Source organism: Sorex fumeus, unplaced genomic scaffold (genome assembly GCF_029834395.1).
Source record: "Sorex fumeus unplaced genomic scaffold, SorFum_2.1 ptg000233l, whole genome shotgun sequence".
In the NCBI taxonomy this organism is placed as follows: Eukaryota; Metazoa; Chordata; class Mammalia; order Eulipotyphla; family Soricidae; genus Sorex; species Sorex fumeus.
In genome coordinates this window covers 1,250,911-1,458,257 of record NW_026606290.1, presented here as the reverse complement: position 1 = coordinate 1,458,257, position 207,347 = coordinate 1,250,911, and the positions used below count along the sequence as shown (strand labels likewise).

The 207,347-nt window shown below is 58.6% G+C and overlaps 2 protein-coding genes and 1 pseudogene across 10 annotated transcripts; 2 read left to right on the top strand and 1 right to left on the bottom strand.

Moving 5' to 3' along the window:
- Positions 1-4,023: 4,023 nt before the first annotated feature.
- RALGPS1 (Ral GEF with PH domain and SH3 binding motif 1) lies at positions 4,024-195,888 on the bottom strand. 9 transcript variants are annotated; one of them, XM_056108875.1, is made up of 21 exons: positions 195,675-195,888; positions 160,414-160,535; positions 157,193-157,300; positions 148,392-148,442; positions 121,524-121,607; positions 113,578-113,667; positions 111,666-111,758; positions 102,841-102,967; positions 37,602-37,739; positions 36,051-36,144; positions 32,183-32,250; positions 24,717-24,843; positions 23,522-23,673; positions 22,039-22,090; positions 13,301-13,384; positions 12,409-12,514; positions 11,803-11,895; positions 11,447-11,552; positions 7,968-8,059; positions 7,168-7,194; positions 4,024-4,221 (listed from the first exon to the last, which is right to left on the bottom strand). In XM_056108875.1, exons 2-21 carry the CDS (start codon positions 160,468-160,470, stop codon positions 4,192-4,194), a joined length of 1,779 nt encoding a protein of 592 aa, XP_055964850.1. In that variant the 5' UTR covers positions 160,471-160,535; positions 195,675-195,888; the 3' UTR covers positions 4,024-4,191. The 9 variants fall into 9 exon arrangements, with proteins under 9 accessions (XP_055964850.1, XP_055964852.1, XP_055964851.1 ...); XM_056108877.1 differs by having other exon boundaries at positions 13,301-13,381; XM_056108876.1 differs by having other exon boundaries at positions 195,710-195,888.
- Positions 81,408-90,829, top strand: ANGPTL2 (angiopoietin like 2). Its single transcript, XM_056108889.1, is given in 5 exon segments — positions 81,408-82,166; positions 82,168-82,297; positions 87,887-88,080; positions 88,461-88,731; positions 89,506-90,829. Coding segments are annotated over 5 exon segments (1,554 nt in total). The 3' UTR covers positions 89,706-90,829.
- LOC130018034 (40S ribosomal protein S14-like) lies at positions 180,719-186,618 on the top strand (annotated as a pseudogene).
- Positions 195,889-207,347: the final 11,459 nt, after the last annotated feature.

Genomic DNA, 207,347 nt, shown 5'->3' with positions numbered 1-207,347 from the left:
AATTTGAGAGTCTTCACGCAACGGCATGCAAGGGATCTACTGGGGCGTGGGGAGGCAGGGGAGAAGGAAGACAGCCCGGGAGATCGCGACACATTGAACAAGAAACAAGAATTCAAATGTAGAAACCAATTTTCAACTTACTCTGAAGAATAGGTAAGAAATTGAAAACTACTCTCTATGCAACGTTTCGAATGCTAAGTGGAAAACCATGCATTTTGGCACGAGATCTGTGACGGAGTATACCATACTGATCAATGAACTACCACTGTTTCCTGGCGGAAATGGTCCGTCATTTGAACGAAGAGACAAATGGTTGGAGAGTGGAGAGCTAGTCTCTCGAGGCGGTGCTGCGCGTCGATATTTTGGGGTCACCTCAGGGCCACGCGCTGGTGCCACAGACACCTGTGGGTGGGCTACAGGCCAAGCTCTCAACCTCTAGAAGCCGTGGCTCTTGCACGCTCAAGACTTGTGTTTTGAAAGGAAATGAAGACACAAACCACCTTTGCACTAGATACTGTGTCGCTCTGGTCTTTCGCTCACGTTCCACTTGGGGAACCCGCTGTGCGCCAGGCCTGTGCGCTGCTCCGCTGGTCAGGGCCTTCTGCTCCTCACTGCCATGGAACTTGCTTCGCCTTTTGGGAAACGTTGGCCTTGGTTTGGCCCAGTTCGAGGAGAGAACAGGTGGGTGCTGAGGATTCGTTCGCTCTGTGGTCAGCTCAGCCAGGTCAGGACTTGGACCCGTCTTGCTCTCGGCCACTGATGTCTCAGGCGGAGTGTGGTCTGCCAGAAACACTCCCTACAGAGGTGCACGAATGATGGAGGAGATGAATGGGTGGTATGTACGTGCTGAGAACCTGTTCTCCCAAGGGACACTTGTAAGTAGTGTTGGGAGTGGTTCTGGCTTTTCTTCTCTGAACACAAAATCTACCCAGCGTGGGGCGGAGCCAAGTCACACACGGAGTCAGAGCAGCATTCCCTGGTGAGATGCAGTGTCGGCAGCACGCAGGGAGCAGGGAGCTTCACACGCTGCGTGAGTGAAGCCCACCCTGCTTGCTTCCCCCTCTGGGGGCATTCAACAGCGTCGACTAGATGCCTGGGGTTTGGGAGGTGGAGGAAGGTGAGGAAAAGAAATACTGGCCATCTTGGTAAGAAAACAAAACAAAAACAATGTCTTATCGGTTCAGTTGGCACAAGAGTGGGTTCTTTCTGAACGCAGAATCTCTTCAAGTAGCTTCTATAGTGCAGCCTGGGCCCCCTTGGATCAAGGGTTCCTCTGCTCTGTGCCCGGTCAGTCCTCCACGCAGGGTTTCAATTGTCAGAATGCACGGACACTGGCCTGCCTTGAGTTCCACCAAGGGGAGGGAGCCTTTTGAAGGTTCCTAGGAAGCCTAACCCCCTTCTGTCGGCAACATTCTGCCATTTTTATCATGGGGTGCCTTCTTTGCTTTAAAAAAAAAGATACAGAATGTATATGCCAGATTTGCCACCTTTGAGGGTGGCACAAGCATTTGTTCAATATGGGTGGTCGAGGAGCAGAGGCTGGAAGTGCCTCACCCAGGGGGCAACGCACCCTAGACTTTGTTTGCCCTGTGGGGTTGATGCCTATTCCGGGGGCCCCAAGCTCGGAGAGGTGCAGGCAGCTCACACCTCTCTCGCAAGCATGGCTGTGAGTGCTTCTTCTCACCCCACTGTCACCAGGACTCTGCCGGAATGTTCCACGGACTTCTTTGTTCCATAAGGCTTTTGCTCACGAAGACTAAACAGATTCCTCCAGAGTCCGAGCTAAGCATGTGTCCGGGAAGGGCTGCTGGGACCCACTACGATGGGGAACTAATTCAACATTTTGGGGGGAATGGGATTGTGCTCTTTCAGAATGAGGCTCAGGAGAAAACACTCGTTTTCAGGGAGAAGGAACATTGGTAAAGGGCAGAAAGTGATCCGATTGAGCGGAGCCTGAAATTTGGAGGGTTTGGGATTTGGCATCGGTAAGACTTGATTTGAGGAAAACCGTTGGAAGAATGGAGAAACCCAAAGGAAATAAGGAACTGAAGTCTCCCTCTCAGACTTTCAAGGAAACCAAGGCTTCAACAAAATACGAACAGGTAGAATCAGATTCAACGGAGGTAAAAGCATTGATTCCCCAGCCCCCCCATCCCCTGCCTACACACACACACACACACACACACACACACACACACACACACACACACAATGGCTCTGCCTAAATGTGTCGGGGTAATTGCTTTCACTCAGCCTCTAGACTTGTTATGAATTGGGGACATGTCTAGGTAGGCCTGGGGCCGTGTAAACTATCTGTGGCCAGTCTGGCCGCGTCAACATCAGCAAGTAGAGAGTTTGTCCTGGCACAAGAGTCTTTTAGTCTTTATGCAAATGAGCTGCATTCCCCAGCAGGACCTCAAGACCCGCCCATGAGGTGGTTCTCTGCAGACACCTTCCTTCCCTACCACGTCGCCCGATCGTTCCAGAAAGTCATCACCATCTGATGGCGGTACAGCGCGATACAGGCCATTTGACTGTGATATAGTCTCCTGGTTTTTTTTTTCTTCTTTTGTTTTTGGACCTAGTATTTTCCTGGCGAAGAGGCTGGTTGAAAGTATCCTACCCCCAAACTGGGGCAGTAGCGTGGGGCTTGCGGCTGGGGGCCGGGGGGGATGTTGTTGCCTGACCTCTGAGGCCATGTTAATGACAAGGGTTGAGAATTAGGGGAACCATCTGCGAGGGAGAGAGAGAGAGAGAGAGAGAGAGAGAGAGGAGAGAGAAGCTATGAGATAAAAGTTCCCATAGTTCATTTTTATTCACTCTATGGAACAAAAATGTATTTGTGCAAAATGAAAGTCACTGAAAATAGGAGAGTGACTGATAAAGACGCGGTTCCTTGACGCGCCCTTAGCTGGACACAGAGCCCGGACATTCGCCCTGGGGCTTTGCTCTCCGTCATTGAACACTATGCTCAGGGACCCGGGTGATGGTGAACTTGCTGGTGACCGTGTTTGGGGGCAAGACTGGGGATGGGGGGGCCTAAGGCCTCAATGTCACTCAGCTCCCTGGTGTAATCAGGAACCCCAGCGAGCCCCGCCCTGGCAGTGGAAGCGAAGGGCTGAGAGGATGGAACGAAGCTTGGACCTGCAGCGCGGGGAGGGTACGACGGAACACCCCAGTGGCCGGCCCCTCGCTGCGAGCCTGGGGGCCTCTGCGCGGCTGCGGGGGCGGGCAGGGGAAAGGTCCCAACTTGCCATCCTGGCCTGGTGGGAGAGGGCAGGAGAGGGGGAATGGAGCAAGCAGGCCGGCGGCCGGGTCCACAGTCCCGCAGCTGGTCCTGTCTCAGAGAGCTGACGGCGACCAGGCCTGGGAGGGGCCCGGGGGCCCGGGCCGCAAGCCTTCCGGATGAATAGCACCCATAGGAACAGAAAACGAGACACGTTAAGGCATAGTTTGTTACAGTAAAAGAACACATGGGCCCCCCGCGGGAGGAAGCCGGGCGCTCCCTCGGGCCTTCCTGGCGCCCCGAGCCTTCTCCGGAGGGCCCAGCGGGGCCTCAAAGCGGATGAATGTGTGATGTCCCGAGTCTGGTGCCAAAATGCATGTTTCTCCAAGAGTTCTTGCTCGCTCCTGCTCCCTCGTATGCACGTGGCATGCCCCTGCGGAGGGCACATCGGGAGTCGGACAGCGTCAGAGATGGCCCGGGGAGGTGGGGGTGAGCAACCCCGTGCACCTTGGGGTGCAAAAAGCCAGTTGCACAGCTCATCCCTTCTCACGGGCCCCTCGGACACGGGGGGCGAGGGGGGCATGGTCTGTGCTTCCGTGCAGTGGGAAGCACTGGCCACCCAGTGGGCTGCCGGCCCTCTAGGTATAGCAGCTGCAGCTGGTAGATGGGTGAGGGCCCGGGGGAGGGCGGACGGGTGAGGGGCCGACACAGTCTGGGGGGTCCAGCCACGGCCCCTCCGTGCTGTGGAAGTGTCGTGAGCGTCACTGGGGTGGGCGGGCGGGTGGGAGGATCCGGCTCTCGCGGGGTTCTCTGGACGGTGAGGCCGTGGCCCGCGAGCCTGTGGGCCTGGCTGTGGGTCTCCCAGCGCTCCAGCCCACCGCAGCCTGTGCCCGGACAGACGCGCCACCACCCTGCCCAGGCAGGGCTCCCGGCGCCTCTGGAGTCACGTCGCGTCCCGCAGAGTCTTACTCAAAGGACATGAGGTTCGCCGGTACCTGGAAGAGAAGGCTCGGTCTCTGGTCAGTGTCCCCTCTCTGCGGAGGGGCCGGGGGAGGGATGCAGAGAGGAGGAGCGGGCCTTTCCTGAGCTTGCCAAAGGGGCCGCCGGGTGCCAGGCCCCCACTCCAGACCGTCTTTATGCCAAGAACCTCCCATTCCTAAGTCCGTCCCCCCTCCCCCCCAGGGGAGGCAGGTGGAGAAACTGAGGCTGACAGAGGGGGCGAAGTACAGCATGGCCGGGGCAGCGGGAAGACCGTGGGGTGCCAGCGAGAACCTCGGCAAGAAAAGAGAGGGTGGGCAGAGGGCGGTGGGCACGGGCAAGGAGACACCCGGAATAAGGGGGACGTTTGGGCAGGCTGGGAATCCCACGATCTTCCCAAAACTGTCTCCCGAGGACAAGACCCCAGCTCCCTTTGGGGTGGGATGGGGCAGGAGACCACCCGTCCCTGGATGTTTGATCCGTGATGATATTGTGACCACCCCCTCAGCCCCCGGCTCAGTTCCAGGCCTCCAACTCCAGCGCTGCTCAGCGCTCCAGGAGATCTGAGGATCATCCCTGGGCAGGGTATGGAGCTGGAGACGAGTGTCCTCACCAGGACAGGACAGGAATACAGTGGCACAGCCCTGCTCAAGCTGCCGACGCCGGGAGGGGTCAAAACGCTGCGAGGACAGAGCTGGCAAGGTAGTGCAATGGGTAGGGCATTTGCCTTGCGTGTGTCCGACCTGGGTTCGGTCCCCGGCACCCCACTGGTTGGCTCCCCGTCCACCCCAGCCCTCCAGGAGTGATCCCTGAGCACAGAGCCAGGAGCACCTCAGGGTGTGGCCCCCGAAGGGAAGGAAAACCAAAAGATTCCAGGACAAAGAAAGGCCAGGGACAGCCGCGGGCCTGGTCAGGGTACACGGACAGACCACAGGGACAGGCAAGTCACAGGAGCAAAGACAGGTGTCTGCTCTGTTTACGACGACGAGTTGGAACAACAAAACGAAAGTATGCCCAGAGACGGCATTGAAGAATCCAACGCAGGTGCCCACATTTCAAGGAGGGATGAGAAAAGGAGGGAGGCGAGGAGCCGGGCAGGAGAGAGACGGATCAGGCAGAGACCAGCGCGTGTGTGTGTGTGTGTGTGTGTGTGTGTGTGTGTCTCTGGGGTGGGGTGGGGGAGGTAGGGAAGGGGGGGCGTGTTCCAAGGCCCTGGGGCCTTGCAGGCTGGGTGGTGGGTACAGGGTGTTTGCTGCTGCTGCTGTTAATATCTCCACAGCTGTTGCCTGTGTGGGGTAAGTGTGGACGGTGTTAGCAAAATCTATTCTGAGCACTGATGCGATTCCACAAAGCACCAGAGATGCTTTCTGGTGATGCGGTTCCTTGCGCCCCCCTGTGGGCCGTTTTGGGGCATGGCAGTTGACTGAAATCCTCTGCTCCCCTGTCCCACCCAGATGCAGCTACAGCACCGAGCAGAAAGAGGTGATGAGGAGTGAATTGGAAACGCAGCGGAAACAGCAGAAAACGGGGCTCCCTGGGGCTGGAATGATAGCACAGCGGGGAGGGCGTTTGCCTTGCACGCGGCCGACCCGGGTTCGGTTCCCAGCATCCCATATGGTCCCCTGAGCACCGCCAGGAGTGATTCCTGAGTGCAGAGCCAGGAGTAACCCCTGTGCATCGCCAGGTGTGACCCCAAAAGCAAAAAAAATGGGGCTCCCTCCTCTAGGGCTGAACACGGAATGAAAAATGCCTTCGAGTCGCCAAGGTGCGCCACTGACTCTGTCTGTCCCCTGCCAAACGCCAGCTCTGCTTGGTGGGGCTGTGGCCCCCATCCCCCACCCCCACCCCAGGGGGAACCCAGGCACCCGGCCCTGCCCGGGGCCATTTCAGGGCAGGATCTGCTCCCTCGCATGAAGCCTGGCACTTCGGGCCCTCCTCCCTGCCCAGCGCCAGCTGAGGCCACGGTTGGTCGGCCCAGGCCTGGTCTTCCTGCTACGAAGGCGTTTGCCCAAGGAGGGGAGTGCCATCCCCCTTCCAGGCTCCACGCGCTGTTTCCACCCACACCCCAGCCCCCAGCTCTGCCTCTGGCTTCCTATCCCCTGCCAGGTCTTGAGGGGCCCTGTAAGAGAACACTGCTTTGTCCTTTCTCCCTTGCCACAGGGAGCTTAGGTTTATCGGGTTACACCCATCACAGTGCTCCCGAGTCACTCCCATTCCTCTGTTTATCTGTAAACTCTTCTCTGTGCTCTCCTCCCCAAAGGCTAATCACCTTTTCTCCCTAATCAGATTCTGTTAGCTTGTAAGATCAGATCCTTCTAAGGACACTGAACTTGTACTGTAAATTAATGTCTTTTGCATAGTTTGCCTTAAAGCAATGTCCTTTCTGTATGGACACAGGAAGACAGTTAATATTATGCTTTGTAACTTGGGAGTTGATTGACTCCGAATAATATTTACTCCTGGGCATCTGCTTTCTTGACTCAGTTGCTGAGCGTGGCCGTGTGCTCTCTCGTCTGTGGGACAGTGGCCCTCTGAGTGCAGAGCTCTGGGGTCCCTCGCATCCCAAGGATGGGGAGGGGAAGGGGTGCTGATCCCTGCCCTGGCCCTCCGCCCCAGGCTCACTCTGGCAAAGTTCCCTGTGGGATCTCTGACCCACAGCCCTCCTGAGCTCCCCAGGAGCCGCATGAAGCTCCTCCAGGCCCAGTGCTCTCGCCCGAGACTGGAAGGGCCAAACTCCCCAGCTTCCTCTTCTGGTTCCCGGGGAACACAGGCAGGGCTGGGGGGTTCCTCTCTCTGCCCCAGTTGGGCTGCCAGGCCGAGAGAGCCAGGGGAGCAGAGGGGTGGTGGGCACAAGTTTGGAGTCAGGCTGCCCCGAGTCCCACCCGGTGACACCTAGAGCTGGTGCCAGCCACAATCCAAGCCTCAGTGGCCTCCGGGAGAACTGGGGGTGTCTGGGAACTTACCTCCCATTGGGAGGAGGCGGCCAGTTCCTGCAAGGAAAGCACGTGGAATAGTAACTGAGTCGAAGGCAGCGTGTGCAGAGGAAGGAACCCTGAGCCAGGCCAGCAGCCAAGGTCGCGCTGGCACAAGCAGGACAAGGGTCTTGTCCACTGCTGCGGGCTGCACGGAGCTAACGCTATTAGTGCGGAGGAGGAGGGGGACGGAATCAGTCTTTGGCTGGAGGCTTCCCGTGGGATTGACTTTAGGGGGATGGTCCAAGCAAAAGCTGGACCCTGATCCCCGGGGCCAAGTGGCACCTGCCACCTCCCAGTGTCTGCTGTGATGGTATTTCCTTTGAAAGGGAGCAGATTCTAAATATCAAGGCAGCTTAGTTGTTTTGTTTTGTTTTGTTTCTGCTTTTTGAGCACCCAGTGAGTGTTCGATATGCAAACACTGTAACAAGTCTCACAATGTTACTGGGCCTGCTCGAGCAAGATCCATGAACAATAGGAGGACAGTGACAGTGACAGTGGGTCACACTTGACAATGCTCAGGGGTTCCTCCTGGCTCTGCATTCAAGAATCACTCCTGGCAGTGCTCAGGGGAGCCCTATGGGATACTGGGGATTGAACCCGGGTGGGCCGTGTGCAAGGCAAACACCCTCCCCGCTGTACTATCGCTCCAGCCCCCAAGGCAGCTTAGCTTTAAACCAAGTTCTGTCTGGGGGACACGCGGGAGGGAAGGGAAGGCTGGAGCCCCGTGTCCTCAGGGCCCTTGGAGGGAAGGGGCTCGGGGGAGCTGAGCGGGGTGCATGTGACTTTACCTGAGGCCTGTTGCTTTTACATGCGTCGTCCAAATGCTTGTGCCAGAGTATCGCGTGGAAGCGAGAGCCGGTCTGGAACTTGTAAACATTGCCTGCCGGGCAGAGAAGCAGCGGGTGAGCGGGTGCAGAGAGGCTGGGCCTGCAGCTGGGCAGGAAGGTCAGGGGGCACGGGGGGGGGCAGCTGAGTGGGCAGGGCAGCCCGGCTACCTCCCAGGCCTGGGTGATTCTGGCCCAGGGACCCACACGTGGGGGCGGGGGCGGGTGCAGGGAGCCTCTTCCACACCGAGGCAGCCCTGCTCAGAAGGACCTTTCACAGGCACAAAGGAAACAGCCGTCAGCATCCTCGAACTTCCACCTGCTGCCCATGCTCGAGAGCTCGAGTGCCTTCGAGGGGCAGGCTGAGGCTGGAGGGAGGGTGGGGGCGGGGACCCAAAGAGCTGAGAGGGACGATGCAGCAGCACAGGAGGGGGAAAGGATCTCCTGCGACATCAAGTCACAGATGCAGTGAACACTCCAGACATTTATGACGCACACAGTGAAGGAGACTGCATTCCCAGACCCTGACACGCTTTTATGTGGACCATGGCCTGGCTAGCCTGGTGGCACATGCCCGCTGCTTAGGGACAATACTGTCCTCTGGGATGAAGCCTGGGGAGTGGCCTGGGTGCCCTCCTCCCTGCCCCCTCCCCCCCCAACCATCAGATCCTTCAACCGAGTTTGGGTTAGCATGGTTTTTCCTTCCCAAAGCAGCATCGCGGATTCAGGCCCAGGGCCTTGGGGAAGAGTGGCAGAGAGGCTGAGCGGGGACTAGACACCCCAATGGGTCGGGCCAGACCATCAGCCCCTCCTCCTGCGGTCTGCCCCTAGGCCTTGTGGGACCCTACTTCCCAGTTCAGACCCCAGACCTCACACACTCGAGCGGTCCCTGGCTGAGAGCAGCTCTGGAGTGGTCTACAAGCATATTAGAAATGGTGGGCCACCCACAGGTAGGGGGAGGGTGTGGGATGGGGGGTGTCCTGGGGTTTTTGGTGGTGAAAAATGGGCAGAGGTGAAAGTACAGGTGTTTCATCACTGTATGACCGAGACTTAAACCTGAAAGCTTTGGAACTGCTCTCACGATGATTCGATAAATAAATTTATTAAAAAAGGAAAAAAAATAAAGTAAGGTGGAGTTCATGCTCAATTCAATCAGCCTAATCAATGGCTAATAAATAGCAATATTTCTACATTAAAAAAAAATGGTGGACCAGGGGTCGGAGCCATAGCACAGTGGGTAGGGTGTTTGCCTTGCATGCGGCCAACCCGGGTTCAATCCCCGGCATCCCATTGGGTTCCCCCAAGCACTGCCAGGAGTAATTCCTGAGTGCAGAGCCAGGAGTAACCCCTGAGCATCGCCGGGTGTGACCCAAAAAGCAAAATAAATAAATCAATGAAAGTGAAAATATGTGCAAAATTTCCCAAATGTTAAAAAAACAAAAAAAGGAAAGAAAAGAACAAGAAACGGTGGGCCAGTGTGACTCACCCGCTGGGCCCGCCCTTCAGAATCACAAACTAAACTTCTGAGGAGATGCAAGCCACGCAACTGAAATTCAGTGGACACACTGTCCCCCCACCCCAGCTGAAAACTCTGGGGCACCCGCAGGAGGGGACAGTGCAGCCACACCCACACTCCAAGGCTTCACTAAGAATCTCCACAGATTCATCCCAGGCGTACAGACCCGAAGATTCTGGAGCAGGAAGCCACACACAGGGCCATCCAACACCTCCAACTTGCACGGTACTGAAATTCCAGTAGCAACTGGAGCACACCAAATTAGATGGGAAGGAACAGAGATGCCAACTAAACTCACAAACAAAAACAGTAACACAGAAGGCTCAACTAGCCATGAACAGCTTATTAAATCCTCAGACAGATTCAACAACCTCGTGGTGAAACTGAACAATTTTCATAAATTTTCTTTTACTGAAGTCACTGTCACTGTCCTATCCTCCCATTGTTCAGCGATTTGTTCGAGTGGGCCCAGTAACACTATTAGACTTGTTACTGTGTTTGGTATATTGAGTACTCCCGGGTAGCTTGCCAGGCTTTGGCGGGCCGGCGAGATACTCTCGGTAGTTTGCCAGGCTCTCCCAGAAGTATTCCTGATAATTCCTTTAGCCATTTGGTTGCAACAAGCAACATACAAAAAACAAATCACTAGGGCCGGAGCGACAGTAAAGTGGGTAGGGTGTTTGCCTCGCACATGGACGACCTGGGTTCAATCCCCGGCATCCCATAGGGTCCCCTGAGCACTGCCAGGAGTGATTCCTGAGTGCAGATCCAGGAGTGACCCCTGAACATCCCCGGTGTGAACCAAAAAGCCAAACACACACACACACACACACACACACACACACATACACACACACAAATTACTGTGTGCTTGCTGAGGTGGAAGGCTTGGAAAAAAGGGAAAAGAGTGAGGGGGATTGGTGTTGGAACATTAAAAGGCTGTAACAACTGTATTACGAACAACTCTGTACACCATGGTGTTTAAATAAAGTCAAAAATTAAAAATAAAAAATAAATGGAGGTGGGGCTGGAGTGATAGTACAGTGGGTAGGGTGTTTGCCTTGCACGTGGCTGACCCAGGTTCAACCCCCAGCATCTCACATAATCCCCCGAGCACTGCCTGGAATAATTCCTGAGCACAGAACCAGGAGGAACCCCTGGGTATCATTGGGTGTGACCCAAAAAGTGAAAAAATAAAAAGAAAAAGAAATGGTAGGTGAGGAACTCCCCTTCCTCTGAAGCCCACTGCGAGTTTTCACGAGTGCCCAGTGGCCTGAGAAGCCCTCGGATGTTACGGGGGCCGAGTCGAGGGGCTCAGGTGTCCTCAGCCTTGGGCCCTGATCCAAGACCCAGGCAAAAATCCAAGACTCGGGCAATGGGGAACCTTGTTCTGAGATAGGAGACACCAGCAAGGCCTTTGAGGGTATCAGGGCTCCTGGGCAGGAGGGGGTCAGCACCTCCCTACCTCCCCAGTCTGGCCTTTAATGGCAGCGGGTGAGAAGCCGGAGCCGGAAGGAACTGGGAGGCCTGGTTGGGGTTTTGGCTGAAAGCTCCTTCCGGACTCTCAGCACAGGCAATGAAGGGGTGTCCCTGGCACCCTCCAGCTGCGGGGCACGGCCTTCCTGCACCGCCATGTGCTTTAGGGTGCAACCCTCAGGGCCAGAGGTGAGGTCACAGAGGGGTCCTGCAGGCATGAGGTGGTCTTGCTGTCTCCCAGCAAGGAACCACAAACAAAGCCACTTTTGTGGGCTCCTGGAGGCCAAGTCAGAGGAAGAGCAGCTGCTTCCAAGGTTCCTGGGGGCCCCGAAGGCACAAACGCACGGAAGAGGCGCTAGGGTGGGGTGAGATGCAGACCCCCCAGCTCCAGAGCGGTGGGGTTGGGAGGTTGCTGACCTCTGCAGAGTAGGGTGCACTGGGCACTGCCTACCTTTGTCAGGGTTATTCAGCTGGAAGATGTCCGGGTGCTCTGGGTCGTCAGGCAGCTGCACCATCCAGCCCACGACGGAGACCTTTTTGCCAGGCGTGGATTTGTACTGAAGGGCAGCAAAGATAGAGCCGGGCTGTGTTCTCTGCACCCCAGAGCAGGTGGGCGGCTACCTAGGTCTTCCAGGGATGCTCAGGCCCCGCCCCCACCCCTCCTGGCCACACCTGTTCCAGCCTCTCCCTTTCTGGCCCCGCCCCTCGGGGGCCAGGCCCCGCCCCTCAAGGTCACACCTTTCACCCCCGCCTCTCCAGGCTTCGCTCCGCCGCGTGCCCCCAGGAGCGCCCTTATTCCAGACTTACATGTTTTCTGTCTGTGCCCCGCAGGGACTTGGCCCCATAGTACAGGAGGGTGGACCCCGCGAGGATGACCCAATACCTGGTCCACGAGGACAGCTGCGGAGGCAGGAGGCAGAGTGATGGGTGAGTGAGTGGGTGGGTGGGTGGGTGCTGCCTGGTAGGCCTGCGCTCCAGCCCACCCTCTCCTCGAGGGAGCCCCGGGGAAGCTGGGCAGGGGTGCAGGTGCAGCACTGGTCCCCCGTGCTTGGGGCCGGGACGCGGGGACCCCCAGCTCAGGTCGGGGAAGGCTGCCTGTGGGGTGGAGGGGGGGTTGAGACCCGGTCCTCGTGGCCGGACCCCCAGAGAACGGCCTCGACTGTCTTTCCCGCCCCCACGCTGCTCGGGGGGGCCGCCGTCCTGGTGGGAGAGGGAGGGAGGCTCGGGCTCGGGGGTCCCGGGCGGGGGCCAGCGCGCAACCTGCGCCCCCAGCGCCCCCAGCGGCCGAGCCCGGCGTTGCAGGGCTGCGGCGCGGGGCGCTTTGGGGGCGCCCGGGCCCCCTTGCGTGGCCTCCCCTGCGTGTCCCCGGCGCAGCGTGGGAGTCGCACCCGGCCGACTGGACGCCGCACTCACCGCGGGCTTGCGGCCCTCCTTGAGCAGCGTCTTCCTCCTCAGCGGCCCCTCCATGGTGGGCGCCGCCACCGAGCTGCCCAGCGCGCAGATGCAGGGACCCGTGGGGCTGCGGGGAAAGGGTGGGGGGCTCAGACCGACGCCCCCGGGTGCGGGACGGGGCCGGGCGCCCCCCGCGGCCCGCAGCCCACTGCGCAAGGCCGAGCCCCGGCTGGACCGACGCCTCTGGCCCGGCTCCCACCGGGCCTCGGGGGGCGCCCTCCCCACCCATGCCCCGGGGTCTGGGGTCCTGAGCCCACGGGAGCAGGGAGGTCCCTGGGGCCGGCAGGAGGGAAGGGGCGGGGGGCTGGGGGTTCCGTGCCCCCAGCACCGGTCGGGCGCCACCTGTCGGTGATGACGTCCAAGTGCACCCCCGTCCCAGGGGCGCGCCTGGGCCCCCGCCAGCTGCCCCGTCCCCTCCAGTCCCCGCGGGAGTCACCAAACCGAGCTTCCAACCGCGCCACAGTCCCACCACCCAGGCAACACCAAGCCCTAAGTGCTCTGCCAGGGTCTCGCACCTGCCCACATGGCTGGATCCTCCTCCCTGTGCTCCCTGCCCTCCTCCTACCAACCCACCCCAGCGCCCCTCCCCTCCCCCGCCCTCTCCCCTCCTTCCTGACTATTCTCCGCACGGTCCGGTCCGGTCCGGTCCGGTCCACCTGGTCGTGTCGCCCCCATCCCTGGCTCCACTGGTGTCCTTTAAGGAATCGGCCATCGTGTCCTCGGGCGCATACACCTGGCCAGTCTCGGCCCCCTCAACTTCTCCCCCCCACCACCACCACTGGGCAGTGCCAGCCTTTCCCTCTCTGCCCAATGCCCCGAGCTTCGTCCGCTTTGCCCCCTGGGCTGCACCCACCTGTAGGCGCAGCTCCGGGTCCGGGGGGAATTCCGAACGGGGACCCGCCAGTTGGGCCCCAGTGTGGCGTAGAGGCGTCCCCTGCTTCAGAGGGAAAGGGAGACATTCAGCAACGGCCTGGAAACCCCCCCAAACCCAGGCCCCCACTGGGCCACAGGGAGCCCTGACCTCCCCCCGCCCGGGGCTGCCGGCACATTGGGGTGCACCCCAGAGCCTCCTCCAGGTGGGACCCCTTCCTTCAGGGCCGGGGGCAATTACAGTCCAGACACAACTGGCCCCAAAGGCTGGGTGAGGTGTAACAGAGGACCCCAGTTAAAATGCACAGGACCTGCAGCATGGCACAGGGGCCAGGGGGGATGGTGCCTGGGCCCAGCCAGGCCCAGCCCACCCCTAACATTCCCCGCAGCCTCCAAGGGTCCCTGTTCCAGCCTCTTGGGGCCCCCACGTGGCCTTCTCCAGCGGAGGGTGGAAGTGGCCCCTCTTTCCTCTCCCTCCTGGCTCTTGGCAGGACCCTCCGGAGTCCCCAGGGACTCCACACTTTCAGCTGGACAGTGGGGTCACCCGACGTGGCACGTCCTCATCAAATGCCCCCTTTCTGCAGCCAGGCCGGGGGGTTCTTTTGTCCCAGGGTCAGGGTCGTCTTTATTCTCCGCAGTGGACATCATCCTGGTGGGGACACCAGTTCCCACGGGGGGCTCTGTGCGGACCCCTGCCCCTCCCATCTCGCCTCTCGGGCGGCCACTCATAACCACCTCCTAGGGACCCCACGACCGCTGCCACCCAGACCATCACTTGGGGACAGCAGCACTCTGTCCAGCAGAGCTGATCCCCCTGATCGTGGGCGTGGTATGTGCTCAGCCCGAGGCCCCAGGAGTTCTGCGTCCCCACCCTCCCCACCGGTCCCCCCATGGGGGAAGACGACGGCCAGTGTGGGCCCCCACCCCAAGCGGCACCTCACCGGACCCTCCCTCTCCGACGGGGCTACCCCCAGTTCCAGGGGAAAGGCTAGTGACCCTGCCTGGTCTCCTCCCAATCACAGCACAGACGGACCAGTAGATGACAGGGACCGACAGATGACGGGGACCGACGGATGACGGAGCCGAGGTGTGGGTGGTGGACACGCCGCGTCACATGCCCCAGCTCACAGGCTTCTCCGGAGAGCTACCTGGCGGTGTCAGGCAGGGGTGAGGGAGGCCAGAGGGCTCGGAGTCCACTGACAGGGCGTGCCAGGGCTGTGGGGTGCTCCGGGGAGAGCTGTGAATTACCGAGGCTGCAGCTTGTCCTCCCGCAAAGGGGAAACTGAGGCACAGAGCCGTGAAGACACTTGGCTGAGGCCTGAGCCCCGCCGGCCAGGACTGGAGTCTCTGCGGGACCCTCCGGCTGGCTCCTGCCGGTCGGAGCCTCATGCGGGGGTGGACATGGCGGTGCCCCTGCATGAGGGAGCCCTGAACCTCCCGGACCACGGTGCGCCCCGGGCGGGCCCAGCCCCCAGTACAGAGCAGCGGGGAAACCACAGGGCATTGTCAGATGCTCCTCCTCTCCCCGCAGTGTGCGAGGGACCCAGTTCCTGTTTGAGTGAGGGGACTAAGAACAAGGGGGTGATCCCACCTGCTCTCCTCCCCACTCCCCTTTCCCCCTGGTCAGCCTGTCATCAGGGACGGACGAGCAAGTGGGTGCGACGGGAGGCTGCTATGGGCTTCCCCTGGACGGAGCACTCTCCTGGGAGCAGCTGGCACGCAGAAGTGGGGTGGGGCCTCCTGCAGTGCTGGCTGTGGTAGACCCAGGCAAGTTGGCACTCTGCCCCCGGACCCCGGCAAATCTACTGTGGGACGTCCGGGGCCAGAAAGACCCGAAGGAACAGGCAGCGGGATGTGGGGAACCCCAGAGCCGGGGAATCTCTCCGGGTGACCTGGGGGCGCCCCCTCCAGAACCTCGGCATGCAGGGGGCACACCTGAACGTCCCCGTCCATGCACCGTCCCTGCTGGGGGAACCAAGGCTGCGCAGGCCCCCGTTCTCTGGGCTGGACAGGAGGCAGGCCCTGTCGTCCCCACGAAAGCACGATGACGAGGACGGGGAAGAGACTGGTGTGAGGAGGAGGAGGAGGGTTGGGGGTGGGGGGGGTGAAGATGCGGGAGACCATGGTAATGGAGACGGCCACGAAGATGCCAATGACAGTGAAGGTGGAGATGACAGCGGCAAAGATGTTGGGGTGATGGTGACGGAGATGGTGATGATGGTGGTGAAGGAGATGGTGATGGTGATGATGGTGATGGAGATGGAGATGGTGATGATGGTGGTGATGGAGGTAGTGATGATGATGATGGTGATGGAAATGGTGATGTGATCATGGTGGTGATGGAGATGGTGATGGTGATGGAGATGGTGATGGAGATGGAGATGCAGATGGTGATGATGGAGGTAATGGAGATGGTGATGATGGTGATTGTTGGATATTAACACTAAATGTTCAAGGCCTCATCAGTAAATTGCCCCTTTTCCTCCTCCCAGAGATGATTACAGTGCTCCTGCGAGCCCCCCTAATCCCCAGAGTTTATCTTTAACCTTTCCTTTGTGTTTTACCTCTCATTGTTACATTCCCCAAATCAGTCTCGGTTATTCACAGGCCAAAAATTCCTGATAACTCTGGACTTTGTATTTGTGGTGAATTACCTGCTTTTCTATTTGCCCTGTAACCTTTTCGTATTTCACTACAGAGCAATGCTCTTTGCTTAAACACAAAGACCGTGAGTGCTGTGCTCCTAACAGCTGGCAGTTGACTGACTCGGAAATAGATCCGGGCGTCTCTCACTGTGACTTGACTCAGGCTTCAGTTGCCAGAGTTCTGACACCCCACAAAGGGAGGTCCCACTGTGGGACTGGGATGGACCCGAGGTGAGCGGTGAAGCTACCCCAGCATCGAAATGGGACGGTCTAGCCTAAACCCACAATCTGACGGGCCCTGGGCCAGGTCCACCCACGGTCAGATGTGCCCCAGGCCGATCCACGTGCAGTTTGTGCCGGGTCTCCCCATCTCCTCTGTGGACTGTCCGGTCCCCGGCTCTGCTCAGTGGCCCCCTGGCCAGACTCCACGGAGTTCCCAACACAACGGTGAGCACTGCTGGGCTGTTTCCTGTACCCCAACACAACGGCAAGTACCCTAGGCACTTCCTGTACCAGATGCCACCCTCCTCCGTACCCTAGCTCCACGGTGGGTGGGCTCCCCGCAAGTCCACTCCCGGGGGCCGGGGGGAGAGGTGGCCGGGGGCTATCATACCTGTCAGGGCAAAACTGACGCCATGACAGGCGGCAGCAATCTGCAATATCAGCTAGACCTCAGGTTCAGTTCCTGGAACTGAAACGGTCTCAGGTTCCCGGCAATGAGACAATGCATAACTAGCCAACCGGAACCCACCTGGAAAGTTCCTGGGCCCAGCAAGTGGGCTCGATCAATCAATCACAACGCCCCAGAAATCTGCCTTTTGTTAACCCTAAAAGTTAACCCTAAAAGTTGGGCTGGAGCGATAGCACAGCGGTAGGGCATTTGCCTTGCGCGCAGCCAGCCCAGCCGAGCCGGGTTCGATTCTTCTGCCCCTCTTGGAGAGCCCGGCAAACTACCGAGAGTATCCTGCCCGCACGGCAAAGCCTGGCAAGCTACCAGCGACGCATTCCATATGCCAAACACAGTAACGACAAGTCTCACGATGGAGACGTTACTGGGCCCGCTCGAGCAAATCGATGAACAACGGGAGGACAGTATTTGTTTTGTGTTTGTTAACCCTAAAAGAATAAGTATGTATGTATGTATGTATAGTCTCCTGCCCCTGCGCCTGGCTGTCCTCGCCGGGGCCCCTTGGAGGGGAGCGGGTTGAGCTTTCCTCCCCGCCCTGACCAGGGCTCCGGCAGCCGAAGACCTCGAGGACCAGCCACCACCATGCTGAGACCACTCTCCACATGCATGAAGGTACCGGCAGAGGAACAAAGGCAAGCGGGTTCCGGGGCCGAGATCTCCAAGCCTACTCGGATCGGGGCTGAGTATCCTCCACCCAGATCCTCCGAATTCCAGTAGGCGGGGGTCACACCCACCAACTGGCCCCCTGGCGCCGTGTAATCCCATCAACGGCCAAGACTCAGAGACTATAAAATCCAGCTCCCGGCGGGCCGTGCGACATCTTATCAGGACATCTTTTTATGACATCTTATTATCTCATTCCTACTTTGGACAAACTGGCAGGCTACCGAATGTAGCCTGCCCACACGGCAGAGTCTGGCAAACTCCCTGTGGCGTACCCAATATGCCAAATACCAGTAACAATGATGGGTCTCATTCTCCTAAAGAGCCTTGAATATAATCTCAGGGCTAGGATGAAGGAGACGTTACTGGGGCCTGCTCGAGGCAATCGACGAATAACAGGATGGTCGTGATTTTCGTGATTTCGTATGTATGTATGTATGCCTATGTAGTCATAAACTTCGAGTGGAAACTATCGTTTAACCATTGCCTGACCACCGTTACCCTAGATGCTCGCCCAAACACCTTAACCAAGTAAGATTTCTTTCTGAAACAATAAGGCACGTACGGCTTACGTATCAAACCCTCTATAAACTGCTTGCTGCCTGAAGTCGGGGAGTCACTGCCAAGGGACCACTCTGTGTGGGAGACAGTTGGTATACTGGAACAAAAACTGCTTTCGCATTATGGTGCTTGTGTCTCTCCGTCTCGTCGCTTGGGAACCCGTAGTCCCGGGCTAACACACCGTCACCCCCTCTCCTCCCCTCGCGGTCCCTCAGCCTCCTGGAACTCCTGGCTCGTGGGACTGTGCTCACGTCACACTCGGGTCAGGAAGTGGCGAACTTCTGGAAAGGGCGCAGGGTTGGAGGGCATGTGTTTGTGTGTATGAGACTTCACCAATCACCCACAGGGCCGGCGGGAAGTTCTTCTCACTGTGTTTTCTCGAAAGACCTTCAGGGCCAGAGAGGCAGCGTGAAGACACTTGCCTGGCACCGGCTGACCCCAGTTCGATCCCAGATACCAAATAAGACCCCTCCGAGACCCGCCAGGAGTGAGCCCCGCACACCGCCGGGTGTGGCCCCCCCACAAAAAGTTCAATGTCGATCCTTTCTGGAGAGGAACTGCAACACTTGTCGCCGTGGAAATGGGGAGAATGAAGAGGAAGATGGGTAACCACCCCCCAGCTCCAGAGGGGCCGGCGCTGTTCAGGGGCACGCAAGTTCACACACTCCCCTCCCCCATCCCCACTCCTCTAGAAACTGTGTCACAGACTCACGGGCCTGTGGCCAGCAGGTAGAAATGAGCCTCATCGAGGCCGGAGCCATAGCACGGCAGGGGAGGCATCCACCTTGTACGCAGCCAACCTGGTTCAATCCCTGGCATCCCAAATGGTCTCCTGAGCACTGCCAGGAGTAATTCCTGAGTGCAGAGCCAGGAGTAACCCCTGAGCACCGCCGGGTGTGACCCAAAAAGCAAAAAAAAAATTGAGCCTCATCACTGCCACTTCGACCCCACAACCAGGGGCGTCCTGGTTGACCCACACGATGCCACCTGTGACCTCTGCATGACGTGGGAGGCCCTGGCCAGACACCACCCTGTCTCTCCTGAGACCCCCTTCTCCAGGGTGTCTCCCACCCAGCTCCCTCTCCTCGCCCTCCCTGCAACCTTTGCTCCCCACACCATAGGATAGGGTCTGGGCACCCCCGAGAGCACAGCACTGGGTCCCTGGCCTTTGCAGCTCCTATGGAGATCTCCGGGAGTGGCCAGTGAGGGGCATGGGGGTGCGTCTGGGCTGCGGGGTGGGGTTCTGGCGGGGAGGGGGGACCCTGCAAAGTCCCCAAGTCTAAGCTCAGGAAGCAGACTTGTGAGACGGAGCCAAGTCAGCCACCCCTGGTGGGACATGGGGGGGGCTCCTGCCTACCTGGCACAGGGAGGCACCCCCAAACCGTAGATGTGTGCCCTGGGGGTAGGGCTGACCGGCCCCCTGCACCCAGACTTTGGCTCCATTCTGCTGGGTGGGCAGAGAGAAGGGGCTGGCCTCTAATCGTCAGTGCCCTGGCCTGGACACCGGGGACATTAGGAGCTCAGGTCCGGCCACCGTTCCTGCCCGGTGGGCGAGAGGGCTGGCTGGTGGGCGAGGTCAGAAACAGGGGTGAGGGTGGCCACCCCAGGGCCTGGGAAAGGAGCGGCCTTCGATGGAAACTTCCCGGGGTGTGAGGCCTGTGGGCTTCGCAGGGTCAGGAATGTGCGCTGTTGGGACTCGGGGAGAAGGGGGTCCTCATGGAGACAGAAAAGAGGCAGCAAGGCAGCCTCGGGTCTGGGAAGGATCAGGACGGCCCACAGGCCACACCGGGCTGGGCCAGGAGCTGGTTCTTGAGACCACAGGGGCAGACTCGGGTGCACGTGGACCGACCCAGAGAACCTGTGACAGTTGCTTCATGCACAGCAGGGACAGTGAGCGTCTGTCCCAGTCCCACACGCAGGGACAGTGAGCGCCCGTATCAGTCCCCACCCCGCCCCCGCACCACGCACACGGGGACAGTGAGTGACCGTCACAGCCCCACACAGTGGACAGCAGACTGGTCCCACACCAGGACAGCAGGCTGGACCTCAGGCTTGGGGAGGGGAGGAAGAAAGACGGAGACTTCCCAAGCGGGCGCGCCACAGGCCAAGTGCAGGTGCCCCCCACGAGGCCGGGTACAGGTCCCCCTGCGACCGGCCAAGAAGCAACTTTCCCCTCCGCACCCCGAGAAACAGGTACCCAGGGAGCCCGGGGAGTCAGCTAAGTGGGGTTAGCCCTGCTGGGCATCCAGGTCTTCCTATTCGCGGCCCCTCACTCCTCACTGGCCCTTTGGCCAGGGGAGTTTGGCCAGAAAGGGGTTTCCCCAGGGCCCCCAACTGCTGACCGCTTCTCACTCGTTGCATCCACTAGTCTGGCCTCTGCCTCGAGGCTGTCCAGAGCCAGGGCAGCGGGCACCCCTGCCAGGGCAGAATCTGGCGCCTGGAACAAATGCAAGGGGCCAGGCCGCAGAGTCAGGGACACTGGCCCGCTCCCCAACAGGACAGGCGGCCTGACCCCACGTGGCCACAGAGGCGGTGGGACAGTGGGAAGCGGCGGGTGAGGGGCTGGGGACGTGGCTTGGGTCACGACTGCCCACCAGACACATGTGAAGCAGGACGAGGCACATCACCTCTCCGGGCCTGCGGTCACACGTACACAGTGGGGACACGCAGTTCCTCTGTCGGGGCCCTGGGACCTGGCGAGACTCGGGGCCACACGATACCCCTCAACGGTCACTTAGCAGCACAATGGGCCCTCAGTCTGGGAGCACTAGCAGGGTGAGCCCCCTCCTCAGGCCTCTGGAAGATGGGCACTAGCGGAAGGAAGCTGGAAGCTGGAGCGGGTGCGAGTGTGTGTGTGTGACTGTGCGAAAGAGCATGTGTGAACTACTGTGTGTCAGAGTCAGTAACTGTGAGCAGTTGTGAGTGTGCTGTGTGAGACGGCATGAGTGTGCGTGTGAGTATGGAAAACTGTGAGAGAGGGTGTGCGTGAGACTCTGTGAGGCTGCTGTGTGAAGCGTGTGCTTGGGTCAATGTCTGTGTGAGGAGAATGAACGTGAGGCTCTGTGTGTGTGTGTGTGTGTGTGTGTGTGTGTGTGAATGTCTGAGGCTGTGTTCAGAGATTACATGAACATGCCTGAGACTGTGTGAGTGTGTATGAGACTGTGTGTGTGTGACTGTATGTGTAGGAGACCATATGTGTGTGAGTCCGTGTGACTGTGAGATTGTGCAGCTGTAAATGTGTTATTGTGTGTATGAGACAGTATGTGTGAGACTCTGTGTGTGCGTGTGTGTGTGTGAGGCTGTGTATGGGAGACTGCATGAGACTGAATGTGGCCCTCTTAGACAATGTTCGAATGAGTATGAGATTGTGTGTCATGTGTATGAGTGTGCACAATTTGTGCATTCAGATTGTGTGAGAGATTGTGTGTGAGACTGTGTGTGTGAGACTGTGACTGTGTGACTGTGTGAGACTGTGTAACTGTGTGTGAGACTGTATGACTGTATGTGAAACTGTGTGACTGTGTGTGATTGTGTGTGTGTGACTGGTGTGATGCATGACTGTGTGTGAGATTGTGTGACTGTGTGTGTGACTGTGTGACAGACCATGTACTCAGCAGCCCCTGCCCATGTGTGGGAGGCACACTGCAGGCAGCCGCGAAGCTGCTTTCTGGCCCCTGCGTGCTGGGTTCCTCCTGCCTCCCCTGGACGCCACCCAGTCCACACTGGGGGTGGCTCTGCCTGACACTTTCCCTCTCGGACCCTGTTCCCGGGAGCCCGCCTCTGCCTGCCTCCCACTCAGCAGGTGAAGTGGGCAGCGGGCGGCTTCCTGAGTGGCGGTGCATTCCCAGGACAGAGAGCTGGTGGCAGGGAGCACGGCCCGGGTTGAGGGGTCCCCGAGGGGGAGGGCAGCGGCGCCCCTCTGCTGTGGCCGGTGCCCCAGGTCTAGGCCGTGCTGCTGCAACACTCTCTGCCACCACCAGGGGGAGCCACGCCCCCGTCTCCAAGCCAGGCCTGTCTCAGCCGGGCTCGCTCTCTAGGCAGCCCCTCCCTCCGCTGCCCACCTGCTCTGGGCCTCTTAATCGGCCTGGCCCGTGCCCGGACCCTCTCTCGGCTGCTTTGGGCCCGAGCGTCTCCCCAGGAGGAGGCTGCGGAGGCCGCACTCACCTTTCCAGCCCTGCAGACATCTCTTCACTAAACTCTGAGCTCTCACTACTGCCTGGAAAGGAACACAGATCAGTGAGCTGGCGGCCACCTCGGGGGCCTCTCCACGGGGCGCCGGACACCAGCTCCCCGGCCCTGTCCTATCCACGGCCCCAACTCTGCCCCAGGAGGGCCCAAATCCAAAGCCTTCCAGGCCCTTCTCCAGGGGGGAGGGTTCTCTCTCTGAGGGCCACAGCTGTCGGTCCACCGCCACCTCGGGGTCTGCTGGCCTGGCCAGGCTACCCTGCCTCCCTCCCTCTGGGCCACCTCTGCCTCCACAGGAGGCTCAGCGGGGGCGCCACGCTTCTCAGGGGCTCCCCAAGGCCCGGGCCCTGCTGGCACAGAGGAGATCCTCCGGACACTTTAAGCCACTCCAAGCTGCCTCAGTTTACTCCTCGGAGGGGACAAGGGGGCTGGGCCAGGGGAGAGGGCAGCCCTTGGGGTCAGCCTTAGCAGCGCCCTCTGCCAGGAGAGGGGCCCACCAGCTGGGCTCCACCTGGACGCCTGCTCATGGACAAGGAGCTCAGCTCCGGCAGGAAGGGTCTGTGCCCTGAGGGATGCAGGGAGGGGTGCCCAAACGCCTCCGAGCTCCTGCCTGAGGCCGGGCTCCTGGGCTGACTCTGCTCTGGGCCCAGGAAGGCCACGGGTTTCCTTTCCAGGGCCCTCCTACAGCTGGGCCCAGTCCGTGGGACTCTCTCTGGGCTCTGTGCCTGGGGACAGCCGCGGGAGGGTTCCGTGATGCAGGACGCCAAGGCTTTGTGGGCGCCCCTTAGGCCGCAAATCCACATTCGCATCCCGGAGAAGTTTCGGGAAGCCCTGCACTTGCCTGGCCTCCCTCTGACCCGTGGAGGCTGGAATCTGCCTCCTGGACGTGCCCAGGGACCCCCGGCTGCCACGGCCGAAGCCGCTGTCCCCTCCCATCTGGGCCCAGGGCAGAGGCAGCGGTGGACCTGGCCTGAGACGGTCGGAGCACAGGCAGTGACAGAGATAGGGACCCACTTTCCTGCTCCCCACCGCCCGGGAGCAGACAGACACACGGACACAGACCACAGAAGCACGGAGAGACGAGGTCCCATGTCTCCCGCCACAGCAAGGACAGGACCTGGCCCAGCGGGGCGCCCGGCTCGAACCCTCGCCCTGCTCTCAGGCACACGAACCCCACCCCTCCCCCACAAAGCGTTTCAATCCTGCCTCACTCTGGCTCCTGGGGACAGACAAGGACACAGGGAGGCCCAGGGCCCGCCCGGCGGGGGTCCCCAGGCTGCTCCACCCCCGCGCGGCACCCTCCGGGGCTGCCGTCGGGGGGTCTCGGTCCGGTGGCGCCTGCCACACTCGGGGGTCCGGGCATGGGGCGAGGCCCCGGCAGCCGGGATCAAAGGCCTCCCGGGCCCTGGGGACTCCTGTGGGGGAGCACCGGGCACGCACGGCGACACACAGACACGCTTACCTAGGGAGAGTCCGTTGGTGGCGGCGGAGGAGGCGGCCAGCGCCCGGCGGGGGCTGCGCGACTCCAGGACGCTGTCGTCCAGCAGGTGCCGCGCCTTCTCCGACGGGAACGTGGCGCTTTTACTCTCAACTACACTCAACTGACACATGAGACTGGAAACGGAAGGAGAGAGAAGGCGGCTCCTTACCCCGCCACACGCGGGCCCTGGGGCCCGGCACTCCCTAACTGTCCTACTGGTCTCCCGCGATCGCCAGGCGGGGTGGCGGCGAGGGGTGAGCGGCGGGGCCACGCGAGCACAGGGTCAGCGCCGACCACGCAGCGCAACCGGGCCGGGGGTCGCACGCGCCCAACCGATTCCTTGCCCCGACACTCCTCTGCACGCCCGCTGCCCGCCTGCCCACAGCCCCACACACTCAGGCCTGTCCAGGCGTGGGACTCCATGGCGGGGCGGGCGGCACAGCAGAGTCACACTGAACATCCGTCCACTCACAGTGCCCACGTCCTCCTGGCCAGGGCAGGGCTAGCTGGGATGGGGGTACGGGGACTAGTGGGGGAGGGAAGAAGGAAGGGAGGGAGGGAGGGAGAAAGGAAGGAAGAAAGGACGGAAGAAAGGAGAGGAAAGAAAGGAAGGAAAGAAGGGAGGGAGGGAGGGAGAGAGGAAGGATGGAAGGATGGAAGGAAGGAAGGAAGGAAGGAAACAAGGAAGGAGAAGGAAGGAAGGAGGGAGAAAGGGAGGAGGAAGGGAAGAAGGCAGGCAAGGAGGAAGGAGGGAGGGAGGGAGGGAGAGAGGGAGGCGGGTGGCCCATCTGCCCAGGCCCGTCTGTGTGTCCCTCTGTCCCCACAGGGCTGGATGCGGTGGGGTGGTGGCAGGAGGGGCGGCAGGTGGCAGCAGAGACTCGAGGCTGACCCTGGCAGGAACCTGGTGAGGGTCATGGGCGCCTGGACCCTGCGCTCCTCCGCGAGGGACACGGTCATGGGCCTGGCACACTGCCAGGATGCCAGCCTGCCTATGCGCCCATTGTGCAGCCCCTGCACCCATTGTGCAGCCCCTGGTACCCATCACGGTACAGAGACTCTGCGGCTGGGCACCCCCAGCACCTTCGAGACCGTGCCAGGTCAGGCAAGGGCCCCCGCCGGGAAGCCCAGAGCTCCCTCCGCCCAGTCCCGGCCTGCCGAGGCTCACGCCGTTACCCACTTGTTGCCCAGGCTGTGGCTCTTCCGGTGTCTTGGCACGGGGGGCGTGGGGAGGCTGCCGGCGACCGATGCGTCTGGGCACGTGGGCCTCCGGCTGAAGCGGGCGGAGCTGGAGCTGGCGGAGGGGCCTGTGAACAGAGAGAGTGTCACGGGGGGCTGGGGGGGCTGCAGGACACCTGGCCGGGCTCTCAGACCAAAGGGGTCCGTGCAAAGGCCCAGGGGCCTTCCCATCAGGCCACACAGAGGACGGCCACGGCCCGCACCAAGGCAGAGGGAGAGGCCGCGGGCCCCTGTGCCCATCCACTGCAAGTCCCCCACCTTCAGCCATAGGGAGGGAGTGAGTGAGGCAGGCAGTGCTCCAACTCCCCACCCGGGGTTCCCTCCGCATGGGCAGGGGCAGTGACTGGCCCTTGTCCCGAGCTGTCCTCAGGGCTCCCTGACACGCAGCCCGCAGCCTTCACAGCACTTGGCCCAACTGGGTCATGGCGGAGCAACGGCCGCCAACTATGACCCTGAGTTGGATGCTCAGGATGGAACCCAGAAAGCCACGAGGGCAGCTCTATGGCAGGCAAGGGACAAGTGGGCCTCGCTGTGGGAGAAGGTGTCCCCGTGGGTGGAGAAGGAAGTGACTCTGGGTGCACCCAGAGAGAGGCACTGGGGAGCCAGGAGGGAGGGGACAGTCTGGAGGTTTGGCCCTAGGGTGCACCGGGCGTCTCGGTGACAGGGTCTGAGAGAAAGATCCAGAATAGGGAATTTGGGGACCGTGGCCCCAGTGAGGGCTCATGGCCCCAGCACCACTGGCCCTGAGAGAGTGTAGAGAGGGTTGTGGGGGTGTGGGCCTGACCCTGGAGTGTGTGCGGGTTCCTGGGGAAACCCCCCCAACACACACACACACACACACATACACACACGGGTAATGGGGTAAATCATCCCAGGTGGGCCAGGCCATGGAGTTACTAGTTCTGCTGCTGTCTGGGAAATCTGAGGGGCATCCCTGGGTGAAGAGCACAATTGGGGTCCTGCAGTGGTGCCAGGCAGTGTGTGGCTCAGGGTGCGGGTCCCTGTGGAGGGCAGAAGGCACCGCTCTGCTTGCAGCCTGCAGGCTTATGAAGAGGTCTGAGCCACTCTGGCTCCCACCCCGGTTCTGAGAAGTCACTGTTTGGGTCAGAGTCCATGGCTCCTCCCTGGAGAGAACCAGCTCCATCTGCACAGGGTGAGAACGAGCTCTGCCCCCGAGAACCAGCCCCGCCCCCTGAGAAGTGGCTCCGCCCCCTGAGAACTGGCTCTGCCCCAATGAGAACCGGCTCTGGCCCGGTGATAACCAGCTCCGCCCCTTGAGAGTGGCCCCGCCCCCTGAGAAGTGGATCCGCCCCCTGAGAACTAGCCCCACCCTGAGAACTGGCTCTGCCCCAATGAGAACAGGCTCTGGCCCTGTGACAACCAGCCCCGCCCCCTGAGAAGTGGCTCCGCCCCTGAGAAGCCGCTCTGCCTCCTGAGAACTGGCTCTGCCCCATGAGAACAGGCTCTGGCCCTGTGACAACCAGCTCCGCCCCCTGATAAGTAGCTCCGCCCCTGAGAACCGACTCCGTCCCATAACTGGCTCTGCCCCTGAGGACCAGCCCCGCCCCCTGAGAAGTAGCTCCGCCCCTGAGAAGTAGCTCCGCCCCTGAGAACTGGCTCTGCCCCAATGAGAACAGGCTCTGGCCCCCTGACAACCAGCTCCGCCCCCTGAGAAGTGGTTCCGCCCCCTGAGAACCGGCTCTGCCCCTGTGAGAACCAGCCCCGCCCCCTGAGAAGTGGTTCCGCCCCCTGAGAACCGGCTCTGCCCCTGTGAGAACTAGCCCCGCCCCCTGAGAACCAGCTCCGCCCCCTGAGAACCGGCCTCGACCCCTGATAACAGGCTCCGCCCCTCCGCCCCCTGAGAACCGGTCGGGTGGGGGTCGATTGCCCCAATCTTGGTAGGCACCCCAAGCAGGACATGACCCACCGGCTGCTGGGGAACTGCGCTTGGGCTGGAAGGCCGAGGCTGAGGACACTGGCGGGGTCTGGGAGGACTCTGCAGGGGGAGGTCTGTTGCTGCTCAGGAGGGCCCCTCGTGTCCTGCTCTGAGTGGGGAGCGGGGCCGTGGCCACCCTTCAGGGGCCCGTTCACACCCCAGCCCTGCTGCAGGGCGCTCCTGGGCTTCCTGTCCTCTCCGGAAGGGGCCGCTGCGGGACACAGCGCCTGCCTCCTGGCGCCAGGGCCAGACCGGCTCTCCCGGGCCTCCCACTCCTCAGCCTCTTCCGCTCAGCTCCGAGGCTCCCTCCTGGCAGAGGCCGGGCCGCCCCCTCTTCTAGGGACGGCCCTGGGAGGCAGGTGGCCTCAGCTGCCCCCTGACCCAGCTGGGGGGGGTGCAAGGCACAGAGGCTGTGCTCTCCCTGGCCCTCTTCCAGGCGGAGACACCCCATGAGCTCTGGGAGGCCCCCGGCCCCCGCCAGCCTGGGCTGAAGAGGCAGGAAAATGAAGCGCAGGCTCTGGCCAAGGAGCCCTGGGATCCATCCCTGGCTGTGCAAGGTCCCCCCCCTCCTGCCCCCCAAAGCACCACCGGGAGCAGTTGGTGAGCACTGCTGGGTGTGGTCCCCCAAGCTAAATAAAAACAAACCCAAAACCATAACAAAAGAATTTCCATTCGCCTGGGCCCCAGGAGGGGGGGCGGACGTTGCTGTGGAAAGGCACCATCAGCCCCGGCCCGGGAAGTCCCACGTGAAGGCCCCGTTTCTGGGCCGGGCGCCTGGCAAGTTCGTTTCCCTGCATCCCGGAGTGGGGGGTGGGGGTGCTCGGTGGCGAGATCAGGGCCTGGGCTCGGGCCCCGCTGAGCAGAGTGTGGTCCCCACCGCCCGCCCGATATGGCACAAACAGCTGGAAAAACTGACCGTGGGGCCTGACTATCTCAGAGGATCGCTCTGTTTTTCCTCGGCATAATTTTTCCATGAATAATCTTTAAAACTCTTTAAGTGGCTGTTTCTTCAGCAGTTTTATTGGAACATATGAGAACTGACGGTCTCGTGGGGAACGAGATATCACGTTGAAAAAAGCCTGGTTCTCATTACAGCCCCTCCGTGAAACCAGGGGGCCGGCGAAGAGCAAAGGGCACCACGGGCCTTCCAGGAAAGCCCGGGAGGGGACGCGACCAGAGGGGGACGGACCAGACACCATCAGGCTCAGGCCAGTGGCCACCGGGCTTGGGCTTGCCGTGAGCAGGGCTGAATGTGGCCAGGGGCTGTGCCCACGGAGGCTCCGAGTTCTTCAGTTACAAAGCAGGGGTGGTGGCGGGGAGGAAGGGGAGGAGGGGGAGGGTATCCCCTGATCAGGATCGGGGCTGGCAGCTGTGCTGGATGGGAAGCTGATGGTCAGCTCTAGTGGGGGGGGGGTCACACGGGGGAGTGAGACAGGTAACAGGGCCACTGCGCTAGAGCATCAGTGATAAGCCCGGTGACAGCAATTGTCACATGGTTGTGGGGACTCAAGGCCACCATGGGCGTCACCCAATGGGGAGCTCTCAGAAGCCCCTCACTCAGCCCTGCCTAGTGGCCGCTTCCAAAGGCCACCCTATCTGGTAGGAGGTAGGGACGGAGGCACAGTCTCAGCCACCTCCTCTCCGGTCCCTGATCTCTGGAGAGCACACGGGAGGTGTCTGGCATGGCACCCAGGGCAGCAAATGCCACAGCGGGCCCTGTCCATCAGGAAGGCCTGCAGTGGCCGGAGGGACGTCTGTTCAGCGTGTCCCTCAGAAGTGAGAAGCAGAGAAGAACACTCTGTCCTCACTTTGGAGCTCAGTCAGAGGTGGGGGGGGGGAGGGGCGTTCCTGGAGGAACTGGGCCGGGGGCCGGGTCAAGCGAGTCCATCCACATCTGCCCTCAAGGCCACGGCCACCTGAGCATGGTCTCCACAGCGGCGGTTATTTAGTGCCCAAGGAAAAGGGGTGCTTCCCCAGCGGGGATACCCGGAGGTTCCTGGGATCCAGCATCAGGCAGAGTGGCTGGCTGGGAGCACCGTCCCACGTGAATGTGGCCACTGAGTGGCCCTGCCCGGGGTCAGCCCTGCTGCTATCAGGAGGCGCATTGGGGTGACCCTACCCTGAGCGGGGCGTGCTCACGGCCTTGCAGGTGTAAGCGTCACCCACTGGCAGTCATGAGACGTGTGTCCCCATCCAGCCTCTGCCCTGCAGGAGCCAGAAGCTTAGGACCACCCTCCCCCCATCCCCCTGCCCCACCAGCTCCGTTGCGGCCAAGACTCTGTTTCCTCCTTGGCTGTCCCTTCTAGGAGCCGGCGCCCTGTTCCCAGACGGGGCCCGTGGCGGCTGTGCCAGGCCGGGCCGGGGACTCAGCATGTCTGTCCATGTGTTGAAACCGTCTTTGGCCAGGTTCCGGGCGAGCCTGGGAGCCGGTCGGCATCACGTTCACACGCATTCCTGGTCCCTCGCGTGGCGGCTCTCACGGCCTTGCAGCGGGCCAGACGCTGGCTCCGACCCTTCCCCCGGCCCCGCACCCATTTCTCCTGGGCACCAAAACTGAGCACCTACTCCCCAACGCCGGGGCCCACAGGCGCCAGATTCCTCCTGAGAGGCAGGAGTGCGGGTCTCTCCCGACCCTCTGGGTTCGAGCCCAGAATCCTCAGCAGGCCACTGAGAGCCGCAGAGTGAAGCCAATGGGAAGTTTCGGGGGCGGAGGGACCCAGATTCCGGGCCTGGGTGCCTTCCCGAACCCCCCCATCCATCACAGAACCTGAGAGGAGGGGTGTGTCCTGGCCTGAAGAGGGTCTCCAGACGCTGCCCAGGGGGGAAGGGGACGGCCTGAGATGTGTCCCCAGCAAGGCGGAGCCCTGGGGACACTGGGTGCCTAGCCCAGGCCCAGAGGCCCAGTGGCATGGGCAGAGGACTTGGTGGCCATGTAGACGGGCCAGAGAAGGACGGGCGTGTCCCCACCACTGCCGTGTGGCCCGAGAACAGCTGGTGCGGAGGGGACAGAGACAGCGAGAAGTTGCAGCAGCAGAGACTGACGGCCCGAGGAGGCTACCCCTCTCTGGGGCTCGTGCGGCTTCCGGAAAACAAAGAGGTGCCCGTGAGAAGTGGCGGTGGCAGCACTGGGCAGGGCGGGGACTGAAACTAGCTTGTACCTGCCCCCCCTCAGTACCCCAGGCAGGCCTGAACCCCCACTCCTCAACCTCCCCCTCCCCCGGGCAGGCAGGAGTCTGCACACCAGGCCGGGCTGGGCTTCTCCTGGGGACCCAGTCGGGACAGGTGGGGACAGGCAGGGCTGTGTCTGTCTGATCTCCAGATCGGGGGGGGGGGTCTTCAGTCCTGAATGGACCAAGGGGCAAAGGGACAGAGGTCGGGGTGAGCAACACCACCACATGGTCCTGCCTGTCCTCTGGGCTCGACAGGGCACAGCAATGCCCAGACCCTGGGTGTGGGTGGCCAACATGGGTGGCCCCCTCCTGCTGCATGTGGGGCAGCACATCCCCCCAGGCGAGCAGGGGTGAGGGAAGGCTGAGCGCGGGGGCTGTGCCCATCACGTGTGGCTGGGCGCAGCTGTGTCCGTTCCACAGAGCCCCGGCATCTCTGGCCCCACAGCACCCGTGTGGAGGTGGAAACGGTCGTTTTCCTCCAAGGTGGGCGGCTCTGCGGCCTGTGCGGGGGCTGCGTGGGGTCCCCCAGCTGTGTCCCACGGTCACCAACCGTCACAGACGCTGTCTCCCAGAGCCCTTCTCACACAGGGCGCCCTCACCGCACTCCGGCCACCCCAGCCCCGAGCAGGGCCGTAGAGGGGACCGTGGGCCGCGGCACCAGAGAGACTCAGGGATCAGTCTGTTGCCAAGGGAGGGTCAGTGGAGGTGGCAGAAGCCCATGGTCAGCTGGTGGGCACCGGCCCGAGGTGGCCCCAGGTCCCTGGCACGGGGGCGCGGTGCTTGGGTGGGGGTCGGCCTTCTCTGTGGCTGGGAGACAGCCACTCATTTGCAAAAACCGAACATGGGTCCTGGTGAGGACACGGTGACGTGGCTGTTCTTGGTACCTGCTTCTCCCCAGGAGGGCCCCGCCCCCCACCCAAAGGTGTGTCTGTTTCTTCCCCTTGCTCCTGGGCAGAGAGTGGGGCTGCCCTCTGCTGTCCTGCGGGGCCTGAGTGCTGGGGGGGGGGGGGTATCGTGGCTCCCCAGGGTGCCTGCGACTCAGACCCGTGCAGGGAGCCTTGGGTTGGCTCAGGCCCTAGCATCCTGTGCGCTTTCCAGAAGCCACGGCCCAGGCCACGCACATCCTTCTGATCCTTCATGAGTCACAGCATCCGCTTCTGCACCCCAAGGGGATCCTGCATCCCGAGGCCGGCACAGTGAGCCAGCATGCAGAAGGGGACCTGTTGGCTGAAGGCAGGAACACGGGGAGAATGTTCCAGAAGCAGGATGGTTGGGAGGAAGTAGCATCAGGAGGGTCCCACCTCTGGCTCCCTTTGCCGACTGGGCTTGGGTTCCATCTGGGAGGAGGCCGTGCTGAGACAAGGCCAGGCAGCTGTGGCCGCCCTGGGGAGGGGCCTGTTGGGAGGTGAGGATGGCCTCACCTCCATGGACTCGGGCAGGGCCCATCTACGGACAGTGGTGCCTGGGGGGGGGTCCCCCGAATTTCACAGACAACCCCTGGCTTTGGCAAGGGCCAACCTCATCATCAACAAGCCTCTGACCCTGGACACCCCGACTTCCGGGGACCGAGCCTGCACCTCACTTGTCTCCCCGCTGACGAGAAAGGACACCAAGACCCAGACAGCTGATGTCACTTGCCCAAGACAGCAAGAGCCTCGAAGCCAAGGCCGACCAGAGGAGAAAGTTGGGTTGGAGCCCCCAGCTCCAAGGCCCCCTGTAATGAATCTTGTCCCTTCTCCACCAGCCGCGGTCAGTCATGGTCTGTGACTGAGCGACAGAAGGGGACAGCACACGTCCCCAGGGAGAAGTGGACGGAGACTGTGCAGACGGGTGTGGGAGTCACTCACTGTTCTGCCATGGGGCTGGGCGTGGCCCCGCATCCCACCTTACCCTTCTCCGCGTGAACCCAATGGAAGAACCAATGGACGAACCCCCAAAGATGCTGGTGCTCCACAGGGCTGGTCCCTGGCCAGGCAGGAGGCTGCTGAGCAGGACCCCAGCGGGCCCAGGGGACGCCCACCCCACATATGCTTTCAGCTCAAAGTTCTTGGCTAGCCCCATGGAGGGGTGCTCATTCCAGGCCCCTCCCAGGACCCGAGTCCAGGGGGCCCCCGGGGGCCACTGGGCGGTCAGGCTTCCAGCTGGGCTGGTGGGGGAGGGAGGTGAGTGGCAAACCACTGCTCACATTGCCCTTTGACCCACAGCTCAAGCCCCCTCAGGCAGCCGCATGGTGGCAGAGAGGGCCCAAGGGACAGACGCCCACTCGGGGTGGGGGGTGGGATGGGGGAATGGCGAGGCTACCTGCAAGGTCTTCCTTGGAGGAGACGAGCCTCGGAGAGCTGCTTCCGGGTTCAATTCTGAGTGACAGCCTGCAAGGAAGAGTTCCAGGAGGTCAGAGCCGCAGGGGCGGGGGGGGGGGGGGTGCCCAGCGCCCTCCCCAGCGATGCCCGGGGATGGGAGACAGCTGGTGGTGGGGTCCACCAGCCGTCAAAGATTCGGGTCGGCTCTGGATAGCAGCCGCAAAGACACGTGCTGATGGCCCATTCCGGGGCAGGAACACAGGGCAGGCGTCTGCTTCCCACGCAGCTACACCAACGTGTGCAGAGGGAGCCGGCAAGGATGGGGAGCAGGAGAGAGGAGGACATGCAGGTCGGCCACAGGAGCCAGGGCAGGGACCAGGGGAGCTTCGGACAGTCTGTGGGGGACGGGCGCCTCCAGCTCGGCAGCTGCCGTCTCTGAAGCACCTGAGAAGGCCCGAGTGACTCACGGAGAGATGGGACAGTGGGAGGGTGCCTGCCTGCACGCGGCCGACCCACAATCTGTCCCTGGTGCCCCCTAGGGGTGTCCCGAGCCTCTCCAGAGGTGGAGCACAGAGCCAGGAGTAACCCCTGAGCATTGCTGGGTGTGGTTCCGAAAACAGAAATTTAAAAAAAAAAAAAAAAGGTCTGGGTGAAAAGGCCGGCCTGACTCGGAGGCCAGGCTAGCTCTCGTCCAGCAAAACCAACGGACGGTTGGCGGCCACATAAGCCAGGGTTTTGGGGGGGGGGAAGCAGAGCTTGAACCCAAGCAACTAGCAGGTAAGGGGGGGAGAGAGGGAAGGGGGAGGGAAAAGAGAGAGAGGGAGAGGGAGGGGGGGAGAGAGAGAGAGAGAGCGAGTGGGGATGTGGGGTGTGACTTCAGCACGACCTGGCGCCCTGTCGCCCTGTCCGAGTGGCAAGTGGCGGAAGTTCCCCCCTTCCCTTCCTCCTGGGAGCGGAAGACGAGCTGGGTGGGGGCAGGAGGAGAGAGTCCAGCATGGGGGCTTCCACCCTGGAATGCGACACAGCCCCCTACTAGATAAAGGGGGCTGCGCTGCCTCCCTCTGAGCCGGGGCCTCCCCATGGACAAGAAGCAATGACTGGCCCATCCCCCAAACCCCAAGGAGAACGGAGAGGTGGTCTGGACACGGTGGGGGGGGGGGCTGCCGGGGACCAGTGACTCACAGACTGAGGGGCGACCTTGGGACCCCCAAAACCTGATCAGGAAGAAGAGCAGCAGGGCGGGGGAGATCCTTCGGACAGGTAGTGTCCCCTGGCCTGGGGCCCCCATGAGGGGGGACCCTCGGCTCAGGCCTCTCCCCTCACCCACCAGGCACACAGGGCAGGCGTCTCTGGCTACGGGGTGGGGGTGGGTGCCTGGATCGGTTCGGGTAAGGGACTCAGGGCTCCGGTCCCCACAGGAAGCCAGACTTGGGGGCTCTCTCCACAGCAAAACTGCCCCGCTGCAATTCAGCTCCGCAGGGCTAACTCCACAGATGGGCAGGGAGGTGTGAGTGTGTTTAAAACCCACGGCAACCCTGGGGCCAGAGAGACAGACGGGGACAGCAGGGAGGGTGTTTGCCTTGCAGGCTGCCGACCCAGGTTCACTCCCCGGCATCGCATACAGCTCCCCGAGCAACACCAGGAAATTCCTGAGTGCAGAGCCAGGAGTGACCTCTGAGCATCGCTGGGTGTGCCCCCCGCCCCTCCCCCTCAAAAAAAAAAGATAAATCCCACAGAAACGGGGGCTGGGGCTCCTCTCTGTGCAGCTACAAACTCGGACTTTGTGGTCATGCCCAGCAGAAGATGGGGGTGGGGGGAGGGGGAGTGAGCGGGCGCTATCGTCTTTCATAACTGGGGCCAGCTGACCCTTGGCTCGTGGGGCCCAGAAACCCGAGCCCAGAGTGTGAAATCTCGCTGGGCCTCTGGCTAATCGCAGAAGGCTGGCAGGGGTGTCTCTGGGAGAAGGACGGCAAATCCTGACCCTGTGTATCTGTCCTTTTCTTCTGGCCACCGAAGATAAAATCAAAGTTGGTGCTTCTGCGAAGTGGGAGTATGGCCCGACTTGGGTGACAGTCTCTCCCTCGCTGTCCTTCTCTGTGTCCTTTCTATGCATAGAAAAAAAAAAGCCCCAAACTGTGTTTCACTGGGGGTTGAGGACAGCCCCACCGGGGACCCCTGGTGTAAGTCACTTGACTTTGTGTCTTGGGATGAGTGGAACCAGAGCTGGGTGGGGAGGGGGGTCCCCAGGCAGGGTCACGTTGGACCCTACATCTCCTCCCACTCAGCGTCAGAACCAGGGAGTCCCCGGGGCAGGCCCCCCACCCTGCCCTCTCCTCCCGCGTCTGTCCATTCGGACCCCAACAAAGGGCCTTTGTAGAACCTCAGCTGCACCCGGCCGAGAGCGGGGTTCCCCACGGCCCTGGGGGCGGAAGGCGGCCTGTCCAACTATTAGCTCATGGTCAGAAATATTTATAGACCATCTTTTCCTACTTAAAGGGCATGAGTGTTAATGACATCCACTGTCTCCCGAATCCCAGTGTTGCCCCGGAATCGACATGGGGAAGTCTCGGGCTGTGGGTCTCTCCTTTGCAGCCGCCACAGGGCCCTGATGAGTCGGGCTCAGGGGCATAGGGGCCCCCGTGGTCCCTGAGGCCTCTCCCTCTGGTGGTTTCCACTGTGTCACAAACTGAGATTTCGCAGAATATTCTACGTTCACGTGTGCTCTGGCCACTGGGCTCTGTGTCTGCAGGGGTAACGGCCACCAGAGTCACACAGGAATGGGGGGGAACACGGAGATGTTTGCCCACTTTTCCTCGGTGGCTGAGAAGGCATGACACCAGTCTGTTTCCTGAGTGACTGATGACCACTCGGGTCGAGGCAGGGGAGCGGGCGGAGGGGAGCCCAGCCGACTTCCCGGGGTCCTGGTTAGAGGAGGGTTTCGAAGAGGTGGGTCTCTCTGCAGCCACATTCCTTAACTTTTCAGGGATGTCAGTGACCAAGACCAAGGAATGGAGCTGCTCAAATGTGCAGGGACCAAATTGGAAGACGACTTATTTATTTATTTTTGATTTTTTTTTTGGGGGGGGTCATACCCAGGAATGCACAGGAGTTACTCCTGGCTCTTCACTCAGAAATTACTCCTGGTGGTGCTTGGGGGACCATATGGGATGCTGGGAATCGAACCCGGGTCAGCCGCATGCAAGGCAAACACCCTATCCGTTGTGTTATCACTCCAGCCACATGGAAGAAGATTTAAAGAAGAAAAATCCCCCAGACGGTGGGACTTTAAGGAGTCCCAGATGGTGTATTCCGAGCGCCCACTAAGAGGAACCTTAAAAAGAAGGAGCGGGAGGTGCCCACGGCGGGGCAGTGGGGGTAAGGGGTGGGTGATGACCCCATGACAAGGTGGCAGAAACCAGAGTGGCCACCTGAAAGGGTGACCAAGCGAAGGAGCTCAGCTGTGCTAAGGCTCAGAGGCCAGTCTGGCCCAGGGCAGCGCAAAGACACAGGGCAATGGCCCCCGCTGCCAGAGTGGTACCCGATGACACTCTAAGAACACCAGAGCGGGAGGAAATGAGCGAGAACAAAGTTCAGGTGCAGGGGATGGAAGATGAGGCTGCAGGGCTCTGAGCACTTTGCGGAAGCAGGGGCTGAGGGATGGGGCCGCGGCCAGCGCCCAGAGCTGGCCAGAGTCGTGCTGAGACAGGACCACAGGCATCAGGGGCCAGGAAGCTGCGTCCGGCTGGCCGGCCAAGAGGGGGACACATTTACGGTCCCCGCCCCAGGTGAAGCCTGTGTGGGCGGAGCCTGTGGGCCCAGGGGTCCGAGGCGACACTCTCCTCCCCCACGGGCGAGTGCAGGGTGCTTACTTGTAGTTGTCGTCTTCCACAAACTTCTGGAGCTCTTCAATGTAGCGCACAGACTTCAGGTACTTCTGGACATGGGGCAGGGTGGTGAGGTGGTCTGCCAAAGGACAGAACGGGGCGGGGGCGGGGGTCAGTCTCCCCGTCGGTAGGCCCCAAGTGGGACATGTGGGGGTGACCGGCACTAGCTCCCTGGAGGTCCCAGGCTCCTGCGGGTCTCCCAGGTGGCTGGGCTGTGCCCCAAGCCCCCCCCCCCCCCCACCCCTCGCTTCCTAGACTGGGAAGGCAGGCCACTGGGAGGTGAAGGATCCCGCACAGAGCTGAGCTTGGTGTCTCGGGGCCCTAAAACCTGCCGTGAGGCCAGAACGGACGATGCAGCGTCCCGGGACTGGCAGAAGGGTTGCCCGGGCTCGGTGGGCGAGTGAGGGACAGTCCCCTCGCCTCAAACCCTTGCAGGCCTGTGCTGCTGCAGGGCTGAGCACCCCCCCCTGCAAACCCTTTACTCATCAGAATGAAGATCGGGGCAGGGCTTCACGCTGGCCAGCCCACGGGTCCCCACGGTGCTGATGCCAGGAGGCGAACGCAGAGAGAGGGGTGCTCCGTGAGCACTGGAAGGCCAGCAGAGCCGAAAAGCTCAGGCCGAGGAGAAAGTGACTGTGCCCAGGCGGGAGCCTGTGTCCTGCATGTGTGAGGCCCCCTAAGCTCCAGCCCCCGCGCTGTCTGTCTCCGTGATCCCGTACCGGGAATCTCTCTCCTCCCCACTCCCCGGGGTTTCCTCAGAGCGGGGCCCCATCCTTAGGGGTGCCTGAGGCTTCTGCATCTGCATCTCGGACCCCAACCCCCTGCCACTCCCCTCCTACCCTCTGTCCCTGGCCTCTCCCAATGTGCCTCAGCCCCTCCCAACATAGGGCTGGACCCCGAGTGTGATGACAGCATCATCTTGGGTGAAAAGTGCCCGCTGCCTCGCCCATCCAGCATCTGTCTCCTCTGTTCCTGGACCCCACCTCCGACACCCAGTGCCCCCTGCCAGCCCAGAGGCCTCTGTCTGGGCCACCGGGGCCCGGGTTCTGCATGTGCTGTTCCCACATCACCCCTGCTCAAGGCCCGCAGCACAGGATCAACCGGCTCCCTGGCATCCCTGCAGAGAAATAGGTGACCTGCGGCAGACCAGGCCCCGCTGTGGGACCCCCACCCCCTCTCCCTACACCTGCCGGCTGCCGGGAGGGCCCGAGGAGGCCAGGGGGCAACAGCGAGGGGGACTGCTTGCTGCACCTGCTTGCAGAGAACTGCCCACAAAACCCTGCTTGATGGACAGCCCAGGACCTCTCAGTCCTCAGCCACGCTCCCTTGCGTTACAGGCGGGGACAGCCCGTGGCGGGACCAGGACTCCGGCCTCGTCACAGCCGAGACAGCTAGCTGGCCGGCTCTGGGGATCAACCCTGCACGAAAGACCCAGCACGGGCTGAGGTGTGGAGCTTCGTGGGGACAAGGGGCTGGCAGGCTGAGAGCACTGGCCGGCGAGCCGAGAGCACTGGCCGGCGAGCCGAGGGCACTAACCATAGCTGCAGGAGACCTGCAGGTCGGCGATGATGCGTAGGATGTTGTTCATTTGGTTGGACCGCTGCTCGTTCTCCATGATGCTGCCGGAGGCGGGGTACGCGGAGTCGATGTAGATCAGGTCGAGAAGGTAGATGCCTGCAGGAGAGGACAGGACGGCCGTGAGCGGTGGGGATGGACCCCAAGCCACACCAGGCTCCCACACAGACTGTGGCCTGGCCTTGGGGTAGCGGCCACAATGAGCCGGGGCTAGATTTCACATACGTACTAGGTCATTCTTAAATTTTTCTTTCATCGCCTCCCCCCCTTTCTTTCCTCTTCCTTTTTATTATTTTTTTTTAATTTTTAAAATTTTAAATTATTTAGGGAGCTGGAGTGATAGCACAGCGGGTAGGGTGTTTGCCTTGCACGCGGCCAACCCGGGTTCGATTCCCAGCATCCCATATGGTCCCCTGAGCACCGCCAGGAGTAACTCCTGAGCGCAGAGCCAGGAGGAACCTGTGTGCATCGCTGGATGTGACTCAAAAAGCAAAAAAAAAAAAAAAAAAAAAAAAAAATTAAATTACTAATTTTTTTTTTTTTTTTTTTTTTTTGGTTTTTGGGTCATACCCGGCGATCCACAGGGATTACTCCTGGCTCTGCACTCAGGAGTTACTCCTGGCGGTGCTCAGGGGACCATATGGGATGCTGGGAATCGAACCCGGGTCGGCAACGCCCTCCCTGCTGTGCTATTGTTCCGGCCCCACCTTTTCCTTTTTAGCTGGCAAGAATTCCCCTTTTCCAGCTCACACCTGCTTCAGCAACATGTGTTTTTGTGGGTCCGCCAACAGGAAAGCAACTGCCAGGCGAGGGGACACCTGGGTGTTTGTCATTAAACGATGATATTTCCGTTGTTGCTTCAATGTCCCTTTAAGTCAGCAGTCACCGTTTGCATGTTTAAGTCCGAGTTGCCGTAGCCAGAGAACAGGCTTTGGGATGAATTTCAGCTCTATAGTTATTACTCACTGAGTGCCGTGCCTACTTTGCTGATCTGTCTGTAAACACATTGTCACACGTACAACTCCCGCGTCCAACACCATGCCTCTATTTTTTTCTTTTTTTTAAATTAGTGAATCACTGTGAGGTACAGTTATAGACTTACAAACTTTCATGCTTACATTTCAGTCATACAATGATCAAATACCCATCCCCCCACCAGTGCCCATTTTCCACCACCAATGATCCCAGTATCCCTCCCACAACCCCAACCCTATCCCCCTCCCACCCCGCCTCTGTGGCAGGGCATTCCCTTTTGCTCTCTCTCTTTTGGGTGTTGGAGTTTGCAACAGAGGCACTAAGTGGCAATTGTGTTTGATCTATAGCCTACATTTGGCTAGCATCTCCCAACCAGAGCGGGTCTTCCAAACACCCTTTACTTGGTGTTCCCTGTTCTATCTGAGTTGCCTTTTCCCCCCAGCATTTGAGGCTGGCTCCCATGTCTTTTTTTGTTTTATGTAGGAGTACTGCTATTTATTCAGCCACTGATTAGCTGATTGAATTGTGCATGAACTCCACCTTACCTTTTTTTTTCATTTTTTATAATTTTATTTATTGAATCACTGTGAGAGCAATTACAAAGCTTTCGGGTCTAAGTCTCGGTCATGCAATGAAACCCCCGTACCTTCACCAGTGCCCATTCTCCACCACCAAAAACCCCAGTACACCCCCATCCCATACCCTCCCCCTACCAGTGGGGCAGATGATTTCCACATTACTCTCTCTCTACTTTGATCACATTCAATATTTCGACACCAGACTCACCATTATTATTTGAGATTTTACTCCAACACTCGGGCTGGAGCGATAGCACAGCGGTAGGGTGTTTGCCTTGCACGTAGCCAATATGGCCGACCCGAGTTCGATTCCTCCGCCCCTCTCAGAGAGCCTGGCAAGCTACCGAGAGTATCTCGCCTGCACGGCAGAGCCTGGCAAGCTCCCCGTGACGTACTCGATATGCCAAACACAGTAACAACAAGTCTCATGATGGAGACATTACTGGGCCCGCTCAAGCAAATCGATGAACAACGGGAGGACCGTGACCCCAACACTCAGGTCTGCTGAAAAGGCAACACTAGACAATTTGTGTTCTATTGCTGGTTATGAATAACATATGATGCCACGTGGCTGCAGTAGTGGCCGCTTGATTTTGAAATTCCGAAATTTTAACACTTAAATCTGGAGGGATTTCTGTCAAAATCTGCTGGGTTCTGAGATTTGCTCCTGAGTCTCTGGGATCATGACCGTTGAGAAGCTTGATCAGGGCTCTCAAGTCTTAGAGTAAACCTCCTGGTCCTTACCTCTACTATTCTTGGTGTTGGTCTCCCCTTCTGATACTTTATATTCCATAGAAGAGTGCAATCTTTCTATGTCTGTCCCTCTCTTTCTGACTCATTTCACTTAACATGATACTTTCATGTTGATCCACTTATATGCAAACTTCATGACTTCATCTTTTCTAACAGCTGCACACTATTCCACTGTATAAACGTACCAGTTTCTTTATTTAGTCATCTGTTCTTGAGCACTCGGTTTTTTTCCAGATTTTGGTTCCAACACCATGCCTCTAACTAATAGGAATCACAAAAGCACCAGAGCTTGGTACAAAGCATGAAGGTCAGGCTGATAGCACACCTGAGGTTGCGTGGAAAGCAAGACAGTACCTGGGCCAGAGAGACAGTACCACGGGGAGATGGCGGCTTCATATGTGCCAGCTTCTGGTTCGATCCCCAGTGCCACATATGGTCCCCTAGCCTCTGGGAGTGATCCCTGAGCACAAAGCCACGGATAAGCCTTGAACACTGAGGTGTGACGCCAAAACCCAGAGAAGAAAATTAAGAGATGTGTGATAGAAGAGTTGGGCTATGAGGGGCTGGAGCAACAGTACAGTAGGGTGCTTGCTAGCACATGGCCAACCTGGGTTCGATCCCCAGCCTCCTACTGAGCCCACCAGGAGCTATTCCTGAGTGCAGAGCCCAGAGTAAGCCCTGTGCACAGCTGGGTGTGGCCCCAAAACCAAAAAACTGAAACCAAAGCCAAACAAAATAAAAGAAAGAAAAAGTGAATTCAGCAAAACCACAACTATGAGAGGCAGCCCCTGGCATGTTTTCTCCTCGGAGTATTTCTGTTTGTACACGCAAAGTCCACATGCGTGCAGGCATATTTACACGTGTGTCTGTATGTGCAAGCATACATCTCTCTGTGCAGGTTTGAGGAGTGCATGCGTGAATATAGTATTTGAGCAGCAACATTGATTGGACTTGCTGATATGTAAAAACCTGGATTTACATGAATTAAAATGTGATTCTTCTTGAATGCCTGTAAAATGCCCACAAAAACTGATCACATATGTACTTGACTCTAAGGAAAACGCAATTAATCACATTCTTTGACTTTAGTACGTTAGGATTTAATAATGGCCACAGAGGGGCTGGAGCGATAGCACAGTGGGTAGGGCGTTTGCCTTGCACACGGCTGACCCAGGTTCGATTCCCAGCATCCCATATGGTTCCCTGAGCACTGCCAGGAGTAATTCCTGAGCTCAGAGCCAGGAGTAAACCCTGTGCATCGCTGGGTGTGACCCAAAAAACAAACAAAAAAATGGGTACGGAAACATTCTCACCTCTTGAGAAACACAGATTCTCTCTCTCTCTCTCTCTCTCTCTTTTTCATATGCAAGCACACTCATTAGCCAAAGAATTAAAAAAAAAAACTTGGAAAGGACAGAAACCTAACTGAAGACACTGACAGGAAGAAGAACACAAAGCAAAACTGATGGGACCTGGCCAAAGTGGTAACTGAAGGAAAACGTATAGCCAGGAAGTTTCCTATTTCCCCACAAAGGGTTATTACAGATGCACTAGTGGGCCAGGTGTGTGCACCAAGGCTGGGAGGGTTTGCACAGATTCAGAAGCACGCTGCATTTCGCCCACAACAAACCACTTCACACAGGAGGGCCGGGGCACCCAGAGAGGACCACAGCCGGCCCCAGGTTGGAGCCAAGGGGTGACTATGGGACCCACGCCGGCCGCCCTGGGGCGCATGCTTCCTGCCTGCTCGGGGCCGCTGGATACAGTGACTCATTCGTCTGCTTTTAAAATAGCTGCACATTGTTACGGGAAGCTGTTAAATCGCAGAAACAGATGCTGGCACTTCTCAGAGGATCCGTTTCCACTTCCTCTCTTTCTAGGGGCACTGCGATCCTGCAGTCTTGAGAGCAATCAGGGATAATTCTCCTTGTCCAGCAGCTCCTGGCCCCGTGGGCGGACACCCACGGCTGTCTCCTCTCTTCCTTCTCCGCTCTTCCAGAGTCCTCCCCGAGGACTCGGCTGCGGTCATCCTGAATATGCCAGGGCTGCCCACACCGCCATGTGAGCACCCTCTGTGCTGAGTGCGAGGAGATGACAGGTAAAAAGCCAATCAGCATGGAGAGGCAGGGGGGCCCCGCCCGGGGCTGACGCATGTCAGAGCATCAGAGAGAGGACGGTGCTGCCACAGGATACAATATGGCATCAACAGACCCTCCTTGCCCACTCGGAGCCCCCCCGTCCACCCCCCTGGGCTGGTTGGAACAAGTCACAGGTAGAAGCTGGGCGAGGCCTGTTCGGGATCCGTCCCAGGCCCCCAGAAAAACACAGAACCTGCTTTTCCTCCAAGACCGCTTCCTGCAGGGGGCTCAGATCACAGCGTGCTGGTCTGGTAGCGGGGCCTGGGCACCAGCCTGGTGGCAGGCTCTGCTGTCACGGAGCGGCCAGGGACCCTGAGCAGAGGTGAGGCCTGGACAGACCCTCCCCAGAAGGAGCCATTCACCCCCCCCCCCCCCGTAACAGTGCTCCGGGCCATGGCATCAGCCCGCAGAGAGCAGCACTGCACACACACGTGAGAGCCTGTTCAGGGCTGGGAATCGCCCATTCCGGGAGCCATTCAGGAGCCTAAAGCATCGGCTGTGAACAATCGCCTCCCCCACTGGACTTGGCCAGGTGCGTCACGAGGCCTCCGTGTGGCTAGCACACTCCTGCGATTTGGTGACAATCCGTGGGAGTCTCGGGCAGAGGGAGAGCTCGTCTCCCCCATCAGACTGTGAACTGTTCCCAGGAGGAAGCGCGGGGCGCACCGTCCTGCCCCCAGGCCGGGGCTGTTGGTGGATGTGAACTATCAGGAGATGAAGGAAGATCTCTGTCACTGGTCGTGTGGATTCAGGAGCAGCAGCGGGAACCGAGAGGGAGGACTTGGAGGGAGCCAGGCCAGGAGCGGCGTGAGGACCAACGAGCACAAATCAGAAAGCCCCAGGCGAAACTGAGCCAGAGAGCCAGACCGATGTGGCCGCTTCAGCAGGACAGAACGGGGGTCGCGGAAACAACCAGCAAACGCCTACGGGGAACCCAAAGCAGAATGCATTCGCCCCCGCCCGCCCATTAGCGACCCCTGTGTGTGTGTGCTATGAGAAAATCGCCCCCAGAGAACCGGGGTGTCCCAGAGCTCTGTGTGACCCACATCTGAGGCACAGCCCGTTCTGGCACTAACCGGGTCCAGCTGGCAGGCGGCACCAGAGCCCACTCTTCTGCCCATCTCGCGAGTGTGGGCGCCTGTTTCTCTGACGGATTTCTGGGACACGTGGGAGCACAGCACAACCTCGGGAAGTGCATGGCTGCCCTCACTATGCAGTCGGAGACGGGGACACTGAGGGGCAAGTGAGGATAAAAATATCAGAACTGGGGGGCTGGAGAGATAGCACGGCGGGTAGGGTGTTTGCCTTGCACACGGGTGACCTGGGTTCGATTCCCAGCATCCCATATGGTCCCCCGAGCACCGCCAGGAGTAATTCCGGAGTGCAGAGCCAGGAGTAACCCCTGTGCATCACGGGATGTGACCCAAAAAGAAAAGAAAATAATATATCGAAACTGGGCGGCCATGGATGGGGCCCAGCCGTGAACTGGCGCCTTGCAGGCAGGAGGCCCTGGGTTCTTCGTCACCGCCCTCATCATAATGATGAGGATGCCGCTGGGTGACAGTGAGGGGCTTCTCTGAGCCAGGCTGCTTGGGACCTGAGAGGGGTCCTAAGGACAGTTGGCATGAGGCTGGAGAAGGCAGAGGGTCCCCCTGACCCCCCAGGCCTATTCTGAGCCCCAGGAAACCGGGTTTGTGTCGTTCCCAGCCTGGCTTCCCCACGGCGGTCACTCTGCTCCCGAGCTTCCCCACGATGCGGTCCCCTTGGGCACCATCCACCGCCTCCCGGCACCCGCCGGGCCTCTCTGCCCACCCGGCCCTGGGCACCCTGCCCGCTCTGCCACGTGACAGGCGGCTGTGGTCTCAGTGGGAGAGAGTGTGGGGTGTGGAGCCAGTCCCAGCTCCGCGCTGGGCGCAACGTCTGGGTGGCCTCCGGCAACCCTGGGTCGGGGTGGTTGCGAGCGGTCTCTGGCCCAGGGGCTGAGCTGACCCCGAGCCAGAACCAGGCTCCCTGGCAGCGACAGGAGGACAACCCCGCGGGGGAGGAGAGTGCCCACAGACAGTGTCCACAGGCTGCTCTCGTGCCGGCTGCCCTCTCCACCGGGCCGGGCCCGGGAGCTTCCATCTGGGTTGGGAGAGCCCAGCTGGGTGGTCAGACACTGCTCCTGGCCTGGTTTGGATGGACGGCCACAGGACTGGCTAGCTGGCCCCGCAGGCAGAGGGCTGAGTGTGCCAGAGCCGGGCTGACCAGGAGAAGCAGAGACGAGGCAAGAGTGACCGGCTTTGCCCATCCCCGTGGCCACTGGCACAACATGCCCCACGTGTGCCCCATGTCCCCGCTTCACACGGCAGGAAGAGGACACGTGACATCCCCGAGAGCCCGGGGGCTGCATACGGGGCACCGGGGAGCTTCCTGCATGACGCCAAGGAATGGGACAGAGACCCAGGCTGCGGGTGGGGGTCTGAGGCCACTGGCTGGCTCAGGGACGAGGAGCCCCCCCAGGACACCAGCGGCTTGCCCGCCTGCAGTGGGACCTCCCAGGAGGCGAACACGGGTCTGGTGACACTCTTGCGGTGGCAGAGCTGGTTCCAGCCAGACCGCCCGGCAGGGCAGAGCGCCCAGGGCAGCCCCCGGCTTGCCCCGTGGGGGGTGCGCTCTGCAGCCAGGCTGGGGCCAAACCTTCCCGACAGAGTCCAGGCCGCCCACCGGGGTGTCCATGGCGCCCTGGCCTGGGTGAGCGAGGACTGAACAGACCCTTCTCTTAGCCCGGGGACACCCAGGCTCCAGGGCCCGCCCGCCGCTTCACTGCTCTCTTGTTCCACCTTTCCCTGCCCAGCGCCCGGCCCTCTGGGCACGCCTGGGGTTCCTGGCACACAGTTATCTATCTGACGGGGGAAATTCTGCTGTGCTGAGGGGAAAAACCCTCGCCGCCACCTCCCCGTCCTGAGCGTCCCGTTTTTCCCTTTCCCTGTTGGAGTCGAGATGAAAGGTTTCCCCGCCACCCCATGTGCTCCTGTTCAGTCTCGAGAAGATTCACGTCCAAACCTCAGAAATGAGGCCTGTCCCCACCCTGCCCCCCCCCCGGGCGGGCCTTGGGCCCACTATTCTGATCCCAGTGAAACTGCAGAGCTGCGGCCCGCCAGGGCTTCTGCCACGGGCCCTCACAAGGCCATCACAGTGCCCAGTCCCAGGTGGCCAGCCCTGGGGTGGAGGGGGGAGCGTCCCTGACTGGGGTTACGCAGGCAGAACCCCGACTCCACATCGGCTCGCTCGCTCCCGACAGGAAGGGCCTAGCAGGCCTGCTAGGGCGGAGACGTGTGTCTCTGAGGTCTGTGGAAAGGGGGGTCTCACGCTGGGGGTCCTAGGACACGGCCGGGGCTAGGTGCAAGTCACACTTGAGTAGGTGGCTGGGCTCATTTCTGGGTGTGTGGGCTCAGGGATCACTCATGTAAACCCGGCAGACGCCTGAAGACCCGGCCCCCCGAGGAGGACCCAACCTGCAGCCCACTTCCCTGCCCACCAGGGTCCCTGGGCACCGACAGGTGCAGGGAGGTGACCTGCTCTTTCTCATGTTCTCTCCCCGCCTACACCCCTGCCTCTACCCCTCCATCCCAGCACTGCAGTTCTGCAGGGCAGGGCGGAGACCACCTCCATCCGTGTGGTGACGGTGACTCGAGCCGTGCCAAGGACATGACGTGAGCTATCTCACGCAGCCCTGCGACCACGCGGCTGGCAGGGGCAAGGAGTCGGCTGCGGTCGCCCCACATCCATTCCCCAGCCTCTTGGAAACAGGCCTTGCTTTTTCCTTTGGGGGAAATCGTACCTCCCATACTCATAATCCATGTGGTCTGGGTAAGCTCGGGGCAGCTCCACTCCCTCCCCCTGCCCCCGTCGTAAAATAAAACACACACACGTTAAAAATAAGCCCCACTGGAAAGAAAAGGGGGTGGAGAGGGGAGTGGGGGGGCGGGGAGGGGGAGAAACACTCCAGATAATTTAGAGACACAAGAAGAAATGGAAATAAAAACAGCCTGCACAGAAGCTGCAGTTCAAGGCAGAGAATTCGACACAGAGTAATATCTACTGCCCCACCCACCCACACACAACCTAAATTCATAATTAAGATTAAAAAAAAAAAACCAAAAGAGAACCTGGTGTTCATGACGGAGAACTTAAAAGGAAAAAAGGGCAGAGAAAATTAGGTGAGAACAAATGAAGTTATAAAAGCAGAAGTCACAAGTCAAAAGTCTTCCAGTGTGACACAGAAAAGGGAAAGTGAGCTCTCTGGAAATAACGTCCTTGGGTGTGTGCAATGGGGAGAAAGTAGAGAAAGTCGGCACAGATGTGCAGGGTGAGGGTGCGGAGCAGGGCCCCAAATATAGAGGTGTTGACACAGAGGCATGTGTCACTTCTATGCCAAGACACTTGGAAGCCTAGATGCACAGGGTGCTTACTAAGAAAGTCTTGCTTCCCAAAATTTTCTCAAGAAGTGGTTAAAAAAAAATACCCTTCAAGTTACCCAAAGAGAAAAATATTAGCATTATTGAGCCAGATACTGCCATTAAAAAAAAATAGAACATCCAAATGGTTGTATGGAAACCACCCATCGAGTCTTAAAATGGAACATCAGTTCAACCGTTTCTGAGCCTAGAGAAGTCAGAAATACTTGTTGCTCTTTTTATGACTCTCACAGAATGATGAAACTAGAGCCTGGCAAGAGAATGTATAAAAAAGGGCCCAAGCTCCTCAGGATACACAACGCTTCACAGATCTCAAATAACTTGTCAGCTAATCAGTTTAAATGAAGCTCGCCAATGCTTTAGACTACTACGAACAAAATGAATCATATATATGTATATATATATACACATATACATATATATATTGCTTTTTGGCTTTTTGGGTCACACCCAGCGATGCACAGGGGTTACTCCTGGTTCTGCACTCAGGAATTACTCCTGGCGGTGCTCAGGGGACCATATGGGATGCTGGGAATCAAACCCGGGTTGGCCGCGTGCAAGGCAAACGCCCTACCCGCTGTGCTATCACTCCAGCCCCGAATCAGACATACATTAAGAAATAACAAAGCAAAACATTACAGGAGTACAACGATATTTCAACATTTCAACAGACGGTCTTGAAAGATATTGAATAGTCATTGAGAACTTTACTATCCATTCCCAATAAATCACTGAGCAGGTTTTTGTAATGGGAACGAGGAGGCAGGGCTGAAACATGCAAACAGTGCTCTCACTACTGAGATAAAATTCTATTTGAAAGAACAGGTCAAGATGATCCACCATTCTGTTATGGTTCAACTCCCTTCTGGATGACCAAGCCATAGAAATAAGACAAGATTAGGAAATGGACTGTCAGAATGGAATAAACACCATCTGGGGGTGATACAATCAGTCATCACATGGCTTGCATAATGATATCCTCTAGAATAAACAATGAGCAACACTAAAGACCAAAAGAATATTCAAATTGAGTGTACATATAAATCAATAACAGCTTTTTTTTTTGTTGCTCTTTTTGGGGCATACCCAGCAATGCTCAAGGATTACTCCTGGCTCTGCACTCAGGAATAACTCCTGGCAGTGCTTGGGAGACCATATGGGACGCTGGGGATAGAACCCGGGTAGGCTGCATATAAGACAAGCGCCTTACCAACTGTCTTACTGCTCTGCCCCCCACTAACTGCATTTTTACCCAGCAATCATCAGTCAGAAGATGGGAGGATGAGGGAAGAGATTATACATGCTTACAAATAAACAAAGGGAAGAGATTATACATAGTTAAAAACACACAAGCGCCTCAGAATAACTTAAAAAGACATACTAGGACCTATACAAATTATACTCATTTCACATGAAGATGATATAAACTTTATTAAAATTAACTATACACAGGACTGGAGAGAGACAGTGGGTAGGGCATTTGTCTTGCATGTGGCGGACCTGGGTTTGATCCCCAGCACCCATATGGTTCCCAGTTCCTCCAATCCCCACTGGGAGTGAGCCCTGAACACAGAGCCAGGGTAAACCCTGAGCACCCCTGGGTAGACGGTTCTGACACACAAAAATGAACTCTATACCGATCCTACACTCAGCTCCGGGAGAGAACAAGGCAGAGTCTCCTACCCTGTGCCTGACTGTCTCCACCAGGGCCCAATAGCTGAAGTCCTCCGGGCCCCAGCCAAGGCCATGCTGGGACCACTCTCCACACACTTGGATGAGCCTCACGCATAAAAGAACTGGCAGAGGAACCCAGGTGTGTGGGACCCGGAGCTGAGATCTCCAAGCCTGCATGGTCTGGGACTGGACCTGCCAGTAGCTAGACAGTTGCAACCACCAACTGCCGTGTAACCCCAACAATGGCCAGGATCCAGAGATTATCACACTCAGCTCCCGGAAGCTGACATCTTATCATCTCATTCCTACTTTGGACAAACTGGCAGGCTACCGAATGTAATCTGCCCACACGGCAGAGTCTGGCAAACTACCTGTGGTGTACCCAATATGCCAAATACCAGTAACAATGATGGGTCTCATTCTCCTAACCCTGAAAGAGCCTTGAATATGGCACTTTTTAAAAAAATCTCAGGGCTAGGACGAAGGAGACGTTACTGGGGCCTGCTCGAGGCAATCGACGAACAATAGGATGGTCGTGATTGTCGTGACACTGATCCTGCACTGGTGGTGCACCTTCAAAGAATGCACTGTACCGTCACAAAAACACAGACCGGGAACTCCCCTCTACAGCTCCCCTCTAGTTTCATTTTTCATGATGAGAATGTTTAACACTTTGGCAATGGAGGGGGGAAAAAAAGAAACACAAAACGACGGGTGTGAAAATATCTGAAGACTGTAAAAGAAGACGGTACACACATGGGAGCTATTCTTAGATGGGAAAGGCAGCCTTGGAAGGACATCCATCGGTAGGACCTAATTCACAAAGGAGCTGCAGCCAACTTCAAGACCGAGTTCCGAGGTGGGCTGTCATGCTAGAGCGAGAGATACCTTGTTGCAAATGTTGCAAGATGAGAGAGCCAGAAAACACCTTGTTGCAAACATCCTCCCAGCTTCCCCTTACTGGGCACTGGTTCCTGTGCAGCTGTGTGAGTGTGTGAGTGCGCGCACGCGCGCACAAGTCCACCACCAAGTATGAGCGACCCAGACCCAGGAACTCAAGAACATTTTTATTTTATTTTATTTTGCTTTTTGGGTCATTCCCAGCATTTCACAGGGGTTACTCCTGGCTCTGCACTCAGGAATCACTCCTGGCAGTGCTCAGGGGACCATAAGGGGTGCTGGAAATTGAACCCAGGTCGGCTGTGTGCAAGGCAAATGCCCTACCCGCTGTGCTATCGCTCCAGCCCCCTCAAGAACATTTTATTTTTATTTTATTTTGCTTTTTGGGTCACACCCAGTGATGCACAGGGGTTACTCCTGGCTCTGCACTCAGGAATTACTCCTGGCGGTGCTCAGGGGACCATATGGGATGCTGGGAATCGAACCCGGGTCAGCCACGTGCAAGGCAAACACCCTACCCGCTGTGCTATCGCTCCAGCCCCCTCAAGACCATTTTAAACCAATGGGGGGGAGGTCAGAAAACAGCAGCAAATGGTTATCAGCTTAGGAAAATGCAAGGCTGAACGTCCCTCCTTTCCTTCCCATGGAGGTGGAGGAGAGAGAAAAATCCCAGAAGAAACCCAAGCCAGAAATAAGAAGACGGGAATGTCAGACTCCGTGGGAAAGAAATGTATGTGCTCCCGCAGGGCCCCGGAAATTCTATCCACAAGGTGGAGGGACTCACGTCCGGGTGGAAAATGTTCGCGACTGATGGCTGGTTCTCAGGAGATGAAGAGCTTCTGCCGTATAAACAAAGCCATGGATGGGGGCTGGAGTGATAGCACAGCGGGTAGGGTGTTTGCCTTACATGCGACCCAACCTGGGTTCGATTCCCAGCATCCCCCAAGCACTGCCAGGAGTAATTCCTGAGTGCATGAATCAGGAGTAACCCCTGTGCATTGCTGGGTGTGACCCCCCCAAAAAACAAAAACAACTACAAAGCCATGGAATAAGATAGTACAGGGGGTAGTGCATTTGCCTTTCCTGGTTCGATCCAACAACCCATATGGTCCCCGGGGCACCGCCAGGAGTAATTCCTAAGTGCAGAGCCAAAAGTAACACCTGAGTACCATCTGGTGTGGCCCCAAAACAAGAGAAAGCAAGGTGCTTAAAAGTCAGATTCAAGGGGCTTGGACGATGGCCCTGCCTGCTAATAACTGTCACTGTCACTGTCCTCCCATTGTTCATCGATTTGCTCGAGCAGGCCCAGTAACGTCTCCATTGTGACAACTGTTACTGTGTCTGGCATATCGAATACGTCACAGGGAGCTTGCCAGGCTTTGCCGTGTGGGCGAGATACTCTCGGTAGCTTGCTGGGCTCTCCGAGAGGGGCAGAGGAATCGAACTTGGGTTGGCCAGGCTGGCCGCTTGCAAGGCAAACGCCCTACCCGCTGTGCTATTGCTCCAGCCAGCTAATAATTAAAGAGGCACCAACTGAACAGACTTTGTATGCCACTGCAATGGGCAGAGGTGAGGAAGGTGTTGAGGGGGGCATGAGGGCTGGTCACTCCTCTGCACGGCTGATGGGAGAGAAGGCAATAAGCAACTCTGGGCGGAGAAGCTGGCCGCCAGGGTCAGAAATTTCAAATATGCGCTTACCAGGGCCCAGCCACTGAGCTCATGGACATTCATTCGACGGCCAAATGCCTACGAATTGGCAACTCTAAACAAAGAATCTTCATGCAGCCTCTGCGTGCGTCACTGGTAACCGTGAACACGTACAAGGGCTAGATAAATGATTAAAAAAAAAAACCCAAGCAGTGGAATATCATGACTCTAAGATTAAATAGATGTCTAAGAATGAATAAGGCAAAAATTTTTTTAAAATTAAAAAAAAAAGGGGCTGGAGTGATAGCACAGTGGGTAGGGCATTTGCCTTGCATGCGGCCGACTCGGGTTCGATTCCCAACATCCCATATGGTCCCCTGAGCACCGCCAGGGGTAATTCCTGAGTGCAGAGCCGGGAGTAAACCCTGAGCATCGCCGGGTGTGACCTCCCCCCCCAAAAATTAAGAAATTAAGAATGAACACAGGAAGATACCGGTGATGCATCTTAAGTGCAAAAATGAGGAATGATCAGACACATACACATGAGTGAGGGGATGGGAAGGAGAAATGTAATTTTACAAGTATTTTAGCCTTTTAGCCTCTCTTCATAGAGATGCAACTTTTATACACAAGAGCAAGATCCATTTCCTCCCCCTTCCTCCCCTTCCTATCTTCCCTCCCTCCCTTCCTTCCTCCCTCCCTCCCTCCTTCCCTTCCTTCCTACTTCTCTTCCTTCCTTCCCCTTTCGGGCCAGGATTCCCAAACTAATTTGGCCTACAGAGTTCTCCTTTTTCAGAAATACAGTCCCTGAGCAACCCCAGGGCTCAGCCCTGCTTCCAGGGTCCAGCGCCCCTCCGCTCCCCATCCCCCACCATAACCCACTCAGGAAAGAAACTGCTCTCGGGGCTGCCACACACTCGCCTCCAGGCCCCTACTGTCTTTCTCCCAGTCTCTTGTCCCCCACCCAAGGGAAAGAGAAAACTCCACAGAGAGCGCCAGGCCAGGGCGGATCCGCCGGCATCTCTGCTCCGGCTCCCCCACTCGTCCCTGCATTTCAGCCTGGCAGGGGTGGGTCGGCTGCATCTCCGGACCATGAGGGTGAGGGCTGCGTCTGCCCGGCTCTGCGTTCTCTGGGGCTGGCCCCCGGACCTTCACAGGAAGGGCGCAGACGTCTGCGGATGGGGGGCTGGTGGGCGGGTGTCTGGCCCCTGGACACGACTCTGTCTTGGCCGCCGCGATGCCCCTGCTTGGCTGCCCCGCTGGCGACAGTCCCGTGTCCCTCTGTCTCTCCGTCTTCCCGCAGAGGGAAGGAAATGCGGGAGATTTCTTCCAGCGAACGCTCTGAAACCTGCCCCGATTGGTAGGACCGAGGCTGCCCGTGGGCCAAGGAAAACACTCCGGGGCTTGTCTTTCCAGCCCTGGCTCCGGGCGCCGCTACTGTGCACAGAAAGGGCCCTGGACATCCGAGGCCACCAGGCCCCTGGCCAGGGGGTGAGCTCACGGCGCTCCAGCGCTTTCCGTTTCCCCTGATGCGCTCACTGGCTCAGCCGCGGTGCTGAACCCGGCCTCTACGTCTCGCTGATGGTAATGGGAGGCGAAGGCAATTTATGCATTACTCAGTGGAAACGGCCAGAAAACGGGACATTTGATCCCTCAATCACCAACCCCCTAATTTCTCGAAGGCAGGCAACAGATTCTTGGAGGGTTAGCTCGGTCCACGCCGCGACTCCGCCGCTAGGCAGGCACATGCAGTGGGCCAGGAACAGGGCCCCTTAGAGGCAGCAAGCGAGGGAGCCCGAATCTGCAGTTTGCGGGAGGTTCAAGGGTGCTGGTCATCTGCCACCTTTCCTGGCAAGGCTGTGGGTTCCCGGGGACTGTCTCACCCTCCTCTTGCTCCATGTGGCTTTTCTCTGGGTGACACAGTACACACACGGTACCCTCTCCCATCCCCACCCCCCTGCCGCTCACAACTCCCTTGTACAAGCACCAGGCTGGATCCACAGGGTCTGCGGTGGGTCTCACTGGGGGCGGGGGGCCCGCAGTGCTCAGTCCCACCAGCGGGGGGCGCTGAAGCCCGCCCCTCCCAGCTCAGGGTGGGCACAGAACCAGCTGGCAAGGAAGGGGGTCCGCTTCCGCCTTTCCAGGTAGAAGATTCTACCTGCTTCTACCATGCCCGCCCCCGAACCTACCTGCCAGACTCCACCCTCCCTCCTGGGGAATGAAGCCAGAAGCCTGAGCCCCGGGCCCAGCCCAGCCTCAGCATCTCTCCTCGGACCCTGTCTCTACGGCTCCTGCCCTTCACCTCCCGGATCACAGTCACCTGAGGGAGTTGGGGACACCAGTGGAAGGGTTCTCAGCAATGGAGAACCAGGGTGTGAGGGGTCTGTGGGTGGCAGACTTGGGTGCTGAACATCGCCAGTGGGTGCAGCCCGACCCCCTGGGGGCTGCGCAGAACCACTGAGGCACCTACAGAGGCGTGGAGTGTACACTGCGGCCACAAGGCTGAAAGGACACTGTCGTCCTTAACACCAGACCCAGGGATGATGCACGGGAGCACGGTAGCTCCTGCCGGGAGCACGGTGCCCAACTCTGGGGGGCCCCAGGGCCTGCCCGCGGTCAAACAGCAGGTTGCCGGTGGCGTGGGGAGAGCGGGAGGGAGCCACCTTGCGCTGTCCCTGGCTTTCCAACTCCTAGCTGGGTTCGTCAGGGGCTCTCTGCACCTGGGGGAGGAAGCGGAGTGCTCTGTCTGTCTGTCTGTCTGCCCTCTCTCTAATGTAGCTCCCACACAGAACCCAGAAGGAGCGGCCAGTAGCAGCCACGAGGACTCTGGGCAGCAGCCCCCCTGCAAACTCGCAGAAGAGACTGGCCCAGCCCCACCCCGGATCTGGGGCCGAAGAGAGAAGGAAACCGTGTTCAGGAGATGCGCTGGGCAGAGGCGGAACTCAGACCCAACCCAGAGGCACGGCCCGTCTCCGCGGCTCACGGGCGCCGGCACAGAGCTAGGAAACGCCATTCTGAGGGATTCTGGAAAGTTCCAATTGGCCCTTCCGGTCCTTCTCACATCTACTGGCTGACCGTTACTCTCAGAGAACAGGACTATATGGGAGTGGGGGGAAGGCGAGACCCCCAGGGCGCTTCCTGTTAACAGACTCCAAGGGTAGATGCTTCCCCCCAGTCTAGAGGAAAGGAAACCCAGAATGGGACACACGGGGAACGCCACAGGAAGGCCGTGTCGTGAGCAGTGGCCTCAGCCGCACCAGAGTCCCGAGGCCCAGGGGCTCCCGGAGGCCGAGCAGCAGGGCAGGACACACAGGATCCGCGGGGTGGGGGGGCGGGGGGCCGAGAACAGAGCTGGCCGGGGAAGGGTCTGAGCAGCTTCCCGGAAAGGAACATCCTGGGCACACATTTAAACTAAAACAAAACACAAATCGATCAACGATCCAGGCCAAATAATAATAATGATAATACTGTAGCACTGTCCTCCCGTTGTTCATCGATTTGCTCCAGCGGGTACCAGTAATGTCTCCACTGTGAGATTTGTTACTTTTTTTAGCATATCGAATATGACACTGGGAGCTTGCCAGGCTTTGCCGTATGGGCGAGATACTCTTGGTAACTTGCCGGGCTGATAATAACAATGATAATAATAATCACTGTCAGTATCACTGTCCTCCTGTTGTTCATCGATTTGCTTGAACAGGCCCAGTAACATTGTAAGACTTATTACTGTGTTTGGCCTATCGAATACGTCATGGGGAGCTTGCCAGGTTTTGCTGTATGGGCGAGATACGGTAGCTTGCTGGGCTCTCCGAGAGGAGCGGAGGAATCGAACTCAGGTCAGCCGTGTTGGCTGCGTGCAAGGCAAATGCCCTACCTGCTGTGCTATTGCTCCAGCCCAATAATAATAATAATAATAAATAATAATAATAATCACGATCACGATCACGACCATCCTGTTGTTCATCGATTGCCTCGAGCAGGCCCCAGTAACGTCTCCTTCGTCCTAGCCCTGAGATTTTTTAAAAAAGTGCCATATTCAAGGCTCTTTCAAGGTTAGGAGAATGAGACCCATCATTGTTACTGGTATTTGGCATATTGGGTACGCCACAGGGAGTTTGCCAGACTCTGCCGTGTGGGCAGGCTACATTCGGTAGCCTGCCAGTTTGTCCAAAGTAGGAATGAGATGATAAGATGTCAGCTTCCGGGAGCTGAGTGTGATAATCTCTGGATCCTGGCCGTTGTTGGGGTTACACGGCAGTTGGTGGGTGTAACTGTCTAGCTACTGGCAGGTCCAGTCCCAAACCGTGCAGGCTTGGAGATCTCAGCCCCGGGTCCCACACACCTGGGTTCCTCTGCCAGTTCTTTTATGCGTGAGGCTCATCCAAGTGTGTGGAGAGTGGTCCCAGCATGGCCTTGGCTGGGGCCCGGAGGACTTCAGCTGTTGGGCCCTGGTGGAGACAGTCAGGCACAGGGTAGGAGACTCTGCCTTGTTCTCTCCCGGGAGCTGAGTGTGATAATCTCTGGATCCTGGCCATTGTTGGGGTTACACGGCAGTTGGTGGGTGTAACTGTCTAGCTACTGGCAGGTCCAGTCCCAAACCGTGCAGGTTTGGAGATCTCAGCCCCGGGTCCCACACACCTGGGTTCCTCTGCCAGTTCTTTTATGCATGAGGCTCATCCAAGTGTGTGGAGAGTGGTCCCAGCATGGCCTTGACTAGGGTCTGGAGGTCTTCAGCTGTTGGGCCCTGGTGGGTACAGTCAGGCACAGGGTAGGAGACTGCTTTGTTCTCTCCTGGGAGCTGAGTGTGATAATCTCTAGATCCTGGCCGTTGTTGGGGTTACACATAATAATAATAATGATAATAATAGAAGACCCCATGAAAACCAAACCAGCACAAACATGGCTGCCAAGCTCGGACCGCGCTCTTGGCCTCTGGCCCGCGGGAGTGGACACCCCAGGCAGGAAGAGCCACTTATCCTTGAGCTGGGGGCACCGGGCGGGGGCCTTGGCTGCTGAGGGAGAGAACCACTTCCCCCCCCCCCCCCCCCCCCCGTGAACAGGGTTGTGCCCAAGGAGTTGACAGATGGCTCCGGACGGTAAAACCAGTGAAGAGCCCAGAGGGACGACACCATTCTGGGCGGTAAAACCCAACGGGTGCATTCCTTATCTGTCAATTCCTGGGCTGCTGACAGCAGGACACAACTTCTGGACGCACACTGCTCCAGGCCCCCTCGTGTCTGGGGGCTGGAGATTCTGGAAAGGCCGAACCCGTGGCTCACCGTAGGGTCTGCAGCCAGCCATGCGGTGAGGCTGGCAAGCTCTGAGGACGGACGCCCTCCTGCAGGGCCAGTGGAGAGTGCCCCCTGCAGGCAGTTGTTGCCCCAGCATCGGGAGGTGGGGACAGCCGGGCACCAGCCAAGGCTCAGTGCCAGAGGGGGTGGCTGCCAGCCCAGGGCGAGCTCTCTGCGCAGGCCGCGGGGCACTTGGGGCTCAGAGGTGGGAAGTGGGGGTGGGGGAAGAGGGACGGACGCAGACAGGCCCCACCGTGCCGACACCCACGGAAGCAGAGGTCGCAGGCCGGGTCCGGGTCAGGGCTCAGGCTGGCTACCCCTTCAGGGCTCTTGAGGTCAACTCTCGGGGTGCCATGGGGAGAGGGCAAGGGGAGCACAAGGGGGAGCCTTTCTGCTCCCCACAAAGTCCTGCCCCATGCTGAGGGGACTGTCTGGTCTCGGCTTCAGCTGACTCTATGCCCTGATGCCTCCGAAATCCGGGGCAGGCAGAGACAAGCCCCCACATGCCCGAACCCCTGACAGGCATGAGGGGTCTGTCCCAAACGACCCTGGGGCATCCTGCACCGACAAGGAAGACGCCTGCATCTGCCATCCATTTCTGTGTGTGTGTGTGTGTGTGTGTTTAAAAGAGTGTTTGTGGGAATGTGTGTGATTTTATGTGTGAGAATTGTGTGACCGTGTGATTGTATAAGTCTGTGATTGTGTCTATGTGAGAATTGTGTGTATGAATGTGTGTGATTGTGTGTATGTGTGAGAATTGTGTGACTTTGTGTATGAGTGTGAGTGAATGAGTGTGTAAGAGTGTGATTGTGTGAATGTATGTGAGAATTCTGTGTGTCTGTGTGTGATTGTGATTATGTGTGTGTGAGAATTGTGAGTGTGTATGAGTGTGTGAATGCGTATGATTGTGTGAGTCTGTGATTGTGTGAGTGTATGTGAGAAATGCGTGTGATTGTGTGTGAATGAGTGTATGTGTGTGAATGTGTGTGTGTGTGTGTGTGTGTGTGTGTGTGTGTGTAGGGCGGTGATGGTTGTGAGGGAGCAGAGAGCAGCTGCCAGCCTGGGAGAGAGAGCGGCAGAGCGGCTAGGCTCTGAGAGGACAGAGAAATGCAGACGAAGAGAGAAAAGCCACCATTTAAAACCCATGACCTCATTCGCTTTCAACAGTGGCCAGTGCTGGCAGCCGGCAGGGCTGCGGCGAGACGGGGAAGCCCACAGATCTGGCCGGGGGTTTGGTTGGGGGGGGGTTCGGGAGAGCCTGGTGGGGGAGGCAGGAGGGGATCCAAGGCAGAAAAGGGGTGCCCTTTGACTCAGATCCCAGACCTAGAACCCCGTCTGGGGTTTTCACACACACACACACACACACACACACACACACACACACATGCACACACACACACACACACGCTCTGAGGCATTTATTGTGGAAAAATTTATAGGGGGTGAGGGGGAAAAACAAGGAAAACTGGAAGCTTGTGACCATCGCAGGACAGGAAGGGGGGAGAAGGCTCCTCGAAGACGTGGCGGCAGCCGGGAGCCCTGGAATCGTGTCATCAGCTCAGCAACAGCAAACAGCGACGCGCGCGTGCTGTAGGGGCGCCTATGAGACTGTGACGTCTACCCCGAGCACAGAGTTCACCTGTCCCCTGCAAGCAACGACCCGCCATCTCTCCCTGGAAGCAACAACCCGCCGTCTGTCACAGTGTCACTAAAGGCCGGGCACCGCCCAGGTGCTCACCGCCTCCCACTCCAGGTACTGAGGAAATTTCTTCAGGAACGCGGGTGAGCGCGACTCCGAGCTTGTAGAGAGCCTCAATGATGAGCCTGAGCCGTGAACATGCAGACACACTCTCACATAGCACGCACACACTCGTGCACGCTCTCACACACAGACCACATACAGGCTCACACACGCCACATAAGCATACCCTCACACTCATACCACTCCCACACACGCTCACTTACACTCAGCCATCCACACATTCTTACACACACACACTCTCTCACACACATTCACATACCACTCACACACACGCACCACACACACACACTTTGTGTATGCTCTCACACACAGACATGCTCGTACACACAGAAACGACACCCTGTCACACACTCCCACACTCTCACACACCCAGACATACACCATCCACACATCCTCACACACATATACACACTTACACACATATCACTCACTCTCACGTACACACACACACACGCTCACGGCCTTGTCCTCGCTGGACCCTCAGGATGGCTCCCTGCCCCCCAGACACGTCTGCTTCTCTGTCCCCTCCAGTCTCTGCAGCCAGAGGCCAGGTCCCCTGGGTGGATCCCAGCATGCCCCGTGCTCGCGGGGACAGCAACCTGCCCAGCCCATGTTGCCTGGTCACCCATAAGCGTCCGGTCTTACCCCTGCACACAGGCAGGTCCATACAATTGGGGGGACGGAAGTGACCAGGCCACCATGCCCGTCATCATCTCTGGGCTAGAGGCCCCATCTCTGCCCTGCACCTGGAAGCCCCGGCATTGGGTGGCCCTTTGCAGGTCCGGGTCCTTCCAGAATATTCCACGTGGGGCTGCTGGCACTGGGTGGGGGGTGCTGCTCCCATTTGCCTCTGTGGAGCTGTGTGGAGTTGGGTCTCCCACGTGCCCACCCGGCCTGGTGGAGGCTGTGGAGCGCCGCGCTACAATGCAACACGCTCTCACGTGCCAAACGCAGACCAAGGCGCACAGACACATAAGGCAGCAACAGGCGGTAACGTTCTAATGTGCGATTTTCCATTTTCAAGGCATTTCAAATAAAGAATACATTTCTAAAGCCGAGAGAAGAAAAAAAACCGCCCAGGCCCAGATAGGCTGCCAGCTGTCCATACTTGGGGAAAAATGGCCTTGGTGGGCGTGCTGGCCCCACACAGCCCGCGCCAGGGCCTGCGCCCGGACGGGAGGGGGGTGGTGAGGTGGGAGGCAGCCCAGGCGCTGAGGGAGCCCGCCCGGGGTTGGTGACCCCCGACCCTCCCCGCGCCCTCTCCAGCGACTCTCCCATCCCTCTCCCCACCCTGGGTGGCTGGTTCTCCCCAACAAATGCCACCACCCCAGCGCCTGCCCCTCCCTTCTCCTGAGGCACCCCCCTCACCCCCGCACCCCTCCCACCCCTGCAAGGTGCCCCCCCCCGGCCCCTTCACCAGGCTCTCTGTGCACATGGCTCTATTTTTTCAAGGTTTAAGAGAACATCTCTTGCTTAAGAAGGGAATTTATAGGGTCTGGAGAAAAGCAACATGGGGGATTTGGGGGTCCGACCCCAATTTTGGCCCCTAGCACGCCAAGGTCCGCCGAGGTGTGGGCCTGTGGGGGTGCCTGGGGGTCTCAGCACTGCAGGGACCGAGCAGAGCTGTGTTCCCGCGTCCCTGCCACGAACCTCTGGCGGTTGGCTAAGAACTTCCTGGCCTCCCGCTCTAAAGCGAAGAACGTCTATAGCCGTCAAGGACACAGCGGCTGAGCAGAGTCGCCGCTTCCGTCCCCACCTCCCCCACTGCAAGACCCTCCGTGTCAGGTCCGGGAGTCCCACTGCAGGTCCCAGACACAGACACGAGCACCCAGATAATGGCCACAGGGTTCACGGGGTGTCCTGTGGTGGGGCAGAGTACCCATCCTGGGGGTGCTAAGGCACTGGGCCGAGAGCAATGGGGGGATCTGGAGGGAACAGGAGGGGATCAGGAAGGGATCAGGAGATCAGAAAGGGATCAGGAGGGGCTAGGAGGGAATCAGGTAGGGTCAGGAAGGGATCAGGAAGGATCAGGAGGGAATCAGGAAGGGATCAGGAGATCAGGAAGGGATCAGGAAGGACTAGGAGGGAATCAGGAGGGGATCAGGAGATCAGAAAGGAAGGGATCAGGAGGGAATCAGGTAGGAACAGGAAGGGATCAGGAGGGAATCAGGAAGGGATCAGGAGGGATCAGGAGAGAATCAGGAAGGGATCAGGAGATCAGAAAGGAAGGGATCAGGAGGGAATCAGGTAGGAACAGGAAGGGATCAGGAAGGATCAGGAGGGAATCAGAAAGGGATCAGGAGATCAGGAAGGGATCAGGAAGGATTAGGAGGGAATTAGGAGGGGATCAGGAGATCAGAAAGGAAGGGATCAGGAGGGAATCAGGTAGGAACAGGAAGGGATCAGGAGGGAATCAGGTAGGAACAGGAAGGGATCAGGAGGAATCAGGAGGGAATCAGGTGGGATCAGGAGGGACTAGGAGGGAATCAGGTAGAATCAGGAAGGGATCAGGAGGGATCAGGAGAGAATCAGGAAGGGATCAGGAGATCAGGAAGGAATCAGGAAGGACTAGGAGGGAATCAGGAGGGGATCAGGAGATCAGAAAGGGATCAGGAGGGGATCAGGTGGGATCAGGAGGGATCAGGTGGGATCAGGAGGGACTAGGAGGGAATCAGGTGGGATCAGGAAGGGGTCAGGAAGAACCAGGAGGGGCCATGTGCCACCGTGGGCCCCTCCACCGGCAAAGATGATCTTGTCTGGCCTCTCTGACTGCCTGCCTCCCAGCCTACCCCTGACCCCGCAAGTGTGCGTGCCTACAGGTCCAGCGCCCTCTGCCCTCTGCCCATCTCCAGGCCGAGACCTGGCAGGAGGGGCCGTGGGTGGGCAGTGGTGAGAGGTCAAGCAAGTAAGTCGTCCTCCTGTTGGCCGTGGCCCTGGTCACTGCGACAGCACCCCGGGACTGATGGTCACGGGTTCAGAGCATCAGCAGCACGTGGGCCCCTGTACTGCCCATGGCCCCCTCCCCGGGAGGGGCAGACAAGCAGACTGCCCTGGAACCAGGGCAGAGGAAAGTGGAGCCAGACTGTCTGAACGTCGGCAGAGACCAGCCCAGGGCGGGACGTGAGGGGGCTCAGGGTCTCTTCCCTCCAGGCAAAGGTCAGGGCAGCGCAGGCCTTGGAGCCCCCAGCCAGGCCCTGCTCTCCTCCCCTTTATGCTTGCTCTGCTCACACTCCTGCAAGTGGAGTTTAGGGGTGCCTGACCCCCCAGGTGAGTCAGTGCTGGCCCTCTGGCCGCCTCTCCCCGAGGTCTCCGTTCTGGTCCTGTCCTCACCGCCGAACCCCAGGGGTTTGCTGACTCCCCTGTCCTGAGAGTGAGTGACCCTCTGGTGGCCCAGGCCCTCTTCAGAGGGGCCCAGCAAGGGCAGGACTGGGAACTCCTGGCTCAGTCCCATTCTGGAAGCTTCTCCCCGTGGCCTCTCAGGGCGAGGGTCGGGGTGGCTTGCTGGTGCTCGCCCCACCTGGTCTGCCACATGTCGGCACAGGACACGCGTGACCCACCTTCCGGCCAAGCCCTGCCCAAGCCGGGCGAGCCCGGACAAGGCGCTGCAGGTATTGGGACACAGATCAGCCCCCGAACAGACGGCGCCCAGGGCAGGGATCACTCGGGCGAGGCGCGGGGACCGACGGGTGCCGGGGACTGAACCCAGCTTGGCGGTGTGCAAGGCCAGCGCCCATCTGTCATGCGATGGCTCTGGCCCCTCCGGGATTGATTTCAACGAAGAAGACAGGCACAGATGCTGATGTCGAAAACCTTCTGGTAACAAGTGACAGAAAACTCACTTGGCACCAGCTTCAAAGGGGGGGAAAGGGCTACGGGATCGAAGGCTGACTCACATGACTAGAGGCTACACCCCAAAACCCGGGCAGCCCAGGACTTGCTCAGCACCCCCCACCCCAGTCCCCACACGGAGGTCGGGGTCGAGGGTCGAGGGTCACGGTGGGTCAGAGACTTCAAGACACAATGGAAAACCAGCTAAGGCACTGCTCGGCCAGGGAGCCCCCGCCTGCCCAGAGGACGTCCGGGATGCCCGAGGCAGGACAGCAGCCTCGTCCAGGGCTGGGCGTCTGATGAGCCGCCGGTGACGATCCTGCTGGGTCAGGTGTGCCCAAGGGTCGCTGTGCCCAGGAGGGACAGCCTGAGGGCTCGGACCCGGGGTCCCTCTCCCCAGCCTCGAGGGCTCGGAGACTGGGGACGCATCATGAGGGGAGCATGTGGTCCCAGGCCAGTGCCAGGACGTCCTGCTCCCTCCCAACAGCGCAGAGGCCGGGACCTGACCCAGCAGGGTCCTGACCCTCACCCAGCCTGGCCAAATCACCTAACCTGCCCGACCCTGATCCTGACTTAACCTGACCGGACCCTGGCCTGACCCAACCTAACCTGACCCTGACCTGAACCTCGGCTGACCCAACCCTGAGCTGACCCTGACCCGACCCTGGCCTGACCCAACCCTGAGCTGACCCTGGCCTGACCCAACCCTGACCTGACCCTGACCCGACCCTGGCCTGACCCAACCTAACCTGACCCTGACCTGACCCCGGCTTGACCCGACCCTGACCTGAACCAACCTGGCCTGACCCTGACTCAACCCTGACCTAACCCTGGCCTGACCCAACCCTGACCCGACCCTGGCCTGACCCAACTCTGACCTGACCCGACCATGACCTGACCCAACCCTGACCTGACTCTGGCCTGACCCAACCCTGACCTGAGCCAACCCTGACCCGACCCTGGCCTGACCCAACCCTGACCTGACCCTGGCCCGCCCAAGACTGACCTGCTTGACCCTGGCCAGACCCTGGCCTGGGCATTTGCTCGCTCCTCTTCCCCAGACTAAGGGTCTGTGGTGGGGGTGGTGGGGGCAGAGGTACACACTTCAGGGCTGGCGGGGCATCAGGCAGGACCTGGACTCCCGGGGCTACAGAGCTGTGGGGGGCTCTCCGGGCAGCTGCAGGAGACCACCATGCGTCCAGGCTCCAGCCTTCCCGAGTCGAGTCCCTGCTAGTAGGCCCTGCCAGCTCCCGTTTCGACAGCAGCGAGAGGCAGCTCGGGGCATGTTCCTGCCCCCTGTCCCCCGCAAGCCTCGGGTGCCCCCCTGGGCTGGCCAAGCAGGGGGGAAGTTGGGGACAAGATATGTGACACCCCTGGGGCTATCCCAGTGGGAGGCCAGGGTCGTCAGCACGAGCAGTGTCCAGCGGGGTCAGACTCCTTCTCAGCCAGGCTCGCCCTGCGGCCTCTCCCAGGCCCCTCCCTGGCCTCTCCCATCAGCTGACCCTCAGCTGCTCTGTGGTTGGCGTGTGCTCGGACCTGCTCTGTTTGGTTCGGTGCGGGGGGAGGGTGAGCATGTGCGACCCCCTCCCAGCGGCTCGCAGCAGACAGTGTCCAGGCCCGGCGTCCCCTCCCAGCCCTGCAGGAAACAGGAGCACCTGCCTACAGAGGTTCCGCACCATGGGAGCTCGGAGGCGGTGCTGGGGGTGGCAGACCCACCTCTCCCGACCCCAAGTTCCTCTCAGTGTCTCTGGAAGCCTGCGCTCGGACACGGGCACCCGCTCCCAGGACACTCCACGCCCTCTCGTGTCCCCAGGGCAGCGGGTGGGGGACGGACCCAGCTCCATGCTGGCTGGAGGCTCTGTGACACCCCCTCCCCCCCGCCCAGCCTCCCACATCTGCCTACAGCCGCCACACCTGGCCCTGGGGAGAAGACACCACGGTGCCCCCGGACCCCTGCCTGGGGTTCACAGGGCAGAAGGGGTGCAGCGGGCAGGGGAGGGCAGGGAACGGAGGTTAATGTGGCTTTTACTGAACACAATGACGCATCTACTGTATATGCGGGGTGGATAGAGCAGATCTGTGATGAGTACCTGCTGTATACGTGAGGTGGGGAGAGTGAGTCTGTGATGAGCGCCTGCTGCATACGGGACATGCAGGGTGGAGAGTGGCCCAGGGAGAGCTCCTGTGTACCACACCACACGGGTTCTTTGCACTCACACTAGTCACTGGTCCTCACCAGCAGATAACGGCATCGCTACCCCCCACCTGCAATGAGGAGACAGAGATGAGAGGCTGGCAGGCGGGCAGCAGTCACGTGGGACACTGGTCCAGAGAGCGCGGCCAGCCTGGCTGACCCCTGAAGCACCGCCCAGAGCCAGACGCAGGGAGGTGGCATAGGCCTGCCCGCGCCTCCTTCCCACCCGCTCATCTCCCCCCTGCCCACGCCACCCAGAGCAGAGGCAGCGAGGGGTTCACTGGCAGTGTCTGGCTGGAGAGGCAGATGCTAGCACAGGGGTGCTCCTATCTGGGCTCAGCCCCAGAGCTGTGGGCACGGAGGGCCCTGCTGGCTGGAGGACCCAGGCACAGCCCAGGGCAGGGCTGCACCCACGAAGCTCTCGAGCTCAGGAGAACAACAGAAAGTGAATCTAGGCACCAGGGAGGCCTCGGGCGGAAATGCTCTTCTGACCACGTTCCCGGCACTGTTCCCGGCACTGCCTCTGATGAGCCACAGGGGTGGGGCGACCTGCCGCCCGCCTGTCCCGTCTCCCAGAGCACGTGCCCCCCGTCTCATCTCTGGGTTCCACCGGGCCAGGAGTAAGACACCAGCATCCTCACACCCTCACACACGGCAACACCGTCTACACACCGGTCAGCCGAAAGCCCAGGCCCCCAGGCAACTGCTGCCCTCCGAGAGCCCCCTGGCACATGCCCACCTCCCCACCCATACCACCCACATACATCTCTCTCTGTACACCTGTGCAAACTACACACACCTGAGCACATGTGTACACACCGACACACATCTGCGTAAGCCCCCCACACGTGAGCAACCCCCCACATGCACCCCTGCACACACCTGCGTGACCCCCACATGTGCACCCCTGCACACAACCTGCACAAGCCCCACACACATGCACACCTACACAACCCACACACGCATACACACCTGCACACACCCACATGCGCACACCTGTACACACCACACAACCCACACACACGTGCACGCCACACCTCTGCAACCTCCAGGCACATGCATGAACCGCCCACATATACACACACACCTGCACACATCTGTGCACCCCCACACACACATGTATACCACCTGCACAACCTACACACACCTGAACAAACTACACACCTGAGCACACTGGGGTGACTTACACACACACACACCTGTACACCCACACACCCGAGCAACCTACACACACGCGCACACCTGCCCACACACAAGCAACCCCCACACACATGCCGCTCTGCACAACCTACACAAATCTGAGCACACCTGCGCACACCTGTGCGACCTATACATACTCACACCTGTGCACCTACACACCGATACACACCTGCACTCACCTGCACAGTCTACATACACCTGTACCCCTGGCATGAGGGGCACTGCCTTCCTTCCTGCCTCCTGGCAGATGGTACGAGGAACAGATATAGGGGAAGGCACTGGCACCCCAGAGGGCCCTGCTGGGCAGCTGCTGGGCCTTGCCACCCCCAACCCGGGTACTGCCCTCACCCCAAGGCCTGTTCCCACCTCCAGCAACCCTGAGTGGTGACCTTGAGGGCAGGGGACACCCAGAAGGCAGGGTGAGACCCGCCTCTCTCCCTGTGCCCCTCACACTCCACCTCTGGTCTGCCCCGGATGGCCCCCTGACCAGCTCCCTCCCCTCCCCCCACACCCTCTATGTCTCTGATCTGTCCTGGGGCCCCCTGACCCACTCTCCTCTTCCCTCAGGGCTGACTAATCCAGCCCATGCCCGCCCCAACACGCTCCCCACTCTCACACGCTCCCCTCAGAGCCCAGGGACAGGCCGGGTCCACCTAACCACATTTCTGTCCCGGCAGCAGCGGTTCTGGCCTCCTCAGGAGAAGGGCCGGGTCCTCCCTGCAGCCTGGCCCCGCCCCACCCCCGCCCCAGGTTCACCCCATCAGTCCTCACTGGGACCCTCATCGACCTCTCAGCCGCCTCCTCGTGCACAGGAAAGACCCGTGCTAGCAGTAATACTGGGTGTCTCAGGTGGTGCGGTTCTTCCCCTGAGACCACCTGGTGGCCTGCGGCCCCTTGGCTCCGACCGCAACTAAAGTCTGCCAAGGCACCATTTTTGCAAACCACGTGGGAGGGAGTGACCGCCAGCGCCCCGAGCACACCTCCCGTTCCACGGGGAGGCTGAGACGCAGGAAACTCCATCCCCACTCGCCAGCCGCTCCTGGGATGGAGCCTGGTGCAGGTGAGGCAGCGTGAGGGCGAAGGGCCGGCCCGGACACCCCTGGGAGGAGGCAGTGAGGACCGAAACCAGAGCAAGACAAACACCTGTCACCCGCCCCAGCCCCCAAACTACGGGGCGTGCACACACACACATGCACACACACGCACACACACACGCACATACACACATACACACATGCACATACACACATAGGCACACACACGCACACACATACACAGACACATACAGACACAGACACACACGCACATACACAAACACACATGCACACACATACACACACACACATATATACACACATATACACATGCACATACACACATAGGCACACACACATACCCACGCACACACAGACACACATATACACAAACACATACAGACACACACATGCACATACACAAACACACACACACATACATACACATATGCACACATATACACACACAGGCACACACATATACCCACGCACACACACATAGGCACACACATATACACACATACACACGCACATACACACATAGGCACACACATATACCCACGCACATACAGACACATACAGACACAGACAGACACAGACACACACATACACAAACACACACACGCACACATACATACACATATACACACAGGCACACACATATACACACATATACACACACACATAGGCGCACACACATGTACACACATATACACATGCGCATACACACATAGGCACACACACATATACCCACACACACACATACACACACATACACAAACACATACAAGCACATGTACACACATACACACGTGCACATAAACACACAGGCACACACACATACACACATGCACACACACAGACACATACACACGCACACACACAGACACAGACACACACACACTTCCTGGACAGGCAGCAAACATGCTGGACATTCGGGGGCTGTTCTGAAGGGAGGGGCTGGTGGGTTGAGGAGTGGAGATGGAACAGTCACACATGCCCAGAGCGGCCCTTGGCTGGCACACTGGGCACGACAGGAGAACCAGAGGCCCCCAAGACCCTGCCCGCGACGGGAGTCTGAGCGGCCCCAGTTGTGAAGGAACGAGCAGTGTGGGCCATCCGCCTTGGGCAGGGGCCGAGCTTCAGCGGGTCTTACACATGGCAGGGACACGGGCTCCGGAAGTGAGGCGACGCGCTGACCAGGAGAGGAGCGGCCTGTGTGACAATCCGAGGGGCCTGGGCTGCACCATGCAGGCCTAATCAACAGGAAGAGGGGGCAGGAGCCGTAGGAGAGCGGGGAGGGGGCTTGCCTTGCACCTGGCCAACCCCGGCTCGACCCCCGGCATCCCAGATGCTCCCTGCACCCAGCCAGGAGTGATCCCTGAGCACAGAGCCAGGCATCAGCCCTGAGTACCGCTGGGGGTGCAGCCCCAAAACCCAAAAAGAGACTATGAGCTGTGTCCTGCTTTCAGGCCTGAACACGGAGGTGAGGACGAGGTTTTATTTTGGGGGGGGGGTCACACGCGGTGATGCTCAGTGGACCCTATGGGATGCCGGGGATCAAACCCAGGTCGGCCGCATGCAAGGCAAACGCCCTCCCCGCTGTGCTATCACTCCAGCCCCCATCCCTATTCTTAGTGTGATACAGATGCACCTGCCCAGAGACGAGCGGCAGGACTGGCCAGGAAGAGAAAGAAGGCAGCACAGCGGGCCCAGAATTCAAAATATTGTGCCGATTCCTCTAGGTGCACAGTTAACCTCTAAATCCTCAGCAGGGAAAGTCTCCTTGGAGCCGCAAAGAGAGGGAGAGACACTGGGGTGGGGGGGGGGGATGGGGGGCAATTGAGCAGCTGCCTGGAGGTGGTCAGAGTCAGCTCTGCCAGGTGAGGGACTCTGCTAGCCCCCGCTCCTTGCTCTACCTCCCACCACTGCTGGGAAGCCCGCCTGGATTGCCCCACTCAGGTGAAGACCACGCTGGTGCCCAGCCCCGCTGTACTGGACCCTGAATTTTTGGGGAGCGCTGGCAAGGAGACCTGCTCCCTGCAGAGTGAAGGGGTGGTGGCCTGAGCAAGGCTGCGCTGGACCACCTGTCCAGGGAGACCCATGCTGAGGGAGGAGGGAGCCCATTCAGGGTTCACTCTCTGAGCTGGACCAAACGCACCACCCCCCCACCATAATCCCTCGCATTTCCTGTCTGGTTGGTTTGGGATTATGGTGGGCCGGTGGTGCTCAGGGTTTACTCCTGGATCAACCAAGGTGGGCCTCAGGGACCATATGGGGTGCTAGGGATAAACCCTGGGTCAGCCGCAGGCAAGGCAAATGCCCTACCCGTTCTATTATCTTGCCACCACACACCCTACAACTAATTTTCTTTTTTAGATTTTTATTAGTGAAACACCATGAGGTACAGTTGTAGACTTACAAATTTTTGTGCTTGGGTTTCAGTTATACAATGATCGAGTACCCATCCCTCCACCAGTGCCCATTCTCCACCACCACTAATCCCAGTATCCCTCCCACCCCCCAGACCTCCATCCCACCCTTCCTCTGTGGCAGGGCACTCCCTTTTGTTCTCTCCCTCCTTTTGGGTGCTATGGTCTGCAAAAGAGGCATTGAGTGGCAATCATGTTCTTCGGTCTATAGTCTATTTTCAGCATGCATCTCCCATCCTGGGAGGATCCTCCCAACACCCTTGACTTGGTGCTCCCTTGTCTATCTGATCTGCCTTTTCCCCCAGCATGTGCGGCTGGCCTCCAAGCCATGGAGTAAACCTCCTGATACTTATCTCGGCTATTCTTGGGTGTCAGTCTCCTATTTTGTTACTTGATGTTCCCCAGATGAATGCAATCTTTCTATGTCTGTCTCTCTCTTTCTGACTCATTTGGCTTAGCATGATACTTTCCATGTAGTACCACTCCCACAACTAATTTTTATTTATTTTTTGCTTTTTGGGTCATACCCAGTGATGCGCAGGGGTTACCCCTAGCTCTGCACTCAGGAATCACTCCTGGCGGTGCTCGGGGGACCATAAGGGATGCTGACGAATTCAATCTGGGTTGATCACATCCAAGGCAAACACCCTATCTGCTGCGCTATCACTCAGGCCCCACAACTAATTTTTATAAGGAATGAGGAGCCCGGCAAGTTCTCACAGGGCCGAGGGACTCACCCTCCCACGCCCAGCCCCTCTCCTGCCCAGCTGAGAGGCCCTACATGGGCTCAAGTCCATTTCCTCCTTCCCTCCTTGGACCAGAAACACTCACTGACCCGCCCCCTGCCGGACCCAGCGTCAGAGAGCAGGGGGCTGCCCAGGGACCCCCACTACACCAACCTCAGTGAGGGACCCCAGGAGGTCCCAACAGAGGTGCGGGGTGAGGCCGCGAGAAAGCTGAGAACCCACCTGAGTTCCAAGCACACATGGGAGCCCCCATGGCGACCCCAGGGGTCAGGTGAGGTTACGGGACCCCGGGGGTCACTGGGGCTGGAAAGGGCATTTCCCCTGTCACAGCACGAGCACTACGGGTCGAGTCCCCAATCTGGGGGGCTTCAGAGGTGAGAGCTGGGCCCAGGGCATGGCTGAGCAGGGGCGAGGCCACCTATGTGTGGGTGCCTCTGTGTGTGTGTGTGTGTGTGTGTGTGTGTGTGTGTGTGTGTGGTGGGGGTGTCCCACTGACCACGAGGCGGGCACTCTGCGGAGGTAGCAACCTGGCCAGGGTGCCTGCCCCGCTGCCCATCACCTGAGCCAGAGGGGCTGTTCTGGGCCTCAGCCCTGCACCCAGGCAGCTGGGCTTGGGGGAGTGGGCGGGCCGGGAGTGGAGCTGGCCGGCGGCGGGTGCCAAGGAGGGAGGGGCTGGGCCAGCCCCAGCCCATGTGACATCAGCGGGGTGGCCCCTCCTCTGTCCAGGCGAGGGGAGGCCCGGGGGATCCTCTTGCACTGGTGGGTGGGGAGAGGAGCCGGCAGCCAACCAGGGTCCAGCTGCGCTCACAGTTTCCTCCGGCGGGCGGCCACACGTAAAGGCCCCACAAAGGAGTCGGGAGTTCAAATGAGGCTGCGGCGGAGCCCGGCAGGCGCCTGGAGATGAACCCTGAGCTCTGAGGGGCCGCCGGCGTGGGTCGTGCGGGGCATGGCCCGGAGACCTCCCCTTGCCCCCGCAGCCCGCGAAAGCAGGTCGTGAGCAGGACCCCGGCCAGCCCCCGCCCCGTCCCGTCCCGTCCTGGTTTGGCTGCCTGAGCCCAGAGGCGGGAGGCAGAGCCCAGAGGGAGAGCGAGCGAGTGAGCTGCAAAGGGGGTCGGCGACTTGGGGACAGCCCCGGAGACCATGGACAGGGCGGCACCACTGACATTCTGCCTGCAGGGGCGAAGCATGTGAGACACTGCCCCAGGGGCCACCAGGAGCGCAGAGGTAAGGGCCCCACTCGGGACACTGGGGGGCCAGGGCTGCAAGTCCCCTGACCCCCTCTGGCTCTGTGTGCAGCGTGCTTGCACCAGGGCCGGGGGTCTGCATGGGGGAGGGTTCCGGGGGGCTTCGTGGGAGAGCCCCACTCTCCTACCGCACACGAGGAGCCCCGGGCGCAGGGATGCTCGTGGGTGCACATGTGCGGGTGGGTAGGTGTGCAGGCAGAGAAAGTGGGCAGCTCCGGGCCCCTCAGCACGCTGGCCAGAGGCCAGAGAGTGCCCAGGTCAAAGCCAAACCCGCTGCGGCACCGCGGCCGGGACAGCCTCTGCGCGGAGCAGCCGGGGCGCAGAGAGGCTGAGGGCCAGGCTGACCCGGGCGGTGTGTGGCCCCGGTGGGTCCCGCCACTCCGCACAGCAAAGCCGCACAGGAGCGGGAGCTGGGCCCCGGAGGACGTGGCGGGGGCGAGGCTGGCGGCGTCTCCGGCACGGCACGGCATGGGCTTGGCATTCCCGGTGCCTTGAAAGCGTTAGATAACGTCCCCAAACAGGCTGCGCCCTCCCTGCTGGGCTATGTGTGTCAGGGGTCAGCGCCCGCCGCTCTGGGGAATCACAGGAGCTCCCAGGGGCGGTCACTCTGGAGAGAATCCTCCTGCCCCCGGGCTCCAAGGAAAGCTGAGAAGGCCACCTCCAGGCTGGCCCGGCGCCCCCACACGCAGCGCTGGGGGCGGAGGGAGGGCAAGGCACACTCCGGCCGCTCCTGCTGGTGCAGCCCACTGCAGAGACGTGTGCGGCTCTGAGCCTCGGTTTCCTCAGCCGGTACACACACCCCCACCCCCCCGGGGGTGCTGCTGCTCAGGATGAGCTCACACTTGGCTCGTGCTTACCCCGGGGTAGGCACTGCCCACTCAGGGTGCTGTTACGAGCGGGGAAACTGAGGCCCAGGGCGGGAGGGGTCAGCGCGGGCTCGGCACCCGGCACCCCGCAGTGTGTGGGTGACACACAGCGGCAAAGCCTGGGCGCGCATCTGACACTGAGTGTGAAGGTCAGAGACGGTGGGGTGAACAGAAGCACGGAGCAGAGACCCCCCGCCCCTTCCCTGGCGCTCTGGAGTCCAGCCCCGCGCACACACACAAAAGCCCATGAATGGCACTAGGGGTCCTTGTAAGGGTGGGGGGGGGGAGCCTGCAGAGTGTCCGGGACCTTGAGCACAGCAGAGCTGGGGTGTGCATCGGGACCAGCCCCCACGAGCTGCCCACCTACGCGCCCACGTCCCGCCTCCCTCCTACCAGAATCTCAGGGGTGGGGGGGATGGGATGCTTATTCTCTGCCAGGGAGGGACAGGGACCGCCTGTGGGGCTCCTCTCCTCTGAGGGGCTGCCCTAGCTCTGGGGGTGCAGCAGGGCTCACAGCACGGGGCAATGAGGGCACAGGAAAGGCAACTAGGGCGGAGGAGGTGGGGCACAGTGTGAGCCGCTCAGGGCCAGGAGGCCTGCGGGGGGGGTGTTGGGGAACCCCCCCCCCCAAGACTTCTGCCTCTGCAGGGGACCTCCCTGTTTGCAGATAAAGACAGCTCCCTGCCCCAGGTCATTCTGGCTTGTCATTCTTGGCCTCTGGGCCCCTGCCTGGTGTTCCTGGATTCTGCTGTCCACACACACACACACACACACACACACACACACACACACACACACGCACACTCCCCACCCCCGCCCCCAAGTGCAAAACAGCTGCGTCCCCAACTCAGCCACTGCCCCCTGCACACGGCAGCCACACGGGGCCTTAGGGTGCTCTTAGGGTGCTGATAACGACAGTGGCTGAGCGGGTCACCCCACCTCCGGGCCTGTCTGCGGAACCCCGAGCCCTGTCGTGTCCCCCAGCCCTACCTGCGACTCCTGCAGTAGCCTGAGCTCCATGATGTCCAAGTGACTGAGACGCTGTCCCCAAATCCCTTCCCCACACACGGGGGCTCTCCCTGTCTGTACCGTGTCATTCCCGCCATGTTAGAAGCCACGCAGCAGTGTCTAAGGCCTGTCTCCACTTCTGGCTGTGCCCGGAATCACAGCCTGTGGGACCTTAAGGGCTCAGGAATAACAGGACATGCCCCATGGCAGGGCAGGGGGCCGGTAACTTAAAGCAGGAAGCACAGGGGTTGTGGGGCTGCAGGACAGTGCCTGACTCTGTCCACTCTGTTAAGTGACAGAGCAGGAAGCCCAGGCTCAGGGTCCAGCTCGGTCTCCCGATAGAAGGGGCCTTGGGTGCAGGCAGGGCCACGTCCTAACCTTGCTCTGAGGTTGATCTCGGTGACAAACCCCGTCTCTCCCACCAATGGAACCAAGCAGAGCTCTGGGGAATGGGAGGCACCGATTAATCAATCGACTTGAAGGGACTGTGCTGATTGGTTCCACTAGGCCGGGAGCCAGGCCACGTGCCACCCAGCTGCGGCACCGCATCGGCCCTCTGTGGACACCCCCGCCCAGGGCCACCTCTGGTCTCATCTCTGAGAGGTGCCCTACAGGAGGGGCTCCCACCCCAGCCCTCCACTAGGGAAAGGAGGAAGGTCCTGCTCACTGCTGACTTCCCGGGTGCATGCAGGGTCGGGGATAATCAGCTGAGAGCTCGGGGATAATCAGTGGCCAGCTGGCTGCGTGGATGGGTGGGGAATGGATGGAGGGGTGGGTGGGTGATTAGATGAGTGGATGTATGGGATAATGAATGGTAGGTGGATGGGAAACGGATGCCTGGATGGATGGATGGATGGATGGATGGATGGATGGATGGGTAAGTGGATGGGTGGGTGGATGGCTGGGTGTGTGGACAGGTAGGTAGATGGATGGGTGAGTGGATGGATGGGTAGTTGGATGGATGGGTGAGTGATGGTTGGCAGGTTGGTGGATCGGTGGGTGGATGGATGGGTGGGTGGACGGATGGTTGGGTAGATGGATAAATGTGTGCATGGATGGTTGGGTGGATGGGTGAATGGGTGGGTGATTAGGTGAGTGGATGTATGGGTTAATGAATGGTAGGTGGATGGGAAACGGATGGATAGATGGATGGGTGGATGGGTGGATGGGTAAGTGGATGGATGGGTGGATGGCTGGGTGAGTGGATGTGTAGGTAGATGGGTGAGCAGACGGGTGAGTGGATGGATGGGTAGTTGGATAAATGGATGAGTGGTCGGATGGTTGAGTGGATGGATGGGTGTGTGGGTCGTTGGGTGGATGGTTGGGTAGATTGATGGACGTGTGGATGAGTAGGTAGATGGGTGGTTGGATGCAGGGGTGGATCAATGGATAGGTGGATGTATCAGTTTCTGGAAAGAGGCAACGTCAGAGTCCCAGAGAAAAAGCTTCTAGCCCCACAGTGCACGCTGCTCACCCTGGTACTATCTGGCTGAGACATCTCCCCTCCCACCGGGGTCCCTGCTGACCCCTGGGCCCTGGGTCAGGTCCCCCTGACAGCCCCTGAGATGTCCATCAGGCCACCTGCCTGAATGCAGTCTGACCTCTGCCTCACCCTCCCCCACTCCTGCCCCGGCTCTGGCCCCAGCACCGGGGGGAGCCTGGGGCCTGCTGGGAACTGCATGAAATCCCTGACTTCACCCAGGTGGGGACCCGGGAGTCACGCAGGCCGTGTACAGGGGCAGCCGCTGAACCCCGCGTGACAGCTCTCAGGCCGGAGGGGACAATGGTGAGGACCAGCTGCACCCCAGGGGCCAGGACGGAAGCCAAGGAAGCCGCTCCAAGGACAGTGGGGGTGAGGGGACTCCCACAGCTCCGGGACAGTGGCCTTAGCTGGCAGCCCAGCAGAGCATGTGGGGGTGGGGGCAGGGAAGACCCCATGCAGCCAGGAGCACTGTGGCATGATCAGGTCAGACTGCAGCCACACGTGCTCTAGAGAAACAGTCGGGGCGATACTTGTACTGCACCCTGTCGGGAGGCCAGGGACACCAGCACGGCCCATGGCTCTCTCAGAAGGGGTCAACTGCTCCCAAAGCCTGCGCCTCACTCTGGCAGGAATGTGATGTCCTGGGTATGCGCCCTCATGCCGGACTGGGATAGTAAGGCAGGCCCAGAAGCTCTTGTCCCAGTGCTCAAAGGACTAGCCAGTGCCCACGGGCCAGGAGTCCTGCAGGGCAGCTCTGGGCACCGCGTCCATTTCCCAGAGGCCCCCGGGGCTGCAGGGTAGGGGCTCCCTCCCACTGGAGTGCCTTGGAGCCGAGGCCACAGCCAACCCAAGGGCTGGCTCCAAGGCGGCCCTGCAGACTCCTGCCCACCCCATCCCCGCCCCCCCCCCCCCCCAGCCGTGCTGGCCAAGGCGCCTGGCACAGAGGGCGCGGGCTGAGGCTCTGGGGATCCTCAAACCGGCTCCGGGATAATGCGCCGTGAAGAAGCCACAGCAACGTCCCGCGCCCTGGCCGGGGCCAGTCCCCACTGTCTCCCCGCTGCGGGGCAACCGCAGCCCTCCCCAGCATGACTGACTCGGGGCGTCAGCTCCCCTGGCTGTCCCAGGCCAGACTTGCCTGCTGCGTGCCTGCTTCGACCCCAGCACGGGCTAACCCTGGCCCACGGCGACCGGCAAGGGCCAGGGAGGCTGAGCGGGCGGGTGCTGGGAGCCAGGGTCTGGCTCGAGACCCCGTGTGCGGTGCCCCCTGCCCCCTGAGACCCCATGCGCGGTGTCCCCCATCGCCACCCCACCCCCTGTTCCCCAGCATTCTGGCGGGGAATGATTCATGGCTCCTCACGGGAGGGAAAGGGGCCTGGGGGGTGGCACAGCCCGCCCTAGCCTCCGGGCTGGTGCTGACTCACCACTTCGAAGGGACTCACAGTCCTGCCTGTGGGTTTTCTCCGGGAGGGCACCCCCCACTGCTCATCCCGGCCAACCGTGCCCTGCGGGGTCTCCCCGCTTGGGCTGCCAAGAAACTACTGGCCAACAAAGGTCGCCCTGTGCCAGCCCGAAGCCAGGGACAGGGCAGCAGCCGGAGCTCGGCCAGAAAACCCACAGCCTGAGCACCCCTGTGGGTCCGAGGGCCCGTCCCTGGTCCCCTGGCAGTGGCCGTGGCTGTCTGGACCTGGGGCTCCCTTGGGGGGCCGGGACACCCCTGCGCTGCTCTACGGGCTCGGAGCTGAAGGGGGTTCCGGGGTCCTCCCTCGAACCTGTGTCTCGCTCGCCTCCCAGCCTCCCTCTTTGGCTGGAGTTTTCAAGCTCACGCTCTCTCGTGAGCGCCGTTCCTTCCTTCCTCCCCTCTTCCCTCGTGGCTTTCGGAGCGAGTTTCATTCCATCAAAACTGTCTTGAGGCAATAATAAAACCGGGGGCGGGGGGTGGGGGGAGCCACCCTTGAGGCAGTGGATACAGACCAGTGGATACAGCTGCCACCACCCCTCAGGGCCACCCCACTGCCCCACCCCCACTCCTCAAGCACTTCTAGTGGGCAACACGGGACACTGGGTGCGCGGGTCTGCCCCCCGCCCGACCCAGAGAGGCCAGACACAGCACAGGCGCCGCTGGACGCTGCCCTGGCCTTCCTTGGCCATCACGGAATGGGCGGGAGCAAGGGCCAGGCAGAGGTTGGGAGGGGGGTTCAGCTGTCCTGGGGCAGGAGAGAGATCAGAGAGAGGACCACTACAGAGCTTCCTGTCACCCCAACTCCAGTGAGCTGGGGGTTCCTTTACCGGCTCCACAGCTCCGGGGATGACCCTGGACAAAACCATTCACAGTCCTCGATCTGGAAGCTTCTGCTAGCACATTCGCGGGACTGGGGTGTGGGCGGCACTGGGGTGCTCATTAGAAACAATTCTCGGGCTGGAGCGATAGGACAGCAGCAGGGAGGGCGTTTGCCTTGCATGAGGCCGACCCAGGTTCGATCCCCGTCATCCCACAGGGTCCCCCGAGCACTGCCAGGAGTGACTCCTGAGTGCCGAGCCAGGAGTAAGCCCTGAGCATCGCCAGGTACGACCCAAAAAGAAGAAGAAAGAAAGAAAGAGAGAAAGGAAGGAAGGAAGGAAGGAAGGAAGGAAGGAAGGAGAAAGAGAGAGAGAGAGAAAGAGAGAAAGGAAGGAAGGAAGGAAGGAAGGAAGGAAGGAAAGAAGGAAGGAAGGAAGGAAGGAAGGAAGGAAGGAAGGAAGGAAGGAAGAACTCTAGGAGCAAGGAAGCCGCAGTTCACCTCAGAGCAGGAGGGTGCAGGGTCTGGGGCCGCGAGCTGGGGTGGGGGATGCGACCCGATGTGCACCCCCACCACCAGGGTCTGACCGAAGTCCCGCCGTAGGAGGCATCGGCTGTGCTCGGTCCCATGCTCACGGCGCTCATTGCTTTCACGCTTTCGGCCAGTGCCGTCCCCGGGCGGGCGCGCCGTGTGTGGTCCTGCTCGGCCCTGGGTTAGGGAGGCCTGTGGGGGGGCTGCAGGGGACCCCGGCCCAGGGAAGGGAGGCCCGGCCATCCCATGTGCCAGTCGCACAGCCCCACGTGGTGGCGGCCGAGGGGGATGGGGGAGAACCCTGCGCACGATGGAAACGCCTCATAGAACAATGTGGAAAAGCCATTTTCAAGAAAACCATGTCGATTTTCGACCCGGAGCCAAGGAAAACAGTCGGACCTGCTTTGGCTTTGTTGGTCAAAGGAAGAAACCGAGGCCGGAGCCGCACGGCTGTGACTGGAGCGGGGGCCCTCTCGGGCCTCAGCTGACTGGAATGCTGGAGGCAGGCGCTGTCCCTGGGGATGCAATTAGTTGAATAAATACCAAGAGAGCAAAAGTAAACAAACTCATTACTGCCCATCAAGAACTGCCAAACTAGCACAAAACTGAGGGGGGGGGGGTGGAATCTCTAAGAAAAATAACTGAGTGGAAGGCCGAGGCCCTGGGTCAGGCTCGGGGAAGGTGGGGGGGGGGCTCAGCGGGCGGCTCTGGTCCCCAGCTGCATCCCTGCCTGGATGTCAATAAGGGCAATGTGGGGGGGCTGGAGTGATAGCACAGCGGGGAGGGCGTTTGCCTTGCACGCGGCCAACCCGGGTTCGATTCCCAGCACCCCATATGGTCCCCTGAGCACCTCCAGGAGTAATTCCTGAGTGCATGAGCCAGGAGTAATCCCTGTGCATCGTCAGGTGCGACCCAAAAAGAAAAAAAATGCGGCAACGGCAGCCTCGCTGGGGTCCCTGACTCAGGGCATGGCAGGTGCCTGAGCTGGGCTCTCTGCCCCTCCCTCCCTCCTCAGAACCCAGAACCCGTGGATGCCGAGCCGGTGGCTGGAACCAGGCTGGGGTGGCCTCCCACGGGCACCACTGCAGCCCCCTCGCCCTGCCACCGGCCCCAGACCACCCCCACCCAGTTTGGTGTGGTGCCACCAGGGAGAAGCATGAGGCTCACGGTCCTCTCTGGTTCGCAGTTTGACCAAACCGTTGCCAAGAGGGGCTGGAGCGTTTGCCTCGCACGTGGCCAACCCACGTTTGATTCCCAGCATCCCATATGGTCCCCCGAGCACCGTCGGGAGTAATTCCTGAGTGCATGAGCCAGGAGTAACCCCTGTGCATCGCCGGGTGTGACCCAAAAAAGCAAAACAAAAACTAAAAAACGGTTGCAAGAAATGGTCTTCAAAGAGAGCCCTGCTCTGTCTGGGGAGACACAGCCCCCCCCCCCACCCCGAGGCTGGGGGAGAGGTTTGCAATCGGCCCTTTTCGGGTGCCACCAAGCTGCCTGCCAGGCCTTTGGCAGCATCTTCAGCACTAGCCCTGGCGTGCGGCGGGGACGGGCTGGCGGCTGGCGGCAGGTGAGGGGAACAGCAGGTAAGCTGGCCAGGCCGCCCCCGCCGGGAGGGCGCTCCTCCCATTGTTCTCGAAGCCCCAGGCCCGCCCCAGTGCTGTGGAAACCGGGCAAACACTCACAAACGCGGCCGGGCTTCCAGCAGCGCCACCTCACGCGGCCCTACCTGGAGGCCCTGGCCAGACCCGCCCCGACTCCAGGGCTCCCGACAACGCGTCCCTGCACCCTGCCCTCGAGGCCTGGGCTGGGCTCTCCCAGCGTTGGGGGGAAACAAGCCCCCCCTGGGTCCAGGTGCAGCCTGCACCCAAGCCCCTCCTTAGGGCCCCCAAAGGAACTCCGGAGAAGTCGGGCCCAGTTATGGAAAAACAATGTGAAATCAGAAAGTGCTGATGGTGGTAAGGGCTTTTAGTTCCTCTTTTTAACTGCAAATAACCAGAATCGCACGCCGACTATGCATTCCTAAGCCACGCGTGGGAGCCTCCCGTGGTACACATGGGCTGGGCGTTGAACGCGCGTTTCTAGGCGAGCCACCAAGCGGGCCTGAGGGTCTGAGCCTCAGGTTGCGTCCAGGCTCGGGCCACTTTGTGGCTGGGTGACAGGAGGCAGGTCCCCGGGCCTCTGGGAGTCTGTTTCCTTAGAAAGACACCGACCCTGTGACTGAGAAGCCAAGTTCTGCCACGGGCCCAGGACAGGGGCACACACAGTGGCACACGCGGCTATTAATAGCGCCCACGCCCTCGGCTCCGGCCGCTGCCGCCTCTTGCAGCTGCTCACTCTCGGGTGTGTCCTAATGCGTCCCCACTTATGCAGGGAGCTCCGTGGATCCCGGCCACGGTCCGCGCCGAGAATGCAGCGATGACTCAGACACCCCCCTCGACACACACACACACACACCCTTGGGTGCCCGGCAACCTCATGGCGCTTACAGCCCTGGACGGTGGGGCAGAGAGAGCTCACACGTGTGATGGTGAACAGGGGTGGGTGGGGGGAGGTGACGGTTACAGATCAGCGGGGGGGGGAGGGGGCTGTGCAGCTTCAATGAGGAGAGAAACCAGAACCGTCTAGCCCAGGACCCTGTGCCTGGGGGTGGGGCTGGGGGTGGACACGCTTACACCCCCACACACACACAGTGAGCCTCGCAAGGTCGCTCTGGCGCTAGGCTGCAGACAAGACTGGCAAGAGCTGGGGTGCTGGGAGAGGGGGCTGTGGTGGCCGGGAAGCTGGGGGGGGAGAGGGGAAGGAGGAGGAGGAGGAGGGGGAGGGCTCGGCTCAACCTGGAGCTCCGAGGTGCCCCCACTGGTGCAGGCGGGGACTGGGGCAGAGCTGGGCTGGGGTGACTCTGGGAGGGCCATTTTGTGGTGAGTCAGGTTGCGCAGATTGGAAGTAGCCGCTGGGCACTGGGATGGGCCCGTCAAGAGGGGAGAGAGCACTGTTACCAGGGTCTGGGGGTGAGGCACAGCCACACCCCCTGGGGAGGAAGAACCAAGAGGACTGAGCTCCTAACCCCCTCCCCCCGCCCAGCCCCCCAGGAACTGGGCAACGCAGCCAAAGAGACTGAAATGGAGCAGCTGAAATGAAATGCCAGAGGGGAGGCAGGGGTGGCACCAGGGGAGGAGCGAGCCCCAGCCTGGCAGTGTGAAGGGGCAAAGGTGGAACGGAAGGGACCTGGTGGAGAGCTGGCCACTGGCCAGGCAAGGGACGCCCTGGTGATCCTGCTTGGAGTAGGGGTTAGGGCAGATGGGAACCAAGCAGGGGTAAGGCCAGGAGAGGCAGTGAGGGGCGGGGCTTAACGGTGAGGGCGGGGCCAGGAAGGGAAAGGGCGGGGCTTAGGGCGAGGGCGGGGCCTGGTCGGGTAGGGGCGGGGCTTAGGTGAGGGGCGGGGCCTAGTCGGCAGGGGTGGGGCTGGCAAGGGCTTGGACCAGAGTGGGTAGGTCCAAAGAGAACCGGGACACAGTGAGCGCCACGAGGGCTCATCAGAGAAGTGGAGCAGCAACCCGAGAGGGCTTTCTTTTTCTTTTTTTTTCTTTTTTTTTGCTTTTTGAGTCACACCCGGCGATGCTCAGGGGCTCCTCCTGACTCTGCACTCAGGAATCACTCCTGGAAGTGCTTGGGGGACCCTATGGGATGCCGAGGATCAAACCCGGTTCGGCCGCCTGCAAGGCAAACGCCCCGAGAGGACTTTCTCGAGAGAGAAGCGATCACAGTGATGGGCAGGAAGCAGGGGTTGGGGCGGGGTCTTCTCTTCTCCCTCTGGACCAGGCCCCTCCCACTACCTCATGCAGGGGTCAGCGAGGTGACTTTCTCAGGGCCGCTGTCCTGACCCCGGGGAGGCCAGGCCACCCCACCCAGCCCTTGCGCTGTTTGGAACAGCGGTGCTGGGGGCCCTCCGGGCATGGGGTAAGCCCCCTGAGGCAGGGGGCCCAGGCACACAGAGATGCTCCAGGGAGACCCGGCCTGGCGCAAACCCAGGGCCACGTGCCCGACTCCTGCCTCCCCTCCTGGTTTGATCACGTTGCGAGGATCGGGATCAGGCAGTTACGAGCTGCTGCAAATATTTGGCCCCAGAAGGGCTCGGTTGTTTGTTCCTGTTTGGGCTGTGTGGCTTGGCTCACGCGGGCGGGCTGAGGCCACGTGACTGGACGCAGCCTCTCAGGGATGCTGTCCACGGCAAAAACGGCCACATTCCACGCTGGGTCCGGCCATTCATTCATTTCACAAGTATGTGCTGGACGCCTGGGCAGCGGCTTGGGGATGGCGGGGACGGAGGGGGGGGGGGGCGGACGATGTGCGGGGCTGAATCGGACACGGCAGCTGCCCACGGAGGGGAGGGGGCGCCGCAAAGGGGTGCACAAGCTACAGAGAGGAGTCCACAAGCTGAGGGGCGTGGGGCAGATAAGGGACAGTCAGGTCCTCCCCTGGGTGGCGGGTTTCCCGGCCAGGAGCTCAGTGGGCAGCAGCCAGGCCGCCCACCTTCGGGAGCCGGGTCCCTTCCCTTCTCCCTCCCCCTGCTGTGTGGGTGCCCCTTCTTCGCTTTGGGAGGACCCCCAAGCCCGGACCCCACTTTTGAGCAGCCCCCCAAGGGGAGTGGGGGAGGCTGACTGGGGGCCCCCCACCCCGCCCTCTTGTCTGCCGACTTCCAGGTTCTCCCAGGCGCCGTCTGCAAGGAATCGCCCGTTTCCCGAGCACCATGCGGCCGCTGGGCGTGACCTGCTGGTGGCTGGGCCTGCTGGCCGCCCTGGCGGCGGCGGCCACCGGCCCCCAGGACGGCGCGCACGAGGGCGCACAGGAGGGCGCGCGGGAGGGCGCGCAGGAGGAGGGCGCGCGGGAGGGCGCGCAGGGCGAGTTCATCTACCTGAACCGGTACAAGCGGGCCGGCGGCGAGTCCCCGGACAAGTGCACCTACACCTTCATCGTGCCCCAGCAGCGGGTGACGGGCGCCATCTGCGTCAACTCCAAGGAGCCCGAGGTGCTGCTGGAGAACCGCGTGCACAAGCAGGAGCTGGAGCTGCTCAACGGCGAGCTGCTCAAGCAGAAGCGGCAGATCGAGACGCTGCAGCAGCTGGTGGAGGTGGACGGCGGCATCGTGAGCGAGGTGAAGCTGCTGCGCAAGGAGAGCCGCAACATGAACTCGCGCGTCACGCAGCTCTACATGCAGCTGCTGCACGAGATCATCCGCAAGCGCGACAACGCGCTCGAGCTCTCGCAGCTGGAGAACCGCATCCTCAACCAGACGGCCGACATGCTGCAGCTGGCCAGCAAGTACCGCGACCTGGAGCACAAGTACCAGCACCTGGCCACGCTGGCCCACAACCAGTCCGAGGTCATCGCGCAGCTGGAGGAGCACTGCCAGCGCGCGCCCGCCGCCCCCGCCCGGCCGCTGCCCCTGCCGCCGCCGCCCCCGCCGGCCCCCGCCGCCCCGCCGCGCGCCTACGCGCCCCCCGCCCCCCTACAACCGCATCACCAACCAGATCTCCACCAACGAGATCCAGAGCGACCAGAACCTGAAGGTGCTGCCGCCCCCGCTGCCCACCATGCCCACCCTCACCAGCCTCCCGTCCTCCACGGACAAGCCCTCGGGTAAGTGGGGTGGGGGGGGAGGGCGGCCGGCCTCGCAGACAGCCCCGGGGGGAAGGGGCACATGCCTTGGAGTGGGGTGGGCTCCAAGGTGGTGCAGGGAAGAATTGGGGAATGCAGGAAGAGAACAGGCTCCGCGTTCCCTGGATTCTTCTAGATGCTCAGAGCTGGCAGGGGTGTGTGGGCCGGCAGGCGGACAGTGCCTGAGCTGACCCCGGGGTGCGTTGGCACCTGGAAAGTGCTTGCCACAGCACCCCTAGGTTGAGATGGAGCGGGGTGGGGGGCCGGCGCTGGCCCCGGTCGGTGGGCTCTACAGAGCGCACACACGGTTTCTGGAATGGGAGGGCCTAGACTTTCTGGTGCAGGGTCTCTAATGGGGGCAAATCCGGCCACTCTCAGGCTCTTGTGAGGAGGCTGCAGGGAGGGTTGGGAGCTGGGCTGTGCCTGTGCTGGGCAACGCTCGGGATGGGGAGACCGACCCTCTCCCTCACTCGCTGTCGGGTGGGCACTGTGAGGCCGGGTGTGAGTTCTGGGCTCCTTTGCACACAGTCTGGGGGGCACTGCAGTCCTCATCCTGCTGGACGCAGCCACCCCCCCCCCTTATACCTCCCCCCACCCCCCACCATCCAGGCCCTCACAGGCGGCCAGGGGAGAGCTAGATTCCTTCTCCCATCTGCTCGGAATCAGGGATCTGGGAAGCACTCTGCAGGATGAGCCGGAAAGTGTTTATACTGAACAGATTCCCCCTGTACGGGTGCTTCGCATGGCTAAAAAAAAAAAAAAAGTAATAATAAGTGCAGGTCCCGGAAGGGCCACTTCTGGCTAACCCCAGAGAGGGGCTGGATAGCCTGTGTGCAGGGCAGCCCGTGGCAAGGACCGGTGGTGGTACCGGACAGACCCCTCTCACTGCACCCCAGGGAAAACATCCCTGGGGTATGTGCCCTGAGAACATGATCTGGGAGCTCTCTGGCCTGCATTCAAATCCTGATTTGTTCTGGGACACGAGGCAAGTCACGGTATCTCTGATTCCGTGGATTAAAATAGCACTGGATGATGAAATAAAACACTGCCAAAATAAACAAAATCCCCCAAACTGGCCTAGGGTTGGGAGCAGGAGGACAGCAGGTTACAGCGCTTGCCTTGCATGACCTGGGCTCAATCCCCGGCATCCCATGGGGTGCCGAGTCCCACCAGAAGTAATTCCTGAATGCAGAGCCAGGAGTGAGCCCTGAGCATCGCCGGGTGTGGCCCCCAAAACAAAACAACCCAACCCGCTCGGCACAGTGCCGGGCGCCCTGTTAAGTTACAATGCCCAGAAATGCAGACACGGCCGTTTCCAGATCAGCCCTTCTCGTGCCAGTCTCCCTGAGCAGAGGGCAGGAGGGTGCTGTGCCCTTGAGTCTGGGCGTCACACCCAGAGGCCCCGGGTGCCCACAGCACAGACCCTTGGCGACTGGGGCGGCCTCTGCGGTGTCCCCTGCAGCCCCTCCCCCCTGAGCCTTTCTAGTGTCACACTCAACCATTTCCGGTCCGGCAGATGCGGGGTGGGAAGACAGACCTCAGGTTCCTGCCTTGGTTCACCATCTGGGCCCACGCCAGAACCTGACGCCTCTCTGCCTCGATCATGACATCCCAGTCCTCGTATCCCACGGGGCCGGGGGGCCCGCCATCCCCTCTTGCTCACGGTGCACACCTGAGCGTCTGGTAGATGGTGGTGCTGGCCCTTAGGACCAGGACAGGGACGGGGAGAGGCAGGAGGCGGCGTGGGCCCTTCTCGGGTCTGTTCCCGGAGCTTGTGGGCAGGTGAGGCTCCTGGGAGACAAAACCTTCCTCTGTGCACTTCTGGCCCGGCGGGCTTTGTTCCTGGGGGACGTCACTCAGCGGGGAGCGCCCTGGCAAGGCATGAGCTCACATTCCACCACCCCCAGCCGTCCTGCCTTCCCTTGATGTTGATGCTCCCCCGGCCCCAGCCCATCTTCCCGGGGGGGGGGGGGGGGTGGCGGGGGGGGAGGGCAGCAGGCACTGGTCCGGGAGGCTGGCCACAGGCCACCGGGGGAGAGGGAGGCCCAGGCAGCCCCCTGCTTCCCGTCTCTGTCTGGGCTTTGTCCTACCACTGGGATCTGGCGGGGCCTCGGGTCTTCTCAGTTCGGATAAAGCCTGTGCCAAGGCCCGGGGGAGGGCTGCTCTGGAAATTCCTTTAAGAACCAGCGGGGACGGGAATCTCTGGGTGTCCTGTCCCCCGGCACGCTGACCGCTGTATGGTGGCCCTCGGCTCAGGAAGAAATGGTGCTGGCGAGGGCCAGCTCCAGCCTCCCCGCGAAGGGCTCGCCGTGCTCTGCAGGGATCTCGGGAACCGAGAGAACAGACTGGGTGACTGGGGTGCGGGGGTGGGGCGGGTGCAGGGTCTTGCAGAGAACCCAGCCCTCCCGGCCTTCCTGAAAAGGCCCGCTGCAGTGTGCTCTCAAATTGGGATGAGTCTCCCTGGTCCCTCCGCAGGTCCCTGGCCCCTCCGCAGCAGCCCTCCGCAGGGACGGGAGGGACGGGGGCAGGGCAGCAGGCCCGTGTGCGCAGGCTCGGGAGCTGGGAGACCAGAGCTGCCGCTGTCCGGCCGTATTCGAGAATGTTATTGTTGAGCAGCACGAGATTCCTGAGGGGCGACGTGATCCGGGGAGATGTCAGAGAGCTCGAAGTCGGCCGCTGCATCTAGCAGGGCGCCAGAGCCCCCCCCCCCCCACACACACACAACGCCCCTCCAACAGCTGCACCCTCCTCTTCCTCCTCCTGCTTCTCCCCTCCTCTTCCTCCTTCTCCTCTTCCTCCTCTTTCTCCTGCCTCTTCTCCTCCTCTTCCTCCTCCTTCTCTTCCTCCTCCTCCTCCTCCCCCTCCTCCCCCCACAGCTGCCTTTTCAGCCTTCCCCGGGAAGACAGGAGACAGGCTCCCAGCTGGTCACTGATAAACGCCCAGACCTGGCATTTGGCGGCCTGCAGTCGGGCAGTTTGGCCCCTGGCAGGCTCAAACGCCAGGGAGCTAAGGCTCCCGATGGCCACCCCTGCCCCTGCCCCCACCCCTCAGCCGTAAGTAACAGGACTGTTGGGGAGCGGGTGCCCACAGGGCAGTGCCACACCTGAGCGCTCCACAGGGGAGAAAGCAACGAAGTGGGCAGAACCAGGTGGGCAGGGGCCAGGGCTGCTCTAAGGGCACGCCCAGCCTCAAGGAAGGATGGAGAGGGCAGTGGCCACCACCACCCAGGGCACCTTGGGGACAGCCCTGCCTTTCCTCTGGGTGCAGGGGAGCAGAACCTGGCCTTGGTCTCACACTGGCCCCAGACTTGGATGGCTTCATGTCCTTCAGGTTTTAACCAATGGGAACTTCTTACTAGAATGTTCCATTGGTTTTTGAGCCACATCCGGCGATGCTCAGGGGTTCCTCCCGGCTCTGTCCTCAGGCATCACTCCTGGCAGTGCTTGGGGGACCACAGGGCATGCTGGGGATGGAACCAGGGTCAAACTTGTGTGCAAAGCAAGTGCCCTAGTTGTTTTGTTATCGATCCAGGCCCCACTAGATTAAAAAAAAAAAATTTTTTTTTTCCTCCCCTGGTGCTCAGGGTTTACTCCTGGCTCTTCAACTCAGGGATGACTCCTGGTGGAGCTTGGGGGGACCTTAGGGGGTGCTGGGAATGGAACCTGGGTTACCCCCTGCAAGGCAAGCCCCCAGCCCGCTGTACTATCGTTCCAGCCCTTGACTTGAGTTTTTAAATAGAGCCTTTGAAGTTTGGACAGAGAGAAACTTTGCTGGGCGGATTTGGGCGAAACATGACCCACTGAACAGCTGCGCCTGAGTCCTCAGGTGGGGGGAGACGAGGGTCCTGGAGTGTGTGCCGGTGTGGGGGGGGGCAGGCAGAGCCTTCCATGGTCGCTCAGCCCCCCCCCCCCCGCCAGGCAGACGCAGGATCACTGGTCCTCAAACTGGGAAGGAGAGGGTGACGGGGGCCAGGGGAGGGGGTGGGTACTGGGAGCAGCCAGGAGCGGGGGCGCAGGGGCCTGGAGACCCTCACACTCGCACCTGCCCCCACCCCTCCCGCTGCAAAGGAGCCCCAGAGTGACAGGGAGATAGGCCCCCCCTCCCCCCCGCCACACACACACCCGTCTGCCTCCCAGTCCACTGTGCAGGGCACCTCACCGAGGTGAAGGCCAGACACAGAGCCTGTATCAGAGCCCGGGGGACGGCCGCCCCCCTCCCCGCGAGGCCCGGGAGGTTGGCACAGGACCCTCACACAGACTCGGGCGAGAAACTAACGTCGGGCACAGATGCTGAGCGTTTTCCGAGCGAGAGAGGGAGGGAGGGAGGGAGAGATGACAAGAATCCTAGAAATGCCACAGCACCTGGCGGCTGGCCACATCCCAGCGAGATCGGAGAGAAGATCCAGGCCGCGGAGGCAGCTTCTAGGAACACGGGCCCAGGCGTGAGCCGGGGCCCTTCCCAGAAAGAGCTGGGGGTCGGTCGGCACGCCAACGGGTGTCCAGGGCGCGGCCTCGGCTGGAGGCCCTGTCCCCGAGCCACGTACAGACCACTGCCCCCACCCCAACAGCGGGCCACCTGCTGGAGCCCCCACTCCCCTCCCAGCAGCCCTGGGCCCCCCAAGGCCCCGCCAGCCTAAGCTCCTTCCTTTCTCAAGCTGCCTCCCGGGCCCCCTTTCTGCTCCGGTCCCAAGAGCCTGGTGGAGAGTGTAGAGAGGACGGGCTGCTCAGACGTCCTGAGGCGACACACGGGGGGGGAGCAGGCCCCCCCCAGCACTCCAATGCTCCACCCACGCCCCCAGATCTCCCAGAGGTGGGGGAGGGGAGCATATCAGAGACCCAGAAACGCGTCCGCCCTGCCCGCCACCGGCACCCAGCACCACCCGAGGCCTGCCAGGGCTTTAATAACTTTGCTTCTGAAATAATCTGGCCAAGAGCAACGCAATTAATTTCGGGTTGGCCCCGAGCTCTCAGCCAACACGAGGGCACGTTCAGGAATTCTTGGGAAGTGAGAAGGAGGGAAAAAAAAAAAAACACCTAGCCCACACATTTCTTTTCAAAAGTAGTAACATTTTTTTATGAAGGCTAAATTTCACAGTTAATGAGCTTGACAAGATGTTCGGCTTAGCAGAAACGCAATTATATACTTATAAATTCCGACTTTATAGTTTGCTTTTCATATTTTAGGGTCCATAAATGTCTTCGGGCCTCCAGCCCTTTCCTGCGCTCCTTGAGAGCTCTGTGCCCGCTGGGGCCTGGGAGGTGTGTGTGTGCAGAGATCAGCCTGATGGGGGGGGGGTCCTGCGCCCCTCCCCCAACCCTGCCCCAGCTGTGCCTGTGTTTTGGGGGCCTCCCACTCTGACTCCCTGAGTGTGGGGACGGACAGAGAACGTGACAGCTCATCACCACCTGCGAATCCGCCGGGCCTCCACGTCCCCGTCTGGGTCCCGTCCCAGCCGGAGCAGCCCTGGGTCCTGGCGCACTTGGGGGGCTGGGGTGGGGTGGGGCTTCCCAGGGAGGGGGCTGGTGCGGGGCAGCAGGAAGGCGCATGACCGGACGTGCTGTCCCCCCCCAGGCCCCTGGCGGGACTGCCTACAGGCGCTGGAGGACGGCCACGACACCAGCTCCATCTACCTGGTGAAGCCCGAGAACACCAACCGCCTGATGCAGGTCTGGTGTGAGCAGCGGCAGGACCCTGGGGGCTGGACGGTCATCCAGCGGCGCCTGGATGGCTCTGTCAACTTCTTCCGGAACTGGGAGACTTACAAGGTGAGCCCGGTCACCCAAGCCCTGCGCCGTCTCGCCTTGGCTCTGGGTCGGCCCTGCTACCCTGCTGGCTCTCGGGTCCCCGGGGACCAGTGTCCAGCCTCGGCTCTGACCGTCATTGGGGCTGCGAAGGGGCGTGGGCGCAGGGGACTGTGTAGCCCGAGACTCGGCCGGGGACCCCCCTCACGGCCACCCTGGATGGAGCAGGAGGGTCCTTCCCCGGCTCTCCTTGCACACGCCCCCTTGGGTCCTGGGGGCGGCACCCACACCCGTTTGGCGGGAAGGCAGGGCAGGGGGCCCATCCCGCCGGCCAGATCTCTGTCCAGGACAGAGCCCCCATGCCTGGGCGTGCCCCGTTTCTCCCCCCCTCCACCCTCATGCAGCAAGGGTTCGGGAACATTGATGGCGAGTACTGGCTGGGCCTGGAGAACATCTACTGGCTGACCAACCAAGGCAACTACAAGCTGCTGGTGACCATGGAGGACTGGTCGGGCCGCAAGGTGTTCGCCGAGTACGCCAGCTTCCGCCTGGAGCCCGAGAGCGACTACTACAAACTGCGGCTGGGCCGTTACCACGGCAACGCCGGCGACTCCTTCACCTGGCACAACGGCAAGCAGTTCACCACGCTGGACAGGGACCATGATGTCTACACAGGTACGGGCGCTGTGGCCCCTGGAGGCCTCCTGGAGCCTCAGTTTCCCCACCCGGCACTAATGCAAGCCCTGCCTGGCGGGGAGTGGGACTGGGGAGGGGGGTCCCAGAGGAGGTGCCCCAGGGCAGAGTCGGGCAAAGGCTCTGTGAAGGGGCGCTCGGCCCAGCCACACCCCTCCCCCGCGGGCTCCTCCCTCCACTCGTGTCCCCGGAAATCTGTGTGGTCAAAAGCGGACGGTGATTACTGGGCGCTGCATCCTCGGCCGCTGACCTGCAGCCCAGTTGTGGGACCCTGGGGTCCCCTTGGCCTCTAAGCCACATAGCAAAACCCCGGAAGAAAGTGTGTGCAGGGACTGGTCACAGATGGGTCTGGGAGATGAGGTGGGAAGACAAGAGGCGGTGAGAGAGGCACCTGGACAGTCCCGCCCAAGTTCATGCAGCCCCCCACATTTCTTTGTCTTTTGGGTCACACCCAGCGATGCTCAGGGGTCACTCCTGGCTCTGCACTCAGGATCCACTCCTGGCGGTGCTCGGGGGACCATATGGGATGCCGGGGATCGAATCCGGGTCGGCTGCGTGCAAGGCAAACGCCCTCCCCACTGTGCTATCGCTCCGGCCCCAGCCCCCCACACTGACGCCTGACAAGGCCAGGGTCCCCTTCTGCCTGTGCTCGGGGCACTGTCCCAGAGCAGGGATCCCCAGTCTGCCCCGCGCCCCCCCCCCCCTTGCAAGAAGGCAGCGGGGTCCCGGCTGAGCCTCCCTCTGTCTCCCCTGCAGGAAACTGCGCCCACTACCAGAAAGGAGGCTGGTGGTACAACGCCTGCGCCCACTCCAACCTCAACGGCGTCTGGTACCGAGGCGGCCACTACCGGAGCCGCTACCAGGACGGCGTCTACTGGGCCGAGTTCCGGGGCGGCTCCTACTCGCTCAAGAAGGTGGTGATGATGATCCGGCCCAACCCCAACACCTTCCACTGAGCCCCGCTTCCCCCCTCCCCGCCCCGGACCACGCCGGCCCCCCCCAGCACGCCCAGGGACCGACTGCAGCAGGGGCGGGGCTGGCTGCCGGGCCCCGCCGCCCACGACAGTGGCATGTCCACCGTGATCTCCGTCCCCGTCGCGTCCACAGACTAGGCGGGGCTGGCCGGCGGGTTCAGCGAGGTGACGCTCGGCCTGGGCACGAGCCCTGAGCCTGGCCCACCCCTCCCGGAGGGTGGGATGTGATGCAGACACACGCCCGGTGACCACCTGGTCAGTGCGGGTCTCCGTGGGCACCCAGGAGCGCACGAACTTGGGGGTCCAGACGTGGAGTCGGGCCCCGCTTTGCCCCTGTGGAGGAGTCTTCCTCCTCACCGCCACACGTGTGGCCCACACGTGTGGCTCCCATGTCGAGCCCGACCCTCGGTGTCCCTGTGTCCGTCCAGGCCGTCAGGGCCAGCGGCCGCCACACTCAGCCCTCACACGGTGGCTCTCTGGCACAGGAGTCCCCTCTGGCGCCTCGTCAAATCTCCAGACCCCCCTCCCTGTCCGTTTCTCTCCGTCCTCCCCGTTCTCAGGACTCAGCTGCCACCCTGGGCTCACCCTGGCCCCGCCGTGCGGCCTTCCGAGCGCCAGTCCCTACGGAGCCCAGCTCCCAGGTCGGTGGCCACCCTCCGTGCTGCCCACTGCTCCGCCCCGCCTCACTGTTGCACGGGCCCGCCTGCAGAGGGGCGGACAGTCGTTTTGTTACTCTGCCTTCACGTTAGCCTGCCTGCGAGTTTAGCCTTCACAGAAATAATAGCCGACACTTTGCCAGATGTTTGACTCCAGTCACCCGGGGGAGGGGGGGCAGCGGAAGGCCCCACGTCTCAGGCCAACTGGGGCCTCGGCGCTCCCGGCCCCCCCACCCCCATGCCCTGCAGAACTGGCCATCCCTTGTGGGGCCACGGGCATCCCTCAGGCCACCAGGAGGCCCCGGGCCTGGGGAGACCTCTCCTGGGTGCACGGGGCGGGGAGCGTGTGTGCCTGTTACCTCAGCACCCCTCAGCGTCCTGGGGGGCGAGTCCCATGTACCTAACAGGGAGGGGCCGTTGTTTTTTTTATTCGAACATATTCCCAGATCGCCTTGTAATGGCACAAACCTGCAATAAAGGCCGCCAAGGCTCCGCGCTGTCCCTGCCGTGTCTCTGCCCTCTGTTCGGGCCGGTGGGTGCTCTAGCCGGCCTCAGTGGCCTGACCGCTCGGGAAAGCCCCCAGGGAGCGCCCGCCCACCCACACAGCCAGCCGGAATGGGTGAAACCCTGAGGGGGCTGGCCCTTCGCCACAGTCTCTGGGTTTGGGTTCACCCCTGTGTCACAAGTGGCCAGCTCTCTGTGGGGCCGAACACGGGAGCTCCACCAAGGGGCGCGGCACGGGGCCGGCCCCCCAAATCTGGACAAGCCGAAAGGTGGGAAGAGAAACTTTCAAATTCCTCAAACCTGGGGCTGGAGCAATAGCATGGCGGGTAGGGTGTTTGCCTTGCACGCAGTCGACCCGGGTTCGATTCCCAGCATCCCATAGGGTCCCCCGAGCACCGCCAGGAGTGATTCCTGAATGCAGAGCCAGGAGTAACCCATGAGCATCGCTGGGTGTGACCCAAAAAGCAAAAAAAAAAAAAAAAAAAACAACTCCTCAAACCCACACTGACAGGGGTTGGGGGTGTGGTAACATGGTGCCCCCAACCACACACCTGCCCCCACACTGCCAGCAGGGAGGCCTGACCTCCCAAGGCCATCTCCCGTTTCATGATCTTGGCAAGATCCTCCCCCCATTGCCTCCCCTCCCCCATCCCACCCCTGCCTTGAGCAGATGAAGGAAAACACCAGACCCAGGACTGAGCAAGACAGGGACCAGACAGGGTACCCTGGACACAGCCCAGAGCCCGGCCGGGTACTCCTGCATGTCCCTCAGCTGAGGGTCCTGATACAGAGCTGGGTGCCCGCCAGGGCGGGGCTGCACCCCCACAGCTCACTGCCCAGACCTGTCCTGACTAAGAACCGTAGGAAACAGCATGGACGAGGGGGCAGGGAAATGGGTGACATGCTGGTGGCCGATCCCACCTCACCCCAGAAGACGCGAGAGGTCAGGGGTCATGGAGGGGGTACAGAGCTGTGTGCCAAGGATCAGGGGCAGGGGTCCGGGTCAGGATGGGACCCTCGAAAGTGACCCGGGCAGTCACCCACTGGGGAGCGAGTCAGAGACACCCCTCCCTGTCCCGAAGGAAAACTGAAGCAGCTGCAGCTCAGGGCGAGGACAGGGACCCTGGGTGGCCCTGGGGTATGACCCACCCAGACTGGGAGAGGGGAGGCCCCTTGCTGTCACATGACACTCTCTTCCCACATGGCAGGGGTGAAGGGGGAGGGGGCGAGGGGGGCGGGGGGCTGCCTGGCTGCGGGCCTGGTGCAGGGCTGGGGCCGGGAGTCACAGCTGCCCCCCTGCACCTGTGGGGCCCCGCACCCCGTGAGCGGTTACGTAAGGACACGCGGTGTCTCTGCGGGCCGCAGCTGGGGCCCGGCAGCGCCAGGACGAGCGAGGCCTGGACGGCGTCCCGGACGGAGGCCGCTGGCGGCTCCTGGCTGCTGGCCCGGCCCTGGCACCAGCCATGATTCCCGCTTAGCTGCTTCTGCAATGCTCCGTCTAGAGTCCTGAGCTTGTGGCCACGGCACCAGCCCCGACGGTTCCACTGCAGACCCCAACACAGGCGGGGCATTGGGTGGACGGATGGGGAGGTCCTGCACATCTGCGCCAGCCAGGACACCACCCGTGACCCCAGACACCGAGGGGCCTCCTAGGTGGGTGGCCACAGCGGGCCACATGGTCACCCCAGCCCGGCCCGGGCCAGCCTGGGGTTGGTGTGTGTGTGGGGGGCCACATGCAGCTGAGGGTACCTCTGGGGATTGGGGAGCCCCGAGGGAGGGGGATGGCCTGCAGGAGATGGGTCAGAACTCCGTCTGGACTGGGGTGAGGACAGTGTCCCCCGCCCCCGCAGCAAGGGACGGAGATGGGAACAATCAGCCAAAGCGAGAAGCTGCCCCCAGAGCCCGGAACTCGGGCCGAGGCCAGGCCAGCGCTCTGGGGGTGGGGGTGGTCTGTGGCCCGGCTGACCCCACGGCCCCCCACGGCCGCTGTTTCTCCTGCGGTCAAGGGCCCTGCTGGGGATGGGGACACGGAAGTGGAGAGGTGGACAGAGACCCGGCCTGCCCACTCCTGCAGCACGCGGACACTGAGTGGGGCCCCCGGGTGGGAACTCTGGTGGGCACACCCCCAGGGCACATCTGGAAACACTTGGGGGTAGGGGTGGCAGACATCCCGGGAAAGGGTCCCACATGCGCCCCCACTCCAGGGAGGGCAGCACAGCGGGCACTGGTGGGGGGTTCTCCCTCTGTGCTCCCATACCAGGGGTGACTCCCACGGGGGGGCGTCTGTCTGGGCAGAGAGCATGGGGGCTGCAGGACATGGCTGGTGCGTCTGGAGAGACGGACACGATGGAACAGTGGCCACCTGTGGGGACAGGGAGGGAGGCAGGCTCTGTCATGGCGTCTGTCACCTGCTTCCTAATGAGTGCGAGGACTGAGGCCTCACCGTGTGGCCCCTGGCCGGCGATGGGCCCTGCTTGCTCCACAAGAGGTTCTGTGGACCCAACTGGGTCTGTCCCTTCCCCTGAACCACATGCTACAGCCCAACGTTTGCTCCACGCAGACCATCCTGAGGCTACCCAAACCCTTGGAGGCCCTTCTAGGCTCTTCTGGGCCCTTCTAGGTCCTTCTGGGCCCCTCGAGTTCCACAATGAAATTGATCACATCATGTTCAATCAAAGAAGGCCTTTGATTCTGTTGCCTGATTCTTTGCCTGACCAATGTCGCTGTTGTCCCAAAATTCCAAACGGGATCTGACCACCGTCTCCTTTGTGCAAAATTCTACTTCACAGAGCGGGGAGAAAGGACTGCAAAGTTTAAGAAGAGAACTCCCAGAATGACCACCAACTGGGAGCTCTTTGGCACTATTGCGGCAACATGGGAAGATGACGTTATTGACAACATCGACGAGGAATACATTCAACTGGTTCAGCACCTCCATGATTGTGCAAGGAATGCCGAGAGAGAGAGAGAAAGCCACAAAAAGACACCTGTCTTTGGAAACTCTCAAGCTCATTCACCTACGTGGTACGGCACAAGCCACAGGCAATCACAAGCCAGTGTCCAAGCCCACAAAGCTGTGCAGAGAAGCGATAAAGGAAGACCTCAAAGAGAGAAGAGCTGCAGTGTTGGCTGATGCGGCAGAAGCCAGGAAAAGTATTCACAACGCCAGCTACAAGACCAAGATGACTGCCCTCCGACATCCTTACATCATTCTCAATCACATCTTCCAGAAGGGCAACAGAGAAGATTATCCACGACTTCTACTCAGATCTCTTTGATAGCCACGTCCACCTGCCCACATGCCAAATTCTGCAGGATGGATACGTCATTCCCAATGTTCTCCCTTCTGAAATCCAACACGCCATTTCATCGGTAAAGAAGCATACAGCACCCAGTCCAGACAAGGTCAGACCCGAACACCTGAAGAATCTGCCACCAGTACTCATCAATACACTGGCTCAGCTCTTCACATGCTACCTGTCTGAATGCAGGGTTCTGTCCCAAATGAAAACCAGCAGGACTGTTCTGTTGTACAAGAAGGGAAACATCCACAACATCGGCAACTATTGCCCGATCTGCCTGTTGTCTGTTGTCTAAAAGTTTTTCACTCAAGTCATCCTGAATAGAACAGGCAGAACACTAGACATCATGCAAGCAAGCCGGGTTCCAAAAAGGATTCAGCACGATCAACCATATCCACAAGGTGACCAAGCTCATTGAGGTTTCGCAAGAGTTCAAGATGCGGCTCTGTCTGACGTTCATTGATTTAAAGAAGGCCTTTGATTCTGTTGAGACTGTAGCGGTCATCGAAGCCCTAGCCAAACAGGGCGTTCAAACTCAGTACATCAGGATCCTTATTAAGCTGTCTTATGTATTCACCATCAGGATCCCACCAATCTACAAGGAAGTGATCATCAACGTAAAGAGAGGGGTTCAGCAGGGTGATACCATTTCACTGAAATTCTTCAGTGCCACCCTCGAGAACGTCATGCGACAACTGGAATGGGAAGAAATGGGAGTGAAGATAGACAGTCGGCAACTACACCACCTCTGCTTTGCTGATGACATCATTCTAGTAACACCAAACATTAGCCAAGCAGCACAAATGCTGGCCGACTTCGACTGTGAGTGTGGAAAGGTCGGACTGCAGCTGAATCTCACCAAGACAATGTTCATGAAAAACGAACTAGTCCCTGGCGTTCCATTTGCTCTCAATGGAATGAACATCTCGCAATGCAGCAGTTCTCTGGGTCGAGAATGCAACATGAGGAACGACTTGGCGCCAGAACTGCACGGGAGGAAGAGAGGGGTGTAGAACGCCTTCAAGAGCATCGAAGAAGTTGTTAAGAGGACAAAGAACCTCTGGCTTCGGGCACATCTTTTCAACTCCACCATTCTTCCTGCACTAACATATGCTTCAGAGACCTGGGCCCTACGAAAACAGGACAAGAACGCTATTCGGATCACCCAAAGAGAAATCGAAAGAGCTATGCTTGGAGTATCACGCTTCACTCAAGTGAGAGAAGGAATCCGGAGTTCCGACCTCCGTCAACGATCAAGAATCAGGACCGCTGTGTCATTTGCCAAGGCATCAAAAATCAGATGGGCCGGGCATGTAATACGATTTAGAGACGACCGCTGGACTAGAGCTATTACCAACTGGATTCCATGGGACATCAAAAGGACGTGTGGTCGCCCACCTATGAGATGGTCAGACTTCTTCGTCAAAACCCTGAACAAATGGTTTGAGACTCTTCGTGGTCCTAGAGTGAGCAGATGCCACTGGGCTACACTCGCACGCGACAGGGATGGACGAAGACGTTACTGGCGCCCACTTGAGCAGATCAATAATCAATGCGATGACAAGTGACACAAGTGATTTTTCATTTTGGGGACACACCCAGCAATGCTCAGGGATGACTTCTGACTCGGCTCAGGAATTACCCCAGCAGAGTTTGGGGGGGCCACATGGGATGTGAAGGATCCAACCTCGGTCAGTGCGTGCAAGGCAAGGGCCCTATTCCTTGTACTTGCAGTCTAGCCCCCTTTTACCATTTTTAAATGGAAAGTTTGCCTCGTGGAGGTTCTAGAAACTTCCTTCCCAGGGCAGTCCAGGCCAACTTACCAAGTCTTCTCTGAGCTAGCACTCTCTTCCGAAACGAGAGATGTGGGTGACGGCCACCTTCAGAATGATCTCAAACCCATCTAGAACCCTGCCCCAACACAGAGCTACACAGCAGTCTCCCAGGGGGATTCCCAGCAGGGAGAGCCGGGGTTCCCTCGGCCATGGGTGCCCTTCCTCGGCCCTCACCAACTCTGCCTGTCACCAACTGGACATTTCTGCGAGCTGCTATCACCTCGTGAAGCTGCGAGGAATTGACCCATTTCCCACGTTATTAGAGTGATGCTTTTAAGTGGCCGAGAAGAAACTTTTTGACACAAAAGTGGATCTTATTTTTAACATGTAGTCATTTTTTCCCTCAGTGTTTTTTTTTTAAATTATTAAAAAAAGGTTTCTAGAAACTTGGTGCCCCAAGCAGCAGCCAACTGGCGAGAAAATGTGCTGTGGAAACTGGAAGCTGGATCCCACCCCGCTCGGCCCCAGTGAGGATGCCTTGATGCCAGGGGATGGACGGACGGATGCGCGTGGGACTCCCCAGAGCCAGCCTGGACCGAACCAAGCTCCCAGCAAGGTTTCAAAGCGTCGCTGACAAAATCCAAGCCGTTATTAGTTCTGCAAGGCGATTTCCGGCCGAGGTCACAGCCCACGGCTTCCAAAAACCAGGGTCGGACCTGGAGCACCTCCTCCCCCGCAGGGAAAGGCCCGTGGGAGGACTTGGCCTGGGGAAAACACGTGATTTCAAATATATTTTTTTCCCCCCTGTATCGGCTAGGCAGGAATTATGTAACAGTCCTCCACGGGAAGGAATCCAGGTCTGAAACTCACAGATGCGGAAAGGCCTGCCCAGGGCCTGTGGGCTTGTGGGCAGGGGCCCGGCTGACCCCTGGCCCCGCCGCCAGGTCCCAGTCAAGCACCGGTCACCTGAGAAATGCCCTAGGTTGCTGAGGACAGTAAGGTGGGTCGGAGTTGCCCCGTCAAGGTGCCACTTGGATGCAGCAGGAGAAACACCCTCTGGTGCAGGGGCCAGGCACACACCTGGGCACACTGACGGCCGCTGCTCCGAGGTACCCTCCTGGGAAGATGCTGCTGAGATGAGGGCCCAGGAAAGGCAGGCTGCATCCATGCAGAGGCCCAGGGGTGCTGGCCGTGTGTCTGCTGCCCCATGGAGCTCCATCTGGGCCCCAAGGACAGGCAGCATGGCAGCCACCACCCACCGAGGCCCCACGAAGGGACGGGTCAGGAGGGGGATTGGTTCATTGGTCCAGCTGGCACTAGACTCAGACCCTTTGGTTAGAGAAAGCCTGGACGGCACTGCTGGCTCTGGGCCATGGTGTCACAAGAAAGGACTGAGAAAACTTGACGTGCATCCCAAATGCCTCCCAGGGGGTGATCCCTGAGTCACAAGGCCAGGGGGCTTCCGGGCTGCAGCCGAGGGAAGGAGTGGGGTGCTCCTGCACCTCCCCAGGACAGTGGATCACCCTCCCCAGCTGAGGCACTGCTGAGATTCCCACACATGAATGCCTCTGCCCAAGACCTCGCCAAGGAGGAGCCATGGGCATGGCACATGAGGCAAGGGGGCTGCCCAGTCCCCTGCAGGGTGCGGCCAGCAGCAAGAGGAGAGAGTGGAAGAGCGAGGTAGGAAACGCACAGGAAGATCTCCACGTCAGCAGCATGGCGGTGCTGGTGCAGTGGCTTGGCCGGTCCCCAAGGGTCACACCTCAGACAGAGCAGCAGCTAAAGCAGCAGGAAAACACAGGGCCAAGGACCCAGGGGATGCAAGTAAACACATCTCACGGGATTAGCATCACGGAAGTAAAAGCCACCACAGGCTCTCACACAGCTGCACCTGGGGGCAGGGCTGGGGGCGGGGGGCTTCACAGTGGGCCTCCAACTATTCCAAAGTTCTGAGGCCTAAATAACATACGGTAGGAATTCGGGGGCGTCTAACATATGTTTCTGTCCTTGGTAGACCAAGTTGCCCGGGGAAAAAAAATCGTCTGAATTCTGTAACATGATGAATCCTTATGGGAAACTCCACCTTTCTTTCTATCACCCTGGAGACATTTACAAAGACTGACAAAGTGCGAATGTTTTCCGGAACCCAGCAATGAATATCACCTATTCTAAACCAAAGTAAACATCCGAGAGATTGTGGTTTTAAAAGCCCATGTGAAAATTGGAAATAACGGTGGTGGAGAGGTGTAATGGTGGCGGGATTGCTGTTGGAATAAGGGTGTAATAAATCTCTGTGAACAACTTTATAAAAATAAAATAAAATTTCAAAAAAGTCCAGGTTATTCATAGTAGTCCTCCTTATATTATCTGAGAAGTAGAAAAAAACCCAAGTATCTATTAAATGATGAACTAATCCATTCATACAATGAACTAATCACTTCCATGCAACAGAGAATTAAGTGAGCAATCAAAGGGAATGATCACTCTCCCCCACGCACCGGGGAAGCTCGTTCCACTAAGTAAAGAAGTCAGTGATAAAAGACCACTCACTGCATGGCTCCATTTACAGAAAGCATCCAGAAAGGGCAAATCTATAGAGAAAGTCCACTCATGGGTACCTCAGCTTGAGAGTGAGAGGTCGGAGACGAGAAAGAGAAGGGAGCGACTCCTGGGGGTGGGTGGCTGTGGTTTCTCCTGGAATGATAAACATGGGCTTAAATTGATCATGGTGGTGAATGCATAACTGCAAATGGACTGCAAGTGGACACCCGACTGTGTGAATGGCATCTCAATAAAGGTGTTTGGGGGAAAAGGCAAGCCCATGAGAAACCACTGCTCTCAATAATAACTGGACAAAACACCGGAACAATACTACAAAAAAACTACAAAGGGGTGCAATGCCACCAATTGGCCAACCTGTACCTGCGAGGCGAGTGCATCAGCAGCTTGATGGTGCCTTCAGGCTTTTTGATACCCCAAAATTGCCGCTGTGCCTCTGATCGGGCCCCAACAACCTGGGGCCAAGTTTCCCGAGAAATTAAATGGCTAAAAATTAGGTATGTGCGAGCCACACTCACAAACCACCTCCTGTTTAGCCAAACAAGCTCATTTATCGGTTCTGCTTTAGAGATCTATAAATAAAGGGATCAAAAGCTGCAGTTAATCTTGAACCTGTGCAGGGCTAAACAGATCAGGATAAATTGGGGCGGGGGTCAGCCTTGTGCCCACCCAAGTAGAGGCCCCGGCAGCCACTTGCTCCCACAATCCAAAATCACTGCCATATCCCAGGCTGGACTCCACCATCTGGGAAAGGACCCCACCAAGATATCAACCTGTTTAAAATTCAGGTATGTGGGTTTTGTGACTGAAATCTCCAGGATTTCTAGGAGTTGGGGTAGGCTACCTCTCCCCACTTCCCAATACACATGGAGCACTGGCAGTCACCCCCCCACGAACCAACTCCAGCACCACCCTGTAAGCTCTACTACCTGTTGTGTTTCAGAGACCCATAAACAAATCTTGAAAGAGATCAAAAGCCACAGTTAAGCTTGGACCCAAGTGTGGCTGAACAGACTGGGGTAAATCAGAGTGGGGGGGGGGACGGGTCAGCCTGGAGCCTGACCAAAGAGAGCCCCCAGCAGCTACCTGCTTCTACAACCCAAAATCGCTGCCATGCTCCAGCCTGACTCCACCATCTTGGGACGGACCTCACCAAGAAATATTCTGCTGAAAATTCAGATATGCAGGTTTTGTGACTGAAATCTCCAGGCATTCCCAGGGTCGGGATGGGCTACCTCCTCCCTCACCTCCCTGTACCTCCGGAAGCCTCAGCAGTCAGGTCCACACTCCAAAGCTGCCACCCGGTTAAAAAAGCTCTTCCAGCCTTACCTTCCTAATAAAAAGACGGAATGCCCTGAAGAAACACAATGATGTCTTAGTACCTGTATTGCAAACCATAATGCACAAAAGGAGAGGAAGAGAGAGGGAGAGAGAGGGAGAGAGGGAGAGAGGGAGAGAGAAGGGGTGCTTCCCATAGAGGGAGGCTGGGGAGGGTGTTGGGCGACAGTGGGAAGGAGACAGGGGTGGGGACACTGGTGGTGAGAGGTGTGCACCGGTGGAGGGATGAGTATTGGAGCACTGCGCGACTGAAACTCAATCGTGAACAGGTTTGTAATGGTCTGTCTCATGAATATTCAATAAAAGTTTAAGAAAACAAAAAAGAAAAAAGAATGAAAGATTAAAAAAAAATAATAACTACGAAACACTGCAGTGTTACTGTGAACACCAGACAACAAGGTTGGATATGAAGGACACAGCTAAAGCAGAACCCAAGGGAAATGAGGTGGTGTTTGTTCTTCATACCGAAGTGGAACAATATTTATTTGCATACACACATACATAAATGAACTAATAACTAAAATAGGTGATAGAAATAAAAAAAAAAGGAAACAGACAAAACAAAAGACGAGCAGGTGAAATCAGATTCCTGATTTCACCCAGTGAGGAGGGCACCCATTGTACAGCACTGCCCTTCGTTCTGTTTGTTTTGGGGCCACACCCAGCAAAGCTCAGGGGTTACTCCTGGCTCTGCATTCAGGGATCACTCCTGAAGGGGCTTGGGGGACCGTATGTAGTGCCGGGAATTGAACCCGGGTCGGTCACATACAAGGCAAGAGCCCTTCCTGCTGTACTATGGCTCTAGCTTGACACTGCGTTATTCTACACAGGACTAAGAAAACGCGTCTCAGTGGGTTGTCACCTGGGAAGACACACCCTATTCTCAGAGAACAGCACCTGGGAAGCACAGTGAAGCGAGCAGAAGGCAGGCCTGTAACGCAAACCACATCTCATAGGCTGGGAAGACCAATACACAGGCCTCCTGGCAAAAGGTGGCTCATGGGGGCTGGAGCAATAGCACAGCGGGTAGGGTGTTTGCCTTGCACACAGCCGACCCGGGTTCAATTCCCAGGTCCCATATGGTCCCCTGAGCACCACCAGGGGTAGTTCCTGAGTGCAAAGCCAGGAGTGACCCCTGTGCATTACCGGGTGTGACCCAAGAAGCCAAAAAAAAAGTGACTCATGCAAGTTCGATTCCTCCACCCCTCTTGGAGAGCCCAGCAAGCTACCAAGAGTATCTCGCCCGCATGGCAGAGCCTGGCAAGCTCCCCGTGACGTATTCAATATGCCAAACACAGTAACAACAAAGTCTCCAATGGAGACGTTACTGGGCCCGCTCAAGCAAATCGATGAACAACGGAAGACAGTGACAGTGACATGCTAAGAGGAGAACGCCAGAGATGCCAACTTTGAAGACTATGGAGCAAACAGGACTGTGTCCCTGCACCACCAACAGGTGAAGGTCACCATCAACAGGAAACTGCTACGTAGAATTTCATCAGAAAAACAGGAAGCGAGGAAAAGGCCCAGAGCTAACAACTTCAAAAACGCAGACTGAATGGACAGTTTACCACTAAAAGTAAACTTGTCACAACGGTTTTAAAAGAATTAAAAAATCCAAATAAACAATACTGGGGGTGGGGGGGGAGAGGAATTAAAAAGTTTATCCTAAAGTTCTCTTAAAAAATCGCACTTTGAGGGGCTGGGATGATAGCATAGCGGGTAGGGCGTTTGCCTTGCATGCAGCCTGACCGGGGTTCAAGTCCCAGCATCCTATATGGTCCTCTGAGCACCACCAGGAGTAATTCCTGAGTGCATGAACCAGGAGTAACCCCTGTGCATCGCTGGGTGTGACCCAAAAAGCAAAAAAAAAAAAATAGCACTAGATCCCTGAAAATATTAGGGGTCACATCTATGAACTCTTGCTTCCTCTTGTTATTAAAATTATTTTAGATCATAGAAAGACATATTTTTTCCATAAGACAAATATAACCCTCAAACTCAAAGTGTAAGAAGACTTTTGACTATCAAATTGGCCAAGATTGACAAGAAGAAAGAAAAGGAAAGGAAAAAAATCCTTAAAAACACGCAGTATTTATATGTGGAGGGAAAACGAAATGCCGTACCCTGTTCATGAAAATACCAACTGATACAACCTTTATGGAAAGCAGCTGAAAGTATACGTGAAAAGGCTTATCACTTGGAATAAGCTTTGGCCCAATAACCACAGGGCAAGAATTTCTTGGGAGCTAAGAATGATGCGTCAGAAGTTTTTGCAGAGGGACTGAAGTTCATTGCAGAGCTAATAGCAAAAATGGAGGGACACTTCTATGTCAGTGTCAGGTTTGAGGGACGCGTTCAACGGCATGGAGTCACAGCGTGGCAGGTGACCACGTGAAGCGCTCGCGATAAACACGCATGTTTTACGTGCACCCGAACCGAGGGGAGGCCAGCTCTCGGTGGGGTGACGAGTGCCTCTCCTCCAACTCCAAGTATCCACCACATGTCTCTTCTCTAACCAGAAAATAAAACCACTAATCATTTCTGAGAACGTTGCTGGCTCGAGTCTGACAAAATGCACTCATTCCCCAACATCGAGAACAGAGGGCTGAGAGCAGGCATGAACCCCCTGCGAGAAAGGGCCCCGAGAGAGAGAGAGAGAGAGAGAGAGAGAGAGAGAGAGAGCGCGAGCAGGGGGCTTGGTCCTGTCAGTCACGTGACCCTCCAGGGCCACAGACCCGTGAAGCCCAGACGCAGACCTTCCCCGGTTGGAAAGGCGTCGCCGAGGTCCCTGTCCCTGGGAAGGAACCAGCAGTCAGGTTCAATCCCAGGACGGAATAAGCCCCGACCGCTCCCTGGGCCATCCTACTGCCTGGGGATTTCTTCCCTGGACACGCTAAAAGCTTGTACGGCACTGAGCAGGTCCAGAGAGCAAGAACGAACAGGTGGAGGGCAGTGAGCTGCGGCCTCGGGAGTCGCCTACCGAGATAGGGGATGCTGGGGACCATCTTCAGGCTGCGGATGTACTCCCGCGTCCGCTTGTAGTTGTCTTCCTTGGACATCAGGTAGTCCAGCTTCTCGAAGGTCGTCTTGTCCTTCCGGTTCAAAAGCTGTAGCAAGAGAAGAGCAGAGGGTCTGGGAGGACGAAAGGAGCAGAGGAGACGGAGGGAGGGGTCAGGGACGAGGACACAGAGGACGCCGGCGGGGCTCGTCCGTGGTCGCGCCAGCTCCTGCCAGGCCTCCAGAGGGGGCCTAGCCCCGAGGCTGTCATTTCCCAGAGCATCTGATGCTTAGAAAATAATGGGGAGACGCGTGAGCACCTCCCTGGGGTGGGGCATGGGCCAGCACCAAGCAGGAGAGGACAAATCAATGCGGTCACCCAGAGTGAATGAGCTGTGTCGCCCCCATGTCACCGGGGGCCCCAGCCCTGAGGCCCAGCTGCCAACTCCCACGCCTGCTGCCCCCAGGGCGGGGGCCTCCCTCCAACTGGGGCTGCACCCCTGACCTCTGTGTGGCCACAACCTGCCCTGGCACTGCCCCAACAAGGGGGAGAGCGGCTGGTCACCTGCAGAGCACTGCAGTCAGCCCAGGTGGGAGGAACAGGGAGCTGCTGGGGGCTGGGACCAGAGCTCAGGGCAGCAAGCCCCTCCCGACCGTCATCTCAGGCGAAGCCTGCTCTGTGGGTAAAGACGGCCCACGTGTCCCGGGGCCCCTGAGATGGAGAGAGCAGAGTCGTGGGCCAGGTTCCGGGACTGAAGCGAAGGGAACAGCTTGAGGGTTTCTCCTGCGTGTTCCCGGGCTGGCCCCAGAACCAGGCCCTGACCGGGAACTGCACAGCACGCAGCCTCGGGGAAGAGGCGTGTGGACCAGCCAGGCTGGAAAGGGGCGTCAGGATACAGCTGGGCCTGGCCAGTGTCGGGGCTGGTTAGCGGAGCCCTGTGCCTCCGGGAGATGAACATCAGGAGCATCGAGGGAGAGGGAAGGGACGCGAGGTCCCGGCGAGGACCGGACAATGGGCCAGCTCACAGCAGCGTCGCGAGTGGCAGCGTCCAGGCCCAGGCTGGCCGGCCCTGTGCACCCAAGTCCCCCTGGCCCCTGGGCAGTGTGTGAGACCAGGCACTTCCCAGGACCCGGGGTTGCAGACCCCAGCCCCACGCAGTGTCTGTTGCATCAGGAAGCCGAGTGGACCGCTGGGGGCAGAAGCTGGACTGTCAGAAGCCAACTCTCCGCCATGCGAAGACAGCGGGACCGCGGCCATGTAACCCGCCTGGCGGGTCTGTGGCTGTTGCTCGTCACGGCAGTGCCTGGTCAGGCAGGAATCTCCGCACCCACATGCTGCTCATCAGGAACCAGAACATATGGACCGTGTGATCTCCCCCAAGCCTGGTGGCAAGGGCGGAGCCGGAGCCACTGCCTCCACTTCTAGCTCCTGACCGCGAGAGGATTAAGGGGATCTGCAGAGCATCTGCAGGCAAGTCACCCTACCGGGGAGGAGCCAGGCGCCGAGCTGGGAATCAAAGAACCCAGACGGCAGCGAAGGAATCACTCCAGCCAGAGGTCGGAGACCTGGGCCACTGCAGGAAGTCACTCGGCAGACTGACCTCAGGCTAGCAGCAGTAGCCCTGGGATGGGCGGGACGGGTGGAAGCAGTGACACTGGTTGCTTCCTGCGTGGTACCCCCAAGTCACAGCCCCCCGCGTCCTATTCACAAGCAAACACACTCAGAAGGGCTTCATCTGGCCATTCACTTATCCGCTTGGTTCGCATCCGAATGGGACTCTCACACCCGGAGCTCATCAGTAACACGGAGAAGGCTCTCTGAGCGCTGAGAAGACCCAGAATCTCTAAATTCCCCTTCAGATCTGCAAACAGCCCGAGAACTTCCTCTAGCAAACAGAAGGCATAACCAAAGTGCAGGAAGGTAGGGGAGCCAGGAAATGGCAGCTCCAACCTGAGGCTAGTCAAGGGGTGACGGGGACGCCTCGGGGCTGGGGTCGAGACGCAGAGCTTAGGCCGTTCAGGCGGGAGGCCCCAGTTTCAAGCCCCAGCACCACATACGCCCCCCAACACTGCACCACCAGGGAGCAGGTAGGAACTGGACCTACAACTATTTTTTTTAAATTTAAAAAAAACATTGGGGGCTGGAGCGGTAGCACAGTGGGTAGGGCATTTGCCTTGCAAGCGGCCGACCCGGGTTCGATTCCCAGCATTCCATATGGTCCCCTGAGCACTGACAGGAGTAACTTCTGAGTGCAGAGCCAGGAGTAACCCCTGTGCATCGCCAGGTGTGACCCAAAAAGCAAAAAAAAAAATTAATAAAAATAAAAATTTAATTTTTAAAAAATTATTTTAATAAAAAAAATCAAAATTTAAAAAATACCATTTCATATCAGAATGGGAGAAACCCTACAGGATAGAGTACATGTGTTAGTTAATGAAAAATCAAGTGACACTAAGATGAATATTTAAATGTAATATACATAATATAAAATGCTGGCAATATACACACATGCATACCACACATTATCTGGCAGAAGGCAGCCAGAATCCTACACATTGGGGCTGAAGCAATAGTACAGCGGGTAGGGCATTTGCCTTGCACATGGTCGATGCGGGTTTGAGCCCCGGCATCCCATATGGTCCCCTGAGCACCATCAAGAGAGATTCCTGAGTACAGAGTCAGGAGTAACCCCTGAGCATTGCTGGGTGTGGCCCCAAATCCAAGAAAGGAAAGAAAAATAAGAATCCTACACATTCCTACAAATAAAAACCCTGGACGAAATGACTTAACGATAGCAATGTGAGAGCTTCTGGGGCACACTGCAGGGGCGGGGTGCGTTTCAGGAAAATGACAGCAGCAAGACTGACAGGCAAAGTGAGCCAACGCTGGCTGGAACACCAGGCTGAGGCCTCGCACGAGAACATGGGGCGACAGGAGGCAGCCTCAGGACACACGCAGCCCCTCTCCCCAGCCCTGGTCACCCAGAGAGCCACAGGGCTGGAGATAGGGCAGCCGAGTGGCTGCTTGACCTCACGGGAAGTCGTGATATGTCCAATGTGTGTGTAATACTGGAAAAGGTGTTTTGTGATCTAGTAGGTTCACAGATGGTTTATCGACTTATCAGACTCGGCATGTGTTAAACTTTTATGACAAGAACCATCATGCCTGAAACCATCGTGAGAATCAAGGGTCCCCTGGATCCTTTTGACGCTGAAGGAACAACCTTGGACTAACCTCTAGCTGTATCAGGTCCACACAGCGGCAGTCAATAACACGCAGAAGACCAGTGGTTGGTTTGGTTTTCTTTTGGGGGGGGGGGTGGTCACATCAAGTGATGCTCAGGGGTTACTCCTGGGTCTGCACTCAGGAATTCTATCTGACTGATGTTTATTTTTGGGGAGAACCCTATGGGATACCGGGATGGAACCTGGGTCGACCGTGCGCCAGACATCCTCCCCACTGCACTAACGCTCTGGCCCCAAGACTAGTGGTTTTCAACCCTTGTTGCTCGTTTGGTTTGGGGGCCACACCTGGCTGGGCTTAGTGCTTACTCCTGGCTCTGCGTTTGGGGATCACTCCTGGGGTCTGGGGTGCTGGGGATCGGTCCCAGGTCGGCTGTGTGCAAGGCAAACACTCTACCCACTGTACTCTCTCTCCAAACCCTGACAGCCAGCACTGGTATGGGAACTGGCAGGATGAAAGAAGAAATAAATCCCTCCCTGCAAAAGGCAAAAAAGCAAAACTATACAACAGAAGGATGGACGAAAGGGCCGCGGCCACCTATGATGCAAACTACAATTATAAGGTAGGAATCAAGTCCCTGCGCAGAGGCTTTATTAAGTCTGTGGTGCCAAGGGGCAGCTGGCTGGCCTGGAGTACGCCCACAGCCAGGAAGGGTGCTGATACTGGCCAAATACCCGGGGAAGCAAGTTTCTCTCGGAAAATTCACTCAGGATGCTCCGAGAGCCCCCCTATATTTGAGTGAAGTTATTTAAAAACAAAAACAAAAACAAAACAAAACAAAACAGAAAAACTCTCTTCTGGTAAAAGAGTTCAAAGCTGGAAGTCGTCTCTGTGAAAGGGAGAACTGAATCCCCACGTTCTCTGGAAAGCTTCTTCCCCACACGGAGGCAACGACATTTCTGGAGACGTGGAAAGCTTTTTCAAGAAAGCAATCTGCTTGCTCCAAAAACGTTAAACGCCAACTGAGAAATCCTATTTCAATTCCCGTGTCCACTGCTGGTATGGAAAGAATTTGTGTGCGCCGTGGGCCCGCTACAGGCCAACGGGTCTAACAGGTGGGGTGCGGAGTGAGAAAAAGGCGATTCTCACTCTTCAGACACAAACGGGTTTCTGAAAAGACAACGAGAGGGTCAAGTCACAGAGTTTCTATCAAAGACGACACCTGGGGCAGATGATCACAAGGAATGGGAGGGAAAACCGAAGTTCGAAACAAACGGGGGTCCTTGCTGGTCGCCCATATTTGGTTTGGTTGTGGTGGTGTGTGGGGGTGACAGCGGGGATTGAACCCGGGGCCTCGTGCACGCGGGCGAGCGCTGACCGTGAGCCACACACCCACCCTGGTCTTGCCGAGGCTACCCTCCCTCTCCTCTGACGAGTCTTCATTTGACCCCATGTGAGTCACAATCCCACCTCTTCAAGAAACGGCCCTTGAGCACGTTCCATGAGCTCCCATATGTGAACACACATCCACACGCACACTCACATATGCAACATATAAGCCTCATAGGATCCTTGTGACGTGGTTCCGCATTATTAAACGTTCTTTAGGTAATTCCAAGTCCCACCAGGCCCTAGAGTGGAGGCAGGAGAGGGGGCTGGGTTCCCAGACGGAGTCTGTCAAGAGACTGTGTCCGGCCTAAGGCTGGGCTGGGCGGGTGGGGGGGGTGTCAGGCACTCAGGTGAACCCCATTTGTCCAACCTGGCTGAGCACGGAGAAGGGTGCAGTGAGGAGAGGCGCTAGGAGAGAGCCGGCTGCTCGAATGGAAGGGAGGAGAGGAGAGGAAAGGGAGAAAGGGAAGCAAGGCCAGGAAGGGAAGGAGGGAGGGAGGGAGGGAGAGTGACAGTGTGACTCAGAAAGGAGGCCAGAGGTGGACACGTGCCACCCACGGGGCTTCCAGCCTGGCCACTGCACCGTGTGGGGGTGCAAAGCCCGTTCGCGCTTTCTCCTTTTCCAGATTCTTCAGCTCGGCTGGCAGAAGGGGTGCCAGCCCCGGGCGAGGCACCGACAGCAAGTGCGGATCAAAGCAGCAAGAACGCGCTGGCGGGGGCTGCGTCTGACAGGAAATTCCTGTGTCTCTCTGCCCAGGCCTGAGCGCCGGGGTGCGGGCAGGGGTGGCACGGGACCCGGGTCAGCGCCGCCCCCTCCAAGGCGCGGTTTCTAGGTACAGGAAGGGGGTGCGAAGGAGGCACGAAGCTGGGGGGCATCTGCTGCCTCTGAGCCTGCCTGAGAATGGTGAGGAGTAGTTCTGGGAGCACCCCACGGCAGGGAGCACTCCATGGTGGGGAGCACTCCTTGGTGAGCACTTCATGGGAGGGAGCACCTTATGGTGGGGAAATACCTCATGGGTAGAGGAGGAGGACTTGGAACACCCCATGGTGGGGAGCACTCCATGCTGGGGAGGAAGGCTGGGAGCACTCCAGGCTGGAGAAGTGGGGGAGCACTTCACGATGGGGAGGAGGATTGGGAGCACCCCGTGCTGGGGAGGGCAGGAGAACTGACCACTCCAGTGCCCCCACATCTCACAGCTCTGGGGGGCCCTAATCTCAGAGCAGCCCCAGCGCTGGTTTCCAAGGCCTGGAATGGGGGCCACGGCGGCCCTGCTGTGGTCTGCGGGGCCCAGAGCAGGGGCTCCCTCCTGCGTGTGCACCCAGCCTGCAGGGACAGGCCTTCCCTGGGGGTGCCTGCTGTGTGGGGTTGCTCCTGCCCTGTGCCCACGGGGTGTGATGGGCCTGTTGGAGTCCAGTCTGTCCCTCATGGTGCCTGTGCCCACACAGGGCTGGTTTCCCAGGCCCCGGAGCTGCCAGTGGTGCCCAGGACAGCAGCCCTGCACGCGTGTGCCCGCCTGGCATGACGTCAGGGATGCGTCCCCCTGTGCCAACCAGCACACGGGCTCCGGCGGGCTCCCAGGTGTCCCCGTGTTCTCCCCTGCCTGGGGGACCCGGTCAAAGGGACTCAGGGGCACTGGTGGCTCTTTGGGGGCAACGTCGTCACGGCCGAGGGCCCTGCTGGAAACGGACAGTGGGTGGCAGGACGGAGTGACTCAGCACCACAGACATACATGACTCAGCCGAGAGGGAGCTGAGCTCATGCGGCGGGAATGCAGGAGAGGGAGCAGCAAGTGGGGGCCCCCCGGGAGACGCAGGGGAGGGGGGGCTGGTTGGTGTGCAGCTGGGGTGCGCACGGAGGGAGAGATGGCGCCCTTGGGTGGCCCTCCCTGTTTCCCCATTTTCCAAACATTCTGCACCAACCACAACCCGGGGCTGATGGTCGGGGGCGGGTGGGTGGGGTGGGTCTCCATGGAGGACGGGAGAAGCCCTCCAGACGGGACCTCGGCAATGCCCCGTGGCGTCACCGATAAGGTACAGACCCCACACCCCACACTCGTCAGCTGTCACCGCATCATTGCCCAGGATGCAGCTTCGCAACAGCCCTGTCTGTCTCCCCATGAGGCCCCGGGGACTGTGGGCACCACCCTGGCCCTCATCCCGCAGGACACCGTGGGGAAGTTCCTCGGGGAACCGAGAGGCCCGGGTGGCACTGGGCCAGCCCTGGGTTCCAGTGTCCTCTATTGCTAACTCTGAGATTCTACAGTTGAGTGGCAGGGCAGCTCCCGGCTCCTGGCGGCCAGGCCCAGGGGCTCGGCCGGCACACAGGCCCTCAGGCCCCAGCACCCACGGAGCTCCTCGTCCAAGTTCCGACTGGGGCACTTCGATCCAAGAGGAAACCTCTCATCTGCAGTGAGTGGCCTCAACTGTCCCCGCTCAACTGGGGGATGGGGAGCGTGAGAGGCAGACCCTGGGGGGCCTGGACGTGATGTGTCACCTGCCACTGTCCCTGCCCTCACTCCTTGCCTGGCAGGAAGGAGGCCCCGGGGGACCCTGCTTCACCCGTCATGTCCACAGGAAGGTGCCCGTGGCCTGGACGGGGGCTGGGAGGCTGCGTGTGTACCTGGGGGCCCGGGGCCTGTCTGAGTCCAGGCTCCCTGAGGAGCTATGGAAGGTCCATTTGCACTGTGGAAGACCCCAACAGGGACAGCCACTTGCCCGCCCTGGGTGACACTGGGCCTGGTCATGCCCAGTGGACACTGACTTCCCGCGGTGCTGCCCAGTGTCCCTGCTGGGGAACCGTGCCCTGAAGCTGCCTGCCCCCGGGGAAGGGGGTCACCACACTGCCCCGAACCTGCAGCCGCTGCAGCCCGTAGCTGGACGCCTACCCCCGCGCCCGAGGGGAGATGGGAGCCCCTGAATGACCCGCGATCCCCGGGCCCAATCATGCGCATGAGGGTCCTGCCTCCCCCTCCAGCCCGAAGGAGCTCCCCGGGTGCAGGAAACGAGAACAGCATCAACATGCTGGAAAATCCGCTGGAGACAGACTCCCCGGGCCATCTGGCAGGGAGCCGGGGCTGCTTCAGATGCCAGGCTTGTCCACACCGGGTCCCGATCCCCCAGAGAACAGCACACGCCACCCAAGCACAGCCGACGGGTCGGGGGGAGGCAATGGGGCTCGTGCTAGGCACCTCCCTCCAAGAATGACAGACAGACAGTTGTGCAGAGGCCAGTCTCCGGGGGACGGCCACCACAGAGGCTGCACTCCCAGCGGTGGCCCAGCTGGACTGGTGGCACTCTGGCTCTGGGCTGGCTCGGGTCACTTGGGTCACCCCACCTGCTGGGCCCAGGAGGGGCGGAAGACAGCAGCAGCGCCAAGGACCAGGCTGGCCCTGGCTCCCTCCACCACCCTGACCTGTCTGGGAGCCCGTGGGCGGCAGAGACAGCTGGGAAAGCAGAGTGGAAGCTTCCGGGGTGACAGGCTTATGCTGGGGTGTCCTGGGAGCAGCAGCCCCCCCCCCCCACACACACACAATCAGGCACGGCGCCAAGCTGAGAGGATGCAGAGGCCTAAGGTCTTCTGAAAGCATTTTTACAGCAGGGAAACTTTCCTCGACTCAGTTACATAACAAGCCGACTCCACCTCTGAGCTGGCCTTCAGGAGGAGGAAAAAAAAAATTCCATTTTCTTCCACGCGAGTCACGCACGGGCTTTCCTAGGCGGCACAGTTCACTGTCCAGGGACAATGTCCACCGGCAGCCAGGTGGACAGCAGCGGCCTGGCCACAGACCCCACCTGAGCTCACACACAAGCCACGGGAGGGGCGTGACCCAGCCACAGCAGCAGAGCCCCGTTCCTAGCCTGTCTCCAAGGGCCCGCAGTCCCTGGAGCAGCGGCGCTCTCCTAGGAATCTGCGTTTTCGGTTTAGTCTGTAGGCCACAGCTGGCGAGGCTCAGGGGCCACTCCTGGCTCTGTGCTCAGGAATGACTCCTGATGGTGCTCTGGGGACCATGTGGGATGCCGGGCATCAAACCCATGTCTGTCAGTGTGCAAAGAAGATGCCCTCCCCGCAGCGCTACGGTGCTGGCCTCCTTCCTCCCTGGGAATTTCTGATCAGGCTGCAGTTGCCGGGCACTGGCAGGAGGCTCAGGCCGAGAGCCACCCCCGGGGTTTAGGGGACAAGGGGCTTCTGGGGCGGGTGGTGTGTGGGGGAGCCACGATCTGAAGGGTGAACTTACAGCCCAGGTCTTTGTCAGCCGGAAGATGGGTGCACTTTGTAACGCTGACACCACAGACATGAGAGAGTGAAGGTTGTTGAGTTCTAGAAGTTTCTGGGAGACAAAAAAAAAGAGAGAGAGAGACAAGAGAAAAAGACATGGAATCGATTAGTTGGCTGCTGCAAACAAAAACAGACTGAAGCGTTACCAAATGTTGTCATATTTATGAAATGCAATTACGCTTAAAAATATCTCGCGTAGAAAACAACAGTTCGAGGAGGTTCATGGGAACCAGATGCTCCTCTTGCAAACGCCAAAGGTGAGTCCGGGGTTGAACCCTCCGCCAAATGCCTGAGATTGGCACACCTGATGGCCGGACGAGAAGGTAACGACCCTTGAGGTTCCTTCTTCAGAAGCATCTAGACTGTTCCAGAAGGCGCTGGTGGCCTTCGCTGAGCCAACAGCCGGGCTGCAGGTCTCCTGGGACCCTGGCATGTCCCCACTTCCGGGGGAGCCGCTGAGGCCCCCAGCATGGTCAGCCGCTCCCCAGGGCTGTGTCCCCGCCCCTGACTGTGCTGCCCTTGACCAGACCCCCAGTCGGTGCGAGCATGTGGCTTCAATTCCGGCTCAGACAAGCTCCTTCCCACGGAGGCTGCGGAAGGGGACTCGGCGGGACGCGTGGCAAACGCTCTCGCTCTGGGCTCCGCGGGCTCCCGCCTCAGCTGAGAAGCAGCGGCAGGTGGGGGTTCACGCGCGGGGTCTCCCCCAGAATCAAGGGCTCCCCCAAACACACACACACACACACACACACACACACACACACACACACACACTGCAGCCTGAGCCTCGAGGTCTGGGTGCAGGAAACAAGGAAGGGACCCAGGCCCCATCAGATGCCAGGTGGTGCAGGAAGCCGGGGCGATGGGTCCCCCCGTTCCCCAGGACCCTTCCGCCCCATCTAGGTGCTCCTGACCCGCATCTGTGTACCCACAATGTTGTTGAGTCACACCTGGCAATGCTCAGGGCTGACTCCTGGCTCTGTGCTCGGGGCTCACTCCTGGCAGTGCCGGGAATCGAACCCAAGCTGGTGGCAAGCAAGGCCAGCGCCCTCCCCTCTGCACCATCTCTCCCACCCCAGTCCAGTTTTTGGTTTTGTTGTGGTTTCTGGAACACCCCCCCGGTGGTGCTCAGGGCTGACTCCTGGCTCCGCACCCAAGCCAGGCTCCTGGAACCATATGGGATGTGGGGGGTCGAACCCGGGTCAGCTGTGTGCAAGATAAACGCCCTCCCTGCCATATGATCACTCCGGCCCCAACAGGGCTGTGCGTCTCCTGCACTCTGACGGTTTCACTGGCCCCCTCTCACCTGGCCCTCTCACCTGGCCCGATGTACTGACGGCGGGTGCAGTCTCCCCATCACCCCCTTTGCCCCGAGTCCCCCTCTCAGGCCCTGCTGGGGAGGACAGCCAAGTCCTGGCCCCACCCGGCTGGGCCCCTCAGCACCTCCTCCCGTGTGGTCCATGGGAGAGGGCCCAGAGCCACGGGGGCAGGGTGGGGCACTGAGGGCAGGAGGGCAGTGGGCTGGGCCAAGAGCACATCAGGGCACAGCCCCTCCCCCCACTCTCCACCTGAGCCCCCCCAGCAAGCCCAGAGCCAACCCCCCCCCACAAGGTACTGAGAAGAAAAGAGGGAGGGAGGGAGGGAGGGAGGCAGGGAGGGAAGGAGGGAAAGATGGAGGGAGGGATGATGGAGGGAGCGAGGGGGGAAGGAGGGAGGGAGGGAGGGAACGAAGGATGGACGAAGGGAGGGAGGGAAGGATGGAGGGAAGGAGGGAGGGAGGGAGGGAAGGACAGAGGGAGGAAAAAGGGAGTGAAGGAAGGAGATAGGGAGGGCAGGGAGGAGGGAGGGAGGGAGGGAGGGAGGGGAGTGCTTACCTTGGCTATTTTCACAAAATGGCTCAGGATTTCTGCCCTTATTTTTAAAGTCTGTGCTGTCAGAATTTCTCGAACAACCCAAAAACTGACCTGTGGGGTGAAACACAGCAGAAAAGCTGTTACACAGGGAAGATGGAGGGAGCGAGGGGGGGAAGGATGGAGGGAGGGAGGGAACGAAGGATGGACGAAGAGAGGGAGGGTCCACAGGCACCAACACCCGTGATGTGCCCTGATGCCCAGAGGCGGGGAAATAGGGAGGTGCAGACTGGGGAGGAGGCTGAGGGTCCCCAGGCCACCAGCCCCGTGAGTGGGACTCTGTGTCCGGTGCCCTGAGAGCATGCTTGGCCAGGAGACCCCCGAAAGGGGCCTCAGGAAGTCCTGGGAGGAGCCGACGCCTTGGGCTGGGACCCCAGGGATGGTGGGAGTTGGGGAGGATCGGCCAAGAGGGCAGGGACGGGCTCTGGGGTCCAGCCAGGGTCACTCGGGTCATCCGACCAGCTGCCAGACACACATGAGGCGGGCTGGGCCCAGGCAAGGCCACACGGCAGCCGTGCTTGGGGGAGGGACTCAGCTGTCGTGCACCCATCAGCGGTCCCCCAGGGCTGCAGGCTGAGAGGCTGTGTCTCTGGGCCCACAGCGCTCCTTGCACACCCGGACCCCCACCTTGACGCACATGTCCGTCAAGATCTGGGGGAAGGGGTGGGCACAAGAAGTTCATGGACCACGCAGGGCCTCTCCTGTGACACAGAAGGGCCCCAGAGAGAGGCTGAAGGTGGAGGCCCCCCCCCAGCTTCTACTTAAGTGTCCCGGGGTGCTTCAAAGGAAGGGGCGGGGAGCAGGGCCGTGCGCTAGAGGAAGGGTGCTCAGGGCTGACCGCTGGCTCTGCACTCAGGCTGGGCTCCAGGGACCACATGGGATGCCGGGGATCGAACCCGGGTCAGCCGCATGCAAGGCAAGTGCCCGCTGTGCGTTACGATCGCTCCTGAGGCCTCCGGATTGGTTTACAACCACTTCCCCCCCATCCCATACCCCCTCCCCCCCCCCGCCCCGCCACCTCCCACGCCAGCAGTTCTGGGGGGCTCGGGCCACTCCCAGCGACAACTTGCCCCAGGGCTGAGTCCCGAGCTTGGACCAGGTCGTGCTCAGAAGCCACCGAGGCTCCATCCGGAAATGCTTTGGGGCTGCACGTGGCAAAAGTTCACAGACCGAAAACTCAGGACCTCGGGGTGCAACGCGGGGTGTGACCCGGCCGCGCTGTCTCCCTAGTCCGCACACCTCAACCGAACGGAGGGGAATAGCGAGGGAGAGGCCGGAGGTGACCGGAAGTGGCTCCGCGCCACCCACTGTCCTCGCCCGCCCGGGCTTCTGCCACTTCTCAACAACTACTTCTCTAAACAACTACTCCATCGCGGCAAAACTCATAAATCGTTAAAACTGATCTAAAATACACGATGAAAGGTGGGGTTGCCCCCCCACCCCCGCCTGTGACTTCCCTCTACCACTACCACTTTTTGGCGAATCAACAAAGGACAAGCTGGAGCGATAGCACAGCGGGTAGGGCGTTTGCCTTGCACGCTGCCGACCCAAGTCGACCCGGGTGCGATCCCCAGCATCCCATATGGTCCCCCAAGCACCTCCAGGGGTAATTCCTGAGTGCAGAGCCAGGAGGAACCCTTGTGCATCACCGGCTGTGACCCAAAAAGCCAAAAACAAACAAACAAACAAAAAAAACAAAGGACAAGCAGGCGGGGACAGGGTCTGCTCCTGTTCGCGGCCGGGAATACTACAGAGATGTTTCCTCAGCGCCGTCACGGGCGGCTTAAGGAAACGTCCCAGGCCGCCTGCGTTTCCACGGGATCATTTTTTCCGAGGCCGGGCCTCAAATTAAGGTCAGATTCTAGTGTTTACTAGCCAGTAAAAGAAAGGCTTCCTGGATACCCAGCGGCATACCCGCACTTTGGGTTCTAATAATGCACATTGTAACGGGCAAGTCATCCCAGATGGGACCGGTTACTGTATCAGATTTAACACGCTGCCCCGGGCCAAACAAACCCACATTTCAGGCACAAGCGCTGGCCGTGTCATCGGCCTGGCCCCGGCACCTCCTGCAGCCGGTCCTGGGTGTGAGCTCAGGCACCATGTGAACTGACCCGGGGCGGGGTGGGGAAAACACAGCGGCAGAACCTTCCAGAAAGTTCCAGAACAGCAGCTGGCCGTGGTGCTCGGCCCCAGACATTCAAATCATGTAAGGGAGGGCCAGAGTGGTAGCCCAGTGGGTAGGGCACCAAGGCACCGCACATGCCTAGGTCTGATCCACAGCACCCCATAGGGTCCCCCGAGTCTCACCAGGAGTGAGCCCTGAGCACTGAGCCAGGAGTGAGGCCTGAGCACCGCAGGTGTGGCCCCCAATCCAGAAACAATGGCAACTGCAGGGGAAGGAATGAGGGAAGAAGGGCTCCCACTGCAGGAGGGGGGCCTAGGAACGTTGGGGGTGGGGGCTTTCCAGGGGGCGCCCAGGACTGAGCCTGACACACTGCCGTGCTGGGTGCTGTGGGTGGGGGAAGGGGTACCGTGGCCACAAAAGAGGAGAGGAGATGCCCTTCTCCCAGGGGCAGGGGGGTTGTTCTAGAACCTTCTGCACTTCGGAGAGACGGGGCGGATGCCTTCTTAGGGCCAGGGACATGACAGTCGCGAGCAGGGCCATGGTGAAGACGGAAAGGAGAGACATTGCAGAGGAAGAAGCAACAGTTTAAACGTGTAAGGGGGGCTAGGGCCACTCAGCCCCCCTCTCCCCGCACCCCAAGCTGTGCTGCTCGGACACAGCAGGACCGGGGGGTCCCCAGGACCACCCCTCGGAGTGCGGGAGCCAGCCAAGCAGCCCAAGGACGGACCGTGAGCAAGTGTCCCCCTTTCCCGTTACCCCGAAGGGGGCCGAGTCGCCCCGGCCCCTTCAACATCTTTCCTTCTCTCTCCCAACCACAGAACCTAAGGTTGGCTCAAGGCAGAGGACGGGCAGGCGGAGGCCTACACAGAACGCGCCAGGCTCTCGCGCAGTGGAGGCCTGGCCTCTTCGCCGTCAGAGGACACGCGTTCGCCGTTTCCAGCTCACTGACGGGAACATCTTCTAGGGCACGATCAGAACATAAGGCGCCCCGGTTGCTGGAGAGGGCGTTGCTATTGCTTTGTGTTACCAAACACCGCTGAGTTGTTAATAACAACGCACCCCCTAGATACAGTAAGACCTTAGGATAAACCCCGTTAGTTTGAGTGAAAGTGTGGGTGCTGACCTGTCGCTTGTTTGGGGGCCACACCCGGCGGAGCTCAGGGCGGGCTCACTCCTGACTCAAAGCTCAGGGATCCTCAAAGCTCAAAGCTCCTGGTGGGACTTGGGGGCTTTAGGGGGTACTGGGGAATCGAACCCAGGTTGGTCACCGGCAAGGCAAGCACCTAACCCACTGCACTATCGCTCCAGCCCTGATTTTCAAATATACACACGGACACACATACACATAAGCTCAGATTCCCACAGGTCTTTCTCCACCAGCAGGTCTGAGGAGCAACCTGTCACCTTCCCCTTCACGCCGGCTAAAATTCTAATTCTTCTCTCATCTAACCCAAAGGACAAGACATTTCTCTGTTCCTGTAACGCTTCGCTCCAGCTCCTGTTCGTTGTTACGGGTGCTTACGGGCCTTCTGTGCTGCTGGGCTCGTGCAAAAGCCCGGCAGGTCCATCAGGTGGGGGCCCTTCCTACTGAGGCGTCTGTCTGTCAGCTGTCTCTGCTGGCTGGAAAGGGGTGCGTCAAGGGAGATGCAGGGGCCCCCTCGGATGGCACGTGCGTTCGCTCCTTCGGGGTTTTATCTGCGTTCTGAACAGGGCTGCAGGGAACCCAACTAAGTCTGAGTTACAGTCCGGCTGCCGCTCACAGAACTCCCGGGTGTGCCTGTTCCCCAGGTGGTCACGGGTGCCGGCTGCTCCCTGCTCCAGCTGTCGGCAGCACGCCAGGCCTGCACCCCTGCTCCCTCCGGCCCTGGGCTGTTTCCTTATCACTGTTTAGGATATTTGGGGGCTTGGGTGGTGCCCCCTGGGCTGCTCTGCACATAGGAGCCCTGGGGTCAGCCCTGGGACACAGGGTCCCCCCCAAGCGCTGAGCCAGGAGCAGCGTCCCCAGGGCCACTAGTCTGTGCTTCCGTCTTGTGAGTCTCTCGACGGTATCTTTTTGGAGAGCAGAAAACCTTAATCAAACTCCACTTATCATTCTGGTTTTGTTTTTCTTAATCCATGGATTTTACATTTGGTGCTATAATAAATTGTTGCCCAAAAATCGTGTAGATTTTCTTCTGTGCGCTCTCGTTTGGTGGTTTCTAATATCGAGGTCCATTTGAATTCATTTTTCACCAAAGGTATAGTCTAAAGTCCCCAACCTGGGCCAGAGTGACAGCACAGAGGGCGAGGTGCCCACCTTGCATGCGGTTACCCAGGGATCAACCCCAGCACCCCATATGGCCCCCTGAGCCCCGCCAGGAGTGATGTCCTGAGCTCAATGACAGGAGTAAGCCCAGAGCACTGCCGGGTGTGGTCCAAAATTTAATTTAAAAAATACAAAAAACATTTAAAGGCTCCAGCCCATGAGCCATCCCCCTCCAAGCCCTCAATAAATACTTTTATAACGAGCCCAATGTCCAGCGGCCAGGGGGACCCCGCCGACCAGGCTGGCAGCAGAGCAAGTCTGTTTGCAGTGGACGGGACAGACAGCACCGGAAGGGGCAGCTCCCCACAGGCCGGGGACCCGGGTGGACACCTGTGCTGCCCTCTCGACTACTTCCTGTCCGAGAGCCCATGTCCCCTGAGGGACTCTCCTCAGAGCCCTTGGGGACTGTCGCCATGAGTCAAGAGAAGGATTCTTGCATCCTCAGGGGGAAACCCGGGGAGCCCGAGAGAAGGGGCCCTGTACCCCCGAGAGGAAGCGAAGCTCCTGGCCACGCAGGAGGGTCAGGCTAGCACTAAGGTCTCCCGAGGCCGCTGACTCTGTCCCCTGCTACTTCCGTGTCCGTGGACCAACCCCCACCCCCATGAACCTGGTCCCGGGCTCTCGGCCACCAGCCCCCACTTATCCGCAGAACCCTTTTATTTATTTGCCACACCCAGGGTTGCTCAAGGGTTCAATCAGTCCTGGGGGTGGTCGGGGGTCAGCGGAGCCGAGGGCTGCAGGCCCTATCTTCTGGACTGTCTCCCCAGCCCTGGCGCCTTTTTTTAAATTTCACTTCGGTTTAAGGGCCACACTCAGCTGTGCTCAGGGCTTCTTTCTGGCTCTGCACTCAGGGATCACTCTTGGTGAGCTTGGGGGATCACATGGGGTGCCAGGGATCAACCTCAGGTTGCTGTATCAAGGCCCTACCCACTGGACTACCGCTCTGGCCCCTTGGTGTCCTTTTGAAAGCTGCAGGTTGATTTACAAAGCAAGGGCCCCGCTAAACCCTTCAGATCCCTGGTTCTCAGTTCACCTTCAGAAGCCTGAGTGATTTTCCCCCATTTATTTATTTTTTTGGTTTTTTTTTTTTGGCGGGGGGGGGGAGTCATACCCAGCGGTGCTCAGGGCTCACTCCCAGCTCTGCACTCAAGAATCAGTCCTGGCACGGCTCAGGATGCCGGGGATCGAACCTGGACTGGCTAGATGCCAAGCCAGAGCCCACCGCCACTGTGCTATCTCTCTGGCCCCGGATTTTCCCTCTTTTCTAAATAAAGAAGGTGAGAGGTCACGGACAGGCCCAGATCAAACAGCTCAAGAGTGGGGCGCTGAGAGTCACAGCAGGCCAGCCAGATTCCCTGGTGCCCACAAACCACCAGTGTCCACATCCAAACGGAGGGGTCATGTGAGCCCACTGAAATGGAACACATGCACGGGTCTGTGTAAATTTCCGATACGCACATACCACTTCCGGGCTCCACGGTGACCCGGGGCAGAGGCCAAGGCCTGGCCAGCCCCTCCCCCAGCAAACCCCTGGGGCTGACCGACGCCCCGGCATTTCTAGTTTGATTCCAAGGAGCGCTGGCAACCGCCCTGCACACATGTGATCTTCACATTCCCCTCGCTTGGCCCAACGATGTCCCCCGCGCCGTAGGGAGCTCTGGCCTCACGGCGGGAACTGCTTGGGCTCCCGCTGACGGTGGCTTGGGGAGGGCGAGAGGGAGCCTGGCGCCCTGGGAGGGGATCCCGTCAGATCTGGGGCCGTGTCCAGGGCCGCCGGCACCCAGGACGGGCCCGCTGGAGAACACTGCCCGGGGCCTCCTGTTTGAGACAATCCGACTCCCTTCTGGCTCCTGGCGGGCGCATGGCCCACAGCTGGACGTGATGCAGTTGTTTGCGGACACGCCAGGCTGCCCCGCGCCAAACTGGCCTGGCCTCTGGGTGCAGAGCCCGTGACATCAGCACCCGCGGCCGGCCTGGCTCTGCGGCGAGCTGGCGTGCCGTCAAGCTGTTCCGCTTAGGAAACGATGAATCCCCTGACGGGGTGAGCGCATCTGCTCTGGTTTTTGTCTTTTCTCTTCTTTTTATTTAAAGATTCAGCTCAGCTGAAAAGGAAACACTTAAAAAAGAAGGGGGGGGGGGGGGTTTAGAGCGTTTGTTTGTTCAAAACACCTGGGGTGCAGTTCACGCTGGACACACAGCCGGCCATTTGCACCTGGAGTATTTGGAGACAATGAGGGGGCTCACGGCAGCCTGGACCACCAAGCCAGGGCCTCTCGGGGGGGCTCCCCCAGCCCTGGAAGGGCCATGCAGAAATCGCCCATGGTCCAGTGTCTCTGGGCAGAAGGCGTCACTGGACCAAAAATCCACAGGGAACCCGGCCCCCCAGAGCTCCCCCCAACTCCACAAGCCCCCCCCGCCCACTTCTCAGACCTCATCGGAAACACAGAACAAAAGTTATCCAAACGCCAGTCGGCTATGTCCCAAGGCTCTCGTTCTGGAAGGCCTGGCTGGGAATGACTAAAGAGCTGTGCTCCTTCTGCAGGGCCCAGTCCCGACTCCCACCCCCCAGAAAGTGGGAGCGGAGTTTCCTGTGGGAGGTAAGGTTTGGGCTAGACCAAGCCAGCTCAGAGCTGACTGCATGGTGGTGGGGGGGGGGGGGAGGGGTCATTGGCCCAGCCACAAGGACTCGAGAAATCTCTAAAAGCACTTCCTGAGCACCCTGTCTATGCACTGCTACAGGTATGGCTGCAAGAGCCCCTCCCCGCACGTCTGGAGTCGGGGGGACACAGTGACAACCAAGCCAGACCCAGAATCCTCCCTCAAAGGGTGCACAGGCCAGCAGGAAGATGGAACCTGGAGAATCTTATAAAATGAGGAACAGAGGAGCCAGAGAGACAGCACAGCGGGGAGGGCACTTGCAGTGCACGTGGCCAACCCCGGTTCGATCCCTGGCATCCCCTCTGGTCCCCGAGTCCATCAGGAATAACTCCTGAGCACAGAGCCAGGAGTAACCCCTAAGCATCACCAAGTGTAGCCCCACCCATCCCTCCCCCCCCCAAAAAAAGACAAACGGAGGATGGAGGCCAGGAAAGGATCACATGGAGAAACAGGGAGACCTTATCCGATGGGGGCTGGGGTGGGGACTCCCCGAGAAGGGACACGAAGGCTGAGATCCGCGCAGGAGCTGAAGCAGGAGAAAGGATTCTGGGAGCACAGTTGGGGGCCTGACGGGACAGAAACACAGAAACGGGGTGCGAGGAGAGAGGAGGGAGGCCAGGAGGGGGGCAGTGGAAAGGGGGACAGAGGTGGCACAGGAGCAGACCCACCACGGACTTCCCTGAGTGGGCAGGGGCAGGGCTCAGGGAGATGGGCCCAGGAGGGGGCTATCTGGAGGGACCGCTGATGGGGGACGGGGGAATCTCTCTGCAGGAAACGGCGGGTAGCCCAGTGAAGGGGCGTGTGCAGGGTGGCACTTACCTGGTTAAACCTCCGGGTGAAGGCCACGACGTTGGGGGCGAGGCTATGCTTCTCCTTCTTACTCCACCCACAGCTGGCTAGCTCCTAGGAAGCAGAGAGACCATTTCAACAGTGGCTGAGGTTCTAGCCGGGGTGCAGAACCTTCAGGGTGCTGGGCGGGGGGCCCACCCAGCCTCTGCCCTAGGCAGCCCACGCCCTCGGGACCTCTGCCTGCTGCTCCACCTGCCAGGTACCGAGAGCAACTCCCAGCCCGACCCTTCAGTCTCCCAGAGGATCCAGCTCCCAGGACGCGCCCTCTCGGGAGTAGGCGACCTCCCCCCATCTCCCCGCGCTTCGGGTAGCCTGGCAGTCACGCCCACGAACTGCCTCCGGCGCCATCTAAGCTCATGAACGGCCACGATCCAGAGACTCGCAAGTAAACCTGGGAAGAGGAAGAGAGCAACACGCCGCAGAGATGCCTCGGGACCCCAAAGTCACCATCCAGTTGAAAATTTAATTCCTGCTCAATCACCCTGCTTAAAAATCTTAGAATTTCTGGAGTATGCGGCTGTGTATCACCTTCTACTCCATACAAGGGCTTGAGGGCTTCAGGACGATACAACAATCTTCACACACTTTCAGGAAACTTTTTTTGATCATTTTTAGCAGATTATCTGTCACTGTCTCCCATTGTTCATTGATTTGCTCGAGTGGGCCCAGTAACGTCTCCATTGTGAGACTTCTTGTTACTGTGTTTGGCTTATGGAAGATGTCACGGGGAGCTTGCCGGGCTTTGCCCTGCAGGCGAGATACTCTCGGTAGCTTGCCAGGCTCTCAGAGAGGGGTGGAGGAATCGAACCCAGGTTGGCCCAGTCGGCCGTGTGCAAGGCAAACGCCCTACCCACTGTGCTATCGCTCCAGCAGATTATCATAACAAACAATGCAAAATAAATTATTTAGGCCCTGCTTTGGGGGCAGGCTTTGGGGCTTGGGGTGGAATCACTCAAAATATGGTGGTGGGAAGGTGTCATGGTGATGGGGTTGGTGTTGGGATACTGAATGTAATCCATTATTGTGAACTGTCATCTGTCACTGTTCTCTCATCTTTTTTACATCCATAAATATTTTTACCATTTTACTTATTAATGAGGACATTGAAGCAGTATATAATATTTTCTAATATAAATCAATATTCCCTTTCTTAGGATAAACACAGTACTTTTTTTTTTTTTGCTTTTTGGGTCACACCCGGCGATGCACAGGGGTTCCTCCTGGCTCTGCACTCAGGAGTTACTCCTGGCAGTGCCCAGGGGACCATATGGGATGCTGGGAATCGAACCCGGGTCGGCCGCGTGCAAGGCAAACGCCCTACCCGCTGTGCTATTGCTCCAGCCCCAACACAGTACTTTTTACAGGCCTATTCACCTATTCAGATTTTCCCCTTTCAATCATCTTAATGATTTTCACTCTTACTAACTTCTAAATTTGGGGGCGAAGCAACAGTACAGCAGGTAGTGTGTTTGCCTTGCATGTGGCTGACCTAGGTTTGATCTCCAGCATCACTTATGGGCCCCCAAGTACTGCCAGGAGTAGCTTGCCAGGCTCTGCCGTGCGGGTCAAAGTCATCAGAACAGAAGATTTTGCCTATCAAATGATCCTTCCTGGGGAAGGGGGTTGGGAAGCTGACGGGTGGATGTCGGGATGGTGGGATGGTGTATGCAGGAGAACTGCGATTACCACCATTGTCAGTCCTGGTATCTCAATAAAAATAGTTTTGCAAACAGAATGTGGACACGAAGCAGGGAGACATAAGCCCAAGCTCCCATCTTCTCCAGCGTGGGGGGGGCGTGTTGTGTAAGTGTGGGGGGCCACTCCGGGACCCGAGACTAGTGCTGGGGTGGGGGTCTCTTCCCCACCACCACAGCCACGTTGCCTTTCAGGAGGGGGGACAGCCTGGGTCACACCCAGAGGCACTAAGGGTTTACTCCTGGCTCTGTGTTCGGGGATCACTCCTGGCAGGCTGGGGGGACCCTACGGGTGCTGGGGATCGAACCCAAGTGTGCTGTGTGCAAGGCAAGTGCCAGCTGTACTATATCTTCAACCCCAATTTTTTTTTTTTTTTTTTTTGCTTTTTGGGTCACACCTGGCGATGCACAGGACTTACTCCTGGCTCTGCACTCAGGAATCACCCCTGGCGGTGCTCAGGGGACCTTATGGGATGCTGGGAATCGAACTCAGGTTGGCCGCGTGCAAGGCAAACGCCCTACCCGCTGTGCTATTGCTCCAGCCTCCCCAATTTCTTTTTAATCCCTGGCCCACCCCCACCGCCACCAAGCCAGGATGGAGCTGGGTCAGCCAAGCGCCCCTTGGGGAGAACTCCTGAGGTGCACACGGCCATTCTGCCCAGCGATCTGCCCAGCCCAGGTCAGGAGTCCCTCTCAGAGGGGAACACAAGCTTCTAAGTCTCAGGGCCCAGCCCAGCCCCCACCCATCCTCCCCCAGAGAGGTGGCTGTGGGGGCGGGTGGGGGGGGTGGGCAGGATAATTTAAAATTAAAATCGGACTCAAGCAGCTCCGATTTCACGGGCCACCTGACAGATGGCTCCAGCTCGGAGCCAGGAATGTCCCAGCGCAAAGCCAGCTGCAATCAGAGCCTCCAGGGTTAGCTCAGATCATCTTCCTGAGGTCGCCCCTCCCGGCCCCGCAGGGGGATGGGGAAATGGGGGGGATGGGGGGATGGGGGGCCTCATCTCGGCTTTCCCTTGTAGCTTCCACTGCAACCTCACAATCCAGCTGCCACAACTCATACAGAGAATAACTCTAGGAGCAAGAGAGGGATCATCGGGTGAATGATCCAAATGCAACGTCCTCAGCCCATGCCCTGGGGCGGGGGGGGGGGTGGGGGGGGGGCTGACACAGCTCCGGAGGCAGAGGGGGCTGCTCTAAGCGCTCCGCCCGGGAGCTGCAAGGCCTCCCTTTGATCCGGTGGAACTCAGCACTGCTGGTAACCGGTGTGACTCTCTGGTCACACACGCGGAACTCTCGTCAGGTCTTCGGAGAGAGTGAGTGGGCTGCCCGCCAGCTGGGAGAGATGCAGACTGGGGTCTACTGGACAGTCGGGGAGGGCAGGATTGGCGGGCGGTCATGCCTAAGACGCAGGCGTCGGCGTCCTGAAGGGCCCTTCGGCCCTGCTCCGAGGTCCGCGAGTGTCTCTGAGATTCGGAAGTTCCCTCTGCGTTCCCGCCACCTCCTCCTCCCCCGACCCTGACCCCATGTGTCCGTCTCTTCTCTAACCCGTATCAAACTGGCCGAGTTTTCGTCCCACCTGCCCGCGCTTTACAGCACACACCTGAAGAATGACTTCGTGAGCGTCTGGAGGCACGCTCAACCTGAGCTAAATCCTGGCCCCTCCGTTCTCCGTTTAAACGGGTGTGGACGATGGTTCCCTTCCCTTGCGGGCCCCAAAGCCTATCCTACAGAGGAAGGGGCTCCGATCAACAGGGGTCGGGGGAGCTCAAAGGGCTGGAGCATTGTGTTTCGTAAGCAGGAGGTCTGGGTTCGATCCCCAGCAGTGCGCGGTCCCCCTCCCCCCCCCCGCCCCCAGCACCACCAGGAGTGACCCCTGAGCATCACCAGATGTGACTGAGAACAAAAGGAAGGGAAAGAATGGAGAGGAGGAAGGGAGGAGGGAGGAGGAGAAGGAGCAGAAGGAAGGGAGGAGAGGAGGAGGAGGAGGAGGAGGAGGAGAGGAGGAAGGAGAGGAGAAACGGGTGACACTGTTGATGTTCGCTCAATTTTTGGCAATTTTTGCTCCTTTGGCTATTTTCCTGATTTGAGGTGAGAGGGGGAAGCCATTTGGGCCGTATCCAACTGTGCTTGGGGACTACTCCTGGCTCCGTGCTCGGGAGAGAGTCGCAGAGGTGCTCAGGGGACCCTAAGAGATACCAGGGATCAAACCGGGGTCGGCCCCAGGCAAGGCAAGCACCCTACCCACCCCACTGCACCATCTTCCCGGCCCCCTGATTCTGTAGTGAGCAGCAGGGTGACGCCACACGATTACGTGGAGCCCGTGCTCTTCTTTCACCCTGCAAGGCAGTGAGTGGAGCGCACTTTCCGGCTGGACCACCCTGGCCCTCCAAACCCCCATCCCTGACCCTCCTCCCACTGGCCAAGCGACGCTCAGCTCCTGGAAAGCCCCGTTTCCCTGTCCTGTGGAGGGCAGGATGCCTGGTTTCTCCAGAGCTCATGACTGCGGTGAAACAAGATGCAAACACGCGGGATGGGTCACACCCAGAGGTGCTCATGGCGGGGTGGGGGGGTGGGGCCACCCGTGCGCAGCGAGCACTTGCCGAGAGGAACCAAAGCGAGGCCTTGAGACCCGTCAGGAGTCCAATGGTGGTGAACGCCCGGAAGTCCCAACCCAGAAGGGGTCCATGCCGTTAAGTGGATGCGCCAGACCCTCCCCTGCAGGCCTGTCGCATCCGAAATCAAGACTCCAGGGGCTGGAGTGAATAGCACAGCTGGTAGGGCGTTTGCCTTGCACACGGCCCCACCCGGGGTTCGATTCCCAGCATTCCGTATGGTCAGGAGTAATTCCTGTGTGCATGAACCAGGAGTAACCCCTGTGCATCGCTGGGTGTGACCCAAAAAAGAAAAAAAAAAAGACTCCAACATCGGCTGGAGAGTTCCCTGAGGAGACTGAGGAAGCTGAGGAGACCGCGCAGTGCCCGGCTCGGACCCGCAGCCCTGTCACTCCATCAGCTGCAGGTCCCTGTGAGGAGGGACGGGTGGCTCCCAGGAACTGCGCCGGGGACCAGAAGCTACAGCTGGGTGGGGGGCGGTGCACGGGGCCCAGGCACATAGAGACGCCGGGAACTCAGTCCGCGCTCCCCCACGGAACAGGACGGGGGCTGGACCGGGCCCTGGGCTCCTCCTCCCTGTGCTGGCCTGACAGGATTACAAGAGATTCCATCTGGGTGAGGTGGGTTTGGAAAAAGTGAAGCAACCGAACAAAACTCTTCCAGTGGCCGATGCCTAAAAAGGGGCCGAGCTCGGAGCTGATCTGGCTGTAATTAAGATCCAGGGGGCGGGGAGGGGGCCGGGGCCTGGCCGGGGCTGCCCTGGCCCCCTGCGCGCTGCAGAGGGAGCCAGGGCCGGCCTGGTCCTTCACCGGCTCCTCCCGGGGGCTGCTCTCGGTCACGTGGAGGCTGCTGGTCCACCAGGGAGAAATTTTGTCCCGAGGCCCCGCCACACCTGAGTCTTCCCTGTCCCCTTCCCCTCCTGGGGCCAGCCAGAGGCCCCCCTGCCCGCACCCTCAGCCCGCTGGTCGCCCTGAGTGTGACAGTCACAAAGCGCGTTGCTCCTGCTCCCGCCGGGGCCATTCCTTGGCCCCTACGCCCCCACAGGGCAGCCCTGCCAGTTCCAGCCCTCCAGCCCCGCTCCCCAGCAACACCTCACCCCTGCGCTCTCATCTTGGTCTGGGCTTTCCGTTTTCTTTTTCACTTTCGGATATGCGGCCCCCACGCCCCCAGTCATCTCTTTTTATGTCCCTTTGCATCGCTGTTTCTTTAGAAACACACAGAGAGACACACAGACACAAGTACACACAGACACACACGCATACAAATACGCACAGACATCCAGACTGACATGCAGAGACAAACAGCACAGACACAGATACACGCAGGCACACGGACGGACACGGAAACACAGACACGCAGATATAAACAGACACACACAGACACACCTAGAGGCAAGGACACGCAAATACAGACACAAACAGACACAGGCACATACATAGACACACAGACACTGAGACAGAGAGAAAGGTAAACACAGACACACACAGAGAAACACACAGACACACATAGACACACAGACACACACATAGACACACTGACACACACATAGACACAGACACACAAGTACACACAGATCCACACAGACATACACACAGACACACATGCACACACAGACACACACGCACTCGCACATGTACACACAGACACACACATACACAGACATACACATACACAGGCACACACACAGACTGACACAGACACACATGCACAGACACACATACACAGACACACACAGACACACGCACACACAGACACACACGCACTCGCACATGTACACACAGACACACACATACACAGACATACACATACACAGGCACACACACAGACTGACACAGACACACATGCACAGACACACATACACAGACACACACAGACACGCACACACAGACACACGCACACACAGACACACACAGACATAAACATACATGCACAGACACACAGGCACACACAGAGACACACAAGAACACACATACACACACAAACACAGACACGCACACACAGAGCCGTGGCTCCAAGCCCACATCGGCGTCCAGCCTGAGGCTCTCCGACCAGCTCTGCGGCCTCTGCAGCTCCAGCTTCCCCCAAACCAGCTCCCCCTCCTGACCAGCAGGCCAGAGCCCAAGGGGACGCCGACCAGCTGCCTTAAACAAGAGCCACCGACATGGGGGAGGGCGCTGACGGCCAGCGGGATGGTGTTTATCACCGAGAAAGTATGTATGGAAAAGTCCCCACCAGACGGAAAAACCGCTTGGTCCAAGCACCGCCATCTGTGAGCATTCCAAGGTGACAGCGAGAGTCAACACGGCTCCCCGCCCCACAGGCTGCCCTCCCGCATGTCCAGAGCCGGCCGGTCAGGCCCACCAGCCCCCCGTGCCCAGGGCTGGGTCAGGCCCACTCAGCCTGCTGGGTCCAGGGTCGCTGGGTCAGGCTCTGGAAGGAGAGGCCTGGGGAGTAGGAAAAGGGCCCCCGAGGTCCCGGCCAGGACACACACGCAGTCTTGCAGGCCGCACACAGGCCCACACGGATGGGACACACATCATCTCGGGCAGGTCGTGCCTCGCCCGCTGGGACACCCCCAGGCGGGTCCCACTGAGGGTCCCCGCTCACTACCACGTGCACAACCCCTGGGCAAGCAGGGGAGAATAAGATCAAAACCAGGAGAGGCCCAGGAGAGGCCAGTGATTAGGGCGGGCCGGTGGCCCCCAAGCTGGAAGGCGTGATTTCCATTTGCTCGCAAAGGAACAGACGGAGACTCGAGCAAATAAATAAATAAACCCAAACTCAACAGGAAGAAAGACGTGCCCGCCGATATGGGCCCAGCACAGGTGACCGCAGAGAGGACAGCTTGGGAGCCGTGGCCGAGCGACCCCCGGGGGAAGGGGAGGGGTCGGGGCTGGAAGCCAGGGCAGGGCCGGGGGGGCAGGACGGTCCCTTGGCAGCAGCCACACCCGAGATGGTGGCAGTGAGGCAGGAGGGGACCCTCTCTCAGGACTCACCAGCCTGCTCCTGCACGGTGCCTCTTCCTGGGTGAGATCAGGCCTCGGTAACTCGGGGCCCAGGCAGCTGCGGCGCAGACAGCCCGGCCCGAGGGCGCAGACGGGGACGCCCCACGCGGCAGCCACCGGGGCGGGGAACGAAGAAACGCGGGTCAGACGGAGCCGGAGGAGGACGCGGGGGAGAAACTCCCACCAGCTCCAACGGGGCAGATGCGAAAACGCCAGAATGAGCAGGAGACATGAGAAAGGAAGAAAAGCCAGGAGGCAAGGCCATATAATCTCCAGGTGTCCCAAAAGCCCCACTGGCGTGTTAATACCACGTGTGGGCGGAAGCAGCCCGGAGCCCTGCTTGGAACCTCAGCTCCAGTGCGATGGGCCCTGAAACACGGCTGTGGCCACCGAGGCCAGGCAGCGGGCAGGGCCTGGACAGAGAGCTCTGGGCCCTGGCCCCCTACTCGACCTTTGGGGGAGTGGGGGGGGGTTGGTATTTTGGTTTTGGGTCCACACCCAGCTGCACTCAGGGCTCACTCCTGCCGGTGCTACGTGGGGTGCTGGGGCTCGAACCGGGGTCAGCTTCGTGTGCAAGGCGAGTGCCTGAACCCTGGGCCCTCTCTCTGGCCCTCGCTCCGGTCAGTCGTGAAGGAAACCGACACAGCTGGGACGACAAGGACCTGGCCTGCTGGCTCCAGAAGCCAGAACTGGCTCAGGAGAAGCGGGAGGAATCGGGCCACAGCCCCCCAAGGTGCCAGGATTCATCCCGGCATCCAAATGGATTCATCTGCCACCAGGTGCGACTGCTGGACATCAGGAGGAAAGTGTAGGCGGGAACAGTGGGGGAAGCAAGAGGAGACTCTGAGGTGTCCCGGCCCCCCGCGGTCACCAGGAGAGGCAACAGGGGAGGGGGGGAGCCAGGAGGCGGCTCTCTGCCACAGGCTGCCTCAGCAGCGTGGATCACACGATGGCTGACTCTGGGACGACTGTGATAGGTGACCTGGCGCCAGGTGACCCGCTGTTGTCTGCGGAGGGCGCAAGTGAACAGCTGGACACTCGGAACTACGGAGCACAGCGCGCCAGCCGCATTCAGCCGGTCAGGATCTGTAGCCGGCACATGGCGGCTTCCAGGGGGTCATGGGCTGCTGCCCCACAGACTTCATGGGCATCATCCCTTGCCATGCGGCTGGCTGGGCCCACAGGAGACCCGTGACACCCCGGCAGGGAGCAGCTGACGGGGCAGCCCTCGGGCAGCCAGGGACAAAAGTGGCAGGAAATGGGAGGAAAAGAAAAGGAAGGAGGGAAAGGCGAAAGGACAAAGGAGGTTGGGAGGGGAGGGGAAGGGAGAAGGGGGAGTAAGGGGGGAGGGGGCAGAGGAGGGAGACGGGCCACGCCAAGCAGCCCCCTGTGTTGGAGGGTCCAGAACGGCCGGGGGGGCTCGACAAGGCCGGCCCTGAGCTTCTCACTGACAGACGCCACCGCAGATACTTTCCTGCGGTGTTCCCCACGGCGCCACGACGTCCGGCCCATCCCCAGACCAAGGGCTTCCAGCTGCTGGGGCTGACGGTGGGCCGAGGGCCCTCCGGCTCTAGTTCGGACGGTGATGGTGACGGAAGACGATGGGGAAAAGGTGAGAAGAAGAGGGTGGAAGAGCAAGAAGGGAAGGAAGGGGTGACGTCACCGGCAGCTCGTAAAACTCCAGGGCCACTCACTTCCCCAGGCTACGGCATGTGTTCCAGGAACAGGGAAGAGAAACCGTTTCTGGCTGGCCTCCCTCCCTCCAACGCGGAGAGTAAGTCACTAAAGCAAACCGGCAAAGGGGAAAAATACCAACAAACCGAGCTCCTGGATGCGGGGAAAAGTCGGGGGTCCCCCGAGGAGGGGAGGAAGAGCGGGAGGGGTAGAGGGGAGAGCCGCGTCCACTGCAAAATGTGGGTGTGGCTAGCCCTCACCCCCACACCTCAGGTGGCTGAGAGTCTGCACAGCTGGATTGGGGGGTGGGGGTGGCCTGGAGAGGGGACGGCGGGACAGGGAGGAGGTAGGGGACCAGGCAAAAACTGTCTTTTAATCAGAGGGGGCTGGGTGGGCAATGAAGGGACCGGCCGGGGGGGTCCCCCAAAGCCTCACACTGGGGTGAGGAAGATTTTACTGACCAGAGGGCGGAGGGGGAAGAGAAAGAGGCAGAGAGGGAGGAAGAAGGGGAACCGGCACCCGGTCACAGAGAATCTGGCCTGACTCCCATGCCGTGGGTGCTTGAGGAGAAGCACCTCTGCTGGGCTCTGAAACCAGCACCCGCAGGAAGGGGGCCGCAGGCCCGGGGGCGGGGGTGCATGCGGCCTCCTCGCACGGAGGGTGATGCCCGCGGGCAGAAGGAACCTCTGTCTCGGCGTTCACATGCGGGCTCCCTCACGGCCACTCACTATTGCCTCATCGGATCCCTCGGCCGCCATCTGTTAGGAAACACGACGGCGAGCGAGGGCATGAAGACGGGGCGGCTTCCCCCGGCACGCCCCTCCCGCCAATTGGAACCAGCTGTCAGCGTGGCCCTGCCAACGCCTCCCGTCCCCGGATGGAGGACACGCTCCCCAAGACAGGAGGATGGCGTGGCCGCTCGGACCCCCGGGGGGGTGGAGGGGGCGCCTCCTGTGCTCCTCAGCCCCCTCCTCTCTGCCCCTGGAGTCCATGTGCCAAGGTCCCGGGGCAGCACGCATGCACACGTGTACACACACCCACATGCATGCGCACACACGCACACACACGTGCACACACATGCACACACTCACACACGCTCTCTCACACACACACACACACACACGCACATGCACGCACCCCTCTGCTGTGGTGCTCGGCTCACTACCGCTGCGGTGCTGCGGGGGCTGGAGCGCCTTTGGGCGGGCACAGTTCGGTCATGACACCCACACGTCTCTCGGATGTGGCGCTCACGGGGCTCGGCTTTCGCCAGCACACGCCGATCACGCTGAGCTGGGGATGGCACACGCGGGGTCACGGCACCGGGGGTCCTCACCAGCAGAGCCCCGGGACTGGGCTGGGTGCAGGGGGGGACACCAGGGATGACACTCACGCCTCACGCTTGCGAGGCACGTGCTTCCCGCCACTAAGCCATCCCGGGACCCCCTTTCCCCACCCCCACCCCCGCCCACAGGCCAAAGCACAACTCCCTTTCGCCATGTTCTTGGGAAAACATTCACATGTTTTCTTTGTAAAAAGAAGACCGGAGCCAAAGAGACAGCACAGGGCTTATGGGCAGCCCTGCGTGCAGCTGACGACAGTCTGATTCTGGGATGCACATCCCCCCCGCCCCCAGCATCACCCGCAATGCCCCTGGAGGGACCCTGGGACCTTGTCTGGAACCAACAGCTCAGGGGCTAAGTCAGGATCAGAGTGTGGCCGGCCCAGGTCTGCAGAACGCGGCCGCGGAGGGGGTGGGGAGACAGACGAACAGCGGACAGAATGCTTTGGTTTCTGTGGAAAAAAAATATTTTTGCTTCCTGGAAAAGTTTGAATCAGATTATCAGGCTCTATCCAGAAATCTAGTCAGCGTAGGATAGCATTCAAGGATATAATTTTTTTTAAATGTAGGCACTGTGATATACAGCACTATCAATAAATTCAGGCGCACAATAGTCTGACACCCGAGTGTCACTGTCCCCCTACCAGGTGCCTCAAGGTCCCTCCGCCCCTCCCCCACCACACCTGCCTCCCCCCCCCACACACACACCTTGGCACACTCACCCCTGTAGAGAGTATTTCCTGTTCCGATTAGGATCTACTGCCTTTTCATCATAGAAAACCCAGACAACACCGAAAGGCCTTTAGCCGAGCGTCTCCCAAGATGGGCAAGACCACCCCCATGGGGGGCTGGAACAACGTGGGGGGAGCAGGGGTGAGGGTGGTGGTGGCTTTGCGGGTTATTTCATTTGTCCAACGAAGATGGCCGATCTGGGGCGGGGGGCACTGAGCGGTCGCCTTTCTGTGCGTGGGGCCTCGCCAAGTCCGTTTGGGAACGGGTGCGTCGGCCTCCCACCCAGCGAAAACCACAGTTTACATTTCCAATGAAAACCAGCGGTCCCTCTGCTCGCGGCCGCAGCGATAACAATGGCCACGTGCGCCGGGAGCCCAGGGGAAGCGCTGGCCCTAAGTGCCGTCCCCCCCACCCAGACTCGCTCCTCCCCATCCACAACCCCCAAACGACACGGGCAGTGCCACTGTGGGTGGGGGGGAGCTTGGCTGCGGCTGTTAAGTGCTCCTCACATATGCGGTAGCGGGGATTCAACCCCGGGCCATGGGCTCGGGCCCCTGGACAGCTGCCCCGACACAGCTGCTTCCAGCAGGGGGCGCTACCCCCTCGTGGACGCCCAGCAGCCCAGCTGCTCACCCTCTGGAGACTGACTCCACGCCGGGTCCCCTAGAACCTGCGGCTGCACCCCCAGCACCCCCAGTCCTGGGGACATACCCACCCCGGCCCTGCTGAGAAACCCCCCAAATCACGGGGGCCAGAGCAATAGGACAGCAGGGAGGGTGCTTGCCTTGCACGTGGCTGACCAGGGATTACAGGGTCCCCCAAGCTGCCAGGAGCGGCCCCCCAACACACAAAATCCCCCAAATCGCAGTTACATCCCCAAGAAACGGCTCATCAAGCTGCCCTGATGCGGGCGGGAGGGGCTTGTCTTCTCCTACCCACTTTTGTTCTCGGCTACAGCTGATCTGAGAGTTGCTAGATCCTCTCCAGTTTGCTCCTCGAAGTCCTACACCTTCACGCCCCAGCGGTGACGTTTCTGGAGGCACCTGCTGCCCCAGAGAGGTGGGCTCTGACCACGATGCCGTCCACTGCTCAGCCAGGTCAAAGGTCGCTGACTGGGGAACCATGCTAAACGCCACGTCAGGAACTGGAGCGCCTGACGCAGGGGTCCCAGGGCCACACGACTCTATGGCTCCTCTTGAACCCCCAAAGAGGTTCTGATACTGAGTGGTTTATCCTGAGGCCCCAAAATAGGTGGAAAGAAGCCCCAAACCCCACCACGCCCACCAGATCCAGACGGCGGGAGAGGAACTGGCAAGTGGGTGTGAGGAGCCCCGGAACACGCCGACACGGAGCAAACTGTCACCAGAATCACGGTGGGAAAGGGGACACGAGCCTTCCAGGTACCAAAAGGCAACCGGCGAAATGCCACAGCGCTCAGGCGTCTAGGCAGCCCCGTGAAGACACACGCCAAGCCCACGCGGTCAGCACACTGCCCGAGTCAGCAATAGCGAGCAGTGAACAGTGAGGGTGTCGTTCTAGCAACGGTTCCTTCAAGGCGTGGAACGGACCCTCGCCTCGGCATTCGGCTGAACCCTCAGAGAGGCAGGCTGAGAAAGACCCATCAATTAGAACCCAGAGCCCGCCACACATCTTTTTTCCCCTTTTTGGGTCACACCCGGCGATGCTCAGGGGTTCCTTCTGGCTCTGCGCTCAGGAATCATTCCCGATGGTGCTTGGGGGACCACATGGGATGCCGGGGATTGCACCCGGGTTGGCCACGTGCAAGGCAAACGCCCTCCCCGCTGTGCTATGGCTCCAGCCCCCGCCACAGATTTTTAAAAACTTTTCGAACAGCCACATTGGAGCAGAGAAACACCAGTGAAATTAATTTAACCACGTATTTCATTGAACTCAGCCAACCCAAAATAGCATCTCTGCCACCTGCAATCAGTGAAACGGAAGCAAATGACTGCCAGGAGGGTGGCTTCCACGCCTGCGTGCTGACCCTGCGTGGGAATGTTTCCTGGACAAACACGGTTTGGGGGTGCAGGAGTTGCATGCAGCCGCCCCCACGGAGCACAGCTCCCGCCGGCCACCCGTCACTGCAGGCCTGTCCCCACCTCTCACTCCAAGGGAGGCGGGGCGTCACCTAACCTCTGCTGTGGCAGTTCAGGGGATTCGGGTCACAGGCGGCAGTGACGACGCCTATAGCTGGAGCAGACACAGCCCACATGGGAGGGCGCCTGGGGTGTCTCTGTCCAGGGCGTCGTCGAGGAACCCCCCGAGGCTTGGCTCCCAGGGAAGCAGCCAGTCCTTGCCAGTCCCCCCCACCCCGACCCCCCATGCCCCAGGCGGGGTGTCTGTCTCCGGGAAGCAGAGGGCGCGTGCGCACACGACATCACATCAGGAGGCGGTTAAGTAAGAGCAGCCCCTGGGGAGGCCGCAGCTTCCTCTGGCCGAGAGCTTTGAGCGGGTGTGGGGAGGCTGAGTCTGAGTCTCTGCTGGGGTCGGGGGTGGACCGGGGGCTCCCAGACATGACAATCTGGTGAGGCAGGAGACAGGAAGCAGCTGGGGGGCGGGGGAGGAGGAACGAGCTGGGGGCAGCTGGGGGCAAGCAGATGAGCAGAACAGATGCAAGTGACCGGCAGAGAGAGACTCGGGCTCCAACAGGCCAGGAGTGGGCGGGGAGAGAAGGGCGCAGGGCTGCGGGGAGAGGAGCAGAGGGCAGGAGGGCGATGGGAGAGGAACGAAAGAGAGCGACAGAGCAGCCCCGTATGTGGACAACTTAGGCTGGGTTCCCCGCACCCCAGATGGCCCCCTAAGCCCACCAGAAGTAATTCCTGCTCACAGAGCCAGGAGTAACCCCTGAGCACTGCTGGGTGTGGCAAAGGGAGGGAGGGAGGGAGGGAAGAAGAGAAGGAAGGGGGAAGGAGGGAGGGAGGGAGGGAGGGAGGGAGGGAGGGAGGAAGGAAACTGGAGTGATAGTACAGCAGGTAGGACGATTGCTTTGCATGCGGCTGATGCAGGCTCAAGACCCGGGACCCCGCAGGGTCCCTCAAGTCTTCCGGGAGTGATTCCAGGAGTGATCCCTAAGTCAAAGCCAGGAGTAAGCCCTGAACACTGCTGGGTGAACCCCCCAACCCCCACCCCCAAAAAAGAAACTAGAGGAAAGGGAAAGTCTTCCAAAGGCAGAAGGGCGCTTCCAGGGGCCTAGCCTCCAGGCACCTGGGTTTTCCTGTTTTTCCAGGGGTGAGTATTTCCTGTGCAATGTCCAGGGGCCCGGGAGCCCCTCCGGGTGATCCCCGGGCTGGTGCTGGTGGCCCTGAGGGTCAGGGAGTGCAGAACTGTAAGAGCCAGTGCTGGGAATGCCGCAGCCCCACAGCACGGTCCTGGGGGTCCCTGGCAGGGGGCCTGTTCTCCAGCCCTTGTACCCCTTTCAGGACCAGGATCAATCCCAGGGCCTGGGCACTGAGCCTCGTCCCAGGCCAAGGTGGAAGGAGCGCGGTGGGGCTGGCGCCGTGGAGCGAGGGCCGAGAGGCTGCAAGGACCTGCAGGCAGGGCCAGAGAGGCCCTGGGGCATGAACAAAGCCGGGAGAAACAGACAGGCTCCCCGCAGTCCCCACAAGGTGGCCTCTAGAGGGTGGGTAGGACCAGACCACCAAGCCGGCCGGACCCCACAGAGGAGGCTGGCACCTGGCCCCTCGGTGAGCTGGACCCGCCTGCCATGTGTCCCCCAGTCTCAGCACAGCGGAAGGCAACGCCAAGAGAGCTGGAGAACCGACCGTTGATGGGCGTAGGGTCCTTCCCAAAGAGCCCGTGTGTTCCCAGATGGCAGACCGCAGCACGGACACAGCCGCACGAAGACCGGCTCTGACATAACCTCACTGACAACCACATGGAACACAGCCACACTGACAATGGCACAGAACACAGCTGCACAGACAACAGCACAGAACACAGCCGCATGGACAACCACATGAAACACAGCCACACAGACAACTGCACAAAACATAGCCACACCAACAGCTACACGGAACACAACCTCACTGACAACTGCATGGAACAGAGCTGCACTGACAACAACACGAAACAGAGCCACACAGACAACCACACAGAACACAGACGCACGAACAACAACACAGAACACAGCCACACAGACAACCACATGGAGCACAGCCACACTGACAACAGCATGGAACACAGCCGCACGGACAACCACATGAAACACAGCCACATGCACAACCACACAAAACACAGCCACGTGCACAACCACACAGAACACAACCTCACTGACAACCGCATGGAACACAGTTGCACAAACAACCACCTGGAACACAGCCACACAGACAACTGCACGGAACACAGCCACACCAACAGCTGCACGAAACACAACCTCACTGACAAACGCATGGAACACAGCCACACTGACAACAGCGCGGAACACAGCTGCACAGAAAACCACACAGAACACAGCCACACGAACAACAACACAGAACACAGCCGCACAGACAACTACACGAAACACAGCCGCATGCACAACCACGCAGAACACAACCTCACTGACAACCGCACAGAACACAGCCACACTGACAACAACATGGAACACAGCCGCACAGACAACCACATGTAACACAACCACATGCACAACCACACAGAACAGAACCTCACTGACAACTGCAGGGAACACAGCCGCACTGACAACCACACAGAATACAGCCACACTGACAACAGCATGGAACACAAACACACGGACAACCACACAATACACAGCCGCACGGACAACCACATGGAACACAGTCACACGCACAACCACACAGAACACAACCTCACTGACAACTGCACAGAACACAGCCAGACTGACAACCACACAGAACACAGTCGCACGAACAACCACACAGAACACAGCCGCACGAACAACCACACGGAACACAGCCACAGGGACAACCACACAGAACACAGCTGTACCAACAACCACATGGAACACAGCCTCACCAACAGCTGCACGGAACACAGCCGCACCAACAACCTCACGGAACACAGCCGCACTGACAACAGTGTGTAACAGAGTCACACTAACAATGGCATGGAACACAGCCACACTGACAACCGCATGAAACACGGTCATACTTACAATAAAATGAAACACAGTCACACCAACGAACAGCATGAAACAGCTGCACCAACGGCCACACAAATACAATACTAAGGAACACGGCCACACTGCGCGCCTGGTCTGCTGCGGTCCGGGGCCCCTGACCCCCACCCTCTGGGCCAGTCCCTGCGCGGTTCCCACCTTCCTCCTGCCGCTCTGTGCCCACGGCCCCCATCCAGCTCAGCTGCACTCCCTGCCCGCTCCACCTCGGGGGAGCACAGCCACCTCCGGGCCCTGGCCTCCTCCCGGCTGGACGCACCAGCACCAGTACTCCCGACACCCTGCCCAGCATCCTGATTCCGCATCTCCACAGACCCAGGGTCTCAGCTCAGGGAGAAAGCGGGGGGTGGGGGGGGGGGGAGAGACAAGCTTCTGGGTGTCTACAGGGGGCCTTGGGGACGGTGGCCTCAAAGCCCAGACCACAAGGCGGATGGGACTCACGTCACAGAGACGAAGGGGTCCATGTGGCTCTCAGGAGAAAGGAGACTCCAGGCCTGTGATTTACTTGGGGGCTCCCGGCAGTGCTCGTGGGGCCAGACGGCTCACGGCGAGGGTCTGAGGATGCAGTGACGCTCGGGTCCCAGGTGCCGGGGTCACCAAGATCACAGCTGGTGCTGCTCCAGGCCCTCGAGGACAGCACCCAGCAACACGAGGGGCCCACAAGGTGCCAGGGATCACCCCTAACCCTGGGCTGTCTCCCGGGTCCAAGCCTGAGCTTCTAAGAGAACAGGTCACAGAGGAGGAGAAGGGGCAAGTTGGGTAAGTGGCTGGAGCCGGGGGTGACAGCAGGTGTCCTCCCGACCTCCTGGGGGCTAGGGCACAGCTCTGGGCCCGCTCAGAGGCGCCCGCCCCTCATCTCTGCCTCCTGAGTGCTGGCTGGGCGGCAAGGGGGAGCCAGCGGGACGGGGAGAGGCTCGATGGTGAGGGCAGATTCAGAAACTGCAGGGTGCAGCGTGGCAGGGGGTGAATGAAGCTGAGCTGGACGGTGGCACCGGGCACGGGGAGGCGGGAGGAGGGCAGAAACAGGGTGCGGGAACTGGCTAGGAAAGTGGGCAACACGAGCTCGAACCTCACTGGACCAGGTGCTCAGAGGAGCAGGCCCGGGGTGGGGTGGGGGGTTCACACAGGACCCAGAGAGGGAATGGAGGGTTGGTGGGGGTGCACTGGGGCTGCCCGCTCAGCTCTCCCAGGCCCAGCTAGAGGACTCCCCATGGGTCCAGCCTGTCCTCCAGATCCTGCCTGCCATGCCCGCTCAGAGACACCTCCGCCACCTCCGCCAGCTGCCCGGCCGCGCTCCCGGGCAAGGCTGCTCACTGGACCCGCCCCCGCCGCCCCTCCAGCTCCAGACCAGCAGGACTTGCATGCGTGCAGGGCCATGGAGCAGCCGCCCGTGCCCGCGAGGCGCCGTAGCGCCTTTCCACGCACCCACCCGTGGGCCTGGCCCGAGATGCTGAATGACACGGCTGAGTCATGAGCATGACCCCCCGCCATCCCGCCCGCAGGAGCCCCGCACCCCGGACTCCCGGCCGCCTGCTCTGCCGGCCTCCACACGGCCTCGGCACTCTCCAGGCCCCTTCCCGAAAGGACAGGGCTTGGCTCCAGGTGTGAGCGAGGGGGAAAGAGAAAGCCCAGGGGGGCGACATCTCAGAAGCAGGGGGGTGGGGAGCTGGTGCCACTGTCAGGCCTTCCCCCCTCCAGCGAGGATGGCCACGGTGCAGGGGTGGGGCGGGGGGGGGGGGGGGCTGAAGGAGCACAGGCTTATTCACCACACGCTTCCTCCACGTCCACCTCGTGAGCGAATGCTCAGCGACAGCCAAAGATTCCAACTCGCCAACCCTCGGCCCGAGGGACAGCACCGCCCTCCCGCCCGAAACGGAAAGTTTGCTTTAAACGCTCATTTCCCCAGAGAGCAGGGGGCCCCCCGTGCCCCCTGGCCTGCCCCCCCCCACACACACACCCCGTCTAGTCGGAAGGCAAACAAGCCGGCTATTTGTGATGACAAGCAAACACTCATGAATTTCGGGGCCCGTCTGGTGCTCGGCGTTTATGGATCATAAAACCGGCTGGCTGCTTCTCCCCCGCGGATAGCCAAGGAGGCCCCTGGCTATTCCGGGGGCCGGGGGAGGGCAGGGCAGGGCAGGGGCTGGACACACAGGCCCATCTCACACATGGACTCTCAGCTGCCCTCCCAGCCGCAGAGCCCTACTGGGCAGTTATTTCTTTCGAGAACCTCGCGGGGCGCCACCTGCCTGCGTTCAGGTAAAAGAAACGGCCTGAGAAAGGGGCAGAGACGGACCTGGGGGAGTGTGTGTGTGTGGGGGGTAACTCAGAAGTCCCTCCCCACTGAAACAGAAGGGAAAAAACGATGCGAAATCGTGTGCACGGTTGGAATAAACACGAAATCCAAATAAAAAGGCTTGCAGAGGTCAGCTCTCTCTCCATGTCTTCCAGCCAGCAGCAATCAATTCCTGGGAAGAACCATAGAAGTCCAGTGAATGCAAACGGGGCTGGCCAGAGGCTCCCATCGCTTCTGGCCCTGGCACTGACTGGCCCGGGGCTCCGGGCAGGTCAACCTCACTGGTCTCTGCTGTCACACTCGGAAACGGGGACAGCAGACGGACCTGCCCCAGGTGGCTGAGTCGGCAGGCCGCGTTTCATTTTTTTAACCTTTGGACTATCAAAAGCCAAGTGTGAGGACAAGAGCAGCTCAGAGACAGGGGACTCCGCTGAGACGGGCACGTGTCTCCATCTCATGTGCGTGCGCCACAGCCCCTTCCACCCGGGTATCAAATGGCCCTGACTGAAGGGTACAGCAGGGAAGGAGGGGGCGTATGGCCCGCCGCCCCAGGCCGGCTCCCCCCCAGCACCCAGTCCTTGGGGGGGCCTGACCAGCAGGTCCAACTGGCGCCTTCCCAGGACCCCGAGCTCCCTCAAGAACCCGTGGGCGCAGGCAGAACAGGGCTGCTGCTGCAATCAAGCGTTCCCCGCAGAAGCGCGGCTGAGCGGCACACGCGGGTGTCTGTGCTGGTAGCTCCCGGCCTGGCCAGGCCGACCGGCGGCACCAACCCCAGAGCAGGGCCAGCCACTGGCAAGCAGGGTCTCAGCAGAGATGCAGGGACAATCAGCCGTGGGAGGCGCAGGGCGGCCTGCACAGCCAGCCAGCACGAGCCTCCCCAGGCCCCTCCCGGTCAGCAAGGCTGAGCCCCCCGCCCCCCCACCCCCCCAGAGGGAGACGGAGCCTCCGCACCCCCAGCCCAATGACTAGGACGCACACCCTCTGAATCCAGGCTCATTCCTGTCCTTGGGGCCCCCCGGAGCACTGATGCCAGGGAATGCCCACCCCACCATGCCCGTTTCGCCAGGGAGGAGGGCCCTGCTCCTGGGCACCGCGGCCTCCTGCAGCTGAGGACCTGGTCTGTCTCTGTCTCTGTCTCTGCGGCCCGCACTGTCCTCTCCTTGGCTCATGAAGTGTCCGGCGCAGAGCCTGGGCGTAAGGATCTGCCTTCCAGAAACGTCTCACACGGAGCATGCGGAGACTGGCTTTCCCGGGGCCTGAACACGGCCTGCAGCCTGAGGAGGGAGCGGGCCTGGCGCCTTCCTCACTGTCCATGAGAAGAGAAGCGGCTGAGCGGCGCACGCACCCCGACGTTCGCGCAAAGGACTTCCAGCCCTGGAGGGCGCCAGCGGCCTTCTGGGGAGTCGGAAGCAGCTTTCTCTTCTGCTCCATTTCTCTGGCAAATCCTGTGCTGCCGCCGCCCCAGGCCCAGCCCTAACGGGCCTCAGGACAGCTGTGAGCTCGGGCCCAGACGCACCCCTGGCACAGAACTGGCGGCAGGTGGGCACGCCTGCTCCTGCCAGGCTGCAGAGCAGGTGTGCCGAGAGGTGGGCGGCAAGCGCCCCTCGGGCGAGGCAGCCCGGCAAAGGCCCGCTGGCCGGCCAAGACGGGGATGCTCCAGAAGGTGCCTGTCGTGGGCGGCTCCTGGGTGGCTTACGATGGGCAGGTATGAGCCAGATGCAGGAGGCGGGTGCGCAGAGACTGTGGGAGCATGAGCCGTGCATATCAGAAGCGGGCAGTCCGGTGCCAATCTCCTCCATGGATGGGAAACATGTGCTCTCGCCGGGCACCCCAGAATCCAGGCACCAGCGTCAGCCACTCCAGGGAGGACATAGTGGTCACGGGCGCGCCTGCCGTCTCTGCCTCCTGCTCGTGGTGAGTCCAAGTCTCAGCAATTTTCAGACCTCTCAAAGTCGGGTCTTCTTGTCCTCCAGGGATTCTCCCAAAGGTGGGCAAGCATCTTCCGCTTCCGGTGCCCTAATATTAGGATTCGAGAGTGGGACCAAAGACTGAAAGCTCCAGGCACTCCCCCCACACACACACTGACATCTTCTCTGAGCCAAGTTAAGGACCAACACACACACCAACAGCAGTGGGTGGTCCTCCAGCTGGGGGGCAGCTCCACGGAGGGAGACAGAGCAGGCCACGAGACAGGGGCAGGCACCGTCACACTCAGACGGAATGGGGTGGGCGGGGTGCCCTGTGCCACCGACATACCCCTCCAACAGCACACACCTTACTCTGCTCTGAAGTGCTGGTATCAGGGAGGTCATGTGAGGTGGTGGGAGCCCCTGGGGGGCCACACGGGAAGTCTGTCCCTTCTTCCCAATCACAGCCATGACACAGTTCATCACACCAACTGCTTGGCCGGGACCCTGGACTCCGAAAACCCCTGGGACACTCTGAGTGATGGCCACTCTGTGTGTCTGCTGTCTTGGGTCCAGCACCCAAGACCACGTCAGAACCAGCCATCCGGGAGACACGTGTTAGGGCACTGCCAATCCATTTCTGCGGCAACAGAGAACGCTTTGGGAAAGGCCCGAAGAAAGGAGGTCGGGCAGCAGGGGAGTCAGCATGAGATGAGACGAAGAACTGGAGCTTTCGGTCCCACCCCACCCCCGATCTCCAGCAGGGACCTGCTGCTGGGAGCTGAAATCAGCCATCAGTGGCTGACCACGTCCTTGGGCACACCCAGGGCAGGTGGCCTCTGGGAGCACCTGTGGAACAGAGCGTGTGTGGGCAGCAGCCCCCGCCCCCATCCCCACCCCCGGCCCATGCATCTCCCCATCGGCTGCTCCGGAACAGTCTCCTTTTGTCCTGTACCTGTAATCTAGTAAGCCAAATGTTTCGGAACGCGGGGAGCAGTTGGAACAAAGTCACGTAACCCAAGAAGGGGCTATCGGAGCCCCCAATCTCCAGTCGGCTGGCCGGAAGCCTGGGCACTAGCTGGGCTCGGGAGCAGTTTCGGAATGAGGGTGGCAAGGAGCAGAAATCTCATAGGACTGAGCCCCCCACACACACACTTGTGGAATCTGATACTATCTCGGGGGGGGGGAATGGAGTTAAGTGGGGGCGACACAGCAGCTACTGGGGAACTGTGTGATGTGGGGGTCCCACCACATGCTGGAATTGGTCCCCTACAGTAAAGCTGGATGCAGAATCCTAAGTGACCATCAGAATTCTTGGCAGTGACCCTGAAACGGCTCTAGCAATAGTCTACTCGAAAGGCGGGGGAAGGGGGGAAAGTCTTCCCACAAAGAAATCTTTAGATCCAGGTAGTTCAATTAGTGAAAGCTACCCACTACTTACGGAGGAAATCCGAACAGCTCTAAATAAATGCCTCTGGTAGACTGAAAGGGAAAGAACATTTCCCAACTCATTTTTGAGACCCGCATTAAGTTACAATGATCCCAAGCCCATAAAAAGTCAGGGCAAGGAAAAAAAAACTAGAATTTTAAAGCCAAAACAATAAAGACGATCAAATCAATTTTTAAAATCTGCTGTAGGGGCTGGAGCGATAGCACAGCGGGGAGGGCGTTTTCCTTGCATGCGGCCGACCCAGGTCTGATTCCCAGCATCCCATAGGGTCCCCTGAGCACCGCCAGGAGTAATCCCTGAGTGCAGAGTCAGAAGTAACCCCTGTGCATCTCCGGGTGTGACCTCAAAAGAAAAAAAATAATAAAAATCTGTATTTCAATATGGAAGCAATAAAATAAAGGGAGAGAAGGGGCTGGGGAGAGAGTACAGCGGGGAGGGCGCTTGCTTTGCCTGAAACCAAGCTGAGTTTGATCCCCGGGATCCCGTGTGATCCCCTGAGTGCACCAGCAGAGATCTCTGAGTGCAGAGCCAGGAGTAAGCCCTGAGCATCGCCAGGTATGGTCCCCAAACAAACAAAAGTGGAAGGGAAATTTTAAAAGAACCCTATTTATTAGGGATGGAGAGATAGCACAGTGGGTGGAGGAGGGGAGGGTTCAGCCCAACATGCTCATCATCAATACACGTGCAACACTCCTACCAAATTTTGAGCAAATCAACCCCAACAACATACAAAAAAAGGGAATTCTAAATCATGAGCCATTAGGATGCACCATAGGAATGCAAGGCTGGTTTAACATCCAAAAGTGACTTTTCTCCATGGCAACAGACTGAAAAGAAAAAGGAAAAACTCATCTCAATAGACACAGACGGAGCATTTCACAACAACCACAGTCATTCCAGACAAACACCCTCATCAAATTCGGGCTGGAATCTTCAACCCGACTATAGAGAGCCAACAGCTCAGGGAGAACATCGTTCTCTACCACGAAAGCTAACTTTCCTACTACGACTGGAAGCAAGCTAAGGGTGTCGGCTCTGGAACGTCTCTCAACAACACACTAGAAGTCTAGCCAGCGAGTGACAAGAGAAAGAAACAAGGGCATCATACTGAAAGGAGAGTAAGAGTAAGAGTAAGGTCCTCCTGTTGTTCGTCGATTTGCTCGAGCGGGCCCAGTAACGTCTCCATTGGAGACTTGTTGTTACTGTGTCTGGCATATCAAATACGTCACGGGTAGCTTGCCAGGCTCTGCCGTGCGGGCGAGATACTCTCAGTAGCTTGCCGGGCTCTCCGAGAGGGGCGGAGGAATCGAACTCGGGTCGGCTATGCTGGCTGCGTGCAAGGCAAACGCCCTACCCGCTGTGCTATGTCTCCAGCCCACTGAAAGGAGATGACTTGCAATTCATATTTTGGGGTTTGGGGCCCCACCGGGTGATGCTCAGAGGTTACTCCTAGCTCTGCACTCAGGGATCACTCTGGCAGTGCTCAGAGGACCATATGGGATGCTGGGGATCAAACACGAGTTCAAGTGGCCGATCTGCTATACCATTGCTCCGGCTCCAAAACAACTTTCAATTTACAGAGACACCATCACCTGTGCAGAAAACTCTGTGGAACACACACACACACACACACACACACACACACACACACACTTGTATAAGCAACTTTAGCAAAGTTGCAGGATACAAGGTCAAGTAACAAAAATCAGTCTTATGCCTATAAACTACAAATGAGCAACAGCTATCTCATTGAAATTTAATTTACAACAACATAACAGCAAAAATATGAGGAATGTACCTGCCCAAATATATGTACAATGCAAGCACTGGATGGCATGACTTGACCTGCAGGCACAGTTGGGGGCCAGGTGGCTCCACCGCACGAAGGAGCTGTCTCCCAGGACCGGAGTGACAGTACAGCAGGGAGAGTGCTTGCCTTGCATTGAGCAGACCCGGGTTCAATCCCCGGCATCCCATAGGGTCCCCTGAGCACCACCAGGCCGTGGGTCATGCGGAGGGTCCTGAGCCCTTCCCCTCCCGCTGAGGGCAGAAGACACCATGAGGCCTGGACAGTCACTGACCATGCCCAGATGTCTTTTGTCTCTGTACCCAGCAGGTGATGAGTGAGCGGAGGGATTCTGAGCCCTGGACCACCGGCGTGGCCAAAGCCCAGCCCCCAGGGTCCCTCCCCGCATACACAGTCCGATGCAGAGCTGGCCTCCGAGACCCAGAGGTGAGGGGCACCTGCGCGTGACCACTCTGGCCCCTCCGACCCAGGCAGTCTCTGCTTTCCTCACGCTCAGCCTGGCTTCCTGGAAGGCCGGGGATAATGCTCTTGTGGACCCCTTTACAGAAAGAAGCAAAATGCGACAAGCCACAGTGCTACACCCCCCTCCTCCCACAGCCTTTACCACCAGTTTTCAGGAACCTGAAACCTCTGAGGGCTGAGCCTACCAGGCCAAACCCTGGGACAGACGCCTCCAGGAAGTGTCACCCTCCGTTTCTGCCCCATTTGGGGCTTCCCTCTCCTCCTCCAGGGAAGGTGCGCGGCCGGGAGCACAGCCCCAGACATGGCACTGGGTGGGGGGGTGTCCATTTCCCCTGCACCCCCGTTCTGTGCCCTGACCCCAATCCTGATGTCTGTCTCCCTCCCGGCTGCCCGGGCAGGAGTCTCACTCCCGAGGGCCTCCCCCTTTTTGAAGGAACCCCCCTCCCAAACCTCGTGAGGAAGAGGAGCAGAAGCCCGACTCCCAAGAAGGCCAGCACTGACCCTCCAATGGTACGGGGCCAAAGGTCTGTGGGGCGGGGGGGGAGTGGCCAGAGAGCTCCAGGGGTTCAAGGGCTGTGGGAGGATGCCCAACAGAACTAGGGGCGGCCGGGTGCAGGGCCCACGTCGCACACGTCCCAGGCACACAGCCCCATGGCCCACAGGACGGGTATTCTCACCAGGGGACAGCTGGGGGCCGCCTCAGTAACTGAAGAGGGACAAAACAGAGAAGCCAGGGCCAGAGCGATAGCACAGAGGGGAGGGCGTTTGCCTTGCTTGCGACCGACCCGGGTTCGATCCCTGGCATCCCATAGGGTCCCCCAAGCACTCCCAGGAGTCATTCCTGAGTACAGAGCGAGGAGTCACCCCTGAGCACTGCTGGGTGTGACCCAAAAAGCAATAAATAAATAAATAAAAAACAGAGAAGCCCAAGCAGGACTGTGCGCGCACACACACACACACACACACACACACACACACATACACACACACACACACAAATACCATGGGCTGTGCCCAGCTCTCAGCACCGACTTCCTGTCAGGAGCTCAGGGCCCGGCTCTCAGGCCTGCTGCTGTTCTCCGGGTCCTGCTCAGGGTACTGGGGGGGGGGCGGGGGGGGGGGCACCAGGGTACATGAGCTCTGGAGTCCCATGCCGCCTCTGAAGGGTGGAGTCCCCACAGCTGTGCGAGCTCCTCCTGGCCCTGAATGGGCCCGGGGCCTGCAGGCTCCCGAGAGCAGGGCCATGGGGTATGGCCCCAGGCAGGAAGGCAGGAGGCAGGAGGGAGAGAGGAGCAGGCTGCCCGTACCCCAGTCCCGAGCCTGGACGCGTCCTCTCCCCTCGCGGTGCCCCCCTCCATATCTGGACAGTCCTGAAATGGACAGCTGCTCACCAACCAAGACGCCCGACTAGCTGGAAGGCCTCACCCCCAGCTGCTAAACGTTTCCAGAACCTTCCTAAGGAGGCTGCCATCGACTTTCTGTCCCTTTATTCCTGAACACGCAGATACACATGTTTCCCTTCTAATTCATGTTTGCTCTTTTATTATGACGGAGGGAACTCGGCGACGACACTGGTCGTCGTGTTTCTGCTTTGGGTAGACAAAGCTGCCTCATCTCCTCCCAGGAGCCAAAGCCCCTTCCCCGCTTTCCACAGTCGCTTCTAGCCTGTCCCCCACCACCACCATCGGCCCCAGCCCTGCCACCCCCTGGTGACCTCAGTTCTGCCACCAACATACATAGGCTCCTTTTCACTCTCCTTCCATCTCTTTGTCTTTGTACAGAGAACACACGCGTGAGATCATCTGTATTCATCCTCTTCCCTCTGACGTATTTCACTGAACACAACTCCTACAAGCTCTATCCACATGGAAACAACAGAATTTCAATGTTGTTGGTTTTTTTTTTTAAATTTTGGGCCACACCCAGCAATGCTCGGAGCTTACTCCTGACTGTGCTCCTGGCGGGGCTGGGTGTGTGTGTGTGGGGGGGGGGGGGGTAGGCTGATGGAGTGCCAGGATCAAACGGAGGTCGGCCACGTGCAAGGCAAGCGCCCTCCCTGCCTAGAGCACCAGCACCAAGAGCTTATCTCTCCTTACAGCTGCATAGTATTCCCTTGTTTATTCACCACTGCCTATTTCTACACGGCGGCTGTGGAACATCTGGGCTGTTCCCAGATATTGGCTATCGTAAATAGCGCTGTCGTGAACAGAAGTGCGCCTGGAGCATTTCAAGTTCATATTTCTGTGTTCCTGGGAGAGATGCCCGGAGCAGAACCACTGGGTGAGCCGGTAGTTCTGTTTTCTATCTGTGCACTTTTAAGTATCTTTTTTTCTACATACGTATGTTCTCCGCGAACATATGAATGTGTTCTGCGCTGGCTACTGGGGGCACAGCCATCGCCGCTGGGGGTCGGCACATGGGACGGTGTCTGGGGCAACAGCCCCTCAAGCTCCCTCCTTGACAGCAATCTAGGAGCTAGGCCAAGGTCTGACTCAGCCGTGGCGGCTGCAGGCACCCCCTGCCCCAGCCCTGCCCACCGGGGCCAGACCTGGCGAGGTTCTCAGGAGAACTCAAACCTAACAGGAGTTGGAGCAGGTGAGTTGGAGCACTACCGGGCGTTACAGACTTGGGAGGAAGCGCGTGCCCACCCGGCGGCCCCCGGACCCTCTCTCCCCACCGAGGCATCGAGGAGACAAAGTACAGACCTCCGGCTGGATGGCTTTGAACACGGGGATGTCCATGAGCGTGATCTGGCTCTGCAAGGAAAGTCAGAAAGGCCAGTTAGTGTCAGCGGAGTGACAGAGGACCCGCCGGTCGCCCTGGGGCCCAGCAAGAACAGGGGTGCCGTCTCACAAGCGACAGGACGTGCCCTGACCCCCTTGGAGGGAAAGCCATGAGGACAAGGGGTGAGCTTCCAAAGTCCCTATCAGCCCCCGACCCTGCAACCCACCATGAGCCGCCCGCAAACCTCTCTCGCGAGAAGGAGACGGGCCTCCGACTCAGGGAGCGGCGAGAGTGAGTTTGGAGGGTGAGAAGGAGAACAGGGGCAGCACTTTTCGTCTGGATATTTTTTGTTTTGGGGTCACACCCGGCGATGCCCAGGGGTTTCTCCTGGCTCATGCACTCAGGAATCACTCCTGGCGGTGCTCGGGGGACCATATGGGGTGGTGGGAATCGAACCCGGGTCGGCCGCGTGCAAGGCAAACGCCCTACCCACTGTGCTATCACTCTAGCCCCTTCATCTGAATATTTTTTTGCACTGAGTTTTTATTACAAGCAAATTTTATTTCAAATTTTTTTCATTTTACAGCAGAGCTTTGAACAGAATATTAGAAATCTGAATACGAGGGCGGGCGAGAGCTCCAAGAGCTGGAATCCAGATGAGTCCCAGGCACCACATGGGCCTCCAAATGCTGCTGGGTGGATGACCCCTTGAGCACTGAGCCGGAGCAGCCCTGAGCACTGCTGGGGGTGGGGGGAGGGAGAAGCCCACAAACAAACAAGCACACAAAAATTAGAGGGGCTGGAGAGACAGCACAGTGGATAGGGCGTTTGCCTTGCGCGCGGCCAACCCGGGTTCTATTCCCAGCATCCCATATGGTCCCCTGAGCACCGCCAGGAGTAACTCCTGAGTGCAGAGCCAGGAGGAACCCCTGTGCATCGCTGGTTGTGACCCAAAAAAGCAAAAAGCAAAAAAAAAAAATTAGAATTCTACAGACCAGAAAATAGCTCCCAGGGCTTTGCCTGCCCGAGCCCTTACACGGTCCCCAACACCATGGCCAGCAGTGACCCGAGCCCCTGAGCACTGCCAAACCTGTTCCCCCCACCCCACCCCCCCCACCCCCGCGCAGAACCACAAAGCTACGCAGAGAAACTACGTTATACTTGAGATACTCTAATCATGGCTTATAGAAGTTCATGTTGCCACTGAATCAGGAAGAAGGAAGGAAGGAAGGAAGGAAGGAAGGAAGGAAGGAAGGAAGGAAGGAAGGAAGGAAGGAAGGAAGGAAGGAAGGGCAAGCAAGCAAGCGACTGTTTGAGTCAGCTTTCAAATATCATCATTCAAAAAGCCTCACACCTGAAATACACTGGGGGAAAAGAAAAATATATACTGGATAAAAACAGACTCACAAAAGGTGCAGTGTGATCACATGCAAGGCTGTAGGTAGGCAGAGCGTGCAGCGAAAGCACACCATCCTTGGGGTCAGGGGGCAAGGATGTGGGGGGACAGGACACGGGGCTCAGGGCGCGGGGCAGAGGGCATGCACAGGGGGCCTCCGGGAGCGCCTCTCGCCCCCTCCCCAAGTGCAGGCTGCTCCGGGCAAAACGGTGGGCGCTGGGAGGAGAGAGGCCCAGGGCGAGTGGGTTCCTGCACTTCTGGGTCACTGCCCCACTCGCCATCCGGGGCAGGGGCACTGCACACCGGTACCCCGTGCCCAGGCTCGGACAGACAGACCTCTCTCCTGCAGCCTGGGGAGACGGGCCCAGTGCACCCCAAATGACGCACAGAGGCACCCTGCAGAAACTGACAGTCTGAGCTGCAGACTTGGGGGGGGCACAGCTGCAGGCTTAGGGGGCCTGTTCGACGTCAGGGAGCAGGCAGGGTGCTCGCCGTGCTCTGAGCAAAGAGGTGTGGCTCCCTGGTCCTGGCTTTCCTACCAGGCCACAGCCGTAGTGACTGCATGGCTTGTAGTCTCAGATGTCCCAACTTTGAGCTACTCAGTTGCCTGCTCAGATCCCCAAGCCAGGAAATGCGTTTGTTCCTTCTTTAAGACACGTGGCAACCGAGGTCACTGGGCTTCAAGCGGCTGGTCCTGAACACACAGTCCCGGGGTCTTCGGGGCTGGAGCGATAGCACAGCGGGTAGGGGCATTTGCCTTGTACACAGCTGACCCGGGTTCGATTCCCAGCATCCCATAGGGTCCCCTGAGCACCGCCAGGGGTAATTCCTGAGTGCAGAGCCAGGAGGAACCCCTGTTCATTGCCAGGTGTGACCCAAAAAGCAAAAAAACAAAAAAGAAAGAAAGAAAAATAAAGAACCTCTTCCTCAAAGAACATCGAGACAACTGGGCACTGTACCTCCCAACGGCCCCAGGCAGCAGCGCGGGGTGGGAGGCCTGGGCAGGTGGGGACACTCTCAGGCCAGTCTCCTCATGACCTCTCCGGCCTCCCTACAGGAGTAAAGGATGTCCAGTTTAACCAATAACCTTGCGGGGGCCCCCCTCCTCGTCTGGAGTCCCCTAAATAGGCTTTTAAGAAAAATGCCCTGTCCGTCCCCTCTTAATGACAAAACCTTTCCGCAGAGACAAACCCTTTAGATTGTGGAGACTTAGGGGCTGGCGCGATGGCACAGCGGGGAGGGCGTTTGCCTTGCACGCGGCCAACCCGGGTTCAATTCCCACCATCCCATATGGTCTCTTGAGCACTGCCAGGAGTAATTCCCGAGTGCAGAGTCAGGAGGGACCCCTGAGCATTGCCAGTGGTGATACAAAAAGAAAAAAAAATAGATTGTGGAGACTCGCAGACTCGTCCCAGAGTGGCCTGCAGGAACAGACCACGTGGACGAATGAAATCACTTCACCACACAGCTGGGCGTCGTCCACGCATGCTGCCAAGTACAGTGTCCTGGCCACCCCACTGCCCCGCCCCTGCACAATAGTGACCAAACCTGCCCTCCCCATTCACAACCTTTTTTACACAGCTCTCCCCAACAAACAAAAACAACTCGTTGGCAAGTCCCTGGAACATTGGATAATAGAATAAATGTGCTCTGATGACTCCCCCGAGGACATGACAGCGCTGGCCAGAATATCCATCCCGGCTTCTGCTCCCAGCGCCCCAGGAAGCACATGTCTGGCAGCTTCAGAAATGACACATCTTGGTCGTCAGGGAAATGCAAATCAAACAGGAAGACGCCATGGCGGCTCCCTGCCATCCGAGAGATGGGCTCCAACTGCCCTGGAGGCCAGCTGGCAGCAACCCAGACTCTCCTTAACTCCTTATTTGAAACAGATGTCAGATTTACCCCCAAAGTTACAAGAATAATATGATGGCACGCTGCAATAGTTCACCCACCTTCACTCCTTACTGTTTTCTGTTTTGTTAGCTTTATCTCTAGACATATAATTACACGGGGAAAGATTTCTTTTTCCCGAGCCGCCTGAGAGTCAAAGGCAGCTACTATGACTCGGGCCCCCGAAAGACTTCAGCATGTTTCTTCCTGAGCACGAGCTCATCCTCCGAATGGAATGGTCAAATGATGGCTAAGACGTTACATTCAGGAAATGGACGCTGGCACGGAAGTATTATCGAATGTAGAGTCCCGGCGATGCAATTCAGCAGGAGGGCATTCACCGTGCACAAGAGAGGCCCTGGGTTGGATCCCCAGCGAGGTGTGTGCGCGCACACACACACACACACATGCACGCATGCACGCACGCACAAATTGCTAGTTAGGATCCCAGGATTGTTTTCACAGCAATGGCTTTACTCTGGATTCAATCATGGAGTCGGATCCCCAGTGAGGTGCGCGCGCACGCACACACACACACACACACGCACACACATGCACGCACGCACAAATTACTAGTTAGGATCCCAGGATTGTTTTCACAGCAATGGCTTTACTCTGGATTCAATCATGGAGTTGGATCCCCAGTGAGGTGCGCGCACGTGCGCGCGCACACACACACACACGCACGCACACGCATGCACAAATTGCTAGTTAGGATCCCAGGATTGTTTTCACAGCAATGGCTTTACTCTGGATTCAATCATGGACTGTATTTAGATAATATCTCCTTTTAAAAAAAACTAAAAGGTCCCGAGCCTATTATTGGCAAAACAATCCCTGTAACTCCAGAAAGCAAAGAACTGCAGGGCGCCCTGTAGCACTGATACCTTCCTGGCCTTCGTCATGGGCAGCAGGGTGGGGTACACACAGCCAGGCCGTCTGGGCTACCGGGCACTGGGGCCTGGACAAGGGTTTGAACTCAGCCCCGAGCTCCTCCAGGCGCGTGCCTGAAACCGCTCCCACGCCCTCCTCTTCCATTTTTAAGATGATAAACTGGTCCCCTGTCATCGTCCTGTGACAAACGGCAGCTGGATGGGTTTCAATCCATCACAGTTATTCTCCTTTTCTAGCTCAAATCCTCCCGGCGCTGGGCAGTAGCTGCTTCTAGTGGGTCCCCGAGTCCTTCCAACGTGACCCATGTGCTTGGCCGCCTTCTCCGCGGCAGCTGGGAACCCGTCTTGAGCGCTTTCTGGCCCCTGGAATCAACCCCGGCTTCCTTCAGTGATGAGTACTCCAAGACGGCAGTCTGGTACCCAGCTGCTCCTTCCCGTTCGAGCTCGGAACACGCTTCTCTTGCAGTGACCTCACTCCCAGCGCCGCGGACACAGCTGCCCGCTTCCTCTCGCCTGAAAATCCTCATCCCTGGGACACCGACTAGGTTGGAACCCCGGCGTCCCGTCCCATCTCGTGCTACCTCCGGGCGTGACCATCCCCAAATGTCAGCGCTAAGGCTCAGGGCACAGGAAGCGTCACTGAGGACAGTCAGGAAAAGTGTCGCGTGTCCGCTGCATTTTCCCTCTGATTTCAAACGCTCTGCCCTGTGGTTTTCAACTGCCACTCCTCGACCCAACGCAGGCCCACATGTGCAGTCAGGCTGAAAACCAACCGGTCGGTGCTCCCGGCAACCTGGCTCCACTGCACGGCCCAACAGCCCAGGCGGGCCACGTTCCCTCCTTCTGGCTCCCCGGTAACCACATGCCAGCTGCCCCCACGGGTCCTGAGGCCGCTGGCTCGCAGATCATTTTCCAGTGTCTGCGTCTGAGCTCGCAGATTCCGGGGACCCGGCTCAAGGGACTAAACACTGAGGCCTGGCCTGCTCGGTGGAGTTTGGGTCTTGTCCTGGGGAGTGAGTTTTGCTGGATATGAAGACTGGGGTTCACTTGTGCTGAATTCGTTTAACTCACATTTTCACTTGATTATGCCGCTCTCTACTTTTATTTATTTTTTTTTTTAATTTTCTTTTGGCTACGTGCATCTCTGTGGCGAAGACGCCAGCTGGGCTGAGAGTATGGCTCAAGAGGAAGAGCACCGGGACCGGAGTGATGGCACGGCAAGGAGGAACACTTCTTGGATGTGGGCAAGCCAGGTCCGATCTCCGGCATCCTGTATGGTCTCCCCACGACCACCGGAGTGATCCCCGAGTGAATGCCGAGCTAGGAGTAACCCTGAGCAGAGCCAGGTGTTACTCCCCTTCACCCGGGAAAATGGGGGGGAGGGGGAGGAGCACAAGCCTGCATCTCTGAGTCCTTGGGTGCAATCCCCAGCCCCAGGATGATGATAACTATTGTCACAGTCGGTCACTGTCCTCCCGTTGTTCATCGATTTGCTCGAGCGGGCCCAGTAACATCTCCATTGGAGACTTTGTTGTTACTGTGTCTGGCATATCGAATACGTCACAGGGAGCTTGCCAGGCTCTGCCGTGCGGGCGAGATTCTCTCGGTAGCTTGCCGGGCTCCCCAAGAGGGGTGGAGCAATCGAACTCGATGAAAACTATTTAAAAAATTGACATCGGTTCGATTCCATTAAGAGGTGGGGCTAAAACGTGATTTCTCTGAAAAGTCATTGGCTGCTCTGGCTTGAGGTGCCAGAGAATTTTCTCTTTACCTTTAATATCCAAAAGTCCTCACCATTTGGGGTGTAATGCTGTCGGCCTCCCAACATGCCCTTTCAATGTGTCGTTCTGGACTTTTGTGTAGGTTGCATGAAAATGTTCTTCATGTTTCCTTCATAAAGTATAATGTTTATCCGTCTGTTCCATTTCCTTGACTTCAATTCATCCCTTTCAGGAACGTCGGGGTCTCATCCTGGATATCCTTGGCCTGTCACCAGTTCCGTCACTTTCCGTTGTCTGAATATCCTCATTGAGTCGGCTCTCACCATCGTGAGGTGTCTTCCCTTCGGCTTTTCTGCTCCTGTATTCCTTTCTAGTTCGACCTTCATTGCCAAAACAATTTTTTCCCTCCTTTTCAATTCTTCCCTGAGCTCTGTCGCCAAGTGGGGAGACGGAGAAATGACAGAGGTCTTTCTATTTGATAGTTATGCTGTTCCTCTCTTACAGCATGCGTATGTTTTTGAGTCTCTTAGCATTTCTTGAAATAGAAAGTGACAGTTTTTATCCACTTTGTGGCTAGACTCGCTGGCTGGCACGCTTTCACTTTCCCTCACGTTTTAGCAGAGTTCCTCCACCAAAGGCCCTCAGCCTGGCTCCTTCCTGTGCGCCTCCCCAGCCCATCCTGCTAGCTGGTCCCCTAGTCTCATGCCGTGCCCCCCATTTCTGCTATTTTAACCTCTGGCCCCACTACAATATCCTGGGAGCCCACAAGCGCCCCCCCCCACCTCCCGAGAAACTCTCCCTGATTCTTTTTTTTTTAATTTTATTTTTATAAAGTAGTTCATAATATTTGATTTTTACGTTTAATATTCTAACACAAATCCTACCGCCATGACACCTTCCCACCACCAATATTTAGAGAGTTTCTATCCCGAACCCCAACCCCTGGCCCAAAGCAGAAATGAAATAATTTATTTTGTATTGTTTGTTATAAAAACCCCCTGAAAATGCTCCAAAAAAGTTTCCTTAGAGGAAAGTGCGTGAAGACTGCTGTATTTCACTCAGGGTCCATTAAGCCATTCTATAAGAGATTACTAAGAGATTTTATTAAAGTTTGCAACTTATATGCATATATATGTATATATTTCCCTCCGGGCTGGAGCGATAGCACAGCGGTAGGGCGTTTGCCTTGCACGCAGCCAGCATGGCTGACCCGAGTTTGATTCCTCCGCCCCTCTCGGAGAGCCCAGCAAGCTACCGAGAGTATCCCGCCCGCACGGCAAGCTATCCGTGGCGCATTCTATATGCCAAACACAGTAACAACCAAGTCTCACAATTGAGACGTTACTGGACCCACTCGAGAAAATCAATGAACAACGGGAGGACTGTGACCAACCGTGATATTTCCCTCTAAGATTAGTTGCCTTTTACTTTATTTTATTTATTTATTTATATATTTTTTGCTTTTTGGATCACACTCAGCAATACACAGTGGTTACTCCTGGCTCTGCACACAGTGGTTACTCCTAGCAGTGCTCAGAGGACGATATGGGTTGCTGGGAATTGAACCCAGGTCGGCCGCGTGCAAGGCAAATGCCCTACCCGCTGTGCTATCTCCAGCCCCAGTTGCCTTTTACTTTAAATCCCATCAAATGTGGTGTGCTACTCTTGGAATATGAGTGGCGTGAGGTATGAGAAGTCGCGAGGCTGCCGGCTCCCAGGGCTGGGTCCCTTGGGGCAGGGAGAGGAATGCATCGGCCCCCACTCCAGGTTGCCCCAAATGAAACAGCCTGGCACGGGGTCTAGCAGCATGGCTATGGCGAGTTGTTTTACGCTCTCCTCCGAGAGATTCATATAATGAGTCTCTGGATCGTGGCCGTTGATGAGATTATCTGAAGCCAGCCAGAGGTGGCTTGTGGGTGTGACTGCCAAGTTGCCGGAAACAGAGGGAGATGGTGGGAGGTCACCCATTCCCAGTTCCACTGAACCTGGAGTTTTCAGTCACAAGTCCTGCATACCTGGGTGTTCTAAAGATTCCCTCTGGGTGAGGCTGAGCCTGAGTGTGGAGAGCAGTTCTGAGCCTGGCAGTGTTGAGTTCTGGAGGCTTCTGGCTGTCAGGTCTGGGTCCTTGGGGCGGGGAGGGAACTCACCTACCCCCCTCCGGGATGCCCCAAAGCAGATTTTTTTTTTTCTAATAACATTGAAAGGTCTGCCGTCACCAATCTCCAGCTGCTAATTTTCATGGAAACTGTTTCCCTCAAAGTGGGAAAGGGAAAACCCAGTCCCGGCAACACCTGGGGCTGGTCCCACTCTCCCATGAGGAAGCACCCTTTGGCCCCCAGCAGCGGCCCCATGGGGGTGGAGAAGGAACAATCTGTCCACACCCCTGTCATCTGCTAAGCGCATCGGCCCGAAGTAAAGCACCACTACAGCTCCGCCGCACAGTGCAATACACAGGAGCAAGAAAACTCCGGCAGCCCAGCAAGCTGCAACACAAACAACAGCAAATAAGATGGGAACCAACAGTAAAAAACTGTCTCCTCTCCAGACATCTGGATGGTCCCGGGCACATGGGGGCTCAATCGTGACCTTTCTGAATGCGAATATAAACTCCCAAGTTGGTGCTTCTGAGCTGGGGAGTGCTCGACTCCCCACCCCGCAGTCCCCAGGCCCCCATACCTGCTCACCAATCCTTGGTGCTGGCCTCCTCACCTTCCAGGAGGGAGACTGGGAGTTCTAGGGGGTTTCTGGGTTGCTCAGGGGTGTCTCTTGGCTCAGTTGCTCACAGACTCTTCCCAGCAGTGCTGGGCTCCAAGCCTGCCCGCGTCACGGCCCTGAGGGTCGTCCCCAGCCCCGGCCTGAGATTCAGTCCCGCTACTTACAGCAAACTCCTCGGGCGTCACCTTCAGGACATCGAAGACCACGGCGTCGTAGCTCTTGCTGGCATAGTCGCAGCTCTGGCCCTCCAGAGAGTCGGAGCTGCTGCTGCCCTGGGAGCGGGGAGAGACAGGGTCACCTCAGGCATCCGGCAGAGTGAGACACACAAGTGACGGCAGCGCATGGGGACACACGCGCCCGTCCCCCGGTGCGTTCCTCTGTCCCAGCTCCCCGTGGGGTCACCCCAGCTGGCCCGACCCGGGACGGTTTTGGGAGCATATGTGCGCTGGATCCCCATTCCACAGATGGGGGAGGAGAGGGGATGCCCCCCCCCCCCCCGCCCCGAGCACCTTGGCTGGGATACGGAAGAACCAGGACAAGGAGGTAAACACAGGTCTGCCTCTTCTGATGCCAGATCGGGACCCCTGAGTGCCCCCCTCCGGCTCCCTGCTTTCTGTGGGTCAGCCAGTGGGACGCGGAGACCAGAGACCATCTGCACTGCCACCGCCTGCAAATGTCCCCTGGTCTCACCCTCACCACTGGCAGCCACGGCAGGGAACTCTCACACACGAGGCTCACACAGGCTCTTTCACGTACAGGCCAGTTCGACCCAGAGCCAGCTGCTGTGGTGAGAGGGGCCGTCGGGAAGGCTGTGTTCGGGGGTTCCCGCGTGGGGAGAACACTGTACACTCTGCTGCAGAGAAAGGGGCTCCGATACCACTGGTGTTGTGAAACCCACATGTGGTGTGTTTTTTGGGGGGGGAGGGGTGGTGGGTAGGTAGTGGGGGAGGGGGGCAGAACGCTGAACACACCTTCTCTTCAGCTTTTACTTAATTCCACCAAATTCTGCTTGGGGGAAACCAACCCAGCCCGCCGTCCCCACAAGCCATGCCCCATCCATAAATGTCTTTCATTCGTCTCAAGCCCTGAAGTGGGATTGTGTGGTTTCCATGAACCACATCTTGGCCCAGGATCCAGAGAATATGTTTTTATTAATTCCTCTTTCTTTCACTTTCCAAAAGGGCTATATCTGGAAAAATAAATGGTGCAATCTTACTGGAAATGGGAGTGTCCAGTGACGAAGACCCAGAATCAACAACGGAACACGTGAGGGTCACAGGAGGAGCAAACACTGGGGCTTGGACGTGCCGTCTCGGCAGGCCATGAGCAAAACGGCAACGCTGATGCTTCTCAGACGACCTTCAGAAGCAGCGGCCATGAAGCTTACGAGCTCTGGTGCCCGCCCGCCCGCCCACCCGCCACGCCGCTGGACTCTCGTCACTCTCTGGCACCAGGCACAGGACTTCGTCAGACTAAACCCCACGTCCCAGCCGGGAACTCGAACTGCGGAAGTGACTGCCTGGGGGAGGTGCAGGTGGTGGCCAGTGAAGCCCAGAAAGCAACAGCCAGACGTGCCCTGGGCCTGAGAGACGCCAAGTAGGTCCAGTCAGGCTTGCTTTAAAATACCACGGGCACCAAGTTAGTCTCCTCGAGGGGCACCTACGTCAAACGCTGTGGTCACCCAGAATGCTCTGGAAAGGGGCCCTGCGATCAATCACCCAGCACCTCCCCACCCGGCTTCAGGGGAGCAGCAGTGCCAAGGACAGACCTGACAGCCAGAGGGTCCCCCGTGCCAGTGATACCCAGGCCCGGCATGGACCCCGCTCGCTCCTGCCCAGACCTAGTCCCCATCTCCTGGGTTGAAGCCTCAGCGGGGAGCCCAGAGACCTCGACAGAGACCTCGCCCGGGGAACAAGCCGGGGACAGGCCTGCCATGTGCTAAGCTCAGGTGGGGTGAGTGGGGGGTGTCTGCTGTGTGGTTTGACTACACGTGTCTGTTCATTCAACAAGTCCTGGGTCCTTCCCATAGGCTGGACACACACAGACTCATGCATGTATATGTCTATGCAAACACAGATGTTCATTTACACAGGACATGTGTGTATTGTGGGAAATACACACGGATGTAGAGATACACACACACACAAGCACACACACAAGAAAGGAAGGCATTTTGCTCTCGTCGGTGTGAACCATAAAGGGGGAATACAGCCCGATTCTTCCAGTTATCAGAAATCCATTCTGGATCTGGGGTGCTACAAAACTTACTGTGACATCTGCCCCCAATGTCTCGCTGCCACTTGGGGCCTTCTGAGAGCAAGCACCGTCCCCTCCCCAAACTGCCTGCATATTCAAGGGAGGAGGTGGTAGGGAGGAGGAGGAGGAGGAGGAAGGAGAGAATGAGGAAGCTTTACTTGACCCTCTCTGGTGCAATCGTGGGATTTTTACAAGGTGTCCAGAAGCCTGCTTTTAAGACCAGAGATCAAAATGAGGGGTTGAGGGTCAGAGCTATAGGACAGCAAGTAAGGCACTTGCCTTCCAGGCCGCCGACCCCAGTTAGATCCTCAGCATCCTATTATGGTCCCCCAAGCCCCATCAGGAATAATTCCTAAGTAGAGAGACCGGAGTAACCCCTGAGCATCACCAGATGTGGTCCAAAATCAAACCAAACAAAGAGAGAGTGAGAGAGAGAGAGAGAGAGAGAGAGAGAGAGAGAGAGATCTATTTTTAAAAGACTTAGAAGAAGTTAATTGGTTCCTGTGATCCTGAGCCGGTCATTTCAAAGCCCCAGTGACAGCGACGGCTGGTGAGCTCAGAGCGCTGAGCATCCATTGCCTTGTCGTTCCTTGCGGGAGCCTGACATCAGCCACCCAACGGGCCGTCCCTGGCCTCAGATGACCCCAACTCCCGGCCCTGCCCTGCTGGCCTCTGTTCCACTCTCACACCCCCAGGCAGGGCCTCCAGACCGTCAGACCACCAGTCCTTACAGCCATTTCCTACCGAGCTGGGTAAACAGCACCGCGGGGCCAGATGGAACCACTTCTGTCTGACTTCACTCCGGAACAAGGCAACTTACTTACCATCAGCGGCCGTTTTTCTTGGGGAAGGTTTGATCCCTCTTGCCACCAAAATGGAATGTGGCACTTGCCGTGGGTGGACCTGGCCGGTATTTGCTTCGCTTTGAAGAGGGCGACTTGAGAGACCGGCGCCTCCCCGGGGCTGCCGGCCTCCCAAATCTCACGCCTGGCATGGCCAGGGGCCTGCGGAGAGCTAAGAATGGGGGCATTCACAGAGCCCTGCAACCCTGCTGGCCCGCTCGGCTGGGGCGTGGGTCAGCTGAGAGAGGTCCCCCGCCCCGCCCTCCACGCGCCCCCAGGAGCCATACCTGTGGAGTGGCAGAGGTCACCAACACGCTAGCCATCAGACCATTCCGCTTGTACATAGTCTTTGGGCTGCAGGGAGCTTCAGGCCAGCCTGTGGCGGTGACATAACCCGTCTGCTCGAGTCCTGCAAGGCAAAGGGCCGCATGAGAAAACAGCCTCCAACTCACCAGCCCATCCAGAGCCCCGGGCCCCACAAGCACGGTTACACGCTGGTCACCCCCAGCAACACACGGCTACAGGTTCTGGTTTTTGTTCCACTGTCTCGGTTTTCTGAGCCATTCCTGGCAGGACCCGGTGGTTACGGGGATAGAACTCAGGGCCAGAGAGAAAAGAGAAGGGAGGGTGCAGCCTTGCACCCGGCCGGCCTGAGTTGGGTCCCTAGCAGACACCGCAGAGGCTCCTCCGATCCCTATCAGGAGTGATCTCAGAGCACAGAGTCAGGAGTCAACCCCAAGCACTACCGGGTATGGCTCAAAACACGCACCCGCCCTAACATGACTCCCTCCGAAAGAAATCGGGTTCCTGTGTGCAAGGCACGCGTGATCCCAGGCCTCGGAGGTACAGCTCCTGGGTCCGAGTCCGGTTTGGGTTTTTTAACCACCACCGTTTCTGAATCGGAGGTTTCAAATACGAGTGCGGGCTTCTGATTGTGCTTGAAAATCGAAATGCCTGGGGCTGGAGCAATAGCACAGTGGGCAGGGCGTTTCCCTTGCACGCGGCGAACCCGGGTTCGATTCCCAGCATCCCATATGGTCCCCCGAGCACCGCCAGGAGTAACTCCTGAGTGCAGAGCCAGGAGTAAAACGAACATCGAAATGCCTGGTGACTGGCCGGGGCCTCTCCGACCCCCTCCGGGCTTCCCAGCACCCTGGGATGTGTCTGTCGGCTCTGCCCTTTCGCCGGAGTCGGGAAAGGATGACACGGAGCCCACAGGCTCCTCCACGCACGTTTCCAACATGCCTACGGCTCCGGTCGGATGCTCCACACGCGGGATGTGGGGGTCCTACATGCCACCCCTCTCAGCAGCCCTCACCAGGCCCAGGCAGCTCAACATCACCGGGCACCACCCAAGGCAGAGTCAGCTGCCTCTGCGTCCAGTGCCGGCAGGAGACACCTCGGCGGAGCCACGGCACGCCCCACACTGTCTGCTCTGAAACCAGGGTACCGGCTACATCCCGCCTGCCGGGGCACAGAGGGGCCCATGCCAAGGTGGCAGCAGCGACCGAGTTGCTGAAACTGAGGGACGTCGGGGTCAGAGGGGAAAAGAAGCAGGGCAGAGGCCAGTGGGGGGCGGGGAACGTGGGCCGAGACAGGCTCCATCCGCCGGGACCAGGAGAAACTCAACTCTCAGGGCAGGATGGAGGTGAAAGACCCAAGGACAGACGGTCCCAAGGGGAACGCGAGAACAGCGTCCTTCACACGGTCTATGTCCTCCCAGCCCGGAGCCTCAGTCCAGGCCCATCCCTGCCCACTGCCCTCCTCCCCTGCCACGCCTGAAGTCTGCTGCCTTCCCTCCTCCTCTTCTCTGGGACGCCCACGCGAGCTAGTGCCAGCGACCAGGGACACTTGGCGGGAGTGCTGGCGAGAAATGAATGGGCAGCAGATGACACTGCCGAGTGACCGCTGTGTCCCTTGGGCGTGTGTGGGCTCGGCCTAGAAGGTCCTTCTCCGCAGCAGTGCAGACGGCAGAATGCAGGGGGAAGCTGGGAACCTACTTCCAGACGGGCCAGCAAAACCCACCTGACAGTGATGAAAGCGGACCAGGTAGAACTAACATTCAGTGGCTCACAGCGCAGGTCTGTCTTCTAGGAGGGAGGGAGGGAGGGAGGGAGGGAAGGAAGAGAGGAGGGAGGGAGGGAGGGGCTTCAAATGTTAAATTTACAGACCACACCAGCACTTCTGCACAGGGTTCTGTCTTTTTCCAAAATGGCAATGCAGGGCGGGACCCGCACAGCAACTAGGGCACTAGTTTTGCACACGGCTGACCTGGGCTGCCTGAGCACTGCCAGAAGTGATCCCTGAGTACAGAACAAGAAGTCGGCCCTGAGCACCACCAGGTATGGCCCCCAAACAAGCAAAATGTACAGGCAATGTCTGCCCTCCCCCCACCCCCCCCCACACACACACTCACACATACAAAATCACAGCAGGGGGCTGAAATGATAGCACAGCAGATAGGACGTTTGCCTTGCATGCGGCCAACCTGGGTTCGATTCCCAACATCTCAGATGGTCCCCTGAGCACTGCCAGGAGTAATTCCCGAGTGCAGAGCCAGGAGGAACCCCTGAGCATCACCGGGTGTGACCCCAAAAAGAAAAAAAGTCACAGCAGCACAGTGCTTCAGAGCCAAAGGGGGCTGGTGTCCATCCACGAACCGCGTGGTTGAATCAACCATGTGTGACAGCTACTTGCTGTCTGGAGAAATGAAGCCCTTGGCATCAGCTGCAACTTGGATAAAGCGCAGAAATACGGCACGAAGGCGAAGACGCCAGAGATCCAAGCAAAGCACTGCGCCAGTGAAACGCCCAGGAAAGGCCAGTTTTAGAGAGATCAAAGGCACATCCGCGGCCGGCTGGGGCAGACACAGCACTGCGTGCAGAGGTTCAGGGGGAAGTGGGTGGTGGTAATAGTGGTCCAGTCCCCGGCACAGACCCCCGTCGAGCCGCTGTGCTGAGCACTGAGTGAGGATGGGCGTATTCTCCCATCTGGAAATCCTACCCCAGTCCAAGCTGCAGCTGCCAGCCACGCTACACAGCGGTGGCAAAGCACATGCCCCAGCGTCCCTTCCACATCCCTGTAAACTCACCAGACACCGAGGTGACACCTGGCAGCAGAGAGGGCCTATTATTAACAAGCCAAAATAAAATGAAATCTGAGCCATTTTCCAAGGGTCAACGAGACAGGACAGGAGCCCAGGGAAGCCCCTCCCAGCAGCCAGGCTGCCAGGGAAGCCCCCCCAGAAAAACCCAGACAGGAACAGAGATGCCACAACAGACTGGAGATGTGGGTTCCATTCCCAAGTACCCTAGGTGTGAGAAAGAAAAAAAAATGACAGAAGACAAACCAGCTCAAGAGCTCAAAGGCAAGCTGCCAGGGCAGGCTCTGAGCCGAGGGGAGCAGCATCCGGGGATGACGGGTGGGATGATGGGAGCACCAGCCTGACCCTCCCCTAGGGGTCTCGCTTGCACCTGTGCCAGGCTGCTCCCCCTGGGGTGTGGGGTGTGCCTCATGCTCCCCTGGGGAGCACAGATGGATCCCAGTCTGCCCCGCCTAGTCCCACCCAAGGCCGAGCCTCTCTCCTGACTGACAAATTCTCCTTCCACATTGGCACCAGCTTCCGAGATGGGCCACTTGCGCCCACCTGACTTCTCATCTGAAGGACACGACCACGGCCACCTGCCTCTCCACCCCCACTGTCCCCAGCAGAGCAAACGGGGCCAGTGCTGCTTCCAGAGGAGGCACTGGGCTAACTCCAACACTTCCAGCTCATCGGGTCATCTGGACCACACCGGGAGACACAGATGGCTCACTCCTGGGAAACTGAGGCCAGGGGAGGTGGGTCTTTGGGCTCACAGGGTCCAGGTACCTTCCAGGGGCTCAGGTGACGAGGGACGTGAGAGGCCGGGGTGGGTGGGGGGCACGCGGAGTCCAGGCCGCGCGTCGCTGCCCTCTGGGGCCGGGGCCGGGAGAACAGCGCGGGGTTTTGTGAGGGAAGACAGGGCCGCGGTTCCCATCTGACTCCGGCGCGTCTCGCCCCTGACACGCAGCCTGATTTACGGCCACCTGCACACACACAAGCGATACTTCACATGCAGCCCAGCAGGCCCGGGCTGGACGGAGCATCCTTGCCAGGAGCCGGAGAAACCGCAGCCCCACCCCCCTCTACAGACTCAGTCCCCGGGGCCTGGCCAGGCCCCAACCTGGCACACGGCGGCCCAGGAAGGCCCCGGGGGTGGGGCACGGTGCCGCCCACGTCTGAGTGACTGGGCCTGGAGGCGGCCTGGCTCTCCTGGGCCTGCGGACGTCCTGCACCCCTGGATCCAAACCCAGCCAGGAGCAAGACAGATGCCGCCCCCAGTATCAGGAGAGAGACAGAAGGTGCGGGGCCCACCCCAGAACCTGTGAAACTGTCCCTCTGGTTTCAGGGAGCTGGACCGACCACTGCTATACCCAAAATGCCAAGTTCACTCCCTGCCCCAAGGAACCTAGCCCCAGAGGCACAGGGGTCCCAAGATGGGGCCAGGTCCACGCTGCTCCACCTTGTGCCCACATTCACTGAGTTCCTCGGCTGCTGGCCAGGAAGACCCGCCACTGAGTGTCCTGACCCAGTGTGGAGCGACTCGGGGCCCCTTCGGACAGAAAAGTCTATAAATGCATGAAACAGTTACCCTCAAACTCAATCCAACAGGACTGCCCAGGAAAGCGATGATGTGAAAATACAGTCAATGTATTTTGAAATAGCTGAAATGGTCCCCAGCACTCTATGGTCCCCCAACCCCCGGCTGGCATGATCCCTGAGCACAGAGCCAGGAGTAAGCCCTAAACTCCAAACCAAAACTAAATAAAATTAATACATTATAAAGGAGCTGGAGCAATAGCACAGTGGGCAGGGCGTTTGCCTTGCAGGCGGCTGACCCAGGTTTGATTCCTCCGTCCCTCTCGGAGAGCCCAGCAAGCTACCAAGAGTATCCGGCCCGCACAGAAGAGCCTGGCAAACTCCCCATGGCGTATTCGATATGCCAAACACAGTAATAAGTCTTACAATGGAGATGTTATCGGTGCCCACTTGAGCAAATTGATGAACAACGGGAGGACAGCGTTACAGAGCTACGTTAAAAAGAGAGAAAGTTATTCTAAAACAAAATTTCCTTTCTTTGCTGTTGTCAGGGGCAGGGGCTGGAGCGACAGCACAGCTGTAGGGTGTTTGCCTTGTACGCAGCTGACCCGGGTTCAATTCCTCCGCCCCTCTCGGAGAGCCCGGCAAGCTACCGAGAGTATCTCGTCCACACGGCAAAGCCTGGCAAGCTACCCATGACGAATTCAGTATGCTAAACACAGTAACAACAAGCCTCAAAATGGAGACGTTACTGGGCCCACTCGAGTAAATCGATGAACAATGGGAGGACAGGACAGCTGTTGTCGGGGGTGGGGTGGGGGATTCCCAAGATCTGCTCAGGAGTGTAAAACCAACTCTTTAAAACATGCATCGCATGGGGCTGGAGAGACAGCACAGCAGGTAGGGTGTCTGCCTTGCACGCTGCCGACCCGGGTTCGATTCCCAGCATCCCATATGGTCTCCTGAGCACCGCCAGGAGTAAATCCTGAGTGCAGAGCCAAGAGTAACCCCTGTGCATCACTGGGTGTGACCCAAAATAAAATAAACAAATAAATAAAACATGCATTGCCAATCTGTACTGGGGCCGTTTAAGGAGCAAGGAGGGTCCACATTACGAGGGGCTCCAGGTAGCATCAGAGAGGACCTGTCCCGAAGGTCGCTGGCGACGGAGCAGACACTCAAGGGGGAAAAAAGGGGGGTGGGGCTGGAAGCCAGCGGGGGTGAGGGGAGGCAACGGCGTGGAACGCGGGCACAGGCTCAGGAGGGCACGGAGGGGCCTGGCCGGGCTCCCCGACGTGAAACCGACCAGCCCAGCGGGGCAGGGGAAGACAGCACCTCCAGCCACAGGCAGCTCACTTGGCCGTCACTGGCTCTCTCTGTCATCATGGGCCCTACGGACCCGGGGCACAGACAGCAAGCCCCGCGGCACCGGATCGGCTTCAAGGGTAAAGGACGGGTTGTGTGTTGTGTCTGGGGTGGGGAGGGCATGCCCACTGGTGCTCAGGGATGGCACTTTTGGCTCTGCACTCGGGAATCACTCCTGTCAGGGGACCCTCTGGGATGCCAGGGATTGAACCCAAGTCGACCCATCCGACTTGGCAAGGGTGCCAGGTAAGGGCACCCTGCCCTCTGTACCCTCTGCCCTATCACCCAACCCCCTCAAGGTAAAGGATTCAGAAGCAGCCTCCACGCCCTGTCACTAGATGCTGTTGCAGCAGCGACCAGGAGCCCCCAACCCTGGCCGAGTGCCCACACGCACTCAAGGTCACACTCTAGGGTGATGAGGGAGCCAAAATGGCAGTGCCAGTAGCTGGACCAGAACTTGGCTTGGGGAACGGAGCTGGGAGCCGTACTCATGGCCTTGAGCCAACAAGGCAGTTTGTCGCCGCTAACCCCCATCCCCCCGCCCCCTAACAAGCATCCTTCCAAGCCCATTTTACAGAGGAGAAAACTGAGGCTCAGAGATCCACGAGACCATCATCTGAGGACCCCGTCTCCTGTGCCAGAACTAGCAAGGCAGAGGGAGATGCTGGGCCAGGTGGCAGGAGCGAGGGGCCACTCAAATCTGTTCTACACTATGACCTGACCTTCCCTTCTCCCTCTGCCTCCTCAAAACACACACACATGCCACACACACACACGTGCACACCACAACCACAATTGCACGGCGAGCGGTTCCCTGGAAACCCAAGCGCTGCCGGAGAAAAGGCGATTCTCATGATGTAACTTAGCAGGAACGTGGCGGCTGTATCAGAACCGCAGAACAACCCACGTCTCTCCGTTCCATGGACCGTCTGGCCGGGCGGGCGTGTGTGGGCTCCGCGAAGGGGGAAGGAAAAATCCCATCTGCGACCCTGGTTTCCCGCCAAGCCGCCCCTGGGAATGCTGCGTCCGCGTCGAGGGTTCTGGAAAGCAGGAACCCGGCCTAACACGGGCCACGCAGGCCGGCTGCTGCCGGGAGGACAGGGGGCCGCGGAGTCCCAAGGCCTGGATGGGGGTCAGAGAAGGCAATGCGTGCCCGGGGAGTGGGGTCCAGGACGGTGATGCCTTCCAAACGGTCCTGGGGGGGGGGGGGTGGAGGACAGACGACCCCCCGTACGGCCCCACTCTGGGGCAGGCGGGGAGGGGGGTGCTTGTCGGAGAACCAGACAGGAGCAGGACGATAGACGACAGGAAGGAAATAGGGAGGGTTTCCAGCCCACTCCCCTCCAGGAGCTGTCAGGGGAGGCCCGTGCGTGGGCGGACACGCAGGCACAAACGCGCACGCGGGCGGGCACGCGCATGGACACGGGCACGCACATGGACACGGGCAGGCGCGCAGGGGCACATACACGCACTCGGGCGTGCAGGGGGGCCGCGGGCACACACACGGACACGGGCGCGTGCCTGGACACATACAAAGGTGCGCGGGGGCGCGGGCACGGGCACAGACGCGGTCACGGCAGGGGCGCTCCCTCGGGACAGGCGGTCCGGCTGGGTCCCGAGCCGGCCGCGGAGCGTGGCATGGGGCAGCCCCTCGAGCCCTCGCCCTCCTCCCGACCCGGCCGCGTGCGCCCCCCACCCCCACCCCTGCGCTGGGCTCCAGAGCCGGGTGTCCACAAGGAAAGGGATCCGCGAAGAAACGCAAACTTCTGGCAGGCAGAGCAATCTTGGGTGGGGACCCCCCCCATGAGCCTGTGACTCTTGAAGCCAGAGGGTCTCTCCCTCTGCAACAGGGCTGGGGGAGACCGTCCCCACCAGAGGCAGCTGGCAGGGCTGGACACCCCCAGCCCGGGTGCCTGGTAGATCCCGAGGAGCCTGACCAGGAAGGACCGCGCTGGGCTCCTCCCCACCCAGCCCCCTGCCACCTGGGGGCGTACCTGGAGGGCCAGAGATGCTGGCTGGTCTGGCTGGACAGGGCCCCACTGAGGCCAGAGCCGCCTCCACCTGGCTGGAGTCTGCGTCCAGGTGTAGCCCACACCCCACAGTGCGGGGGAGAAGCACGGGGTGGACACCAAAAGTGTCCCAGAAATGCCAACCGAAGGCCGGATTTGGGATAACACACTGGGCCCTTCACGCTGGCCAGGCCCCTGCACAGATGCTAAAATCACCAAAAGACATACAAGAATGAGAAAAATGATCAACCTGCCGCCATGCTGAAGGATGCCACCAAAAACCCAAACTTAAGCATTTCTAGAAGACTTGAAGCAAATGGAACCGGACCAAGGAGAAAGCTATGCGTGTGAGACATCCGGCCATAAAATCAACTATTTCCTCTATGCAAACATTAACCAGCTAGAGAATGTCCTGGCGCAGAGGCCTAGGAGAAAAGGACCTCAAAGCAGACTCCAAAGGAAATCTGCAAGAATTATTGGAAGTGAATTTAAAACCTTCCTGAGAGACAAACACAAAAACTTAAAAGGAGAAAATTTTACTCCGCTGAATAAGGCAATATTGTAAAGACATCAATTTTCCCCCAAGTGCTCCATAAATTAAACCCAAGTTCACTCTGAACCCTAAGGGGATGCGGGGCGGGGGGAGGAGGCCGGGTTTCGTTTTGGAACTCAACAAACTGATTCAAAATTTCATCTGGAAGAATAATTAAAAGTAGGGAGGAGGAGGAGGAAGGAGAGGAGGAGGAGGACGAGGAATACAATGAGAAGGCTCTGTCCTGCCAGGAAACAACTGGATGAAAAATAAAAAAGATGAACGGAGGGTCTGGAGAGAGAGCACAGAGGGTAGAGCATTTGCCTTGCACGCGGCCGACCCGGGTTCGATTCCCAGCATCCCATAGGATCCCCTGAGCACCGCCAGGAATAATTCATGAGTGCAGAGCCAGGAGTAACCCCTGTGCATCGCCGGGTGTGACCCAAAAAGCAAAAAAAAAAAAAAAAAAAAAAAAAAAGATGAACGGAGCAACCTGGCTGACCACATCCAGAAAGCAGACAAGTCCACATGACCACTGACACCTGCGCCAGAGGCATCATCCTAGGGGCCTCCCAGGAGAGAGCTCATAGGCTGGAGCCCATGACTCACCTGTGCGAGGTCCCACATTTGATCCCTGGCACCACAGTACCCCAAGTCACACAGGTGGTCCCCAGACCTCCAGGCCGAGTACCAGGCTGAGTAGAGCCAGGTCCGTCCTACAGGTTTCCAAGCACTACCAGGGAGCACCCCCCTAGCACCCGCCCTGGGGCTGAGAGCCCCAGCACCCCCAGAGACTTCCTGTTCTGCACTAGCACTGAACTGAAAGGGTCACCACTCCCCAAAGCCCGGCGTGAAACCCCCCATCACTGCAAGAGCGACAAAGGAAAACCAAGGGCAGGGAGACAAAACTCAACAGAATCTCACCCAGTATCTCTGGGGGTTGGGGGTCTTGTTCTTGGCTTTTGGGTCACCCACGGTGGGACGCAGGGCTTACCTCTGGCTCTGTGCTCAGGGATAACTCCTGGTGGGGCTTGAGAGACGCTATGCAATGCCGAGGGCTGAAACCGGGTCAGCCATCTATAAAGCAAGCTCATTAACCCTTGTGCTATCTCTCTGGCTCTCAGTATCCTTTATTTTTTAATTTTAGTTAGTTATTTATTTTGCTTTTTGGGTCACACCCGGCAATGCACAGGGGTCACTCCTGGCTCTTCACTCAGGAATTACTCCTGGTGGTGCTCAGGGGACCCTATGGGATGCTGGGAATCGAACCCAGGTCAGCCACATGCAAGACAAATGCCCTCCCCGCTGTGCTATCGCTCCAGCCCCTCAGTATCCTTTAAAAGAAAGACTGGTGATAGATTAAAGAAACAAAACAAAAAAATCCCCATAAAAATACTGTACTAGGGGCTGGAGCAATAACACATCAGGGAGGGTGTTTGCCTTGCACGTGGCTGACCTGGGTTCGATTCCCAGCATCCCATAGGGTCCCCCGAGCACCGCCAGGAGTAATTCCTGAGTGAAGAGCCAGGAGTGACCCCTGAGCATCACTGGGTGCGATCCAAAAAGCAAAAAAATAAATAAAAATTTTTAAAAAATACTGTACTAGTCGGACACGGCTCCAAGAAGGCGTACCTGCCTTGCATAGGTGAGGTTGCGAGTTCAGTCTCGGCATCGCGGAAGAAAAGAAGGAAACATACTAAATACATGTCATTAATTCTTTGTAACCTTGGGCTGGAGCAACAGCACAGCGGGTAGGGCGTTTGCCTTGCAAACGGCCGACCCGGGTTCAACTCCTCCATCCCTCTCGGAGAGCCCGGGAAGCTACCGAGAGTATCCCGCCCGCACGGCAGAGCCTGGCAAGCTCCCCGTGGCATATCCGATATGCCAAAAACAATAACAAAAAGTCTCACAATGGAGACATTACTGGTGCTGGCTTGAGCAAATCAATGAACAATGGGAGGACAGCGCTACAGTGCAACCTTGGGATAAAAATTTCTGTCTAGGGTGATTCAAAAGCCGTAAAACAAAGGTGACTACTGGCAGATTTAACTGCATGAAAAAAATTAAAACTTCTGAATAAGGGGCTGGAGCGATAGCACAGCGGGGAGGGCATTTGCCTTGCATGTGGCTGACCCGGGTTCGATTCCCAGCATCCCATAGGGTCCTCTGAGCACCGCCAGGGGTAATTCCTGAGTGCAGAGCCAGGAGTAACCCCTGTGCATCGCCAGGTGTGACCCAAAAGGCAAAAAAAAAAAAAAAATACAAAAGTTCTGAATAAAGAAAGAAATGAGCAAGCAAACTCAAACATAACGAAAATCCTAGACTACAAGAACAAAATAATGGTTACCTCAAGGAAGGGGGAAACTGGGGCCCCTGAGTCAGGTACAGGGGTACCGGCTCCTTCCCTGGCATCACAGGGTCCCCAAGCAGAGCAGAGCAGGAGCCGCCCCTGAGCACCACTGGGGGGCGGGGGGGGGGAAGGCAGGGCCCAGACGAGAATGCAAAGGGGCGTGGCCAGTTTGGTGGCAAAGAACAGAAATGAGCCTTGGGGTGGTGACCGCCCCGTGGGACATGCCGACCTCCAGTTCACACGGCAGGATCCAGTGTATCATTGTAAATCGTCTACAGATGTCTTCTTGAAAGTGGCAGACGTGCACGTCCCATCTGAGCCCCCCAAGTATCTAACTACGTGGGGGCGCCTTCCTGGGCTCAGGGTGCAGGGGTCCCTCCCGGACACTCTCAGACAGCTCAGTACTGAGCAGGCCACATGCAATGGCAGCTTGGGGGCGACCAGGGCTAACCCCCCACTGTGCCAGGGGACGAAGCGGGCCACGGCCTGGCATGTGCGGGACCCTTCTCCCTGACCCTTGCTTCTTGGGGCTGGAGCAATAGCACAGTGGGGAGGGCGTTTGCCTTGCACGCGGCCGACCCGGGTTCGAGTCCCAGCATCCCATAGGGTCCCCTGAGCTACCGCCAGGGGTAATTCCTGAGTGCAGAGCCAGGAGGAACCCCTGAGCATCGCTGGGTGTGAGCCAAAAAAAAAAGCCCCCCACAAAAAAACTGGGCCTGACCCTTGGTTTCTTGTCTGTTGCTTGGGTTTCAGTTTGGGGGCAGCACAGGCAATGCTCAGCGCTGACTCCTGGCTCTGTGCTCAGGCTCACTCCTGGTGGGGCTTGGGCGGGGGGACATATGGGGAGGTCGAAGGTTAAACCAGTGTCAACACGGGGATGCTACCCGCTGCGCTGCCTCTTCAGCTCCCTGATTTCCTTCTAAGAATGGGCAGAGAACACTTAGGAGCAACGGAGTATGGGGGTTTGGGAAAACAGAGGAGGCATTTCCCAGGCCAGCCTAGGAGGGGGCTCCTGCCTCAGCCGCAGGACAGTCACATGCCTGGTGCTGCAGCGCCCCCTGGTGACCACCTTTCTCGCAACCAGAAGCTCTAGAAGATTAGAGCTTGTTAGAGGCTCTTACAAGGGCGGTGGGCTTGGGGCCACACCACGTGGTGCCAGGAGGGAAGGGCCCGGGGATCACTGCCTGTGTGGCACTCAGAGAACAAGGATGCAAACTGCACAACAGCCCACCTGCCAGGGACTGAGTTGGACGTGTCTGGGGTGGACAGGGGAGGGGGGAGGGTCTCCACCAGGTTCATGCTGTGTCCTTCCTTGAGGGGTGACAGCTCACCTGACAGAAGTGGGCTGAGAGGTGAGGAGGCATCAGGCTGGGGCATGTTGTGGACCCCCAAGAAGGGGCCGGGGAGTTTCAGAGCAGAGGGACCCCTGGCCAGGCAGTGCCGGGGACAGGAGGTACCTGAGGGACACAGCACACCCTGGCTCTGTCCGGCTGAACACTCGGCCAGTGGGGCACCCCCGGGGGAAGGGGGGTGCTCGCATACACATGGAGTCCCCTCACACCCTCCCCTTTTCCTTGTCCAGTCCAGGCTGAGTGTCCCTCCTCCCAGGTGCCGACTCCCACCCCCCAACTCCTCCTTGGTGCACAAATGCACCCCAAAGCCCCGATACCTGCCCCCCGTATGCGGGACACCCGCTCTGCACCGTCCGCAGGTGGCCAGGGGTGAGGGCAGGCCGACAGCACTGGCCAGCACACCCCATCAGCCCTCAGCAGAGGACAGTGGCCACCAGCCGGAGCAGGGAGGGGCTCACGTGGACCCTGCACAGCCCACTGCACCTCCATGAAATGAAGTAACTACCCCCACCTCCACCGCGGAAACGAAGGGCGGGAGCAGCCCACTGGCCCGGCCACACCCTGGGTCCTGCTCCAGGACCCCAAGAAGGGCTGAGGGCATCCCAGGGTCCAGACACCTCTGTGGCTCCGGGGGGCAATGCTGAGGGCAGGAGCAATGGCAGCTCAGAGGTGAGGCCCTCCCTAACACGCCCACCCACACCCCAGCCCCTTTCTGGCTCCCGAAAGATCTACCCATTGGCGCCCGAGGTCAGACCGGGGTCCTGGGGAAGCGGGGTCTGAGGGAAGGTGGGGCTGGACACCCCCACACTCACCCCACCCCACATCCACACTGAGCATCGGAGCCTGCCGTGGGGGGAGAAGGGGTCAGTGCCCAGCGCTGTCCCTCTGCCGGGCCCTCCTGCCTCCAGACCCTTGGCTTCGGGCAGAGCCTAGAGCAGGTGCCAAAATGCAGCCAGAGCCAAGGGACTAGCCCAGCAGACGGGGTGTCGGCCGTACACAGGGGCCGGGCTCAATCCCTGGCAATACATTGGGTCCCAAAACCACTCCTAGGAATATATCCCAGAGAGTCAAAAGAGTATAGTCGAAGTCACATCTGCACTTGTTTGTTCATTGCAGCACTCTTTACAATAGCCAGAATCTGGAAAAAACCTGAGTGCCCAAGAACAGATGACTGGTTAAAGAAACTTTGGTACATGTACACAAGGGAGTACTATGTAGCTTATGTAGCTGTTAGAAAGGATGAAGTCATGAAATTTACAAACAAGTGGTACTACATGAAAAGTATGTGCTAAGTCAGGAAGAGAGGGACAGACATAGAAAGACTGCATTCATCTGGGGAACATAAAGTAACAAAATAGGAGACGAACACCCAAGAATAGCGGAGATAAGTACCAGGAGGTTCACTCCATGGCTTGGAGACCAGCCACACATGCTGGAGGAAAAGGCAGCTCAGATAGAGAAGGGAGCACCAAGTCAAGGGTGTTGGGAGGATCTTCCCAGGATGGGAGATGCGTGCTGAGAGTAGACTATAGACCCAAGAACATGATTGCCACTCAATGCCTCTTTTGCAAACCACAGCACCCAAAGGGAGAGCGAGAACAAAAGGGAATCATTACAGAGGCAGGGTGGGATGGGGGGGGGATGGAGGTTGGAAGGGATACTGGGATCATTGGTGGTGGAGAACGGACACTGGTGGAGGGATGGGTACTCGATCATTGTACAAGTGAAACCCAAGCACAAAAACTTGTAAGTCTACAACTGTACCTCATGGTGTTTCACTAGTAAAAATTTAAAAATTTTTTTAAAATTTAAAAAATATATATTGGGTCCCTCCCTCACCCCAGCCCTTCCAGAAGTGATCCCTGAGTACAGAACCAGGAGTGAGCCTGGAGCACTGCTGGATATGGCCCCAAAACAAAAAAATGCAGCTGGAGCACCAGGGTCCATGCCCAGTCCCTTCCCCCGCCCCCTGCAGGAGGCCAGCGGCCAGCAGGGCAAGAGCCCCTCTCCTCCCCCAAAGCCCCTCCTCCTCAGCTCCTGGTCCCACCCTCCTCCTTCTGCAGAGCTCTGGTCACACCCTTCAAGAGCCTGGTGTCTCTCTCCCACCGTGGACTGTCACCGCTGTGGCCACCCCTGGCAGCCTCTCCAGGGCATCCTATGAGCGTCCGCAGCAGCGCCAGGAGTCAAAGCTTCTCCGTGACCCTCCCCATCACAGACTGTGGGGCCCTGTCCCCTCACCCAACAAAGGGCCGGGCTGACCTTTCCGGCTCAAGAGCAAAATGCTGGAGATGGGGCAGTCTCCAAAGTTAACGCAGCCACCGCCGAAACCATCCAATAGAAAGGACAAGCTTGGCCGGACTCACAAGGCCAGCTACAAAGCCAGCCGAGTGCCGGAGTGCAGCCGTGAGGGCGAAGATACTTGCCTTGCCCACTGCAGACCCCCTTCGACCCCTGGCATGACCACTGCCAGGAGCTATCCCTGAGCATGGGCAGAGTCAGGAGTAAGCCCCGACCACCGCCAAACATGGCCCAAACTACCCTCTTGAACTCCCCCGCCATCACCCGACACACACACACACACACACACACACACGCACATACACACATAAAAGGAAACTCTGGACCAAATATAGCTCAATGTGGCTCAACACAATGTACATTTGGGTGTGGTGTGACACTTTTTTTTGAGAACTGTCTGAAAGGTGAAGGGCAACCCCTTCGGACCGGCTTCTCCTGGAATGCCGGCGTGATGAGTGGAGCTTAGGCAGCCATTCTGAATCGGGAGGTAACTGTGATGAACGGAAGAGCAGCAAGATATAAGGCACCTGGTGTTCATGCCACCATCCCTGAGTGTCCCACTTCTTCGCTCTCTTTATGAGGTGGTATAAACACTTCTATGCTTAAGGCATTGTTATTCAGAACTCAGCAACTAGATGCAGACCAGTGCTAAGCCCAACCCGTAAAGTCTCTGACCCCTCCCACCCCCAAATCACAAGTAAATACTTATTTGTTTCTGCAACAAGAAGCAGCGATGGTGCCCCACGGCTCATTCGCCCTGAGCTCGTGTCAGCGCCGTCCGAACGGAACCGCTTCTCTCTCCGGCCTGGCCTTCCTCCACGTCTGAGCTTCGGCGGAGACAGTTCGGAACGGTTATTTCCAATCCATCCCCGTGCTCCCACACACAGTTTCCAATGTGTGCCTTGCTTTCCACATGCTAAGCATCCCAGGCCACGGCAGCAGGGCCCGCCCCTGCTTGCTGACCTGGTCACTCCCGGCTCAAGTTCTCCCTCAGACTGACCGGCGGCTACAGGTCGCTGGGCACGGTCCTTGAGTACGACAGGTAACGAGAATGTTCTCAGCCTCCTGTGTTTGAAATCCCCTTCCTGTGCTTCCTGGTCCGGCATACAGTGGCTCCTTCCCCTTCAACAGTCCCCAGTCCCCAAGGTAGCCCCCAAGGTAGCCCCAAGGTTATTAGCCGGGATCAGGGAGGCAATGAAAACTAATGAGCTCCTTTCCTTGAAAAGCAAACTTGTCTGGGGCTAAGAGCGATAGTACAGCAGGGAGGGTGTTTGCCTTGCACGCAGCCAACCAGGATTCGATCCCCGGCATCCCGTAGGGTCCCCCAAGCAGCACCAGAAGCAATTCTGTGTGCAGAGCCAGGAGAAACCCCTGAACAACATTGCCAGATGTGACCCCCCCCCCCAAAAAAAAAGCAGCAGCAAACTGTTCTATCAAGGTTTTTATTTATTTTTTTTTTAGTTTCCTCTCTTCTTGGAATTCAGGAAGTTGATGAGAAAGTCTCCTTCCGCATGAGCTCTGCGCAGCCCTGCAGTCACACCCCGAGAATCATACCTCCTACTGCGCTCCTGTTCCTTCTCCTGCGGTTCCCAGGGACGGCCACTCAGCTCAGGGTCCCTGCCTGCCTTGCATTTCTTCTGTCATTAGGGTTGCCAGGCAGCCCGGACCTGCCAAACCACTCCGTTCAGTTCTTCAAATGACTTCCCAGATCAAAGGTCACTTCTCCGACCTTCGCTCCACTTGGGCCCTGGTGCGCCTTGGCCAGTCTCGCTCCTTGGGGGCTGAAGTTCCCATGCTCGGGGCTACAGCAGTGCAGCCTCTGGTCCCTCCGGAGGCCTCGTCCCATGCATGCTTCATGCCCCGGCAGCTGCGGCTCGAGGGGCCCACAGGGTAGGAGCTGGCAACGGGGTCTCCCTGCAGAGAAGGGGCCCGGATCCCCGGCCCTTTGTCCTGGGGGAGGGGAGGTGGGCGTCACAGAACCGAGCCCTCCTCAGACTCCGAAGCACCCAGAGCAGAGCAGAACCCCACTGCTGGACCGTGAGCTTGACCCCTCCCCGACTTCTGAGGCTCTGTGTCCTGAAGCTGTCCCCAGGATCTTAGCTAAGGGGCCCAATGACATTGAGTTTTACTCACTGACAAGCATCAGTCACTTGTTTTGTAGTTGACCACTCAGGGTCCAGTGACAAAGCAAGGGAGGCGTAAGGCAGGGGCCCAGCGTCCCTCCCCAGCACCAGGCAATACCCCGTCCCCGCCACAGCAGCACTAGGAGTGACCCCCAAGTGGCAAACCAGGAGTAGCCCTTAAAGCACCCCCGGGTATGGTCCAAATTCAAACAAACTACTGCACAAATTGAGCTTTTGACGCTTCCATGGCTACTTGGAGTGTCAAGAGGAACCCAGGGCTCTTCCGGGCAAGCACTCCGCCTTTCTCACAGTCTCTGACACTACGGCAGAGCCATGGCCCTGGCCACAAAGCAACGGATGCTGGGAGCCACACACAGCTCCACGTAGGTTTCCGGTTAGTAGCATTTATTGAGCAGCCACTATTTACAACGCCTCAAGAAGACGCTGTGTGGGAGACAATCACCAATCACGAGCAGACACGGCCCCTGTTGGAAGCAAGTGCCAGCCGACGCGACCGTGAGAAAATCATCAACCATGCCAGGCAACAGCCTCATTAACTCTTCTCTATGCAAAACTCCGGGGGGGGGGGGGGGGACAAAAAGGAAAAAAAAAACCCACTTGGAAGAACTGTATAAAAGACCCCACCCCTACCCCAAGCCATCTGGGGCTCGTGATTCAGACCTGGGGTCTCCCTTGCTCGTGTCTCACTCACCTGTCCCCATGTTTCTCTGCTCATTTATTTCCACTCTGGAAAAGCCCATGTTCTCTCTCTCTCTCTCTCTCTCTCTCTCTCTCTCTCTCTCGCTTTTTGGGTCACACCCGGTGATGCACAGGGGTTATTCCTGTCTCATATTCCTGTCTCATGCACTCAGGAATTACTCTTGGCGGTGCTCGGGGGACCATATGGGATGCTGGGAATCAAACCCGGGTCGGCTGCGTGCAAGGCAAACGCCCTCCCCACTGTGCTCCAGCCCCTCTCTCTCTCTTTTTGAATCACTGTGAGATACAGTCACGAAGCCCCCGTGTTAGAGTTTCAGTCATACAGTGATCGAACACCCATCCCTCCACCAGTGCACATTCTCCACCACCAATGTCCCCAGTATCCCCCCCTCACCCAGCCACCCCTGCCTCCATGGCAGACAATCACCCCCACCCTCTCTCTACTTTTAAAGCCATGTTCTCTCTTAGCCACACGATTCTCTCTTTCTCTGCCATCAGATCTTTCTAAATAATTTTCAATAAAAAGTATCTTCACATGGGGGCTGGAGCAATAGCACAGCGGGTAGGGCGTTTGCCTTGACATGGCCAAACCGGGTTCGATTCCCAGCATCCCATGTAGTCCCCAGAGCACCGCCAGGAGTGATTCCTGAGTGCAGAGCCAGGAGGAACCCCTGTGTATCGCCGGGTGTGACTCAAAAAGAAAAAAAACAACTATCTTCACAGAGAGAGAGAGAGAGAGAGAGAGAGGAGAGAGAGAGAGAGAGAGATGGGGTCCGTGCTGTCCAGGGCAGGAGACTGGCAGGACACGGAGCATTGCAAAGCGGAATTCCGGTCCCCTGGCCGTGAAAACGGGTCAGACGTGTGGGCTCCAAGGAAGGAGTTAGCTGGGGGTGCTGACAAGCTGGCAAGGGTGGGAGACACGCAGTGAGGGTGGCAAACAGCAGACCATCACCGAGTCTTACTGTCTCTGGGATCTTTCCCCAAGCGTCCACGGCCAAGACTCACCCACAGAGCACGCAGGTGCTCCCTGAAGGGGTGCGGGGGAGAGAGAGACGGGCGGGGGAGGGCCCCCCCCAGGAGCCTGCCCAGAGGGCACCCAAGGTGCTGGCCGGTCGGGGAAGCCGTGAGATGGACCCAGGGAGTATGGGAAAGGCTGGCACAAACCCTGGACCTACACATACGAGCCCAGAGTAGGAGGGAGAGCCACCCAAAACCCCGCCCGTGTGCTGACTCCCAGATCCCACAGCAGCACCCTGGGGCGCCCCCTCCCGGGTGTAGCACAGGGAGAGAGCAGGGGGCTGGGGACCGCTGGGCCAACAGTTCGGGGCGTCCCAGCACTTGGCTTGAAGCACTGCCGCCGCCGTGAAGCCGGGAGCTGAGGCCGCCAGACCCAGCGGAGGGACATCAGGTCTGATTTCGGGGCCAGGGGACAACACCAAGATCGGAGGCGTGTTCTTCACATGCCTCAGGCCCAGACTTTGAGCTGCAACCCCCGCACCTCCAACCATCACCAGGTATGGCCCTGGGGGCACCACAACCCCCCACCCCGGGGCAGAAGCAGCTCTGCAGCCTCAGGCCCGAGCCTGGAATCCGGGGACCCAGGTGGCCGGTGACGGCTGGTTATGTATGACCAGTCATAGCCAGTGCGGCCAGGTGAGGCTCCCGGGCCACCAGAAACATTTTAGGCTAAAAATAAAAGAGGGGCTGGAGCAATAGCACAGCGGGTAGGGCATTTGCCTTGCACGCGGCCAACCCAGGTTCAACTCCCAGCATCCCATATGGTCCCCTGAGAACTGCCAGGGGTGATTCCTGAGTGCAGAGCCAGGAGGAACCCCTGTGCATCACCAGGTGTGACCCAAAAAGCAAAAATAAATAAATAAATAAATAAATAATAAAAGAAGACCCATGCCCCACCGGAAGTGACTCCACATGCGTCAGCTGGGGAGGTGGGAAACGCCACCATCACGCCCCACGGGGCCCCCACCTGGGCCCCCTTCCCCTTCCCCTTCGCACTGAGGATGCGTGTGGGGGTCTGCAGAATGCGGCGTGTGTGGGGGCGGGGCAGTGACCAAGGAGAAGGAGAGGGGCCCTGGGGCAAGGGGGCAATACCTCACAGTCCAGGAGGGGCTAGAACGAGAGGGTATGGGATACCGCAGAGGGGGGTCAGAGGGCGAGGCACTTTCTGGCCCTCGCTGAAAGAAGGGATAATGAGTCCTCTTGTCCCGGCCACAGGCCAGGGGAGCACAAGGTGTCTGCCAGGACACGGTTCCTGTGCGCACCTTCCCGCTTGACCCTTGGGCGCCTACCATTGCCTTCCTGAGCACCCGCGCAGGGACCCCACCTGACACCCACCCCCCAGAACACGGCTGGCTCGAGGCTCACCTCGATGCCCGGGTGCTGGGGTGGGCCAGAGATCAGTTAAGGCACTGCTGGCCCCGATGACCTCAGCGGGCCTCAGGCCTCGTGGCCATGTGGCAAATCCTTTCCCTCTCCCTCACCCGCTCCCCACCACCACCCCTTCTCTCCATGAGACAGGGGTCCCCTCTCCGGGCCTGGGAGCCCCGACACTTGGAACAGGCTCTGCCTCGAGCTCCAGGCACACGACGTGTGGACAGGACGCAGAGGCTGGCCCAGGATCGGGCACTGCCTGTCCCCAGGCCAGGCCTCTGACCGCCCCCACCCGGAGCCACTGAGCCCGGCATGGTTTCATCCTTCACGCCCACCAGCTGAGAAAACCGTCAGCAAGCACCTCGGGCCTAAGTGTTTTTCCTTTGTAAGTTAAACCTAGGATCTAACGGAGCATTTCCCAAACTTTCTCCAACCCCATTTCCTTCCTGGGGTCCTTCTGTCTGACTGGTGGCCACCACCACCCCCGCCCCTGCCCCATCCTGTGCTGTGGCCTCCCATTTACACGATTTTCACCGGTGGCCCCCTTGGAGTGGCCTGGGGACCCACATGGCCCCAGCTGAGAAATGGTGTTCCCATGGACCAAGTTATATGCGTTATAAGAGAGAGAGAGGAAATAAAGAAGTTAAAATTGTTTATTCAGGAGCTGGAGCAATAGCACAGCGGGTAGGGCGTTTGCCTTGCACGTGGCTGACCCGGGCTCGATTCCCAGCATCCCATATGGTCCCCTGAGCACCGCCAGGAGTAGCTCCTGAGTGCAGAGTCAAAAGTAACCCCTGTGCATCGCCAGGTTTCACCCAAAAAGCATTAAAAAAAAAAAAGGAAGAAAGAGTTGAAATAAAGAAGTTAAAATTGTTTATTCAAGGCCTGGAGAGATAGCACAGCAGGTAGGGCATTTGCCTTGCACACAGCTGACCCGGGTTTGACTCCCAGCATCCCATATGGTCCCCCAAGCACCGCCAGGAGAAACTCCTGAGTGCAGAGCCAGGAGTAAGCCCTGTGCATCACCAGATGTGACCCAAAAAGCAAAATAAAATAAAATAAAATAAAAAAATAAAATAAAATTGTTTATTCATCAACACACATAAAACTTGCACTCTCGGGCTGGAACGATAGCACAGCGGGTAGGGCGCTTGCCTTGCATGCAGCCGATCCAAGTTCGATTCCCAGCATCCCATATGGTCCCCCAAGTACTGCCAGGAGCAATTCCTGAGTGCATGAGCCAGGAGTAACCCCTGTGCATCGCCAGGTGTGACCCAAGACACGGTCCTCCCGTTGTTCATCAATTTGCTCGAGCGGGCCCAGTAACGTCTCCGTCATGAGACTTGTTGTTACTGTGTTTGGCATATCGAGTACGTCATGGGCAGCTTGCCAGGCTCTGCCATGCGGGCGAGATACTCTCGGTAGCTTGCCAGGCTCTCCGAGAGGGGCGGAGGAATCGAACTCGGGTCAGTCATGTTGGCCACTTGTAAGGCAAACGCCCTACCCGCTGTGCTATAGCTCCAGCTCCTGAATAAACAATTTTAACTTCTTTATTTCAACTCTCTCTCTCTCTCTTCCTTTGATCGTCTGTGCTTGTCTTATAATGCATATAACTTGGTCCATGGGAACACCATTCCTCAGCTGGGGCCATGTGGGTGCCCAGGCTGGAGCGATAGCACAGTGGTAGGGTGTTTGCCTTGCATGTGGCTGGCCGGGCAGAGCCAGGCGACCCAAAAAGAAAAAAAAAAAACTTGCATTCTCATTCTTAATATTTTGAGCGAGGAAACGTGACCAGCCACACTTCATTTAAAGTTCTCAATACGTTTTTCCCAGAAGCATGTCAGGGGCCCAGAAAGCACATGCAATGTAAGCGCGAGGCAGGGAATGCCACCCAGCACACACCTGGCGACCGGTGCCCAGTGGAGAAGAGGCACATGCCCCGACGTCTTTGACCACAGCCCCCCTCGTCCCCCAGAGCAGCGGGACACATACAGCCGTTCTGCCTGTGACAATGAACACCAAGGCCCGGAACAGGTGTTCTCTACTGCCCACTCAAAGCATGGCCCGAGACAGCGGCACAGAATATTTTCCCCATCAGAGATTACCCTCAGCTTACCAGGGCATCATAAAAAAAAATAATAAAATTAAAAAATAAAAAAAAATTACAATTTTATTTAGCTTTCGAACTCACACATCAATAATAAGCAAAATCTTGAAAGGCATCCTTTGAAAGGCATCCTGTTCACCCAAGCGCAGTTTCTCCGTAGCTGACGGAGAACTTGGGGGAGTAACCTGGAAGGAAAAAGGGGGCCTTGGGGGGCCCTCTGATGTCACGCTGCTCACTGGCATGCCGGGATCCCGGGGGTCTGCCCTGTCCCAACGTGGGGGTCTGGCCCCACCCCCGACCGGCCTGTCCTGCCCTGCTCCCCATGGAAGGGCTCCCCCGCTCCCTCTGGGGCTGGCACCCCCTGAATGCAGGCACCGCTCACAGCGAGAGCCAAATGGGACAAGCCTCGGGGTCTGCTCCTCAAGAGGGGCCCCCAGTCTCCCATTGCCTGACACGAGGGCCCCCAAGGGAGGCAGCGCCTCAACGACTTCCAACACCGGGTACCGGGCACGGGCAGTGAGCAATGACCAGTCAGATCCTCACCGCTCTCCATGTGCGGGCCACTGGCCGGTGACACTGGCAGGGCCCGCCGGGTGCTAAGGGGCCATGCGGGGCCATGAGGGCCCACCACCACGAGTGGACATGAAAAACCGGGGAAACTGAGGCGGCAACGCCCCGAGCCACGGCAGGCGCTCTGGGGGCCGGGTTCCACATGCCACGTCCCAGTCGCGGCTAAGGGCAGGAGGGCGAGAGGAGACGTCTCCTTCTGGGGCCGGAGCCCAGTTCTGCTGCCTCCTAAGGGAGAGAGAGTGCTCCCACATGCCTCAGAATACCGTTCCCCAACACGTCCATGGCAGGGAAGAAAAGAACACGCATCTGGGCCGGAGAGACAGTACAGCAGGGAGGGCATTTGCCTTGCACATGGCTGGCCCAGGTTCGATCCCCAGCATCCCTTGTGATTACCCCATCCCTCATGATCACACCGCCAGGAGTGATCCCTACGCACAGGACCAGGAGTAAGCTCTGGGCACTGCTGGGTGTGCCCCACCCCGGCCCCCACCCCCCATAAAAAGAAACATGCGTGTGGACTCTGACGAGCCTGACTTCTCACTTGCAGCAGGAGAAGAAATATAATATAGTCTCTCGGCCCCACTATGAACCTTATCAAAAAGGCCTAAATGGGGGGGGGAGGAGAAGGGGATTAGAAGAAGAAAAAGAAAAGGTCTAAATGACTAAATGAGCACAGACAGTGAAATAGTGGGTGCTCATCTGTCTGTATTCAGTTTTCTACCACTAGCCTTAAAAAAAATTATGAAAGCACCGTTCTTAAAGTTGAACATACATATCACATACATCTCTTGGACCGCAGCCTTCAAACTGCAGAACACAATAGCTTGGCAGATCCACAAGTTCTCTTTGCGCCACAAATCTTTCTGTCTCCACGCTCACCTGCTGCTGGGTCACATTTCATACACAGAGAACAGGGCCATAATCTGGTTTTCCTTGACGGGCTTCTTTTCCCATAGATTTTCTTTTGGAGAGGCCACACCCAGCAGAGCTCAGGGACCAATCCCAGACTTCCATATGCAAAGCCTGTGCCCCACCCAGTCCTCTGGGCCGGCACCCTGGTCCCTTCTGGCTTCTTTCACTTGAAAATGTTCCCGGTGCCGGGAGAGATCGTACTTCAGCTAAGTACTTGCCTTGCATGTGGTTGACCCAGGTTCAATCCCGGGCATTCCATATGGTCCTCTGAGCCCTGCCAGGAGTGATCCCTGAGTGCGGAGCCAGGAGTAAGCCCTGAGCACCCCCGGATGCAGCTCAAAAACAATCAAACAAAAGAAATGTTCATGGTCCATCCACACAGTTGCATCGATCGGTCCCTCCCCTAAATACAACACACTTTTACTCATCCCTCCGTCAAGCGATACAACTATTAGGACTGTTTCTTCTTATGGTGTTAATGTGAATCCGAGCGCAGCTTCTCACAAGCCCTGCACAGAGGCTCGCTGGGAGGGGTGATCTTCATTCTCCGGGGTACAGACTGTGGGAAGAACTGCTATGTCACGGAATAACGATGCTGAATTTTCCAGGGAATTGCCAAGTTGCCTTCCAAAGGAGCACCACCATTTCACACTCTCCTCCGCAGTACCCTCCTCTCTGCAGACTGAAGGAACCACACACAGACAGCCCGAAGAGATGGCACCGAGAGGAAGAGAGAGACCAGGGCCCCCGGCCCGGATGGGGCAGGGCAGGCCAGCTCCAAGCTCATGGCCCTCACGCCCGCCACACGCCTGAGCTCTGGCTTCCACGGGAATTCCGGGTTTGCCTTTTTTGTGGTTCATTTCGTGTTTCATCTTCCTTCCAGTCGTTGCATTTCTACTCATTCCATAATCGTAACTGCTGCAAATTATTTAGAAATGATCTTCCGCTCGCGCTGCCCCGTCCTTCCCTACTCCAGCCTGCCCGTTCCCTTCTGATTCATGCCTGTTGCTGGAGCAATGCTGTCGAGTGATGCCCAACATGCTGTGTGGGCGGAGCAAGCGCCACACAGGAGGTGCACCCTCGCCAGGCTGAGAGGGATTTCCGCTACTGTTGACTGATCGTGAACTGAAACTTGGCTGAGCGTGAAATTCTTGGGTTACAGCCTGTTCCTGAAAACGCGGTGGTGGTGGCCCATCTCTGACCTAAGCTACAGACGCGTCTGGGCCCAGCCGACGTTCTCCCCTCCGGCTGGAGATCTCAGGCCTCTGGGAGCTGGGGTTTCCGGTGGAGGCTTATTTTCCCGCTTGAACCAACACTGTTGAGGGGGTAAGCTCTTGCCCTGTGAGTTTTCAAGGCTCCGTCATCCATCGGTGAAGTTAACACTGGGCCGGCGGCAGCCGTGGCGGTGCCAGGTCTACGCAGTGCGGCTGTCCCCAGCCCCCTTCTTCATCCGGAACGAGATGCCCCCACCCCCCAACCCCCCGTCAACCTCCCTTCTTCACCATAAACAGGGGACACGGAACCCCTGCGTACAGATTTTATTTCCCGCCTCCCTTGCTAGGAGGTGTGGCCAGAGGGTGTATGGGACACAATGATGGGTCATGGGCCATTTCCGGAAAGCTGCCATCCCCCGAGGCTGGCACACGGGCTAGAGCCTCCGCAGCCACTACAGGATGAAGGAACCTTGGCCTTGACGTCCACCACGTCCCAGGACAACGCCCTGTGGGGCAGGAAGGAAGGAGCCAGGGGCTCTGACCTCATGACCGCTGAACCTTTGCCCACCTGATTCCCTCCAAGCTCTCACGCGGGAAACGTTCATCTCACAGGGGTCTTTCACTCTCGGTTTTCTGCCATTTTTTCCTCAACCTACAGAAAAGGCTCCCTAAGGTGCCAGAGTGATAGTACAGTGGGGAGGGCATTTGCCTTGCTCGCGTCTGACCCAGATTCAATCCCATATGGTCCCCGAGCACTGCCAGGAGTGATCCCTGCGCACAGAGCCAGGAGTAAGCTCTGGCCACTGCTGGATGTGGCCGCCAAACCAAAAAATTATTAAATAAAAATGAAAGAAATGGCTCCCTCATCAGAAAGACAGGGTAACCCTGGAAATATACGTCACAACAGAGAGCCATAAAAGCTTCGAGGACCGATTTTACACATCCACGCAACACAGAATGTAGGCTGAAATGAGCAGGAATCTAAGAGAATAACTTTCTGGTTGAACACTGCTATTTTATCAAGTTTTTTTTTTTTTTAAAAAAAAAAAAACTCTGTCATTGGAACTGTACTAAATCTTTACCAACATCTGGAGCCACAGAAGAACTGCTGTTACTATTGTCAGACAGGCCTGGAAGGGCCAGGAACTGACTGCACGTATGGCTGACGTTCTGAGCCTCAGAACACACTCAGGAACGGGCACCGGGGTAACAAAAGCAGCCGTGACACTGAGACTTCGGAGGGAGAAAAACAACGTTAGGTAAATCACCTCTGCCTCCTCCTCCAACGCCTACAGTGCCCGAGGACGGCAGAGAAGCTGAAAACCCTGATCCTCTCCAGAGATTTGGGCCAACGTTCTGCTCTGCCCGCGTGACCTCCAGCTGAAGACCCAGAATCTTCTAGCTTTTCTTCTTGCAGCCAACAAAGTTCTTTTGAACCAAGGTCTCAGCCGGTGGTTTTTTTAGGCTCTGCAATGAAGCTTTCAGATTTTCCACTGCCAACTTCATCCCCTCTGGTTATGGTCATTTTGACAACGGTGCTGGCTGAATAGGTCGTCAGCCCTGGACCTCAGGTAGCCGGCGGTGTCTGCCACATCTCTGCATCCTTTAATGACACTTTTGTCCGTGCCACCGCTCTTTCTGGCAAGGAAACCATCTGCAGTGTGGCTCGAGGGATGAGGTGACGGCGACTGAGGCGAGTCCTCTCCATATGCCACCAAGGGGGGCCGCCTGGGGTGGGCCCGCCGGGTATCACTGTCCTCCATGTCAAACTCTGGGCCTCAAGAAGTCGGGCCAACACTCCTGGCACTGAGTGCAGTCAGCCCTGAGGGCCCTGCATGCTTAGAAATGAAGATTGAGAGGATTGAGGATGTCACCCCCATCCCCTCCGACAGCACCCGCAGAAAGAGGGTCGCCAGGGTCGCCGTCTATGAACAGGACTCCTGGAATTATTTTCTGTTAGTAAATGGTCTTCACGTGGGGCTGGAGTGATAACACAGTGGGCAGGGCATTTGCCTCACACATGGCCGACCTGAGTTCAATCCCTGGCATCCCATATCATCCCTCAAGCACCGTCAGGAGAAATTCTTGAGTGCAGAGACAGGGGTAATCCCTGAGCATCATCAGGTGTGACCCAACCCCCGCAAAAAATAAATAAAAATCATAAAAATTTTTTACTGAGCAAACATCATTTTTTTTAATAAATGGCCTCCATGTAAGCTTTTTGAAAAAAAAAAAAAGAAAAAAGAGCAGAAGTATGTTACAAATCTACCAGCAATGACAGCAAAAAACAAAACAAAACAAACCCTTACAAACAAGGAGCCAGAGCAGGTAGGGCGCCAAGTGATCCCTGAGCACAGAGCCGGGAGCAAGCTCCGAGCACTGCTAAGTGTCGCCCACAAACAAAAACAAAACAAAAAAAAACAAAAAAAAAATCCCCAAACATGAACAAAGTCTTAGCTTGGCTACTAACCAAGAAGCACATGCATCCCTCATCAAGTACTTACAGGTCAGCCACGACTGGGAAGATCAGGATTCCCTCGCCCCTGAGATGAAACCAGACCTCAAACCATCGCTGCAGAATGGAGAGCTACACCTCACATTCAATCATCAGGAGATTAAAACGGAAACCGCAAGAAACTATTACCGGGACTTTTTCCAACTTAGCTATTTTCTTGGCTTGTGTCACTCCTCCTCTGACCTGTTTCGGAAGTCACACCTGGAGGCAGCCTTGGGTATGAGGAAACCCCCTGGGGAAGGACCCCAGATTTGGGGCTAGACAGACAGACAGGGCAGGGATTAAGGCGGAGGGAGGCACAGTACAGAGCTTTATGCTACCAGAGTGCAAGTACAGCGGGGAGGGCATTTGCCTCGCACACAGCTCACCCGAGTTCAATCTCTGGCAACCCACTGTGGTCCCTCGAGCCCTGCCAGGAGTGCTCCCTGAGCACAGAGCCAGGGGTAAGCCCTGGCCACCACAGGATGTGTCCCAAAAACCAAATCTCAAAAAAAAAAAAAAGGAGGTTTAGGTGCTTGCTTTGCATGCAACTGATCCTGGTTCAAATCCCTGCCATATGGTTCCCCGAGCACTGCCAGGGGTGAGCCCTGCAGTACAGCCAGATGCGACCCTGAAACCAAAAGCAAATGAAACAACCAAGAAGCCCGCCTCTCCGGAAGGCATCCTTGGGCAATGCGTTCGAGCTCCCGGGACTTCCACCAACCTGCAGGATCCAGGACGCTGAAGTTCCAGCTGTCTCGGGACGCCAAAAAGGGCAGAGAGGGTCCCAGCAGCAGGGACCTCAGACCCACCCGCCTCCTTTGTTTGCAGGATCCACTCGGGCCTGTGATGAGCCCAGCTGCCTCCCTTCACACGGCCAAAACTGCACACAGGCGCTCTGGTCCCCAGGTGCAGGCACGCCTCTCACGGAACCGACACCGATCCGGAGAGTCTGCTTCCCGGGCCACAGGCGGCGTCAACCAGTTGGTCTCTTTGTGGGAGGAAGAAATCATGGAGGGGCAGGGAGCAGAGGGGCGGGCTGGCTGCCTGGCACCGGCCTGGGTGGGTCCTGGCATGGGGAAGAACCAGGCTGAGGGGCGGCAGAGCCGAGCCGGGTGGGGGAGCCCCGAGGTGCCCCGTGACTCAGGCCCTGAGAGCCCTGTTGACGTTTCACTGGAGGGGACCCAAAGGGGTCTTGAAGGGGTGAGTGGCACTTACACCCCACGACCAGCTGCACTGCCACAGATTCTGATTTCATCAGCAGAACTGATTAACTTGTTTTTCAGAAGCACGTCGTTACTCCGAAATGGATCCAAAGCACCGAGGTCTGTTGACCTAGTTCTTGGGCTTATATAAGGATGGGGAAGAATTTCTGCATCGACGAAACATGCAGATAATCACACCCACCTCTCTTCCGTTCACTCCCATCAGGTGATTTTTTCAAAGAAACCTCTGACGGTGGAGCCCAAACACTCAAATTTTCTTCTGATTACTCAACTGTCTTGACCTTCGAATGGAGCCGTTATTACAAAAACACGTAAATTCCCAGGGCGGGAGATACGGGCCTCCCTCAGCTAGTGCCGAATTGCAGATGGTCAAACAATATGAGAAACCTTTTGGGAGACCCCAGAGTCTTCAGTTCCTGGCCTGAGACAGACCCCGGATGACCCCAGGGAAGCAGGACAACTAGGGGTCGCCGCAGGGCAGGACCGTCCCGGGTGTGGGGGAAAGCAGGCCCCTCAGGTCACTCAGGGGACCGGGGCTCCATCCGCAGACCCAGAGGACACCGTTTTGTGGCCACCCTGCTGCTGGAAAGCACCACCCAAGATGCCCACGTGAGTTTTGACACATGCCTGGTGCAGTAACTCACAAGACCGCCACTGACACAGACAAAGGTTCCCTGGCGTTCCTAAGAGCCCCTTGGCCAGAGTCAAGGGGAAGGGTCGCTCCAGCTCCCAGTGTCCCCCCCCCCCGCCCCTCCCCTTGAGTGCAGGGACTGCTGGCATGTCCCCATCTCTGACAACTCATCCTTGGCCCGAGTCAGGCTGAGTCGGGGGGCTGGGGGGACGGTCCTGCCTGCAACACAGTGGCTGTGAACCCCCTATAGGAGGACAGGGACTAGTGGGCACTCTGGGCCACCATGGTCTCTGCTCTCCTTGTGAGCGAAGTGTGTGAGCCCTGAGCCGTGGCCCCCGGGGAAAGGGTGTGGCACTGACCACGCGGACCATCACCCAGAGAAGCTGCGCTCCAGTGCCAGCTGGAAACCGCCTTCGAGAAGTTGGGCTGAAAGCGCAGGGACCCCCTTGTGGGTAAAGGGGTCCCCAGGCTCCTGCAGCGCAGTGACCCCACAACCCGACCGCCAGCCCGCCCTCTCCAGAGAGAACGGGGGTTGCCTCGCATCCCCCACAGCGGGGATCGTCCGCAGGTCAGTCATGAGGTGCTGAAGGCGGGCATCCCACAGGGTTCCACAGCACCGTCCTGCACCAGCCCCCGCCACACCCCCACTATCGGCAGCCACGGCACCTGGCCTGAGGAAGCCTCTGCCTGGTCACTTGGCACAAAGCCCCACACCACAGCCCAGAGGCTGAGGCCTTCAGACAGAGGCTCCTCTCAGGCCCACACACCCCCAAAGGGCAGGTCTCCCATCTCCATTAGCGGCCTGGCATCCACGAGGGTTTGGGGGAGGGGCAAGGGGGTCAAAGATGCCCCTCAAGGATGTGGAGCCTTTTTTTTTTTTTTTTTTGCTTTTTGGGTCACACCCGGCGATGCTCAGGGGTTACTCCTGGCTCATGCACTCAGGAATTGCTCCTGGCGGTGCTCGGGGGACCATATGGGATGCTGGGAATCGAACCCAGGTCGGCCATGTTGGCTGCGTGCAAGGCAAACGCCCTACCCACTGTGCTATCGCTCCAGCCCTGGAGCCTTTTTAAGAAAATGGGCTCCCCAGCTCAGATAGAGAAGGGAGCACTAAATAAAGGGTGTTGGGAGGATCCACCCAGGTTGAGATGCATGCTGAATGTAGACTACAGACCAAACAAGATCGCCACTCAATGCCTTTTTCGCAAACCACAGCACCCAAAAGGAGAGAGAGAACAAAAGGGAATGCCCTGCCACAGAGGCAGGGGGGGATGGGGGGGATGGGGGGGGTGGCAGGGATACTGGGATCAGTAGTGGTGGGAAATGGGCACTGGTGGAGGGATGGGTACTCGATCATTGTATAACTGAAACCCAAGCACGAAAGTTTTGAAGTCTGCAACTGTACCTCATGGTGTTTCACTAATAAAAATTTAAAAAAATAAATAAACAACAGAACACACACACACACACACACAAAAGAAAGTGGGCCCCGCTTGCCTTGCATGAGGCCCACCCAGGTTCGATCCCCGACATCGCATATGGTCCCCTGAGTCACGCCAAGGGTGGTCCCAGAGCACAGAGCCAGGAGTCATCCCTGAGCACCACTGCATGTGGCCCCAAAACAAAACAAAAAGATGGGCCCCGTGGCCAGAGCAGGTAGTCCAACAGGTAAGGCACCTGCCGTGCACACAGCCAATTTAGGTTGCAACCCAGCACCCCACGTGGCCCCTCGGCCTGCCTGGAGTGATCCCTGAACACAGTCAGGTGTGGCCCCAAACCCCAAAACAACAACAAAAGAATCTATCTGAGGGGGCAGGGAGGCAGCTGGGGCTGGGGGGTGGCGGGGGGTGGGCAGCACACGTGCCCTGCATGTGTGAGGCTCTCAGTTCCATCCCAGGCACCCCAGAGAATGAGTTTATTGGCACTGAGTCAGGCACGGCTCGGAGGGAGGCGTCTGCCTTGCGTGTGTGCGGTCCCAATACCACACACACAGAAAGTTTATTTAAGATTATTAATAACAGTGGCAGCCCCCTTCGTGAGCATCCATTATGACCTACTGTTGTAGCACACGCTTCCCAAGCATGAGCTCATTTCCTCTGCCTTAAATTAAGGGGGGGAAGGTCGATCGTATCACCAGCAGCTACCTCCCAGGTAGAGAAACTGCAAGATGGGCACCAGCAGGTAAACGCCCCCAGGACCACGCCCAGGAGGTGGCGGGAGCTGGACTTTGAATCCCGGGCTGGGTGGGAAAATCAGTTTTTAATCGGCAGTGAACAAATCCCTTTTCCTTTCTCTTTCTGTTCCCGGGCTGGCACCCAGACCTTGGACCACTCTTTAATCTGCGGTTCCTGGGACCACAGCCATGTCTTTCCTAGAGGAAAACACGGGACGCCGCTTGTCCTGCTTCTCGCCGAGGACTGCTAACCATTACTGAGCGAACATCACCGGGGGGGCTGGACCACACTGTGCTGACACGATCAGGGGAAAAAACAGTTATTACAGAGGAACTGTATGTACTAGTTGGAATACTTCCCGATGCTGGAACAATTTCCAAAATAGATCAAGTAAATAAATGGAAGTGCAAGAGTATGTATAGAATGCTATTCTCTGTGTGAGAGGGAATATAGCATAAACAAGAAAATGGGAAGGGTGGATGCCCCCAGGGAGACGAGACTGAGAACTGGCAGCTTGAGGCAAGGAAGCCGCTCTTTGCCATTTGTTCGCCTTTATCTACTTGCCTTGTAAAAATACCCATCTGTGATTTTGATTCTTCTTTATAAGATTTAAAATTACCATTAAAAAAAAATCCACCGAGGGCCAGGGAGATGGGTCAGGAGTCAGGGGCACAGGCTTTGCTGAGGACTCCAGTGTGGTGCCTGGGATGGCATGCACCCCTATACAACAGTAGTATAGCCCTGGTGGACCCCAATACACCCAACCTACCATTGGCCCTGGTGGTCCCCGGCACTGTAGGCTCTACACAGCACTACATCCATGGACCTTCACACTGAACCACCAGTTCAGCAGGCCAAGTTTTGCATTGCTCAAGGATCACCAGGAGGGGACCACAGACCCCCTGAGCACTGCTTGGAAGATTTCCCCTCCATCCCCCGGGTGATGGGAGAAGGGAGAATCAAAAATACATTTACTGTCACAACTTCCTCATGTGCTCATACACATTATGATGGCAACCATGAAAAATGATATTTATGAGCAGGCACTGGACGAAGCTGACTGTGGACAACTTTGTCCTCGATGTAGATTTCACGGAGGTTGATCTAGGATTTTGCTCCGCCCAGAGCCCGCAGAGGAACAGCAGCGCGGACCTGGGCTCGATCCCCGAGCTAACTCCCTGGCCCTTTTCACGGCACCTTTCTGTGCAAGGAATAAAACGCATTTAGAAAAAATTTAATTTTTTGAATATGAGGGATCATATAGGATGCCGGGGATCAAACCCCGGTTGGCCGCATGTAAGGCAATTGCCCTACTCGATATACTCTTACTCGGGTCCTGAATAAAATGCTTTTTGAAGGAATAGACACAATGGGGACAGAAGCATCAGAGACAATCTGCCACACCTTCTTCTAAAAGTCCTTCACTTGTCCCTTCCACAGGTACTGGGACACCCGGCGCAGGGGGACAGTGCGTGCCTCACAGGTGTTGAGGCCCTGGATTCGAGCCCCAGCACCCTCAAAAGCAAACTGATATCTTCTGGGTGCAGGGGGAAAGTGCTAGATAACAATTTTTTTTTTTTTTTTTGGTGGAGAGGTTGATTTGGTACTAATTTTGGCCATACCCAGCGGTACCCAGGAAACCATATGCAGAGCTGGGGACCACACCCAGGTCTGCCATGTGCAAAGCAAGAGCCCTCCCTGCTGTACTATCTCTCTGGCCCTGGAGAGTTTTAAAGGAATGAAAAGGATCATTAGTTTCCTTCTTCCAGCCTCTCAGGAAATTCTGGCAACAAGATCACCAGAAAGCCAGGCTGGAACCACGCTGGTTCCACAGTGGAACCACCACCCACAGTGTGGTGAGAGCAGGGTGGTCTGGGAGATGGTACAGTGGGGAGGGCGCTTGCCTTGCATGGAGCTGACCAGGTTACACCCTCAGCACCCCTGGTGGTCCCGCAAGCCCTCCAGGAGTGATCCCGAAATGCAAAGCCAGGATTAAAACCTGAACAACTTCAGGTGTGGCCCCAAAACCAAAATAATAATAATAATAAAGAAGAAAAGGGAACAGTGTGGTCTGGAGCAGGGACAAGACCAGTCAGTCAGAGGTTACACAGAATGATGGCCTCAGAGCCAGTGCCCTGAATGTCGCCTGCTGCTACGCTCAATGACGGCCAGTTGGGAGGGGCAGAAAGGGGCCCTCACGCTCAAGGCCTCGAGCATCAGGAGCTTTTGAGTATCTTGGCTGGCTCTAGCCTCCTGATCACCTCTCAGGGTGAGCTCTATGACCCCAACTTCCGGACAACAAAGCCTGGAGAAGCTGGTTGGGAGAGGGTTGGCCCAGGCTCCAACGCTGACCCAGGTCACTTGCACTCCAGGTCCCCTGCCTGCCACACTGAAAAGGAAACTCAACTTCCCAAGGTCAGCTGAAGGCCACGGAGTGGACTGGGGGGGTCTGGGGTGCAAGGCCTCAGGTTCAACCCCAGCTCCTAGCTGGCGCTGGGCACCTTCATGGGTATACCAGGCGACTGCCCACACACTGGCGGTGGCCCTGGTGATGCCCAGTGTTGCCAGCTCAAGCACTGACCCATCTGGAATGGTTGACCTAGTATCGCCAGAAGTGGCCCCAGAACCGCCTGGGAGGTCCCAAAATTAAAAAGTATGAAAACAAAAGGTTCAGAGAGACCACATCATAGAGAACCAAACACACAATTATTTTCCATGAATGAAGTTTATCTCTTAAGCCTGAATGCTGTCACTCCAAAACCAATGGCAGGCCAATTCCCTTACTATCTACCCAACACGTGTGCAAGCTCCTGTCTGAACTTTCCTGCGAGACGCGGCCCGATGCTTATCCAGAGGGCAGCAACCTCGGTGACTCAATGCCCTTGTTTCTGCCGAGGGGAAAAAGCAGGACAAGTTATACACGCTGCTTCTAAGTACCACAGGCACCAGCCACAGAAACACAGTCCGCAGAAAGGCAAGCAACCTACCCCTGATCTCCATCCACGAGGCCACCAACCAAGTGGCAAAAAGAGAGGCCAGCAGTCCGTGACTGGTCCCCAAAGCCCCACACTTCTTTACTTTTATTTTTTTATTATTGAATCACCGTGAGATACAGTTACAAGCTTTCATGCTTGAGTTTCAATCATGCAATGATCAAACTCCCATCTCTCCACCAGTGCACATTCTCCACCACCACTGTCCCCGGTATACCCCCCTTTCCAACCCTCCCCCTGCCTCCGTGGCAGACAATTTCCCCCATACTCTCTCTCTACTTTTGAAGCCCACACTTCTAAAGTGCTGAAAACCCGCAGACCAATACACAAGCCTCCTCCTGCTCTCTTCCCGGCCACATGGGCACAGAACTCCAGTCCAGGGGATCAAAAAAGTGAGTGTGAGCAGGGCCCTGGGCCTTGGATCCAGGCAGACATAGACATGGGACCCTGGTGAGCAGAAGGCGGCCCCCCAGCACCCCCAGGCTCTCCTCTCCATCCCTACAAGAATCTCCTAGCACTCAGGGTTTGTGCTCAGATAAGGAGAGAGAATTCCACTAAACTCCAGCCAAAAGCCCTCAGCTCCAGCTCAGCCTTTGGGGTTCAAAGGTCAGCAAACAATAAAATGCTTTTTTTCATCTGACACGGAGTCCCCCTGGGGACAGGCAGTGACAGTGGGGGACAGAATGAGCACTCGGTGGTGGCAGGGAGGGCTCCCTCCACAAACTTTGCCCCTGACTCCCAAGAAAATCGTCCCCCGATGAGCAGTCCCTTGCTCCTGCGGCCCGGGGGGGCCTGAGTTCCTCCCCCGGGGGGCTGGCGAGGGGCGCCCTGCCGTCCCGCGGCCTCCGCGCGCGTGCATACACACACACACACACACGCACACACGCACACACGCAGGGACCAGGATGATGCTCTTTGCAAAGGCGGAAACAAGGCAGGGAGAGGCGGATCTCCAGGGAGCACAAAGCAAACGCTTCGGAACCCGCAATCCTGGGGAGCTCCCTCGCCCCTGCGAGGCTGCCACGTCGGGCTTCTGGAGACCACCCCCCACCGCCGAGGCCTGCCTGCCACCGCATCTGGCCCCTCCCCCCACACCCCCCACCCCAGCCCGGGCCAGCCAGCCCAGGTCCCCTCCTGCACCTCCCCGCTCCCAACTCTGGGAGCCCACGCACTCCTCCAGCACCGGGCCGGCCCGGGGCAGCCCGCCCCCCACCCAGGGCAAGCCCCCCTGACTGCGCGCCCCCGGGGAGCCCGGAGCTCCCGCGGCCCCGCCCCGGCGACCACTCACCCGCCGCCCCGGGCCCCGCTTCCGGGCCCGGCACCTGCGCTTCCCGGCCGCGCCCACCTGCGCGCCCACCTGGCCCCGCCCCCACCGCGCACCTGCGGCCCGGCCCCGCCCCCCGCACCTGCAGCGCCTCCGGCCCGGCCCCCGGGCCCGCCCCGCCCCGCCCCGCGGCCGCGCCTCTCACCGCCCGTCCTCGCCGCCGCAGTCCCGGCCGGTCACCTTGACGCGGGCCGCAGCGGCTGCCGCCGCCTCCTCATGGCCCTGCGAGCGGCCCAGGCGGCAGCGGCGCCTTCGCTGCGAGGCCGGGGCCGGGCCGAGCCGGGCCGGGGCCGGGCCGGGCGCAGCGGGAGCGCGAGCCGACGCGGGAGCGGAGCCGGCGCCCAGCCGCAGTAGGAGCCGTCCGCTCCCGGGCCTGAGCGGCGGGCCCCGCGGCCAATGGGCGCGCGGCGCCAGGCCCGCCGCCCAATCGGCTCGCCGCGGAGGCGGGGACACGCAAATGAGGCTGGCGGGGCGCGCCAGTGCGCAGCCGCTGCGGCGGCGCTCGGTGCGCCCGGGCCTCGGCCTCCGCGCTCTCCCGCAGCCGCCCTCTCCTCCTCCTGCAGGGATGCTCGGCTGCCTGCACGCCCGTCGGCGCCCCGCCACGCCCATCCCGTCCTCGAAATAACGGGGCTTCTCGTTCGGCGTGCATCCGGGCCTCCTGCAGTTTCCCCTTCGTGTGCCTTCCTACGACTGATTGTCTCTTCAAACCAAGGATGCTATTGTGCCAGACATCCCCTAAGGTCCATTCTCTGCAACTCAGAGCGGCACCGAGCACACATCGGAGGCGGCCTCGAATCCAATCCATTCCAGACGGACAGACTTAGTTAGACCCCGGGAGGGCAGGGGAGGGGACGTGCCCAGTTCACCTGGGTGCGAAACTAGGAAATGAGCACGTAGTCTGCTCGCGGCTTCTGATCCTTGATGCCGGGCACGCACGAGGTGAACGCAGAGGTTAAGTCCTTCGCCCGAAGCCTCAGCAATGACAAGTTACAGAGAGGGTCGGTGCCCTGCAAGTCTGGAATCACGGGAAAGCTGTGCCCGGCCTCCAACAGAAGTGCGGTCCTAGTTCCTGCCCTGCAGGCTTCTCACGCACGCAGACCTGCAGAACAACGCTTTGATAATTTTCAGGTTCATTCTGCAGTAGCATTAAAGTCACTGTCACTGTCACTGTCCTCCCGTTGTTCATCGGTTTGCTCCAGCGGGCCCAGTAACATCTCCATTGGGAGACTTGTTGTTACTGTGTTTGGCATATCCAATACATCACGTGTAGCTTGCCAGGCTTTGCTGTGTGAGCAGATACTCTTAGTAGCTTGCTGGGCTCTCCGAGAGGGGCAGGGGAATTGAACCCGGGTCAGTCGGATCAGCCGTGTGCAAGGCAAACGCCCTACCACTGTGCTATCGCTCCAGCCCAACATTAAAGTATATGGAAAGATTTCGGTTACTGTAATGCTCAAAACTCTCGGAAGAGAACCAAAAGAAATAGTCTGTGTAAATTAAATCATTTCTAAGTCTTCAGGGATCTCTTGAGGGGAATTCCTGCCATTCTGTTTTAATAATCAAAGCTGGACCAGAGTGATAGTACAGCAGATAAGGTCTTGCACACAGCCAACTAGAATTCCATCCCGGACACCACATATATGGTCCCCCAAGCCCTGCCAGGAGTGATCCCTAACTGCAAAGCCAGCAATAAACCCTGGGCATCACCAGGTATGACCCAACCTCCCAGCCCCACTACCGCAAAAATATACTTATCTTGTATGCAGCCAACCCCACTTCAATACCTAGCACCCATATGGTCCCCCAAGCACCACCAGCAGTGATTCCTGAGCACAGAGCCAGGAATAACCCCTGAGCACTGCAAGCTCTGGCCCCCACCTCCCCCCAAAAAAGATGAAATATAGGATTACCGTATGACCCAACAATTACACTTGTAGGGAAACAAAGACAGGCACCCATACAAAAACTTGCACACAAAAGTTCACAGAAAGATTATTCTTAATATCCAAAGACTGAAAATTATCCAATCACCTACCGACTGATGGATAAAGAAAATGTGAAAAATCCACATAACGTAAGAAACGAAGTACACATAACATGGGAAGACCTTGTTAATATGGTAAGGAACCAAATCACGTGTGACCCTCTTCATATGGCAAATCCAACATAGGCAAGTCTATGGAAATAAAGATTGGAGGTGGGGGCAAGAGTGATAGCACAGTGGAGAGGGTGTTTGCCTTGCATGTAGCTGACCCAGTTTCGATCGCCAGCATCCCATATGGTCCCCCGAGCACTGCCAGGAGTGATTCCTGAGTGCAGAGCCAGGAATAATCCCTGAGCATTGCCAGGTGTAACCCAAAAAGAAAAAAAAAGAAGACTGGAGGTTGTCAATAGCAGAAGGGTGAAAGGGGCGCCACACACATTAGAAAGGGGACTAAGCTGCTGGTTTCTTTTCGAGGTGATGAAAATGTTCCCAAAGTGATGACAGTTGGGCCGGAGTGATAGTACTGCGGGTAGGGTGTTTGCCCTACACACTGCCAACCTGGGTTCGATCTCTGGTATCCTATATGGTCCCCCGAGCACCACCAGGAGTTATTCCTGAGTGCAGAGCCAGGAGTAACCCCTGAGCATCGCTAGGTGTGGCACAAAGTCAAAAAAATAAAAAAGTGATGATGGTGATGGCTGCACAGCTCTGAGTACACAGGTCACAAAACAATGTCCTTTGGGGCTAGAGTGGTAGCACAGCGGGTAAGGCGTTTGCCTTGCATGCGGCCCAACCCGGGTTCAATTCCCAGCACCCCATAGGGTTCCCCGAGCATGGCCAGGAGTAATTCCTGAGTGCATGAGCCAGGAGTAACCCCTGTGCATCGCTGGGTGTGACCCAAAAAGAAAAAAGAAAAAAAAAGTGCCTTTTTCACCAGTGAATTATATAGCATAATATCAATAAAGATATAATATTTATATCTCCTGCCCCCACGCCTGGCTGTCCTCACCGGGCCCCCTTGGAGGGGGGGAGGGTTGAGTTTCTCTCCCCCCGCCCTTCGCCCCGAGCAGAGCCCCAGCAGCTGAGGACCTCCGGAGTCAGCCATGGCCATGCTGGGACCACTCTCCACACGTCCGGACGGGCCTCCTGCATGAAAGAACTGGCAGAGGAACTGGCATGAAAGAACTGTGGGTCCCGGGGCTGAGGTCTCCATGCCTACTCAGACTGGGACTGGGCCTTCTCCAACCAGACCCCCCATCTTCCAGTAGGTAGGCATCACACCCACCAGCTGCTACCAGTGCCAGGTTGGTCCCATCAATGGCCAAGACGCAGAAACTATAAAACCCAGCTCCCAGAAGCGCACGGCCACAATGCGGCTGCACAACATCTTATTATCTTATTTTTTCCTTTGGAGAACCTGGCAGGCTACCAAAAGTATCCTGCCCGCACAGCAGAGTCTGGCAAACTTCCTGTGTCGTACTCAATATGCCAAATAACAGTAACAATGATGGGTCTCATTCTCCTAATCCTGAAAGAGCATTGAAATGACTCTTTTAAAATCTCAGGGCTAGGAAGAAGGAGACATTACTGATGCCTGCTCGAGAAAACTGACGAACAACAGGATGATTGTGATCATGATTTATACTATATATCGGAGTGCTGGGGGCTATACCTGGCAATGCTAGGGAGATCATGCGATGCTAGGGGTCAAAACCTGAGGCTCTATGCATGTCGGGCATGCGCTCCCGCCCTTTGAACTCTCTTCCTGGCCCATAAAGCTGTTTATAAACGTTATTGGAAGAGCACAGGGAGTAGCTGAGTGGCAGAGTGCCTGCCTGCACACATGAGGCCACTAGTTGGATCCCCGACACTGCCTGCCCCACACTGCTGAGTGCTGAGTGCTGAGTGCCACTATGGTACTGCCCATGTGTGACACAGCTGGTACCACAGATCACAGGTGTGATCTCCTGTGTACTGCAACCAAGTGTGCAGAAACAAAGGGAACGGAAGTGGACAAAGAGAGGAGGTGAAGTTGGGTCAAGTATGTCGCTCTCCCTTTTTAAATATTGCACTGGAGCGTTTGAAAGGCCCCAGTCACACACCCCACTGGAGGTCCAATCACCTCCTGGCCAAGTGTGAGGTGCTGGTGCCTGTGTGAGTCTTCACATCACAGTTGCTTGAGGCACACTCAGGAAGGGCGAAAAGACTTTTGGATTTTGCTTTTGGACCTCACCTCCAGGAGTGATTCCTGAGCGTAGAACCAGTATAAACCCCGAGATCTGCGGGGGTGGGGGGGAGGGGGGGTGACCCAAAAATAAAGAAAGGGGGAGAAGAAGGGAAGAAAGGAGGAAAAAAGGAGGCGGGAGAAGCGGAGGAAGGTGAGAGGGGGAAAGAAGGAAGAAAGAAGGAAATGGAAGTGAAAGAAGAGGAAGCAGTGAAAGAGGAGGAAAAGGAGGAGGAGGAGAAGGAGGAGGAAGAGAGGAAGAAAGAAGATGAGAGGAAGAAGAAAAGGAGGAGGAAGAGGAGAGAAAGAAGGAGAAGGAGGAAGGGAGGAAGGAGTAGGAGGATGAAACAAAAGAGAAAAAGAAGAGGCGGAGGAACAGAGGAAGGAGGGGAAGAGAGAAAGGAGGAGGCGGAAGCTTTTATTTATTTTTTATTTATTTACCTTTTATTTTATAAAGGAATTCACAATATTCAATTACATTTAATATTCAAACACCAATCCCACCACCATTACACCTTCCCATCACCATATTTCAGATGTTTCTATCCCAAACTCCAATTCCTGCCCTAAAGTAGAACCAAAATAATATATTTTGTATTGCTTGTTATGAAAAACTACTGAAAATGCTACAAAAAAGTATCCTCAGAGGAAAGAGTGTGAAGATTGTCGTATTTCACCCAGGGGCCATTAAGACCTTCTCTAAGTCTGCTAAAAAAAAAACTACCTCTAAGATTGGTTGCCTCCTACTTTGAACCCCATCAAACGTGGCGAGGTACTTTTGGAGTATGGGTAGGGTGTGCGGAATGAAGTGTCCAGGAATAGGTTCACTCTTGGGTAAGGCTCAGCCCAAGTGTGTGGACAGCGGCCATGAGCAGGGCAGCAGTTGAATTCTGGAGGTTTTCGGCTGCCAGGGCTGGGTTCCTTGGGGTGGGGAAGGGTCTCTCACCCACCCCCCCTCTAGGGCGCCCCGAGGGAAACAGCTTGGCACAGGGTCCGGCAGCATGGTTATGGCGAACATCGTGTTATGCTCCCTTCCAGGAGAGAAGAAGGAAGTTTTTTATTTACTTTTTTTTTTTTTGCTTTTTGGGTCACACCCAGCGATGCACTGGGGTTCCTCCTGGCTCTGCACTCAGGAATCACTCCTGGCGGTGCTCAGGGGACCATATGAAATGCTGGGAATCGAACCCAGGTCAGCCATGTGCAAGGCAAACCCCCTACCTGCTGTGCTATCGCTCCAGCCCCAAGAAGGAAGCTTTTAAGAGGAACTACTTCCTTATTTATAAGCAGGCTCTATGAAAAGGGGGTTAATCCACAGACGCCAATGACTGCACCCTACAGATTTCCCCAGTGTTCGCTCCCCTGCCTCTGCTGCAGTGACACACACTGGGGTGTTGCCAGCCACGGCCATGCCTTCGTTTGGATACTGGCACATACTCAGCTGCAGAGCTCCAGTGACCACACATTTCACTGTGGTGCAGGAATCACACCGGGCAGGAAGGCTGGTGCTGGGAACTGGACGGGTGACGCCCCCCCCCCCCCAACCCACCAAGCACATGCTTGACTGCAAAGCTAAGCTGGGTCTGCTTGGCGAGACATTGGCACGTACACGGACTGGCTCCTGATTTTGTCTTCCTGACTTGGAACATAAACACAATTTCGGGGCTGGAGAGATTGCCCCGTGGGTAAGGCCTTGCATGAGGTTTACCTGAGTTTGATCCACAGCACCCCACAAAGTCCCTGGGGTCCGCCAGGAGTGAACCTTGAGCACAGAGTCCAGAGTAGGCTCTGAGCACTGTGGGATATGGCTTCGAAACAAACACAAATACAAACAGGATTTTTATATAGCATATATTTTTTTTTTGGCTTGTTGGGTCACATCCGGCAACGCTCAGGGGTTACTCCTGGCTCTGCGCTCAGGAATTACTCCTGGTGGTGCTCGACAGACCATCTGGGATGCCAGGGATTGAACCTGGTGCTAGGCAAACGCCCTCCCCACTATACTCTGGCCCCATATTGCACATATCTAGGAGTAGGGAGGCCACAGAGGGATTAAGGCGCTTGCCTTGCATGCTGTAAACCCTGGATCGATCCCCAGTGCCTGGTCGTGGCACCTCTTGGGCCCCTGATCAGACCAAGAACAACCCCCAGGCACAGAGCAGGAGTAGCCCCCAAGCACTATACGGTGTGACCTAAGCCTCCCCCCTCCCAAAAAAAACAAAGGCAGCTAGGTGACTGGGCACAGCCGGGTCACCTTGTGTAGTCTGGTAAGAGCCTAAGGACCATGAGAAGCAGTTAGTGGCCAAACCCGTGAGCCAGGGCCCCAGAGGTCACTTGCAAAGAGCTGTCAGCCCTGTGAGTAGAAACCGGATGTGCCAGCAGCAGACCTACTGTGTGGAGTGCAGAGCCGCGGAGAAGTCTGAATGCTCAGCACAGGCATTCAGGGCCAGGCTGAGTGGGGAGAACCTCGAACCTCAAACATGGAGATTCCTGGTTGGTGACGCTGCCGCCACCCTGGGGACAGCAGGCACAGAGGCCCTTCCTCACAGGGGACAGACACCCCCACTTCAAGGCTGACCCCGCCCTCACCTCCTCTCCAGACTATGAGGCTGGTACCTTGGGTTAAATCCTGGCATCACTTGGCAGACAGATGCACCGGATACAGCAGTGTGATGGGGAAATACACCTGAAAAATACAAGAATTAGGGCCGAGGAGAGCACAGCAGGTAGGGCGTTTGGTTGTCTTGCACGTGATTGACCCAGGTTCAATCCCTGGCATCCCATCGGGTGCCCGGAGCACCGCCAGGAGTAATTCCTGAATGCAGAGCCAGGGGTAAGGCTGAGCATTGCTGCATATAACCTAAAAGTGGAAAGAAAAATAACAAGAATTAGCTGGCATGTGCTAGCAGAAGCCAGGGGAGACCAGCACCCCCAGGATGAAATTTTGAGGGTGTTTGAGCAAAGAAACTGAAACTTTCCTAAGACTAGGAAAACAAAACTGTATTGCCTTGAGGACATTTTCTCAGGGTGGACGCTGAGATGTCTGTCAAGGACCCCGGCTTCCTTAGCAACTGCAGGGGCCAGGAGGACCACAGTCAACTCTCAGTGAGGTGACAACACCAGGCCCCTGGTAGGTGACCCTGGGGCATTGGTGATGGGAAGCAGACACATGGATAGAGGGTGTGGTGCTGGAAGAGTTCATGGATAAAAACCTAACAGTTTGTAAAACATGGTGCCAAGTGGGCTGGAGCAATAGCACTGTGGGTAGGGCGTTTGCCTTGCACGCGGCCGACCCGGGTTCGATTCCCAGCATCCCATATGGTCCTCTGAGCACCGCCAGGGGCAATTCCTGAGTGCAAAGCCAGGAGTAACCCTTGTGCACTGCCAGGTGTGACCCCCCCCCCCCAAAAAAAAACATGGTGCCAAAATTTAAAAAATTCAAAAGAGGTCCCATGAAGCAGGGTCACGGAACTTTGAGGAGGGCACTGCTTGTCACGGTGCCTGGTACCCGTCATTGGTGCCCGGTACCCGTCCCTGTCGGGTGGGGATTGGTGGTGCAGAGTAACGGCTCCTGGCCCGGAATAGGCCCATCTGCCGGGAGACACTGGGGAAAGCAGAGAAGAGAAATAGAACAATCCCTGAGGCCTCCGCCCCCCCACAACCCCCTCCCCACCTTTCTCTCTCCCTCTAGTTTCCTCCATTTGACAGTTGGCAAAAAGAAATGGAATTTCCAGAGTCGCCCCAACGTCACAAAATGGGCACACATCGTGGATTGTGTGGTTAAAGATGACAGCTGAGGGTGAGGGAGATGGTTCAGGTGGAAGACCAAGGGTCTTGTACACATAAGGCTCTGCAGGCCATCCCTTGTATCATTCGGCCCCCTCAGCACTGCTGGAGCAGCTCTGGGAGCCCCCCTAAGCCCCACTACAGGAGGCCGCTACCCCAAAAATCAACAGCTTGATAGCTAACACAGTGACCTTGGGAACTACTCTGCACCCATCATTCTGCGCCTACTTGGGTGCCATAGCGGCCCTACTTTGATGGAAATCAAGACAGGGTCCTCCCTCTTCCCCAAAGAGGACAAGTCCCAATTGTCACTGTAACCATCTCTGGATGCAAGCCACCGTCAACATTTCTGGAGAGTCAACACGACTTCTCTTCGAACAATCGCAGTCAAGCTGCGTATGCGACATCTGAATAATTCATCACAGGAGGTAAGAGATGGTTTGACAGGCTAAATGCAGGCTTTGCAGGTGGGAGACATGGGTTTGAAACCCAGAACTGGGGCTGTCCTCCGTTGCTCATCAATTTGCTCGAGTGGGTCCAGTAATGTCTCCATTGTGAGACTTGTTGTTACGGTGTTGGACATATTGAATACATCACGGGGAGCTTGCCAGGCTTTGCTGTGTGGGCGAGATACTCTCGGTAGCTTGCTGGGCACTCCAAGAGGGGTGGGAGGAATCGAACCTGGCTCAGTCGGGCTGGCTGTTTGCAAGGCAAACGCCCTACCACTGTGCTATTGCTCCAGCCCTCAGAACTGGGGCAAACTAGTAAAAAAAGGGGGGCTGAAGAGACAGTACAGTGGGCAAAGCACTTAACTTGCACACAGCTGACCTGGGTTTGATTCCCAGAAGCCTATTATATTTTATCCCCAAGTTCACGTGGTTGAATTCATGCACAGCTGACACCCCTGCCACTATGAGTGCTGTAGTTTCTTGTGTGGCGGTGCCCGGATGAGGCCTGCATGGCACTGAGCCCGTGGCAGGACACTTGTGTGCATTACCCAGCACTCGGAAGTCCGAAGAGAGAGATGACACTTCAGCAGAAGGTGCCAGCCTGTCTCCTTCCTCCCGAGGTCAACTCTCAGCCCCTGTGTGCTTGGGCAGACTGTCTCACCCGCTCTGGAACATTGTCAGTTACTTGTGAAATTCCCACAAAATCCCTCAATGTTTGGCTGTTTCCCTCCCACTTATACTCATCCCACCAAGAGAGGGAGTCTATTTCCCATCCGGGAACTCTGGCTGGCCTGCGTCTCACTCAATCAGTAGAACGCAGTGGAGGGGACATGGTGGGGCTTCCAAACCCAGGCCTCGGGGACCCTGGAGTCCACAGCCGCACCCGTGCACCCCTCTCAGCCCACTGAACCCAGCTAAGCCACTGACTAGTCCAGGGACCACTCCCGGCCAGGCCAGCAGTAGTAAACGGAGTCCCACCTCTCAGTGGGAACGGCCGAGCCCCAGACTTGGAAGGAAATGATGCGGCTTCTGCTGGGAGACTAAAGACTGGGGTTGCTGCCGTGACAGATCATCGATATAAATACCTCCAGGCTCCTGGGAAAGCTGCACGTCCCTCCCTCAAGCCCCCCCCCCCCTCCAGCATCCTGCAGCCTTCCCCTCTTTCCGGTCCTGATCATCCTGACAGACCATGAGCTGTCACCCAGTCGGTGCCTCTCTCTCTCTTCTGCAGTCCACAGAGAACCGGCAGCAGTTGCATGCCATATCAGGAGGATTTCCCTTCACACCGTCCTTCAGAGGCCCTCGGGACTGCCAGGGCTGATCATGGGTGTGGGTTGTGGCTCCAACTCCAGGTGGACAGCACGGAGGAATGACCCAGAGGAGGCCGGAACCCAGGCTGAGAGGTGTCTGCGTCTCCCAGTCACAGACTTGTATCTTCTGGACATTGGTAAGTCCGGTTTTCTACATACCATTCCACTTGGCAAAGGATTACAGCTATTTTTGCCCCATTTATGCTGGAGCAATAGCACCGCAGTAGGGCATTTGTCTTGCACGCAGCCAGCCTGGCCGAGCCAAGTTCGATTCCTCCGCCCCTCTCGGAGAGCCCGACAAGCTACTGAGAGTAACTCGCCCGCACGGCAGAGCCTGGCAAGCTACCCGTGACCTATTGGATATGCCAAACACAGTAACAACAAGTCTCAAAATGGAGACGTTACTGGGCCCGCTTGAGCAAATTGATGAACAACGGGAGGACAGTGACAGTGCCCAATTTGATGTCTGCTGGATCAGATGAAGTTGGTTCGAGATGGGCCTCTTGGTCTCGCGGTTATTCCAGAGCTCCAGTATGGAATCCTTCCGTCTCAGTAAGGGTTCACCAGCCAGACAGGGGAAAGGGGCCGGAGAGGTAGTGAAGAGGTGAAAGTGCTTGCTTTGCAGGGGGCCTACCTGGGCTTGATCCCCAGCACTGCATATGGTCCCCCAAGTACTGTCAGGAGTGATCCCTGAGCACAGAGCCAGGAGTAAGCCCTGAGCACCAGACAGGTGCTGTCCAGAACAAAAGAAAACAAGTAGAATACAAACCTTTGGAGCTGGAGATAGAATACAGTGGGCAAGGTCCTTGACTTGCATGTGGTCAACCCATGTTCAATTCCTGGAACCACAGAGAGTCCTCCGAGCACCCGTCAGGAGTGATTCCAGAGCACAGAGCCTGGAGTAAGCCCTGAGGACAAATGGTGTGGACCCAACCTACCCCTACAAAACAGGGAGAAGAGAGGAGAGCCTGCCTTGGCAGAGGTCAAAGTCACCATGCCCTGCTTCTCGACCGGGGTTCTACTGACCCCTCCAGGAGGACCTGGAACATCCCAGGAGCTGCGTTGTCCAGAGGCCCATGTGAGAGCCTCATGCTTGGAGACTGGACCCCTCCCGAGAGGTCTCTTTTTCTAGGCCCCACTCAGCATCAGCAGCCGAGCCCAGAGGTGCGTGCAGAGGCTGGGTGGGGGGGTGCAAGGGGGCACATGCCTTAGAGTGTGAGGCACTGGGTTGGATCCCTGGCATCACAGTAAAACAAAACTGAGAAGCACCCCCACAAAACCCCAAATCAGGGGCCCAGAGTTAGCTAGTACATCAGGTGGGGCATTTGCCCTGCATGTAGCCCCCAAGGTTTGATCCCCAACTACACAGAGTCCCCAAGCCCGCCAGGAGGGATCCCTGAGCACTGAGCCAGGAGGAAGCCCTGAGCACTGCCGGGTACCACCAGGAACCAAAACTGAAACCCACCGAAGGGCACCCAGCCCTGTTACCTGAGAAGTGGGTGAGTCCACAAGCCCCCAGGGTAGCCTCCCAAGACCAAAGGGGGGCAAGCATAGCTCTTTGTGCTACTTCCCATGAAGCCAAGGGCGCCCCCAGGGCTCCCCTGGACTCGGCTTCACCGCCCATCACTGAGCTGGGGACGCCAGAGTCTCGCGGCTTCCTCTCTCTCTCTCTCTCTCTCTCTCTCTCTCTCTCTCTCTCTCTCTCTCTCTCTCCTTTTTGGGTCATACCCAGCAATGCTCAGGAGTTACTCCTGGCTCTGCACTCAGGAATCACTCCTGGCGGTGCTCAGGGGACCATGTGGGATGCTGGGAATCGAACCAGGATTGGTCGCGTGCAAGGCAAACGCCCTCAACTGCGGTGGCGGCTGAGTCTTGCTGAGCGTGACCCACTTCTCCCCTGAGGCCGCTGGCCGGGGCATGAGAAAAAAACGTTATCTTGAGGCTCCTTCGGGTCCTTTCAGGAACCCGGGAGATAAGGTACCAGTGTGCAGTAGTTACCCTCAGCCCCCTCGTGCCACCCCACCCCTGGAAGGCCAGCTGGAGCCCAGGGCCCCGCTCCCAGGCTCTGCAG

What these genes read in the sequence shown, in the direction of transcription:
- RALGPS1 (XM_056108875.1), bottom strand. Translation starts at nt 160,470, where the DNA reads ATGTACAAGCGGAATGGTCTGATGGCTAGCGTGTTGGTGACCTCTGCC. An exon ending in CCCCAGCATCCCCTATCTCG is followed by an intron (nt 37,740 to 102,840) that starts GTAGGCGACTCC and finishes CCTCTCCTGCAG; the next exon opens with GCATCTACCTTCTCGACCTG. An exon ending in GTGGAAGACGACAACTACAA is followed by an intron (nt 32,251 to 36,050) that starts GTAAGCACCCTG and finishes TCTTCCTTGCAG; the next exon opens with GCTGTCACTCAGAATTGAAC.